This window comes from Thermobia domestica, chromosome 6 (assembly GCF_964235325.1).
Source record: "Thermobia domestica chromosome 6, izTheDome1.hap1.1, whole genome shotgun sequence".
Lineage (NCBI taxonomy): Eukaryota > Metazoa > Arthropoda > Insecta > Zygentoma > Lepismatidae > Thermobia > Thermobia domestica.
In genome coordinates, this window is record NC_137459.1 from 1,659,533 (window position 1) to 1,947,890 (window position 288,358).

The 288,358-nt window shown below is 36.7% G+C and overlaps 1 protein-coding gene across 1 annotated transcript; it reads right to left on the reverse strand.

The window, feature by feature from the left end:
- Positions 1-82,971: 82,971 nt before the first annotated feature.
- Positions 82,972-228,537, reverse strand: LOC145688560 (uncharacterized). The gene is made up of 2 exons (XM_081762953.1): positions 227,687-228,537; positions 82,972-83,056 (listed from the first exon to the last, which is right to left on the reverse strand). The coding sequence occupies exons 1-2, from the start codon at positions 228,535-228,537 to the stop codon at positions 82,972-82,974; spliced, it is 936 nt and encodes a 311-aa protein (XP_081619079.1).
- Positions 228,538-288,358: the final 59,821 nt, after the last annotated feature.

Genomic DNA, 288,358 nt, shown 5'->3' on the forward strand with positions numbered 1-288,358 from the left:
GTGGATCAAGGGTCAGAGTTGACGACGATGGGTTTTGGTGGGCCACAGCGGGTCAGAGTGGTTCCCTGCGGTGGTGGGTCAAAGTGAGTCATGGTGAGTGGTGGGTCGAAGTGGGTCAAGGTGGGTCGTGGGCGATGTTTTCATTGACCCACGTCATCTCTGCACACTTGCAACTAGACCAGTGGGGAATGCCAAATGTGATAAAGTGTTGATCACCTTCAAGGACTGTTTCATTCTTCTTTCGTCTCAAGATAACAAAGACTACACTGAGAGCTTCCCAGAATCTAACTCCACAATAAAAATATCTCATAGAATTGAATGTCTTTACTTTGAATGATGTACCGTCTATTGAAAATTCTTTGTGTTTAATTTAATATGGCGAAACACGCAATAGAAAATTGTGGTGTTCGATAATTCTTCGTGGCCGCTATCGTCTCACCATTCCTCACTGTCATTTAAGAAAATGTACTCCTCGTGAGACAGTAATTCTACCAGCGGAGGCTATGTGTCTTTTTCTTCTTTTGGGGTCATTGACGGTAACGAAAGCTATTTCCTCCTGACAAACGTTCACATTTATCTTGACAAGTATAGGCTATTATTTAAAACGCGAACGACGGCATAAAACGCGTAGTGAGATGGTTATTACTGGCTTGATAGCTGATCATTTGTCAGCTCGGACGGTGCTTTCTATTTTTAATATACTTTGTGGACACAACAAAGCAAATTATTTTCTTACTTACGAAAGCATCAAATGGTCTTTGACTTGTACGCATACCATGTAATAATTTTATGCAGCCAAATAGAAAAAAGTATTAATGTGAACCATATATATTCATATGTGAGTGATGAACTATGATTTTCAAAAGGAATAAGTCTTCCCTTCCACATGACATAACAACACTATATAATAACGAGTAGGAAGCACATATGCGCGATTTTATTGTTATGAGTGCTACTACAGTTGTATTTTATTCTTAATGGAATATACGTATTTAGAACAGTTCTGGATAATAAGTTAGGCGTATTCTATTTCATACAATGAATAGCTTTTCTTTAGCAATATTTTAAATACGGACAAACGGAACATTTTATTAAAGAACAGTGTATATTTTTTTATGAAGGATGTCATCTTTAAGAATTGACATTTTTTTCCCTTTTAGAACTTCTGATGAAAATATAAAGGTAACCAAGAAAGTTCTGTAGCTTTTTGTGGAGCTCTGTGTTCAATTGGCGCTCACACCGTGAGTTGAATACGAATGAAAATAAGGAGAAGGTCAGTTGTTCAAGTGGGTATATCCAACATACTACATGGTTGTGGCAGTTCAGTTACACCGTGAACTTGTATAAGGACAGAGTGAACAATGGACCTACACAGAGCGTCATAAGGGCGTGTATGCTGTACAAGTTCAAACTGGGGTAAAACACCGCTGCAGCAGGGCAGTAGATATACCAGGTTTTTGGTGAGGGTGTCTTGACTATGCGCACAGTACACTGGTGGTTTAACCAGTTTAAGAACGACGACGAAACAGTCGAAGATCCACCACGTGCCGGAAGACCAACACATGTACAAAATGAAGATTTTCAGACAGCAATTGAGGCGAGCAGTGACAGGACATGTAAGAAACTGGGACTACAATTCAGTGCGAGTGGAGAATCCATTCGGAAGCACCTCCATCAACTTGGGAAGCACTATAATTTGGGTCAATGGGCCCCAGATGGTTTTACCACGAGCCAGAAGACAACCTGTGTTTGTTTGCTGTCTCGTCTGAAGAAGGAGCCATTTCTAGACAAGGTGTTGATATGTGATAAGAAGTGGGTCCTGTACAAAGCTCCTGGACCCCGCCATCATTCCTTAGCATCCCATGAACCGGTTCTAAAAGAGCTGAAACCAGCACTGCTCCAGAAGAAGGTCCTCCTGTGTTTGGGGGAGTGCTCGCGGCATCGTGCATCGACAACTGCTACCAGCTGGTCAGAGCATCAATGCAACTGTGTACTGTCAGCGGTTGAGACGTATTTTAAGAATAAGTAAAAGCTCTGGAGCCAGTACTTCTGAATTACAAAGGGGTCGTCCTGTTACAGAACAACGCAAAGCCCCACGTGCCTAGGATGAACAGAGGCACCATTCTACGCCTTCGATGGGAAACAATATTACATTCGCTATATTACCCGGACATTGCACCGTCCGATTATCATTTGTTCCAATCCTTGAACAATCACCTTAGAGGACGCCAGTTCAAATCCCTATTAGAGATGCAAAATGCACCTGATAAATTTTTCGCTTCATGGTCTACCAAGTTCTACCGCAATGGAATCGATGGCCTTCCACAACGTTGGCAGAAGGTCGTCGATGCTGATGGGGATTATTTTGGATCTACCAGGTACGTATTAGGTGACATATCGATGTTCGAAGGTGGTGGCGACAATCCACAAAAACGCGCAAATAGTTTCGCCGCATTTTTTCGTCATTCCGACCATTGCTGGCCGTCATGTCTTTTATTCACGTGACCTCCCAGTTTGCCTCATGATGCTGGGTGGACGCCAAAAATTGGGAAGTACCTGCCGGCAGTAGAACCCGGAACCACGAGGACGTGAGTCAAACTTTCTAACCATTAGACACAAATTCCCACAAATCTTTATATACAGTGCAAAAAATAAATATGAATAATTTAATCGGCCAGGATAAAAACTATCAATTAGAGCGCATGGATGCCAAGGGGTCTAATTCCAAAGTTGAAATTTTCCACCAGTGAAATTTGAAATTCATCATCTCATGAACAATTCATATGTATGAAATATTGGCAACCGAAACCGTAACTATGTAGTTTATGCTTTTAATTTTTTTGTTTACAAAAATAAGAAAGAAAAAATGAAAAGAAAAAAACTATTAAGAAAAGTAGCTACCCATCTGTATCAAAAGTTCCTTATAACCCTTTGCAAAACCCACACGGATATATTGTTCTTGGATGTGAGATTAGCCCGGGGAGGACATTTTTAAGAGTATGTCGTGAGGGCGGCCGCCATCATGCTTCCCGCCATCTTGGATTTGATTTTATTTTATGAACGATAGGTGGGTAGTCTAACATATGATATGAGAAAAAAATTACATATACAAAAGTATTTTTTAAAGAAAGAAAAATAGAAAAGAAAAGAAAAATAGAGTATTACGTAATCCTCTTCTAGAAGATTAGGCTCAACAGGAGTAGGTCAAGCTGGAGTTACTGTTACGCCTACTTTTAAGATCAGATGTAGATAATAGTAAAATATTAAACGTAAAACACATGAACAAAGCAATTTGCATTTGTACTTGAATTTGTGTTAGATCCACTTGCCCATTTGTTTATCCCGTTTTACCTTGAGAATGAGAAATTCATTGTCTGTTTTGACCAAAGCAGTAATTAAGTGGAAACAAGGGATCTCCGTTTATTAAACCTGAAATAAGCTGTTCCTATTGGTATCAAGCATTTTGAATTCCAAGTTATACAGGGTTTGTCCGGGAAGTAATAGGACTGATTTTATTCCGCCATGACTGTACTTTGGAGCGTGCGCGCACCGACTGGATCCGGTAGAGGGCGTTCCTAGCTAACGAACGAGCGGCTAGTCAGTTGTCTCCGAGCACACGGAGAGTCAGGACAGGCTTTTTCGCGCGACGTGTTTCTGTGAGTGGTGCAAGCCGAAAATGCAGCGTTTGTTAGAGCAGAGGTACGCGATTAAATTCTGTGTTAAACTCGGTAAATCTGCGACAGAGACGTTTGATATGATCAAGCAGGCTTACCCAGATGATGCTTTAGCAAGAAGTGGTGTGTTTTGGTGGCACAAGGCCTTTGCGGAGGGCCGGGAAGAGGTCGCCGATGAAGACCGTGCTGGAAGACCTTTGACTTCGACAAACACCGACAATGTGACTCGTGTGCGCAAAGTTTTGAACTCAGACCGTCGACTAAGTATTCGTTTAATTGCCCAGATGTTAAATTTACCAAAAACTGTGGTTCATGAAATTGTGACGGAGCATTTGAACATGCGCAAGGTGTGCGCGAAGATTTTCTTAAAAGTGCTCACTGACGACCAGAAATTGCGGCGAGTGGAATTGTGCCAAGAAAATTTGCACATGTGTGAAAGTGACCCCCAATTTTTGAATAACGTAATCACAGGTGACGAATCATGGATCTTTGAGTATGATCCCGAGACAAAGAGGCAATCTTCCCCAGTGGCACACGCCGGCGTCTCCTCGCCTAAAAAAGGGAAGAATGAGCAAATCCAAAGTGAAAACGATGCTCATTGTCTTTTTGACATCAAATGCATCGTCCACCATGAATTTGTTCCTCCTGGACGAACCGTCAAGGCCAAGTTTTACGTGGAAGTGCTCAAGAGACTCAAACGAAGGGTCAATCGGGTCCGACCAGACATCGGAGCCGACTGGAAGCTGCACCACGACAACGCCCCGGCTCACACCGCCTTCCTTGTGACCAGCTACCTGACCAAGGCCGGCATCCCAACGCTTCCGCAGCCACCCTACAGCCCAGATGTGGCCCCCGGACTTCTTTTTGTTTCCTCGCCTGAAACGCCCGATGAAAGGCATTTTGAGACGACAGAGGGGATCCAAGCAGCTTGCACCACGGCTCTTAAGGCTATTCCGGAGAATGACTTCCGTGACGCCTTCAATGCTTCGAAATCGCGCTGGCAGCGCTGCATCGACGCAGAAGGAGCCTATTTTGAAAGTTTTTAAAGAATTGTAACGATTGGCTCAATATTTTTTTTTTTAATCGACTCAGTCCTATTACTTTCCGGGCAAACCCTGTATATACACTATTTCTTATAAGAAGGAATCAACATGTATTAGATGAGAAATTAAGATTAACGGACAAAAGTTTGTTTAATGAAGGTCAAAACGCTTCTTTATTTGTTCTATCAGAAATGAATGAAAAGTGTTTAATTTTGCTAATGCTAGATAAACAAGACTTCTCAAGATATCATTGATCTTAAATATCTTGCTTTGAAAATCATCTGCAACATGACTGACGTAAAAAAGTAATATTTTGTCTTTCTAACTGATATAGTATTGCAAAGTTCATCATCATACTTATTCTGCCATGGCAGTCACTTGCTGCAACTCCGAAGTTTTCATGCTCCACGGTCTTCCGTTAACCTCTTCGTCTTCACGTACTATTTCTCTGTTTTGATATCGTCCAATCAATTGTAGTCTCCTTCGCCCCCACCCTCTCTTTCCTGCCACCATACCCTCTAGCACGTCCCTCATGATACAGTTCCTTCTACGCCAATGTCCCAACCACTATCTCTTCCTCTTTTAAATAATATCTAAAATTGTTCTTTCTTAAGACCCTCATTCATTTCCCACTCGATGCAGCTAATTCTCTTCGTTCTTATATACACCCATATTTCGAAAGCTTGCAACTATTTGACCATTTTTACGTAATGTTCATGTTTCTGACCCACACAGTACAATCATTATTATTGTAGAGTGAAGCATTATTTTAATCATTTTACATTTATGAATCTCATGTCATGTAATTTTAAATTGAAAATGTTTAAACGAACTATATATTTTTAAAAAAAGAATAATTTTAAAGACCGAGGCTCTACCAGCGTATTTGGCGTATTCTTCTTTGAACAGTTGTGAACTCGACCAACCTCCATCATCAGCTCCCCTATACGAGGTGTGATCAAAGAGTACTGTCAATACTTTTATTAGCAACAAAGTAATAAGCTTACATGGAATTTGATTTAATCTCTTTCTTGGCTAGCAATGCACTTTTCCCAACATTGAATTCATGACTGAAAGCACTTCTTCTGCAACGGCGTTCAGCTACTCTGTTGTAGCCCTCTCCATGTCAGGAATGGTGTTAAAACGTTTTCCTTTAAGCATGGTTTTAATTTTTGGGAAGAGCCAGAAGTGGCATGCATAGTGCTATATCTGGAGAGCACAGCGAATGTGGACAGACGTATATATTTTTTTGTGAAAAAAAAAAAGAAAAAAGAAAACGCGGAGCAAAAGCAAGGTGTGGCACGGCACATTTTCGTGGTAAAGGAAGAAACCATTTGTCCATTTAATCGGCGGGTAAAATGCTTTTCACGATCCATACCAGATGTTTAGTTCTTCAAGAGACTCTTGAATAGTCATTCTTTTGTTAGGACAAATCATTTCTGCCACTTTTTGCACGTCTTCATCTATTTTTGACGTCGAAGGACGTCTCGATCGTTGCTCGTTTTCAACCGACTCGTTGCAGCTTTTGAATCGCTCATACCACTTGCAAACGGTCTTCAATACCATCGCTTCATCGTCATACACTGATTTTGACAGTTCTTTGACACTATTTCCAGCTTAGAACAATAATTAATGTTGGCGCGCGCCAGACACTCTTAACACGTTCTCACTCTTCTCTCTCTGGAAGCCAACTAACATGTTTCAACTCGTTCAAACTCGACACTGACTGTGCCAAAGGTTTATGCTACCTTGCTTATTAGTTGAAATGGATATAACAACGGTAGATGGCACTGTGCAACCACATTCACCGTATTTTTAAATCACACCTTGTACAGCGGGGGACACTTCTAAATGGTACAGCCATATGGAGATTTACGGCTAAGGTGTACCATTTAGAAGTGTCCCCCGCTGTACATGCTTTTGCTTGGAGCTATTCCTTGTTTAACATGAGACTGCAGCCGGAAGAATTTGTTTCAATCTGACGATGCATACTCTGCATAGAAGTTGCAAAACATCCCAGTTAAGATACTCGTACATAAATAATTTATCTTCTTTGTCTCTCTGACTAGTAGTTGCTCCTTGTATATTGAAACTCAATATAACGTAAGAACCCATCACTAAATGTACAAATTCATTCGCCATCAATCATCAGACTTCTTCATTACAACAGTTTTGTTCCTTTCTTTTCCACAATCTTTTTTTTTAATGATTACGGTTGTTGATGAGCTCCTTATGAACTGTGGTCTACGCGTGATGATACGTGCTGTGACTAACAACATCCGATCAAATTGAGATTGTTCTGAAGAGAAGTCTTTGATTCCAATGACGTTTCTAATCGCTTCTTGTCCTGAGGACCATTGAAACAGCAAAGCTCAATAAGAAATAACAACATTAGGTCGATACAACGCCAGCGACCTCTCATTATTCTTCTTACTAATATCTTTTGAAACGCTTAGCGGACTTCTTTCTTGAAACAGCATATGGGAACCCAGGAAGAGCACAAGTGAGATGTAATTTTACTCATGAAACATTATTATAACTGTCACGTTGCTTAATGAAGGATTATGTTTTGCACTAGCTCTTAGCTGGAGAGTTAGGGAATACAAAATCATTGGTTAATATAAAACTGTAGAGATTTTTTAGAGAAAATATTAGGAACAATAACATGGGCGAGACTAATTTGATTGGTTCGTAGATTGGATTTGAATTTAGTGTCCCTTTTTGGACTCTAGCAGCAAATTTGTGTTGTTATTCAGTTCAAAATATTTCCCCTTCGCGAATTCTGTCGAGGAATTTGAAGCTTAAAATATATATAAAACGATAATCATGCTGTTGTGCTGTATGGTTGCGAAACATGGTTGCTTACTTTAATGGAAGAACGTAGACTGGAAGCGTTTCAGAATAAAATCCTGAGACAAATGCTCGGACCCAAATGGAACGGAAATGGTTCATTGCGAAAACTTAATAACGAATAGCTACATAACTTATATCGTTTACCAAACATTGTTAAACTTACCAAATCTAGAAGGCTCAGGGTGGTAGGTTATGTAGCCAGAATGGAAGAAAGTAGGAACGCTTTCAAAGTTTTAATTGGAAATCCAATCGGAAAATGACCATTAGGCTAGGCGAAGAAGGCAGGCCCATAATAAGATGAATCTCGCAGAAATAGGAATACAAGGTAGAAACTGGATCATCCAGTTGGCTCAGGACAGAAGTCAATGGAGAGTGTTTGTGAACGCGGCATTGAACATCTGGGTTCCATAGGCCATAGAGTTAGTTAGAGGTTGTTAGTTACATTTATCCAAATAGATAGGGAGACTCCCTCTTGGCTATATGGTTAGAATACGTGTCTTTGGCATAGGAGATACACGTTCGATTCTCAGTGGGACTTTGTCCTTCCGATCCCACTCAAGATGTAAGTCCACGTCTCATTGAGCCTCGGTGGGGAAGCTAAATTCCAGTCCAACCAATCAACTAAATAGTTAGCATACGTACCCTTGGAGAGCATGATCCAGGGTTCCATTCCTGATGAGGGACGGAATTTTTGGTGAAGATCCAGTACTGTGACACCATTGGGGAGGAATTTGCATTAAGACTAAATGAACTGTGATCTAAGAAACTACAAACAAGGAAAGTTATTTATGGCAAGAACGTAGCTCTATCCTCTAGAACCAAAGAAATCAAATAGAAATACACAAACTTATGGACATGCTATATGAAAAATTGGCTTTATGAAAAATGAATCGAAAACTGAGTACCGTATGGAGAGTGGGAATCAAACACATCCAAGAAGATTACTTCAGTCGCTGAAAATTGGCAATAGATAACAGAAGAAGGTTCGTGAGTCCAAATATCTAGGGGTATTTTTTACAGAAAATGCATCATGATTTACGGAAGTTAAAGTAACGAAACAAGCTGGGTATATAGCTTGCCTACTAGTCTCAATCAACTATTGATGCTGCACAATCTATCGAAGAATATCAAACTCTTGTTCTACAATCCACTTATTCTATATGTAGGCCTATATAGATGCGAAACTTGAAGTAGTCGGAAACAGGACTTGGTTGATACTATATAATCGTGAGTTTGATAGCATATACAACCACATATAATATACAAAATGGGAACCAAACGTCTGGTATGGCCGGATCATGTCGTTCTAATGGAAGAAAATCGATGGGCTTCAAAGCTACTAAATTTTGAACCAGATGGAAGAAGGCCACTACAAGAAAAAGTAAGCGATGGAATCTGAGAGGGTCTATTACAAATTGGCATATGGAATGAATGGGTACAAAAGACAAGTGACAGAATGGAGTGAAAGAATAACCATGTAGCTGCACGCAGTCCTCTGGATCTGTTTGCGAGATGATGATTTTGAGCCGAAGTTTCGACCATTCATCCCTCAACTAAAATATCTGTAAGACAGAAAAAGAAAGAAATAATATCTGTTCAGTCATACTTCAACTGACAATAGCACCAGTGAGTTTATTTTTGTTTTAGTAAGTTCGGGAAATAAGAATACCTACTTATCCGATGAATCTGATATCAGAGTGTAGATTGGTGGTTAATCCTTTAGCTTAGCAATTATCACAGATCGCAATTGCCGCTACACCGGAGGAAACATCACGTTGACAAAGACACTGGGGACAAGCAAACAACAATGCCGATGGATGTCCAGATTAGGCTTGCCAACCATACGATAGTTTATCGTGATATACGATAATTTAAGCATTAATACTGTATACGATAATACCCTTGCAATAATAGGTGAATATACGATAATTTAAGCATTAACACTGTATACGATAATGCCCTTGCAATAATAGGTGGCTATGCTATAATTTTAGCACGCACACTTTTTTCTTGCAGTTTTTGAATGTGAAAATAAATTGTAGGTGTGCATTAAATTATTGTGAAACATACACACTAAGGTTTTTAACAGTCTTTCCCGCTAAAATAAATCAACAATGATTTGAGAATTGGCAAATGGCAACCCTGCATCCAATCTTTAAATTCAATTACGTTTACAAGGGGGTGGAAATGTTGTTGTTCAGAGTAGAGTTATAAGGATCTTTTTTAAAATGGTGAGGGCAATGATACCGATTTGAAGTTCGAAACTTAAGATTCCTAGATAAGTTTATCATATATTATTTCTATTATTAGTAATATTATAATTATTTACAATTATCAAGTGCAAAAAAATATACGATATTTTCCGTAATATACGATAATTTTAATGAGGAAAATCGATAATTTGGTCTCTGAGGTTGACAACTCAGATGCAGACACACTTGTTTCTTCCATCCTCCTACTTCAAACATTATACTTCTTTGCTCTATCTGTTTCTCTCTGTTATTTCTCCGATCGTAAAATCATGATCACACGTCATACATCGACCACTGGAAGTGTCTGTTTAACATCCGTTCCATAAATAGTTTCTTATCGTATGTGACAAGTGATAAAAACATCAAGTAGAAAATTCCCTTTCATCCCACTAACTTTGTAAATATCCCCTTCTTCATACTCGAAATTCTAAGAGCCGCTGTTACTTGGGTTGGAAAAGCAATGATCACATGAATTTATATGATCTTAAGTTTCTTGTGCTAGTATTTGTTTTCTTTTTCTGTTGTCTATGTTTCTGTATGTGTGTGTTTGCTTTGTTTGTTTTTCCTATTTAGAGAGAAAATAAAAAAAATAAAAAAAAATACGGACGAAAATTGCTCAATAAAAACAATACAATTGCAGTACAGTTCCATCTTCCTATCAGATTGATCAAATGGTCACGGGTGCGTAACAATTCGTTTGAGAGGGGGGGGAATCCTTCGTGAACTTGTGAATTATCCGGCATTTCCGTGACTTCGCTATTGTATTCTAATGAGGAGACGATTGTGTTGGCCCCTGATTGTTTTATCGCAATCCAATAAAAACCCTGCAATTAACCTCGGCTTTGCCTCTGGATCACGGCTTCCTCATTCCACACTGGTGTGTTATCTCTTAAGCTCTGCTTGAAAAAAAGAAACGAAAACTCAATCTGAAAGACTCACCAAGTAGATACGTAGCTTACCAAAACAGAACAAAAAGGTCAATGAATCTTCGATTGGTCTAACAAACCTTCTGGCCAAAGCGATTTCTGCTTCGGTTCACAGTACTCCTCCACCTACTCTGTATCTCCAGTGTCCACCTCGAGCTATAGCTGTTCAATTTTGTGATACGTATCGGCATCAATCATTGCAGTTCTCTGCCTGTTAATTCAAGTAGCTACCGTGGATGACGGATGGTAACGCGCCGCTTCAATGCTATTGTTCGCAATGAAATTACCTAACAAGAATTTTATAATTAATTTCAGTCAGAATAAAGATATTTTATTACAAGGAGAATACTCGTTCTTCGCACGGGGTAAATAAGTTTCATTTTAGACATAAAGGGTTAAATTTGGACTTAAACTACATCGGAAGTGTCACTGTTCATCACAGCGACCAGAAAACTATGGATTCGACACTAAGGTCGGTCATTTTTGATCTTTTTTTTAAATATTTCCACTCTTCCCCCTCCCCTAAGTTACACCCTCAAAGGGAAATAATAAATACAATGCTTGAACCGTTCTTCCTCCCGTAAGTTGCACCGTCAAAGTGAAACGATAAAAACCATTGCAGGCTTGAACCTCAGCAGTAGAAAATGGATCGATCTGGATGGCAAATTTGATCGAGATCGGTGGCGTGATTCAAAAGTTATGAAGTCAAAAACATAATCACTTTCATTTTCGCATATATAGATTGATCATAGGCTGAAATGTTCATTTTTCGCACGGGAGTACTATATATATGGAAAATATTTGAAAGGTTTTTGACTTCCCTTCTCCCTTACGATATATGTTTGAATCAAAGTAAAATTGGAAAATAAAAGAATTCAGCTTGACTACTGAGCTAACCATGTTCAAGAATCTTGGTTCATATATCAGTGTCTTATGAATCCCCGACATTTTCATTCCAACCCAACCTTCTTTAAAACTCCCATCACACATCTAGCAGACTTTCTAAGATCAATGATTATAAAGCACACCTCCTTTTCTTTTTGTACAGAAGATTATACACAGGGTGGTAAGAAACTATTTGAACAAATTTCGGGAGCTGATTCCTGACATCCAAACAAGCAGAAAAGTTCTGGGGAACTTTGGTCAGTGAACGTAGAGATTACTTGCCAGGTTATAGGAGATCCCTACTTTCCTTTGGGGAATCCCTCCCACACATCTTGCAGAGGTTTGAAACATACATTTTTCAATCGAGCAGGTATAACTTCGAGTGTCATGTTCTAAACCGCACTCTCTACATTGCATTGTTTTTGAATTGCAGCCCTCTGAAGTTCATTACCCCACGCTTTCGGAACTTTATATCACCGAAACTATCCCTCACCGACCAAAGTTCCAGAGGACTTTTTTGCTAGTTTCAGTGTCAGAAATCAGCTCCCGAAGTTTGTCAAATAGTTTCCTACCACCCTGTATACATTTTTCACCGATTACTTTTAACAAATCAATTGAATCTATTGTGCTCTTACCTCTCTTAACAGTTCCCATCAACTTCTTCATTTCATTTTCAATACAATCTTCAGTTTATTGAATTTCACCGTGCACTATTATTCTTAGCACCCAAAAAGCTTTTTCCTTAGGATATACAGTATTTTAATCAACGTGATTTTTTTTTTTTTTTAAAAAAGATCCAAGTGAACCTAAGTCTTAATTATGTTCAAACATTAATTTTAAACCATTCAAATGTTTTCTCGCTTTCATCATTTTATGAATACCTTCTTCTTAAACATCCTAAGAAGCGGAATTTTCGAAAACGTTGGAGTACATGACCACTATATTTTAAACTAGGTATAAATTAATTGCAAATTTGGAGCGAAACGGTCCACCTTTATTGATTATTCATAGCATTTTTTAATGCACCAATTGTTTTTGGTGAACGAACACAACATAAAAATAGTTGAATTTGACATATCAGCGAAAACTATACTAGACTTGAAAAATTGTGTTCGCAGAACAAAACTAACCAGTTGGGAATGCTCCAAGAGCATTGCCAGAGCGAACTTAAAAAGAATGGAGAGATGGAGCGGGAAGGATAACTGTCATTGCTCCTACATGTAAATCTTTTTATCCGCACCTTCTTCTCTTTCTCGGAAAAGATCGCAAAATATCATCTCTCTATGACTCACAGTTCTCGAAATATGGCTGCTGAAATATCTAGAAATTCGAACTCTTTTGGCCAATAACTGGGGAACGGTGACCAGTTGGCCAGTAGATATTTAATCAGTGGCCACCGGTTACTATTTGGTACCAAAATATTCACCATCCTGTTAGGTATTAATCAACATCAATATCTTCTCTGTACAACTTATGGTTTGCGAGGTATGGCTCGTTAAGTATCTAGAAATTAGCTATTTCTTGTCCAATATCACGGGAACGGTAAGCCACAGAGAGACAATATTGGTGTTAATCAATCCCTAATAGAATGTTAAACATTTTCTTACCAACATTAATTGATGGCCATTATCCAACCGGCCATTGGTTTGGCCAGTTGCCAGTTGGACAGTGTCCATCGGTTACTATTTGGTACCAAAACATTTATCATCCTGTTAGGTTTTAATCAACATCAATATAATCTCTCTACAGTTTACGGTTCCCGAGCTATGGCTCCTTAAATATCTAGAAATTGGCAATTTTTGGCCAATATCACGGGAACGATAAGTTATAGAGAGATGATGTTGATGTTAATCAATACCTAAGAGGATGGTAAATATATTGGCACCGATATTAGTTGGTGGCCACTGGCCACTGGCCAAACCAGTGGCCAGTTGGACAGCAGCCACCGGCTACTGTTTGGTACCAAAATATCTACCATATTTTTAGATATTGATAAACATCAATATGATCTCTTTATGATTTACGGTTCCCGAGATACGGCTTCTTAAATCTCTGGGAATCGACCATTTTTGTCCAATATCTCGGGAATGGTAAGAGTGACGTGAAAATATTAACCACTTTCTCAGATAGTTTTTGATGGTCTATCGAATGCAGGGTTCAAAATTGAAAAAATCGCAAATAACAGACAGACGGACAGACAGACATTGAGAATTCAGTAACAAACTTCTTGAAAATGGTTTGGCCTATTTCTAATGGTGAAAATTCTATTTTCCATTGTTTACAATGAGAATTCGTGTACCAAAGGCTTTTCCAATGTTAAGCTAATGGGCATCCCGTATTTCGGTGACTATTCTTCAATGGTATGCCCTATTTGGACACAAGACACTTTAGGATACTCAGCGCGCGTTGTGAAGTCACCATGTCAAATTTGAAGAACTGTTCAAGCAATTTGGAGGAGTATCTGGAAAAACGGACGCCTAAATCAAGTAGACAGGAGTTTCGCTCCAATAAGGGGCTTATATATCCAGTTTTGTCTCCGTAACATTAATAGCTTGTGAGACCTATTTTTATTCAAAGTATTTCACATCTTATCCACAGTGCTTGACAGTAACGTATTCCCGGCGGAAAATCATGTGGTTCGGATTCCACGTTAAGCTTGAGATGTACGTCTCATACAACCTCTCTGCTGAAAGAGACGTTAAACTCAAATGAAATCAAGTGAAAATTGACCAAAAATATAATTTGATTGTATATTTCGTCGTCTGTCTTGCATGCGTTATTAATGTTGTTGAAGCCTCTAACATTTGGACGTTTCTGATCCTGTAGCGTACTTCGTGCGGAACACTAAATAATAAGTGTGGCATGGTAAGTTTTCATTTAGCATGTGCATTTGAAATGCGTAATAATCTGACTTAATGCTTTCTCCAAAAAAATAAAACTTTATGTTGGGTCGGTAATGGACACCGCTGAAATGAGAATGTAGGAGGAAACGGGAGCACCCCCGAGAAAACTGTCGGACAAGACGTTGTGCACCACAAACGTAATTGGCCGGGGATCGAACCAGGGTTATTATGCTTCAGGGTTAAACGCTGTACCACTGAGCCACCGTGTCCGAAATATTTCTTAACATTTTCGTTGATCTTATATATTTTTACAATTGTCACTTAAAAAAAAATCTTTTCATTTCTGGTGTTACATATTTCAGTGTAAAATGTTCAACATGTTAGGGGAGACCGGGGCACATTGTCACAAGGGGCACATTGTCACAGTAGCAATTCTGAAAAAAGCGTAAAGGTTAGCGCACGGGTGTTGCTTTCTTGTTTACTTACTAGATGTCACTATTAACGGTACAAGTTCGGAGGTGCGCGGGAACAACGGTGCTGCGACAGTTCAGTTTTGTCTGTTTTTCAGTGCCGGAGAGTAAATTTTCCGAGTACTGGAATTGCTGTTTTGTGTGTTCATGAAAGCGGGAGAAGGAAGTATTTTTGTCTGTGTTATGTAGGTTAGAATATATTGTGACAACTTACCCCGCATATGGGGTACATTGTCACAACTTTATTGATCATAAAACATAGTACATGAGTCCAGTTCCGGACGAGTTACATTGGACAGAGAAATATATGTTATGCACAAAGATGACCACGTATGTGCATACTAAAAATTATAATCTTCGGCATTACGTGAGCGTCACAAAAAAATAAAATGTGAAAATTGTGACAATGTGCCCCGGTCTCCCCTACATCTGGAACAATATACTTATAAATAAAATTAATCAATTAAACGAATTACAAATAACTAAAATATTGTCCATATGATACTAAATTTTGCTTTTACGCCTTCAATAGATGTAATAATCTCTATTACCTGTTGTCCTCCAGGCTCTGTATAAGAAGCAGGAAAATCTACTTCTATTGAGTTTCAAATCGTTCAAGAATATTGGTGAGTATTCCTTCTTAAAGTATGTCTTCTACTGTGCGAAGCACTGACAGATTATAGACTTGGCCATAAGTGACCATTTATCGTTGATAAAAAATCTACAGTCTTCCAAATGACAATTTGAACAAGAATTTTAAGAATGGTATAAAAATAGATCAAAATATTGTGATCTTGGCCAATAATTTTAGGAATGGTCCAAAGAATGCATCAGAAGATTGCGATCTTGGTCAAAAATTAGTTTGTGTATAAGGAGCTACAAAATTTTTCAACGTTCCCTAAATCGAGTTTGCGTATTTTTTTTTATTTTTTTTTCGGAATAAGCACATCATAGTGAGTTAAGTGATAGTTTGCGTTTGGCTACACTATATGTAGTTCTCCAAATGTAAGGCCTACAAGAAAATTTTTGATTGAAATATATTAGATCTTTTCATGCATTTTTGAGACAGGTTACACAAGATTTCTGAACGGTCCCTAAATCGATTTTTTTTTTAACTTGATAAACACATCATACTGAGTTAAGTGATACTTTGGGTTTGACTACACTATATGTAGTTCTTGAGATATAAGGTCTACAAGAAAAGTTTTGCCTGAAATACGTTGGATCTTTTGATCCCCCCAAAAAATGGCCTCTCGTCTATCTTTAAATGTATATCTTGCAACCCGAGGTACGAGGCTGCAATATTTTTGCTTGAAATCTCAATTGACGAAAATTTGTTTTTACTTGCTGGATTTTATTTCACCCATTCGTAACAACACATTGACTTTTATAAACAAAGTTAGGTAGCTAGAATGTTTTGAACAAGACTGTACCAGCCCACCCAGAGATGCTTATTTTTAATGATAGACAACACTGTACGGGTACATTACGATAGAAAAAGAAAAAGAAAATGAAAGACAGTTGTTGCATAAACAATTACTACGTTAAATGTCTCATATTCCCCTAACAGAAGTGTAAGAAAAAAGTACTTCTTCCAAGGAACCCAATAGAGAAATTCAAGATGTCAGGACTCCATTACGAAACAGACACCAGATCTCTCGCACGGTATCACTATTTTCTTGTCAAGCATGCAAATGTTTCTTGTATCCATTTGTATATCTCTTTAGGTGGGCAAATATTACATTTGATGCTGGAAGGTTACGACACAATAATAAAGACCCCGAGGAAACACTAAATTAAGCTGTTATTCCATCACCCATTCGCCTTTCTTGTGAATACATATAAGGGAATCATAAATTAATGGATTATCACCAATTGAAACTAAGTTATGAGGCGTCTTGACATCGAATTTACATTAAAAAAATATTTTGTTTCTACACAGGTGTGTGTGTTGGTAAGTGGGAAGGTAAAAATTCAAATCGTTTAGTTGAAAGGTAGTTCTCCTTTCGCCAACAACCATTCTCAGTTACATGATCCACCACACATTTGGGAGGTGATGACCTTAACCGAGAAGGTAATGCATACTGAGTGGATCGGAGATGTTAGCACACACATTTTGACCCGAACAGGCTTGCAAATGAGAGATCGACTTCTTCTATTCTTTTCAAGATTTATGTGACCATCACAACAGTGTTTTGTGTTTTCTGATTAGATTTGGCTTTGTTTATTACGTTCGTTCGTATTACTTTGCGATATTTCGCCCAAAGAATCCAGAAAACAGTTTAATCGACGAACTTTCTATGTCTGTGAGTCTGTCTGTCTGTCTGTTATTTGCGATTTTTTTTAAATTTTGAGCCCTGCATTCTATAGAGCAACAAAAACTATCTAAGAATGTGATGGAATTTTTCGCATCGCTCTTACCGTTTCCGAGATATTGGCCAAAAAGTGGGAGATTTCCGGAGATTGAAGGAACCACAAGTTATAGAGAGATTATATTGGTATTGGTCAGTATCTAAATGAATGGTGAACATTTTGGTACGAAATAGAACCGGTGGCCACTGTCCAACTGGCCGCTGGTTTAGCGAGTGGCCAGTTGACCAGTGGTCACCGGCACTGGTACCAAAATGTTTACCATCCTCTTTGGTATTGATCAACACCAACCTCATCTGTCTATGACTTACCCTTCCCGACATATTGGCCAAAAAATAGTTCCGATTTCGGAAGATTAAGGAGCCATATCTCGGGAACCGTAAACCGTATGCAAAATTAGTAAATTATATTTTGCTAATTTTTGCGAGAAAGAGAAGGTTCGGATAAAAAGATTTACTTTTATATGTAGGAACAATTACAGTTATCCTTCTCACTCCATCTCTCCATTCTTTTTAAGTTCGTTCTGGCAATGCTCTTGGAGCATTCTCAACTGGTTTTTAACTGGAAATTGAGGCGTAGTAACTTTGAGATATTCGGTGATTGTTTGCAATTAACCTATCTAAATACTGCTTAGAAATTTCATTGGAGTAATATGAGAGTAATTTAAAGGCAATTTTTAGTAAAATGTTCTACTGCAGATTTTACTTGGACGTGTAATAACTTCATGATAAAGAAATTAGCATAGGTACTAGTGATAGCCTATTTGTAAGACGCTAGATTGTTTGAAGTTTAACATTTGTTTGTGATTCGCAGGTTATCTGACGATTTGGACTCGAGTTTAACATACAATAGGGCCCAAAGTTGCTTCCAACGGGGACCAAACTAGTGGCTTACGCTAAAGAAAGAACGCTAAATATATTGTCAACGTAGAGCTCTGGGTTATAATTAAAGTGGTTGAAATTAAGTAGCAAATTCATTATTGATCTCATCTGTACGTTCTAATGCAGGAGCGAGGTTATAAGAGCGTGGGCTCCGAAGTAAATCGAGATTTGAATTCTATGCAGCCGAAAGATGCATGGACCATCATAGAGGATTGACTCACTCAGAACAAACTAGGGATGGCCAGAACCAGTTCCTTGTGGAACCGGTTTACGGGTCTGAACGGATCCGGTTCTAAAAGATCCGGTTCCGGAACCGGTTTTTCGGATGCAGGTCTGAAACCGATTCTGAAAACCAGATCTCCAAGAACCGGTTCCGCTGGAACCGAAACTTTGTGACCATCCCTACGCTAAACCCGAGCTGCTGGCAGCTGTGAACAGTGTGCTAGATGAAATGGTGGAAGCGACAGGCAGGCGCTCAGGCGGCGGCCGAATGTCTCATTTGGCTAAATAAACTGGGATACTGGCAAACTCATTGGCTAAACACCCACTGGTGGACCAAATTATTTTGGGGGGGCACAAGCGGGTCTGGGCGGGGAGGACACAAGCGCATGGTCCTTTTGCAGTGTTTTGAAGGTGAACTTTGTGCCTCCTGTACGGCTCTTTGGGGGCTTCTGAACCGGTTCCTAAGATCAGGTTCTGGAACCGGGTTTTCGGATCCAGGTCTGGAACCGGTTCCTAAGATCCGGTTCTGGAACCAGGTTTTCGGATTCAGGTCTGGAACCGGTTCCTAAGATCCGGTTCTGGAACCGGGTCTTTGGATCCAGGTTCAGAACGGGTTTTGAAAAACGGATATCCGAGAACCGGTTCCTCGCGGAACCGGAACTTTGTGGCCATTCCTAGAACAAACCCCTCCCACGACACTAGTTTCTTTCAAGGGAGCTGTATTATAGGATCAAACTGAAAATATTAATTTGGTACACCATTGTATTAATGACAATATGCAGGGTGGGTGGGCACAAAGTCCTTTTTCCCAATATGTGAAAAATAAAAGAAGCTAGATGCTTTGACAATATTTTACTGTTCAAACTGTCTCCCCCTTTTTCAATGGACAAAATACATCTCATCAGCACTGATTTGCAAATATCACGACACAACCCATGATTTGCATCCAATCTTCCCAATGATTATTCGATTTGTTTTAAGTTATCCATATATATCAGTTAGCCGGAAAATGCCCTGTCTTTGACAATACCCCACATGGAGAAATCACCTGGTGTGAGGTTACATAAACATTGTGACCAATCTGTTGCGCCACGACGATCAACTTATTCATCGAAATGTTGATTCAAGAAGTTCCTCCGAACAATACCTAAGTGAGGCGGGGCTCCATCGTGTTGCTACGTGAACTGAATATTCTCATAACGAGGGTTGTTTTCAAGTTCTGGAATTGTAATCGATTGAGTGTTCATGTCACTGTTCGGGCAGCTATTTATTTGTAACCGCCTGTAGTTCTGGTCGCTGTCCTTGGCTCGTGGTATTACCAATAAGTATATTCCTGATACCTTAACTTACCTGGACAGGACGACGAAGACCTCTCCAAAGAAGATTACAAACTGTTTCCCAAAAAGCTCGTCGGTCTCAATAATGAGATGAGCATTAGGCGCCGAGAGGTTCGGGTGTCTCGTCTCGAAAACCTCACGGACGATCAGACGGTCATCCAGACCATAACACACACAAACATCACTCATACACACAACGAAAACACACTGGATTAATTGACACTATACTTATTTATTGGAACACTATTTTGAAAAAAATAACGAAGAGAAATGAATACAACACTGGACACTAATAAATTTTGCCGCTGAAATTACGTTTTGCCCTATTCGGGAGATATAGCCCTTTCTATGTAGATATGATTATAATTTAGGTATCACTATAAATACTTTGCTCACACCATGAACACACTTGGGGGATTCGCACTGGGGAAAAGTTGTCTGGATCGTCCCACGATGAACCCAGTTGTTACGCTGAACAGTCCTGCAGCGTAAAAGTAAATCTTGGGTAAATAAACGAAAAGAAGGTCTTCACAGTCGAATTCTGAGATTGGAGGGCGCGAATATAACTTTTTAAACGCACAAGGTCTGAGGACCTAGGATTTCACTGATTGGGGCTAGCCGTAAGAAATCGTCCTTCATCGGCTAAATAGCTTGTGCCCCTTAACACAACTTATGTTTGAAGTTTAACGCGAGATGCGTGGTTGCATCTTCCAGACCTGGAGTCAAACTCCTCGAGCGTCCAAGCTCAAGCTACGGGTTGCAATGGTCAACAGAAAAGTGTTGGCAGTTCATTTCAAAAATTACTCAGTTACTCACCTGTATGCACATACAAACAGAATACGGAAAACAATTTATGTTAATTTTAGTCAACTGCCCATAATGCACTAGACACGGCGATAACACTGGCGTGAGAAAGTACAGATAACGGGCTACGAAACAACACAGTTGGTGCCACTTTGGTTACTGAAACATCTGGTCAGTCCGTATTTCTCCAATCTATTATAATGTTTCCATAAGCGATTAAAGAAAGCACTTAATTCAGTTCCAAATAACTGCAGAATATATACTGTGCATATAATAAGTCAGGGAGAAACACTGAAATGGTTAGTCACTAACTGAAATGTTCTCAGCAAAAGCAACGTTTTAAATATATATATGAAAAAATGATGAAAGACTTCTTTGTCCAATTGTGTGGGAAAGAAGCAATTCCCACCAAGAAAGAACTTATGTGCGTTGCAGAATAAAGTACAAATCGAAAATAATAATCACTGTCTTCACGAAATATACAGGGCGTCCACAAAAATACTTCTATAACCTGGCAGCGGTTATATATGGCGTCTGAAACGTGGAACGACCTGTCAAGTGCACACGTAGACAGGTTGAGAACCCTTGGCCGTATGACGAAATATGGATAAAATTAAGTTTTTCACCTGAAAATTTAAAATAAGTTAGTTGGCAACACTGTCATATGGTGTGAGACTTACGTGTATGAACGTTGAATGGTTTTTCACCTGAAAAAGGGCTATTAAAATAGTTAAATAACTAGTCCACTCACTATAACATGATGAGGTTCCTGCATGAGCAATGTCCAATCCAAATGTTCCATGAAGTAATAAGATCCTCTTGAACAATTGGTGCAGTTGGGTTTCCTTATCTTCCGTTTCTTCACATGTTGAAACCATGCTGTCTTCCTGTGTGAGTATCCTCCATGATTCTCCAACGATGAGTTGATAAGGGGAGAAGGGGATTTTTTTTTTTTTTTAACACTGGTGTGAGAAACGAGGTACAGTTACAACACCTGTATGATAACTTTTTTTTTTTTTTTAAGTTCGCAGAAAGCGTTTATAGGGCTATTAAAATTCTTACCTTTTTTTTTTTTTTAATACAAATACTTTTCGTAAAATGTTTAAGTGTTCCGTTTCGATCACTTTATTTGATATAATATGAAGTAAATACGTTATAGGGCTATTTAAATGCTTTTTTTCTTTAAACATTAATAAATTCTTTTCGTAAAATGTTTAAGTGTTCCGTTTCGATCACTTTATTTTATGTAATATGAAATAAATATACACACACGATAACTATTCATGAAAACATCGACTTGAAGAATTATCAAATATCTCAATAAAAGTTAGTAAATATACTGATATCTGTATTTAAAATATCAAAATGTGAATGAATAAGCAAATAGCAAAACATGTTAAAGGTACTAAAATATTAAAATTGTTGTTAAAGTTTCGATATCACTCTAATATATTTGAAAAATATGAAAATCATTGAAAAAGTAAAATGAATGGAAATGTAAACACATGATAAACTGACAATATATAAACAAAATAAGATTTTCACCTGTATGTCCTTTTTTTTTTAACTGTGCCTCGTGTTGTTTGGCAGAAAAGAACGAAAAATCGTTTTTCAAAAATAAAAAAAATAAACTTAAGTGTCAAAATTGACGTTCATAGTAATTCCAAGAAATAAGCATGATTCTGCATATCAAAGAAAAGATCGTGATTTCGTTGACATGTACGAAGAAAATTCGGCACGCCATAAGATCAAATGCCATCTGCTCGTCGAGACTTTAGTTCGATAATGCTCAATACAACAAATGATTTTATTCTGAAACATGTTTATTATTAGCTTAGGCCTAGAATAATGGTTGTTGTACACTTCCAAAAACGTAAACATTGTAGGGTTACCAGAACATATGGGTATTATCTGCAAAAAATTTATTAATTAAAATATTGAAAACTATTCAATATTGATCCAAGTTTTTCAAAGGTCTGAATCAAGGAAGTTGACTCACTAGTCCAAACATTCCTGAAAATAAATGGTCATTACGCCATGAATTGACCAAAACCATTGGTGGGAAAAATGTGTAATACTACACGTACTTACACACACAATATGCCATCGACACCTGCGAGGCAAAAAAACTAGAAACGAGGAAGGCCTGCAACCCTAGGCACTTACAAAATTGTTTCTGCACAAAACTGAAATATAAACATTAATATTCAGTAAACTACGCGTATGTTCCCTGGAACATAACATACGTCTTCCACCTAGAAAAATGTGTAAACACACAAAATACAAATGCTCTCGTAGCATCGTAAAATATGTCTCTAAAAGACAAAATACATGAGACCTACTAAAAGAAAAACATGGGATACAAACAAAAATATAGTCAACGACATTACAACTTTCTGGTTGGTCTGAAACATCCAATTAAATTCCCTACAAAACAGTTGTAACAAGCTTCCTTAGGCATCTTCGCTACAAATATTCAAAATGGTCTTATTAACATATTAAAATTCAGTCATCGAGCATACGAAATAATTGACAAAGTAATTTTTCATAAAACATTATGGCTTCATGCTGTTGGAAAGAAAGAAAATAAGTTTATTTTTTCAAGATCTATATCAATATCTCAGAGACGGCTGAAACCTCATAAATAATGGGCCATGTCGATTTTTGAAGAAAATCATCCGTCGTTGGCAGTATGGCTGAAACCTAAAGGTTTATATTCCAAAACCTTTGGCCATGTTGATTTCTGAAGGAAATCCTCCATAACAAAAACAATTTTACTAAAAAATTCCAAATAGTTTTGGGACATACTGTGACTAAAATATAACTTTCTCAAAATTAACATGAAAAATAAACATTACAACTCATTAGCATACAAGTACACAATATAGTTACGATTCATAAACATTAAAATATTCACTGAAATGTTACTAGACATTAAAATATACTCTAAAAATCTAACCTAAGAATACGCATGCTTAGTTACGGGTACCATAAAGGAAGAAGAGAAATGAAAAACTATATTTTGCGATTGATGGCGAAAATACAGTTAGCTATGGAATATCCAATGGATTAGCCACATCCATTTTTGCAAGAGATCTGCAATTCCAGGAAATATTGCCTCCCTGAAAAAAAATATTTATATTTATCCCCATAAAATATCCTACCCGAAGAAGTTTCCCTACGGTCGTTCAGTGGTCTAGAGAAGACGAAAAAAAAATGTTAATTAGAAATTACAAGAAAATATAGAAGTTAAACATATTTCCGCATATATATTAATATGAGGGGAAAAACGACCGTTCACCATCAGAATATCTGTTCATATAGTTCCTTCTACAATAAAAAGATTACTGCTTTCGTTCGGAGAATTATACTATTCACACGACATTCCTGCACATTCTATTACCAACAAGGAAATGTCTGTTATCACTTGTTTAAGGCTTAGCCTACTTTCCGTTCTAAACTTTTCTCTTCGAACAAAATATATCATGTCACATCCTGGAAATTCAAATAAGTCAAAATCGGGTAAATGACGTAAATGAGGTTCAATAAAATTACAGTAAACAGTTCAAAATGAAAACTAAAATCTAAGATTAACACTGAAAAATAAATTTAACATTGATTATAAGTGAAAAGTTTCATATTCTACGCATGAGATTACATTGTAAGTTTCATTTACAAATACAGAAATATATACATAACTAACAACTAAAAATTTTCTCATTCTGGGCATCTCGATACATTTTTTTTTTTAAAAAAAAAAAGAAAATCAAACATTAATTCTAAATAACATGTAATAACATATTTAAGAATTTCGAAAGTGGGAAGGGATCCTAAAAAGGGATTTAAAATTTAAAACATTTAATAAAATTATGTTATAACGCCAAAACATCTTCCCACTAGCTGAGGTACGGATATCTCGCCAAGATATCAAACCGTTTTTGGATAAGTACGGTCCCTCTACGTATTGGATACGTTAATTATTTACTAAAAAATCTAAATTCAAACATCTGAAATGAAAACAAGAAAAAATTAATGACATTAAACTAATAGTAAGTCAATGATAAGGTTTGCAACACTCATACACAGCTGACTGAGGTGTGAACTGCTACACGGAGCAAAGACAGAAAAAGAAAAGAATGAATCAGCTGTATACCGTCCGTTATTCGTGGACGTTAACAGGTGATCGAAAATGCAGCGATTATCTTATCAAAATAAAGAAAGAAAAACGTGTTATCTGCTCATTGCCGAACAGTTAAAAGCTGGAAGCAAAAAGGAGTTTTAAAAGAAATGCGTAATTCTTCTTTTCGTATCCAGGTGTTCTATCAAAAACTAAAAGCAAAAGGGAAGAAAATGAATACATGTTTATCGCTTAGAATGCGTCGCTCTCCTAGGAGAAAAATTTGTATCAACATACAAAGTTTTGGTTGCTCCCTTTTTTTTTTTTTTTTTCTATGATTACTGTTTCTGCCTTGGTAACTGCAGTCTGTTCGTCTATTTCTACGATGGTTACCTCTATGTACAAATCTATGCTTAATGTCACACAAATTGCGGTTCCTGTCTAGTATGTGATAACTCAGGTTACGTGGCCGTGATTTACGACTTCTTTTGTATTTGTTATTCTTTCGTATGCGCTCTTGGTTCTGATTCCCTTTAAATTTTGTATTGTTTAACAACTGGTCTTCGTATCTTTGCCTACTGCTATAACTGTAACCTCGTTTGCGCTTTTTTACTCTGTGGTTAGTGGTAGTTATTCTTGTACGCTTACGACCTCTGTCGTCTACAATCATATGTTCGTGGATTTCACTACTTCTACTACAAGCGACGTCACTAGATTCTGAATAGATAAAATCGTTGCCAGATTTGTTAAGAGGTTGGTTTAGACTACCTGTCTCTGGTTGGAGTTCAGATTTCTGCGTTTCCTTTTCATTAAGAGTGTTAGTGTCTGGCTCAGGTTCCAATTCCAATGTTTTGTTTACACTAGGAATATCAGTCACTAACTGAGGTTCAATTTCCGGTGTTTCGTATTCAGTAGGAACATCTAACTGTAACTGGGGTTCACATTCCGGTGTTTTGTTTTCAGCATTTTCCGTTTTCTGACTATTTTCACGAAACACGTCCCGTAAACCGTCTATCTTTTGCCCTAATTCACTCTTTACCTCGTTTTTTAATCTATCAATATTCTCTTTAAACTCAGCACGGCTCTCTTTAAAATCAACTTTACTTTCCTTTATGTATCTCTCAATTTTTTCATTATTTTCATCTAGTTTTCGTTCTAACCTAGCAAAGTTCTCTTTAAAAAGTAAACTTATCTTAGTAAACAAATCTGCTTCGTTGTATGCCATCTTGAACAAGAAAAGGCTTAAACATACAATTAAAATAAAATATGCTATCACAAAACATATTATTAAAATCACCTGAAAGAGAAGTTTTTTTTTTTCAGATTACTGGTTCCTGAGCTGAAAGAGAAATGATATATTAAAATATTAATCTTAAATGTATATTCGAGCACCAACGGTCTCGATTCGGGTCGGTAGTTCGGGCGTCATTTATTTGTAATCGATTGAGTGTTCATGTCACTGTTCGGGCAGCTATTTATTTGTAACCGCCTGTAGTTCTGGTCGCTGTCCTTGGCTCGTGGTATTACCAATAAGTATATTCCTGATACCTTAACTTACCTGGACAGGACGACGAAGACCTCTCCAAAGAAGATTACAAACTGTTTCCCAAAAAGCTCGTCGGTCTCAATAATGAGATGAGCATTAGGCGCCGAGAGGTTCGGGTGTCTCGTCTCGAAAACCTCACGGACGATCAGACGGTCATCCAGACCATAACACACACAAACATCACTCATACACACAACGAAAACACACTGGATTAATTGACACTATACTTATTTATTGGAACACTATTTTGAAAAAAATAACGAAGAGAAATGAATACAACACTGGACACTAATAAATTTTGCCGCTGAAATTACGTTTTGCCCTATTCGGGAGATATAGCCCTTTCTATGTAGATATGATTATAATTTAGGTATCACTATAAATACTTTGCTCACACCATGAACACACTTGGGGGATTCGCACTGGGGAAAAGTTGTCTGGATCGTCCCACGATGAACCCAGTTGTTACGCTGAACAGTCCTGCAGCGTAAAAGTAAATCTTGGGTAAATAAACGAAAAGAAGGTCTTCACAGTCGAATTCTGAGATTGGAGGGCGCGAATATAACTTTTTAAACGCACAAGGTCTGAGGACCTAGGATTTCACTGATTGGGGCTAGCCGTAAGAAATCGTCCTTCATCGGCTAAATAGCTTGTGCCCCTTAACACAACTTATGTTTGAAGTTTAACGCGAGATGCGTGGTTGCATCTTCCAGACCTGGAGTCAAACTCCTCGAGCGTCCAAGCTCAAGCTACGGGTTGCAATGGTCAACAGAAAAGTGTTGGCAGTTCATTTCAAAAATTACTCAGTTACTCACCTGTATGCACATACAAACAGAATACGGAAAACAATTTATGTTAATTTTAGTCAACTGCCCATAATGCACTAGACACGGCGATAACACTGGCGTGAGAAAGTACAGATAACGGGCTACGAAACAACACAGTTGGTGCCACTTTGGTTACTGAAACATCTGGTCAGTCCGTATTTCTCCAATCTATTATAATGTTTCCATAAGCGATTAAAGAAAGCACTTAATTCAGTTCCAAATAACTGCAGAATATATACTGTGCATATAATAAGTCAGGGAGAAACACTGAAATGGTTAGTCACTAACTGAAATGTTCTCAGCAAAAGCAACGTTTTAAATATATATATGAAAAAATGATGAAAGACTTCTTTGTCCAATTGTGTGGGAAAGAAGCAATTCCCACCAAGAAAGAACTTATGTGCGTTGCAGAATAAAGTACAAATCGAAAATAATAATCACTGTCTTCACGAAATATACAGGGCGTCCACAAAAATACTTCTATAACCTGGCAGCGGTTATAGAATGACAACCTCCTGCAACATCTGGAGGCACTTCTCACTGGTAACAGTTTCTTCAAAAAAAGATCTTTCTATGACATCACTACTTCAAATACCATCTCCAACAGGACACCAGGGACGTTTAACTTTTCTGTCACAATTTTGTGTGAATTGGTAACATTCCAATAAAAAATGTATCTGTTTATGCCACCGTTTATCTTGAGTGAGGTATCATTTTTCCACAAAACTCGTTTTCAGAAGCCTCTGTCAGCTTCGTTTCTAGTGAAAAACCACACACAGAACCCAACGTTCCGATCCGTGTCACATTCGTGTAATGCGTACACAAGATTTTATCTTCGAATCCATAATGTGTTCCTTAAAGAAGTGCGTATTATTCCCGGGTCACGTGCGAGCCTTCTGATACACTTCTTCGAGCTAGATACACAATTCTGAGCACTAAGTTCAGTATTTCGTTCATTTCGTAGACTTCGTAGTCGTCCACTTTGCGCTAGATGATATACAGAATCTGTAACCTCGAATCGTTTAATTTAGTTGTTTTTTAGTTTAACGTCCTGTTCAGGAGCGACGCTATATGACAAGTGGACCTACTGATTAACGTGAAATCCGAACGACATGAACTCCCGCCGGAAATCAAACCCAGGTCTCCCATGCCAAAGGCGTGTTCGCTAGCCGCTTAGCCACGAATTAGCTTTACTTCGAATCTTTGGTTCAGATCTCTCATGGCTTGATGGGATGGTGGTTGCATACCTGGAAGTCTTCTCCTGACATCTGCTGTAACCACGTCTGTGGTTTTGTTGTGTTTCCACGAATTTTGTGGGGACAAGAAAACGTTGTTCCTTTGTGAATTTGCAATTCATTTCAACACTTTGACTGCTCGTTACAATTGCACTCAGTAAACAATTCATAAACAAAATATGTACGAAAATATAGTTACTAGTCCCAGCCACACTAAAAGACGCAGTAGTGCCAGTTCTAGTGTTTAAAAAACGCATGTTCATGTCTCGTTTTATTTATTTTCTTTCCCTACTTGTTTCGACGTCAAGGAACTTTGTATTTGTATAGAGGTAGGTAGTGAGTATTTCAATTTACATGCCCATAGGCAAACAATCGGTGTAAAATTGTTGTGGAACTACCGAAGGATTCTGTAACATATTTTTAGATAGGAGGGCATATTAGTACCTAAGTGAAGTCTTGATCCGACTACGGTAGATCCCATAGTTTTGGAGCTAGGAACTTTCAAAGTTCATTTTCTCATGTTTTCGGCAGCCTATAACTCCAGAAATAAGCATTTGTGCACCCAGGTTTGTGTATACGTTTTGTCTTATCTTGGTCTCAGGAACCACCTCCCAAACTTTGTCGGTGTTGTTTTGAAACACCCTGTATATAGAGGAGTGGGTGCAAATCTGGAAACCCAGTTTGTATTGAATCTGTAAAAAAAACAGTGAATCGTTAATTTAACATCTAAAATTGCCTCAAAATACCATAGAATGTTAGAAATATGGAACCATGTATGTAAAAAAATATGTATGTAAAAAATAAAAATAAAAATATTTGGCACATGTACTAATATATTTCGATTTTTTTTTAAACTTAGGGTAATGTGGAAACACCCTAAAATTACAGTAAATCAATGTGTAAACACATAAAGTTGTTGGATCATAGAATGTTTTTAATCATAGCATGTTTTCAATCTGTAGATTAAACAAAGACAACAAAAGATTTAAATCATTACAGAGTTAGAAAGCTGAAAGTTACAAATTAAACAAATTTAGATTCAAGGTTTTGTTGTCAACAGACAAAGATGTTATGTAGACAAGTCCTATTTGCAGAAATCAGAAATATAAATGTCTGTTTCCACACCGGCACACTCAGAGTGACTTCATTTCTCACATAATTGACATTGAATCCATAGTTCACCACGAATAACTTTCGAAAATGGATTCCCATAAAATATACACAGGGCGTCTTTTTCGTTGGGCTCTTCTACTCGAACTGGAAGATAGACTACATGGTTTTGTTTTTGTTTTTGTTTTTGTTTTTGTTTTTGTTTTTTTTAATTGGAGGATGAACTTTGGGCATTCTTCTAGTTTTCTTAGCGGTTGCGGGCGGCTTCTGTTTAGATCTAGTCGTATTCTTAGATAAGGATTTTTCGAGACAATGTAAAAACAGCGCAAGAGCTCGGCTTACGACCTCTATTTGAAGTCTTCCTCTTCAAAGGGGTATTTTCATGATTTTATATGGTGACACACAAACTTTTCAAGAGGTGCTCGGAACTAGGGATCCTTTGAAGAGGTACTCGGTAATCTGTGATCCTGTAATAAAAATAGTGGAGACAATTATTTGCCTTTTATCCGCCTTTTTATCAGTTTCCACTTTGCTTTACCCCTAACCCTTACCGCTTGCATTACTCCTCCGAGCTAACCCTCAGTTAGGCCAAGAATAACAAGTATCTAACATATACTTGTATGATTCAAATGTGTGTTATCTTCAATAAATTATTTACTAATCATAAAAGAATGCAATGGACTTTGGAGTGAGGCAAATGTGGAAACGTTCCCACATTTTCCTCATCGACATGTTTTCAAGTTACTTGCTTTGTAGCCAAACTGGATTGTACGGGTAAAGTTAAAAACACGTTTGCTTGTGATTGATTGAAATCCACCAACACCTTCCCAATAACTCCCTTTCACAATACTCTGATATGTATTACACTACATCTATGATACTTTAGACTTAATAATACTACACACTTACCTCCGAAAACTTCACGAAATTGTGTAAACAACAATCGACACACCACCATTAACTACACTGGCCGACTGCTTCATTGCGTTGTGCCGTGACGAATGGGGACGAGAGTGATTGTTTAGGGCAATCGCCGCTTGGGTAAAGCAGTCAACATACGTTACGTTTCCACATTACCCTCACATTTCCATATTTACACCCTCTCCTTTACTAATAAATGAGATATTGTATTTTGTGTCTGTCATAAGATCTTCTCAAAGAAAGGAGTTACTTCAAACTACAAAACTTTATACATAGATAAATTTTCACTAGAACCATTCGTACCTGTTTCTTCGATTTTCGACTCGAAGAGGGATCGGGGAACAAACTTTTTACTACACATGTTCAGTGAATCATAGTACCTGTGAGATAGGCAACACACAATACTATATTGTGTTGCAGATTGTATGGTTTTCAGAATTGACAGAATTAATCCCACTGTTAATTATTTCGCGTATTGCTTTACTTTCAGTGATTTTGCATACACGTTGTCCTTCCCGTGCAAGGAGATTTCTGCTAGTGTATGTATACATTTTCTGGGAGGTGGATAGTTTACCTACCGTACCTTTAGAAATTTTCATTTTTCTCAAAGGAGGGCACGGTGGCTTAGTGATAGAGCGCTTACCTCTTGTGCGTGAAGTCTCTGGCTCGATCCCAGGCCAAGTAAATTTGTGGTGCACAACATCGTGTCCGTGGCTTTTCTCGGGGTAGTCCTGTTTCCTTCCACTTTCTCATTTCACCAATTCTTCCATCATTATTCACTTGCTTTAATCATAGTCTTTCTTAGCCTAAAGGGCATAAGCATAGGACGTTCAACTGAAATATTTCATTTCATTTCGTTTTGATTTTTCGCAAACTTTTAAGTTAAAAATACATTTGAAACAGAAATGATTATAGTTGTTGGTATTTCATAACGACAGAAACATATACTTTTTATAAGGACAAGACTTATGTTTATTGAGTACACTTCTCTTACATTTTAAAGCAATCTTGTTAAAGATACTTAAATTTCTCAATTACATTGTTTGCAAATTCATTCCTTAAGAGGGCTCTTGTGTTCTCTCAGCGTAGAGCTCACGTATCACCTCGGGTGTGAAACCACCATTTGCATAATGCATGCGATAAATCATTATTTGATTAACATACATGTTTCTTCTTATCTTGCCTTGTCAAGTTTCGACCATGTGTCAGCATTGCTCCAGGAGATGCATCTCTTTCAACATGAAATAAAAGTTTTATATATATATATATATATATATATATCGATTGTTCATTTGGCTAAGTACATGTAATATTCATTTTGACCATAGGGGTTTCCATATATTATATTATTTTGTTTTGTGTTCCTAACTTCCTCTTACGGTTGTGACCTTGTTGCTAATGCTAGGAAAGAAATTGATAGCAAACAATTGATATCATATTACACAAGGGCGAAGTTCAGGAAAGATAGTATTTCAAGGCTAAACAAGAATATATATATATATATATATATATATATATATATATATATATATATATATATATATATATATATTAAACGTCGACTAAAATTAGGGAATTCGTGTTATTAACCAGTTCAAAATTTCTTCTCGTTGCAAATTTTGTCGAGAAATTTGAAGCTTAAAATATATATAAAATGATAATCATGCCTATTGTTCTGTATGGTTTTGAAACATGGTCGCTTACTCTAACGGAAGAATGCAGGCTGAAAGCATCTGAGAACAAGATAATGAGACAAACATTCGGACCCAAGAGGAAAGGGGACGGGAAATGGTGGAAACTTCATAACGAGGAACTACATAATTTATACCGTTTACGAAATATTGTTAGGATCATCAAGTCTAGAAGGTTTAGGTGGGCAGGTCATGTAGCTAGAATGGAAGAGAGTATGAACGCTTTTAAAGTTCTATCTGGGAATCCAATCGGAAAACGACGATTAGGGAGATCTAGGTGCAGATGGGAGGACACTATTAAGACGGATCTTGCAGAAATAGGAATACAAAATAGAAACTAGATTCGAATTGCTGAGGACAGAAATCAGTGGAGAGCTTTTGTGAACGCGGCACTGAACCTCCGGGTTTCATAGGAATTAGTTAGTTATTGCATTAGAAGGGCTGAAATCATTGTACCTAACCTTTCAATTCAAAATAAACCAGAGCTTCTTCGTGGCTAAGCGGTTAGCGTACGCGCCTTTGGCGTGGGATACCCAGGTTCGATTCCCGGCGGGAGCTCTTGTGGTTCGGATTCCACGTTAATCAGTAGGTCCACGTCTCATATAGCCTCGCTGCTGAAAGAGATGTTAAACTCAAAATCAACTCAATCAACTCAAAATAAACCAACTGAGACTCAGAACAAAGAATAATTCCAGCATTTAAGACAATAAATATGTGACATTTCTTATTTCAGGTACCGGCAATGAATTACTATCCTGAAGATTATACAACCAGTAGCCGACACAAGTGTTTAATAAGAACTAGATGAGCCTGCACTATTTACACACCTCATAGTTCTAATATGAGCGTGAGTCTCTTTCCCCACTTCTCACTATATCTGTGCAAGTCCCTTTACGGACACAAGTAAAGGACAGGAAGACTCTTCATGGGAGTGAATTGCTATAAACAAACATATAAATGTAGTATTTTAATATATAGAATGTTGGGGGGAGTTTGTGGCAAACTTAGACAAGTGATAGATGATACGAAATGCAAATATGTTTTCCTTATAATTCCATATCCGAGTAGGCCTCTAGGGCCCACAAGCCTTTGAAGTTGCCAGCTTGCGATAGGTTTTGTCATTCAGATTAGAACAATGCGCATGAAATGTCCATCAACCCTCTATGCGTAGCTCCTCTACTGGTTGCCTTTCACAAGGGTATCAGCCTTAACCCTTAGAGAAAATGAATGTTTCCAGAGAAGTCTAAGACGTTCTTTATATCAAAGGTGTATGCAAGTTTAGCCTTCGCTAAGAGTGAGGAAAACTGAGAAAATAAGAATCAGGGTACGAGATCGGGAGATTCGAATTCTAGACCACACTTCTGCTAGTTGAGAACACTAACATTTTATCTAGCATATACTTGATAAATGAGTTGCTTCATTGATGAAATCTTCGATTGATTGATTGATTGATTGATTTTAGTTTAGCGTCCCTTTCAGCAGCGAGGCTATATTAGACGTGGACCTACTGATTAACGTGGAATCCGAACCACATGAGCTCCCGCCGGGAATTGAACCCGGGTCCCCCACGCCAAAGGCGCGTACGCTAACCGCTTAGCCACGAAGGAGCTCGGATGAAATCTTCGAATAACGTAAGGTATGATTCAAATACTGTCTTTGAAACCAGTGGCGTATCTAGCCTAGCCTCCCAGTTTTTTTGAGTGACAAATATAAATTAAGCTGCTATTCATATATTTTTGAAAGTTTATAGTAAACTTATGATCTATCTATCATAGTCTGATTCTGGCTAGCCCTCCATTGTTTATCTTCTAGATTCCCCACTGTTTGAAAACATTTGCTATTTCTGCCCTGAAGTTTCTTACCTACTAAATATGTAAAAATAAGGGTACAGGGCAATATAGGACATTCAAGACAGTAAAGGTACGTTTGAGATAAGCCAATGTATACCTAAAGCGATGTGACCTATTGGCAGGACTTACATGACCTACACATAGAAAAGGTCATGTTGTCTTCACTACGTTCTAGCTGCTTTTTCCTTACAGGTAATCGGAGCCCCCGTAGAATGAATGAATTAGAGTTTATTAGTGTCTTTACATCCCACAATTATGCACCAAGATTAAAGGAGACGATGATGATGAGTTAGATTATAATAACGGAATGACGAAAGTGAGAGGAAGCAGGATAACCCCGAGAAAACCCACACAGGCGGATTCTGCCCACAACAAAGAATACTTGACAGGAGCTAAGATCGAGCTTGAGACCACAAGCGCCAGAGGTAAGAGCTCTATCCCTTAGCCACTGCTGCTTGTAACTCCTTTAGTAACTCCTCACTTGAGTCTACATCTGATCATGGGATCGAAATTATATCATATCTGGCCAGAAATTGAAGCCAGATCTCCCGCGTCAAAGACGCGTATAGTAATCATACAGAGCCTTAATTTGTTTAGTTAATTACGTCAAAAAATAAGCAGTTAAGAATGTAATATGTCCTTAAGTTATCCCCCTAAAAATTATCTTGTCCCTTGTTTCTCTTAATATTTTGGCTATGAGTATCGTTAATTCTAATGACAAATTTTGTTGAAACCTTGAAATAGCGCGTGATTATCCTGAAAATTAGCATAGGAATTGTTTAAAGAATGAGCGGCAAGTGGCAACAGTACATCAGAATATTACACAAGGGTGGAACAGAACTGTAAAAATGGCAGCAGTATGTAGCAGAGAAGGACAGTATTCTGTTTTTCATTGTCTAATAGGAGGGGATCAAATCCATCACAGAAGAATAAAATCTGCACTGTGATAACAGAAATCTATCACTACAGACATTCCGAAACTGAATGAGTTCTGTAACAGATTGTTTCTTTCTGAAACATGCTGCATGCAGTACTGTCATTTTTCCATTATTACTCAGTCATCGTGTAACATTACCGCTTGGTTCTCTCACTTCTCACATAGGACGTAAATGAGGGTCCCGCAGACCCTGCATTGTGGGGAACCTCGAGCCGTCACGAGACCCCAAAATCGTGAAGTGGGACGTAGAGAAGGCTCCATGTTGTCTGCGCACTCCCCCAAGGCTTTAGTTACGCCACAGTCTTCAAACCATGCCTATCGTTGTTGCAAACTTTCACAACAACCAGGCACTGCTTTAATGCTCTTTAAAGAATTGTTTTAAATGTTAACGCACTTTTCAGGTATTAATTTGATTCTATCTCGTACAAAGCACCATAGAACTAGCAATTCACGAAAATTTTACAGTAAAATTATCTTTATTTGCTGTTAATCCTATGATTTTCATCCTTATTTTTTTCATTTTGACGTTGAATTTATGAGTCCTACATTAAATAATCTCTCAATGTTAGTGATGTAAATATGAATAATGAGGTCATGTGTATCCATTTCACAGGCAATGAGCACGTTGGGATCACCAGTCTCCTGTCATCTACAGGAACATCTTCCATCACTCAGCCACACCCAATTTCCGTGTCTCGTGAGTTGGAGACCACGGCCTCAGCCTGTTATTAAGTTGATAATTAATCTCCTTTCCTCGTGCCCCCTGAGGGGAACTAAACATAAGTTGTGCATGCCGAGGCCAGGAGTTGCCAAACGAATGCGTTGAATTCCACGAGACTTGCCTATTGCCGTCGACATCAGGGAGAAACGGAAGAGCGCTACTAGACACGTAATTAAATGCATTTTGTAATTGCATTTTATTTCCTTTGAGCTGTGATGGCCAAATAGGGACCGCAGGACGAATCCGACCCGCGCACAAGAGTGAAACAATGTGTGATTTGTTCTAGCATTAGCCTCTATGCAGAATAGGAGGAGTGCAGATGGTCGACATAATAGACTTGAATTAAGGTGTCACTTCTAACTGTGAACATTTTTTCTTAACCTTTTGGTTATCAAGCCTATTGTGTAAGGTAAGGAAGTTAGTAGATTTTCGCAAAACTTGAACTTCAAGGAGTTACGGAATTACTTTCAAATATTTGTGCTGTCGTTGGTTCGATTCCCGGCCAAGTAAGTTTGCTGTGTACATCATCGTGTTCGTGAGTATTCTTTGGATGTTCCCGATTCCTTCCACATCCTCATTCCACCAATGCTTCCATCATCATTCACATGTCTTAATCATACGTCTCCCTTAGCCTAAAGGGCAGAATTTTTATATATTTAGAACTTTTATATAAAGATACTGCCCCTCAGAATATGAAATACAGTACTCATGACGATGCAGGGTATCCAAAAGGAAGCGGGAACCCAAATGGTGGTGCATCTGCTCGCCCAAACCAACTTGTACTGGAGCTTGCATCACTTTTGGTCGAGTTAACTGGATTATACACTGACCCAAGGAAGCGATCTTCGTTTCACTGTGGGCACCTGTAGCAATCTCTTTCTGAAATACTATTGACACCTCAGGCAGATATGGCATACCACTCAAAATTGTACCTGTCAGCGGAATCGTAGAATTCTTTTGATGTTCCCAATGAACTTTATTGCACTTTTTGTAAACTTTGCTGCAATTTTCACTAATCTCAACTGCTCCTCCATAGTATTTTTTCTGATGTTCTCATAAAAGTCTTGAAGGATTCTAGCAGATGTCTCTTTGAAAGTAACAACATCTCCTTTCCGATTTATTTCACTTATAGTGATTCTTTCCCCAAATAACTCCAATAGTTTAGCTTTCATGTGTCTGACAGAGTACGTTTGCTCTTCTTAATAACACAACTCCTGCTCCATAATCTTTACTAAATCACATATGGTAACCTGCTCATCATCGTTTACTTCCAAATACTCAACTAGTCGCAAGAAAGCATCCTGTCTTTCAGCCTACATGGGCCTGCCTTTTTCTTCCGTTCGTATTCACCTGATGACACCCGCTTCCTCATCTTTTCCAGAATCCTCTTTCCTGTTCTAAAATTTACACTGCAAGTTGTGTGGTACACCGCGCCTTTCGTAAACAAATCTCTGCAATATTCAATACGAATTTTTACTGTGATGGTTGTACGTTATTGCGTTCTTCACATAATTTCAATGTTGTATAATGTTTATTTTAAAGTATTAGTTTTTACTGGAATCAGACAGTGATCATTACCGTCATATCTATGAGGCTCACCACAAGACAAACAAAATGAAATGCAGGCGAATTTGAACACAGAATACTTGCAGATATCTCTTCATCGGACGGTATTCTTGATTGTGTATCCTTCTTGATTTGACTGGGATTCACATATTTCTTTTGGCATTCTTGATGAACCTTTTCTCCGAGTTAGGCTGTCAGTGCAACTGCACGTAATTCACTCGCTTTATGAATTTCTTAGCATCTCTTCTGAGAAAAACATGTGGGTCTTTCATCTTCTGTGAACAAATTCTTCCATATAATGCAACGAATGAGCAGTATCTTATTTAATATTTTCAACTACCTGTAAGACACAACAACAAGAGGAGGAACATTAAAAGATTGCATTGTAAAATTAAAATCATCAGTTACAGTTCAATATTCAACCATTCAGCTATTTGAAATGAATAATCACAAATAGAGTTACATTTACACTTACAAGAAGCATAAAGTGCCTACTATGTGTAGATAATGAATAAAGTATATTAGAGGTATGTTCAATGTCTCATTCGAAAGGACACATAATGGTGAACAACTTTAATAGGGGGCGAGTGGCTGAGTGGTAGAGCGTTCACCTCAGGTGCTTGGGGTTGCTGGTTCGATCCCAGCTCGTGCCGTGTGGATTTTGTGGTGGACAAACACCGTACTCGTGGGTTTTCTCGGGGTTCTCCGTTTCCTCCCACTTTCTTCATTCCACCATTTCACTCATCTCTCATCGTCACCGTCTCCTTTAGTCTTACCGTCATAACCGTGGGACGTAAAACTTAAAGATTTCATTTTAATTTTCAACTTTAATACGGGTTGTTGAGCCTGTAATTTTGTTACAAAGTCAGATAATTACACCATTTTTTATTATATCTGCCGTAAATGACTACTAATGGCGGACATGTAACGACCTTCCAGACTGAATATTCTTGAGGACTTTTTCAGGTTTTCTTAGAATGTGCTCAGCATGATTTTGACGCATGTTTCATTTCTATTGCAATTTGTTCAAGGTTAAGTGCCCTTTTTTCGTACGTTGACTGGACTAATCCTTTCAACAATAAGATCTCGAAAACCACAAGTGCTAGAAATGTGCCGCTTTCACTGGTCGATTCCAAATTTTCTGTAGAGTGTCCAGTTCTAATTGAATATGTAAAGAAAAAACATGTCTGTTATTTCTTTATTACATGTTTAGGGGTACACTGGAAGAGTTGATTTTTTTTAAAAAAAGTTTCATATCCTATGAGTAATGCATTCCACCACGATATAGTTGCATACATGGGTTGTATATCTCTCAGGCGTATGTTTCATGGCCAAATGATGATGAAAAACGAAGGGTAACCATTTCCCCAGTCTATGATGAATCTTTATTATTTTGAATTAGGATTTAGGACTTTGATTTCTGGGCTTTCGGCATCTAAGGTCATTTAGCCCATCACGATTTGAGGGATGACATCCCTCGGCTAGCACTCAATCCGGGGAAAGGGAAGGAAAAAAGGATTGCGAAAGGAAGGAAGCGGCTTGGGGCCTATAAGTTAGGTAACACCAATCCATTTGCCGGCTGTGAATGAGGAAAACCCAGGAAAACCTGACTCAGGGTGGCTGGCCTGGAAAAGCGTGTTACACTTTTTCGACCGAGTGACCCCACAGGGAATCGTACCCGGGACCGCTCGCACCGAAGGCGAGATCGTTAGCGGCTACGCTACACGTCTTTCTTGTTTGGAGTGTTTTGCCCAATGAACACCATATATCACTGACTCTATAATTAATTGTGTATGTAATGTACAGTATTTGCTTATTACATACTGCATACAAGAACAAAGAAAATACTGATCGTACATGAATTAGAAACTCCAACCGGAAGTAGGCTCAAATCTTTCAAACGGTGCGGGATATTGAAAAAATAGTGGAAAAAAATCCCCCCTTTATGGTATCCCTTGCCGATTTTTTTTTTTTTTTTTTTTTTTTTTATCAAGACGTCTTTCACTTGTGACTGTAAAGGGACATGTACAGATGTTGTGAGGAATGACAAGGAGATTCATGCTCATGTGTGAATGATGCGCTGTGTAGAGAGCGAAGGTTCAGCTACTATATATATAAAAAATGAAAGTGACAATTTAACTTCATAGCTCTTGAGACACTGAAAGATCTGATCAAATTTTCGGCATAGATGAGGTTCGGACTTGGGTTGCTTTTATCATACTACTTAGTGAAGTAGGAGGGGAAATATATAAAAATAAATTAAATTTAATAACTCTTAAACCACGACACAGTTCAAGATCAAGTTTTCTACATAGATAAGTTTCGGGGGTGTGATGGTTTTTATCACCTCACTTTGAAGATAAAAGGGGAGGGGGGATAAGATACATACAATAAATAAAATTAATAACTCTTGAACCACGCGACCGTGTCTCGATCAAATTACCCACATAGATGCGCTTCGAGCCTTGGATGTTTTTTTTTTTCTTTTTTTTTATGATTTCACTTTTAGGTGCAATTTAGGGAAGGGGAGGAGTAGATATATAAAAATAAATAAAATGACTGACTATGTTTGTGACTTAATTACTCTTGAACCAGCAGCGCGATATCGATCAAATTTTCAACATAGATGAGGTTCTAAACTGGAATGTTTTTCATGATTTCACTTTGACGGTGCAACTTAGGGGTAATTAGATTAATGAACTGTAATTTAGAATTTGATTTAATGACTTTACAACAAATAAAATTGATGATGTATAGTTATCTTTAAGTGTAATTTTATACTTACCAACATAACAAGGCGATTAAATATACCTTTGAATATGTAATCCTGGTTTATACTGTCCTTGTGAACATAGGTCAGTATAATACTGAAGAGAGAAAGTGATACGTAACACTTGTTGGAAATTCAGTTGATGGGAAAGTTTCTCTCCTTGGGTCTTCCACTAAGGAAAGGAAGACTACAAACCACTCCTTGCAGTCATGTTTTTGCACATACGACCTCGAGGTGTTCAATTGGATGGTACCTCCAGGGCAATTCCAGTTCCTTAACGGATTCCATCTCCAATGAACCAAAGCTTCACTCAAATTTTCGTTGACGCCAACCGACCTAGGAAGTTACTCTTGTCTATGTAGGCGCAAGGGTTAGCGGAAAAAGAAATATCTGTATGGATTAGTTGCCACCTTCATGTCACGAAATAAAAATTTTCAATACGATGTACTTGGTATGCAGTTTTACTTACATCAACATGATTGAAAGCATGTATTTCCCAACCTCCAACTCAAAGAAAACTATCGTGTTTTGGACTTTCATCGTAAGACAATCGCCAACAATTGTTATTGATTTTCTCTGTCTAATTTACATATTTTTAAATCTAGTTAGGAAAAGTGAAATCTATACTGTGTCGAGTGTGGGTTTGGTGGAAATTTATTGCATAAAATCATAAATCTTGACTCGGTGCTCCAGAAGAAGACGATTCGTATACCAGAGATCACTAGTTTGATCCAAAATTTCATATCTGTGGGGTCTTTCCATGGTCCTTCCGCTTCCGTTCACTTTCTTGAAATGATATAAAATTTTTCAGTTCTAGATTCCGTGGTTATTCCCTTTAGGCTAAGAGAGGCGAATGATCAATTAAAGGGAACAATTATTGAAGGAATTGATGAATTTTGGGACGAAACGAGAGAGCCCCGAGATAACTCACAGACACGATGTTCTGGACCATAAACTCACATTGTCTGGGGTCGAAGCAAGGACCTCGTAGACGAGAAGTGAGCGCAACATCGCTAAGCAACCCTGCATTCTTGTTACTCTCTGATTCCAACATTATTTTCTTTTTATTTAACAGCTTCCTTCTTTACCCAATGTTGTACAATTGAAGGTTGTTAAAATAAAATATTAATATTTTTTCCTTGCAATACCTCTTTCTTTTTTCTAAATTTCCGCTCTCCTTTTGTAAACTGATGTAGTTGACTTGCGCAAGTAGTCTTTTGTTAGTAGAATATTGCACTTACGAATAAAAAAAAACAAACGTTATACAATAATAGCTATTGAATAATTAGCACGGTGATATGGGTTTTTGCCTTTGAAAATATGACGCCATTAATTCAGGAACTATAAGCTTGTATAACTTAATATTTCATATGATTATATAACAAGTAACGTTTGTCACCATACCAACTTCGGTGTTGATCGGGTAAGCTCGGCTGAACTCGTACGATATATGTGTAATTTTTCTTGATTTTTCAGGAAAAAAGTCACAGGAGACTAAAATGTTATCAACGGAAGAAAGAAAATATGCAAAAGGAAAATAATAAAAATTAAAATAATTTATAATCAAAACTGTGCTGGAAAAGCTGCAAAGTGACCCAGCGCAGCGTAATTGTTAACGCTCTCGCCTTTGCTGCTAGTGGTCCCGAGTTCGATTCATAGTGGGGACACTCGATCAGATAGTGTAACAGCTTTTTTCAGGCCAGCCATCCTGCATGAGAATTTTCCTCATTCAGATCAGCTAAATATCCGGGATGGTACCTAACACAATATTCACAGGTTGCTTCTTTCCTTCACTATTCCTTTCTCCCCCGGGGCAACGATATCACCGAGGGATCTCATATGTGTGACGGGCTAATATGGCCATAGATGCCGAAAGCCCAGAAACCTAATCCTAATCCCAGTGACGGACTAACATGGCCATAGATGTCGAAAGCCCAGAAATCTAATTTCTAATCCTAATCCTAGTGATGGGCTAATATGGCCATAGATGCCGAAAGCCCAGAAATCTAATTTCTAATCCTAATCCTAGTGATGGGCTAATATGGCCATAGATGCCGAAATCCCAGAAGTCTAATTCCTAATCCTAATCCTAGTGACGGGCTAACATGGCCATAGATGCCGAAAGCCCAGAAATCTAATTTCTAATCCTAATCCTAATAATTACCTTTCATCCAGACGTCTTAATCAATGTTCATACCCAAATGTCATTCACAATACAAAACTATTAGTAACCAACTACAAGGTAAAGACCACCACACTAAACTTTCTCGCTCCAACTCCTTAAACCAAACGTGTAATTAATAACACTTCCGGCGGCGGCGAGTCTCATTAGCTGCTGTGAACTCATGAGGAATCCACGAGCCCCACCTTTTCACCTTACTGATTGCACGGAGCGGCCGAACGGTAGTGGTATGGTACATGCCTAACTTGTCTGCAGTGACATGAATACTTCTCTAAGCATCCGCTTCCACAGTGATCCTGAGCAGCTCATCTCAGCATAATGTTAGTTGGAGCTCTCATGTCTGCCTCCGGTTGATCTTTCCAGGGAGCGTGATGCGTTGCAGAGTTTCACTGAAAGCAACTTTTACTGTTACCACAACATCTATACGTTCTGCAAATGTGGAGCAAATCCGATATTTCCCTCTTAGTGTTGCATTTTTAATGTCTAGGAGTGTATATGAAAAGCAATTGGCGAGAGATGTTTATAATCAAATCGGTGAGTGGAAGAAGAGTACAAGTCCAAAATCACTTTATAAATATTTCAGTAAGAAAATTATGATATGGAGTAGTCAGTAGCGTATTTAGGGGGGAAGCTTCAGGACTTAAGCCCCCCGAAATCTTACTTAGTAAAGTATATGAAATATCTTGCAGAATTTTCACATTTTCAGGCAAATCCCCCCTCCCGAAAGTTAGCAAAGCAACTCCACCCGAAACAAAATCGTAAATACGCCATGGGAGTAGTGCACAGAAGGTTTATTTTTAAATTGTTTAATAAATTGAAAATTGTTATACCAATCCATAAAAATGCATTTTTCTATGCTTTCAACGATTATTTCTAATGTTAATAACAATGGCTTATTTTGGACTTATACTGTTCTTCCACTCACTAATGCAATTTATCCCTCTTCTGATATTTTCGACAATAAAGATGTACAGTAAAGCCCCTATTATCCTCGAGACCCTGATCCGAGGTGTGGATTATCCGCAAGTTCAGCCAAAAACCTTTGTTAACCCTACTACAGTAGCGCTCAATTAATTTTTCATGAGTAACTAGTCGCTGTGAGCTCACACTCCACATGCAAATAAGACCGGTACTGTATGTTCTCAAAGAGAGAAAACAATGCGTTGTTAAAATCAATATATCCAGCAACACTACACGTTTCAAAATGAAACTCTAATAAGTTGTATTTCTGATATTCTCGAAGTGTTTGCACCTGATTTTTAGTCTTTTTCTTTCTCAAGTTATCCGCGGTGACCTTGCAACCCAACTCCGCGGATAATCGGAGCTTTACTGTATATAAAAATGTGTGTGCTTTTAAAACTGGAAGTCAAAAATATTTTGCTGTTCAAAATCAAGATGGCGGCATAAAATAAAGGATTATAATTCGAAGGACAAAGTCGATTTTCTAATAGAATATGGTGATTTCTATTTTCGCTTCTAGATTCAAGGCACTTTTATCTGAAGTGATATTGCATAATATTTGAAATGAGAAGACTCATAAGAAATGTTATACTTATAAGATATACAATTAATTTTATGCATTTGCTGTTGACACAGTTCCTCGGAATACATATGCCTTCGTTGCGAGCGGTTCCGGGTTCGATTCCCTGTGGGGACACTCGGCCGAGAAGGTGTAAAAAGCTTTTTCTGGACAACCATCCTGAATGCAATTTTCCTGGTTCTCCTTATTCACACCAGGGAAATGCCGGGGTGTACCTAACATATATGTCCCAGGCCGCTTCCTTCCTTCCCCAATCCTTTCTTCCTCCCCTTTCCCCGGATAGTGTGCTCGCCGAGGGACGTCATCCCTCATGTGTGACGGGCTAACATGGCCATAGATTCCGAATGCCTAGAAATCTATCTTCTAAATCCTACATCGGGATACACATTTCTGAAACAGTATTCGTTAGAAATGAATATCGACATAACTTGCGAGTCATTTAAAGTGTGTTGTTGCTCTTCTCCTAAGGGTTTCATGTAAATCAACATTGAAAATGTCCGCTCTGTTGGAAGAAGATTAAGAACTGTTTGACACGCATTGTAAATCCTGCAACCAGACAACATACAAGAGGAGGGCATCTCACCATAAATTGTTCTGTCAAGGCTAAGGCGATTAATCACACAAAGCAAAAAGACGCTTGAAGGCTGGGGTTTCCATTCCAGTTCACAATGTTCAGGCGCCATTTTCGACGATAAGATATCTGAGCGATAACGAACGATTGAAATTTCCTGCAACATGGGTTGAATTGGGTTCATGAAATTTAGCTTAATGACTAAAAATGGATTATGTTGTTTGTCCTTCACTGAAAAAATAATAAACTAACGAAAATAAGTGCCCTCGTTCTACATCTACCATTGTATGTAAACAAAAGACTGCCAAGTATTCTGAATGATTGATGAGAAGTTACATTAAGCAAAACACAGATTATTATCATAACGGATCAACATCAGACGATGCTCATATTTGGGTTCAAAGTTTATCTTGTGGAGAAGTTCTGGAGTATATTCAGTGAAAATAAATAGCTATGGATAACTTCGTCTCAATTCAACAACGGTACATTAATTTTCACAACGAACATATCTAAGTTCGCGAAACTCGTTTATATTTTCTGTATACAGCGTGTTTCAAAACAACACCGACAACGTTTGGGAGATGACTCCTAACACCAAGATAAGACAAAAAGTATAGACCAACCTGGGTGCACAAATGCTTCCTTTCGGAGTTATAGGCTGCCGAAAACAAAAATCCGAACTTTAAAAGTCCATAGCTCCATAACTATGAGATCTACCGTAGTCAAGTCAAGACTTCATTTAGAATCCTAAGGTATTCACATACAATTTTTTATAAAAGTAGTTTGGTAACAGGCATATAATTTGAAGTACTCACCAACTACCTCTATAAAAAATTGTAGTGGAAGTACTGCAGGATTTTGAAACTTGGATATTTGGATAGGGCACATACTACTTCGTAAGTGAAGTCTTGACCCGACTACGGTAGGTTCCATAGTTTTGGAACTATGGACCTTTAAAGTTCAGTTTTTCATGTTTTCGGCAGCCTGTAACTCCGAAAGGAAGCATTTGTGCACTCAGGTTGGTCTATACCTTTTGTCTTACCTTGGTGTCAGCAATCACCTCCCAAACGTTGTCGGTGTTGTTTTGAAACACCCTGTATAGGCCTATATACTATCTTCTGAACACTGGTGAATTTGTATACGTTTTACTTTCAAGGCCTCCGTTTTTTTTTTTTTTCAGTTCTTTTCATTTACTTACAAGAGTATATCTAAGTGAAAAAAGAATTGATATTTGTAATCTGGATATTGATATTTGTAATTGTAATAATAGCAATAAGACTTACTACTTAGCTTTCGAGACACAGTCCATTCCCCCCCCCCTCCCTCTTTTCGTTGTTCTTCTTAACCTTGATTTGAGAGTTTCCAATGTCATCCTATTTTCCACTGAAAGCTATCTGTAATTCAACAAGGAAATGATTATATATGATCATTAAATTGAAACTCATCGTATTATTGTCCATGACAAACACTTTACCATTTTATATGGTAACGGTCATATCCACCATTATTGCAACAGAACAGTGCTTGAACAATTGACTAGAAATTCAAACTCTCATTAGTGATAATTTCACAGGTTTGTTTATTACAAGTGTAAACTCTGTAGTCAGTGGAGAGGAGATCGTGGATCATGGGTCATAGTTGATGACGATGGGTTTTGCTGGGTGATAGGTGAGAGTGGGTCGGGGTGGGTCGTGTGTCGGTGGTAATTTTTCAAGTTTTCACTCATCCACGCTATCTCTGATTGGTTGTTTCTAGGATGATAAATCTAGGCATTCCATAGACGGAAAATTGTCTCTGCCTGCAGAGTGCTTATTTTAGAATAAGGTTTACGAAAAATATTTTAAATCTATATACTTTTGTCTTTGGGTTTCAAATACGCAAGTTTGATTTTGCTGAAATTATCCTCACAAGTGCTCACTAAATTGCTTGAAAGTAACATTGCAGTGCGTGAAGATCGGGTCAAGGGGTTTCTTGCACCCGGAAGTAGTGGATTCATTCAAATCCATAGAAACTGAGCTTCTGTTATACTCTTTTCTTTCTGAGAATTATATAGCCGAGTGTTGAGAATAGTGTTTTGAGATTTAGTTCAGTGTCAAATACAGGCGGGTGGGTGATTTTTCACCCAGTCTAGTGTTTGCGTTACTTTTGATTAAGCAATTCGGGCTAACAGAAATTGAATTAATCACTCATTTCAATGATTGCATAACACATAGCCACAAGTCGTATGCTGTAATAATAACAAGTGATCAAGAAATAAATATTTTCTTAATATCCATTTTACATTTTTAAAGAAAACAAATGGGTGAATTTTCATTCAGAGTAGTATTGAATGTAAACACAATATCTCATAGTTTTCTCAAACGCTCCTTTTCTCATGTTGTCAAAAAAGTGTATTTGCGTATATGTCGAAAGAAATAAAATACACACAATGAAAACTTATTGAAATTTTTGTTTCAGTTTCATAAACATTTTGAGTAAAGCATAAATGTCTTATTACTAGTAATCACAAATGCTGCCCAGACAGCACAATGCACGTACAGTATCCGTATAATACATGTACAATTGCACGGATGCAACATGTGCATCATCTGTATAAATGCACGCCTGTACATGTGATGCACATATACATGCCAGGTTCTATTCAACACCTTCACGTGCACAGAACATGTGCAATGCACACGTACACGTCATGCACAAGTGATTTACACCTACCGCGCAGGTGATTTACAAGTAGCACGTATTCGACTTACATGTAGTTCACAGGTGATTTACATGTAGGACAGCGGTGATTTACACGTTGCACACTGGTGATTTATATGTAGCACACAGGTGATTTATACGTAGTAACCAGGTGATTTACATGTAGGACAGAGATGATTTACACGTTAACACACAGGTGATTTACACGCAGTACCCAGGTGATTTACATGTAGGACAGATATGATTTACACGCAACACACAGGTGATTTACACGCAGTACCCAGGTGATTTACATGTAGGACAGAGGTGATTTACACGTAGCACATAGGTGATTTACACGCAGTACCCAGATGATTTACATGTAGGACAGAGATGATTTACACGTAACACACAGGTGATTTACATGTAGGACAGAGGTGATTTACACGCAGTACCCAGATGATTTACATGTACGATAGAGGTGATTTGAAGCAGTACCCAGATGATTTATATGTAGTGCACAGGTGATTTCCTCGTAGTACAGAGGTGATGTAAAAGCAAATTCGAGATGCAACGAAAAAAGGAGTTGATATATTTGGTGTCTTACGCAGTAACACCATCTATAACTGCAAAGTTTTTTTTTTTCTTTTTTTAATGCTAGCTTGATGGCTAGCTCCCCCAAAGGATTATGCCCTTTATATGGGAAGAGAAGGAAGAGGATTGTGGGTAGAAGGTATATAGTGCTGGTCTATGAGTGCATTCTTTATTAATTAGCTTTAATAACAAACATAAAAAATAATATACAACAGGTATATTACGAAGATAAATACATGTGAATGTATGATACAACTGCAGACATTATAGCATTATGCTATAATCATAAGGATGGGGAGTAGGTACTAGTTCTAGCGATGGCATTACCTTTATTTGGTTATGAGATCATATGAAGGACATTATAGCTTTAATGCTATAATCATAAATGAGGGGAATATATGAGATGGAAATGAAGTGCATCGGACATCACAACACGTGGGATATGTTAGTGGACGAATGAGCTTATCTTCCGGTCCTGGGGTGGCTCAGGACCATGATGGAGACAGTGGGAACCCTGTTAGAACAAAAGGACTACTGTGCAACATAGGATGGAAAGATGAGAGGTGAAGAATAGTCGGTTTTATAAGCAGCAACGGCATGAAGATCGGGATGATCAGGGGGTAAAGTGTAATGGTATAATGAAAATAGAAGGGAAAGTGAAGTATAATGAAGGGGGTGAGAAGGGGTATAAGCTATATCAAATTTCATAGTATCTAAGAGGAGGGCATGTCGTTCCTAGAACCGTTTAGTAATATACTTCAGTCGGAGGGTTTCGAGGTGGTATAAAATATGGGGAAAAGTTAGGCGCTCATAAAGTTCATGTGTAGGGCTGGGTAATTTAATGCGGAATGCAATGCGTAAGGCATGTCGTTCAAGAATTTTTAGTTTCTCGTAATAAAAGGGAGAGGCGTGAATCCAAGCCACGAACCCATACGTCAGTATTGGCCGGAGAAAAACCTTGTATGTGTTTAGGACGACAGATGATTTGAGGCCCCAAGTCGTTCCAGTTAAGCGTCGTAATAGATTCAATCTATTATAAGCTTTAGCGACAACCGTCTTTAAATGAGGACGCCAGGTAAGGTGTTTGTCGATGGTGAGACCAAGATATTTAACGTAATTAGCGGGTTTCAGGCGAGTGTCGTCCACGGTTAAATTGAGATAAGATGGATTTTTCTGAATTTTACTACGTTTTCCGGGAGGAAGAAGAAATAATGTTTGTGTTTTATCTGGATTTATCTTGAGCCTCCACTGGTTGCACCAGCTGACGAAGGAGTTGATAGCAGACTGCATAGCGGTATTAATTTGCTGTACTGTGTTCCCTAAGGCTAGGAAGGCTGTGTCGTCTGCGTATTGAAAAAGTTGGATGTTGTCTGGAAGTGGCGGTAAGTCTGCAACATATAGAAGATATAATAAAGGAGAAGGTGCTGAACCCTGAGGCACGCCGGAATGTAGAAAGATGGGATGTGAAAGAGCACTGTTGATTGAGATATAGGCCAATCTGCAAGAGAGAAAATTATAAATAAAACGGACGTAGGCAAGAAGAAGTTTGAAATTCAACAATTTAGCAATGAGACCTTGGTGCCAAACTTTATCAAATGCTTTCTCAAGATCAAATAATACTAAGCAGGATGGTTTGATGGTATTGTAATGATCAGTTATGATAGTGAGCATTCGTAAAAGTTGGTCGTTGATACAGTTATTTGAACGAAAGCCTGCTTGATGATTCGGGAGAAGGTTTTTAACAGAGAGGTGTTGGTGGAGCCTGTAAACGAGAATACGTTCAAGAATTTTGCTGTAGATGGATGTTAATTGAATTGGTCTGTAAGAAGCAACGCTATTGGCAGGTTTGTCCGGCTTTTGAAACATTAAAACTTTCGAGGTTTTCCAGTGAGACGGTATGTAACCTGTTCTGAGTATAAATGTAAAAATGAGAGCTAAGAGGTGTAGGAGAATATACGGTCCTTCTTTGATATGGCGATATGTGATCTCATCTAGTCCAGGGGCAGTATTGCGTTTTCGTGCTATGGTGTCTTGAATTTCGACTGTGATGATAGGAGCTGTAAGTGGATGGTTAGCGGGAAGAGAGTGGGATGGATTTGGTTGAAGGTGAAGGGACTGAAAATTAACTTTTTCGACTGGATGAGTTTTTGACTGATTAGTAGGTGGTAGAGGAGTGAAAATGGTTTGCAGGTAATCGGCAAAAGCGTCCGCTTTATCTTTATCGGTATTAAGAGCTTTGTCATGGTGAATTAATGGATATGGCGTATGTGTCTTTTTACCTGTTAGGATGTTGAATCTTTTCCAAAATTTCGTGGGGTGAGCAGTATCTGAAAGTTTATTGCAAGTGTCTATCCAACGCCGTTGTTTATATACTCGTATGCAATTTCGGACTGTCCATTGATATTGTCTATGAAGCCTTAAGGATTCGACATTGCCGGTGCGTTGATAATCTCTATAGAGTTCTCTAGAACGACAAATAAGTGGAAGGTAATGGGGTGGGAGTTGAGGATGATGAGGAGAAATAGTTGACTTGGGAATATGGGAGTTTGCGGATGCCTGAATAGATGATGTGATAACGTCAAGCGCATGATATAAACCTTCTTCTGTAGTAGGGGCTTCTAAGTGTTCAAGACTGCGTGCAAGAGAAATGCGGTATGCTTCCCAGTCTGCTTTATCAAAACGTGGGACTTCACGTGATGGAATAGAATTGGATAGGTTGGAGACTCGGCGTGTGATAGAAAGTTTAATGGGAAGGTGATCACTGCCCATCGGATCGAGTACGTGCACAGTGCATCGGTCTATGAGATTATGCGAAACTATGACTACATCTGGTGTAGTGTTGGAAACATGTCGAGTTGGTTTGGGTAGTTGCAGAATAGTGCCGGTAGTGTGAGTGGTGATGAAATCCTGGAAATGGCGTTTCTGACGATCGGTACGGCTGTGAAAATTGATGTCAGCCATGATTACAAACATTCTGAAGTTATTGGAAATATATTGAAAAAACCCATAAGGAAGCTCATGACCAGGGCGAATGTAGATTGTGGCAATGGTTACATAAAGGTTTGAAAAATAGAGCGTAACAACCAAGTTTTCAGACAGATTTTGTATTGGAGGATGAAAGATGCGATATGGTAAGCTTCGAGGGAAACCAATAGCTACCCCACTATTTGCTCTGCGGGCTGGTATGGTGTTGTCATGGCGAAGAACCTCGGCCGGAGAGTTGGGAGCCAAGTGGAAGCATGAACTGCAAAGACATCACCTTCAAAGTATATAACAAGTAACTAATAATTTTCAGTGAGAATTTAGGTTTGGAGTTTATTATTTGCAACGAGCAAAGCTTTAGGTAGTATCTTTGACATGTTTGCCAAGTAACAAATAACGCAACATATTCTGCTTTAATCGGTCATGAAAATAATTTTGTAAACCTATGAACTGCCTGACTGTAGTTACATCAGTACAATGCTGCCACCTGTTTATCTTGTATCCTAGCTCAGTGGACGTTATGGAGTTTTTACAATCATTCAGCTGTTATTCGTCGAAAAGTCTCTATAACACCGCCTGGAGGAAAAACGACACCTACTAAAAATGGAGGTTACTTTGTGTTGATGAGAATGAGAGTAAAAGAATGGAAGTAAAAGTATACACTTGCACGGTATTATGGACGTCTCATACACACGTGCAGTAGCTGTGCAAATACCCATGTGCACATAACGGCTTAAGCACCGGTAATTTAAATGTGCTTCATCCACGCAAATGCACATTTGCACATGCACGGCTCAAGCATGGGTTATGTACATGCGCTGCATCCACGCAAAAGCACATGTATACATAACGGCTACAGCACGGGTTATATAAATGTGTGCTTCATCCATACAAATGCACATGTGCACATAACGGCTTAAGCACGGGTTACGTACGTGCGCTGCATCCATGCAAATGCGCATGCGTATATAACGGCTTAAGCACGGGTTATATAAATATGTGCTTCATCCAAGCAAATGCACATGTACACATAACGGCTTAAGCACGGGTTACGTACGTGCGCCGTATCCATGCAAATGCACATGTGTACATAACGGCTTAAGCACGGGTTATATAAATGTGTGCTTCATCCATGCAAATGCACATGTGCACATAACGGCTTAAGTACGGGTTCTGTACGTGCGCTGCATCCACGCAAATGCACATGTGTACATAACGGCTTAAGCACGGGTTACGTACGTGCGCTGCATCCACACAAATGCACATGTGTATATAACGGCTACAGCACGGGTTATATAAATGTGTACTTCATCCATGCAAATGCACATGTGCACATAGCGGCTTTAAGCACGGATTCTGTACTTGTGCTTCATCCACGAAAATGCACATGTGTATGTAACGGCTTAGGCACGGGTTATGTAAATGTGTACTTTATCCATGCAAATGCACATGTTCACATGCACGACTTAGTCACTGGTTATGTACCTGTGCATAACCCACGTAAATGCACATGTGCACATACACGGGTTATGTATGTGTGCTTCATCCACACAAATGCACATGTGCAAATGCACGGCTTATGCATGGATAGTGTACATGTGTCGTACACGTACGTGTTGTCTGGGTGACTAATATTTTTGCGGTGTGGGATTTTAGTTCATGTATGTTTCAAACAGGTTCTCTTTGATATTATTGACCAAAAAAAAAATGTCCGTGAGAAGCATAAATATATCTATCTTAAAATATAATTATTAGCTTCAAATAAAGTAAATCGTACCTGGAGAAAAAAGGCAAACACAAAAATCTGGGTGAATTTTTACCCAATCTAGTATTAGAAGACAAAAAAATAAGTCTAGTAATCTAGGGTTACTGTCATCCCTCCCATTTTTTAAAAATGTATCTATTTTGTCAAAATTATGTTGTAAAAACACTTTTTTTATACCTACAATCGATATCAGGCGGATTATTCTGAGCCAGGATATCTCGTGTTGTTATGTAATTAGGGTACGTGTTCTTGGCGCAGTAGACCAAAGTTCAATTCTCGGTGGAAGCTCATGTGGTTAGAATCCTACTTTAAGCTGTAGGTCCACGTCTCGTATAGCCTTGGTGGTCAAAAGAAGCTAAAATTTATAAATCAAAGAATCAACAAAGTGAGTCTAACGGGGCCGCATTGTCGGCTTACGAGAAGATGGTTTCTAGTCATGCAAAGTTGGTGCACGTAAGAGCCATACTTCGCAGTGATGCGTGTGTGTGTGTAACTGTATAAACGTTATCGTTCTCAAATTGTAATAATTTATATCATCCCACTCACACGTGTCTTTCTTGACGTTTCAAACTTTTACAAGCAGCAGTGTATAACAAAAAAATAGACGTTATAGATGCTAACGTTCTACACTAATGCTTGAACACAATCTTTTTCTTCTTTAGATTATTATGATGAAAAAAGTTTGTGGACATAGTATTTTCGCAGAAATAGCAAACTCAAATATTATTTTTAAGATCCCTAATTCTTCTTCAGTAGCATAATATTCCCATGGGAGCCATCTCTCCTTCGACTTAATGTATGATGATTAGACAATAAGTAAGCCGCTTATTAAGTACTCGTTTCTGCTAATACTTAGAAGAGTTTTTAAAATTCTAACAACTGGTAATTGTTATTATTAGATCTACTTTTTTGTGCTGCTTATGGACGTCGTTTAACCACACCAACAAAACAGCTTTGTATAATTTACATAATGTTTCCCTTCCAACTATGTATTTCTCCTTATTATTTGTTGTACTACATACAAACAACAAAGAGGTGTATTTTTTGGAAAAATTCGAACGTCATTTTCATCATCATAGGGTCGTCCTCTATAAGTAGGTTACTTGCCGCGTAATTAAAGACATTTTCTTCCACCACTCTTATCTACTTCTTTCTTGACGTAAAAATAGAGCTTTAAAGATTAATTTATGTTTATCTACTCCCCTTCCTAGTTTTCTTTCCACTATACTTTCAAAATCTTCCCTCAGATATTTCCTTCATAAAATAACTATCAAAATGCCCGTTTTTCGCACGGAAAAAATACGTTTCATTTTGGACATAAAGGGCACGAAAACTGTCACCAATCAACTTAAGGACCCCAAAAACTATAAGTTTTACTGTAATATCCATCATTTTCAATTACTTTTACAAATCACCATCCTCTTAGAAGTGCTATTGGAGACTGTATTTGGATTTAAAGGGCATCACAAGTCTGCTCGTCTCAGCAACCGTGAAAACTATGGATTCGACACTAATATTGGTCATTTTCGATTATTTTTCGTGTTTCCCCTTCTCCCAAAGTTGTAAGGCTGAGTTTGGATTTAAACGGCATCGGAAGTGTCACTTTTCTCCTCAGCGACCAAGAAAACAATGGATTCGGCACTAATATTGGTCATTTTCAATCATTTTTAAATATTTATTCTTCTCCTAAGTTGCACCGTCTAGGTGAAATGATAAAAACAATTCCAGGCCCAAACCTCGTCAATGTTGAAAATTTAATCGAGATCGTTCGGGTGGTTCAAGTTTTAGTAAGTCACTTTCATGTTTATATATATAACTAGCAGCGTTCACCCCGCTTCGCTGCGGTCACCCCGGAACGCAATAAACTTTGTTACTTAGATAATTTTTACTTTTTCGCTTTCAAGTGATATGATAAAAACCATTATAACGCCTGTCATTTATGTTAACCCGCCGAGTGACACGGTCATGCGGGTTGCATATAAATACGTTTATTTTTATACCTATGATGAACTAACAAAGGATTTGTACGTTATGGACACTTGAATGGTCAATTATCTCAAGACACTGGTAATTAAAAATTAAAGTGATATGATAAAAACCATCTAGGGTCCAAATCCTAATAACCCCCCAAAAATGAAAGAAATTGGTTCAGCCGTATTAGCGTGATGAGCTAACAAAGGATTTGTGCGTTCTCTTTTATATAATAGATTATTCCCAAGTACTACTTTTGTGTTTCTGGTACATTTTTATTTTGTAATGCTTGCACGTTCTTTTCTGTTCTCTATCCAGCTAATTGTCTTCATTCCTCTCCATACTAACATTCCTACCCTCTGCTCATATATAATTATTTCACTGTTATGCCATTGTATCTGGGCTGCCAAGTACAATACTGTGTACGCAGCGGTATAATCATCAAGTGTTTCCATAGAATTCCATAAGTTTTTTCAGGGAGCAGAGGGCTTGTTACATATCAAAAGTAAACTAAAAGTCTTATTTCACAATAGACCTTATTTCATAGTAGATTTTATTAATTATATTATAATTAGAATAATGAATAACAAATTAATTTATTCATAAAACCAGAAACTGTAATTGAGTGGTAGATTTTTGTTTTGTTTTGTTTCTGTTTTCTCATGTAGAAGAGAGGTTTATGGAGGACCGTCGTGCATAGAAATGAACTTTTTTTTTATCAAGAAGTCAAGAAGTAGCCTTATTGGTAATGGGAAAGTACTTGAAATAATGTTGATAAATAGTTTTAATTTCCTAACTATATATAAAACTACATGAGGTGACATAAATTATAGAGCACTTCCTGTAGGGCTGCAATGATTAAATTTGGCATGATTGTAGCTTTTCGGGACAAACCCACAGGAAAATTGCCAAAAGTGAATATTTTTAATGTTTAGGGTGTCTAAAGATGAGATGAAGAATTTCCCCATGTTATTTAAATGGGCCTTTCTTTGGACCTATAATCGCATGTTTTAGGTACATAGAATTGGAACAAAAACCTGAAATTCGGTGTGGTTGTACGTTTTTCTTAGCGTTACCTAAGTGAACCATCAGAAATAAAAATTTCCAACCATGCAGTTGTTTTACGGGGAACTGGAAAATCTTTTTCATGTTATTTATATGGGACGTCTTCTTCAGCCCAAAATGTTTAGGCACTTCCGGCAGAATTAAAGTGATGAAATTTGCATGATTGTATCCTTCCAGGACTATCCTAGAGGAAAATTGCCAAAAGTGAATATTTTAAAATTTTTTTTAGAGGTGTAAAGGGGATGAAGAAATTCCCATGCTATTTAAATGGGCGTTTTCTTCGGATAGAAAATCTTATCTTTTACATAGTTGAAATAGGAAAAGAAACGATAGAATTGTGGGTTCAAGGGGTGCAAGGCCGTAGGCCGAGCAAATACAGTGTGTGAGGGCGAAGCCCTGGATGGGCAGATTCAGGAAATATGAAGAGCAAGTTCACGAAATTCACTGTTGATGCAAAGGCCGATAGATAACAAATGCGAGGCCGTAGGGCGAGTAGACTCGGGGTCTGGGGTCTTCTGTATAGCTGTTACATTTTGCCGTTAAATTGACGGTCCTTTAATATGCGTGTTCAAAGCTTGTCTGTGAACATTGGACAATTTCCGTCCGAAAGAGTATCATAAAAATATATATGTTGTATGTTACACTAAACGAAGCATAATCTTGAAAATGGGGAAACCTCGGCTAAGATTACCACAATATATGATCGGAGGATATTCTGGAATTGTACGATCGGATAACATCAAATGTACAACGGTTACAAGACATTTAATGTTAGCTATTAAACCACAATCATTTGTAGTTATTGAAGCCGGAGTTTCAGAAAAAAAAAAAAAAAAAAAAAACTGGAGGGCAGGTTAGCATAGGTATTCAACAGCCAACTACAGTTGAAAATGTAAGAAAACGTTGGTAGGTAGGTATAACAAAATCATCAGACCTAGAGGCGCTGTGGTTGGAAGTAATTTTACACATAGACTAAAAAAATGAAAAAAAAAATATATTTTTATATGATTTACAACTATAAAAGAAGGTTAAAGGCAAAATTCAGGTTTGCAACAGTGACCAAGGGAATATCTTTTATTCAGGTGTTCATTCATAGAAATGTTGATTTACAAAAATATTCTGTAAATGGATAACCTTTCTTTATATATAAAAAAGTCACAGGTGAGATTCATTGGAAATTCTCACAAAAGTCCTATTCAAGTTTCAAGGCTGTCTTCTGTAGCTTTGTGCACCTAACAAAGAAAAACGAAATTCTTCCGAAAAGAAATGGTTGTCTTTTTGCTTCCTTTAGAAGTTTGTTTCCTTTTTTAAAAAATGAAAAAAAAAGCAATTTTACAAATTCTACAAAATAGCCGCAAGGGAATCTGCCTCGGAGGGACTTCGTTTTTTCAGTAAGCGAACGGTAACTTGAGGTGGTGATTGGATGTTCTTTGTATGAGGGGAAACCACAAACAAGTGAAAAATTAATCAGTGTAATTCCGTCTTCCGTGTGTTCTTTTTCTTTGCGACAAAAAAAATGGTAAGGGACAAAAAATTAGTTTTATTATTTTTTGAGTTGTTCGAAATAAAGAAGAAAAAAACATTTTAGAAAATTAATTGATAGTAGGGTCCATTTTCCTGTTATTAAATCTGATTAAAAGCGAAAGAAAGCGAAATAAGTGTTGTTTTAATATACACCGTGTCCTAAAAGTCCGGTATTTTTTTTCTTAATTTATTAGACAAAAACAACAAGTGATATAACTGTCGTGTATATGTCATATGAAAGAGTATCTCTCTCTCTTTTTTTTTTTTAATGTATGAGTTCACAATGCCTCGATATGGGAACATGTGTAACACGACATTGTCTAGACAGTAATCAAATTCTTGCCATACCCGTTGGAGCATATCCTGAGAGACAGTGGTAGGAATTTCTTCAATCCTGTGCTTGAGTTCTACATTTTCTGGCAACGCTGGCACATTCACACTCTCTTTTAGGTATTCTCGTAAGAAGAAGTCACAGAGAGTTACATCCAGGGATATTGGAGGCCACGTGTCGAAACACTAATCATTTTTCCCTGCTCGCTCTATTGAGGTAACTCATTGTTCAGGAACTCAGGAACGTTGTCATAATAATGTGGGGCCCGGTCCTGTTGGTAGAGGAAATTGTCAGCATCTTCTTGCATTTGTGGGCTGTAGCACTCTTGTTTTTATCGAACTCCAACACACTGAAAGCACGCTATGCACCAGAAGTCGCCATGTTTACAACACGCTGACGTCAACGCCAACTGCGGTGAATGTGGAAACTACGAGTATTGCCTAAGAAATAAAAAAAAAAAACATTTGAGATACTTTTTCATATGACATATACACAACAGCTATATCGTTTGTAGTTTTTGTGTAATAAATAAAAGAAAAATGTAAAAGTGTTACCGGACTTTTGGGACACGGTGTATATTTATATATAATATATACAGTATAGGAAAGTCAACGGCAAAAGGTAGGGCTATACTCTTCGTACCCGTAATTTTAAATGAGTGACTAAGTAAAAGGTAAATTTGATTTCATTTTTCGTTCATTTACAAGGATGGTTACTTCTTTATTAAACCTAAAGAACCTTAACTCAAACAGAGTTCCTTCGTGTCTAAGCGGTTTGCGTACGCGCCTTTGGCGTGGGAGACCCGGAATCGATTCCCGGCGGGAACTCATGTGGTTTGCATTCCTTGTTAAGCTTTGAGTCCACGCGTCAAAGTTTAACATAACCTCGCTGCAGAACGGACGTTAAACTCAAAATCACCTTACCTCACCTTTTTATTCAAATAAATCTATTCGGGAACTGTTGATAAGAGAATGTACTTTTGCTGGTAACTGTACAACGCATAATTTACATCAAAAACCAGGTATCATTTAATTCCAGTTATCCAGATTACCACATACCGGATCGACATCAGAAAATAAAGAAACAAAAATTAAAAAAAAATACATTATTAAAAAAACTTATTGAAATGGCAATTCTATGTATTGGTTCGTAAAAGAAAAAAGAAATCTTTTTGAACCCGATGTTAAAATGTACGTTTAATTGGAATTTTCGAAGTCTAACTTTGGATAATTCAAAATTATATTTCAACAATATTGTAGATCCTGCATTTCACTGTTCTCATATTCTGTAAAAGGTCAATGTGGCTTTGTGGTAGAGCGTTCACCTGTGGTGCTAAGGGTCCCGGGTTCGATCTCAGCCCCTGCCAAGTACACTTTGTGGTGGACAAACACCGTGTGTGTGTGGGTTTTCTCGGCGTTCTCCCGTTTCCTCCCACTTTCTTCATTGCACCATTTCATTCATTCCTCATTATCACCGTCTCCTTTAGCGTAACCGGCATAAGTGTGGGACGTAAAACTCAAAGATTTCATTTCATTTTCTCATATTCTGTGGAAATCCGAACAATTATATCTTGTACGTTCGAAATTGTAATTGATATTTTAAGAGAAAAGCATGCAGTGTTGAATTTTAGACCTACATTTTTACTAGGGATGGTACCGAGACCGAGACGGACTTTTATATACTGAGACGAGACCGAGACGAGACCGAGACCGAGACAGACCTCTATAAATCGAGACGAGACCGAGACGAGACTTAGGTCAGTCTCGAAAGTCTCGGTCTCGTCTCGAATATTGATATTGATAGATACTAAAATTGCCTTCACACAAAATTTGTTTCGTTGCTGTGTTCATAAAGAATTCATAAAAAAAGGAGAATACAATATTTTAGTTTAACGTCCCACGATTATGCCCTTTAGGCTAAGGGAAACGGATGAGTAAGCCAAGTGAATGATGAAGGAAACATTGGTAAAATGAGAATGTGGAAGGAAACGGGAGTACTTTGAGAAACTCACAAATATTATGTTTTCCACCACAAACTTACTTGATCGGGAATCGAAATAAGGTCCCCACAAACCAAAGATAAGCGCTTTACCACTTGTTTTTATTTCACATGAATCATGACCTACAAACTAATAGAAGTATTTCCCTACAAAGAAGAAAGAAAATTACATTAGTGTCGGATAAGATGGTAAGAAGTTTGCAGACTTCTTTCTTTGAGGATTTACATTAAATAAAAGTAATCTCTTTGTTAGTACCAAATAAAATCAAATTGCGACAACTTAGTAGGATGTTGTAACATATAGAAGATAAAATGTCCATTCACCGGCGGGAGCTCATGTGGTTCGGATTCCACGTTAATCAGTAGCTCCACGTCTCATATAGCCTCGCTGCTAAACGGGACGTTAAACCCAAAATCAACTCAAAATGTCCATTCAACAAATTAATCGCATTTAGTTTGGTCTAGCGGGTGCCAGATGAAATCTCTGGTTGGTGCCGATATATTTGGGTGTTTATATGTAAGTGTTCATGTTTGTCTGCGTTGTTGAAGGCACATATAGATTTAAAAAATATAAACCTGTCTAATGGCGGCAAGCAGAATTATGGCGATGGGAAGTACCCTCCACAGATAGAGCGTACTGTCAAGAGATGGGTCTGTTTTACTTAGGATATTGCTCTGAAGCACACATTTCTGGAAATAAAAACGTCAATCGCCAGTAGAGGAACCACTATAAGCAGGCCCGTATTTATATATTGTGCGTCCCTGTGCTCTAAATAATTTGCAGCCCTCCCCCCGCACAAACTTATGTCTCAAACAAGGAAACAAGCCGTCACCGATACCGACCAACGCCCCACAGGCAGTGGAAGGGGAGCGACCCGAGTTCACAGAGAGAGAGGCAAAGAGAGAGTAGCCTGTTAGAGAACTAAAGGGTTCGTGATTTTGAAGTTAGGATTGGCTGCCATCCATTGATGGACGTCACTGTGAGACACCAATAATTATTAGTGATAATTGATAAGAAAAAATAACTGTTTACATTGTTCATGTCAGTAATAGTTTAATAGCATCTATATTAATAATACAATAAGCTGTCTATTAGTAGCGCTTTTCAATTCGAAAACCATAATAGATAGAAACATGAAATTTAAATATATTTTAAAGCTCTCAGTGAATTGATTCAAATGACCTCTTCCAAGTCCCTAGGTCCCACCTGAGCTGAGACACGGGGTGGAAATATGTATAAGAATAACATGGAGGCATTTTAAAATTAATCGAAAACGACAGATGTTAGTGTTGAATTCATAGTTTTCGTGCTCGCTGAGTTTAACGATATCAGTTTTCATGATGTTCAACTTCATCCTCATCCCTTGGGGTGAGGGTGGGAGAGAATGACTTCTTAAAAGTAATCAGATAAGCGAGCTAATTAGTAACTACTGTAATTAGAATGAATTAAACACATTAACATACTTTCCCGCGCTTGCATCGGACTCTGCGGGTTGCTAGTTTTAAATATTACTTTGTGAATCTTTTAAAAATTCTAAAATTTTGCCGCCCCTTAAATTCTGCCGCCCTGTGCTCGAGCACTGAATAGCACTTACCTAAATACGGGCCTGACTATAAGAACAACAAACGAGATGAGTGTCCAGGGAAAGAAGGATTGAAGATGAAGGTCTCCGAATTTCTCTAGGAGCATATTCTGTTCATACCGCTGAAGTGAGTTCATCGAGATCATTGTCTGCTGGAGATTTTGAAAATTCAAAGTAAAATTGAGATCAAACATCCGTGTTAAATGATGGTATTCCATTAAAAAAAAGTGGAGCATGATGTTAAATTCAAAGTGTCTGTCAAAATTCTTTCAAAAGTTCCATATGGAAAAATTAAGTAGTTGTAAGCACTTCAAATTATATGCCTGCAGCCAAATTCCCTCCATACAAATTCTTGCATGAATATCTTAGGATTCTCAAACATGGATGTTTGGATAGCGCACATTTTGGATCCTAAGTGAAGTCTTGACCTGAGTACCGTAGGCCCATAGTTTTGGAGCTATGGGCCTTTAAAGTTCATTTTGTCGTGTTTTCTGCAACCTATAACTCCGAAAGGAATCATTTGTGCACCCAGGTTGGTCTATACTTTTTGTCTTATCTTGGTGTCAATAATAAGCTCCTAAACATTCTCGGTGTTGTTTTGAAACACCATGTATAAGTCAATTTCAAAACTAAAAACATTGGTTCCATGCCGTGAACATGCAATATAGACCGCTGATGGCTGGAAACGTGTGATATGGTCGGATGAATCATTATTCACTTCATTTCAAATCACCTAATTCGTTTTAGAGAAACATGTACACTATGATCCTGATTTGTTTCCGGGAAATGTCCCCAAATTGCGGGATGATAATGCACACGTTCACATAACTGGAATATATTGCGACGTGGTTTGAGGAACACCGGGATGAATTTGAGCTCCTCCCGTGGCCCAAGAAACCCCTGAATTAAAACATAATTAAATATATGTGGTCCGTTTTGGAGACACAGATCCGATGCAGAGTTCCGCCTCTATTCTCTCTCACGAAACTGAATGATGCAATATATGCGGAATAGTGTAATATTCTACTTGCTACCATTCACGGCCTGTATGACACCATTTCACGCTACATCAGAGCTATTTTGAGTGCGAAAGGAGGTCATACGGCATATTAACCGCTTGACTACCACTGCGTAAGGCACGTACGTAGTCGAGCCTGCATTCTTCCTTACCACTGTACACGGCGCGTATGTAATCTATCCTGCTGTCTCCCTTTTCACTACGTACGACCCGTACGTCGCTGGTAACATCGGCTGAAGAGGAAATATTCTTGCATGGTAATGACCACGAAGACGTACGAATGATTCTAGTCAGGGAGGGCCGAAGTTTACGTGTTGCTGTGACGTCATTAGAGCATGTGATCTTTGCAAGTAATGAGCAAAGCACGACCATTACGCCATCTGTCGCTAAGAGTAAGACTCCCTGCTATTTCTGAGACGTTCGTTTTTATTCTTGTGTACTTTGTATCACAAAAGCAGAAGAATATGGAGAAACAGGAGGGTTATAGTTCGTCAGATTATGTTTCAGTAACTCAAACGCTCTAACTGCTAAACTACAGGAGGCCCAAATGTTAATTGCAATAATTTTGAAACAATTATGGTATTAGCAACCAACGTGGTTGATGATTTGTTTGCGCTGTTTGTTGCCTAATGCTCTCCGCTTATTATGATCGTGCGGTTCTGCACTCTACCTAAAGAGCTGGGATTCAAGGGGTTAATCTGATTAGATGCACTTTCTTCAGGTGTTACCATTAAATTAATCACTATCTTTGTATCCCGGTTGCGTTTTCATTCCTTATCCCGGACATTGTTTTTTTCTTTTTTTTTCACGAACTTACCAATTGATGTAAAAATCACCTTTAGGTGAGAATGTTAACGCAGTGCAATATCATCATCCATTAAAACAAAACAGTTCCAAAAGTTTCTGACCGTCATAACGTGGACTTTCTCAACTGATTTTACTACTGGATAATCTTGACTAAAATCTATTTTCTTTACTACTGGATAATCTTGACTAAAATCTATTTTCCTTACTACTGGATAATCTTGACTAAAATCTATTTTCCTTACTACTGGATAATCTTGACTAAAATCTATTTTCTTTACTACTGGATAATATTGACTAAAATCTATTTTCTTTGCTACTGGATACTCTTAACTAAAATCTATTTTCCTTACTATTGGATAATCTTGACTAAAATCTATTTTCTTTACTACTGAATAATCTTGACTAAAATCTATTTTCTTTACTACTGGATAATCTCGACTAAAATCTATTTTCCTTACTATTGGATAATCTTGAATAAAATCTATTTTCTTTACTACTGGATAATATTGTCTAAAATCTATTTTCTTTACTACTGGATAATCTTGACTAAAATCTATTTTCCTTACTATTGGATAATCTTGACTAAAATATATTTTCTTTACTACTGAATAATCTTGACTAAAATCTATTTTCCTTACTACTGGATAATTTGACTAAAATCTATTTTCTTTACTACTGGATAATCTTGACTAAAATCTATTTTCTTTACTACTGGATAATCTTGACTAAAATCTATTTTCCTTACTATTGGATAATCTTGACTAAACTCTATTTTCTTTACTACTGGATACTCTTGACTAAAATCTATTTTCCTTACTATTGGATAATCTTGACTAAAATCTATTTTCCTTACTATTGGATAATCTTGGCTAAAATCTATTTTCTTTACTACTGAATAATCTTGACTAAAATCTATTTTCCTTACTACTGGATAATTTGATCAAAATCTATTTTCTTTACTACTGGATAATCTTGACTAAAATCTATTTTCTTTACTATTGGATAATCTTAACTAAAATCTATTTTCTTTACTACTGGATACTCTTGACTAAAATATATTTTCCTTACTATTGGATAATCTTGATTAAAATCTATTTTCTTTACTACTGAATAATCTTGACTAAAATCTATTTTCCTTACTACTGAATAATTGACTAAAATCTATTTTCTTTACTACTTGATAGTCTTGACTAAAATCTATTTTCTTTACTACTGGGTAATCTTGACTAAAATCTATTTTCTTTACTACTGGATAATTTGACTAAAATCTATTTTCTTTATTACTTTATAATCTTGATTAAAATCTATTTTCTTTAGTAGAGTGGAAAGTAACATTCAACGAGTCCAATTAACTGAAACATTTGCCTTCACTAAGTTTCCTTAGCCTTTCTGAACTCTGAACAACCGGTGGGTGGAAGCAATGGGTGGCCACGCGCGTGCACTGTCAGTTCGACGCATAAAATTAACATTCTTCTTTCTCGTTCACTACAAGGCAGAAAAAAAATTAAATACAATTTTCAATATAGACTCTTCACGTGACTTTGGAAAGTAATTAGTTCTATTGATTCTGATGGCAAACTAAAACGTTCCTTCGTAAATTGAAGTTTACAAGGAACGATGATACGTACTCAAAGAAGCATAAATCAACCATCGAGGTCAGGGAACAAAAAACCACGCATGCTGCACACAAACGTGATCCTATTACACAAGGACGATAGAATGTATATGGTAATTTTGTTACCGGAGACCTCACGGAGAGAAAATCCATTTACGAAGCAAGCAATTTTTATTATGGAAACTATTTTTGCAGATGGAGACAAATTTAATTTTAAAAAATACTGCCAAATTTAAAATTTCCTTTTGGAAGAATATCTCCCTTGACAATAGCCTCAAAAGCTGTTAAGAAATTGTAAAACTTAGTATAGAAAATTAAAAAAAAAAATTAAATTAAAAACAAAGCGTTCGAATATATAACTGCTTATTTTTAAAAAAAAGTTTAAAAAAGTAATGTGAAAAAGTAACGATTAAAACTGAACTTAACTTAAAAACTAATTGATTAAACTTCAATTAAAGGTGACAATTTTCACTACTATGCTTTGAGCTGTGGACGTTAGTGTAAAATTCGGTGGATAAAGTTAGACATAAATAAATTAGCCAACTATTGAAAAAAAAAATACTGTTTCAAAAATGATGACTAACTAGAATCAAGGAACGCGTGATCGGGAAGTGTTCCATCGGCTGAGATTCGATTGCATTTTGTTGACGCAAGTCCTTGGCGGCCATTTCATTACACAATTAGTGGACACAATGATACAGAAAACGAGCACACACAGACTTGAGAAAACCAGAAACAAAACTTAGGGGCAATTACGCAACAAATTCAAACAAATATGATGCATACTATATATTCAATAAAAGTTATATAAAATGCCATATTTTCATTGAAGAGCATCTATATTATGAAAGGAACCTTATTCATTGCGAATATTGGGAAATTATTTCCTATGCAATCAAAGCATTAAGTTCAGGGATCTCTTCAACAATGACCGTACTTTTGTACAGAGGTATAATTTGAGATATTTTACAGAACGACATCACATAAGCATTACATTCAGGATTGTATCTTTGCGATGGTGTACCATTGTTATTATAAATGAGCTTAGTTATTGGCATACGCTGCCCTATTCTCTTTTGTTAACAGTTCTTTAGGAAATAGCGGAAAAATTCACGATATTTTTCCTTGTAGAATGATCTTGACTTTTTCCTAAATCAGTACAGCTAATTGTGTTCATTTCTTATGTTGCGGTTCTCTAAGCATCCATAAGATCCTTTCGTAAAGGACCGTTGGTTAGAACAAGATGTCTTGAAGGTTTCGGGCTAGAGATAAACAAGTATATATGATATTTTGAGAGGTATCTGTTTGCACCAAAATTACCTACAACTTTCGGCAAAGTCTTGTCTTGGGATGAATGAATAGTCATACCGTAACATACAGTGATCAGTATCAATCGTTGAGTGGAATTTTTACCATCTTTGTTCCACTTCTAGTTATTGGAGGGATCGCTATGAAGTTATTAGGAAGTCGAGGCCCAGTGTAGTTCAGAACGTCAACCTGACCCAGCTGGAATGCCCGTTCTTCCTTAAACATTGGCTTAAATGTCATCGAGGCTGTCACCAATCACCTCAGTGACTCCAAAACTATGGATTCGACAATAATATCGGTGTTTTTTTTGACTAATTTTAAATGTCACCTCCTTCTATCCTATATGGGTGCCTAGGTTATCTTTCAATTAGAATGTACGACTTCGGTTGTGTCATTATTCGCATCAACGACCCCAGAAAATGATGGATTTGATAATTATGTCGTTTTTTATTATTATTATTATATGCCACTGATTATTAAAGCAGTACCTTATTGCATTGATTTGGATAGTTGAAATTACAATCCACTGAAGACAAGGTGACATTAAGAGTCGCATCTCTATATTAAATTTGTTAAGATTCATGCCATTATTGTTTAATGCGAATTATTTTTTTTTATTATTTATGTGTCTGTGTGTTTATAATTTGTTCTTGTTGCAGTAAATCACGATTACACATGTGCGGCAAAACTCTATTGCGAGCCGTACCTCTTTAGATTTACGGTGGTGTTTTGTTCTTGTTGCCAAATATTTTTAATATTGAGGTGCTACCAAAATATTTCATGAGATTCTGCGAAACACGAATGGGTAAAGTTGGCAACGTTGCACACTGATAAGATATTCTGCGAAACAGGATATTCTGGCTCAATAGTGCTTGGTCTAGTGGCTATTACTTGCACGTTTAGTGGATTCGATTCTCGGTGGGAGAGCCTTTGTGAATTTTAAACTGTCCTCGATGTTTCTGTGTTCGTGCCCCTGTCGTTCTAGATGATTGGAAAAGCAAGTTAACAAGTAAAGCAAGTGAAATTAGCAATATGCTTAAGTAGTACAAGTAAGTTACTGAGAAAAAAGTGATATAGCCTTCAATTCTGGTGCATGAGGTCCTTGGTTCGATCCCAGATCACGCCAAGTGAGCTTTCTGGTGGACGAACACCGTGTGTGGGAGCTTTCTCGTGGTTTTCCCGTTTCCTCCCACTTTCTCCATTCCACCATTTTATTCATTTCTCATCATCAACCTCTCCTTCAGCCTAGCCGGCATAACTATGGGACGTAAAACTTAAATATTTCATTTTTAGTTTATGGTTTAAAGTGGAAATGTAGTCTATTCCATGTTCTTCCATTATGAAGAGTGAAACCGAAATATTGTGCAGCCGAGATTTCGTGTTCGACGCGAGAGACCTGGATTAAATTCCTGTTTGGAGATCATGTGGTTCGCATCTCACATTAAGTTGTTGATTCACGTGCCAGTAGCCTCGCTGCTGAAACGGACGCTCCCCCCCCAAAAAAAAAGAAATCAATCATGAAGCAAAGGAACGTACAGAGCAGGAAAGAGGATTGACATCTTACATCTTTCAGAATAAGACGACAGGAGAAAACTGCAAATAAATAATTATTTAAGAATTGGTAAAATCAGAGTGTTTGATGGAAAGGAAAAACTGCGGAAAACACGGACACGATATTGTCCACAACAAAATCACATGATCTGGAATCGGAAGGGAGACCTTTTACACCAGAGCTGAGTATGTCAAAATTTTGAGCGCAAATGCAGTGATTCTCCATGCTGTCCTTAGTGACACCTTTTACGTACATGAAAGCATGACGAGACACCTGAAAGTAAATAGTGAGACAGTTGATCAGTTATGTTGTAAATGAAGTGTACATTTATAATAAAGAATTCCTCAAAAATACTAAATAGTATTTTTTTTAAGAATTCTTTATTATAAACTAGCGTATATTATCCGCTTCACTGTGATGAAATGAAAATTTAAATGCACAACTCCATATCTCATATATGTATTACCCATGAAATATACATTGTTTTCGTTTTAAATGGCATCGATTTAAACAGCATCGGAAAGATCATTGATCATCTCGTCGACCCCGAAAACCATGGATTCGACACTAATATTGGTCATTTTCGATCATTTATGCGAGCCATGGCGTCGGAAGTGTCACCGTTCATTTCAGCGACCCCAAAAAATGTGGATTCAGCACTTATATCGGTCACTTTAGATCATTTTTAAATATACCTTCCTTCCCTCCCCCAAGTGGCGGGGCTGATTTTGGATTTAAACCGGATCGAAAATGTCACTGTTCATCTGAATGATCCCGAAAACTATGGATTAGGCACTAATATTGGTCAGTTTCGATTATTACTATTATATATGATAGTAATAATCGGATCAGAATTATCACTGTTAATTTCAGCTACTCCTACTGGTACTTCCAGTTCTAATATTGATTTCCATCGAGTTAAAATGGTATGAAATATCCAGAAGCGATCTTTTTTGCAATTAATTCAGTGTCGCAAGAATAGTTTTATTTTCTGTGTTCACTCTCTACTCAAACCGAAAGCGGTTCAAATTAACCATTCCTGGTTTGAACATTAGTCACCATAGAGCAAAAAAAAAAAAAAAAAAAAAAAAAAGTCAGTTATAGCGAGTAATGGCGTTTTGATATGGATTCAGTGCCGAAGAACAAAGGAACTGGTTGTATCTTCGATCTTATTCCATTACGGTAAGCAGTAGTTATAGACGTACTGCTTCTAGTTTGAGTGTTGAATTCCCATAGTTTGAAAGTCTGTGGCAATTCATATTGTGAAAAAAACTTCACTTGTTAAAAAAAAAGGAATTAAAGACGAGTACCAAACAATAGCGAACATAAAATACTGAAATCAAAATATGACAAATATTTAGGCTTTGTGGCAAAAAAAAAAAAAAAAATCGCAGTTACCTATTTTACTATGATTTTTTTTATTTAACACTTTCAAGGGAAAGGAAGATTTTTTTTTTTTACCAGATTGTGAAGCCAAATGGTAGTTCTTTTTTTCCTTCCAATAATATTTCATCCACACCAAAGATACAAGAGGGCAAACAACAACGAAAAACAGCCATTATTACCTTTCAATTTCCAGTCTGTAAGCAACTGAGTATTATTTACAAGAAAGCTTGAATTCACGAATTCCCGTTGGCTCCTCACGTAAACTAAACAACAGAAAATCAATCAAACATTTGTAGTTCCTTTTCTTCCTGTAGGCTTTATTTGCTCACTTCGTAATATTTTAAACTGAGCTAGAATAATGAAGGGTCATCAAATTTTGGAGGCTCAGATGGGCAGTTCATGCCGCTAAAATGAAAGAAAGTAGGAACGCTTTCAAAGTCTTAAGTGGAAAACCAATCAGAGAACGGCCTTAGGAATACCTAGGCGCAGATGAGAAGACAACATTAAGATGAATCTCACAGAAATAGGAATACTGGATGCAGTTGGCTAAGGATAGAAGTCAATGGAGAGCTTTTGTGAACGCAACATTGAACCTTCGGATTTCATACGCCATAGAGTTAGTTAGTTAGTCAGTTAGAATAATGAAGCACAGAAAAGTGACTTCACATCAGGGGAGGCTCTAGAAACTGCACTGGGAAAAACCCGTTCTCCGGACAGCGGTATATAGTATATACAAATACAGTGAAACCTCCCTAAAGCGGACAGCCGTGGGGAATCGAAAATTGTCCGCTATAGAGAAGTGTCCGCCTTCAAGAGGTTTCAGTAATTTGTTATGTAAATTAGTAAGCAAGGTAATATACAATTAGAAAAAAAAAATATTTTTGCATGAATCACGTATTTACGAATATTACGTGCATCATCCTGTGTCATCCAATACTCTATGTTCGAGGCACAACATGGAAATAACATGTTATAGTTTTCTGAACTTTACACTTAGCAGTACTTCCTTCGTTTCAGTATGGCGCTTTAATTTGTGGAGTAATTGCAGTCCTGAAGTGTCCTTTTTGAGACAATATATATACCTCAGGGCAAAAAATACCAAACTTGTCTTCTGGTTGGTTAGAGACTCCAACGGGACAGTAGCATAACGTGTCATCCCTAACGGCGGGCAAGTGTCAATCACTTTCGTGTCTAAAACAGCTTGGGTAGGAGTGGGATGCAAGCAAAGGACATAAGAGTGTTGTTAAACAGAGGCGCTTCATCTGGGTTGCTAAGCAGACAGTTGAGGAGGCCAAATTTTGTCACAATGCTTCCTTGGTGACACATGTATCAATTACTAAAAATGTATTTTTTACTACACTTTTCAACTTATTTCTAGAGAAAGTGTCCGTAGTACGGAGGTAAATAATACCTATAAAAGACAGAAAAGACTGTTCGTGTCCGTACTAGAGAGTGTCCGCTTTAGAGAGGTTTGCTAATATGTTTTTTTTTTCCTTTTACAGTGTTTGGGGATTACAAAATATGTCCGTTAAGGGAGGTGTCCGATTTATAGAGGTGTCCGTTAGTAGAGGTTTCACTGTATAAGGAATCCTCTTATTTACTACAGAAATCAGTGCGGAGCATACGTTATCCGTATGCTACATAGGCACTTCCCTTAGATGTTACATCATGCCGTTGCAGGATCTCTAACAGTCTTCCTTATATTACATACATATACAGTATGTATGTTACCTTCGTCAGCTATATGTTATATACGTCCATTTGTATGTGAGATCCTGACCGCCTATATTGTTTCATACGGAAAGTACGTATAGATGGAATACTTATACAGAAAGTATGATAAAACATGCGTTTTCAGTTATACGTCTGCTGTACGTTATGACCAAAAACTACAGGATTTACACATGTAACATACGATTTTACTTACACCACATACATTTTTTCCTAAGTGTATCATTAAACAAATAATAGTTTCATACTTTAATCAACTCGAAAACTATTAATTTCTCTAACAACTTTTCGATTATTGTGTCATAGGAAGAGAATACAAAATCAGAAAATTTTCAGTGTAATTGTGACCTTATAGGTCAACTAACAAACTAACAAAGAGTGGAAGTATGCTTATGATATGGTATACCGGAAGTTCGCGGCATCACAAGTAACTGTCAAGTTTTGTATAATTGCAAGCATAACCACAGCAGTTTTTTAGAGCATGGAACCTAACGGTGCCTGACTGGTTTATCGTTGCATAGCAAAGCCCTTTCCATTTAGTTGCTTGTTAAACCAAAACCGCCACAATACTGGAAGAAGAAAAACCCTTTTACTTGGCTTCTTGGTCACACCACGGTTCAACTTATCGTAATTATGGGACGTTGAAATTAAATAGCGTGCTATATTTCAAAGCCACTAATTACTAGCAGCGAAGGTTATCCTTTTGCCATCTACAAGGAAGAAGGAAGCAGTCACGGTTGGTTCCAAAGTCCTACTCACTTTTTTTTTTATTTTGTATTTTTGTTACCTTATTTTTACTACTGATTTCATTCAGTTGATTGCTTTCACGAAGAAACATGATTTCTGAAAAGTAAATAATTCTAGTGTTTTGTTGTGTTGTAACACGATCATTCAAAAACATTCCTTTAAAATATTCCCTTATTGGCATAAAGTACAATTCCTGTTAGAACTGTATAGATTAGTGATTTGCTAAACATTTTTTTGAAAGAATAAAACATATATCCATTTTTGAACCAGTTTTGGTTTACGAGTCATCCTTAGTTATCGAAAACTGTCAACGCAAACCAAGATGAATCATGAACTTAGGTTTAGGAACTATGGAAACATTTGTATAGGTGTCGCGAGCGATCTAAAAATCATTAAGGTGGTGAGCGCTAGAACTTTGTCGCAGTTCCAAGTATTTTCTCCAGATGAGATGAAATGAAATCTTTCAGTTTAACATCCCATAATTATGCCCTTTAGGCTAAGAGGGACAGATAATTAAGGCAAGCGAATGATGATGAAAGAATCGACGGAATGAAAATTTGAGAGAAAACTGGAGTACCCCTGGAGTACCCACACACACGAGGTTATCGACCCAGTCCTTCTTGAAGCATGAGGGTTGAATAATGAGTCACTTCACTAATATCGTTTATTTTTTTTATTTTATTTTTTTTATTCATCACTAGCTGAACATGCGCTCTCTACACAGCACATCATTCACATATGAGCATGAAACACCTTGTCATTCCTCACAGCATCTGTACATATCCCTTTACATACACAAGTGAAACGCGTCTTGATAAAAAAAAAAAAAAAAAAAAAAAAAAAATCGGCAAGGGGTACCATAAAGGAACTATGTTTCGATTATTTTTTTCAATATCTCGCACTATTTGCAAGATTGAGCCTACTTCCGGTTGGAGTTTCTAATTTATGTATGATCAGTGTTTTCTTTCTTCTTGCATGCAGCATGTAATAAGCAAATACATTACATATATAATTAATTATAATGTCAGTGATATATGGCCTTCATTAGGCAAAACACTCCAAACAATAAAGATTCATCTTAGACTGGAAAAATGGTTATCGTTTGATTTTTTTTTATCATTTGGTCATGAAACAAATGCCTGAGAGATATACAACCCCTGTATACAACTATTTTGTGTTGAAATGTATAACTCATAGGATATCATGATTTAGTGTTTTTTTTTTTTTTTAATTTCGACACTTCCAGTGTACTCCTAAAAATGTAATAAAGAAATGTAACGGCCACGTTTTTTTTTTTTTTAATATTCAATTAAAACTGGACAATCTATACGAAATTTGGAATCAACCAGCGAAAATGGCACGTTTCTAACACTTGTGGTTTTCGAGATATCATTGTTGAAAGGATTGCAGAAAAACATATAAACTTTTCTTTGGAGACAAACATGTAAACCTAGCATTTTAATATATAGATCACCTTCTTTATTTGAAACAACAGAATTATGGGCGTAAACTGAAAGATAAATAATAATAATAATAATTAGTATAGTCTGCCCGTTCTTAGCATTAACCACTTTTGCAACTGTAAGTGTTTATAATACTCCTCCCGTACAAATACAAAGCGTATTCAACTTAGTGTTGACCACAAACTATGACGTGAGAGATAAGTACTTTCCCAGCGCAGAACGCATGGGCAATCTGTGATCTGATTGGTCGCCTATCTGTTCCCTGTACACTTGGATCAACAGGTGTTTACTTCACGCTACGTACGTCAGAGATTAACATTCCTTCGACGCAGTTCTCCCTTTAATCAAAGTATCATGCTAAAAACCCACATTGAAATAGGGACTAACTATGTCCAAAACTCATCCCAAAAGGGTTAGTCTCTTTTTTTTTTTTTTTGTACTCTCGAGCTATGATAGGAGAGAAGAAAACATTATAGTACTAAAAAAGAAAAAAAAAGGAAAGAAAAAGAATTCTAGACTTTAAGGGATTTAAAAGTTTCATAGCCTCTTTGTATATAAAAAAAATCATTTCACACTATAGTCGACTTTCAAACAATTGAGTTGAGTTGATTTTAGTTTAGCGTCCCTTTCAGCAGCGAGGCTATATGAGACGTGGACCTACTGATTAACGTGGAATCCGAACCACATGAGCTCCCGCCGAGAATCGAACCCGGGTCTCCCACGCCAAAGGCGCATACGCTAACCGCTTACCCACGAGGGAGCTCATTTCAAACAATAGAAATGCAATACTCAAACTTAAAGTAGTATATCTGTAACTACTGGTTGCAATAGAGGAATAAGATGAAAGATAGAACCTTAATTCGTACCAGAAAGCCATTATTCCATTCCTTACTGTTTTTATTCTATGACGATAAAGGTTGAAACCGGAAATCGTTAATTTAACAACTTCCGGATTCAACAGAGGGTTAAGGGATAAGATAGAACCCACTCCTTGGAAGCTAAATCAATTACAAGAAAATTTCATTTCGATATCTCTTATCGTTTTTCCTCTGTGGAAATCAGCATTGAAATCGGAAATAGTAGCAAATTTCAACTACTTCCAGTTTTGATAGACTGTTGCAGGTTGTGATGGTATGTTCTTCTGAGATTCTGACTCGTTTGCAGAAAACCGCTTGTCGCTATGTGTTACCGTTTTTGTTCTATGGTGATACTTTGAAACCGGAAATAACTAATTTAAACCACTCCTGGTTTAAACAGAGACTTAACAGAGGAGATGGAATCTATTCTTGGGATTGAAAAAGACCGCTTGTCGACATTTTTTACCGTTTTCGCTCTGATACCTGTCCACAGTCGACGGACAGACAAATCCATTTTATGACTTTCGATACTTTAGCATACCATAGTTAGGAAGTTTTTTTTTTTTTAAAAAGTGTTTTTTGAAGCATTTTTGTCAAATTATCCGTTTTTCCTGATATACACTCGCCTACAGGCCATGCCGTTCAACGTATCGGACCATATTTTAAACTTGGGATTTTTATACGATTTCTCAGTGGAGGTTTATGAACTTTCTTCCAACTCCCAAAATTAAGAGTAGTTTACTCAAGAGTAGAAACGATAAAAATGTAATTTCCTCACAAACGGCTCAAACGATTCTATTCATTTCTCACGAATCAATAACTCATTAACAATCTTATATTATTGTATAAGTCGTTTCTCTGGGAAAAATTCAGGAGTAATTTACTCTTAAGGGTAAATTCCTTCCAAGCAAGGGCAACTTTCTTAAAAACGAATCTGGCTTTTTTTCCATATTTCATAAATAAATGTTGCATTAAGCAGCCTACAATACGGTATAAATAATTTTTCATTTATGTGTATAAGGCAATCAAACCACATCATCTTGCAGCAAAGGGGCGTTCGCTATGAGTGAGCCTTCTCTACAAGTCGGTTTCAGCATATATCTATAAATTAAAATGCTAGGTTTGTATGTTTGTGGTCAAGAAACCTTTATATGTTTGGGGACGTTTATATGTTTGTGACCAATTTTTGACAATGATATCTCGAGAATCATAGCTTCTAGAAAGATCCTGTTTCCACTGATCGATTGCAAATTTTGTGTAGATTTTTCAATTTTAATTGAATATTTTAAAAACATGGACGTTGTTTCTTTATAACATTTGTAGGGGTACACTGGAAGTGTTGAAATTAAAAAAAAAAGCATCACGTCCTATGAGATAAACATTCCAACACAACATCGTTGTATACAAAGGTTGTATATCTTTCAGGCGTTTGTCTCATGCCCAAATTATAATGAAAAACGAAGAATATCCATTTCTCCAGGCTAACATGAATCTTAAGTGTTTAGAGTGTTTTGCCCAATGAACACCATATATCAATGATATAATTAATTGTGTATGTAATGTATTTGCGTATTACATACTGCATGCAAGAAGAAGGAAAACCCTGATCATACATGAATTAGAAACTCCAACCGGAAGTAGGCTCAATCTTGCAAATATTGCGAGATATTGAAAACAAGTAATCGAAGAAAATCTCCCGTTTATGATACACCTTTCCGATTTTTATTAAGACTTCCTTCAGTCGTGTCTGTAAAGGGACTTATACAGATGTGAGAAATGACAAGGAGATCCATGCTCATATGTGAATGATGCGCTGTGTAGAGAGTGCAGGTTTAGCTAGTATATGTAAGATATCGCTGGCGTCTCTGGCATGTAAAATTTGGGGGGGGGGGCATCAAAGAAAGTGATTTCAATGGTAATACCTAGCCCAACCTGTTTATTAACTTCGATTCTATTTGTTACCTTTCTGCTTACCAACACGGACCCCCTAAGGTATATCAAGAACTCGATTGCAATCGTTTCACAGCCTTATTTATATTATATTCTGTCGTTAGTAAATAAATTAAATTAGAATAAAATATTGAATATTTTGTGCTTCAAAATATGAGGGGAACGCGTCCCCTCGTCCCCCCGCCAGAGACGCCCGTGTAAGATATTATTAAATGAATTTTGCACTGTAAGAGCTACTAAAATGAAGCAGTACAATAAAATTGTTCGAAGCATATATTTAGAAGCACTATTCCAGCATTCCTTTTATGAAACCTAGAAAAACTCTGTTAAAATACCAATGAAGATGCACTTTCTAACCCAGGACCTCCTGATTACAAACCAAATATTCTAACAGTTTACTTACTCTTACTTCATGTACACGATGCAGTGCTGTTCTTACAAGATATTTACAAAAAGTACTGATTGAAATAGGAGTAAAGTTATTGTCAATTCAATTACCTCGATTATGTTTTTTTTTTTTTTTTTCATATAAGAACATTGTAACTGGACATGACTATAATGCAACCACTAGCCTTAAATATAAATCGCGTCTTATTCAAAGGCCAAGCGAATTCGTAGACCTTAACCGATGACGAATAGTGTGTAGTATCGAATATTATTAGAATAATATAAAACCTGTTTAATGAAGGAGTTTCGCTTCAGGAAGATTGATAACGTCTTCTTATTTGAATTAAATCCTTTGTTTACTATAGAGAGCGAAAGCGTACAGCGTGCCTCCGACATCTCTTTTGGAAAGGTCAAACCATTTATTCAGATTCTAGCCAGTTGGCGAAGAATTTCCGCGCTGTTGCTGCATCTGAGCTTTCAAGAAGCGTGCAACAACAAAGCTTTCTTCCTCCTTAACTTCTGGAAGCAGCTGGCTCCAAAGAGGTTCGCGAGATGAGATTGTTTCATGGTCTTATCAAACCTGTGAACATGTTGAGAACAACAGCGACCATTTTCCACTTTCTCACGAACTGAAATTTTGTGGTCGAAAACCTCAGCGTGGGTAAATTTAAACCCACTGTTGAGCGAAACATGATCTACAACTTATTCTCAGAGCTTTCGTCCAATTATTGCCCAATATCATAAAGAAAGAATAATCTGTGACTGTGAACGTTTTTCGCCATTTCTCAACGCGGAAAGTTACGGGTTTCAAAATTTACCAGAAAAATATTTCATAAGATTTAAAATACTGTCTTGGTGATTTATAACTACTGTAAAATTTTTCTTAAAAAAATTAAAAAAAAATAAAGTATACTAGCTGAACCTGAGCTCTCTACACAGGGCGTCATTTACATATGAGCATGAATCTCCTTCTCATTCCTCACAACATGTGTACATGTCCCTTTGTAGACGAAGTTGATAAAAATCGGCAAGGGATACATTTTTATTTCAATATCTCACACCGTTTGTAAGCTTTGAGCCTACTTCTGTTGGCGTTTCTAATTCATGTATGATTAGTGTTTTCTTTCTTCTTGTATGTACTATGTAATAAGCAAATACATTACACATACAATTAATTATATTTTCAGTGATATATTGTGTTCGTTGAGAAAAACACCCCAAACAATAAAGATTCATCTTAGACTGGATTAATGGTAAAACTTTGTTTTTCATTATCATTTGGCCACGAAACAAACGCCTGAGTAATATACAAACACTGAGTACAACTATGTGGTATTGGAATGTATAACTCATAGGATATGATGCGTTTGTTTTTTATTTATAAAATTTCAATAAAGTTAGTTAGTTAGTTAGTTAGCTATGTTCAGAAAGATTTGTCAAATTTCATTCCATGTAAGAATTGCGTTCTTTTTTTCTTTCTTTATTCCATTCTACTCTTCCGTTTCTTTTCCTTAGTTGTTACGTTCTTTCGTTTCTTCTATCATATTTTCGACCGCTGTTAGTTGTGATTGAAGTCGGCCGTCGTCAGTAATACCAAAACTAAGAGGAGCTGATAAGTGAAGCTGGTGTTCTACACCAATGTGCACGGATATCAACATAACGGAACTTTTTGTTATTATAAGAAAGGAATATTTACATCGTTTAGTTATAAAGAAAGGTAAATGTTTCAATTGAAGAAACACAAGAGGGGGGAATAAGCAGCCCAGGAAATTAGGAAGGCCAAGAGGATGCTTCCTTTTTCTTCTATGAATAAAATTATAGGTTAAATTCACTGCTAAATTTGTTTGTGTCACATCACATAAGATTCAACAGTCTGCAATTCTCGCCATTAAAACTTCAATTTATGCATAAATTAAACCATATATATTTAATTGTCAAACTCAGGTACTGCCCACCTGCTTTCCTGTGTTGTGCACAACCTCCCCGAAACAAAAATTCTAAATACACCACTGTGCATAGGGCTGTCCATCAGATTTGAACCTGTAAGTGTGCAATTGTGAAATGAAAATATAGTCACTAGACCACCCTCTTTCGGGTAATGGTTAGCTTTTCGGGTGACTAATATTTAAAATGATTATTTGTTAGACATTTAATGTCGGCACTACTTTGAAAGTTTCTTAACACAGTCTCATTAGGATTACACTAATGTTCACAATAAGAAAAAAATACCTTGACTGAAGGTGCAAAGAAAAGAAAACTAAATTTTGATTTATTATTTTAATGGCCGAGGAAGAAAACTATTTTTATGTTTTACTCTTCAATTTTCTTTTCACTTTCCTTCCTGGTTTTCCTCAGTTATTTTTTTACTAATGTTTTTACGACTTCTACAATTTCACGATCTCATATTTACACCGTTACAGCTGAAATACCGTAGATTGTCAAAACTACACTTTTCCCCCTTCTCTGCTATAAGAATTCGTCCACTTCTACTTTGTAGATGTTACCGTATTTTTTTTTTTATTTAGTCGTGACGTTGCAACATTGGTTTGTTCGCTCTGAAAAGTCACGATTCTTTCCCATAGTTCTCCAGAGGAGTTCCTTCCGCTGTGAAGTAGATTTATGGGTGAAGAATACTCAAAAATATGAGCGAATATGCGAAAAGAGACGTATAACTAAATATAAAAATCTAAAAGTATAAAAAAACGTACCAGAAAAGTCCACAAAATGGTTCAGAAACTCTTTAATATACTAGAAGAAAACTTAAGTAATTAAATTTGTGAGTAGCTTTCTTGTATCCACATGTTATCTTCTATTTGTTTCTCAGGTAGCTTATACATTTCCTGGACTCCACTGAAGTTGATTTCAGTGGACTTAGGTGAACAGTTAACGGTTTTGCTGTTGAAAGTTTTGAGTTTGAATCCCGAGGGAGTGTCCTTCCCACCAGGAAGTTACTTCGACGTTACTTTTCTTCCTATAACTGATTTTACTTTTGCAAGACCCATTTAATAAATAACCGGAAAAGTTGCATAAAAATAGAAAACTTCAAGAAAATTATGCTTCTTTGTTATGTGTTTGGTGGTGTCCTAGAATTATTATTAGATGGGTCTGGTATGCATGCCTCGTGAACGGGATGCTGGGGATCAGTGAACTAAAACAAGATGGCGGCACCGTCGCCTGTATCTCAGGTTTGCATCAGCGTGAAGCAGCGGTGTGTCATTAGGCTTTTGTTAGTTGAAGGGTTGAAACCAACCAAAAACAATCGGGAAATATCAGTACGTCATGAACAATATGGTGGGCGATCTGACACTAATGTTCACCTTTTGTGCAATATCACTCATCTTAATACACCTGTCTTCCCGTATCAACTCGCGCAATGTTGTTCTCCATGACTGCACAAACAGAGTGTCCTGAGTATAGCGAATCTTCAGAACTTGTTACACCCCCCTTGAACTTATCTGCCCATTCGTACAGGCAGGGGCGGATCCAGGACCGACTTCTGGGGGGGGCGGTGGGTTGTCATCCTGCTACTTTTAAGGGCTCCAAACTTTGGGATGGGTTTTATTTATATATATAAAATAAGAAAGTTACCTCTTCTGGGGGGGCGATCCCCCCATCGCCCCCCCCTGGATCCGCCCCTGCGTACAGGTGTTCGACTCAAACAACTTTCACCATATTGCACTGCCATTAGACGGTGAATTTCGATTGGTTTGAACCCTTCAGCTAACAGAAATCAAATAACACTCCACTGCTCCACGTTGGAGGGTGCCACCATCTTTTTTCACTGACTACCAGCATCCTTTTCACGAGCGTGCCAGGTCCTTCTGATAATAGTAAACAGAAACTTAGAAGTTTTGTATTTTTATTCAACTTTTCCGGTTATTTATTGAATGGAACTTTTATAAACAGCTATAAGGATGGTATATATATATATATATATATATATATATATATATATATATATATATATATATATATATATATATATATATATATACAGTGGCGGATCCAGGATATGATCAAGGGAGGGGCTAAACCATAATTTGCCGTTTTATCCAGTGTAAAGCTGAATTGAAGCCCATTTTATCAAGTGTAAATCTGAGCGTCAAGGGGGGGGGCTATAGCCCCGTAGCCCCCCCCCCTTAGATCCGCCCTTGTATATATATATATATTGTACATATTCTATGGAACACATGCAATATTCACCAAACATGCCACAAGAATAGATTTTGGTGTGCTTAGTAAGTAAGTGAAATAGTTTCCTGTGGAGAGCATTGGTTGTTAAGTAATGGATAATCACAATTAAGTTTGAACTTAGCGAATTTTTTGTAAACAAGCAATCATTAATTACTAATTACATGCTTTTCAAACAACTTAAAAACTTCGTTACTGAATTCTCCATGTCTGTGTGTCTGTCTGTCTGTTATTAGCGATTTGTTTTTCAATTTTGAAAACTGAATTCGATAGAGCATCAAAAACTATCAGACAAAGTGATCAAAATTTTTGCGTCACTCTGACCGTTCCCGAGATATTGGCCAAAAATGGCCGATTTCCAGAGATTTAAGGACCCATATCTCGGGAACCTTAAGTCATAGAGAGATCATTTGATGTTGATCAATATCTAAAAGAATGGTAAATATTTGATACCAAATAGTAAACGATGCCCGCTGTCCAACTGACCACTGGTTTGTCCAATGGCCAGTTGGCCAGTGGCCACCAATTAATACCGGTACGAAAATGTTTATCATTCTAATAGGTATTGATTAACACCAATATCATTTCTCTATGACTTACCATTTCCGTGTTATTGGCCAAAAAATGGTCAATTTCTAGATATATAGCGAACCATAGCTCGATAACCTTAAGTTGTATAGAGATGATATTGATGTTGATCAATACCTAAGAGAATGGTAAACATTTTGGTACCTAATAATAACCGGTTGCCACTGTCCAATTGGTCACTTGTTTGGCCAGTGTTCAGTTGGATTGTAGTCATCAATTAAGATCGATACGAAAATGTTTCACATTCTATTAGGGATTGATTAACACCAATATAATTTCTATATGACTTACCGTTCCCTTGATATTGGCCAAAAGATAGTTCCGATTTCGGGAGATTTAAGGAGCAATCTCAGGAACCGTAAGTCACACAGAGATCATATTGATGTTGATCAATACCTAAGAGGATGGTAAACATTTTGGTATCAAATAGTAGCCGGTGGCCACTGATTAACTGTCTACTGGCCAACTGGCCACCGTTCCCCAGATATTCACCAAAAAGTTCGAATTTCTAGAAATTTAAACAGCCATATCTCGAGAACTGTAAGTCATAGAGAGATGATATTTTGTTAATTTTTGCGAGAAAGAGAAGAAGGTGCGTATAAAAAGATTTACTTTTACATTTAGGAACAATGACAGTTATCCTTCCCGCTCCATCTCTCCATTCTTTTAAAGTTCGTTCTGGCAATGCTCTTGGAACATTCTCAACTGGATTTTAAATGAAACAAACATGTTAAACGTCAAATTAGCTCAGTGTGTACTTACAGTCAGGAACAATGAGGAATGACTTATTCCCGCAATCGGAAGGTTCGTTCCTCGTAAATTTTCTAAGACCTGCTCTTCGCTCTTTCAAATATCCTTAAGGTATTCTTATTACTATTCTATTTATTGCAAAATAACGCAACATTCTAATATAGTACTTCATGAATGTTACATTTCGGAAATTGAGTTTCAGACTCAGCATTGCAGTTCAACTAACATTTTAAGTACACTTACCTAGAAACATAGTGGACACCTTATTAACTTTCGAATGGGTGTACGTAGGTATTTTTTCTATAATTTGAAGACAAAATAAACTAATTTAAGACAAGGAATATTGTAGTTTAATTGACAAATTCTTTCAGTAATTATTAATTTAAAAGTAAGAGTAAATAAACTTGCTGATTCACTTATCAACACATTTCAGAAAATATTAGGCCCAGAACCTTCAAATTTAGTGGAGATGTTCCTCTTGCACCCTAGGATACAGGCAAGACGGAATTTTGCAAAGGGGATATCCGGGGGAAAGGGCATAAACGTGGGACTTTAAAATGAAAGATTTCATTTCATTTCATTTTTCAAATACGAGAAGGTAATAAATGAAAAAAAAAAAAGAAATCATACATTTATGAATCCTAAGAAAAGTTTGGTTAGAAATTAAAAGTGGACGCTTATCTTTCTCTGGAGCATCTAAAATAAAATAAAGCGAAATCATTCAGTTTAGCGTCCCATGGTTATGCCCTTTAGGATAAAGGAGACGTTAGGAGCATCTAAACATTTCTGTGACAGGAAATTTTACATATTTACTTATATTAAGTAAACAAATTATAAATAATTCTGGAGTCGGGCCGTTTTTAGTGTTCAAGTGGAACAAGAAATCATCCAATTGTTAATAAAAGTAGCGAGAAAATTTTCTACTTATCCATACATGTTGCATTATGCATTTTTACTTTTGATGCTTACTATCCGAAGTTTTAAGCATATTCAGCTAATAAATAAATTTACAAATGAAAAATTCATATTAGGCACATTTTGTATTTTATTTCACGTTTCTTTTTTTTCAATTTTATTGTTTATGTTGTTAGGTTCCAAGTTACCTTTCTCTACTGTTCATGGGGTGGTTCTGTACATTCTGCACACACACACACACACACACACACACATATATATATATATATATATATATATATATATATATATATATATATATATATATATATATATATATATTACATGAGATAACGTCCGAATCATCTTTGATGGAAATATAGGAGCATCTTGAACTTTTCGATAACAGTGTTTAGAAGAATATCAAGTAAGTAGCTTTTTATTTCTTAATCCACATTATACATCAAAATATAACGTTAAGTGTTCTAAGTTTCCATATTCTACAGAGTGATCGCAAAACCTCGTTATCCTTTATCGCGTGTCCACATATTCATAGATGCTTGCATTGTATTAATATATTATGGCAGCGTACAACTTTGAGCTAGTGTAAGTATTCTGTACTATTTATTCTAGAGTGTCTGTGTGTACACCATCGCTTCCATAACAGAGTATGATTCTCCTCCATGTACGATGTGGAATTTTTCTTTAACATTGCGGCATGATGGCAGTAAATGCTCGTCGAACAGCATCGTTAAGTTCGTCAACTATCTCGTAACGTGTAGCGGCAACATTTTGTTTTATGAACAATCATAATGCATTGTCGTAAGATGACAGATCATGATTTCGTGAGCCCATGTACTCATTACGATCCGTTCCTCCATGGTGTAAGTGGACTCATCAGCCATGCTTTAGATTATATCCGCACCTGCAACAATAAGAAACAATATATCTATGTAGTGCATAGGACGTAATCAGTGGCGGATCTTGAAGATAAAAACCGGGAGGCAACCAGGACCCAGACTATGATAGATATATCATGAGTTTACTATAAAGTTTCAAAAATATATTAATAATGGCTTAAATTATTGTTATCACTCAAACAACTGGGGGTCTAGGCCCCACGGCCTCAGGCTAGATCTGCCACTGGGAGTAATGTGTTTACATGTATAGCAACACCTGCAACAATAAGAAACAATTCATTAACATCTATATAACACATAGGGAGTAACATGACTTTGCGATCACTCTGTACATTTTTTTACTAGTAGTTGAAGAATGAACAAGAAAATGAGGTAAATCCTTTACCATTATTGTTTCAAATAGACTTAAAATAGAACTATGTGTAAATGAAAGGCGTAAATGAAATCCACAGAAGAAAAATGAGATAGACACAAAGACAGAAGAAACGCTCCTTTGAACAACAATTTAAGATCCTTTAAAGTCCATTTTGATTTTTGAAAAAAATGAAATGAAATCTTTAAGTTTTACGTCCTACGCTTATGCCGGTTAGGCTAAAAGAGACGGTGGTAATGAGATATGGGTCAAATGAAGAAAGTGGGAGGAAACGGGAGAACCCCGAGAAAACCCACGAGCACGGTGTTTGTCCACCACAAAGTCCACACGGCGCGAGCTGGGATCGAACCAGGGACCCCAAGCACCGGAGGTGAACGCTCTACCACTGAGCCACCGCGACCCCCATTTTGCTGTTTGATGTACTGTGAGTGAATTATTATACGTTCCGCTCCTCTTTTCACATCACTACAATTTATTGATTTATCACGGATGCCGAAATCAACACCGATGGGTTTTCAATAGTGGATGAACATTTTTGATGGTTTCAATATTAGGTTATTTCTTTCTCTCTCTCTCTCTCTCTCTCTCTCTCTCTCTCTTCGGTTGATTCTCAAGAGTTTCGTGGTTGAATAAGACTACGTGTCTTTTCTGCTCCGCTGAACCCATTGTTCAACACTGCATCATCAATTCCCCATCGGATTCATCTGCGAGATTATTATATACCTCTTCAAGGACGCTGACAAGTGAAATGATCATATCTTCAATATTAGTTAAGATTTTCGGTTCAGCCATTCTTGCAGATAGGAAGTGGTTTTAAAAGACGAAGTGCTGTTAAGTATCACATCGGCCAACCAATTACGCAAACTCCAATGGATTGTAAAGAATGGAGCTTTCTTACAGTGAACATTTTCCTATTACGGAAGATACAAAAGAAGTTACAGTATCTAGAAGTGGGCAGATAACATCTCATATAGATTATTGAGGTTATTCACGCAGAGCGGACATCTTATACAGTAAATTTGCTTATGACTGTTGCGATTTAATCACATATAAATGTTCCATTTATTCGAACTTTTAAAGATACTCGTGAGGACGAGTGATTATAGCTGCTAGCCACAGAACTATCTTAGCTACAGGGTCAACCATATTTCATTTATTTGCAACATTACAAACCATTCTTAGAGTTATGTGGTCAGGAGAAAAAAAATGGTATCGAAAGTCAGAATATCATGCAGTGGAATTAGACTGAATATAAGAAATGACTTATCCGAAACAATAAACTTAAGAAAAAAATTAAAAAAATGAAGATGGCACGCAGAGTGGCTTTCAGAAGTATCTATTGCAGTTATTTTTCATTTAGTCATGTTCAGTAGTAACTGTGGACAGAGATACTACTTGAATTGTACTTTGACAGCGCAAATAACCAAATTAATACTAGATATTTCATGTATATAACCCCTAAATACTGTACGTATCACTCAAGTTCCTTTTCTTACCAAGAATCTTAAGCTTTTTAAAGAAGACTAGCTGAACCTGCTCTCTCTACACAGCGCTTCATTCACCTATAGGGTTGCCAACTCTGGAAAATAAAACACCGGAACCCCCTCAAAATCCCCCAAGATATAGGGCTAACTGAAGTATCTCTGTTCGGATCCATCCATGGGAAGGAAATACACTATCGTGAACAAAAGGGCATTAGCACCTGTGTTCTGCATATCCTTATTACATTCACTAATAAGGTTAATAGGTACATTGTGCTATAAATGAGAAACTGAAATCGGCATTGATCATTTTATTGCATTTACCAGTAACTGTCACGTCTTTAAAATTATTCAAACAGATGAACTAAAGTATATTAATCCTTACGTGACAATTTTGGATTTGGAAAATGAAATTTATTCTTTAAATTTCAACTACAGGAAATTACTTTAAGAAGTTTTTTTTTCTTTGCTCTCAATAAATGTATTAACTTCCTTACAAGGAAATTTCAAATTTTCCCTGATACAGTCCCTGTCATCTCTTTAAAATTATCTAAAGAGATTAACAAAGGGTGACATCCAGAAGTCCTAAAGTGCAGAAGTCCTAAAATGCAGAAGTCCTAAAAATATGGGCACTAGACCTAAATTTTAGGACTTCTGCACTTTAGGACTTCTGCACTTTAGGGCTTCTGCAGTTTAGGACTTCTGCACTTTAGGACTTCTGCAGTTTAGGACTTCTGCCTCGATATAATTTTTAGGACTTCTGCCGCTTAGGACTTCTGCATTTTAGGACTTCTGCCGTTTAGGACTTCTGCCGCGATATGATTTTTAGGACTTGTGCCTTTTAGGACTTCTGCCTATTAGGACTTCTGCCATTTAGGACTTGTGCCTTTTTCATTCACTTGCTTTAGTTCTGAAATTCGCCACCACCACACGAAATTGGGACGATGCAGCAACTAGTTGGCAGTAATGTTACGAACGTATCTAATTCCAACAGTAACAGCTATATTTGTACTACTAAGATTATTATTATCACTATCTGTTCTGCACTTATACACGAATTACATAATACAACCTATTTCATTCTAAGAATTAATTACATAATTAGTTAAGAAATTCGTTTCTTTCGAATGGAGATACGAGAATCCCAAGACAAATTCCTAAAACGAAAATAAATAAATAAATAAATAAATAATAAAAAATGTTTAAAAAGCATATTTTACCAGACTTCTGAAACCAAGCAAACATTCAGAATTGCAATATATACTGTGCGGAGCGTATTTTATTAAGAGTAGGACAAAAATCCACCGAAGTTTACTTAATTAGGACAAAAGCTCACTAGACATTTCACGAGTGAACATTAAATACCAACTGTATACATAAAGAACACAGTAAATTTAAAATTGAGCAAAGAACATTTATTATGCAATACAGTGGGTGACATTCATAAGTCTTAAATGGCACAAGTCCTAAAAATATAGGCACTAGACCTAAATTTTAGGTCCTGTGCCATTTTTGCAGAAATTACTACATAGTCATTTAGGGGTGTAGCCTGCAAATTTTTCTAGGGGAGCATGATTTTTATAAATTAAAAGCAAATCAAAAGTTTATTTCCAGATTACGAAAGCTTCAATAAGAAAATAAATTTGTACATATTACACATGTACACAAATACATAATATTATTATATTTCCAGTTAGTTCCTTTTTGAAACCTGGACTTTGACAGAGCGTAAATTTAAAATCACAGCTTGTGGGAAATGTACGAATCAGCTAGTTATAAGAAATCGGAAACTGTTCATGGAAATCCATTTGTTTGACTGTATTTATCTTCTGTACTCTTATATAAAAGAGTAAAGATGAGTAATTTTTTGGGCATACTACTACAAGTAGAGTCGTTAAATTTTAATTATAAAATATAATTTTCTTATGAAAGAAAGAATTTTTGGAAATAAGTATCATAAAAAGGGTGGGGCAAGATTTTTTTAAAGGGTAGTGTATCTCGCAAGTTTCTGAAGCTAGTAAAATGAAACTTGGCATATAAACTTTCCTGTTAAAAAAAAAAAAACTGAAAATTGAACACATAAAAAGGAAAGAGCAAAGGGAGCACTTTTTTAATGTTCGAATTCCCCATTACTTACTCAGAAAATATGTAAATAAATTAAGGAAGGATTTGTTTAAGCTAGATGCGTGAAACTCGGTATTTGAACTTTTAACTAAAAGTAATAAAATACTATATGTTTCAGCATTTTGAAAATTACACTTCTAAGGGGAAGGAGGGTCAATTTCTATAATATTAAAATATCCCACTGCTTATAAGATTTGGGCAGAAAACTCTTTTCCTTTAGGCCTCGGTTCATCCAGTTAAGCAAACGAGAGTACAAAGTGGCTAATTAATTAGGTTCTTTTAATTATTTTAACATGTTGACGTAGTTTAATTCTTTTAAACCTGTATTCTTTCACATTCTATTATAAACATCCTTCATTTGCTGTAATTATTAAACACGTTTAGTAAACATAAAACAGAAATGTAGCATATATGAAATATATTACTACTACTTCTTCTACTACTACTACTACCATTACTATTACTATTACTATACTAATACTACTACTACTACTACTACTACTACTACTACTACTACTACTACTACTACTACTAATAATAATAATAATAATAATAATAATAATAATAATAATAATAATAATAATAATATGCACTTCTGAAATACGTATGTATCTATGCGTTATTAATTCTTTCATAATCTTGAAAGAAACTTTGGATTTGTTTTTAGTTTGTAAAAATCAAGGCCCTCTAGAATAACTTGATGGCTACTCCCTGAATGACTATGTATTGGTTTCTGTACACGTATTGTGTTATCACTTGCTGGTCTAGTGTTATTTGTAGAACAAGACAATGGTTCTTGTCTTGGAATATTACTAGTTTGGTGTGGTAGTACATTGATAGAGTGTGACCTATAATTTAATTTCCCTGTAGGGTATGCTATCTGCAATGCAATAAACTGTATATGCTTCTTCTTCCTAACAAGGATGGGCGATAAGAACCTGCAATTCCATTACAAATAAGGACGAAATTATTTTATAAACTACTTGGTGAACCTTTGTTAATATAACGCTATTAGTTCTTACAAACTTTTGTTAATCTTATTTAACAATTGCAAAATGGAAGAAGAGAGAAAATAAATAATGATGATGATTGCTTATTTACATAAGATATACATACAACAAAAGGGAATATGTTGGTCACTACTGCGTATCTGCTAAACCAGGGTCAAACTCTGTGTGTCACAAAAGTTAGTTTAACAGAGTTTAAAATAATATATATTTTGTTCCAAAGCAAAATAGGCTTTGGAACAGTGGGTGAGATCCAAAGCTATTGCTAAGAGGTATCAAAAAACTAAAAAAGATTGGCTCTGAGAAACAGAAACGCAACTTCTAGAGACTTAAACATTTAAATGGCTGAGTATGGTGTAGACATTTCGCCTGATAATGTTCGAAGGGTTCTTTGTGTTAAGGGAATAAAAACACTCAGGCCAAGAAAGAAAGCAAAAATTACTCCAATCATTACAAAGAAGCGCCTCGAATGGGCACGTGGCAAAGAACATTGGACTGCTGATGATTGGAGAATAGGAGTTTCAGTGATGAATCATATCTTCGTGTCTGATGAATGTTCACAATATGTGCGACTAGTGTTGCAAAGGTCTAGAAAAAACAAAAAGGAAATTTTGGGTAAAAAAAAAACAGTTTTTTACCGTTTTTCCCGAACCTGAAAAAAACGAAAAGATTGGGAAAAAATTGAAATATTCGAATGTTTCACACATTATGCTTTTAAAATGAAAACTACACTATTTTATATTTACTGCTTTACAGTTAAGATCATTGAGTAGTTATGTTTCTTGTATTAGAATAGGGAAATTTAATGGCAATAAATATGTTTACACCATTCCTTTAAAGTTAGCATCGTGATGGAATGGAGTTATGGCTACAAAAAATTCTGAAATATAATCGAAGTTAGATTAAATAATATAGACGCATTTAAATTATCTTAAGTAATCTTATAAAGTTACCGTTTCATGGCAGGGAAGTGTTAAAGTAACACGGCCGCCAGAATCATTTTAGTTAATACCAGTATGTTAAAATCAAATATCTATTTTATGGATACACGTATCTTCCTTGTGCTGTGTAAATTTTTGTAAATTTTGAACCCATTAGAAAAAATATTTTGTTCAAAAATATTGGCAAAACCCGGATAATGTAATTTAAAAACTATTTATTCGCCTGATGCTAATCTTATTTGCTGTAACGTGTCTGCAGCATCTATACATACAACGTATTTCGCTAGCAGGAAAAATAGTTAAAGCAACATCTTTTAATTTTACTTTTTAGTTTTCTGATAAAAAATACCTCTTTATTATTTGTATACTTTTCGAAGAACTCAAAAAGAGAAAGGATTTTCTTTACATATACACACATACACCGCATAAGTGCGTAAATTTGAGAAGCGACAAATATATTAAAGAATTTAACATGTGAAACTTCCGTTCGTTATTCTTAAAGACTAGCAGAATACCCGTTTTTCGCACGGGGAAAATAGTTTCATTTTCGGTATAAGGAGCATCAAAACTGTCACCAGTGAACTTAGGGACCCCAAAACTATGAGTTTGACACTAGTATCAGTCATTTTCACTTACTATTACATGTCATCCTCTCCCTTTAGGAGTAATAATGGGGGCTGAATTTGGATTTAAACGGCATCGGAAGTGTCACTGTTCATCTCACGACCCCAAAAACCATGAATTCAACACTAGTATCGATCATTTTGGATCATATATATATCCGCCTCCAAGTTGCGGGGATGCATTTGGATTTAAAGTGCATCGGAAGTGTTACTGTTCATTTCACTGACTCTAAAAACTATGGATTCTACACTAATATCGGTCATTTTCGATCATTTTTATATATCTCTCCGCCTCCAAGTTGCGGAGATGAATTTGGATGTAAACGGCATCGGAAGTGTTACTGTTCATCAAAGCAACCGCAAAAACGATGTATTCCACTATAATATCGGTCACACACACACACACACACACATATATATATATATATATATATATATATATATATATATATATATATATATATATATAGGGTGTTTCAGATAAAACGTCCAGTGCTTATAAATCCGAAACGGCTGAGAATAAAAAGATGAAACAAAAACTGAGATAGGAAAATGTCATAGGGTGCATCACATGGTGTTGTTGTGGTGACTTCCAGGGCCCTCCTTCAAGGGGGCCCAGGGGCCAACTTCAAATTTTGAAATGGGAACACGTATTGAATCATACTTCATTCAATAGTACTTGAAAAACGAAACAACTATTGTAAGAAACCATTTTCGATTTGGGCCACCGTTTTCAAAATGGCCCCAAAAAGTGGGTTCTGTATCAGATAAAACGTCCAGTGCTTATAGGCCTAAATCAGAAACGGCTGATAATAGAGAGATGAAACAAAAACTGAGATAGAAACGATGATAAATCATATCAAGTGGTGTTGTTGTGGTGACCCTCAGGAAACTCAGTGAAGGGGGCCTAGGTGCCAAGTTCAAACTGATACAGGACTTTTGCGGCCATTTTGAAAACGGTGCCCCAAATCAAAAATTGTTTCCTACAAAAGTTGTTTCGTATTTCAAGGACTATTGATTGAGGTATGATTCAATACGTGTTCCTATTTGAAAATTGGAAGTTGGCCCCTGGGCCGCCTTGAAGGAGGGCCCTGGGGGTCACCACGACAACACTATGTCATGCGCCCTATGACATTTTCCTATCTCAGTTTTTGTTTTATCTTTTTATTCTCAGCCATTTCGGATTTATAGGCACTGGACATTTTATCTGATATAGGACCCACTTTTTGCGACCATTTAAAAACGATGGCCCAAATCGAAAATTGTTTCCTACAAAAGTTGCTTCATTTTTCAAGTACTATTGAATGAGGTATGAATCAATACATGTTCCTATTTGAAAATTTGAAGTTGGCCCCTCGGCCCCCTTGAAGGAGGGCCCTGGGGGTCACCACAACAACACCATGTGATGCGTCCTATGACATTTTTCTATCTCAGTTTTTGTTTCATCTTTTTATTCTCAGCCGTTTCGGATTTATAAGCACTGGACGTTTTATCTGAAACACCCTGTATATATATATATATATATATATATATATATATATATATATATATACTATTTCATATATATACATACATATATACCCCTCTCCTCTGTCCCCAGGTCACGGCGCTTAATTTGGGTTTAAACGGCATTAGAAGCGTCACTGCTCATCTCAGCAACCCCCAAAACTATAGATTCAACACTAATATCAGTCATTTTCGATCATTTTTTTATATATCACCCCCTTCCCCCTCCCTAAAGATTCGGCATTGAATTTGGATTTAAACTGCATCGGAAATGTTACTGTTCATCTCAGTGGCCCTGAAAACTATGGATTCACACTAATATCGATTATTTTCCAACATTTTAATATACCTCCCCCTCCCTCAATTTGCGGGGACAAATTTAATTTTTTTAAACAGCATCGAAAGTGTCACTGTTCACCTCAGCTACCTCGAAAACTATGGATTCACACTAATATGGATTATTTTTCATCATTTTTATGTACCTCCCTCAATTTGCGGGAGTAAATTTGAATTTAAACGGCATCGAAAGTGTAACTGTTCATCTCAGCGACCGCAAAAACTATGGATTCGACACTTATAGCGGTCATTTTCGATCATTTTATACATCTTCCTCTCCTTCCCCCAAGTTGCAGTGCTGAATTAGAATTTAAGCTTCATCGGAGATGTCAGTGTTCATCTCAGCAACCCCGAAAACTATGGGTTCGACACTAAGATCGATAATTTTTAATATATATCCGCACTTCCTTCCTCCAAGTTGCACCTTCAAAGTGAAATGATAAAACCATCTCAGGCCCGAACCTCATCTATGTTGAAAGTTTTTGTCGAGATCAGTCTGGTGGTTCAAGTGTTGTTAAGTTACAAATATAGTTACTTTCATTTATATATATATATATATATATATATATACATATATATATATATATATATATATATATATATATATATATATATATATATATATAGTTACATTCTTTCATTTCTAGTCTAGTTAGTTACATTCTAGTATACTTTCATTTATATATATATATATATATATATATATATATATATATATATATATATATATAAAAACTCAGCTATTGCTTCTGCACTATTTCAATGGTTCGTACTTTAATACATCCCTTCCTCAACCATGGTTGCGGAATTGATTAAACTTAATGTTCTTGTATTAAATAAATGTATTTTAAATATATATTTCTCATTAATTTCAATTAAGTTGCTTTTCAAAGATCCTCTAAAATTTCAGTGACGCACTATGGGCTATAAGCCATTAACTTCTATGGCCACCCTGCTACAAACTACAGACTTAAATATTCGATAAAGCATTTCAGTACTAAGTAGTTGCCACAATACCAATATGAACGTATTTAATTCCAACGGTAACAACTATGTTAGTAACACTAAAATTATTATTAATAATGATAACGAGTAAGAGTTTAGGATGTTTCCGTGTAGGACGTTTCGATGTAGGATGTTTCGGTGTAGGACGTTTCGGTGTACGGATGTTTCGGTGTACGGACGCTACGGTGTAAGGACGGTTCGGTGTAAGGACGCTTGCTGTAAAGGACGTTTCGGTGTATAGCCTAATATTTGATTGCATTAATCATATGCTTGTAATGAACAGGCATGAAGTGTCATAGTGTAGCCACTCTGGAATAGTGTAAACTGATTAACATTGTTATTGAGTCTCATTGTTATTGAGACAGGATGATAATACAACACCAATCCATTCGCAACAATAATTTCTATTCAGAGATGTCCATAGGCGAGTTTTATAGACTAATAATCAAATTTACTGCAAAATATTCAGCATTATTTCTAAATTGAAATAAAGATATTGTAAAAAGTTCCTGAGACACAATAATAATACATACGAACTGAATAATACCTCAAAGGAATTTTTGGCGTGGGAGACCGATTTCCGGTGAGAACTCATGTGGTTCGGATTCCACGTTAATCAGTATGTGGACGTCTCATATAGCCTCGCTGCTGAACAGGATGTTAAACTCAGAATCAACTCATCTCAACTCAAAGGAATTTTGTTGAAAAAATATAATTACATAGAATCACTCAACTAAGAATCTAAAATTGTACACAATTCCTTTCAAGACTGTAATAACATCGTCAGATTTGTAATTTTCACAAACGTTGTTCAGTCTCTTCGTAACATCGGCGTAATTTTTCTTTGTTCTGACTTCATATCCGCCAATTAACTTATTTTTTCCATTTGAACAGCACTAACAAGGAGACTTACGGAAGTGTAATTTACTGATTTGAATGAAACTTTGCATACTTGTAGAATATCAAAAAAAAAATAATCGTCACTTTTTTAAAATTTTATTTTTGGCAATGGTGCGGGTTTAAGGGTAGAAACCACTCTTTGAACGTTAGAGGTGGCCTCCAAGCATAAACAGAAAGCAATCATTAAAATAGAAGATTGAATGATACGACCAGCTTACTGTCCAGGAGGTTTTAGGACAGGTGATTCAGAACCTGACGTTGAAATTACAAAATTCAAATTGGCGGATCCAATATGATGATTACAATTACAAATAGTCTTCTGGTTTGAAATGTTCTGCAGTTAGCCAAGAACAATTATAATTGGCAGGGGCTACTGAGAGAAGACTGATTTGAAACCCCTTTTTGTACTTATTTTAACAGGACGTTTGATTAAATCTATAGCCAAAAAGTTAGAAGCCAATGCCAATGCATTTGTAGCGAATGTGAAGCAACACATATTGGAAAATTAAATATTTATAACTCTGATCAATAGGTTTAATTTTTAAATGCAGACGGGACGTACTCTAGTGTTTACAGGGACACAAACAGTAGAAAGTGTGGTACAGTCAGTAAATTCTATGACTCGTAGCTACATCATACAGCCTTTAATTTCTGCAAATAGTGTTTTGTTATCACCACTTTTAATTGTTTTGTAGGAAAACAATGGAACATTTGGTCTTATAGTCCAGCACAACCTCTTTAAATTTGAAGATATCCTTGTAAAAGCATCAAATCCGGAAAAATTAACATCAAGTCTTGTGAGATCATGGTTCCAAGAGATTTTTCTTCAAACGTCTAATGCAAAGTCCATTTTGTTATTAGTTTCGTGGAGTGGTCACAATTCAACTTTGACCTATTTTAAGAACAAAAGAGTAACTCATAATAGAAACAATTTCTGCAGGAACAACTGGTATGATTCTGTCTCTTGTTGTGTTCTTTAGGCCGTTAAAACTTTTCTTGAGACATTTTTCTGACACTGTCCCTCTCTACAACTATAACATGAATTTACATCTCCGTAATAATATAATTAGGATCTCATCACTGATTCATAATCAGTTTTCTTTTCCTAGATTTGCTAATCTTATTGGGTACGCATGATATAAAAGCGGTTATTGGAAGAAAAACCACCTGTGTTTGAAAATTTTCTTTCAAAGATTGTGCAGCATTTTGCGATTTGTGCACAGTTATTGCCGTAATAAGGTGTGTGTGGTGTACACAATGTTTATGCATCACACACTTTTTTACTATATATCATTACCGTAAAACGTTTTCCCAATCAATTAATAATTATAACATTTGAGGATATAAGAAGTTCTGACATAGAGTGAAGCGAGGGGACTCACTATAAATAAGTAACCCTTGCCAATTACAGAAACATTTAGTCTTTATGTTATTTATTAATTTATATACTCTACTTCGTGAATTTATTTCTCCCTAACGAATAATTTTCATTTTTAAGAGTGGACGTTTCGGTGTAAACATTAGAACTTTTACACCGAACCAGCCTCACACCTAAACGTCCTTACACCGAGCAATCCGTACACCGAAACGCCCTGCACCAAAACGTCCTACACCGAAACAGCCGTATCCCAGGAGTAGTTAATTACGAGTATGACAATTATTTGCTACAGAAAGACTTCTGTACAAGAAATATATGTGTAAAAATATTTTTTTTCAAAACAACACAAGGAAAGCAAAATTTAGGACGTATATAACTAAAACACAATATTATGTTACTAATATGAAGTCAATGATGTGGAAATAGAGAAAAACATACATTATGAAAGATCTGGGAATCACATTTGGTAGAAAGTTAAAATTTTGTCAACATAGAAATATATCATGGAAATTGTAAGAAAGGACAATAGGCTTCATTTATTTATTTATTTATTTATTTATTTATTCAGAAGGATACAATATGTATTTATACAAATAACTTTTAAAAGAACTAAGGCTCTGTAATATGAAACAGTATATCTAAAACTTTGACTAACAGATTGACAGTATTCTTCTTACGGACGCGATGGTAGCGTCACAAGAGATTTTTAGGACTTCTGCACTTTAGGACTTCTGCAGTTTAGGACTTCTGCCTTTTAGGACTTCTGCACTTTAGGACTTCTGCAGTTTAGGACTTCTGCCTTTTAGGACTTCTGCCTCGGTATGATTTTTAGGACTTCTGCCATTTAGGACTTCTGCCTTTTAGGACTTCTGCCGTTTAGGACTTCTGCCATTTAGGACTTCTGCACTTTAGGACTTCTGCAGTTTAGGACTTCTGCCTTTTAGGACTTCTGCCTCGGTATGATTTTTAGGACTTGTGCCTTTTAGGACTTGTGCCTTTTAGGACTTCTGCCTTTTAGGACTTCTGCCATTTAGGACTTGTGCCGCGAAATAATTTTTAGGACTTGTGCATTTTAGGTCTAATGCCGTTTAGGACTTCTGCCTTTTAGGACTTCTGCCATTTAGGACTTCTGCCGCGTCCCCTATATTATTCGTTGATCGATGGTGAAAGGTGACAGTTTTGGATTTACAGAATAAAAGTTACTTTTTAAACCTATACTTCGAACTAAATGAAATTGCTTCGAACTAGATAGAGATACAAATTTGAAAGAAAAGGATCATAAAGGAGCTGGTAAGAAGTTTGTACCGGTCACTGGCTTTAATCAAAATAACAGCAATATTTCCGGCCAGGCCTTTGAAAAAACGGCCAGTTGGCAACCCTATTCAAATATCCGAAATCTCTTTGTCATTCCTCACAACATCTGTACATGTCCCTTTACAGGCACAAATGAAAGACGTCTTCATAAAAATCGACAAGAGGTATATCGAAGATTTTTTTTTCGATTATTTCTTTTAATATCTCGCACCGTTTGCAAGATTTGAGCCTACTTCCGGTTGGAGTTTCTAATTCATGTATGATTAGTGTTATCTTTCATCTTGCATGCAATATGTAATAAGCAAATACGTTACACATACAATTAATTATATTGTCAGTGATATATGGTGTTCATTCGGCAAAACACTCTAAACAATAGAGATACATCTTAGATTGGAGAAATGGTAATCCTTTGTTTTCCATTATCATTTGACACAAACATGAAACAAATGCAGGAGAGATATACAACCCATGTATACAAATATGTGGTTTTGGAATGTATAAGTCCTAGGATATGATGCTTTATTTTATAAAATTTGAATGCTTACAGTGTACCCATAAAAAATGTAATAAACAAGTAACGGAATTTTAAAAGATATATCAAATTAAAACTCAACAATCTACACAAAATTCCAAAATGAGGGATCACTGTGATGTAACCAGTTTCGGATTCACTTTTGAACACCTACCTGTTGCCGTACTAATGAACCTGTAAGATTCTCTAAACAAAAGAAAATGAATGAATGAAAAATCGTGCTGAAAAATATCATTGAAAGTGTGATAGAATGAAAAATTGGAAGGAAATAAAAAGATCGCAGTTGAAGAAAGGTATTAACACAAAGGACTGCTATGCGTCGAAATGAAGTAAGGTTAGCTACGAACAGTAGTGTACGTAAAATCAATTCGTGTCATGCCACCTGCAAACTCCTTATGAACAATGGTGATAAAGAAGGCGAAGAACAAGATGTATAGTTTGACCAATTTTTAATAACTTTTGAATGTCTAAAAGCTAATTATTTTCACGGTAGATTTCCTGCTCTATTTCGTATAACGCGCTGGCTCAGTGGTAGAGCGCTTATCTCTGCTGCATGCGGTCCCTGGTTTTATTCCCAGCCAAGTAAGTTTGTGGTGGACAATACCATGTTCGTGGGTTTTCTCAGGCTACAACGGTTTCCTTTCACTTTGTCATTCCACCAATTCTTCCATCATCATTCAGTTGCCTTAATCATTCGTCTCCCTTAGCCTAATGGACATAATAGTGGAACATTAAAGATTTAACTTTGGATTTATTAACTTTGTAAGTCATTAGTCTCCATACAAGTAATTTCTTTCGAAGAAGCTCCAACTGGATTTCCGCAAGTATCTTCTTTCAAAATGACTTTTTTTTAGCATTTCCCGTAATGCTGATTTTTTTTAAAGTGTGCATCTCATGTTATATATGAAGCTTTCTCGTATAGCCTAAATTTATTTATTTCAGTGTGTATTTATCGACATAACAGGCATTACTGCCCATTTACAGTATCTACATATGATACCTGAATACACAATTTAAAAACTACTACTTAAATACAAAACATTAAATTATAATCATATTGATACTCAAATATAGAATAGAATAGAACCTATCTATTAAAATGCTACAATAGCAATTAAAAGCGCCTGAGCTCCAATCTATAACTTTGGCTTTCAAATCTTTCATTTACGGTTATGTGTGATTTCACGTTTAACAGAGACAAACATTTGTACTTTAAATAGTACAAGTATTTGTACTTTAAATAGTCTAATATAGTTAACTATATCTTTTTCATAAAGTTTATGGTATAAAACTATTGTTCAAATCCTTTGTATTTTAATAAGCTTTCTCTAAAATCAATGCATGTAAATTTTGCTTCCATCTTCCGAGTTCTTTTAAACTATGTTTATATGTTTATGGCCAATCCTTTTGATAATGAGTTCTCGAAAACTATAGGCTCTAGAAAGATGACGTTTTCACTGATCGATTGGAAATTTTGCGTAAATTGTCCAGTTCTAATTGAATATTAAAAAAAAAAAAAACATGGCTATTATTTCTTTATTACACTTTTTTAGGGTACACTGGAAGCGTTGAAATTAAAAAAAAAAAAATCAATCTAAAGCATTATATCCTATGCGTTATACATTCCAACACCACATTGTTGTATATTGGGGTTGTATATGTCTCAGGCGTTTGTTTCATGGCCAAATAATAATGAAAAAGAAGGATAACCATTTCTTCAGTCTAAGATAAATCTTTATTTTTTGAGTGTTTTGCCCAATGAACACCATATATAACTGACATTATAATTAATTGTATATGTATTGTATTTGCTTATTACATACTGCATGCAAGAAGGAAGAAAACCCTGGTCATACATGAATTAGAAACTCCAACCGGAAGTAGGAATACACTGAAATCACACATAACCATAAATGAAATATTTGAAAGCCAAAGTTATAGGTTAGAGCTCAGACACTTTCAATTGCTATTGTAGCATTTTAATAGATAGATTAACTGAACCTGCCCTCTCTACACAAAGCATCATTTGCATATGAGCATGAATCTCCTTGTCATTCTTCACAACATCTGTACATGTCCCTTTACAGACACAAGTGAAGGACGTCTTGATAAAAATCATCAAGGGGTATCATAAGGGGAAATTTTTCCATTATTTCTTCAATATCTCTCACCGTTTCCAAGATTTGAGTCTACATTCGGTTGAAGTGTATAGTATGTATATGATCAGTGTTTTCTTTCTTCTTGCATACAGTATGTAAAAATAATAATCAAATCCATTACACACACAATTAATTATAATGTAAGTGATATATGATGTTCATTGGGCAAACCATTCTAAACAATAAGGATTCATCTTACGCTGGAGAAATGGATGTCCCTCGTTTTTCATTACCATTTGGCTTGACACAAACGCCTGAGAGATATACAACACCTGTATACAACTATGTTGTGTTGGAATGTGTAACTCGTAGGATATGATGCTTTACTTTTCAAAATTCCAATGTACCCTTAAAAATGTAATAAAGAAATAACGGTCGCGTATTTTTTAAATATTTAATTAAACTCGACATCTACACAAAATTTGGAATCGACCACCAAAATCGGCACGTTTCCACCACCTGTTGCTTTGAAATCTCATTGCCGAAAGGATTGGAGACATGTATATAGACTTTTCTTCAGAGACAAACATATAAACCTAGCAATTTAATATATAGACAAGCTGAACCTGTGCTCTCTACACAGCGTATCATTCACATTTGAGCATGGATCTCAATATCATTCCTTGCAACATCTGCATAGTTATCCTTCGTTTTGATTATTATTTGGCCATGAAACAAACGCCTGAGACATATACAAACCCTGAATACAACTATTTGGTTGGAATGTGTAACTCGCAGGATATAATGTTTTACTTTTTATTAAATTTCAACGCTTTCAGTGTATTCCTAAAAGTTTTAATATAGAAATAACGGTCAAAGGGCACCGTTATTCTTTTTTAAATTTCAATTCGAAGTGAACCCTCTACACAAAATTTGGAATCGAGCAGCGTAAATGGCACGTTCCCAGCACTTGTGGTTTTCGAGATCTCATTGTGGAAAGGATTAGAGATAAACGTATAAGCTTTTCTTTTGAGACAAACATACACACCTAGAATTTCAATATATAGACTAGCTGAACCTGAGATCTCTACACAGCGCATCATTCACATATGAAGATCAATCTACTTGTCATTCCTCACAACATCTGTACATGTTCCTTTACAGAAAAAAGTGAAAGACGTATCGATAAAAATCGGCAAGCGGTATCATAAATGGTGAGATTTTTTCGATTATTTTTCAATATCTCGCACCATTTGCAAAATTTGAGCCTACTTCCGGTAGGACTGTAATTCATGTATGATCAGCGTTTTCTTTCTTCTTGCATGCAGTATGTAACAAGCAAATACATTACGTATGAACGTCAGAAATATATAGTGTTCATTGGGTAAGAAAAACTCCAAACAATAAAGATTTATCTTAGCTTGGAGAATTGATTGTCCTTTGTCATTATCATTTAGCCATGAAACAAACGCCTGATAGATATACAACCCCTGTATGCCATCCCGTTTGTTGGAATGTATAACTCATAGGGTATGATGCGTTACTTTTTTAAAAATTTTCAACACTTCCAGTGTACCCCTAAAAACTGTAATAAAAAATAACTGCCACTTTTATTTTTTTTAAAAAAAAAATATTCAACTAGAACTGGACACTGCACAAAATTTGGAATCGACCAGTGAAAACGGCACGTTTCTAGCACTTGTGGTTCTCGAGATTTCATTGTGGAAAGGATTGGAGACAAACATATAACTTTTCTTTGGAGACAAATATATAAAACTAGCATTTTAATATACAGATAGCAGTTATTTCTTTATTACTTTTTTAAGGGGTACATTGGAAGTCTTGAAATTTTAAAAAGTAAAGCATCATATCCTACGAGTTATACATACCAACACAACATCATTGCATGCACGGATTGTTTATCACTGAGGGGTTTGTTTCATGGCCAAGCGATAATGAAAACGAAAGAAAACCATTTTCTCCAGCCTAAAATGAATTTTTATTATTTGGAGTGTTTTCTGTAATGAACAGCATACATCACTGACGTTATAATTAATTGTAAATGTAATGTATTTGCTTATTACGTACTGCAGGCTAGAAGAAAGAAAACCTTGATCATACATGAATTAGAAACTCCAACAGAAGTAGGCTCAAATCTTGAAAACGGTGCGAGATATTCAAAAATTAATCAATGAAGTCTCTTTTGGCGGTACTCCTTGCCTATATTTATCAAGATATCCTTCACCTGTCTGTAAAGGGATATGTACAGATGTTGTGATTAATGACAAGGAGATTCAGACTCATATGTGAATGATGCGCTATGTAGACAGCTCAGGTTCTGCTAGTATTAAATAAAAATAATATATTTTCCATGAAAACTTTTTGTTTTACAAAATACTCAATATTAATTTTTTGAACTATTTTTCTGAACAATCAAATATGTCTACATCTTTTATAATACTTACTGATTTTATAATAGGCCTATATAGCACAAATTCTCCGTGTAGGTGGCATATGCGCTCTCATTTGTACATGACCTCTTTTAATAGAGCAAGGTGTTATGACAGGTGTTAATTCAAAATATGTTCACTAAATGTTTAAAAAAAAGTCTTAGTTCCAATCTAAGCCAATCAGGAAATTAAATTAAGTAACAACTAAATAACGGGAATACATAACATGTGATTTTTTTTTCTTTCCAAGGCCACCAATTACAGAAAAAGAAGACAATTATCATTTCACTCTCTGTCAGGGTTTGTATTTGTATTTTTGGTCACAGTCACACGCACAAGTCGCAAAACATTGAAGAAAAAGCAGGAAGTGAGTTTTTAAGTCATTCTTCTCTGAAGAGATTATATAAATGTTGCGTGTGTAGAGAGGAAAGGGAGATCGAGTACTAAGGTATATGTCTGCTTATGCGTGCGTCATCAAGGGAAGGAGGGGAAGTATTGTGTCATAAGCTATAACGGTATGTTGTCGTCAAAACAACCTGTGCATGTAATTAAAGGGAGGACGAGTCGTTTCGATAGGAGGTGGACGTTTCTCTGCAAAAAAAAAAAAAAAAAAAAAATACGTTTTCTGAATTTCGATGGTAAGATTCTTGGTAGTTGTATGTGTGTGTGTTCATGTCCTTGTGCGTGAATATATGTATTCATATGTTGTGTGGGTTACTTCCTGAACTGGATAACCAACGATAAACCTGAAAAAAAAAAGTTTGGAATCTGAAAGCACGCAACTTTGTTGAGACTTGTAGGTTATGATCTTTCGCATTGTCTAGCTGACATGGCAGGAATTGAGAACAGTTGTTCAACCATAGAACGTAACAATTTAAAATATGGTCCTCTTCCTGCGGTCACACATGTACGTTATTGCAGCGTTTGCTCCAAAGGAACGGTACCACTCGCAATAGGCTTCATTTTGAACACGACATAAAAGCCGTTTATGATCCTTATTTAAATGCAGAAAAGGGAAGGTGTAAAATTCGATTGCCATAACACGACACACTGTAATAAAAATATTACAATCTTATGATGACGGTTGACAATATTGTGCATGACTTGCCAATAAAAATGAAACAATCAGTAGCAAGACAGAACACTATAAGTAACATAAGTAATATTAATTTGAAGAGGTCTTGCCGTATAAGATACGGGTACGAAAGCCGTACACTTAGTAACAATAATATATATCCCGAAGTACATCGTCCCAGGAATAAGGAAGTCACAAATCGATTGTAACTTTATTATACTTTTTTTTTTCATTATTTTCATTATTCCTCTCTTATCGGCCTTCATTTGATTTTAGCCTGGAAAATCAAGGACATTAGACAGGGTGTTTCAAAACAACACAACAATGTTTGGGAGATGATTCCTGACACAAAGATAAGACAAAAAAGTATACACCAACCTTGGTGCATAAATGCTTCTTTTCGGAGTTATAGGCTGCCGAAAATATGAAAAAGTGAACTTTAAAGGTCCATAGTTAAAAAACTATGGGACCTACCGTAGTTGGGTCAAGACTTCACTTAGAAGTTAGTATGTGCCCTATCGAAATATCCATGTTTCCGAATCCTGCAGTACTTCCGCAACATTTTTTATAAAGGAAGTTTGTGGGTACTTCAAATTATATGCCCGGAGCAAAACTCCCTGTATAAAAATTGTTGCATGAGTACCTTAGAATTCTGAAACATGTATTTTTGGATATGGCACATATTAGTTCCTAACTGGAGTCTTGGCCCGACTACGGTAGGTCCGATAGTTTTTGAGCTATGGACCTTTAAAGTTCATTTTTTCATGTTTTCGGCAGCCTATAACTCCGAAAGAAAGCATTTTTGTACCCAAGTTGGTCTATACTTTTCGTCTTATCTTGGTTTCAGGAATTACCTCCTAAACATTGTCTGTGTTGTTTTGTAACACCCTATATATGTTGCACAATTTCAACCGAGCTCTCCCCATCGGGATCAATCTTGGCGTGAAGGTAGATCTTGAATTGCCATAGAAGCTTGAAGTTATACTGTATTGTACCGTGGATATAGAGCACGATTTTATTTCCTAAGTTATGCACAATCAAAGTTCTAATGTGTAAGTGTCCCTAACATTATTTTACATAGGAGGTCTATACAGGGGCGGATCCAGGACCGACTTTGGGGGGGGTACGTTGTCATACTGTTACTTTTAAGGACTCCAAACTTTGGAATGGGTTTTATTTATATATATAAAATAAGAAAGTTTTACTCTTCTTGTGGGGGGGGGCGAACGCCCCGATCGCCCCCCTCGATCCGCCCCTAGGTCTGTATGTTAATCCACAGCTATCTCTCACTGTGCCTACGTTGAAGTAAAATTGTGACAATGGCAACTCAAAACGACTTACCTTTAAAGGACTGACTGTAAGGAACAGATTGTTGTTTGTTTTGATTTTATGACTTTTCTCGTGTTGTCTAGAATTGTAAAGAAGAAACTGTTACTTCAACAGGTGGCATATGGCTCCTGACAATTTTGTTGACAGAAGGTAAGTGGTAAGTGTAAAAAGAAGAGGTAAGGAGTCTTCACTTTTAACCACTTGACCTAATAAAGGTGTAAGTGGCTTCTCTTGAAACATACTTATGTATGACGAAACAAAGAGCCTCCTCAAGATGTTTAAATAAACACATACTTGAGTATTTTCAGTGATGACACACAAATCTGAGAAAATACAGGTGCAAATTATCTTCTTATTCACAACAAGAGTTGAGATCTGCCGTATGCATCAAAACAGGGGAAGAGCAGGGCCAGCGCTTCTATATATGTAACATGTGCATTTGCACGGGGCAGTAGGTTCCGATGGACGGCAAAATCTGTCATAACTTTATTATTTAAAATAAATATTTCTTGTTCCAAGCAGACTTCATGATAATGTTACTTACATTTACTAACCTGACCTTCTATTTGAATATTGTATTCATAAATCATGTTTAATCGCATTAGGTTACATGGAGGGTACTAAAGTAAATGGCCAAACAAATCACAGCATGAATTGTTTGATTGTTGTCAAATACAAAAACTCAATTCTCGAACTGTAACAAACACCGGTTAAATTTCGTTAGTTATCACAGTTTTGATATAAAAACTAGTTTTGTCTTAGTCACAAGCAAGTCCCTTATCATTGGAATTGAAAACAAGTTTTCTTTTAAAATTTTTAACAGATGTAGAAGGAAAATAAATAAATAGATACAAAAGAGCTAATAGAATTGAAATCGCAAACTGACATTGAGATTGAAGCTCGATATTGAATTCTATATTTTAAAAAAATCATCTTTCCTCTATAGATATATTTGTCATTTAGTCATTTTCTACTTCTTTTACGTGTCCCTGTACACACACCCCTGAGACCCTCCTGAATCGATATTTTTTTTTTTAAAAAAATGCTTAGTCTTGGTCTTGGGCCTGGACCAAGGTACTGCAATTTGGTAACTCTCGGTCTACTCGTCTGGTCCCCAGGCCGCACAAAGACAGAAAAACAAACTTTTCATTTTATTTATATTAGACTAAGGAATAGAACATTTGACAATCGGACGGTGTAATGTCCGGAGAGTACAGCGAATGCAATAGTATTTCCCATCCAAGGCATAGAATGGTGTGCAGGTTCATCCTAGCCATGTTATCCTGTAATAGGAGAACCCCTTTGCGATTCAGAAGTGCTGGCTCCAGAGTTTTGATTTTTTTTTTTAAATAAGTCTCAGCTGCTGACAGTACACAGTTGCATTGATGCTCTTACCAGTTGGAAGCAGTTCTCGATGCACGATGCCGCGAGCAATCCACCAAACACACAGGAGGACCTTCTTCTGGTGCAGTGCTGCTTTTGGCTGTTTTGGAACCGATTCATGGGATGCTAACAAATGATGACGGCGCCATGGAGCTTCGTACATGACCCACTTCTCATCACGTGTCAACACCCTATCCAGAAATAGCTTCTTCCTTAGACGAAACAGCAAAGAATCACAGGTGTCTGCTCTCGTTGCCTTTCGGCCCGGAGTCAAATCATGTGTGATCCATCAATCCAACTTATAGTGCTTCCCAAGTTGAGGGATGTGCTGCTGAATGGTTTCTCCACTCACACTGAATTGTATTCCCAGTTCCTCACATATCTGGCTACTGTTAGCCTCAATTGCTGCCTGAAGATCTTCATTTTGTACATGTGTTGGTCTTCCGGCACGTAGTGCGTCCTCGAGTGTTTCGTCACCGTCCTTAAACTTGTTAAACCACTTTTGCACGGTTTGCGTAGTCACGACGCCCTCACCAAAGGCCTGGTATATCTTCCGCCCCACTGCAGCGGCGTTTGATCCCAGTTCCAACTCGTATAACATACACGCCCTTTTGGCGCTCTGTGGAGATTCCATGTTCACTCTGTCCTTACACAAGTTCACAGTGTAACTGAGCTTCCATAACCAGGTAGTTTGTTGGATATACCCACACCAACAACTGGCCTTCATCTTACCTTCATCGCATTTAACTCGCAGTGTGGAGGCCAATTGAACACAGACCTCCACAAAAAGCAACAGAATGAAAAAGCAACGAAGCTATATATATATATATATATATATATATATATATATATATATATATATATATATATATATATATATATATTAGCTTCTAGTGGTTTCCAATTAAGTTGAAATTGTTACTCGGTTTCAAATTCTGAAAACCCATACGTGTCTCCGCATTCTAACTTCGCCAACACTCTTCCAACCTTAAAATCTAATATAAATAAAATAAAGAGTTTGTTTGTGTGTTTGTCTGTGTGCGGCCTGGGAGCAAGACGAGTGGACCGAGAATTACCAAAATTTGGTCACGGGTACCTTGGTCCAAGCCGCAGATTAAGACGAAGCGCTTTTTTAAATTTCGAACCAGGGAGGGTCTCAGTTGGAGCGTTTACCGAAACCGGCTTAGGGACCAGAGAAGTTGACCAAGAGTTACTAAATTTTGGTCACGGATACCTTGTTTAAGCCCCAGATCAAGGGGAAGAGTTTTTTTTTTTTCAAATTCGAATCAGGGGGTCTGAAGGAGTCGTTTACCGGGACATGTAAAAGTAGTAGAAATGACCGATATTAGTGTCAAATCCATAGCTTTCCCGGTCACAGAGATCAATGGTGACACTACCATTAGCGATGACTTGCAAATTCAACTACCATTGTATGCGGGCAGAGGGTCAGTGGGGAGGGGGATATCGAGACATGTAAAAATAGCCCAAAATTACCGATATTAGTGTCAAATCCATAGTTTTCGCGGTCGCTGAAATGAATGGTAATACTCACACAGGCGTTGACTTCCAAATACAGTCCCCATGCGAAGAATGGGTATATTCAGCTAGTATGCAATAGTATATTCCACATATATTTCCAGTCCCATTTTGGTACAGTCCTTCTAAATCTTCTTCTATTTATGAATTAATACATTGATCTCACATGTGAGACGCTGTGTCAATTCAGATTTTATTGACTCGACCAGAATAACATCTTCTGGAACGGAGAAAGGAGAATGTGTGAACATTGATAATACGTGTCACTTTCTTTCGCATTACCTTAATTAAAAACATAATAATCGAGCAAGAATGTCGTAAGATACAATAGAATAAAGAAATAAATCCAACAATCGTAATAATGAACTTGTTGGAAAGTCTGGTGTCATTAATTAGCTGGAAACAGTATTCTCCATTTATATTTCAATTTCCATTCCGCGTTTGCATGAACAGGTAATTCCTGTTATTATTTGCTTCCTCTGAGCGATTCTACGTTTGTTTTGTTTTCAATTCTAATTGTTTAGACGGATTGGTTGAAATGTTCTTCTGGAGTTTAGCTACTGGCTCTTTTTATTTCGTTTCTTTTGCTTTATTTTTAATTTTCTTAAAGAAGAAGAAAATGACACACCAAAAAATAAGAAAACAAAAAAATACGAGCTGTAATAAAGAAGGCAATTGCAGAGCCTATGCATATTTATAAGTCCCCAATGAAACTTGTTGCGACTTAGTGAACTAGAAAAGAACTGCACGCAAGTTAAAAAAGTGTATTGCAAGACTCCAGTCTTTAACTAACCTCTCCTCGTTCCTTTTTCTTACTTTTCTTCACTCCCTTTTGCTCTCTTTCTTCTGCAGATACAGACACGGACCATGTGTGTTCATTGGGGTGTGTTTGTGTGTATGCACAGAGAATAGTAAAAGGAAGATCTCCATGCAACAACTTGTGTGATTGTGGTCAAGGTAAACCGCCACAGTATTACAATTCTGCCTCCTCCCTTTGTTGCTTTTTTTAGAGATTGAAAAAAAAATATTTACTGCAAAATAAAACTTGAAATACTGCTTCTGGTAATACGACGCCGCGAAATTTTATCCTTGTGCATGTGTGTGATGTTACGCAAGATTAAGTGAGATGTACTTCACAATATGTAGAAAATATTTTGATTATTTTGACCCACGGACATCACGTATTCTGTTATAGAGATTGTGGTATCTTAAAGACGTGTTTTAGTTCACATCCTTTTCCTAAGTCACCATTGTTTAGCATTCAAAACCAGAATTAGCATTTTTCTTTTCTCATCAGGACAATTTTCAACTAAACTTTGTGAAATATAAAACGAGTTTCTTATAGAACTTTCCTTGCTACCTGATGAAAGAAAATTTAAAAATAAAATTCATTAACCTTTTAATTAATTCGTTTCGTTGCTAGTTATTTACTGCTGTATGACAACGGATCGGATGAACGTACATAAAAAAATAATTACGTCAAATTTCTCAAATTACATAACACAGGTCATATAAAATTTCAGACGCACGGAAAAATTTTTCTTACTGAATTTTTCATTCTTATATATTAACAAACTTTCCAAATGAAACCAGTTGAGAACGCTCCGAGACCATTTCCAGAACGAACTTAAAAAGAATTAATTTTTCTTATTAACTTCTACAGGCTTTATACCAATTGTTCTATATACTTTATTATTATACTCATTAAACAATTCTTGTGATATATCTATCCATTTATGATTTCCTTAAGTACTAATTTTTTCCTACACATCTTGTTTAAGACTTCTGTTAAAACGTTCTACGATATGTTCTTTTACGAAAACACTTGCTCAAAATGGAGGGCTAAAAATGGAAAAATTCTCAAAATATCATCTCTCTATGATTTACGTTTCCAGAAATATGGCTCCTTAAAGCTCCCGAAATCGGAACATTTTCTATGACTTACGGTTCATAAGATATGGTTCCTTATATCTCATGAAATCGGGACTTTTTTGGCAAATATCTCGGGAATGATAAAAGTGAAGCGAGAAATTCCATCACTTCTTTCAGAAAGTTTCTGATGCTCTATGGAATGGAAGACTCAAAATTAAAAAAAAAATCGCAAAATAACAGACGGACACACAAACAGAGAGAGAGAGAGGGGGGGGGGGAAACATAGAGAATTCATTAACGAAATTTTTAAGTTCGTTGAATACAAGTTGTCAAATCAGTATAGCGGGTGTATAAACCTACTATTAATTTGGTAAGCGCAGCAACTTAACTAACTGTCGTAGACTCTGGTGTACCTCAGGGATCAAAATTGGGACCTCTATTATTTATATCATTTGTTAATGATTTACCACCGATAATAACATCCTCCCATAACTATTGTTTGCTGGCCATCTAAAAATCTATCGCAGTATCTCCACTGAATTAGACGCTATTTCTTTGCAAAGCGACATAAATGCTATTTTTTAATGTTGTGAATCAAACAAGTTGCTGTTAAATATTTAAAAAAAAATGTAAAGTAGTATCATACACCAGGAAAATGAATTATGTAGACAATGTGTACACTATTAATCAAACGCCAATTGAGAGAGTGGATTACATAACTGATCTTGGAGTCACTCTGCAGTCAAACCTATCATTCGATATTCATGTCAACAGAATAGTTGGTGAGATCTTTAGGAACCTTGGCTTTATGATGAGGTTAGGAAGTGATTTTCCAACATCAAGGTCCTCAAAACACTATACACTGCTTATGTAAGGTCAAAGGTGGAGTATGCAGCGATAATATGAGATTCTAATAGTAAGAAATATATAAACAACGTCGAAAACATTCAAAATAAATTTGGGCGCTTTTTAACATATAAAGAAACAGGGATATATCCAAAATTTGAAAAGTACGAAGATCTTTGAAGTAAATATTCATTACTACCACTTGAAAGCAAGAGAACTCATCTTACTTTATTTTATTATTTTTTTACATAAAATAATTCACAGTGCATTCTTCTTCTTCTTCACCTCAACCAGAGATTGGTGGGCAACATGGAAATTTTAAAACTTTTCTCTCGCTTGGGACAGTTGTTTTATGCTTTGATAAGGTATCTCCTTCGTAACTGCATCTAGATGTTCAATCCTTGGTCTTCCTCTTCCTGGTTTCCCTTCTGCCTTTCCCTCTATCAACACAGTGATCCAATCAGAGTGCCTGATAACATGGCCAAGCATGCTGCTTCTTCTTCTTCCTATTATCTTCATGATCTGTCATCCTTCATTAGCTTCCTTTAGTACGTCTTCATTCCTTTTTCTTTCGGTCCATGATATGCGCAGCATTATGCGCGAACACCACATTTCAAATGCTTCCTGCTTGGACATTTCAGCTTTCTCAATGTCCACGTCTCTTCCATAAAGCGCCACGCTCTATACCAGGGTCTTAATAAATCGTTTCCGAACGTCCAACGACTCATTTATTGATGTTAGCAGTCCTCTTTTCCTATTGAATGCTTGTTTTTCCTTCGCTATGCTGGAACTTACGTCTTTTTCACTTCTTCCGTCCGAGGATATTAGACTTCCTAAATAAGGAAACGTCTTAACGTCTTCGATTTTCTCTCCTTCTAGCCATACGTTTGCTCCTTCCTGTCCTGCAAGCTCCTTGTCCACATAAAGCAACGAGATCCCATTATGGCATACTCCATCTCTCAGCACAAAGGACTAATGCATTGAATACATCGCCTGTCAGAAAAATGTGTTTATTGTATAATGTCACAATAGCACCCAGATATAAGCATTTTTAGTTATAGACGGAATTTGATTTTAAACCAGCTCATTTATTAGATTCTTCTTACGTTAATTTTTACTAATACTTGATGGCAGTTTGCTACACTCACTAAAACCTTGTAGATATTGTTAGCAACAAAAAAGTTGCTGCAATTTTTCCTTCAAAGAAGTACAGAAGGACACATATCCAGATACTCTCCAGTGAGACATAAGATTGATTAACATAGATGACTGTCGTTTCGTCTTTCAGAATTTTAATTGATCCTTTTCTATTGGATGGATATTATTTTTAGAATTGTTATGGTAGGCCATGGAGATTGCACGTACTTTCAGGAGCAAACCTAGGATTTTATTTCGGGGCAGGATGACATATTCTTAGTACATGCTGTTTTCTTTGAGTATTATTTTTTCATGTATTATAATACATTTTTAATGTTCTTTTCGTGTTTAGGGGGATGTATACCCCACCCCATTCGTTCGCCTCTGTACACTTGTATGCGTATGAATGGCAGTTTCTTTGTATTATATAAGTTACGATCTATATATTAAAATGCTAGGTTTCTATGTTTGTTCCCAATCCTTTCGACAATGAGGTCTATAAAACTACAAGTGCTAGAAACGTGCCGTTTTTGCTGGTATTCCAAATTTTGTATAGATTATCCAGTTTTAATTCAATATTTTTTTAAAAAAAAAGTTGCCGTTATTTCTTTATTACATTTTTTAGGGTTACACTGGAAGTGTTGAAATTTTTAGTAAAGATCATATCTTATGAGTTATACATTCCAAAATCAACATAGTTGTATACAGGGGTTGTATTTCTCTCAGGCGTTTATTTCATGCCCAAATTATAATGAAAAACGAAGGATAACCATTTCTCCAGTCTAAAATGCATCTTTATTTTTTGGAGTGTTTTACCCAATGAACACCATATATCACTGACATTATAATTAATTGTGTATGTAATATATTTGCTTATTAGATATTGCGTGCAAGAAGAAAGAAAACACTGATCATACATGAATTAGAAACTCCAACCGAATGTACGCTCAATCTTGCAAAAGGTACGACATATCGAAAAAAAAAAAATCGACAAATCTTCCCTTTATGGTACCCCTCTGATTTTTATAAAGACGTCTTTCACTTGTGTGTGTAAAGGGGCATATACAGATGTTGTGAGGAATGACAAGGAGATTCATGCTCATGTGTGAATGGTGGGTTTTGTAGAGAGCGCAGGTTCAGCTAGTAAAACATTAAAATTTCTTCTATCAAATTAAATCAAACAAAACTATAGTTTGCAAATAACAATAATAATTTTAAAAAGCTTTCACAGGTTTCAATGTAGTATATCCCCCCATATTTAAAAGCTAACGATGTCAGCGCTATCAAGAAGGACTGTTACCTAAAAAAATAAAAGCTTTCAGATTATGCTTTAGAACATTATTTTTATTAACGTAAGTACTTGGTTCTGAATGACACAGTTTCAAACAACGAATGTGAAAATTATACCAAATACCTGTATTCACGGCGCATAATTTCCAGAGAGTAGAAATAAATGTCCGTTTATGCCCCTCGAAAAATAAAATTTCATAAGCAAACTTAATACAAGAACTCTTGTTGTATGGTGAACAGAGGCTTCGGTTTCATAATTATGATTCTCGAAGCATAGAGATAAATTACCTAAATTTGCTTCTCAGACCTTTTCAGCCCTGAAATATTACCTATCAGGAGCTGATCCCCCTCCCCCAATGTTTCAGTTCGGTTTCCGTATTCTTATTTCTTCAGAATACTTTTTCCAAACTTAGTTTTAAAAAGTGACAACTCAGGCGCATTTTCATTTTCAATTATACCTAGGTATTATTTACTAAAATTAGTGTCGCCAAACAATTACTTTTATGTTTCAGAATTCTTATCGAAAAGAGGAAAGATACTATATTCTTCTTACTATTCCCCTTCCTACTCCCACCTTCAATTCTTTACTGGTGACTGGTGAGCACTGTCGTCCAGATGCATCGAAACAGACACACACACACTCACACATAAAGAGATAGAGAGAGAGAGATAATTTCCGTCGTTTTACTAATGTACTAGCTGAAATACCCATTCTTCTCATGGGTCAGATAAAATATATATGTAAACAAACAGAACAGCAAAAGGAAAAAAAATATTGATCATTTTCTACTACTTTGTATATCCCGGTAAACGCAACCTCAGACCCTCTTGGTTCGAATTATAGGGAAAATACGCCTCTGCCCCCAGCAGATGGAGGCTGCATTTGGAAGTCAATGCCCGTGGGAGTATGACCATTCATTTCAGCGGCCGTGGAAACTATGCATTTGACGCTAATATCAATCATTTTGGACTATTTTTACATGTCTCGGTAACTCCCCGCCGCAGGTGACCCCCGAGCCGCATACAATGGTAGCTGAATTTGAAAGTCATTGCTAATGGAAGTGTCACCATTGATCTCTGCGACTGCGAAAACTATGGATTTGACACTATTTTCGGCCATCTTGGATCATTTTTATATGCCTCGATACCTCCCCCCCGGTAACAACGACCCGCAGCCGAATGGGATGAATTTGGAAGTTAATGCGATCGGAATTTTACCATTGATCTCAGCGATCGCGAAAGCTATGAATTCGACACTAATATCGGTCATTTTCTATTACTTTTACATGTCCCGGTTAAAGGGTCCCTGAGACCCCTGGTTCGATCTTTTTTTAAAGCACTTCATCTTGGTCGGTACCCATGACTAAAATTTGGTAACTCTCGGTCCACTCGTCTAGTCCCCAGACCACACACAGACAGACAAACAAACTCTTTATTTTATTTATATTAGATTATCTTACAATGATGGAAAACTGTAATTAGGCATTTGCCTATTGTTTTCTGAAATAAATAAATAACTTGCCAGAGTCCAATCAAAATAATCATTTGTGCGGTCTTATTCAAGACAGACCAACAACACTTTGTGGCTACTTTATTCCCTTGAAAATGTTATATACTTCATAGAAACGCAGAGCTTCTTTGGCTGTATGACATAGATAACGTTATTTCTAGTTATACTACTATATCTGTGAAGTTGTTTCACCCACATAGGGTAGTTTTCTTGTTTGTAGCTAAAGCGTAATTTACGTTAGTTTTGCTAACACTATAGTTAGATTTACAAAAATAAACTTTTTATTCGAGAAATAAAGTTGCTTGCAAACTGCGAAGTCACCCCACCCACAAACATTTTTTTTATAATTTTCCACCTCATGATGTTGGTTTATTGTTACTTTACGTTTGTTTCGCTAAAGCTATCGTTAGTTTCTCAAAAATACAGTTGTTAGTGGAGAAAAAAATAAATGGGTAGTGCAAATTTTCGTTTTAAAAATAACATATACATTATTGTGGGGCCGTTATTAAAATATTTATTTATGTATATTAAGCCTTTGGTGGCCTATATCATTGAAGGTGGAAACAAGTTGTTTTATTAGTTTTTAACAAATGTAAAAGAAAAAATCAAGAAATAAAGATAGAAGAGCAAGCTGCACTGGAATTGCAAACTGATGTATTGAAAGTGAAGCTCGATATTGAATTTTATAAAAAAAAAAAAAAAAAAAGGATTGCCATCTTTTCTCTGGAGATGTGCTTGCTTTATCTTTCACTAACATAATAGATTATTACTTAGAGAAAATGCAGACACAACGAGATTGTACTCGTAGTGTTTAGACCTCTCTGAGTGCGAGAGAAATTTTCCTCAATTTCATTGTTCATCATGGGATAGAAAACTTAGTAGTTATGGCTTCCAAAATTTCTTCTTTCAGGAAAAAGGAGACGGTAAATTATGCCATTGCACGGGGCAACAAATTGCCTAGGGCCTGCTCTGATTATGTGACATTTGTGGCCAAATCTGTTTTGCACCAATGTGTATTAAATTGTACTTGCAGTACTACGTAAACAAAGACTTAGAAGAAAAAAGTGCACTTGCTCTCAGCAATCCAACACTTTCGTTAATTCGGCATCCCTCAGCGCAAGAATTGTCGGACTATCAACAGTACAATGTAAAAAAATGAAATGAAATCTTTGAGTTTTACGTCCCACGATTATGCCAGTTAGGAATGGAATGGAATGATTGGGGGTTAATGGGGACGTCAGCAACGAGGCTATATGTCCCCGTCACGAATTATGCCGGTTAGGCTAAAGGAGACGGTGATGATGAGTAATGAATGAAATGGTGGAATGAAGAAAGTGGGAGGAAACGGAAGAACCTCGAGAAAACCCACGCACACGGTGTTTGTCCACCACAAAGTTCACTTACACTACAATGTATTCGTAGATTCGCATGATATAATTTGTGGAGATACCCTGAAACATCACCAGCCAAAATGGCAGGCCACAGGATTTAATTTTGAGAATGTCCAAATACAAGGCGAGGAAGTTAGTCGCTCGTACACGCCTGGTTGGTTACATTTTCAAAGAAAATCTTGCGTGGGAAACGAATTCTGGGAAAAAAAAGGAAAACAAAAAAATTAATATGAACTTGTGACCAGAAAATGTTGCTTGTGTTGTTAATATTTACATCTGCAATGCTTTTGAAAATGTTTAAACAAGTTTATTGGTTGTTTTGACTATAAATATACGTATGATGATCAAGTGGGTGTGTATCATGAAGCAGCTACTACAAAGCTATAAAAGTTACTGCATAGTTTGTGATTTTCCTTGTATTAAAAATGTACTGAAAGACATTGTGTGTTGAGTAATCAGCGTAAGGCTTAAAAATAGTTGGATCATGCAATGAGATGATTTTTATAGTTTTATAATTAATTTTTATAGCTTTCATTAAAACAAACAGTACTTTCAGAGGTTTTTATGTTATTGCAATTCGTTAACGATGTGTTTTTTATTGTTTTGTATTACACTCTCATGAAAGTGTTTATAAATATAAACACGTTTAATATTAGCTAAACATATCTCAGGTGGAACGAAGAGTCTAAAAATGTGTCTCAAGTATCTGTAGTATTTGCCTTTTTCACACAGGAAATATTTATAAGTGGATGAGCACACACTGTTTAAACTTGTGTTAAGAACTTGATTAAAAAAAAAAAAACACGATTGTTGTTTATTTTTATTGATTTGAAAGTATTTCGTTGAATTGTGGCATTGTGTGTAAACATTAAAGTAGCTCCTTTTTATTTCAAGTGTGCCCTCGGAAAATATGTGAAAGATACTTCGGCCTCACCCCCGCCGCCCTCTTACGGAAGAAACTCTCACTTTGCTTTTGGAAAAAAAGTGAATAACCTCGGCTTTTTTGCCAATTTGTCATTCAGTCGTTTGATCTTGACGAGCAAAGATCGTAGGCTACTTAGCACTGCTAACAATACAGTGCACAGCGTAGTCCGTGAAATAATTCAGTGTCGCAAGGCTTCCGCATTCAATTATTGAAAGATCTCGGCCACTCCTCTTTCGAGAGAGGTACGGGAAAACACACATCGACGACAGCGCCAGCAGGGGCAGGAGATGTTCTCCGTAAAGCACTAGAAAATTACACTAGAGCCTTTATATTTCAAGTGTGCCCTCGGAAAATATGTGAAATATACTTCGACCCCACCCCCGCCGCCCTTTTACGGAGGAAATCTTTCCTTTGCTTTGGGGAAAGAAGTGAATGACCTCGGCTGTGTTGCCAATTTGTCATTCAGTCGTTTGATCTTGACGAGCAAAGATCGTACGCTACTTAGCACTGCTAACAATACAGTGCACAGCGTAGTCCGTGAAATAATTCAGTGTCGCAAGGCTTCCGCATTCAATTATTGAAAGATCTCGGCCACTCCTCTTTCGAGAGAGGTATGGGAAAACACACATCGACGACAGCGCCAGCAGGGGCAGGAGATGTTCTCCGTAAAGCGCTAGAAAATTACACTAGAGCCTTTTTATTTCAAGTGTGCCCTCGGAAAATATGTGAAAGATACTTCGACCCCACCCCCGCCGCCCTTTTACGGAAGAAATCTTTCCTTTGCTTTGGGGAAAGAAGTGAATGACCTCGGCTGTGTTGCCAATTTGTCATTCAGTCGTTTGATCTTGACGAGCAAAGATCGTAGGCTACTTAGCACTGCTAACAATACAGTGCACAGCGTAGTCCGTGAAATAATTCAGTGTCGCAAGGCTTCCGCATTCAATTATTGAAAGATCTCGGCCACTCCTCTTTCGAGAGAGGTATGGGAAAACACACATCGACGACAGCGCCAGCAGGGGCAGGAGATGTTTTCCGTAAAGCACTAGAAAATTACACTAGAGCCTGTTTATTTCAAGTGTGCACTCGGAAAATATGTGAAATATACTTCGACCCCACCCCCGCCGCCCTTTTACGGAGGAAATCTTTCCTTTGCTTTGGGGAAAGAAGTGAATGACATCGGCTGTGTTGCCAATTTGTCATTCAGTCGTTTGATCTTGACGAGCAAAGATCGTAGGCTACTTAGCACTGCTAACAATACAGTGCACAGCGTAGTCCGTGAAATAATTCAGTGTCGCAAGGCTTCCGCATTCAATTATTGAAAGATCTCGGCCACTCCTCTTTCGAGAGAGGTATGGGAAAACACACATCGACGACAGCGCCAGCAGGGGCAGGAGATGTTCTCCGTAAAGCGCTAGAAAATTACACTAGAGCCTTTTTATTTCAAGTGTGCCCTCGGAAAATATGTGAAATATACTTCGACCCCACCCCCGCCGCCCTTTTACGGAGGAAATCTTTCCTTTGCTTTGGGGAAAGAAGTGAATGACCTCGGCTGTGTTGCCAATTTGTCATTCAGTCGTTTGATCTTGACGAGCAAAGATCGTAGGCTACTTAGCACTGCTAACAATACAGTGCACAGCGTAGTCCGTGAAATAATTCAGTGTCGCAAGGCTTCCGCATTCAATTATTGAAAGATCTCGGCCACTCCTCTTTCGAGAGAGGTATGGGAAAACACACATCGACGACAGCGCCAGCAGGGGCAGGAGATGTTCTCCGTAAAGCGCTAGAAAATTACACTAGAGCCTTTCTATTTCAAGTGTGCCCTCGGAAAATATGTGAAATATACTTCGGCCTCACCCCCGCCCGCCCTCTTACGGAAGAAACTCTCACTTTGCTTTTGGAAAAAAAGTGAATAACCTCGGCTTTTTTGCCAATTTGTCATTCAGTCGTTTGATCTTGACGAGCAAAGATCGTAGGCTACTTAGCACTGCTAACAATACAGTGCACAGCGTAGTCCGTGAAATAATTCAGTGTCGCAAGGCTTCCGCATTCAATTATTGAAAGATCTCGGCCACTCCTCTTTCGAGAGAGGTATGGGAAAACACACATCGACGACAGCGCCAGCAGGGGCAGGAGATGTTCTCCGTAAAGCACTAGAAAATTACACTAGAGCCTTTTTATTTCAAGTGTGCACTCGGAAAATATGTGAAATATACTTCGACCCCACCCCCGCCGCCCTTTTACGGAGGAAATCTTTCCTTTGCTTTGGGGAAAGAAGTGAATGACCTCGGCTGTGTTGCCAATTTGTCATTCAGTCGTTTGATCTTGACGAGCAAAGATCGTAGGCTACTTAGCACTGCTAACAATACAGTGCACAGCGTAGTCCGTGAAATAATTCAGTGTCGCAAGGCTTCCGCATTCAATTATTGAAAGATCTCGGCCACTCCTCTTTCGAGAGAGGTATGGGAAAACACACATCGACGACAGCGCCAGCAGGGGCAGGAGATGTTCTCCGTAAAGCGCTAGAAAATTACACTAGAGCCTTTTTATTTCAAGTGTGCCCTCGGAAAATATGTGAAATATACTTTGACCCCACCCCCGCCGCCCTTTTACGGAGGAAATCTTTCCTTTGCTTTGGGGAAAGAAGTGAATGACCTCGGCTGTGTTGCCAATTTGTCATTCAGTCGTTTGATCTTGACGAGCAAAGATCGTAGGCTACTTAGCACTGCTAACAATACAGTGCACAGCGTAGTCCGTGAAATAATTCAGTGTCGCAAGGCTTCCGCATTCAATTATTGAAAGATCTCGGCCACTCCTCTTTCGAGAGAGGTATGGGAAAACACACATCGACGACAGCGCCAGCAGGGGCAGGAGATGTTCTCCGTAAAGCGCTAGAAAATTACACTAAAGCCTTTTTATTTCAAGTGTGCCCTCGGAAAATATGTGAAATATACTTCGACCCCACCCCCGCCGCCCTTTTACGGAGGAAATCTTTCCTTTGCTTTGGGGAAAGAAGTGAATGACCTCGGCTGTGTTGCCAATTTGTCATTCAGTCGTTTGATCTTGACGAGCAAAGATCGTAGGCTACTTAGCACTGCTAACAATACAGTGCACAGCGTAGTCCGTGAAATAATTCAGTGTCGCAAGGCTTCCGCATTCAATTATTGAAAGATCTCGGCCACTCCTCTTTCGAGAGAGGTATGGGAAAACACACATCGACGACAGCGCCAGCAGGGGCAGGAGATGTTCTCCGTAAAGCGCTAGAAAATTACACTAGAGCCTTTCTATTTCAAGTGTGCCCTCGGAAAATATGTGAAATATACTTCGGCCTCACCCCCGCCCGCCCTCTTACGGAAGAAACTCTCACTTTGCTTTTGGAAAAAAAGTGAATGACCTCGGCTGTGTTGCCAATTTGTCATTCAGTCGTTTGATCTTGACGAGCAAAGATCGTAGGCTACTTAGCACTGCTAACAATACAGTGCACAGCGTAGTCCGTGAAATAATTCAGTGTCGCAAGGCTTCCGCATTCAATTATTGAAAGATCTCGGCCACTCCTCTTTCGAGAGAGGTATGGGAAAACACACATCGACGACAGCGCCAGCAGGGGCAGGAGATGTTCTCCGTAAAGCACTAGAAAATTAAACTAGAGCCTTTTTATTTCAAGTGTGCACTCGGAAAATATGTGAAATATACTTCGACCCCACCCCCGCCGCCCTTTTACGGAGGAAATCTTTTTTTTGCTTTGGGGAAAGAAGTGAATGACCTCGGCTGTGTTGCCAATTTGTCATTCAGTCGTTTGATCTTGACGAGCAAAGATCGTAGGCTACTTAGCACTGCTAACAATACAGTGCACAGCGTAGTCCGTGAAATAATTCAGTGTCGCAAGGCTTCCGCATTCAATTATTGAAAGATCTCGGCCACTCCTCTTTCGAGAGAGGTATGGGAAAACACACATCGACGACAGCGCCAGCAGGGGCAGGAGATGTTCTCCGTAAAGCGCTAGAAAATTACACTAGAGCCTTTTTATTTCAAGTGTGCCCTCGGAAAATATGTGAAATATACTTCGACCCCACCCCCGCCGCCCTTTTACGGAGGAAATCTTTCCTTTGCTTTGGGGAAAGAAGTGAATGACCTCGGCTGTGTTGCCAATTTGTCATTCAGTCGTTTGATCTTGACGAGCAAAGATCGTAGGCTACTTAGCACTGCTAACAATACAGTGCACAGCGTAGTCCGTGAAATAATTCAGTGTCGCAAGGCTTCCGCATTCAATTATTGAAAGATCTCGGCCACTCCTCTTTCGAGAGAGGTATGGGAAAACACACATCGACGACAGCGCCAGCAGGGGCAGGAGATGTTCTCCGTAAAGCGCTAGAAAATTACACTAGAGCCTTTTTATTTCAAGTGTGCCCTCGGAAAATATGTGAAATATACTTCGGCCTCACCCCCGCCGCCCTCTTACGGAAGAAACTCTCACTTTGCTTTGGAAAAAAAGTGAATAACCTCGGCTTTTTTGCCAATTTGTCATTCAGTCGTTTGATCTTGACGAGCAAAGATCGTAGGCTACTTAGCACTGCTAACAATACAGTGCACAGCGTAGTCCGTGAAATAATTCAGTGTCGCAAGGCTTCCGCATTCAATTATTGAAAGATCTCGGCCACTCCTCTTTCGAGAGAGGTATGGGAAAACACACATCGACGGTAGCGGCAGCAGGGCAGGAAATGTTCTCCGTAAAGCGCTAGAAAATTACACTAGAGCCTTTTTATTTCAAGTGTGCCCTCGGAAAATATGTGAAAGATACTTCGACCCCACCCCCGCCGCCCTTTTACGGAGGAAATCTTTCCTTTGCTTTGGGGAAAGAAGTGAATGACCTCGGCTGTGTTGCCAATTTGTCATTCAGTCGTTTGATCTTGACGAGCAAAGATCGTAGGCTACTTAGCACTGCTAACAATACAGTGCACAGCGTAGTCCGTGAAATAATTCAGTGTCGCAAGGCTTCCGCATTCAATTATTGAAAGATCTCGGCCACTCCTCTTTCGAGAGAGGTATGGGAAAACACACATCGACGGTAGCGGCAGCAGGGCAGGAAATGTTCTCCGTAAAGCGCTAGAAAATTACACTAGAGCCTTTTTATTTCAAGTGTGCCCTCGGAAAATATGTGAAAGATACTTCGACCCCACCCTCGCCGCCCTTTTACGGAGGAAATCTTTCCTTTGCTTTGGGGAAAGAAGTGAATGACCTCGGCTGTGTTGCCAATTTGTCATTCAGTCGTTTGATCTTGACGAGCAAAGATCGTAGGCTACTTAGCACTGCTAACAATACAGTGCACAGCGTAGTCCGTGAAATAATTCAGTGTCGCAAGGCTTCCGCATTCAATTATTGAAAGATCTCGGCCACTCCTCTTTCGAGAGAGGTATGGGAAAACACACATCGACGGTAGCGGCAGCAGGGCAGGAAATGTTCTCCGTAAAGCGCTAGAAAATTACACTAGAGCCTTTTTATTTCAAGTGTGCCCTCGGAAAATATGTGAAAGATACTTCGATCCCACCCCCGCCGCCCTTTTACGGAGGAAATCTTTCCTTTGCTTTGGGGAAAGAAGTGAATGACCTCGGCTGTGTTGCCAATTTGTCATTCAGTCGTTTGATCTTGACGAGCAAAGATCGTAGGCTACTTAGCACTGCTAACAATACAGTGCACAGCGTAGTCCGCGAAATAATTCAGTGTCGCAAGGCTTCCGCATTCAATTATTGAAAGATCTCGGCCACTCCTCTTTCGAGAGAGGTACGGGAAAACACACATCGACGACAGCGCCAGCAGGGGCAGGAGATGTTCTCCGTAAAGCGCTAGAAAATTACACTAGAGCCTTTTTATTTCAAGTGTGCCCTCGGAAAATATGTGAAATATACTTCGACCCCACCCCCGCCGCCCTTTTACGGAGGAAATCTTTCCTTTGCTTTGGGGAAAGAAGTGAATGACCTAGGCTGTGTTGCCAATTTGTCATTCAGTCGTTTGATCTTGACGAGCAAAGATCGTAGGCTACTTAGCACTGCTAACAATACAGTGCACAGCGTAATCCGTGAAATAATTCAGTGTCGCAAGGCTTCCGCATTCAATTATTGAAAGATCTCGGCCACTCCTCTTTCGAGAGAGGTATAAGAAAACACACATCGACGACAGCGCCAGCAGGGGCAGGAGATGTTCTCCGTAAAGCGCTAGAAAATTACACTAGAGCCTTTCTATTTCAAGTGTGCCCTCGGAAAATATGTGAAATATACTTCGGCCCCACCCCCGCCGCCCTTTTACGGAGGAAATCTTTCCTTTGCTTTGGGGAAAGAAGTGAATGACCTCGGCTGTGTTGCCAATTTGTCATTCAGTCGTTTGATCTTGACGAGCAAAGATCGTAGGCTACTTAGCACTGCTAACAATACAGTGCACAGCGTAGTCCGTGAAATAATTCAGTGTCGCAAGGCTTCCGCATTCAATTATTGAAAGATCTCGGCCACTCCTCTTTCGAGAGAGGTATGGGAAAACACACATCGACGACAGCGCCAGCAGGGGCAGGAGATGTTCTCCGTAAAGCGCTAGAAAATTACACTAGAGCCTTTTTATTTCAAGTGTGCCCTCGGAAAATATGTGAAATATACTTCGACCCCACCCCCGCCGCCCTTTTACGGAGGAAATCTTTCCTTTGCTTTGGGGAAAGAAGTGAATGACCTCGGCTGTGTTGCCAATTTGTCATTCAGTCGTTTGATCTTGACGAGCAAAGATCGTAGGCTACTTAGCACTGCTAACAATACAGTGCACAGCGTAGTCCGTGAAATAATTCAGTGTCGCAAGGCTTCCGCATTCAATTATTGAAAGATCTCGGCCACTCCTCTTTCGAGAGAGGTACGGGAAAACACACATCGACGACAGCGCCAGCAGGGACAGGAGATGTTCTCCGTAAAGCGCTAGAAAATTACACTAGAGCCTTTTTATTTCAAGTGTGCCCTCGGAAAATATGTGAAATATACTTCGACCCCACCCCCGCCGCCCTTTTACGGAGGAAATCTTTCCTTTGCTTTGGGGAAAGAAGTGAATGACCTCGGCTGTGTTGCCAATTTGTCATTCAGTCGTTTGATCTTGACGAGCAAAGATCGTAGGCTACTTAGCACTGCTAACAATACAGTGCACAGCGTAGTCCGTGAAATAATTCAGTGTCGCAAGGCTTCCGCATTCAATTATTGAAAGATCTCGGCCACTCCTCTTTCGAGAGAGGTATGGGAAAACACACATCGACGACAGCGCCAGCAGGGGCAGGAGATGTTCTCCGTAAAGCGCTAGAAAATTACACTAGAGCCTTTTTATTTCAAGTGTGCCCTCGGAAAATATGTGAAATATACTTCGACCCCACCCCCGCCGCCCTTTTACGGAGGAAATCTTTCCTTTGCTTTGGGGAAAGAAGTGAATGACCTCGGCTGTGTTGCCAATTTGTCATTCAGTCGTTTGATCTTGACGAGCAAAGATCGTAGGCTACTTAGCACTGCTAACAATACAGTGCACAGCGTAGTCCGTGAAATAATTCAGTGTGAAAAGGGTTCCGCATTCAATTATTGAAAGATCTCGGCCACTCCTCTTTCGAGAGAGGTATGGGAAAACACACATCGACGACAGCGCCAGCAGGGGCAGGAGATGTTCTCCGTAAAGCACTAGAAAATTACACTAGAGCCTTTTTATTTCAAGTGTGCACTCGGAAAATATGTGAAATATACTTCGACCCCACCCCCGCCGCCCTTTTACGGAGGAAATCTTTCCTTTGCTTTGGGGAAAGAAGTGAATGACCTCGGCTGTGTTGCCAATTTGTCATTCAGTCGTTTGATCTTGACGAGCAAAGATCGTAGGCTACTTAGCACTGCTAACAATACAGTGCACAGCGTAGTCCGTGAAATAATTCAGTGTCGCAAGGCTTCCGCATTCAATTATTGAAAGATCTCGGCCACTCCTCTTTCGAGAGAGGTATGGGAAAACACACATCGACGACAGCGCCAGCAGGGGCAGGAGATGTTCTCCGTAAAGCACTAGAAAATTACACTAGAACCTTTTTATTTCAAGTGTGCACTCGGAAAATATGTGAAATATACTTCGACCCCACCCCCGCCGCCCTTTTACGGAGGAAATCTTTCCTTTGCTTTGGGGAAAGAAGTGAATGACCTCGGCTGTGTTGCCAATTTGTCATTCAGTCGTTTGATCTTGACGAGCAAAGATCGTAGGCTACTTAGCACTGCTAACAATACAGTGCACAGCGTAGTCCGTGAAATAATTCAGTGTCGCAAGGCTTCCGCATTCAATTATTGAAAAATCTCGGCCACTCCTCTTTCGAGAGAGGTATGGGAAAACACACATCGACGGTAGCGGGAGCAGGGCAGGAGATGTTCTCCGTAAAGCGCTAGAAAATTACACTAGAGCCTTTTTAGTTCAAGTGTGCCCTCGGAAAATATGTGAAAGATACTTCGGCCCCACCCCCGCCGCCCTCTTAAGGAGGAAACCTTATGTTTGCTTTGGGGAAAGAAGTGAACGACCTCTGCTGTGTTGTCAATTTGTCATTCAGTCGTTTGGTTTTGAGGAGTGAAGATCCCAGGCTACTTAGAATGGTTAAGAGACAGTGCACAGCGAAGCCCGTTGATGTGACAACCCTGTCCACATCTAACTATTGAAAGATCTCAGCCAAGGCAACTTGTCCCTCCTCTTTCGAGGGAAATGCGGGAAAGCACACGTCGACAGCAGCGCCGGCAGGGACACACTTGAAATAGAAAGACTCTAGTCGCTTTACGAGTACTACAATGAATCATTATAAGTAATTTTGTAATTATATTTTTCCACATGAATACCGCACAATTATCTCAAAACAATGTATAGTGTAGTATTAGTTTGGTTTGTGTTTAAAATAAGCATTTCCAAAATTATTTGAAGATAATTTCATGTTTGGTAACGCTGTTCACTCAGCCCTTTTATTATTATAATTAAGAACAAAATTCCCTTCCCAGTTGCCATATTTTAAATCAGCTTTTCTCGTGTGTTTTGCATCATGCTCGAGAGGTGAATGATCTGTCGTCTCTGAGGCATTCTGAGTTTATAAGAACTTTCAGTACATATAAATTTCCACGGAATTGAAAACACTGCATTACTTGTGATATTTGTAATAACTGTTGTTGTATGTAGCCTTTGCATACGTATACTTGATATTATTTAAGGGGCCGCGGTGGCTCAGTGGTAGAGCGTTCACCTCTGGTGCTTGGGGTCCCGGGTTCGATCCCAATCCCCGCCAAGTGAACTTTGTGGTGGACAAACACCGTGCGCGTGGGTTTTCTCGGGGTTCTCCCGTTTCCTACCACTTTCTTCATTAAACCATTTCATTCATTTCTCATAATCACCGTCTCCTTTAGCCTAACCGGCATAACCGTGGGACGTAAAATTCAAAGATTTCATTTAATGTTTTTGATGTTATTTAAATGTATCTATATATATATATATTAACATAAACTTGATTCATGATTCTACGTTTACTTGCGCCATGACTTTACCTCATATACAACGGCTGTTACAAAAGTTCCCAGCCTACCTATGAACGGAGTAGCAGAGAGTTTATGGATGGTGTTACTTTTTAACATAGTCTGCTGACAAGTCAACACATTTTGCACATCGATATTCAAATGCGTTAATGCTGCTGGTAAAAAAAAAAGAGAAAGAAAGAAAGAAAAATAAGAAAAAAGAAAAGAAAAACGATTTGTCGAAGACGTGTACAATTTTAACTACGGCATGCATGATGTCATCATCAGTGTGAGAATGAGTACCTTCCGACCTCTATTTAAGCTTTTAAAAGAGATAAAAGTCAAAAGGTATCAAAGAAGGCGAATAAGATGGGTGGGGAACCAATCCGTAACCACAATCGTAAATTGCTGCTATTCCGATGACTGACTTGTGGCTAGGGGCATTGTCTTGTTGAAGAAACACACTTGCTGTCAGTTTCCCACTACGCTTCTGCCGAATATCATTACGCAGCTGGGGCAATCCAAATAAAATCGACCAATGATGGTTGCTGACAAAATTTTGTTTTTTATTAATTTTTTTTACCTAAGTTTGTACCACATTTAAGGATTTGAAAACTGGTATTTGTTTATTTTTTAGCCGCACAGGTTTAGTCGTAGCGGCCATTTTGTATAGGCGCCTGAATGTATTTTTGAAGTTTTCAGAGGATTTCGTTAAATCGGAAAGTCACTGTTCGCCCCTTTGGAAGATAATCAATCATCACTATCCCTTCACAATACCAGAAAACAGTAGCTATCACTTTTGCAGCTGATGGCACTGACTTGGCCTTCTTCGGAGTTGTGAGGGTGTTTCCACTGCTTGAAACTTTGTTTAGACTCTGGTAGACCCAGGTCTCATCTACTATTATGAATCAAGTGTAAAAGGCATCTGGATTTGTCCGGAAGAGATAAAGTTTGTCCCTTGAAATACTTTTTTGAGTTTTTGATCAGGTGTCAAAAGTTTCGGCACCCATTTCCGAATACCGTGCTCATACCCAGATCCTGGTTGATAATTTGATCAGCGCTTGCAGTAGATAAGTCTACTGTCTCAGCAGTTTACCTGGTGGCCATTCGACGATCATCCATGCACTTTGTCAATGTTATCCTTAGTTATTTATTACTTCCACGGACCTTCCTGATTGTTAGCAAATAAAAGCAATAGTAAAGGCGAAATAAGTGTTTTTTTAAGAGAAAGAAAAGTGTTTTGTAACTAAGTCGAGTTATAAAAGATGGTTAAGCCTATTTCATTTAAAGAAGTCATTTCGTACTGGCTAATATATCACGTAGAAACATGCTTTTACGATCAGAGCCAGGACAGAGGTAACAGGTTGAGCAAAGCAGAGGAGCGAACGAAGTACGATTATAGTATAAATGTTGGCGGTGTACGTATGTCTTCTCCCATTTCGTCTCTCAAAAGTGAAAAATATGCGAAACATACCTTAATATTACCTATACACTTTATTTTTGACCTTTAATTGAGTATGTTTTAAGTACCAAACAAATATATATTAGGTTGTCCCTTATTTTGGGTAATTTCGTGTTGCGATACGCACCCCCCCCCCCACACACAAATGTATTCTATGTGACCTTAAACACGCATTAGTGAAATATCAGGTCTCTACGAGAACGTTAACCCATGCCGACTTGACAACAAAGTTATGAAATGGCATTTCCATGTTATATTATAATTTAGAATTTCCAACCGTGATAACGGAGAAACTAGAAAAGACAGAGAAACGAAACTTTGTAGGAGGCAACTAGACAAAAGACGACATCTGCCCGTGTATTGGTGAACATCACCGGATGAACAGTGTTGCCAACCCAAGAGAAAGTTATGTTTTTATAAAGGGAATGACCTAAATTGGGTATCATCATTGGAAGCAACAACGAAAATAAAGACAAAAGAGATGGTAAGCGCAGATCAGTATTGCAAACTTTTCGAGAAATAAGATGAAACATGTGTTAAATGCAAACGCCTTTGGTGCACACAGGGAGCGAGGTACACGCTTTGTACACTCCGCATCAAAAAAAAAAAAAAAAAATGCGACAGCTAACGCCGTGCAGTTTTGCCACCCAATATACACCTTCATATCCCATAATCGTATCTGGTAAAGAGACCCCCTCTCTCTCCTCCTTTCTTCTCTCCTATACTAAAATTAACTAACAACATGAGCGCAATTCTTATTTCAAACTACCCATGTATTAGTTTCGACAAAAGGAAATAACAAAACCGAGACGAAACAAGATTCATAGTTTGAAGTAGGGAGAAACTGAAACACACACAATAAAAAATTGAAAGCAATGGATGTCTATTACACAGAGATTCTGAAGTGAGACAGAGAGAGAAAAGAGGAGAGAAGAAGAAAAAAAGGGAGAACAGATAAAACTGTGGAATTGAAACGTAGTAAGAAAAAAATAACATTATAAAGTTCCGTTTCCAGAAATCCAACAGTAATATGGAAATAACGTTTGTTTTTACATATGTTTTCAGAACTATTCCAAAATGTAGAGGATGCTTTAAACATTCATTATGTCCGTTTCATAATGGATAGCATACTCAATTTCAAGTAGAACTGTAGATCTCCGAGACACATCTAGGATAATGTCAAAAGTTTAACACACATGCTTTGTTTCCGTGTGGTTGGATTGCAAATTCGGTAGTGTTCATTGGACGTACTGTTCCAAAATACATTCTAATAAACCCAGTAGATAGAGTTGGTCATATCCTGCATTTCAGACTACTAATGCAAACTGAACAGCTGACGGCCTACACAACACACGGGAAAACCACATCGGGGAAGCGGAACATTGGGCGGAAGAAAATCATGAGTGACAGGTCACGCCGGGTATTAAAGCGCATTGTCACGCAGAACCGTCGTGCCACTGCGGAGCGAGTGACGGAGGAACTCAATCAGCACCTCCCCTACCCTGTTTCGACAATCACAGTCCGCTGCGAATTACATGACATGAACTTAGGGGGTAGTGTTGCACGAGCCAAACCGCTCATCAGGGACCATAACGTTTTCGCACGCCGCAAATGGTGCCGCGACCATGCAACTTGGACCGTTGAGGACTGGAAACGTGTGATATGGTCGGATGAGTCATCCTTCACCCTATTCCCAACCACGGGCCGTGTTTATGTGTGGAGAACGCCCAAAGATGCTTATGATCTGCAGTGTCTCAGATGCTCTGCACGAGGAATGGTGTAAAATTCCACTTGCTACCATTCACGACCTCTATGCCTCCATCACACGTCGCATCAAGGCTGTTTTGAAGGCGAAAGGTGGCCCGACACCATATTAATCTGGTAAGTTGCAATTCCGTTCAGGTGTTTCCATTTTTCTGATCACCATCTGTGTATATATATAGTACGCAATCAATTATACTCCCCCAGTCCTGACCAAACTTAGCACACTTATAAAAATTAGAAAGCTTAGTACGCATATGAAATACGATGTATATCAGTAGCGTATTTGGGGGGGGGGGGCTTCCGGGCTTAAGCCCCCCGAAATCTTACTTACTATAGTAAAGTATATGAAATATATTGCAGAATTTTCACATTTTCAGGCAAAGCCCCCCTTCCCCCGAAAGTTAGCAAAGCCACTCCCGAAAGAAAGTCGTAAATACGCCACTGATGTATATACAATGTACAGTGTACAGGTCTTTAGTTTCTGACATGGATAACACTGCCATACACAATAAATAAATAAATAAATAAATAAATAAATAAATAAATAAATAAAGGAATTCTATATAGCAGACCTCAGGGCATGAGTTCGATGTATTTTGGTACACAGAATCCAAATTCGAAAACCCAGGACGGTTGACCGTGTCAATTTTTTATGGGCGAAAAATTTAGCGATTTTGTATAAGGAGGATTCACGTGTGTTTCGCCCATAAAACAAAATTGACACAATAAGTCATGCTGGGTTTTCGAAATTTGGATCCTGTGTACCAAAATACATCGAATCCATACCGTGGGGTTCATTTCACAGAAACTCTTTATTTATTTATTTATTTATTTATTTATTTATTTATTTATTTATTTATTGTGCGACTGTGTAATCAAAGTTGATGTTTCTTGTAAGGATTTTTTTTTTTACCAGAAATTTCTCTAACTGCTGTTTGCTCAAATTTCATTGAATAGAACTATTATTAAATGTTACTTTGAGGCAAAGAAAGTAAATTATGAGACGGTTGGTAAACTGTGTTGTACAAATGTAGTGTCTAAGATGACTGCAATATGGAAATTTACTGGCTCTCTCCACATATTGTTTAATATTTACTTTTGGATCAAGAGCCTTAAGAGCATAAGACTTGCAATAACACTTTTTCATCATAAGAAGAACATACTTTGTGATTGAACCATTGGCCTCTCGCTAGTAGTATTCAACTATTGATTTAGTTGTGTACTGTATATAGTTGTCAACTACTGACTATGTATACTTATGGTAGGAAAAGTAAGTTATTGAGATTAAAAAGTAAATGTGTGAAAAATAGAGCTTCTAGATTACAATCTAAGCCTAGTAAAAGAGCTACTTTTCCATTCGGGAATTAAGCTCTCCAATGCCAAACCAATTTTTCAAGTTGTTTGTGAAAGTGGAAGTTGCTTTTATTTACTCTACATAAATGCTAATATACGATACTATACTACTTTTGCTTTCTGTATACAACTATATATGGGTACAACTATAACATTTTACTCCAATATGAAGGGTTTTAGCTCATATTTTGCGCATAAAAGTAGATTTTTTATTCGGAATAGTTGTCCACATTGAAATATGTTCGCTATAAATTTGTAGCATAATATATGAATGGAAACCAGGGTTGGCTCTAGGCAATTTGTCGCCACCCTTTCTCCAGAAAGAACAAGTCTTAAAAGCAAGTCATAAGTATGTTACCCCATCATAAACAACCAAAAGGAGGAGAAGCACGCTCACTCAGAAAGGCCTAAACACTACAAATACAATTTCGTTGTGTCTGTTTTTGCTTTAAATAACAATCTATTATGTTAGGAAAACATAAAGCAAACACACTTGCAGAGGAAAGATGGTAATCCTTTTTATAGAATTCAATTCGAGCTTCAATTTCAATATGTCATTTTGCAATTCCAAAGCAACCAGCTACATCTGTTATTTTTTAAATTTTGTTTCCACATTCATTGATTAGGAGCTTGTTTGTGACAAAGAAAAAACTAGATTTCATATCAAAACAGTGATTGCTTACTAAATCGAACAGGTGTTCGCTACTGCTCTTGTAATGGACTTGAGTTCTTGTAATGGACAACAATCAAGCAATTAATGCTGGGATTTGTTGCTTTAGTACTGTCCACGTGATCTTAAACTAATAAGACCTAAACATGATTTATGAATGTAGTACTGAAAAAGGTCAGCTTAGGAGACTTAACTACCATAATCATGAAGGCTGTTTCCAATAAGTATTATTTATTTTAAATAATATAATTATGACAGGTTTTGCCGCCCCACGAATCTTGCCGCCCTTGCTAATGCACGTGTTGCACATATGGTAGTGCCGGCCTGATGTGTGTGAGAACACTTTGTACCAAATATTTATTTTATGCTCAACCGAAACTGGTTCCAACATTTCATGTTAGTAGCAGTCCATATGATGACAACATTTACCTGTCATAATGCAATGTGTTACATTGTACGAGTTCCAATAGATGTCCATAAAAATAATTATTGATGCATATACAAAATATAAACAAATAATCAATCGCAAACATGGAGTGAAATGCATCTGACAATCCTGAAGACCTCAATGGTTTGCAGTTTTACAAAACGTTCTCCAGATAATATTTTCCATGTAATGTATGTTATATACAATATTTCCACATGCTTCAGCTCTTCCAATCACATACTCTTCAACAACAAAAAGAAAAAGAGTAATTAACTGTGTAACGTTACTTTGGTCCCAAAACATCCAGTTGCGTGTTTTAGGCTCGTCATGCAAGACCTACTTGCATAACAACAAGCAGGGTCTCTATAATAGAAAGTTTGGTTGTCACGCAGCCACCATATAGGCTGTCTAACAAATTAAAATAAAAATAATAAAGTGCTTTGTGCGAATACTTTCAAGATCCTAGTAAGTTCTCGGTAGTTAATTACTCTGAAAGGGACGGAAGTGAGAAGCCTTTAGTTTAGGTCAAACAATTGAGTTCTGTACATCATTGTTTCCTTCCCTGAAGTTCAACATTTGATATTTCTCTGTTTTCGTCTGTCCCTTCTTCGAAAACTGGTTAATTATTTCCTGCAAAACTGGATTATTGATCCAACGAAATATCAAATGGATGATATTTTGTAATTACAATAAGATAGAAAATATATATTTATCGACACGAACAACGTTCATGTTATGGGAAGAACATAATTACTTTCTGTAACATTTAAACGCCCATTTCCTGAATTTCAGTGATTGTATTGATCAGTACGTGAGGTTTGCAATGGTTTGTGGTACTTGCGGAAGTCACTTGATATTATGCTTATACATTTATTAATGCAAGTGAACATTTATTGTTTAATTATTTACCAGAGATATACCAGTAACAGGGTAGTCTTTGGGTATGGTATTTTTCACTGCAATATAGTTATATATTAATACGCACTCCCCAAAGCTGCTCCAGTAGCTAGTGCGTTTGACTTCAATGCTCTTGGTTCTGGTTTTGATTCCCGGTGGAAGAACACAAAACAATAATTTCACAATCATTCAGTTTCACAAATCATCTGTTTCTTTAATCCTTCTCTTTAAGAGTCGGCACACGGTGGCTCACTGGTAGAGCCCTTACCTCTAGTGCGTCGGTTCCCAGGTTTAAAGCCCGGCCAAGTAAATTTGTGGTGGACAACATTTTGTCCGTGGGTTTTCTTAGTTACGTCGCACATTCTCATTCCACCGATTAGGAGTTAGATTGCTGGACTTTCGGCAGTTATGGGCACGTGAGCCCGTCACGTGTGATTGATTACGTCCCTCGGCGATCACACTATCCGGGGAAAGGCAAGGAAGAAAGGATTGGGGAACGAAAGAAGCGGCCTGGGACATATATGTTAGGCACCACCCCGGCATTTGCTTTATGTGAATGAGTAAAACGAAGGAAAACCTCACTTAAGATGTCTGGTCTAGAAAGGCTTGTACACCTTTTCCATGAAGTGTTCCCCAATGTGAATCGAACCTAGGATTGCTCGAATCAAACGCGATCCCGTTAGCGACTATGATACCAGGGGCAATATTAGAATTAATTGTTTTGGTGATGTCACGAGGGAATAAAACACTATTTGGATTTTGCGTTTTTAAATAAGAAGTTTTATAATTAATCTTTCTTAACTAATAAAAGCATTTTTATTATTATTATTATTATTATTATTATTATTATTATTATTATTATTATTATTATTATTATTATTATTCAAAACTTTGTGCAAGAACATCAAACTATAAATGACTTCTTCGTTGCTGTCAAATTCAGTGAAATGCTATTATTTTGTCTTTCTTGTTTCAGAGAAAGAACTCAGTTGTATAGAATTTCTATTTGTCACTTCAAAGTTTTAGAACTAATGGTTTCCTTAAGGTCGAGCGGTTCGAGAATTTGGGGGCAATTTTGGATAGTTTTGAATGTATTAGAAATCTTAAGGAAAAAGAAAAAAATCTTTATACGGTACTTTCAACTCTGCGAGAGAATTTGATATAATCTAGATTCCATGTTTCGGAAGCATACACACAAAAAGTAAAGTGACTGTGCAAAACTTCGTTGAGTTTTGACAGTAAACTGTGTCTAGCCTTTTGACAATTTGAAACAGGCCTCTCCATTCCAAAAGATGACGATTTGTCCGTGTAGACAAGATTTATACAGTCAGTCAGTAATAAAAATAAATACACAGAATACACATATTGTCTCAATAATTTCAGAACGAATCATTTGATTTCGTTTCAGTTTTCTATGGCATAGAAAGAGCGTAATTGCTAAACACTATGCTTCACTTTGACATTTTGGCATTGTATTTTGGAGATTATTGACTAAAGAAAGAAAAATAAATGTAACTAAAGAAAAATATTTTTCAAAAAACTAAAAATTACGATACTACCCCTTCATTTGCATTGTGAAATTAAGTCTACGGCTATTCGATGCGTTTGCAACGCGTTTTTATGGCTCATGCGTATGCTTGGAATACGTTGACCATGCAGGTTGACCTTGGTTTGATTCCAGCTCGAGCCAAGTGAGCTTTGTCGTGGGTTTTCTCGGGGTTTTCCCGTTTCCTCCCACATTACTCATTCCACCATTTTATTAATTTCTCATCATCACCGTCTCCTTTAGCCTAGCTGCAAACTGCGGGAGGTAGAACTTAAAGATTTCAAATTGTTTATTCAAGGTCCAATAAAATAGTCTTTTTTTTCCCCTAGAGGCTTCTTTCACCATTCCTATCCTGGTTTTTATTTCACGTCACACTTTATATTATCTCACTAATACGAGATAATATAAAGTGATAATATAAAGTAATACGAGATTATCTCGTGATACTACCCAGGTATCGAAAACTAGTCACCTTTTCTATTTTCTCCCCTCCTACTTCTATATTTGACCCCAACCCCTTCGTTCCAATCTTCATGGCTTTTGTCTTTCTAACATTTATTTTCATCCCATATTCATCACAGTCCTTCCTCGCGTTTTTTTTAACTTCTTATTGATTTTCTATTGAGATTCTCCAACAAGAGCCATAAGATAGCATAGAACATAAACCACAGCTTGACGTCCGATTCCAGTGGTAGAGCGTTCACCTCCGGTGTATGGGGTCTTTCATTCGAACCCAGCTCGCTAAGTGAGCTTTGTGATGGACAAACACTGTGTGTGTGCGTTTTCTCACGGTTATGTCGTTTCCTCCTACTTTCTTCATTCCACTATTTCATTCATTTCTCACAATCACTGTCTCCTTTAGCCTAGTCGGCATAACCGTGGGAATTGAAACTTAAACATTCCGTTTTTAACGTCCGATCCCAATTACCTGAGCTTCCAACGAGAAACATATCTAGGTACCCCATGCCAAAAGAGCGTATGTAAACCTTTATCGACGAGAAAGCTGGCCATAATTGTACTTTACTCATATATTTGGATATTTTGATCTGCACTATGGACTTGAAAATATCCAGGAAGCAAATAGCTTTAATTTTAACAGGCTTTCATTCGATTTGATTCTCATATAGTGTTGCATCGTTTGTTCACCTTCCTTACTGTTGCAGCATTAATACACACACACACAGCAGCTCCCACTCAAAACTCTTGAAGGAGAACTGACGATGAGTAAGGTGTGACTACAAATCTTGAAATCAACTCCACCCTCGAGTACACCCACAGCTGACCTCTTCTTGCCCACTGCACTTGTTACAACACAATACGCCTGATGAAGTAGGGAGTTGGTAACAGTTTTCTCTGTATGACGCTTGATTGAAAGATAACAATTTGGCCTTCTTCACCATATGTTTCGATGCTAATGCTATTTGTAGATTAAACACTTCCTGCATTGCGTTTATACATTCTTAACTTGTAACAATAAAGATCCTTTTTGGGAACGTAAAAGTTTTCGCTGCTCGAATTTCTACAAGTTTGTGTTGAACTGTGGGTGTCAGAAAAATAGGTGCATTGAATATAAAGACTCGATAGAAAACAGGGGGAAAAACTCTAATGCAAGACATGAAAAGAAAAAGAAAGGAAAAAAAAATAGCTTTGGATACGATTGAGTGTAACGTCCAGTTCAGCAGCTACTATATAAGACGTGGGCATACAGCTTAACGTGGGATCCTAACCGCGAATCAAACCCAGATCTCTACCATCAAAGGCGAATGCACTCACCATAGCGACGAGAGAGCTCTTAATGAGTGTTACGATTTCAGCAATGTATCATTGTATCCAGAGCCGGCTCTACCATATGTGCAACACGTGCATTTGCACGGAGCGGGAAAAAAAAATCTGTCATAAAATAAATGTTTCATGTTGGAAACAGAATTCATGAAAATGTTAGTTAAATTTACTAAGTTGACCTTCTATTTGAATACTATATTCACAAATGATATTCACGTCGCATTATTTTAAGTCCACATGGACAGTGCTAAAACAAATGTTCAAACAAATCAGAGCATGAATAGCATGATTGTTGTCAAATACAAAAACTCTATCCTCGAACAGTGGCGAATATATGTTCCATTTTGTTAGTTTTCATAGTTTTGATGTGGAAACTAGTCTTGCATTCATCAAGGAAAAGTTCCTTATCATTGAAGATGGAAACATTAAAAAAAAATCTTTAACAGGTGTTGAAGGAAAATAAAGAAATAAAGTTAAAAGAGCTAGTTGGACTGGAATCGCAAACTGATATATTGAGATTAAAGCTCGATATTGAATTCTACAAAAGGGATTAAAATATTACCTCTGCAGTTGTGTTTGCCTTATCTTTCACTAACATAACAATGTATTATTTGAAGAAAAAAACACACAACGAAGTTGTATTTATAGTGTTTAGGCCTTTCTGAGTGCGAATGCACTTTCACTTTCTTCCGTTGTTCATGATGTGATAGCATACTTAAAATCATGGCTTTTAAGATTTGTTATTTTTGGAGAAAGAGGTCAGCAAATGATGTCATTGCACGGGGCGTCAAGTTGCCTAAGTCCGGCTCTGATTGTATTCAAATGGCACTGTGAATTTTATGTGTGTACCTAATTAAAATTCATAACTGTAAAAATACAGAAAAGAATGTTATTGGTAGTAAAAAATGCCCTCCTCATTTTTGTGAAGTTTGTAAGTATGGTACTTGATTGCACTTTCACAATTTCTCGGATGAAGGCAATGATTCATTACCGAAACTTTAACACAGATTAGTAATAATAAATATTTCGTTTGGTCAGGTTTTTATTTAAGTTACACATAATTCAAAAGTAAGAAAAAGCATCATTCACATAAAAGGTACGTGTCATGCTTAGACCCGTATTAATGAAACAAATTTCTCAGCCAAGTTGTGCGTAACCTGGGAGTTGCCCGTGCTACCTATAATTTTGTGTTACCTTGTTATTTACATCATTCTGATCATAATAGAATCTGTAGCTAGGAACCAGCGAGTGCGGGAAATAGGAAGTGTTTAGAACAGTTGAACAGTTGAAGAGTTTAAAGCGAGAAGAGTTTGAACTTTGAACTGTGAAAACTACACTTAGTGAAGAATACAGTTATATATAAAACCTGGGTGCGAACGAGTAATTTCAGACTTCCAAAGCTACGTGAAGTCGTAGGGCTGTTATCAGCAACACTTTTAACTTCACCTCCAGTAAAACATGTTAAAAATGACAGGATTCCACTGTGGGAAAGATAATGAAAAAATTAGACACGTTTTCCTTTGAGGAAGCAACAATGAAAGAAAACGTTTCGAAAGAGAAAAAGAAGTAATCTGCAACTTTTATAGCTCTTAATAACTTGGTTAAAGGTTAAGGAAAACGAACGAAATGTAACGGCATCTAATGAATAACTTAGAAAAGAAACTACATTCTAAAATGCCCAAGTTTACAACTACCTGTACCAGATTTTCTTTGGAACAGCCCAAACTCATTCATTATGCTAATTACTTGATCAGTGCTTTTCTTTTCAAATAATTATTTCTTTCAGTCAGGTCTATTAGTGAAATGTTCGATCCAATTTGCCGAATGGCTTGGTCAATGTGACGAGTTTGTGCTCAAAGGAAAATATGCTTAACAAACGTAAATCATGAGCTTCTTCCTGGCTAAGCGGTTAGCGTGTTCGCCTTTAACGTGAGAGACTCGGCTTAGATTCCCGATGGGACGTAATGTCGTTCGGATCCCATGTTAAGCTGTTGGTCCATCTCTCATATAGCCTTTCTGTTAAAAGGGACGCTAAACCCAAAATCAAATCAAATGTAAAGTATAATGGTGTATATTATTTTAAAAAATAACCAACTGATAAAGTTTAAAAATATAGGATTTTTTTTTGTTTGAAAACGTGTTTTACTGTATGATTTCACCAGTAACATACATGTTCTTTAAACACTTTACGATAATATTAGTGTCTAATGAAAACGATGTCCAAAAATGGTATGTATAGCCACTCAATCAATACAACTCGTTGAGGCGTGAGTCAGAGCCCTGCAAACCCAGGCCCGAAGACGGCCCGGCCCGGTCCAGATGGATCTGTGCCCGGCTCGACCCGGCCCGGCCCGAATCTCGAGCCGGGCAAAGAACGGGCCGGGCACAAACGACGGGACATGGGGATCAAGGATTGATCCGACGACCTCTAGCACAGACGTGAGTGCTTTACCTACTGACCCACCGTTGTCCCTCGTAGATCAAGCATTGATTCACATTCTACGCAGACCGGCCATAATAGCACTTCTTCGTTTTTTTCTGTACTTAGAAGGTAAATTCGGTACCACCAGATATGTCAACTCTGACGGGAACTCGTAGCAGTTGTAGTAGTATTAGCAATGGTCGTAATAGTAACAGTAGAAGTAGTAATAGTAATAGTATTACAGTACTTTGCTGTCTTGAATAAAGAGCCAGTTTCCCAAACACATTACGATTAACATAGGCTGACAATATTAGTTTCCGATCCGTCTTTCAGTGCATTTGTGTCCGACCCGGAATGTGCCCGGCCTGATTAGGGCACGGTCCAGTTTGATATTCTATTACTTGAAACGGGCAGGGCCGGGTCGGGCACATTCCGGACCGAACCGGGCGCGCCCAGCTCGTGCAGGGCTCTGGCATGAGTACGGTGGCTCAGTAGTTGCCCTCTCTGGGTCAAGTGGGTAGCACGTGCACTTTTGGTGTACGTGGTCCCGGTTCGACTGCCGGTGGATGAGTCCTTGGAAGATTAACTGTCCTCGAAGTTTGTGTGTTCGTGTCCCTCTCGTTACTTGTTTCTGGATGAAAGAGTTAAATGAAGTCAAACATAGGAATTAAGTATTTAAGCTACTGAGGCATGTTCGGTAAATCAGTTAACGATTTTTTTTTAAAAAATAGCAGAGCGCTTACCTCTCGTGCGTGGGATTTCCGGTTCGATCTCCGGCCAAGTACGTTTGTGGTGGACAACATCGTGTTAGTGGGTTTTCTCGGGTAGTCCCTTTTCCTCCCACATTCTCGTTCCACTAATTCTTGTATCAACATTCACTTGCCTTCATTATCCGTCTCCTTTAGCCTAATGGGCATAATTGTGGGACGTTAAACTGAAATGTTTCATTTCATATTTCATTTCAACTGATTTTGCTGAACTTAATGATATTTTTGAGTATAAATCGTCATGTGTAGTTTTCGAGGAAGTCGAAAAAAGTAATGAAATTGTTTCTGTAAGCCTAGAAATTGGTGATACACGATACGACTGTACCTCGTTATCATCATCATCATCATAAATATTATGCCATTATTGGCAAGTTAGTTGATGCAACTGAGAAGCTTCCATGCTCCACTGTTTTCAGCTAATCTCTTCGTCTTCACATACGAGCTTTCTGTTTTAATATCGTCCATTTCGCCCTCTCCCTCTCTCTCCTGCCCTCATAGCACTTACATCAATGTATGAGTTTCTTCTCAGCCAATGTTCCAACCAGTGTCTCTTCCTCTTCTTATAGTACAGAAGGTATAACATCGTTGGCTTCCCGCGAAAAGTTGTAGTGACGTTTATGGGGAGTGGCCAACTTGGTTACTCGTGACTCGCTGAGCGCAGTAAACGGTTGGTGGTGATTGGCTACCTTCTTACCATACCCCTAGTGACCAGCAGGTCCAAGCGCGGGAAGCCAACGACGTTATACCTTCTGGACTATAATAATACCTAAAACTGTTCTTTTCTCCACCACCATCCCTAACACCCTCTCATTCGTTTTCCGCTCGACCCAGCTAATTCTTTTCATTCTTCTCCACAGCTACATTTCGAAAGCTTTCACTCGTTTTTTGTCAATTTTGCGTAATGTGCATGTCTCCGATCGATAAAATACAATACTCTTACACGAAGCATCTTATGAGTCTTTTTCTTAACTATTTATTCAAGGTCCCACACAATAGTCCTTTTCTTCCTCCTGAAGGTTTCTTTCTGCATTCCTATCCTTGCTTTTATTTCATGTTCGCGCTGACGGGCGTCTCTGGCAGAGGGAACGAGGGAGACGTATCCCCCCAATATTTTGAACTACAAAATATTCAATATTTTATTGTAATTTAATTTATTTACTAACGACAGAATAACACATAAATAATAATTATAAATATTTATTTGGAATATAATATTCAGGCTGGGAAACAATTATAACAGAGTTCTTGATATACCTTAGGCTGTCTGTGAGGGTAAGCATAAAGGTAATAAATGAAATCGAAGGTAATAAACAGATTGGGCTAGATAGTACCATTTAAATCACTTTCTTTGATGTCCCCCCCCCCCAAAAAAAATACGTACCAAAGACGCCAGTGTTCGCACTTAATATGAAAATAATATTAAAGTACAAGATTTTTGAGATCCTGAGCAAGATTTTTGTTATAATAGTGGAAAGAAAACAGTCTACAATATGGTTGACGAGAAATGGTGGAATCTTATGATTACACTTTACCGATAATATTATCCGAAGGAAAGACATATGAACGGCTTGCATTCCAAGTGGTTGAACTCAAAAATTAACTTTTAGAGGAGAGAGCTTTGAATTTCAGTATCTCGTGATTAAAAAAAAAAAAAAAAAAAAAAAAAATAGCGTAATTATGAAGTTTAGTTTCTAATGTTGATAGTCAATAACCTTCTCTTGATGCAATTTTCGTAAGATATTGAAGCACAAACTTCTCTCATGGAAAATTACGATTTTCAAGTTCAAATGGTCCATATTTCAGTCGATAAAACGAATCAAGTTGAAAGATAATTATATGCTTAAGGATATATTTCCTCCAGCTCCAGCTGCAGTGCAGGTCTGCAGCTTGTCATGAAGACTGTCGTAGACAAGCCGGCTGACATCCTGAGGAATTGCTTTTCTACGCTTTTTTCCAAGTACCAGAAAAATGATCGAGGTTTGTCTCCGAAGTTGCAGTCCGATCCATGTGTCGTCAGTCGCTTCTGAGATGTGCTGAACGAACTTAAAACAGGTCTGGTGATCGTATAGGCCAGGAGGAGCTGAAAAGTGTGTTGGGTAGCACGAAAGGTATGTGGAAGAGCATTATTCTTTTTGCAAAATCATATTTCCCTAATGGTTCTGGAATGCAACAACACGTGTTGAGTAATATCCTGGATATATATTGCATTGGACAACATTCCCTTTCAATACCAAAAGAGAACGATTATTGCAGGCTGTCATTTATCAGACCATGTTGACTGACGTTGGTCCTAGTATCGTTGCTATACGGACTGTGCAAGGTTCCGCTTACCCCATTAACTCTACACTTTCAAACGACCATCACTAACTTCAGGGCAGAACTAGGCCCCAACATTAGAAACAACACTATACAATTCATTTCTCCAATTGGTTCCCTTGTGATAGATTCTGCTTTTCTTGTAATTGCCGTGCTATCTACAACATCGATTGTTTCGAACGGTGCTCGAGGTGTGCATCCATGTGCCTCTGTTACCCGAAATTAGGCCCATGTGCGTGTGGATCTTCCACGGAGCAATGGTCATAACACTGATGCAGAAAGAACACTCCGAGTACAATGTGGCACAATTCTGGGAAACAAACGCTCATCCTCCCCTTGCTCAAACTCCATTTACTGAAGAAACTGAACTCTCTTGACCCATCCTGGCATGTCTCCAACATTTACTCTCAATTTGATACACAGTACGGTGCTGAAAACACTCGGCCACACTTTTACAAATTATCGACTGGTGTTATAAGCTGTCAGTTTGTATGTACAGTCATGTCCAAAATAATTGTCGCACATCTATAACTGTCTTCTTGTAAGAATATAATTTTATAATGATTTTGCAGGGTACTTTTAATACTGATACTATGTGTATAGTTGGGAAATATATATTTGTGGTAAATTTCATTGGAAAAAAAAATAAATACGAAAATTAGAATGAGTAAAAGAAAGTGTTGCTAAATGGACAAGAAAGTTTTATTTTCGTTTTATTGTTCTTATTTACTGCTCTTTTGATATGAAATTTGCCCCATACATGTCTGCCAATTATACACATACTAACAGTATAAGAAATACCGGGAGAATTCGTTATCAAATTATATTCCTACAACAACATATTTATAGACATGCGACAACAATTTTGGACATGAGTGTACACTACTTGCTTTCTACTGAGACAGCAGCGCGGTAATGTTGGACATAGAATGTTCAACTGTCTACCTGTAACCCACACAAAGCACGGTGTTCAACATCACTCGATATTCATTTATGTTTTGTAATATGTGATTTCATGAAGCATTATGCGTACTTTGTGAGATTTTTTTTTTCAAAATTTTGCAGTAACTTACAATAGCTCAAATAATCTAATAATGCAGACTCTTTTTGGTCGTATAAGTTTAAAGTAGTATTGAATTCATTGTTCAAGTTATGAGCAGTTTTCTAAAATCATGAAATTGGTGTTCAAAAATTATGGAAATTTAAAAACACTTTTTTAGCCTTAGGCGTTATTTGTTTATAGTCATTTTAACAACTTAAATCTGAGTTCTTTTTTAAACCTATATCTGATATGTTTTAATGATTCCTTCGATCAACTAATCATCACTTGTTTCAAGAGTTTGACTCACTTTACTCAACAGTCTTCAACCTAGTAAGTTGTACAGTCAGTGACAAAGGTTCTTTTCGTTTGGTAAAATTTATCTTTGGAATAAGGATGGTATGGCCGGAACGTACAGAAAATGACATTCTTTTTAATTTACTGAAAATTGAACTCAAATTGTCCTTCCATTCTGAAGTTATTAATTTCATCATTCGGAATTTGTCGCTGACTGTACTAGGAATACGACAGTCAATGAAGGGTAATAATTGGTAATAACTAACTAACTCTATGACCTATGGAACCCGGAGGTTCAATGTCGTGTTCACAAAAGCTCTCTACTGACTTCTATCCTTAGCCAATTGGATCCAGTTTCTACTTTGTATTCCTATAATACTCAATTAATAATTGGAAATACTGTTGGAAAATCATTTGAGAAATGGAAAACTAACAAAACTGTTACTAACTTGTAAGAAACAACACAACTAGCATTATTATTCACATACAAACGGGATACATTGTAGATAATAATAATATTCACGTAATAACGTTTAACTATCAATAAATTACAGGAAACGAATACTTTTAAAGATTACTAATTTTTTACCTTATTTAACAAGTTTGTAATCACATTCATGTGCCAAGCAAAAATAAATAAAAAGTGTCCATAAGAACTTTTTGTGTTTCGTTCTCGAGGTATTATCGTTAGATAACTAGATCAACTTCATGGAGATGAAGAAGATATGAAGAGCAGGAGCAATAAATGAGTTCCGAAACCTTCTATTTCGAGCTGTGAATTCACTCATTAGAAAGATGCAGCAGATATGATCTTGAACTTGTATGATGAGTCTGAATGAAATACGCCCAGTTACACAACGTTGATTCTTCGAGTGCTGTTCGAAAGAAAAAAAACACGGGAAATGGCAATATATTTTATGCAATGAAGAAATACTAGTCTCCATTATGTAAAGTACAAATTGTTCTGACGGATATTGTAGTTCATATTTTTCATTGTTATTTATTAAATGTCACAAGTATTGAATTATTGTGCAATGTAAATTTTGTATCAACGCTTCCCATAGTATGATATGAACTATAACAAGTTTTGTTGCTGATGACCTACAACCCTCTCCTTAAGATAATTATTTTTTTTTTAAGTAACTAGCATTCTTCATCAGAGTTGGTGTGTCCAGAATTGTTGATTTACGATAAATTTATCAAAGTTTTCTATCCGAACGAAGTGAATGAAGAAATTGTATACCAGTTTTCATTGAACTATCTTTGTTACAGTACATTTATAGTTTACTCACGCACTGCCATTAGCAACCACATGATAGTAACGCGAACTAAATTATGTAAATAAAAAAGGTTTCTAAACAGGAACACATCCATTTCTTCTCTTCTTGCAGTGACCGGATATGTACAGCAGCCTGCTTGAAAGGAGCTAAAGAACTTCGTTTGGTTAATTAGTTATCGAAATTTATGAAGGTTATTTGTGCAAACATAAAATTTACAAAAAAAAGAAGGACAAAAGAAAATATAAATTATTAGTTTTATTTTATTTGCAAATTCTCAACAGGGAACTGGACATGTATTGGAGTACTCTAGATGACAATTCGCAGCAAGTATGGTTGACAAATCAAATCATTTTTTGTCATAGAAAACAACAACAACAAAAAATGTTATCTACGAACTTGATTCAAAAACTGTAATGTCTTTTTGACAGAAAGCATAAGTTCAAAAGAATTTAAAATTACCAATAATACTAATAATTAATTGTAAAACTTTGAAAAAAAAATATGCATCGTTGAATCAATTTAGAAACTAGCTTTTAGCATACTTTTTTATTTGGAAAAAGAAAATTGTATACGATATAACAGTCGCTGCATCTTTTGACAAAAGAAAAAATATCTCAGTAGGAATCCGCAACTTGAATCTCAAATGAATCTCATAATTACTTAGAACTTGGAACAGGTTTAAACACAAACAATTCATTTCTTTGTATACCTCTGTAGCTATGGATAATTTCTGTTGCTCTTCTGTTGTTGTAGTCTATAACGCACTTTTATTTGCTTGTCATTGTCTTCTGGATTTCCACTTTGGTGGGTCGTGTGTGTTAGAAACAATTATGCACACACCCATGACATTTACAACAGTGATAGGTTTCAGAGATGAAAAATTATTCCCATTGATTTATGCTGGTTCACAATATGGTCTTTGAATATTGTTCAATGATGCTCAAGATTTGTCAGAACCCACAAACTACACCCATCAAAAATAATAGTCATTATGTATATTGACTTAGGGAGTAAACTATTATCTAGTCTTTGTTTCGCTTAGTAATAATTGAATTTCATGTTGGCAACATGACAAACGAATTTTACCTTTATTTTTTAGCGAGTTCATTCTTTTGAATGAAAAATTTTTGCAATGTTACATGAATTTAATAGTAGTGTTAATTACATTTTGGAGATGATTAATTCCCATTTTAATATTCATTTGAAACTGTTTGACTTTTTTGTATCAAATTTTCTAAACGAATAAAATACACAAGTTCTTATGTAAAGCATTTCACAGCTATATATTCAGTACCATCTAAGATTTCTAGAAATTTTGTTTTCTGCATCAATTTTATTTCTAAAGTTTAAGTGTCATAAATGTAATACTGTTAGTCACTGTATTTTTGCTTGTTATTATTGCAACTATCAAAAACTAATGTTGCTAATACGATAAATTTCATTTTTTGTTTATATTTATTTACAAGCTTCCTATATAATATATATTCGTGATGCCTTTATCTCCCTAGTAGTTCCTCTACTCAATGTTGTTGAGTTGCTCATCAATATATTGGTAGTCTTTTCATTGTTAAATAGATTTCTGTAGCTACTAACAACAGTATTTTGCTTTAAATAAAAATAAAATCTTATCAAAACTAAGACTTATCATTATTACTCTGTGTTATACTTTCACCATTATCTTCATAAGACACATCACACAATTGTGTTACTTCATTAGACACATCAGACAAGATAATTTGTGTCATTGTTTTCATTATTTTTATCACACAATTATTATCATTACACTCATCAGACAATTATCTTCATTAGACAGATGATATATGATGATTTGTCACATTACCTTCAATCTTTTTATCACACGCATCAACAATTATCTTACGTTATTAGATACATTCAGACAAGATAATTTGTCACATTGTTTTCGTTATTTTAATCAGACCCCATGTAACTTTGGTAAAATGAAGAGTTAATTCCCTAGTGATTGGTGATCAAATTTCAGACATTGTACTTTAGAAACTTGTTAAGAGAAATAAGTGCAGTGTATGTGTTTATAAGAAAGATTTTGTCAAAATCAATATGGTCGGTTTTTATTTTTCATTATTGGAAAATTTCCTGAGTTATACTTAGTTTCAACGTTAGAAAGAGCAGCATTTAAACTTTTGCTGTTGTGTAATACATACCGGTTAACCTTTACCGGCGGGAGCTCATGTTGCGCGAATTCCACATTAAGCTGTAACTCTACGTCTAACAAAACACTAAACTCTAATCCATCTATCCATCCACCAGTTAACTTCATTAAATTAAATATTTCAGTTTGACTTCCCACGATTAGGGTCTGCTCTACCATATGTGCAACATGTGTATTTTCACGGGGTGGCAAGCTTCAAGGAGCGGCAAAATTTGTCATTACTATAATTAAAATAAGTATTTCTTGTTGGAAACAAGACTTCATGATGATGGTAGTTAAAATTACTAATTTGATCTATTTGAATACTACCATTACAAATTATGTTTAGGTCGCATTAGTTTAAGGTCATGTTAAGTCAGCGGCTATCGATGCGTCCGTAACGCGTTTTTATGGCTCATGCGCACGCTTGGAATATGCTCACTATGTATTTAAATGTGGATTGCTAATGCGCTGCAAACGCGAAAACAATAAAAACACACAGAATGCGTCGGCTCGAACGTATTTGGTGGGTTTCCGAACAATAGACCGCATGCTGTTTCAGAATCACTAAAAGATATCTAAAGAAATGAAAACAGGAAAGACGTGTTGCCAGGCAAGGGAATTTCAGCAAGAAACATCAGCTTGGAAGATGCTTTGAGCAGAGTATTGGAACTCACCTATCATAAAGTATGTACATATATAACAAAAGAAAATTCAAAAAATTACAAGGAAATTCCGAAAAATTAGCTAATCACAAAAAAAAAATCTATGTAACACAATAGGGTTACACAGGAAAAAGATCTGGAAACCCTGGCTCACAGTATGATTTATAACTCTGGCGAAAGTAAAATTACCGAGTAGCCACCTAGGTCGCGTTCGTTGCGAGGGTTAACGCATCGGAAACGCATTCTCGTCTATCCATACACTAACAGTACTAAAGCAAATGGTCAAACAAATCCCAGCACGAATTGCTTGATTGTTCTCCAATACAAGAACTCAATAACTCGAACAGTAGCGAACACCTGTTCCATTTAGTTAGTTGTCGGAGTTTTGATATGAAAACTAGTGTTGTCTTTTCACAAACAACTTCCTTATCATTGAAGGTAGAAACAAGTTTAAAAAAAACAGATGTAGAAGGAAAATCAAGAAATAAATATAAAACAGCTAGTTGCACTGTAATTGCAAACTGATATGTTGAGATTGAAGATCGATATTGAATTGTATAAAAAGGATTACCATCTTTCCTCTGTGTTTGCTTTATTTTTTTACTAACATAATAGATTATTATTTAAAGGAAAAAAAACAGATAGAACGAGATAGTTTTGTAGTGTTTAGGCCTCTCAATGCAGCTCCCCTCTCTTGCTTTGTTCATGATGGGTAGCCTCCTTAAAATTTTGGCTTTTAAGATTTGTTTGTTCTGGAGAAAAAGGGAGCCGGTAAATGATGCCATTGCACGGGTGACATATTGCCTAGGGCTCTCGATTATGCCCCTTTAGGCTGAAGGAGACGAGGTAACTTCATTAGTATTTGTCTCCAGACACTAAAGGATCACGGAGACATTGTAGAACGTGTTTTAGGAGTGTGGTGAACATGTCATGTACGTATGTCGTTATTCAGACTCATACTTTTTGGTCACTCTGTATGATCCACAGTTGTAATTCCGTTTACACAACGTCGCGTGAAATTACACAAAGGCAGCAGCACTTTGTTTAGATGGAAACATCGCCCTTTTATGTAAAGGTTAGTTTTTCTGTCCCATTCCATTCCTTTGTGTTGACTAGTGCAGTCCTTAAAAAACTTGCGAGTCGTGAATTGTTCAGCAGCCCCCAAGGAAGCCATGCGTAAAATGAAATTCGTTGATGTTCAAAACATGTTCGTGAGAAAAAAGAATGAGAAATGTCGTTGTCAAACAAGACGTCCTTCATCATGTTAAATGCTTCACAGACAGACTGATGCTTCATAATTGCAGTAATGGGGTATAATGAAGCCATAACCATTGTTGCAACAAGGAATAATTGTCATGAATAGGACATTTACGTTGTTTCATGCACGGGGAGATTACAATGTGAATTTAGCGGATTTCTTGTAATTCCTTAAGGCCAATGGCAACAACTAGGTGTGAACTGTTTTAGCCTACTCAATTTCAATATTAAATACTTAAAAAAGAAAAACATGCGTCCCACTCTTTCTCAAGATTTATTGAGAATAAGTTTTTTTTTTTTTAATAGTCGTGGAGAAAAAATGTTGGTACTCTTTTCACGTTTGTAAGTATTGTGTTGCCATAATTCATTGAAATATGATTAAAACAGAAAGACAGTTACTTTCATTTTCTAAAGAAAATGTTAATATTATTTTGCTACCGATATTTAACACGATTTATGTTCTTACAAAATCACCAAAATATTTTAGATTTATATAAATGGCATCCATACAGTGAGTAAGAATTCTACGTAATAACAAGTAACTTTCGTTTTACAGTGCGGAACTACGGTAGACTTGCAAACTATGAAAATTAAATGTTAAAACTGGGAGTAGTACATCTGTATCTAGTAGATTGCAATAGAATAATAAGATCGAAGGTAGAATCTGCTCCTCGGACGCTGGATTTGTATAATAAAGTCATTACACGCTATCTTTTACTGTTTTTCTCTCTATGGAAAAGATGAAATTAACTGAAATATTTTACTTTAACTCCCCACAAATTACGATCTTTAGACTAAAGGAGACGACGATTAAGGCAACTGAATGATGATGGAAAAATTGGTGGAATGAGAAAGTGGAAGAAAATGGAAGTACCACGAGAAAAAACACGACCACGATGTTGTCCACCACAAACTTACTTCACCGGGAATAGGACCTGGGACCCCACGCACCAGAGGTAAGCACTTTACCACTGAGCTACCCTACCCCCTTTTTCAGTGGTAGACCGTTCACCTCTAGTACATGGGGTTCCTTGGTTCTATTCCATCTCGCGCCAGGTGAACTTCGTGGTGGACAACACCTTGTTCGTCGGTTTCCTCGGGGTTCTCCCGTTTCCTCCCACTTTATTGAATCCACAATTTGATTCATTTCTCATCATCACCGTCTCTTTTAGCCTAGCCGACATAACCGTTGGGACGTAAAACTTGAAGGTTTCATTTCATTTCGTACCCGCTTTTGGTCTGTGGAGATCAATGTTGATGCTACTATAAAGGTGACAGTAAACATCTATCATTTTCGATTTCAGTAGAGAGCTCCTCCGTGGCTAAGCGGTTAGCGTACGCGCCTTTGGCGTGGGAGACCCGGGTTCGATTCCCGGCGGGAGCTCATGTGGTTCGGATTCCACGTTAATCAGTAGGTCCATATAGCCTCGCTGCTGAACGGGACGTTAAACTCAAAATCAACTCAACTCAACTCGATTTCAGTAGAAAGATGAAAGTGAAGATGATATATATTTTCTTCAGACGCTGAACCGATTCCAAAGAAAATTCCTTGTCGTTATCTATTACAGTATCTGTACAATGCAGATAAACTTAGACAACGGAAATTGTTAATTTCTACCACTTCCGGTTTGAGTAGAGGGTTCATGGCGTAGATGGTAGGCCTACCTATTGGGACGCTGAATCGATTCCGACAAATCGCTGAATCGACTTGGCAACCTCTTAATTTTTTTTTCTTTTTCGAGCTCAATATTGAAACCGGAAGTAGTAGTAAATTTATACTACTTGCTGTCTTAGCAGATTATACGCTGGTGAAGTCGTCTGCTGTGAATTTTACTGGGCGCAGCCATATTGGTTACAAATAATCTGTTGCTAAGGTGGTTGCTAAGGCAGTTTCAATGGCGTTGTATGTGGCAGCTGTGAGTCTTTTGAAAGACGAACTTAAAATTATGAAAAAAAAAAAAGAAAAAGCCATATGTTCACGAATAGCAGTAAATATATTTACTTTATACGTATAGGAAGGCTATATTTATCATAATATGAAATAAAATTACTCCACATTTTAATTCCTTCAATCGTCAATAACTTGCTAGACAACAAGTGAGTGAGAATCCCAACCATGTACATGAGCGCCCCTTAATAATAATTTTTAGATTGAGTTTAATTAAAATTATTGAAAATTGTTATGCTATATACTTCTGTCATATTGTTTGTTTAGCTTCAGTGAAAATATTTAACATGGAAGAAACTTGTTTATAAAATTAGTGATCAGATATTCGGAACAAAGAAGTACAGCGTTAGAATAACCAATGCCACAGATCACAGACCAATGCATTTTAAAGCATACAATTAAAAATACATAATCTCAGAAACTTAGCATCTTCGTGGAAATAATTTGCTAATTTATTCTTCATCCTTTTGTTATCGGGTGTCCATTCTTTGCTTGGCACTGGTAAAGTTGAAATGCGTCACCAGAAATAATTAAATAATTTAAAAGTATAACTCTCTAACTATACTATATAATGTAATAATGTTATCTGAATTATTTTCTTTGCGTCTACCACAAACGACGTACAGATTTGTAACATGCCAGCATATACATGTATTAAAATTCATAAGAAGAACACGTACCAATTTACGCTGGGTGGTTACTTCACGTAACACTACATCTATGATGATTACATGCGCTCGAGCTTCAAGCTGTCCTTAAGGATGCATTTGTAGGGAGCAGGCGGATCAGTGAAGTTGGGTATCCGTGAAAGAAAGACAAGTACGTAAAGCGTACACTAACCAGGATTAGTAGTCACTACAAATGGATTTGCATTTCAATTTCTTAATAACCATGACACATTTTTTAACGCTGTTTCTATGTTCTCCCTCTACATAAATAATTTTCTTGCACAGAAGTATTTTCGTAGATTAGACAAATTTTACACATAAAGTTTCAAATAATGATCCCGTATTTTTCATGTGTACTTAGCGTACCGGTTAGGTTAGATTATGATTACTTAAATGCGGTTGTCTTACATATGTATGTGTACCGGTATAATGCCGATTTACCAATTTTAAAATCATCCATTGCCTGCAAATCTCAATTGTATCAAGTGTTTCAAATTTTTACACATATATGTAATCACAAAGGTAAAATTGTTATCGAACTTACGCTGGTGAGGATCGGAAAGAGCGGACGCAGGCGAGTATCATACTCCATGCTGGGACATTCACTGTTCGAAGATTATAGTATGCCTTTAAAAGTGTGATTCAGTTATCAGTTTACTAAGAAATGATTTTTCAGTGTTCTGAGTATTAATATATATTAAACAGCGAAATTAGCCTAAAAGTGTCACACAAAAAAAGACAGAGCAAGGGAGCTTTTGCTAAAAATATGTGTGTTTTAACTTCTTTCTGGCAGAGTATGCAAGGGGAGAAAGTGTTCTTCAGAAAGATTGAGATCTATCTGTTCGCCCAATAAGTAATTAATCATTATATCGCTTGTTGTACAGTGTGGCTTTGTTTTTGTTTCTCTTTAATAAGTTATATAGTACAATATTTCTAATTTCATTCTTGGGAAAACAAACAAACAAACAAACAAACAAAAAGGCATTGCATGTACCTCTTAAACTGTTATGGTTATATCCGAAAACGAAACAAATCATTTTCATAGGCGAGTACCATGTAAACTTCTTTATATAACCCGCTCGAAGCTGGTTTGTTTGTAACCAGCTAGCTGGACAGGAAGCGGAAATGACGTTTACTTCACCAGCGTATTGCGTGTAGAGATGGATAGTCTATTGTTTCTTTATCAAACACTGAATTAATTGCAATAAAGCGCATAAGAGACCGAGAAACTAATAGAGCCTTATGCATAGCTTAGTTTGGAAGTCTAGAAAGGGTTAATCAAACTTGTAGTACACTTTAATAAGTAAAATAAAGAATAAACTAGGATATCATTTTTTCCATTTTCCGCACTAGGGAAGTGAAGATAGTGGAATAGACATAGTATCCTAGTTTCAACTTTACATACAATGATAAAAAGGGGTATTTTTTTTTAAATATGACTTGTACACTGTGAAAAATCAGGGACCTGAGAGATTTCCAAAAGACGATAATTACCCCGTAGTTGTCCTGGACGCTTTTATTTGCAAGAAAAAACTAAGAACTCTTGTGGAATAGTTGAGAAAATGTGAATTTGATGTGCTGCTATAGGTTTCAGACATATATATATACAGGGTGGTAGGCAACTCCACGACAAACTTTGGGAGGTGATTCCTTATATGAAATGAAAGAAAAAAGTTCTAATAAATACGGGACGAAAAACGTCTCCTTTCAGAGTTATGAACCGCCGAAAATTCGAAAATTCACGTTTCGAAACGCTCTGCCTTAGAAACCACAGGACCGATCCCAAGCGGTTTAAGAAATTACAAAGGAACTAGTATGCGAACTATCTAAATATTTATGTTTTTACCATCCTCCGTTATCGGCGAAACGTGCGCGTTATTAGTACTTAAAGGAGTATCCCTATTCCTCAATTTCCTTTTTACAGTTCGTTTCGGAGGATGGTAAAACATGGATATTTAGATAGTTCGCATACTAGTTCCTTTGTAATTTCTGTAATTACTAGTTCCTGTGTAATTCCTTAAACCGCTTGTTATAGGTCCCATAGTTTCTAAGGCAGGGCGTTTCGAAACATGATTTTTCGAATTTTCGGCGGTTCATAACTCTGAAATGAGACGTTTTTCGACCTATGTTTATAAGAACTTTTTTCTTTCATTTCATATAAGGAATCAACTCCCAAGGTTTGTCGATGGAGTTACCTACAACCCTGTATATATATATATATATATATATATATATATATATATATATATATATATATATATATATATAGTGTTGATTACAATACCTAGGTATGAATCTTTTAAGGTTCAAAACCAGCTTCAGAAGGGTACCTTGAAGTTTTGAAGTTAAAAAAATACCGAAAAGTGACCAAACGTTGTCTTGATACTCTTGAACAATGAACGCACTAATTTAAAGTTCTAGTATAGTTTTTTTTTTTTTTTTTTTTTTTTTTTAAGGAAAGGTGACGCATGATTTATCAAACTCAATATTTAGAAAAAGTAATTGGTGAGATTAAAATGTAAGGGAAATTGTGAGAAGCCTAAGAAATCTCACAGACACAAGGTTTTTACAGCAAACTAAATGCTGCAGAAATTATATTTGGATTTTGGATTCTGAGTTTAGCGTTCCTTTCAACAGCGAGGCTATATAAGACGTGGATCCACAGCTTAATAAGGAATCAGAACCACATTAGCTTCTATACAAGGGCGCCGATCCCAGGGGGCCGGGAGGTCCGGGCTCCCCCTAAGCTCATGTGGGCCCCCGCATTGTATTTATGAATATACAATATTTGACATAATTTGAATGCAATTTACCTTATAAATCATCATATATGTCTTCTGCATCTGAATGGGCCCCTCAAATTTACAGAGAAATCGGCGCCCTTGCTTCTATCTGGATACAAAAAGTTAGAATCTGAGTTGCTTTGTGTTTTTTTAAGTCCTTATAGAACACCCAGGTTATGAAATCAAGACTTACTACTATTGTGAGTTCGGAATTAGGTTGAAGATTTTGTGCAGTGACATTGGCTGGTTGAAGTCTATTATGAAAGAACAATCCTCGTAATATTGCCGTTCCCTACCATATTACCTCGCCTTTAAGAGAGCTAACTTAGAGGATCATGCCACCGGCCCTGGGTATGTAGAAAGTAGAAAGAACAAGAGATCGTGAAAAATCACTCCCACCCAGAAATATCATAGAAGTTTATGTGGTTAAAGTTGGCAACACTATCGCTGTCATTATCGGAGCAAAAATTGAGCTTAAGTTTAGAGGTGCTCCTCCAGTTTCAAACCTACGAAAAAGCAATTAAAACATTAAAAATTGTTAGGTTAGACTAGGTTAGGTTAGGTTAGGTTAGGTTAGCTATGGTTTGGTTAGTTTAGGTTCGGTTACGTTAGTTTAGGTTACCCTTTAAGACTTCACTTAGACTAGAACAGTGGCTAGACCCGATTTTTTATAGAAGCTTCAATTGTCACTAAAATTCAGTAACCTGTGGTTCTCATAAAATTTTAATAGATTATCTTCATTATTCTTATATAAGTGTGTAAAATTCAATTTGGAAATATCACATTCAACGCACAGATTAGCCATGCTATACGACTACCATGCTACTGAATCGTCGAAACCCTCCATGTTTTGCAAACAATACCCACTTCTACATATCTTTTTCTCCTGTTAAATATAACTTTACTGCCAAACTTACACAGTTAAACATCACATGAGAATTCCAAATTATCATTTCTTACCTCATTTCACATTAAATTTTCCAAATCTATATATTGAAATGCTAGGTTTATGTGTTTGTCTCCAAAGAAAAGTTTATATATTTCTATCCAATCCTTTCGACAATAAGGTCCCGAAAACCACAAGTGCTAGAAACGTGTCATTTTGTGTCCAAATTTTGTGTAGATTGTCCAGTTCTAATTGAATATATAAAAAAAAACATGTCTGCTATTTCTTTATGACATTTTTAGGGGTACCCTGGAAGTGTTGAAATTTTAAATAGCAAAGCGTCATATCCTATGAGTTATACATACTAATAAAATGTAGTTGTATACAGGCGTTGTATATCTCTCAGGCGTTTGTGTCATGCCAAATGATAATGAAAAAGGAAGGATAACAGTTTCTCTAGTCTAAGAAGAGTCTTTATTGTTTGGAGTGTTTTGCCCAATGAACAGCATATATCACTGACATTATAATTAATTGTGTATTTAATGTATCTGCGTATTATATATTGCATGCAAGAAGAGAGAAAACACTGATCATACATGAATTAGAAACTCCAACCGTAAGTAGACTCGCAAGATATTGAAGAAAGTAATCGAGAAAATCTCCCCTTTATGGTATCCCGTGCCGACTTTTATCAAAACATCTTTTACTTGTGTCTGTAAAGCCCGCTATACACTATAGGATAGATCTTAGGAAATATCTTACGATTTGTCCTAGAGTCAAAATCTCAACGTGTATGGCATCAGATCGCATGTCATTTCCTGTGTTCTGAACGATTCTATGAGATTTCTCTTGTTTAGAGCACGCTCTATTTCGGAAATAAAATTTGTGATTTCGATTTAAGCGACATCAGGTGAGATAAAGTGAAAACAAAACAAGTGAAAACACAACTGACGAGGTATCATCTGATCGTGCAGGTTTACTTTAGGTGTACCACTCGAAATAATTGTTGAAAAATAACAATTTGTCACTGTTTCCTAAATGATTTGCGTTGACCGACATGAAAATATCTCACATAGCGTAGATAAAATCCCTCAAGGGGACCATCAAAATCAATTCTTGATAAACTACAATACGATTTGCGTACAAATACGGGGGCCGGATATATAGTATAAAAACTATAGTGGAAAAAACGCAAACCAAGTTGTGCTAGGTGGCCTCTGGAAAGTACGAATGCTATCTAACCGAGTCAGAGCAGGACGAAGTGGGCGACCGAGCGTCAACCAGGGGGTGCGAGCGAAGGAAGCAGGCGCGTCAGTGAATGTAGTGAAAACGAGTGGGTTTTGGCAATGATACGAGTTTGAATAACACTTGTCATGGTATTGTTGTAGTAGCGCTCCACTTATAAACATAAATTATAGCTTCTGTAAACTATGCAGAAACACACCGGTGGTGGAAAATACTATCACCGATCATCTTTCATATGCACTCACTTAGGTAAATGTTTCGCAGAAGGTGTCCAGAAGTAGGCAAAACATACAACATTTATAGGAGAAATGGAAGATGCAAGTACCTAGACCTAACACAACCTAATCAAATCTAAGCTAATGAAATTAACTAACTTAAACTAACCTAATATTAATAGAAGTAGGCGAAATTCTATCACTTTCTGAAAATTGTGCTGGGCCCATATACTAATATAATCTAACATAACATAACCGTAACTAACCTGAACCAACGTAAACTAAACTAATGTGAATAGAAACTACCGAAATTGTAACATTTTTTAGAAAAATTAGCTGGACTCTTTCTGCTAAACATTGTCTCTCAACTATTTTATCCGTCGTTAAAACATTTGTAATGATTTTACACTAGTAACCCTACAGTTGTAAATGTAAAATACAGGTGTATTACTTTGTATTTAATTATGTTGCTTGTAGATATTTGTTCCTTATAAATATGTCTTTTCATGCAAAGTATTAAATTTTACTTGTAAATCTTCTAAAATGTGGTGCGCCAAAAGTACTCTTCTGACTTTTATGCTCTTTTTCTCTTTTATTTATTTATTTTTTTTAGAGGTATCCAATTTAACAATATAGCGCCTGGTATTAATATCAGTGGGATGTGCAGTGTGGTTAGCATACTAATTCTTCAACTTTGTACTTTTATTAAATAGAATTATTTCACAGAGTTCGTAAACGTCATTCGGTCAGACAGGAAAACTCTTTACGTGTATGTACTGTACAAAAAAGGCAGGATTTCCTACAAGATATATCATAACATTTTTCAGAAGATAAATCCTAAGATATTTCCTAGGATTGATCTCGTAGTGTATAGCACGCCTAAAGGGGCATGTACAGATGTTGTGAGGAATTACAAGGGGATTCATGCTCATATATGAATGACGTGCTGTGTAGAGAGCGCAGGTTGAGCTAGTTTTTATATATATATAAAAAAAAACGAAAGGGCATCTCTAAACTTAACCCCAAAACATAAATTGTTTCCTCCATTACTTTTTCCTCGTAAATATGTTAAAGATCATGCGAAAGTATATGTACGTGTGTTATTGTTGTTCTTGTTCAGGATGTACTGTTCTCGTTGAATTACCTGATAAAAAAAAAATTCTACGTAATATTTAAGATCTAAAAAAAAAAAGTATAGAAAATATATATTACGTAGACTTTTTCTCCACTTTTACATAATAATTACTTTATTCCCCTGTTTAGTAGAAGTAACGAAATGATATATTCCTATGTTAGTTCTGGGGAATAAATATTTTAGAATCTTCCAGTGTACGAAAAGAAATCCATGTATATTGAAAAAAGAAAATAAAAATTTCCACGGATAATAAATAGCTGGTTCTGCTGGTTAGTAACATCCATTTCCATTTGGTAGAAAAGTTATTCTAAATTAAGACGTCTCATTAGCCGTACGTTTGTTCAGGATTAATTACAGCAGCAAAAATTCATTGAGTATCAGTTGTCTAAAAGAAAGATTGTTGTTATTGAGAATAGAAGTGTTCCCTCTGAAAATAGAGTTAAAAGACCAGACGTGAAGCTCAAACAAAATTCAACGGATAATGAAGCCTGAAGGTGCTTTAAAACAAGATGACTAGAGGCTTGAGATTTGTTTTATACCATGATAGTTAAAGCTTTAAAGTTCTCTCCTGTTTACATATGCTTCTTGCGCATTAACTATTAGTTACAGAAATATTATTCTTGTGCATTGACAGATATGTTTTCTCTGCTAATAGCAAGCTAATGTGTATTTTTTTTTTATTTTAAAAAGAAAAAGCCTTTGCAAGATTTACAACATATCAGAAATAATAATAATAATAATAATAATAATAATAATAATAATAATAATAATAATAATAATAATAATAATAATAATAATAATAGGGGCCGCGGTGGCTCAGTGGTAGAGCGTTCACCTCTGGTGCTTGGGGTCCCGGGTTCAATCCCAGCCCCCGCCAAGTAAACTTTGTGGTGGACAAACACCGTGTGCGTGGGTTTTCTCGGGGTTCTCCCGTTTCCTCCCACATTCTTCATTCCACGCTTTCATTCATTACTCATCATCACCGTCTCCTTTAGCCTAACCGGCATAACCGCGGGACGTAAAACTCAAAAAGATAAAGATAATAATAATAATATCCAGCTGTGGATGACAAATAAGGTAGACTTCCATATTTTCAACGAACTTAAATTCATTACTGAATTCCCTTTTCTCTCTGTGAGTGTGTTTGTGTGTGTCTGTTATTTGCAATTTTTTTCAATTTTGAGCCCTCCACCCTAACAGCACAATATGTACTAGGCATGTGACATTTAGTTGTCCCAGCTACTTTTCAGGTACCCGACACTTGGCACATATGATATGCGTGTGTTAAGTATGTACTTCAGCTACCTACAGTTTTAGGTACTTGTTACACGTAATTGATATTTGCAACTATGTACAGTACCACACATATAGCATTTATATACCTGGGTCAGTTTTGCACTCTAACAGTGATTGGTTTTTATGTCGTCACTTAGGACATATACCTGTCATGTTCTAAGTACGTCCTTTAGGTACATACTGTTTTAGATACCTTAACAGCACAAGATGTGCTAGGCATGCGCCATTTCGGTGTTCTAAATTCATCTCTCACATTTGATGCGTTTGTTGCTTCTCTTTCTAAACGATTGTGTACTAGAAGAAACAAACGCATCAACTCTATTAGATGGTAACTGTCGCCGAGCATTTGAAAGTGAATATGGAAGAACCATGAAATAAAGTAAATAGACACTCATCATTTTGTTATAAAATTACATGGCGAGCAGATTTTCTCTGATTAGAAGCGTTATCGTCGAATATAAGCGGTTAAAGGAGCACTTTTGATTAGCCAAATTCAAAAGACCTCAACAATTTATCCCTCTACAAATGACGTTCTCTTCATCCCCTTCGTGGTCAAGTCGGAAGAGCACGCGGCTAATAATTCAAAACTAGCTGGTTCGCGCCCAAACTTAGGTACATTTTTTACATGTTTAAAGTGTTTTTAGACTCATCTTAATGTAAACACATTACGCATATAGGCAATTTAACATATTTCGGGGGAGTAATTTTGTGGTTCATTGAAGATTACGACATGGGAACATACCTAGAACATACTAGGCACATGTTAGGTATGTGCCTAGGGGCGGACATAGACAGTTACTATCACTTGCCATCCATGTGATTTCTCTCTCAGAGGTACATAAGGCACATGCTGGACACATTCCCATGTACCTGAGGAAACATTGATAGGCACATGCCTACTATGTAATTGTGCTGTTAGGGCATTCGATAGAGCACCACAAACTGTCTCAAAGAAGTGTTGGACTTTTTCACGTTACTCTTACCGTTCCCGAGATATTGGCCAAGACAATTCCGATTTCAGGAGATTTAAGGAGCCACATTTCGGAACCGTAAGTCATAGAGAGGTGATATTGGCTTTGATCAATACCTAAGAGGATGGTGAACATTTTAGTAGCAAATAGTAACCAGTGGATACTGGCCGACTGGCCACCGATCCCCAGATATTGGCAAAAAAAAAAAAAAAAAAAATCGGATTTCGGAAGATTTAATGAGTCATTTCTCGGGAACCTAAGTCATAGAGAGATGATATTTTGCGAATTTTTCGATTTTTAGTCCATTTTGTGCATGTGCCTTCGTAAAACAACATATCGTAGAACGTTTTAACAGAACTCTTAAACAAAACATGTAAAAACAAAATCAGTACTCAAGGAAATTATAAATGGATAGATATATTACAATAATTGTTTAATGAGTATAATAATAAAGTACATAGAACAATTAGTATAAAGCCTGTAGAAGTTAATAAGAAAAAATAATTGTTTTTCAGTTCGCTCTGGTTATTTTCTGGTTTCTTTTCGTTTTTATTTTTTTTAAATTTTAATTTATTTGTTTGTTCGTAAAGATAAACACTTCTTAGGACCAGAAGCTACAATTATTTAAATAGTAAGCTTTTCAGACCTGAGCCTTTGCATATAATTCATCTTCTAAACGAAGCCTATTTAAAGGGAAAAAACTGACACAAGAAGTAGTGTTTTGAACATTATATCTCATGTATGACAGGAGGATTGCATAAATATTATACGTTAAATACATACACGCTGAAACATACGTACCTTCTCTCTCTCTCTCTCTACAGTTCTTCTAGAATATCTACATTATTTATTAGAAAAACTATGTGAGTGTTTTTTGAAGAATGAAAAATGGTACAACATATCTTGTTGTTTGTTTAGTGATTATAAATCATCCCTAGTTTGACAACACATCCGGTAGATATACTTAAAACACGATTTGTAACAATTCTCTTACGTGTAAAGAATTGTCAACATAGAATTACCAAATGACAGAAGCTTAAATTTCATAAAAAATTATATTTCTCATAAATCTCTTAATGGCATAGCAAAAAAAAATATATATATATATATAATTTATACAACTAAAGTTTTACAATACTTATTACGGAACTATTAAATTCTTCCTTAGCTTTCACAGTTTGGTGTATTATTCTCTGAAAATTAAGATTTGCATCAATGTAACAATTGAATCAGCAGTTTAGGAAACGTCCTGAGCCAGAAAATGCAAGTCCAACTTGCTTTAGTCCTACTCTTTGGAACACCAATTGCTCACAACAAATTGTCCATTTCGTACAATGAAAAAAAAAAACTGTACTTTTTCAAATTGAGGTCAATCTCGTTATATCTATCAGGATCTTTAGAAATTATAAATAGCTTTTCTTATGATGATGTAAATTTAATAGGGGATGATAGGAGAACAGTAGAAATAAATGCAGAGATCTTATTAAACGCTTGCAGGGACATGGGTTTAGAAGTAAATGCAGAGAAAACTAAATACATGGAAGTGCGTCGGGACCGTAATACGGCAAATTGTGGAGGCGTTAAAATATTAAATAATGCTTTTGATAAAGTAAATACTTTCAAATATTTAGGATCAATATTAACAGACGAAAATCATATTCACGAAGAAATTAAATGTCGACTAAAAGCAGGGAATTCGTGTTACTATTCGGTTCAAAATCTCTTGTCGTCGCGAATTCTGTCGAGGAATTTGAAGCTTAAAATATATAAAACGATAATCATGCCTGTTGTTCTGTATGGTTGTGAAACATGGTCGCTTACTCTGAGGGAAGAACATAGACTGAAAGTATTTGAGAACAGGATCCTGAGAAGAATATTCGGACCCAAGAGGAACGAGAATGGAGAATGGCGGAAGCTTCATAACGAGGAACTACATAGTTTATACGGTTTACCCAACATTGTTAGGGTCGTCAAGTCTAGGAGGCTTAGGTGGGCAGGTCATGTAGATAGAATGGAAGAAAGTAGAAACGCTTTCAAAGTCTTGACTGGTAGACCCATAGGAAAACGACCATTAGGAAGACCTACGCACAGATGGGAGGACAATATTAAGATGGATCTCGCAGAGATAGGAATACAAAGTAGAAACTGGATGCAATTAGCTAAGGATAGAAGTCAGTGGAGAGCTTTTGTGAACGCGGCACTGAACCTCCGGGTTCCATAGGCCATAGAGAGAGAGAGAGAATAGCTTTTCTTATTGTTTCATAATTTTACTTTCCTGATTCGTGACCTTTTCAAAACTACTAATTCAATTGTAATATAAACAGCTGTTTATAAATATATTGGGGTTGTCCTTATTCTTCGAATACCGAGTCTTTTTGAGTCTCGTCCCTTGAAATTATTCTGTATCAAACCAGAGTAATCTATGAGAAAAATAAATTCACAAGGAACCATTCCGATTTGGTGAATTGACTTACTGAAAATTATTGCTGGCACTAGATTCAGCACCAAAAGAAACAGACAAAAAGAGGGTGTTTAGTGGCAGACCGTATATAGGGTGGGAGATAAGTGAGGGTGAAGTGCGAAGATAGAACGTAGAAAATGTCTAGAAATGCCATGATACACTGTTAGAAATACTTTCTTAAATCTGAGAAACCGTTTCTTATCTGTGCACCGAGAAAATCTTTTCTTAGAATCAAGACTTTGAAACTCTCATTAATGAGAAATGAAGAAAAGTAGAGGAGGTTGTATAAAGCGAAACGAGAAAATATACTGTTATTTTCCTTATGAATGAGAATTGACAAATCTCATTTCTAAGAAAATATTATCTTGGTGCACATATAAGACATGGTTTCTCATATTTAAGAAAGTATTTTTAACAGTGTAATTTTGAAATTAGTAGAAGGATTGAGGTCAAATGTTGGACATGAAGAATACATGTAGAGATCTACTGAATAAACATAATGTGAGACATCTGAAAAACCTCCATGTTGGAATTAGCGCAAGAAGAAAATACGGGAAAGGAGTCATATGACATATGGCTCTTGACGCACACTGTCTATTAAAATCAATAGTGGTCAATACAGTTTGAGACCTCTGTTTAATTGCAACTGTTATGGACCTTAAGAATGATTGTGTGATTGATACAAAAATGGAGACAACCGTGGGCACATTTGAAAACCGATAAAGATGGAAAATCGGGCTTGTCACAGCCTTCCCCAGTATTGAAATTGAAGCAGTATACAACAGGTGTCATGAATGCACTAGATGCTGTTTGCAAATGTCCACTTTTGTAGAAAGCATATCTAATCATAGCTTGGAACCTTGGTGGTGTAAACTGGAAGTAGGTGAGTGATTGCAAGTTAATGAAGTTGACACGTTGTCATATTTTGAAATCAGGTGACGGAAAAATGGTGTATACTATATACTTTACTAAATAAATTCTTATACGAACTTAAGAAGAACATATCCAACGGTTGTATAAGTGACGTACAACCATCAGGGATAAGGAACCGGATAAGTTTAACATTGTTCGGTTTCTGTACCAACTCTTCATTGGTTCTTCATGAATCAACGAGGAGCAGTAGTTTTATCTGTTCTATTGAAGGCCAGAAAAAGTCAGTCATGAACTCGTTCAGGTTGTCCTTGGTCACATTTCCACTTTTACCAGCATATGAACGAATATTGGGTGGGTCGGGACGTGTGCTGGCTGGAAAGTGGCCTCAGTCACATTTGTGGTTGTTCCTCATCCACGTCACCTTTACGACGAAAGTACTGCTACAGTGCCATAGCATGGAACGCCTCCTGTTATAAAGATCTCAAACTGTATTGGCCACTATTGATTTCAATAGACGGTGTGCGTCAAGATCCTTGTGTCACATGACCCCTTTCCCTTATTCTTCTTGCACTAATTCCAACATGCGGCTATTCAGATGCCTTCATGATTCACATTAAGTTTATTCAGTGGAGCTCTACAGGCACTCCTCATAGCCAACATTTGACCTTAATCCCTCTACTCGTTTCAAAATTAACATAACATTTCTAGACATTTTCTAAGTTCTATTTTCGCACTTCGCCCTCACTTATCTCCCACCCTGTATATGGTCTACCACTAAACACTCTCTTTTTGTCTGCTGAATCTAGTGCTAGCAATTATTTTCAGTAATTCAATTCACCAAATCGAAATGTTCCCTTGCCAGTTGAATAATATTAAATAGAGACCTCAAGTATTCAATGTATTTACAGCATATAATATGAGACAAAGGTGCTTTGTAAATTTAGAATGACAATTGTAAGTTAATAAACATATATTATGAAGGTAATAAATATTCAATGATTGGAGATAAGTTGGATATAACGTCAGATGTATGTTTGGGGTGGAAAAAAAACTGCCCCGAAGTTATGTCACGTGCCCAGTTCTGTTTAAAAGCTTGGACCTGAATCCAAGATGGAAGACTTTAAGATGACCGATATGATGGTATTATACAGTAATAGATGACGTTCTACCTTCGTTACCATTTCTAAGATATGGTATCATTTTCTCTAGCAGTTTTAAACTATACGGTAATACATTAAATAAATTATTTTCTGATTTTAGCGTCTTTTTTAAGTCGGTTAATATTCTTCCCACATCCTAATTGCACCGATTTTTCCCAAATCAACGAATAACATTATCCACTCAGTGGCGTAACTAAAGGCTTGGGGGCCTCCCCGCAGACAGCGTGGAGTGGGGCCCTTCACTACGTCCCACTTCACGATTTGGGGGCCCCTTGATGGCTTGGGCCTCCCTGTAATGCGGAGTCTGCGGAGCCCTTATTTACGCCCCTGTATCCACGTGCCTTCTTTAGCTCACAGGGCATGGTAGTAACTTAATATATTATTTAATTTCATTTGATCCATTACACTCATTTCCTGCTGCAGTACTCAACTACTCACGTTAAATACAGAACTGTATTGGTTCATACTTAATAATATCTGTAGATTTCGAACTATTCTGAATAGCTAATTCTATCCAATGGGCATAAAAATGGATGAACAGTCGTTTTCTCTCTTTTTTTTTAAATTTCCATTGTTTCATAGTAGTTATCTTGAATAAAAATTATATTTTAGTTTCGTTGTTAGGTATCAACAGAAACTGAAACAATATACGTTTTATAGTGGTAAAAAGTGGTAGTTTAAAGTGGACTAGGAAATCTATTTAATACGATCGTTTCCAAAAATCATGAAATTATCACACTTCTGATATGATAAGGAATAACTTCAAATTTAATATAACATAAGCTGAATCGCTGTGTACAAATGAACTAAGAATGGTTTTGCTACAGAAAAGACAGTAGATTTGTATAGGTAACAATCTGTATCTAATCTAATACAAATAAAATAAAGTTTCTTTGTGTCTGTCTGTCTGTCTGGGTGCGGCCCGGGGACAAGATGAGTGGACCAAGAGATACCAAATTTTGGTGGTCATGGGTACTTTGGTCCAGGCTCCAGACCAAGACGAAGCTTTTTTTTTTAATCGAACCAGAGGGATCTCAGGGAGGTTACCGGGACATGTAAAAGTAGTAGAAAATGACTGATATTAGTGTCAGATTCATAGTTTTCGCGGTCAATGAGATCAATAGCGAAACTCCGATAGCATTAACTTCCAAATACACTCCATTCGGCTGCGGGTCTGGGGTCACCGTGAGGGATACCGAGATATGTAAAAATAATCCAAAATGACCGATATTAGTGACAAATCCATAGTTTCCGCGGTCGCTGAAATGAATGGTGATACTCCTACAAGCATTGACTTCCAAATACAGCCCCAATCGGTTGGGGGCCAGAGGCTTTTTTTAATTCGAACCAGTTGGTCTCAGGGGCGTTTACCGGGATATGTAAAAATAGTAGAATATGACCGATATTTTTTTCTTTCGTTGTTCAGTTTATTTACACAGATATTTTATCTGATCCATGCAAAGAATGCTTTTTCAGGTAGTTGAGAAATAAAACTGGGCTCTAAATTACCCGACCTTCCTCTATGAGTTATTGACAATCCGTATATGTGATTAAAATAAAATGCACATACAAATTATTTGTTTCTTTGATCGGATCATACGTCCTTATTAGAGGTTGTGGGAGTTATACGTACTTCGACAGCACAGATTGAGAACTTTTAGGGGGAAAAAGATACATTTAGTACTAAATAAATATTCAAGACGTGAGAGCATTGCTTTTGTTTCAAATATGCCTACTCACGCTTTCTGCCGATATTTCAAATAAGGTATGGTTGGGGAAACTTCAGTTTAAACTTGAAAGCCTCTGGAAAAGAAAACTTGTATCTGCCTTTCTATCACTGTGTTTCGCCCCGCCTTCAACATGACAATAGTACATGTTTTAAGACAACGAAACATCAAATGCTGTTTTCATAATGCTCGAGTGAAGCAACAAAATGAATAGGAGACATTTTTGGTGGAAAGAGTTGTTATTACACGAAACAAGTGTTGTAATAGACTAGAGTGACGTAAAAAAGAAGAAAAAACTTCATTCAAAAATGCTTTTATGTTTAAACATTTCATTTCAAACCAACGAAGGAAAAAGAAAACATACCCAAAGATTTAAAGGCTTGCAAAGACATTATTGCTTCTTTATAAACATAAACGTGAATACAAAGATATTTCGGAGAATGACGAAACAAGAAGAAAAATTAGGTGTAGCGTCACAATAGCCAACGTCATGAGCGGAACTTGCAATTCATTTGTTTTCTTTCTCTCAAGATGGTGGACTTTTTTTTTTGTTCGAAAGTCTTTTCCGCGTTTCTTTGATTTATTTCAGATTTTTTTTGTTTTTTTTTTGGGGGGGGGAATTTTAACATTTTGATTTTTAAGATCACTGGAGAAGTTGTTGTTGAACTAAATATACAATTTATTCATCAAACAATAAATACTGTTTCTAAAACAACAGCCTGCCTAACCAAAAAAAGTGCAAAATTTACCACTTTAATTTTGCTTGTTTTTCATAAGTGAAACGAGATAATGAAATGCACCTTACCACATTTATAGATAATGTTATTCTACAACAGAAAACATGAACATAAAGAATTTTCAGTGTTTCCATTCTTAGAAATTACAGTGTTGCCAGAATAACAATTTCCCCCAAAATCTAAGTTAAGACAACGACTAGAGGGACGAACTCAATTGCATTTGATTAGATGTCATGTTATTTTGGTGTTCTGTGAATTACTTTTCAAGTAATAATTGTATTTAGTTTGTAATAAACAAAATAGTTTTAACATACAGTTATTAAAATTAAATAATAATGTTATTTAAAAAGCAGTTCACATGATACCAAAACAACATAATACGTAATCAAATGCAGTTGAGTTCGTTCCTCTAGTTTCTGCCTTAGCTTAGATTTTTGGGGAATTGTTGTTCTGGCAACACTGTAATTTATGTGGATGGCAACACTGAAAATTCTACAAGTTCGTATTTTCTGTTGTAGAATAGCATTATTTATGATTGTGGTAAGTTGCATTTCATTATCTACTTTTACTTATGAAAAACAAGCAAAAGAAACATGGTATTTTTTTATTAGTTTTAGTAAAGCAGTCTCTTAATAACGAAAATATTGATTAAAATTAAGCCTTTAGCATCCCATAACGGGCGCCTTTAGCATCCCTCGATCCGCAACCTGAGGACGCGCCATGCCGTGGTGACAGGAACCCACATTGCACAAAGTGATAACTGCTTTAGCACAAAATTGTGCTAGTTCTTTAGACTGATTTATCCCTGAATGATCATATACATTTGTGAGGCAGTAACCATTGCTAATGCAGCGGACACAACAACCATCTTGTAGTAAACAAACAAAAAACAAGTTTGAACAGAAATATCTTATTGATACATAATCGCCATCCCGCAACCGTTACAACCAAGGTTAAACTTTGGCATGATAGTGTGAAAGAAATGAGAAATCGCTTATCATACCTTCTTGATTTTTTTAATTAAAGCCATAATTGTGGTAACAAACAAATTGCTCTAAAAGATGTTGATTCTGTGCAGTTTGTGTCTGAGTTAAGTTTAACGTCATAGATCATCTGATTGAAAAACAAAGAACCATTATAGTAAGTTCCAAGTCTGGATAGAAAACTTTGTGTATTACCACCCTTAAAATGGGTATTTCCAAAATCAGCTGTTATTCCTTAGCTTCATGACAAAGGAAGTATTACTCAAATTTTACAGGGTTTGTCCGGAAAGTAATAGGACTGAGTCGATTTACCGAGTTTAACACAGAATTTAATCGCGTACCTCTGCTCTAACGAACGCTGCATTTTCGGCTTGCACCACTCACAGAAACACGTCGCGCGAAAAAGCCTGTCCTGACTCTCCGTGTGCTCGGAGACAACTGACCAGCCGCTCGTTCGTTAGCTAGGAACGCCCTCTACCGGATCCAGTCGGTGCGCGCACGCTCTGAAGTACAGTCATGGCGGAATAAAATCAGTCCTATTACTTTCCGGACAAACCCTGTACGTTAATATCTAAAGTAGTATAGCTGTGGCAATGAAGAGTCACCCACTTTTTTTTCTTATATACAACGTAAATATATCCATAATACTTTGCTAAAGGGTTTAAATCCCGAATCCCCTTTAATGCGCTACTACTCACATCATAATTTAGATAATTGCTTCAAAGTAAAAAAGAAAATCACCGGATGCCCCAAATCCAGGGGTAAATTTTGCGAGGAGAGGGACGCAAAGTCTGGTCTCACCACCACTGTTGATGTGGCACCCCTTTTGTAGAACTCTGGAACCGCCACTGCTTTTAACTATCAGTATATTTACTAAAATAAAGAACAGGTAATTGGTGGGTTGATAGAAGGGAGTAAACATTATTTAGGAAAGGTGATTTATGAGAGAGAATCCACTTTTGAACATTAAGTTCAAAATTTTATCTGGTATTCTACCTAGGTAACATATACTGGGTGTGTCAAATTATCCAAGACCATACGCGAACTCCGTTATGAGTAAAGGTACGAAAAGATAGGAAGATGGGAAAAGTTTCCAATCTAAAATAGTGGATATTTTTCCAATCCTACCAGCTGATTGTTCTCCACACTAATAAGATACTCTATGTTAAATGGAAAAGCAATGTTTCCGGTTCAGCAGACTGTTCCAACGGAACGTAAGAGCATTCAAAACTGACACGGGGAACTAACGCATTGTTATGTGAGGGAAACTTACAGCACCTACTATAATCCGTTTCTCAACAATGCTATATTTTTGGTATGGCAAGAACCCCTGGAATAACATGTTGAATAAGCTTTTTTTTTTTTTTTTTTTTTTTTTGTCATTTAACATAAGTCGCGTTACCAGTGTTGGTCCTAAATGGCTGATGGGATTGGGAAAAAAATCCACCATTTTAGATTCAAAATAAACTATTTTCAACAACTTTCCTCTCTTTCTATATTTCCGTATCTTTACGCATGATTGAGTTCGTCCATGTCTCCAGACTTTTGACACAACCAAAGGTAATGAAGATAGTGGAATTATTCTTTCGTTATCAATATAAATACAGATCTCTCAAAATGTTAGTAATAGTACCTGTCCACACTGAGAACCGATGTCTGGGAGCATATGCTAAGAAAACAGAAATATTAACCAAGCATGTAATTAAAACTATAGATAAAGGAAAGGGGATACCACGATTTAGAACTGGTAATCTGCTCCACGAGCAGTGTGAAGGCAAGGCCCTGGGCTTGTCTAGTGGCTAACCCGCTACCCTTTAGTGCTCGTCATCTATGGCTTGATTTCCGGTGGAAGGGCATTGAACATATTACGGGAGTTGAGCCAATCTTAAGCTGTGCACCCACACATTTCATAAAAGGATCCTAACTCCAATAAATTAAAGAGCAAAAAAACAAACAAACTTGCATGACACCGGCTCTACTCTCTTCGCCTTAACCAACATCTTTCACCAGGTACCCATTTGACCAAAGCTTGGTTAACCGCTGAGCAGCGTTAACCGAGAAGCTCGGTCAGTGGAGGATAAGAAAAGAATAAATCTGGTCTCACCAGGGATTGAAACTGAATAGTCAAGTTGGTAGGAAGACGAATTACGACCACGCCATTCTGAGCATCCTCGCAAATCCCGTCTGTGGTACCGGAGAGCCAGCTTCAATTCTCGGTGAGATTTCATGTAGTCCGGATCCCACGCTACCGAAGCCTACGTCTCACATAACTTTGGTGCTGAAGAGAGTGTTAAATTCAAATCTAAGTAGCTACACTATCACTTGGTTTGTAATTTAGCATCCTGTTCAGCACCGAGGGTATGTTAGACGTAGACCTACAGCTTAACGTGAGATCCAAACTAAATGAGGTTCCACTGGGAATTCATCACGGGTCTCCCGTGTCAAATGGGAATGTACTAAATATACAGCCACGAGAGATTCCACTACGGCATTGCCGTTCCACTTACAGTATAATAAAGGTCATGAAATAAATGTAACTGAAGCATACTATTGGTTCATCTTCTTGGCACTCCGCATCCAAAACTGAAAAACTACACAAATAGCAATAAATAATAGGAAAATTAGAAGAGTTTATAGTCATGCTTAGGAACGCTAGAACTGATAGCAATTATGTTAGTCATGATACGAAGAAAGAAATCCCACGCTTGGATGGTAGAATTTTGCATCTTCGTAACTTGGCTCTTCGACTTGAATACAGGAGTGTTTATCTTTTCACGTTTTGAAGCGTTGAGGAAGATCGCTTGCGTGAATGAAACATTATTTTCTATTTAAAACGAAGCACGTTATAGCACAAAGAAAAGAGAGCATTCGATAGAATCACGAAAGACACTATCTTTTTTAAAAAAAAAACTGCTATTCTCTTACACCAAAACAAGAAAAAAAACGCAAACGGCGTGTTATTTCATGCCTCTTTACCAGAGAAGGTTCAAAGCGTAGTGAAGAAAAATTAAAGCTATAAATTAAACTTTAAAATGGTTCTAAATTTGCCTTAAACACGTTTCTTTGAGATTTTTTAAATAGTTAACAATGAGAATGAAGACGTGTAAAGATTTACGTATAAAAAAGCTTTCTTTCATAATACATAAATTTTGAGGATGCTTATTTCTTTATTACTTTTCTTGAAGTTGCTATTCATGAAACCTGTAATTGTATAGGAAAGCCTATCGATATTCAAAAAAAAAATCTATTCTTTCCCTCACTATCCTCTTAAAAGAGCTGAAATCTTCTGCAAAATAGCGTAATGTATTCAATGCATCTGACGTAATTGATCTGCTTGGAAGAATCGCATAGGGAACTGGACTCCAAAATGTTGTCTTGATCAGCAGACAAGGGCTTTCATTCCAGGTGACTGACTCCACATCCTGCGAAAGATGATCAATTTCTTTCTCTCTCTCTCTCTCTCTCTTCTTTTTAATAGTTTGGTAATATACAAGCCACCTGAAAGAAAAATGAACAAAGACCCTTTAGTATGGCTTTGGGATTATAACCAACGCTTATATTCAGAAACGTCAAATATTGCAAACTCTTAGTGCAATTTTCAAACAATGTTTTCATTTAATTATTTAAGTTCTAGATATAATCACTTGGAAAAATAATAAGTAAATAGTTTGAAACCATCTTGATAAGTTAGTAAGTATTTAGTAAGTAACGCAATTTAGCACAGTGAATTCAGTTTTCCCTTACATCCTTTTATTAGAAAAGTTTTGTTATATAAAAATATGACACAAAAGTAACTCTAGCTGTGGTCTGAAGACCAGTACTATATTCTGTATGTAGTTTTTCTGGATAAAATAGCCAAGGGAAGGATACCAGAGAGCTCCAAGCAAGCTAAGTGGTTATGGCTAGGAATTCTCACTGTTCCAGGCAAGCTAGGTGTTTACGATTAGGATCTCTCAATGTTCCAGACAAACAATTCCAGCAAGCTAAGTAGATAGGAGATCTCAGTGCTCCAGGCAAGCTAAGAGGCTTGAGATAGGTTAGATCTCTCAGGGCTCCATGCAAACTTGAGAGGGAAACTGATGCTAATAAAGATCTTACAGCCTGTTTTATACTTCCTTCTGGACAGCGCTGGTGTTGATGTTCATCTTCTGTCATATTACGTGATGATGCTGACGATGCCTGTCGTCTGCTTGTTCGTAGTTGTTGTAGCAAAAGATCATGTTGTTTTGTTTTCAAATAAGGAGCACGTGTTATAGTTTACAATTATAAACCACGTTGTAATATGTCATTAAATAGCTAAGGTTTTGAATTTTTGAAAATAATTATAAATCATAATTAGCCTCGATTTTTCTGTTATTAAATTGAAAATAATAAGTTTTCCACCAAATTGTAATAGTAATACCCTAATTGAGATTTAAATCATTTCAAGAAAATTTATGGCTCTCTATGACCTCTGGTGGTACTTTTTGGAATGAAAAATTTGTTCAAGTGCAGCGCTACCTGGGATCGTCAGATCACAGGCTGCTATCAAATAGGAAGGAAAACAATTATCTTTAGTGTCAAAATTGAATCTTTTTCAACCTAATTGGCTTACAAATTAAATTAAGTGTTGGTAGTGTATGTGATGAATGTGAATATACGAGTTTATTACTGTGAATGCTATGGTTTATAAGTGGAATACTTACTGTAAGTAATTTATTTTCTAGAATTTCTCATTGCAAGCTAGTACGCCATTTAACGTTGTGGTTGTTTCTGCTCAGTTATTGCTGGCCGATATTGAATGATAATGACTTTTATAGTTGAGTTCTAAGTGCAATTTTTGGTCTAGATTAAATTCATTTTGTGTTATTGTTTGTATCATCATAATAATTTTGAAATTAATTATATTGTTCAAGTTCAGATATATAAAGTTGATAATATCCGATTTAACTCTATTATTTGACTAATGTAGACCATAGATTACCTGGCGTGCTATAGAGGACATTTTACTGGTATATATTGGATTTATTAAGTTCCCACTTTTGTTCAGTTAATTGAACTATGCCAACATAACCATATTTTTTTTAGTGGGGGAATTAAATTCTCCTTCCTTCCAGCGTACACGTTTAAGTTGTCTTTGCGGAGGCAGGTGTGCGTGTAACGTGTTAATATTCTTCCAAAATAATTGTAATATTAATATATATATTTATAGAAACAAGATATACGTTACAACGTGTAGGATATTACAATAGTAAGTCGGCCAGGGTAATTATTTAAAGGCTTGACCTCAGCATTTACTAGTCATACTGACTTGAAAACTTCAGTGATGATTTCAGCCGTGGGATACAAAGAACATAAGCTTCCGCCGAAAATCGATCCCGGGTCTCTAACACCAAACGCGCGTGTGTTAAGTGCTTAGCCACGAAGGGAACTCTCCAGACCACAAGAATTCCCACTGGGAATCGAATCGAATCTGGGTTTCTCACTCCAAAGGTGTATACGTTAACCACAGAGCCACAAGAGATCTCTCTTTCATTTTTGTCATTTGTTGAAATTCAGTGACCCATGTCTCAGCATCCATACTATATTGGATGTAAACCTATGGTTTGAGGTGGTTCCCAAACCACTGTAACATAATCATATTTCAACGCTTTCCCATCGGAAATCGACCCCGGAATTCCGTACACCAAAGACCCATGTCCTAGCTACTAAACCAGAGAGAAGAACTGACATATTCTTTATCTTTAAAAAAGTAAGGAATTATATGATATTTGCTTTACAAAAGAAATAAGCTTATGAAAAATATTTTGTTCCTTCAGAGAAGAAAGGTAACGCTGAAGTTGTCTCCTATGCATCATTAGCGGAAAAAAAGGCCGAAGTTAGAATGAACTAATTCAAGTAGTTTATCTTGGTATGTAGTTTTGTAAAAATTATTTGAAGAAAATAAAGATTTTCCCTGTTTATTTGATGGAATTTATTTAAGAATAAGGATAAATCTATTTTAAAAAATTAAGTATTCAACTGTTTGCAAAATATAACTGTACTTTTGTTTATGTTTTACAACATAAACTAATAATTACACTAAAATGATTTTATTGTCTTCTATCAATGTATCTATCAACAACTTTATTATTTGTGTTAGATCTCTTTGCATCTAATTCAAACCAAAGAACACCGTAATTTTCTTTGTCTCATATCCCAGACGCTGTACAGAAACTTTCTCAACGATGAAAAGGTTGGGAAAAGCACAAATGACCAGAGGGCATTAACAAATGCGTGGCAATTGATATCAATAACTTAAGCCGTTACAAATTTGCTTATTTGAAAGCAACGTAAAATATATGAATATGAACCTTTTCATTTCTTGCATTGATCAACGTGTTGAGACACTGTGATCATATGTTGGGAGTGGAAAAATTGGCAGGAAAATTGCTACCTGGCTGCGGAGAAAAACAAATTGTTTCACTGAGCATCTCCCTGCGTTCTGGGAAAGGCGAAGGAGAGTCCGTGTGGCCGAATGCAAAGTGACAACCATTTGCTGGCGTCAAAATCACTTCTAATTTCCATTTTCGCAGCCAACATCTCTCTATAGATTTCGTAATGTCTGTAATCAACTGGCGATCTAGACTGACTCCTACCGTTCCATTTTGAACGGTAATGGACCACCTTAGAGGCAATTTTCCACTTCATAATGGTGGTTGGGTTAGCGGTACGTTTGTGGTGCTGAACTTAAATTCTCATCAAGCATCCATAACAGAACTCAAGCGGAACAAAGAATAAATGTAGAGCTTATATGTATGCAAATCGCGATGAGAAAAGGTTTCAGCTGACATCATGTACCTTTAAGGGGAGCTGGCTTTATTCTCTGCCCGTTCAAACTAAGTCATTGTCACGTTGAAATGAACAAAACATTACGCGGCTAATCTGCAACAAATTTTAATATTCATTTCACTTCTTTTGTTTTATATCTTTCTATATAATCACTGTCTCATAACAAACAGAATATCAGATGAAAAGGTGTGTCGGTTAAGTCAAAGTGTTGTATTATTTCGTATCCTTTATATACTTAGTCATCACAATAAGGATAATCTTAGAAGAATTCTTAAGTGTTACTTACCGACGTGTAATTAACGTTTTCCTTTTTCTAAAGAGAATATTTGCAAAGCTGAGTAACAAGTATTTTTTGTTGAACAACCAAACGAGGTGACCGAAAGCGATACGAAGCACGACAAAAATGGCTTTTTTTTTTTTTTTTGAAAGTGTCATGCCCTAAATCGAGTGATGAGTTAGATCGTAAAAGTTACAAGTAAAAATTGATTGAAACTGAAAATGTTCGTCATTATGAATTACACTTGAAAGAATGATAGATCGCTGGCTATAATTTGTATAAACACATGCTATATCAGATACATGCAGGTGTGCACCCAGAATTTTTTGTTGCCAAGGATCCAAGGTTTGGGCTTGGATCCAATACTGCAAGCCACTACGTCCATGTAGTATCGAACGGGTACTATTTTGCACCCGAAAAGACGGTAATTGTAAAACACTTCTATCAGGGCCGTAACTTGTGGGAGGGCATTAGGGGCAACTTCCCCCCAGAAAAGCTCCCCGCCGTTCGAGGGGGCCCAACTTTTAAGACAAAATTTTCTTACTGCATATACGATACGAACATGAAATTACAAAAGAAGTATTAAACAGGTTCACTACATTACATAAACAAAAGAGCGCACAAAAGGTAAATAAAACAAAAATGAGTTGTGGGCCCATTTCAATAAAAAAATATATATATCTACTATTAGGAGCCCCAGAAATAATATTTATTCGTATGGCTATTTGGTCAATATTGTCCCCTTAATTAATATGTCATGTAGGGAATGGGCCCAGGGGCGAAGGGAGAGCCCACAGCCTCCGGGGAGCCACAAAGAACAAGAGAAAGATGGAAAGAAGGTGCCTATTTTTGAATTTTGCGGCAGGGCTTAAAACAACTTTACCTAGGGGGCCCAAATATTATTGGTTGCCAGTGGCGTACATAGAATTTCATCAAGATGGGTTAGCTACTCAATCCCACATCATTTCAGGACAAACGTGATATTTACGAGGATGAGTCAAAAAGTAATGCCTCGTGACATTAAATAATGCATTAATGAACATACAAAAGCGAAAGGTATTACATATCATAGCCTGAACTGTGCTCTATAGAAAACTAGCATTCAAGATAGTGTCCATGATTTTGAACACATTTGCGCCATCTTCGAATCCAGGCATGAAAACTATACTGGTAAAGTTCAGGGGTTTGATTCTTGGCTCATGATTTCAAAGCTGTTTTAACTTTATCCAAGACGTTCAATCAGTGACTTCGTGATATCTTAAGTCAGCAATTATTTCTTGGTCAGACCCATACGAGACGTTCAATGCATCAGCAACATTCCGAAGTGTAATGTGCCTGTCTCCTCGAAGCAATTCATCATTTTATCTTCAATTTCTGTTTCTCCATTTCTACATTTCTTCACTCAAACTCGAACATTACAGTGTCTCCATGAACAGTTTTGAAGCGGTTATGGATTTTCTTAGGTGAGCAATATTTTTTCTTCCTTTTTTCTTTTTTTGGACAGAAATTTAATGACGGCTCTTTCTTTTAGCTCCAGATTCATGGTGCTGTTCAACCAATCTAAAAAAAGAAAATAATGCGTTTGTAGAGTAAGATTACCTCTATAATATCATGCTTAGATAGTTCAAATAGATGCTATAGAAACAAAATTATAGTGGAGGAGGTATTATTTTTGATCCATATATATATATATATATATATATATATATATATATATGAGGGACGTTCAATTTATAACTGTAATTTCTTTTCTTACAGGTGTTGCTGTGCTCAGCTTGGCGTCCGTGTCCCATCCTGTGATTATGTAGTCCTGATAGTTTTCCTGCAACAACGGGCAGTTGAGGAGATTGTCTCAGAGAGTGGCGATGGACGATAACAACAACCATGGCAGTGTGGAACTGGCGTCCCCAGCGCATCAGCGCTGCATCATCATGTTACTTCTGAAGAAAGGTATGAAACCTGCTGAAATCTTCACAACATTAAGTGCGCAATATTGCGAAGAAATTATCTCAGTCGCAAGTGTACGAGTGTTGTTCAAAATTCAAGGCAGGATGAAAATCCGTTCTCAATCCATGCTGAGCTACTGCAGTCAATGAAACCAGCATTCGTCGGGTGGAACAGCTCATTCTGCGTAACCGACGCATCAGTATGAAAAATTTGAGTGCAAAAACAAACATCAACGTGGGAAGTGGAAACGATCATCCACGAACACTTGCGCTTCCGGGAAATTACAGTCAGATGGGTCCCAAAAATGCTAACATTCCACCAGAAGCAGTGTAGAGAAAACGTCTCGTTTCAGCATCTGCTGCGACTTCGGGGAGAAGGCGAGCCCTTCTTTACAAAGATAATTACCTGCGATGAGAGCTGGACACAAGCATCCGCTGGCAAAGTGATGCTGGCGGTATTCTGGGACAAAGACGGAGTGATATGCACTGATTTCCTGGCACTCGGCACCACAATCAATGCGGCGTATTACAGCAACCTCCTCCGGACCAAAGTCAAAGAGGCTTTGAGAAGAAAACGTCCACAGACGGAGAAGGATGGCGTCATCATTCTCCCTGACAACGCGCGTTCACACACGGCCACTACAGCTATCACCGAACTTTGTTGGGTGATATAAGACCATCATATATAGCCCTCCCCTTTGCGACTTTAATCTTTTTTGTCCCTTCATTGAGCACTTGGGAGGACACAAATTCCATATCGAGGACGAAGTCAAAATGTTTCTGCTGAAATAATTGAAAGATCGCACCAAAGAATTCTACGCCGCAGGAATACGGGCACCCCCTAACTGGTGGGCCATGTGTGTGCGTGTACGTGAGGGCACCTAGAAAAGAACATGGCTTTCCATACTTTTTAAGTCGGGGCTATTTTCGACTGCATTGTCTGAGTGAAGACTTCAAAAATCGGTTGAATATAATCCAAACGGCCCTTTGTACTTTTAACTACGGTAATCTCCATGAAACATATGTAAATCATTTTATATACACTGAGAATCTACATACTCCAGCAATAACTAACATTACGACTGTCTTATATATGTAGCGATACAATTACGTTCGTTGGATTAATTGCTTTGTAGCATTACATATGGTTTTTGTAATAGCACTAATGGTGTACGCAAAAGTTATCTAACTAATAAGTGGGAGTCCAAGCTCCCCAATTAATATAATTTCCGGTGTTTGTATACATATCTCACTTTTTCATATCTTACTCACAAGGGTTAGTACTCCGAAATCTCCTTGCATTCGCCGCTGGGTAGTTCGTAGTAAACATTTTATTCTAATTAAAATAACGTCATACGTAAGCAACCTATGTATCAAATACAAACTACAACGGGTGGTTCGTCTACGTTTCTCATCTTCAAACAATTTAAGCGAACGTAATCAGTTATTTTATAACATGTAAAAATATCATTAAGAGAAATGGACTTAATGAGTTTATCATAACTTCTGATTTCATCTAGAGGAGATTTCTAAACTGGGAAACCATCTTCAAACAATATATTATGCAAAGAGCTAATGTGTCAACTATCGTTATTATATCGTCTGGAAGCCAACTTATTTGGGGGAGGATATTGAGGGGCAGAGAAATTTTAGAGAGACAGCTTTTTTGTATACTGGAAGAGATAGTTATATTTTTTTGTCTTATATTACAATACAAATTGTTCGGAGTGCGCTTGAGAGCAGAGGTAGCCATCGTGAGATGCCTGCCCTCCTTGCCCCTCCCCCCCGTAGCGTCGTCACTGATGGGAGGCAGCGTGGTTCAGTGGTTGATCGCTTACCTCTCGTACGTGGAGTCCCTAGTTTGATACCTGGTGAAGTAAGTTTGTGGTGGACAACGCCGTGTCCGTGGATTTTCTCCGACTACTCTGTTTCCTCTCACGTTTCCATTTCACCGATTCTTTCATCATCATCATTCTCTTCATTCATCATCCATCTCCGTTAGCCTACAGGGCATAATTGTAGGACGTGGAAAACATTTCATTTCATTTTTATCACTGATGAGGGACTACTAGATTTATTGTGCCCAGATGAAGACCATAACAGCAGCTCGTATGGGATAAGTGGACTCACATTGAAGTTGCAACCAAAGCCTCGATTGAAGGGAAAAAAATATATATATGTGGATATGTGCGGGTCCATGTCATCTACAGTACCGTCTATACATAGTAACACATCCATATACGCATATAGGATATTAAGTAGGCATATGAGTGACGTACAAAACGACCGCCCATCTCGGTGTAGTTCGTATGGCCATTTTGTTGATCAGGCAGCGTGACCGAATGGAAGCGAAGCGGAAAAGTGCAACAGCCTTTTTGAAGATTTCTGATGTGAGTGAGGGGGCGGCAATTGAAAGCAGGAAAAGAAACACTAAGTGTTGGAGAGAGAGAGAAAATGAGAGAGAATCGGAGCGCAAACGTCAAACCGTCTCTGGACGTCATTGTGCATGCAGCGCCCTTATCTTCCTTGTATCGACGTCTGAGGTTCAAGGTTCATTGGCTTTCAGAGTTTTCAGACGGATTTCAGAAAGCAACGGCTTTGCCCAAACTAACGAAAACGACAATCGAAAGTCGTGCATGAAGACACTGCAAAGCTTCGAGGTTCTCTAACGGGAAATAATTGACATTAATCACTAGCTTTATCTTATGATAACGAACAGGAAGAGGAAACAATACCGCTCACCTAATTCACGTGAGCTTCTTTTTTCGAAAAAAAAAAAAAAAAAATGTTGCACGATTGCATTGGGCGATGTTGTTTACTGGACATTGATCTTTTTACATTGTGCGGTATTTACTCTTTACTGGAAGATTTGCCGGCCATTTTCCTCAAAAATGGTTGTTCAAACATTACAGAATGCGTGACCAGTTCGATAGGTTTAACATAGCATTAGTCCCGAGATTCCTTTTGAGGACTATTCGATGCCTTTATTGATGCATACAAAACTGTTTCTTTCATATAGTATCCGGGTCTTAGGTTCGATTCCAAGTGGGAATATATATTCTTTTTTATTTTCATTTATTTATCTTATATTTTTCAAATTATTGCCAATATCAAACGTGCAATATTTACCCGATGAACTCTTTTCTGTTAATCTAGTGGATAGCTCGTTCGCCTTTGGTGCACTGGTTCGATTCCCGATAGGAGGAATGCAATTTGGATACCACCTCAAACTGTAGGTCCAAGTTCTATATAGCCTCAGTCCAAGTTCTATATAGCCTCAGTCCAAGTTCTATATAGCCTCAGCCTCAGAGGACGCTAGTTGAAATCAACCAACCACCCACAACCAAAGATAAAACCCCAACATATACTATGAACTAAACACTATTCACTGGTCCAATAGAGACAGTAGAAGCCGGTGTGGCATACGGGTAAATCCACACCAAATCAAAACTAAATTATTTATTTTTTTTTTAATTTTTGTGCATAATGTACTATATTTAGAGAGTTGAAACCAAATATATTCTCATTCAAAGAGAACATTGATCGATACAGCGACATTAATAATTACAGTTATAACTACAAACAATAATTAGTGAATGAAGTGATGTGAAGGACACACAGGTGAATTATATATATATTGGTTCCTAACGTAAGCATTCAAGAGCTTATAGTTTCACTCAAGATATATGTTTTGTCCAATGCAGCCCACATAAGTACTTCAATGTATCCTAGTAGGTGCTTCCACCCCCGTCAAAAAATCGCGGTCAGCAATAGAGATTGCCGCCGGTAGGCAGCCGGCAACCATCCGCGGCGGCACGACGATCTACTTGTTCATAGTTGCCGACCTTTTGCCGAGGCGGCAAGCGGTCGAAAATTGTTTTTAAAAAAGCCCTTTGCCTACTCTTTGCCGACTATTGCCGACCGTCAGAGTCGGAAAAACAGTTCAAAAGGCCTCTTTCCGACCCTCTGCCGACCCCTTATGCCAGCCTCTTTTCGACGGCGGCACCGGCGCATTTACTGCGCCTTTACGGCTGTTTGCTGACTGTTCGGCAAGACAACTTTCCAACGATGGCGCCGGCGAATTTAATGCTCATTTCTGGCGGTTTGCCGACTGTTCAGCAAAGCAACTATTCGACGGCGGCGCCTGTGCACTATATGCACCTTTTCTGCTGTTTGCCGACTGCTCGAAAGGACCTCCTTTCGATGTCGGCTTCCCGATTCTCCCACAGGCGGCATCCGACCTCTTGCCGCCGTCGAAAAGTGGCCCTTTGCCGACTGGAAATCAACCCTTCAGGAAGGCAAAATTTTCATCACCTTTTAAATTAGTCTTGCCTAAGTCTTCCCCCATGCTATGATTTCTCGGCAAGGAGCACTCTTGCAAGTTCTTGAAGTCTAATACTTGCACTTTTTTGTGTGTCCCAGTATAAAATTTCTTCCTTTTTGCTTTTTTTTTCAGCACTCTCAGGCAAAATAAGAAGAAATTGAATGAGACTTGCAAGTATTATATACTTTCAGAACTAGCAATTGTGCCCTTGCCGAGAAATCATAACACGGAGGGAGATTTAGCAAAGCTAATGTAAAAGGTGGTGAAAATTTTGCCTTCCTGAAGGGTTGATTTCCAGTCGGCAAAGGGCCACTTTTCGACGGCGGCAAGAGGTCAGATTATTTATATAAAATCAACATCGATTCTACATTTTTAAAAATCTTCTTATCAACAAATTGTGCACTTTTATATAAATAAAAGTAACTACAAGAAAATGGAAGTAATTTATAGGTTAGATATACAACCTCGTTGTAACTGGTCAGGTGATTGGGTGTCACTTGTGTTAAAAGTCTGTACGCGAGATTTCCACACTCGTAAACATCCCTATGTCCATTGTGTCTGATGTGATTATTGAGTGGAAACGTGAAGGGACACGTACAGCACAAAAGCGTACAGGCCGACCTCGTCTGTGGACTGACAGAGACCGCCGACAGTTGAAGAGGGTCGTAAAGTGTAATAGACAGACATCTATCCAGACCATCACACAGGAATTCCAAACTGCATCAAAATCCACTCCAAGTACTATGACAGTTAGGCGTGAGGTGAGAAAACTTCGATTTCATGGTCGAGCAGCTGCTCATAAGCTACACAGCACGCAGGTAAATGCCAAACGATGCCTCGCTTGGTGTAATGAGCGTAAACATTGGATGATTGAACAGTGGAAAACCGTTGTGTGGAGTGACGAATCACGGTACACAATGTGGCGATCCGATGGTAGGGTGTGAGTATGGCGAATGCCCGATGAACGTCATATGTCAGCGTGTGTATTGTCAACAGTAAAATTCGGAGATGGTAGTGTTATGGTGTGGTCGTGTTTTTTCTTGGAGGTGGCTTGCACTCCTTGTTGTTTTGCGTGGCACTCTCACAGCGCAGGCCCACATTGATGTTTTAAGCACTTTCTTGCTTCCCACTGTTGAAGGGCAATTCGCGGATGGCGATTGCATCTTTCAACACGACCGAGTACCTGTTCATACTGCACGGCCTGTGGCGGAGTTGTTACATGAGCATAATATCCCTGTAATGGGCTGGCCTGCACAGAGTCCTGACTTGTATCATATAGAACACATTTGGGATGTTTTGGAACACCAACCGTGCCAGGTCTCACCGACCTACATCGATACCTCTCCTCAGTTCAGCACTCCGTGGAGAATGGGCTGCCATTCCCCAAGAAACCCTTCAGCACCTGATTGAAAGTATGCTTGCGAGAGTGGAAGCTGTCATCAAGGCTAAAGGTGGGCCAACACTATATTGAGTTCCAACAGTACCGATGGATGGCGCCACGAACTTGTAAGTCACTTTCAGCCAGGCGTCCGGATACTTTTGATCACATAGTGTATATAGGGTGTCCGACCAGGAAAGGACCATGTTTTGAGAAATGACAGTATGGGTCATGACAAGCAATTGAAGGGTTTGGTGCAAGAAGGAGGCAGCTCCACTTTTTCCAGTATGTAGCAAATTAAAAAAAAATTAAAAAATTCAGTTTTCACGCAAACTCGGAGTACAGGCTGCTCCATCTGCCGCATTTCTATGGAACAAGCGGGTGGAGCTGCCTCATTCTTGTACCAAACGAAACGCCTTTTTCTTTTGTATGTGATATGGTGTGCAACTCAATAGCGGCACAAAGTGGAGCTGCCTCCTTCTTGCACCAAAGCCTTCAATTGTCCGAGATTTCGACGAAAAGACCAATATTTCGTACACATTGCTTCGAAGACACATATCTCGAAGATATGAAGATCGAGGAACTGATGAGGACATCGCAATCATACGAAAACAAATAGATAGCACACGTAATAGCCACTATATATGTACCACATTCATTACACTCACAGATCCCAGTATTGCGGACGAAATTCCGGAATTCGTATTCAAATTTCTGACTATTGAGTTGAAATAATTCAAAATTACTTGATTTCACAACAATGCAAGCAAGGGGGGAAATAAGGAGGTGTTCTCATAAAATTTTTTGGCGTCTTTCTTTCACTCTTGGTTAGGTCTTGCGTGTGTGTGTGTGTGTGTTTATGTCTGGGTATAACAAACGGTTCTGCGATCTCGAAATATTTAACAACAGTTTCTCGCAAACCGGTGCGAACCGGCTGAATAGCACCACTGCCTCTAAGTCGCGATGTAGCGTATATCTCCGGCATGCGCTCACCCATTTTAATCCATGTGTCTGTGCCATCATAGAGACAGCGACCGCGACTTAAACCTCGACCTCGACCGCGAGGTATTTTTGACACGTTTTTTACCCTTACCCGTAGGACTGTAGTTCTGAGTAGATACTTAGACTAAAGGAAGAACTTAATAAAAGTTACTTTATTATATTGTTTCAGTTCTTATTAATGTCGATATCTTACAAGTTCTAAGAAATGTAAGAAAAAGAGAAAGAAAGAAAGGAAGAAAGAAAATGAGAATGAAATTTTGATCCTGTGTCAAAATGCTATGTGAGTTTGCAATCTTTCACTGTAAGCCCCCTTTTCTCATCAGTATTTTTATTTTCAAGAAATTACATATGGCGTGAATCTAATTAGTACACATAAAAGCACTAATAATAATAATAATAATAATAATAATAATAATAATAATAATAATAATAATAATAATAATAATAATAATAATAATCCAAAAAAATAATCGTGAAGAGTACAAAATTCCCACATCGCGACGTTCATAAATACACTTGGACATCACCAGACGTTAAAACACATAATCAAATTGATCACGTTTTAGTAGATAGAAGAAGACAATCTAGCATAATTGACGTCCGGTCGTTTAGAGGGGCTGATTGTGACACTGATCACTACCTGGTAGCAGCGATAATACGGGAGAGATTATCGTTGAATAAAGGTAATACTCAATGTCCGAAAACGGAGAGATTTAATTTAAAGAAATTAGAAGAGAGCCAGGTAAGAGAGGAACACCAGATTGAAGTTTCGAATAGATTCTCGGTTTTAGAAGACTCGGAGTGCACTAGTGTTGAGGATACTTGAGTTGAAATTAGAGATAGTATTAAAAGTTCAGCAATAGAAAAATTGGGACACGCGGAAATACGTAGGAACAAACCATGGTTCGGCCAAGAATGCATTAAACTAGCAGAGAAGAGAAAACAGGCAAAACTACGGTGGCTACAAAATCCGAATGAAATAACTACACAAAATTTCGCAGATATCAGGCGGGAAACTTCCAAAACTTTTAGAACAAAGAAACGGGATTTTTTGAAAGCTAAAATTAAGGAACTTGAAGATAATAGTAAAAATAAAAATATTCGGGACATGTATAAGGGGATCAGCGAACTTAAGAAAGGCTATCAACCTCGTGCTTATATATTAAAGAAATCTGACGGAACAGTTCTCACTGATACGGATAGCCTCTTAAATAGATGGAAAGATTTCTTTGACGATTTGCTGAACACGCAGCCAAAAACTAATGTGCGTGGAGAAAAGGAGATACACACCGCAGAACCGTATATTCCAGAACCCAATCGAATAGAAGTGGAAGCCGCTATAAAGAAATTAAAGAAACACAAATCTCCGGGTGTAGATGAAATTCCGGCTGAGTTAATTTTAGCTGGAGGCGAAAAATTGTGGAACAAGATACACAAACTCATTCTCCTTATCTGGAACAAGGATGAATTGCCACAAGAGTGGGAAGAGTCAATCATTGTTCCAATTCACAAGAAAGGCGACAAAACTGACTGTAATAATTATCGAGGCATTTCTCTTCTGTCAACATCCTATAAAATCCTTTCAAATATTCTGTTAGCAAGATTGACCCCACACGCAGATGAAATTATTGGAGATTATCAGTGCGGATTTAGACGAAATCGATCAACTATCGACCAAATATTTACCATTCGCCAAATACTCGAAAAGAAGTGGGAATACAATACCCCGGTACATCAACTATTTATTGATTTTAGAAAGGCTTACGACTTGGTTAGGAGAGAAACATTATACAACGTTCTTACAGAGCTTGGAATACCGAGAAAGCTAATTAGATTAATTAAGATATGTTTAAGTGAATCCCAAAGTAAAGTCCGGGTAGGAAAATTTTTGTCCACGAGCTTCCACGTCGAAAATGGCTTGAAACAAGGAGATGCGTTGTCGCCATTATTATTTAACTTTGTGCTGGAATACGCCATAAGGAAAATCAAAGATAGCAACCAGGGCCTAGAGTTGAACGGCATTCACCAGGTTATGGCATATGCTGATGATGTAAATTTAATAGGGGATGATAGGAGAACAGTAGAAATAAATGCAGAGATCTTATTAAACGCTTGCAGGGACATGAGTTTAGAAGTAAATGCAGAGAAAACTAAATACATGGAAGTGCGTCGGGACCGTAATACGGTAAATTGTGGAGGCGTTAAAATATTAAATAATACTTTTGATAAAGTGGATACTTTCAAATATTTAGGATCAATATTAACAGACCAAAATCATATTCACGAAGAAATTAAATGTCGACTAAAAGCAGGGAATTCGTGTTACTATTCGGTTCAAAATCTCTTGTCGTCGCGAATTCTGTCGAGGAATTTGAAGCTTAAAATATATAAAACGATAATCATGCCTGTTGTTCTGTATGGTTGCGAAACATGGTCGCTTACTCTGAGGGAAGAACAAAGACTGAAAGTATTTGAGAACAGGATCCTGAGAAGAATATTCGGACCCAAGAGGAACGAGAATGGGGAATGGCGGAAGCTTCATAACTAGGAACTACATAATTTATACGGTTTACCCAACATTGTTAGGGTCGTCAAGTCTAGGAGGCTTAGGTGGGCAGGTCATGTAGCTCGAATGGAAGAAAGTAGAAACACTTTCAAAGTCTTGACTGGTAGACCCATAGGAAAACGACCATTAGGAAGACCTAGGCGCAGATGGGCGGATAATATTAAGATGGATCTCGCAGAAATAGGAATACAAAGTAGAAACTGGATCCAATTAGCTAAGGATAGAAGTCAGTGGAGAGCTTTTGTGAACGTGGCACTGAACCTCCGGGTTCCATAGGCCATAGAGTTAGTTAGTTAGTTAATAATAATAATAATAATAATAATAATAATAATAATAATAATAATAATAATAATAATAATAATAATACAAGAGTCAGGACTACAACACAACTGAAAATCAATCACATGAGATGACCAAAAAACGCATTAGTAAACAACTGTCCAATAAATTGAAATTGCATTTTAATTGTTAAAAATGTTATTAGTATGAATCAGTATTCAACTAACCCTATGGTTTAAGGCAACCCTCCGCGTTCCGCGGAAGACGATCTCAGGGGGTCCGAAAGGCTATCTGAGAAAGGCACACACACAATGGTGAGAAATACACCATTTTGAGTTAAATGATCGAATTAATAATGTCAAGGTCAATTTGCATAAAAAGTTATGTTCTTCCTACAAGAAGTTGCCTATACTCCGACGGCATTTTTATAGGGCTACTTATTATCATGTTAAGTTGTTGGAGTTAATACATTTTACTTTTATCCAGAAAAATAGTTCTTCTATACTTGATGGGTAAGCTACTGTGGTTTAGTTTTGTTTACGTACTGGATTTATATATATATATATATATATATATATATATATATATATATATATATATATATATATATATATATATATATATATATATATACAGGGTGTTTAATAAGTAATGGTCATAAATTAAACTGTAGATAGTACATGCCGAAACTAGCAAACAAGTCTTAGTAAACATGTGTCCGCAAACGCTTCGTAACGGAGATAGGGGCTGTCAAAAGTTTGGGAAAATGAAGTTTAGAGACGAATATCTCAAAAAGTATGAATCGGACAGAGGGCGGTCCAATGAATGACTATCGAAGTCAGACATGCGCTATGCAGAAATGCATGGTTGATAACTCTGCAATGCGCGCGCAAGGGATTCGCCAAAGAAACGGAAGGAATCCCGGAAAGTTGTCTAAGGAAAGGGGGCTCGAGATGACCATCGAGGGCGAGTCTATCCACCAGTAATTCATATGTCGTGGTAGCAGGTCGAAAGCTCGAAAAGATACAAAATGACGGTGTCACGTCAGAAGGGCCCGGACAAAAGGGCGAGGACAAAAAGGCCCGAGTCAAAACGGCCCCGCGTCAAAAGGGCCCCGGTCATAAGGGCCCGAGTCAAAAGGGCCCGAGTCAAAAGGGCCCTGCGTTTAAAGATGCCGGGTCAAAAGGGTCCCCGGCAAAAGGGCGCGAGTCAAAAAGGCCCTGAGCCAATAGGGGCTCCGAGTCAAAAGGACCCCGCGATCAAAGGGCCTCACATCAAAAAAGCCTGAGATATAGCGTGAAAGACATGAGAAATATAAAATTGCTTATTAGATTAAAAGTATTCAGTGGACACCACCTGCTTTGTGTTGAAAGAACGTACTACCATGAGCAAAATAAATGACGCGTCTCTTTATTTTGAAGTTTTTTGAAAATATCTCCGTTTTCTTTATATGTTCGAAATTTCGGAAGGTTTCCCCAGCAGGACAGGTTAATAACAAACCCGTTTTTAATATTTGTGTTAGAAATTAGCTTAAAATAAAGAAATTAGAAGCAAAAAACATTAAATCGACAGAAATCTCGAGAATTACCAACTCTGCTAAAGTGGGAAATTTTCAAGAACACGAGGGAATTCTGCTTTTCAACACCAAGCAGCGACATCTATGTCATTGAGAGAAATGTGGATTAAATCTACAAACTAAACTTTTAATGAATATTTCTAGTATATCTTATTATATGCATTATCTGCAAACTCCAAATATATGAATATATGCTAAGTATTAACATAAAGATAGAGCAAATAGTGGAAATTATCTATGGAAAAGGACGAATTGGTAGGACGATCGTAATGAAATATCATCTTTACCGGAACAGGCTCAGTTCACGTAAAAAAAACAAATAGCTCAGTTAGTTAAAGTAACGAGTCTGTATGCTGAAGGTTGCGGGATCGATTCCTTGGAAGTGCCATTACCATTTTTATCACTACACTACGGTTATTTTATTAATTTGTTTTATGTGGGAAAAAATCAAATTGTAACGTATGTGTAAAACTCATGACGATACCAAAAAAAAAATTCCGTTGTCGTACTTGCATTAGCGTCCCTAATTTTGTTTGCAAACAGTTTCGTAATTATTTCCCCTGTGCTCACTGCTCACCATATGCTCGCTGGCGCATAACGAATGTTTCCCAGTAAATGTTAATTCTAATTTGGAGAATTTTATAAAGTTTCACAATATTTCTCACTAGATAGTCTTCTATCTACGTGTTTGGATATTTTGATAACAGATTTCCCTATTAAATGTTTAATTTTCTCTAGATGTTTAATTACGGAAAAGTTTTACAATGTATTTGTATTGAATTGAAATTGTTTTGAATTTACTACATAAGGTAACTAGACCGAAGGAGGAGAACTCAAATAATTGATATTCTACATAAAAGCAACCTATTGTAGAATGATGATGCTTCTTACCTTCAGCACATAATCTTTACGTTAGAGAGTCAGACAGAGAAAAATCCTGGTTTTTCCTCCTCTATGACCACCCATCTTAAACCTCTACATATCATTGTTCGTCTCACAAAATTTCGGTGCTCCAAAAACATTCAACTAATAATAATAATAATAATAATAATAATAATAATAATAATAATAATAATAATAATAATAATAATAATAATAATAATAATATTAATAATAATAATAATAATCCTGAATATGCCATCCTTACATAATGTAAGGATATCTTAGTTTCCTAGTTTAAATCTTAAATATCTTAGTTTAAAATGCTTTCTTTAGTACTTATTTGAGCAACCATGTAGGAGGGGGTACGACTTTTTATTTTGCCCCTCTCACTTCAGTACCCTTCCAACAGAAAGTAATCTTTGATAAGCAGGACAGACAAAATGAATAAGAAATATATTTACAGCATCCCCTCCCCTTTCATGATTGGAATATCACGTAATATTTTTTATTCTACGAAAGATGGCCCTGTGCGGTTAGGGGTAGGTAACTAAAAAAAATACCTAATATATAGTACCCCTTGATTGTAATATTACCGCTTCTTTATTTGTACGAGGGAGCCCCTACACAATCAAGGGTGACAAAAAGAATAGGAAGAGTGTCTATTGATTCCAGTGGTGGATCCATAGACAAAAAAAACGGGGGAGGGGAGGGGAGGGGAAGTGAAACATTCTTTTGATGATGTGAAGCTGTCACAAATTACCACTTAACTAAACTAAACAATAGTGGGGGGAACCGGAACCCAGTCAGTTTAAATTGATGTAAAAGTTTAATTTTTGGCTTCATATTAAAGTTTTGGTTTCAAATGAGAATTTCAGTCCAAGTGGTCAATGATCAAATCTCGTGGGGCTCTTCAGAGTAGGCTAATACGGCCCCCTTATGAGAAAAGGCAAAATTATTAACATGTTTATAACTTTCGAATTTTTCGTCTATTTTAAAGAAATATTTTGCTTCGTATTAAAGTGTTGGTTTCAAATGACAAATTCAGTCCGAGTGGACAATGATCAAATCTCCGGGGGGAAGTCTTCAGTATAGGGAGCTACGGCTCCCTTATGGGAAAAGGCAAAAATATGAAAATGCTTATAATTTCCGAATTTTCCGTCTATTTTAAAGAAATTATTGGTTTCATATTAAAGTCTTGGCTTCAAATGACAATTTCAGTCCGTGTGGACAATGATCAAATCTCGGAGGGCTCTTCGGTGTAGGGGTTTCGGCTTCTTTATGGGACAAGATTCACGTAGTTGATATTGCAAAATTGTTTTGTATATATAAGTGGAAACTTGCACCATTTGGTTAATTTTACCTCTTATGTTTTGCAGATTCATATTCCAAGCAATAGTTATTTCGCAGAGCTAAAAGAAGGCACTTACTAGTTTCATTAAAATGAAATGTCTTTTATGACAGGAGCAGACGAACGAACAGGCACCCAAACGTTGGTTGAGTCGTACGGTTGAAACTCGTTAAGCTCGCTTCAATTATTATTATTATTATTATTATTATTATTATTATTATTATTATTATTATTATTATTATTATTATTAATAATAATAATAATAATAATAATAATAATAATAATAAAGCATTGCAGGGACCTTTGGTGCAGGGGGTCCGTGGCTCGATTCCACTTCGTGCCAAGTGAAATTTGAGGTGGACAAATACCGTGTGCATGGGTATGTGTTTTCTTGAGATTTTCCATTTTCCTCCCACTTTCTTCATTTCACCATTTCATTCATCATCATTCTCCCTTAGCGTAGGTGCATAATCGTCCAACGTTAAACTAGATATTGCAATTTCAATAATAATAATAATAATAATTAATTCAACTGAAAGGACTGTAATTTATGTGGACAGCAATTATCATAAATATGCAACCATTATAAAAACAATGCTTTGAGTAGAAAGATAATCCTTCCCAAGTGTTAACGAATGCGCACGAGATAAGACATGTCTCGAGAAAGAGACAAGACGCGCTTTGTGACATCCAAGATAATACGAGGCAAATGTTTTGGACACGAGATAGCTTGTAAAATGTCTCGTCTTGTCTGGAATGTCTCGAAAACAAAAGTCTAAGTTTTAAAATTATTTTTCAAGATCTATTCTCTCAGAAGTAGTTCTCTGCCTTAAAATTAATAACGACATTTGTGATTTAAAAAAAATATAAACAATGCCTAAAGTTAATAGTTAACTTTTCGAAAAGAAGCTTCATTAAGGGTGAACCTGAAAGATGTCCACAAACTTCGGGAGGTGATTCGTGACATCAAAAGGAGACAAATGGTCCTCTTGCAGTTTTCGAATTCAGCTTCGTTGTCGAGATACAGGGTTGCCAACTGGTCGTGTTTGAGAAACTCACTGGGAATAAATTTAAGTCCAAGAATAAACTACTACTCATATATTTTTCAGGTCAATTGACTTATACCATGTTGTAAGGTCAAATATTTATTTATGAAGTGTGTACAAAATTCGCCAGGGTCTTTTCTGAGAAAATCGTCGAGAAAAAGTCACCTCCAAGAATAAACTACCCCTCGTAAATTTTTCTAAGAGAAATATCTGATACTGCAATATAGAGTTGTTAATTAAATATTGATTAATGAAAAATAAACAAAATTGTTAAAACCATTTTTGAGAAAATAGCGTTTTTCGATTTTCGGCTGTTTGTAAACCACACTTATTTTAGGTGGTAGGAAAAAATGCTAAAGCTCCTGTAAGAATACTAAGTAAACCCTAAGTTTAAAATTTGGTGTAGATAAGTTGAACGGTATGGCCTCTAGGCGAGTGCATATAAAAGTGTGCCGAACGGACGGACCGGAAGGACGGGTGTCGAAAAGTCACATTTTCGGTATGTAGACGCCATGAAACATGTAAATCCGTTGAAATCTGAATTTGATATTATTTTCACGATCACTGTATTTTCTTCTCTCTTTTGTCGCTGAGAAAAGCCTGAGTTTACCACAAAAAGCTAGGGAGTTTCTCAAAAAATATTCAATTACAGGGCCACCGCACTAAACTTTTTCAATTCAATTTCTTAACTGTGTTAGACCGCAGTTGTTACTGAAGTGTGTATTTGGATAATACGAATAAAATTATCGTATTATTCAAATACATCGAATGTCAGATTATCGAATAAGAAACTTCGATTGAAGAAAATCCATACTACAAAACTAACTCACACTTTGAGCACATTTTCATTAGACATATAATAGACCAATTAATGCAATCATTGTTTATGAAATATGAAAAAAATCAAATGAGTCACTTTGGGAAAGTCATTCAAAAAGAACACGTCAGGAGTAACCTACCTCTTGTGAATTGTTTCGAACAATGAGTTAAGGTATACTTTTGGTTATTAATGAAATATTTATTTGCGAAATTTGAACAAAATCGCCTGTCGTTCGAAAAAATTGTCGGGGAAATAACCTTGACCCCAAAAATAAACTATCCGTTGTAATTGTTTTTCATAGAAATGACTTATACTAAAATATAGGGTTATTAATGAAATACTTATTTATGAATTATCAATAAAATTGTCCGAGTAATTTTTGAGAAAATCGTGAGGGAAAAATAACTCCCCGAATAAACTATCTCTTGAGGATTCTTTCAGGGTAAGCGAGTTATTCCATATTACTAGGTTTTTAATGAAATATTTATTTCTGAGTACGAACAAAATTGCTTGACTCATTTTTGAGAAAACCGTGGAGGAAAAACACCCCCAAGAGTAAACTACCCCTCGCATATTTTTTCAGGACAAACGAGTTTTGCCATATTGTTCGGTTATTAACGAAATATTTGTTTTTGAAATATGAATAAACTCTTTTGAGTCGTTTTTGAGAAAATCGCCCAGACAACACTCCACCAAGAATATACTACCCCTCGCATTTTTTTAGGACAAACGAGTTATGCCATATTGATAAGTTATTAATGAAATCTTTATTTATGAAATATGAACGAAAACATTTGAGTCCATTTTGAGAAAATCACTGAGAAAAAACTCTACCCCTTGTAGATTTTTCTCAGATAAATGCCTTATACCACAAAATAGGGTTGCTAATTAAATATTGATTTATAAAAAAAGAAAGAAAACAAGATCGTTAGAGCCAGTTATGAGAAAATATCTTTTTTCTATTTTCATCGTACAGGAAACTACCCTTGTTTTGGGAGTAGGAGGGAAATAAAAAAAACTATAGGAAACACTATGAAAATCTTAAACTAAAATTTGGTGCAGATAAGTTGAACGGTATGGCTTCTAGGCGAGTGCACAGAAAAGTGTAGCGAACGGACGGACGAACAGATAGACATCTATCGAAAAATAACTTTTTCGGTGTTAGGGGCTATAATACGTGTAAATTCGTTGAAATCTCAAATTTGATTTTTTTTTCCGAACACCATACTTTCTTCTCTCATTTGTCACTTCAAAGTAAAAGGAACTCAGAACTACAGATAAAAGACACCTACTTTTACACATAGACATTTATTGATTTAAAACTGTTTTAGTTTGTGTCATTTCACTTCCAATTGAAAGGTTTTACAATGATTAACGGTATACCAATGACGAGACGGAAGTTTTGAGGAAGTAAATGCATTCAGAAGTCTAGGCTGCATTACAGCTATCAGCCTGTTTTTATTTCTGCAATTGTTAACAGCTGTAATTTCGTCCAAACGCTACATGAAATAATTTTTGGTTGACGTCATTGTGTTACTATTTTAGTATTGTTCTCTTCAGACTTGGTTGAAGTTTTGTCTTAACGGTTATACATTTTTTCTTTCTTATTTCATCGTTACACATAAGAACAAAATGTTATGGTGAGTGGATAGATTCGAACCTACGAACATTGAGTTTATATTCTTCCAACACTTTACCAATGGACCAAGCTTTTCTTCACGTTAACGCCCGGTTACAGGGTTTATTACGATTTAAATAAAATGGCTGGCTGTTAGAATTCCCTGCTCACATATTTCGATAAATAATTTTCATTGCTTCGTAGATACGTAGAGCAATTTTTAGATACACATTTTAGGAGAGTGAATTTTGGTGTATATAATAATTTCATGCCAGGTAAAAGCTAGATATGTTTTGATAAAATGTTTCATATGTAGTTCTCAATAATAGGCTTGCTGTTCGGAGTGAAGTTCCAAGGTTCAGCATTGCCTAGCAGTTTTTGCTATTAATATCCCTTCTAACAATATTGGCAGTGGACAAAAGTTAGCCCGTGTTGAAGCTTTTTGCTCCTAATTTAGTTATTTTACTTTATTATTTAACGAATATATTGAAAATTGTCATCAGGCACGTATGCAGTAATATATTTCGGGAGAAGTCCGACTTTAATATTAGGATAAATTATAATAAAATTTAAAAGATAATCCTTAAATTTAGGCTAAATTTACAGAAAAGTTGGGATTTCAGAGGGGAGTCCGGACCACCTGGACCCACCCCTAAATGCGTCCTTGTTTGTCAGTAACGTTTTCTCATTTTGAAACCCTCAAAAACTTCGGATATATAAAGGAAAACGAGTTATTTTCGATAAAATATCACTTCAAGGAGACGCGACAGTTTTATTGCACATGGTGGTATCCCACGTTCACAATGGCAAGAATTCATTAATTTTGGTTCTCTGTCATTGTGCTCTATCGAAAGGTTAGGTTTGTAACATATTACTCCTACGAACAAGCATGAGTGGCAGATAGGAATACTGAACACAACTCCAGAGAAATGCATGCTGACCTTACGTTTATAGCTACGCTTTGGTGATTTGCCCTCAAGGTCAATCGAGTGGTAATTCAGTTCCGTCTCTGTTCTTAAGCCATGTTCGTATTACTTCGAACAGTTTTGATAATGAAAAGCATGCTTCTTAATATAACAGACTTCTTTCGCGTAAGAAATCGAAACTCAGTTGGACAGAGCAACTAGTCTGTAAGAATTAGGTTGTTAGTTAGTTAGGAGCCCAGTACGAGTAAGGGTTTTTATTACTATTGTTTTTATCTTTTTTATGTGAGGAAAAATCAAATTGTGACATCGCGATATCAAATGTATTTGATTAGGTAGCTTTGTCTTAGCTAAACTTTAAACATCAGTAACCGTCGAAATTATTTCACTAACCGATCACTTACTGAACATTTCAAACACGTCAAACCAGTGGCATAACATGAACGTTAACCTCTCCTCCGCAGTCCTTAGTTATGCGTCCGTACTTTCAAGGGCGGACTAAGGGCCGGGCGACTGCCCGGGGCGCCAGAGAAAGAGGGGCACCAAAACGAGCCTCAAAAAGTAAATTTTATAATGTGCTTTCTACTGACGTTTTTGGTTTATATTCTTGTAAAGTAGTGGCAATTGTATGATCTTTTTCCATTTCACTATGGAAGAAGAGAGTTTTATAGTACTAAGAGGGCTGTATCGAAAAATTGAGAGATGGCATGTAGAATAAAGAGTGCCGGGAATTAACTATTGTTTGTTTATTTGCTTGAGTTTAGCGTTCCACGGTTATGCCTTAATGGGCAAGGGAGATGTGGATAATAATTATAGTGGAATCCGAACCACTTTTATCGTTCAACAGTAATCCACCGGGAATTGGACCCGGTACCACAGAAAGCAGGCGTGCTAGCCACTAGACCAGGGGGGTGGAGTTGGTATTGTTTATAGCGGGCCATATTCTTTGTGAAGTTTTCCTAGGTAATGGATTTCTTTTTGAAAATCGGTTTAAAACAGGGGCGTCATTTAGGGAAGGCAGGGAGGGGCATTTGCCCCCCGTGAGTTTGAGATGTATATAGATTTTATCATTAGAATAGTAGTATATCAGTGAAAAAAGCGAAATTTTACTTATATCACGAGGTCTTGCCCCCCCCCCCCAAAGCAAAATCTGAAATGACGCTCCTGGTTTAAACTATTAAAAACACTATGATAAAATGTAAAATATAGGCTACTACTAGGGGAAGGGCGCCAAAAAGTCACTTTGCCCGTGTGAAAATTTGGCCTGCTCCGCCCCTGCGTACTTTCTGTATATTATTTGGCCTTGCAGCTTGTGCGGTCCCCACGCCACATTGTTGCGGGGGCGCTATTTACGCCTACCCTTCGAATGTAATTCAATAACTGTTTAAGAAATTCTACCATCAGCGTGAAAACGGGAATATATTTTTCTAATAGTCCCATAGAACTTTCACTCAGAATGCCAGATGCAATTTTTCAGAGTGGGCTCTGGCTAAGTAGAAGGAAGATCTGTTTCCTAAGTAAGTTCCTTTCAGAAAGTTTGCTATTTCTTTAACAGTGATATAAATAAACATATTCATCGTTATTAGCTCGACACCAAACCATCCTGGACAAATCCCTTAGAACAATGATCGGCAAAAGTTATTCTGCCTAATTTTATAAGCGACTCAAGGGTGAAACACTTGTTAACGAAAGCAATGTTGTGTATATACTGCCTTGTTTCTGACAAAATATGAAGTCTTTTGTAATCTTTAGACACTTTTCCTATTCTTTTTGTCACCCTTGGTTGTGTAGGGAAGCCTCGAACAAATAAAGAAGAGGTAATATTACAGTTAAGGGGCGCTATAAATATATTAGGTATTTCTTGTGTTACCTAACCATAACGGCCTAGGGTCGTCTTCAGTAGAATAAAAAATGCTACGTGATATTACATTCACGAAGGAGGAAAGGATGCTCTAAATATATTTCTTATTCATTTTGTCTGCCCTGCTTCTCAGAAATTATATACCTTCTGTTGGAGAGTGCTGAAAAGAGAGGAGGGGAAATAAAACGTCGTGCCCAATCATACATTTTAAATTTTGTAACGTGGTTGCTCAAATTATTACTAAAGAAAGCACTTTAAACTAAGATGTCTTACAACATTATGTAAGGGTGGCATATTCAGGAATAATAATAATAATAATAATAATAATAATAATAATAATAAATATGAATGTCTTTGGAGAGCCGAAATTATGTGACACGAATCATTATAGGTAGAGCTTTAAGATGAGTGGTGATAGGGGAGGAAAAACAGGATTTTTCTCTCTGTGAATGTTTTTGGAGCACCGAAATTTTGTGAGACGAACAATGATATGTAGAGGTTTAAGATGGGTGGTCATAGAGGAGGAAAAACCAGGATTTTTCTCTGTCTGACTCTCTAACGTAAAGATTATGTGCTGAAGGTAAGAAGCATCATCATTCTACAATAGGTTGCTTTTACGTAGAATATCTATTACTTGAGCTCTCCTCCTTCGGGCAACTTTGCTTATGTAGTAAATTCAAAACAATTTCAATTTAAGACAAATATTTATAGAGAAAATTAAACATTTAATAGGGAAATCTGTTATCAAAATATCCAAACACGTAGATAGAAGACTATGTACTGAGAAACATTGTGAAACTATAAAATTCTCCAAATTAGAATTAACATTTACTGGAAAACATTCGTTATACATCAGTGAGCACAGGGGAAATAATTACGAATCTGTTTGCAAACAAAAATTAGAGACACTAATGCAAATGCGACGATATTTTCTCTCTTTTCCTTTCTTTTCTTTTCTTTTTTTTTGGTATCGTCATGAGTTTTACACATATGTTACAATTTGATTCTTTCCCAAATAAAAAATAAATAAAATAACCTTAGTGATAAAAATGACAACAGTACTCCCACGGGATTCGAACCGTCTACCTTCGGTTTACAAACTCGTTGCTTTATCTAACTGAGCTATTTGCTCTCTTGCGTAAACTGAACCTGTTCTACAGTAAAGACGATTTTTCATTACGATTGGGCTAACAATTCGTCTTTTTCCATAGGTAATTTCCACTATTTGCACTATCTATACGTTAATACTTAGCATAGATTCATATATTTGAAGTTCGCTGATAATGCATATAATAAGACATATTAGAAATATTTCGTTAAAATTTTCGTTTGTAGATCTAATCCACGCTTCTCTCGATGACATAGATGTCGCTGCTTCGTGTTGAACTGCAGAATTCCCTCGCGTTCTTGAAAATTGACCACTTTAGCAGAGTTGGTAATTCTCGAGATTTCTGTCGATTTAATGTTTTTTGCTTCTAATTTCTTTATTTTAAGCTAATATCTAACACAAATATTAAAAACGGGTTTGTTATTAACCTGTCCTGCTGGGGAAACCTTCCGAAATTTCGAACATATAAAGAAAACGGAGATATTTTTAAAAAACTTCAAAATAAAGAGACGCGTCATTTATTTTGCTCATGGTAGTACATGTGGATCTGTATACAGTGTTAGTCAAAGTTATTACGACAGCCCAGTTACGATTCATGTGAACAGAGAAAAGTGTTGCAGGTAGGTATTGATCAGTGCCGTGTCATGGTGCGGGTGAGCGGGGCAACGACCCTGGCTGCCGAAGTAAGGTGCCGAAAAATTCGGGAGTAAGAAATAAAAGGAAAGAAGGAAAGAAAGAGAAAGTGGAAAAATTACTTGGAATATTTTAGATCAATAGCAGATAGTGTTACTCGTGTTAGGAAAATCTATGTACACCCAACAACAAAAGTCTCTCCACCCTAAGTGCTCTAATTCCATAACTTGGGTTCCAGGTAATTTGCAGTTGTGAGAACGCCTGGACAGATGCAACTCAATTTACACGTAACTTTTCTCGGCACTGACAACAGTTGGTAGCACTGAATCCAGTCTTTATGCAAGTAAAATTGTGAGTAGATGACGCACGAAACATTTCTCCATTCTGAGATGAACCTCTCTGTTTTAGAGCGTGTTGTCCAATGAACATCATATGTTAATCTCAATATTGTTGTGTATGTAATGTATTATTTCACTATATACTGTATATTCAAAGAAATAAAAACACTGATCACACATAAATCAGAAAATGCTTGAAAGTAGACGAAAATATCAAATCTAGAACAACTGCTGGAAATAAGTTAATAAATGATTGCCTTCATTGAGAGACCTTCTCCAATTCTCCTCATTTCAATATTTTTTTTTCTTTCTGGAGGAGAGAAAATCTTTGTTGTCACACTATGTATTGAAATTGAAATTGAAACATTTGAAAAAGTTAGAAAATGACCGGGATTTTAACGCGGGTCCGCCGAATATAAGTTCAATGCGCTAAAAACTTACCCACCTCGTCACTTCATCTTCCGCCTAAACTATTAGCTAGTTAAAAGCATTGCATGTAAGACTATACACAAAATACCCGTACTAATACCCGTATAAGGAGATGTTCCTTATGAGTGTCACAATGACTTACTCGAGGTTTCCTTCTTTAACTCAAAAACAAGTGATATAGACCTTCGTCAATGAGGAAAATATCGCGAAGCGTTCTTCAAGATGAGGCTACCTCATTGTTTTTAACTGGTCCCGATTTATATTACTGCAATTCTTCCTCACCGTGACTTCTAATTTCTAAAGAAGAAAAGCCGGCAGACATTATTTTCGCATTCTTTGAATTGCATCAACACGTGTAGAAATAGTGTGTGCTATGTTTATGTAACATAGCTACTAGTTTATTTTCTTATCTTTGTATCAAGTGTGAAAGCAGAGAACTGCCATTTCAGTGACTCGGGTTCGAATCCCAGCGTGACAGTTATTTTTCTTTATTCGAAGGTATTGTTTATGTAATTGATATTGTAATTCTGTTATTCTTCTTCTTCATCATCATCATCTTCTTCTTCTTCTTCTTCTTCTTATTATTATTATTATTATTATTATTATTATTATTATTATTATTATTATTATTATTATTATTATTATTATTATTGCGTATAACTGTATGAATTTCAATGGCAACTGTCGCCGAATATTAAAAAGTGAATATGGTAGAACTATGAAATAAAGTAAAGAGATGCGCGTAATTTTATCATAAAATTATATGGCGCAACGAATTTTATCTTATCGTAAACGGTTATCGTCGAATATACACGGTTAAAGGAGCACTCTGTTGATCAAATTAAGTATTGACCACCGGCAGAAAAAAATACAGAGTAACTGCAAGTCGAGTACGTACTATTGTACAGGAGTATACTCAAAGACCTTTAGAGAACTATCTTCGTGGCTTGGTTCACAATTTTAATTTGCAATCCACGCAAGCAGTTTGAGACAAATGTCAATCGTATTTGGCATTTGGAAAGTTAAGCAACAATGATAATAAACTTATGTCCAATATAAGTTGGAAGAATTTCAAAACAGATTAAAGTAACCAGAATTTTTCAATGTAAGTTCACATACTTTATATATCTGCGACTTGGGACTAAAAGGGCTAATGTCAACGAAGTAGTTTGGAGTATATATACTATTCATATTAACATTTGCTTTTCTTGCAAAAGAAAATATCCATTTATAGGCGTTAAAATTTGACGAACATCTCATTTTTTTTTGCCAAAAAGTGACACTGGCCCTTTTAGTCCCAATTTAATCGACAAGATATGAAGATTTTTCTTTCTAAGGATTCATGTTAAGTAAGTAATTTTCAAATATAATAAATGTAATGTTTATCTCAAAAATACTTTTTGTTAGTAATGTCTTTTTTCACTCTTTTTATCTTACTGTAAGGCTTTATGCAAGATTGGCACTTCTAAAATATAATGATCATAGTGTAATGTTAATCAAAGTCAAGTTGTTCAAAAAATATACTGTAATGTAAAACAATTATATACGTATAAAATCTGATCAGATACGACAGAAAATACAAACAAATGCTATTTGTTTGTAATGTTTGTCATTTGTCTTTCAGCTGTTTTTAAATCCTTATTATAAGGCTTCGTGTTAGGTTAGCACCGTTAATATATAATAAGAATAATGTAATGTTCACCGAAGTCAAGTTGTTAATATTATATATATATATATATATATATATATATATATATATATATATATATATATATATATATAATTTGATGAGATTTAGTGGAGAAAATATATATAATAGTTTTAGTAAGGATTTTTTGTTTATAATATACTTCTTGTTTCATTATTTTTTATTTGATTCCATGTCAGTAAGGCCTAGACAAAGAACGACGTGTAGAGAAGGGGTCGTCCTCAATGCAATATCGTATGTCAGTGGCTCCCAATCATGTTTACCTGGCACCCTCAATGCAAGCCCTTAATACTTCACACATTTCTTACCGCTTGTTGGCTACACGTACTTTTTCTGATCTTTTACCTGATTTTAGATACACCATTGAATTTTCAATTCGATAATAATAATAATAATAATAATAATAATCTCAATATATTTATATTTCCTCTAGCAAGACTTCTGAATACCTTTGTAGTCCAATATTATTATTTACCAGCTGTATTCCTAATTAAACCACAGTTCGTATTCAAAAAATATTTTGCATTCCTACTTTTAATTTAACATATCTCTTATATCATTCGTAATGTTTTTAATTAAGAATGTAGTTTATTTCTGTCAGTAGCTTCTGCACTTCTGTTCTTCGAAATAACATCCCATCAATGTGGGTTTTCATCGCTCCAATAGTGATAATTTTTTCGGTTCATCAGACCATATAAGGTAAATATCACTTCATCAAAGAATACCGGAGGGAGGGGCACGGTGGTTCAGTGGTAGAACGCTTAGCTCTGGTGTGTAGGACTACTGGTTCGATTCCCGGCCAAGTAAGGTTGTGGTGAACAATATTGTATAGGTGAGTTTTCCCGGGGTACCGTCGTTTCATTTTGATTTCACCCGTTCTTTCATCATCATTCACTTGCTTTAATCATCGTCATCCTAAAGGGCATAATGTGGGACGTTAAACTGACAGTCTGAAAGTTATCAGAGAATGCCATGTCATTTACGACAATATTGCTGTCATCGATATTTCATATCATTACTTCGCAAAACTCAATGCGGTGATTAAAGTCGTCTTCCGTTATTTCATGCACTAAACGCATTCTCCTAGGGTTTCAACTTATACCGCCTTATGCAGAGTCGTTTTGACGTATGATTAGCGTCATACTAAAGGTTTGACTACTGCAATTAACATATGTTAATCGAACTCTTTAGTATGGTACTAATCATACTTCAGAATGACTTTACATAAAGAGCATAGTGTACAAAAATTCATTGCGCTGAACTCTGGGAAACACCTAGCTTGTTAGCAACTCTGGTTATCAATGAATGCGGAATTTCCACAAAAGATTGTAAATTAAAAGAAACTGCCAAATTGCTACATTGTTTCGGCCTTCCTGATCGCATGCGGTACCTTTCTGCAAAACATTCAATGGTCTCTTAGGCAGTTGACTTCGAAATTGGGTTATGGTCGGAAAATGTAGCATTAAATAACTGTTGTACCTCTGTATATGATCTCTTCCCATCCTATAACCGGTGTCACGTCAGAAGGGCCCGAACAAAATTGCGAGGACAGAAAGGCCTTAGTCAAAAGGGCTCCAGTCATAAGGGCCTGAGTCAAAAGGACTCTGGTCAGAAGGGCCCCGGTCAAAAGGGCCCCGTAACAAAAAGGCCCCATGTCAAGAAATCTGAGATATAGCCTGCAAAACTTCAGAAGTATAAAAATACTTATTAGATGAAAAATATTACATGGACATACCTGTTTATTTGTGTTGAAAGAACATACATGTGGAAAAAATATAGGGTTAGTAAAAATGTTACGACAGACCAGTAATAACGACACGCGTGGACGGAGGTAAAGTAAATATTGCAGATGGTGGATTCTGCGATATTTGATATCACACACTATCTTTTGAATGGAAAGAGGTGGGTTTGACACATCAATTTAGGCTAGAATGTTCCCACAGATGAGAAGAAGAACTCATTTTTTAAAACCTATCTTCATTCGTTTGCGAGATAGGGTGCTACGTTTGACAATTGTATCTAGTAGACCAAAGTATCTGGACAGGCAAAGAGACACGTAAACGTAGAAAAGTAAAAGGTTGCAGGTTGATGCGAAAACTACACTGAGTGAGGGCGTGGACATAATGACAGCCATCCTAGATTCGCCATATTGGATATCACATAATATTTTTAAATGGAAAGGAGTATGTTTAGCACATCAATTTAGGATTGAATTTTCCTACAAACGAGAATATGATTCATTCTTTACCAATCCTCATTCTTTTACGAGGAAAGGTGCTATGTTTGACATTAGTGTGTAGTAGACAAAAGTATCAGGACAATAAAATAATAATGTGGCGGAGGAAAAGCAAATGTTGCAAGTGTGTGTTGTTGCAAAAACTACATTGAATGGGGATGTGGACACTGTTGATCACATAAATATTCAGATATTATTAAAAAAACTACTGTAAAATGTCCTCTAAAATTATTTTATTCCCCCAAGTTAATACAGTTAGTATTTAATAGCAAACACACAATGATTTATAACTTTCTTTAAGCATTTCGGCATCGTTGTTACAATTTTCCTGGTGTAGTGTGGGGAAATATTGTTCCAATCTGTATGTAATGCTTTTCTCAAACCTTCTTTCACCGTAACTCGTATATATTGACCTTACGTTGCAATTCGCTCCAAAGATTCTCTATGGGATTAAAGCCGGTACTGTGTGGTGGGCAGTTTTGCAGTCTTTAGCGAACTTTTGAGCAGTTTTAAAGCAATCTTTTCTTTACAACATATACTTTGTTTGGGATCAATATCTTGATAAAATTAGAAGTCATTCTAAGAACGTTAAGATATATTTCTTCTGTATTTTAAAGCAGGCTGGAAGTTCTTGACATTTATTTCTGTATTTACTTGTCGAAACACTATTATTCTACCATCATATTCATGCAGGTTTAACTTAAATTCGTCGATAAAAACATTCCCACCAGTTTTTGAGTTTATTTTCAAAAGCCCTAGAAAATTTAAGTATCTTATATTTCTTAATTTGGGTAATACATGGTTTCTTTCTAGCAATTCTACCATTATATCCTTCCCGTATTAACTCTACATGGTACAATACAATGACCAGAAGAAACATCGTTATCACCCACTACTATTTGAACGACGTTGTTGAGCTCTACCAAATATTCGAAACTGCACATTAAAAGCATTCTATTGCTTTATAGTCGTAAAGTAACAATTAATCACAAATATACTTACTATTAAAATATGTTATACATACGTGGTAACTTCTTAATATTTTACAAACGTAAGCAAACGAACAGAAACGTTAAGAACACAATGAAGTACTATTTATTAGTTACCTGTTCTAATACTTTCTTCTACTAGAAACAAATGTCAAACTTAGCACACACTATCGCGTAAATGAATAGAGATCGGTCAAAAGTCGACTCAGTAAGGGATGCGCACGAGACGAGTCGAGACAGAATTTTCCTGAGAATATCCGAGTCGAGACAGCTCTTCCAATAGAAAAATGCACATTTTTCGAGTCGAGACATCACATTTACAGTACATTTTTGAGACGAGACAGCCTTAAATCTTGTCTCGTGCGCATCCCTAATTCAGATGATCGTTTGTAGCAAGATTCTAGCCTAAGTTTATGTGACACAAGTACCTTTGTCTATTTGAAAATATTTTATGGTATATAATATGCGGAATTCAAGTTGGGTGCCATGATTATTTTACGCAGTTTTAACACAAATACCAACCTGTAACATTTACTTTTCCTTTGTCCATTTGTCTCTTTGTTACTGCCCTGTCATGATACTTTTTTTCTATTAGATACATATGTCAAACACCCTGTCTCATAAACAAATGGTAATGTGTCAAAAATGAGTTCACCTTCACATTTGTGGAAATATAAAGCCTAAACTGAAGTGTAAGATCATAGCCATTTCCATTAAAAAATGTACGATCCGCAATATAGTGTAATTCAAAATGGCTTCCACGGTGACCACACTCCAAGCCAATGCAGTTTTTGCAATAACACCAATTGCAACATTTGATTTTCCCCCGTCCACGCGTGTCGTTATTATTGTTCTGTCCCAATACTTTTGACTAACCCTGTATGGAGATCCACATGTATGTTCTTACACCAAAATTAAAGAAACGTTTTCAAGATAATATTATTCATATAATACGTATTTTTCTACTTTGATTCAGAGGCAGAAATTGAATTTTAGAACTAAGGGAACAGTCATTAATAGATAGTCTGATTGGGCTAGGTCTCGAGAATACAAACTTAGAGATATGATATGATATGATTTTCACTTTAGCATCCCTTTCAGCAGCGAGGCTCTATGAGATGTGGACCTGCTGATTAACGTGGAATTCGAACCACATGAGATCCCGCCGGGAATCGAACCCGGGTCTTCCACGTCTACAAACTCAGAGAGACGCGGTTGAAAGCAAACTTTCATCGAGAAACGACTTAAGCGATAGGGATTGTTGCAGAACAAACAGCAACCAAACAAAATTAAGATCACCATTCAAGTTTCCTTTTTGTCTCTAATAACCACTGATATTCTTCCTTCTATTAGACAATCACTTCTGCTTACTAAGGTGGCACTATCCACTCGTGCATCTTTAATTTCCACTTCTGTTTTGATTTCAGGCTTTCTGGCCGTGGGACTATTTCTACCCGGGCTCTTTCCACTCAAGCCCTTTTTCGCGGGACCCTTTTGACATGAGGCTTTTTTGATTCGGCCCTTTTCTCGCGGGGCCGTTTTGAAGGAGAGGCCCTTTAGACTCAGGCCCTTTTGTTGCGGTGCCCTTTTGATCCGGGCCCTTTTGACCGGGGCCCTTTTGACGCGGGGCCCTTTTGACACGGGCCCTTTTGACGCGGGGCCCTTTTGACCCGGGCCCTTTTGACGCGGGGCCCTTTTGACCGGGGCCCTTTTGACTGGGGCCCTTTTGACGCGGGGCCCTTTTGACCGGGGCCCTTTTGACGCGGGGCCTTTTTGACCCGGGCCCTTTTGACGCGGGGCCCTTTTGACCGGGGCCCTTTTGACCCGGGCCCTTTTGACGCGGGGCCGTTTTGACTCGGGCCTTTCTTTCCTCGCCCTTTTGTCCGGGCCCTTCTGACATGGAATCAAAATGACGGACAATGTTTACGTGCCGTGTGTGGTTGCATAACCAGCAGGAAATGACAGAGGTAATCGAAGTGTGGTGATGTACGTTCAAAATTGCTCCAGGAAGAATTCCGACAACTAATGCATACGTACAAGTGTGGCAGCACTTAGGTAAATCAAACGGTATGCAAGGCACTGATGAAGCATTATGTGCTAAGCAGTTAACGTAACGAATATCCGCAAACTGGATTGCAATGGGAAAAGCATGACAACATTCGAGTATGTGGGAGGCGAATCTGAAACATTCCGCATGTTGAACGCGTAAATGTATTACAACAAGCAAAAAATAATGGACATGTAGTGTTTCTCCATATCAACAAACAGAAATCGTCATGTTGGTAATGTGTACAGCATTAATCATAAGGTAAACAGTAAATACTTAGATGTGTAACCACAAAAGAGATGCATGAGAAATTAACGTACCTCTATCATTAAAGTAAATGTTGGAAGTGTCGTCCATTCATGCGAATGCATGCTCGTACTCGTTTTCGCAAAGATCCACGTACTCGTGATAACATGTCGGCATGCTGTTGAATATGTCCGCACCATTGTTCCACCCTTTCTCGAAAATCTGAGATCAGAACCACTGCATTCAGTGGGCACCTCAGCGGATTTGAACCCGTAACATCATGCACCCAAGGTGAGCTCAACGTCTGTTGCAACCCCGATTCAGTATTTCCAGCTGGCTTGCATGTTCTACCAGTGTTCCTTTCGGCCATTCCATTCATTTTCGCGCATCGTTTGTTTTACCTTGGTATTGGTACAGTAAAGGACTGCTCTGTACATGTGCATTCGTCTTAGGAATGTGCTCTGAAGTAGTTTAGAACATGCACCACCACCTTTCTTCGATTGCCTCTCTCATTTCCTGTTGGTTATGCAACCACACACGGCACGTAAACATTGTCCGCCATTTTGTATCTTTTTGAGCTTTCGAACTGGTACCACGACGTATGAATTACTGGTGGATAGACTCGCCCTCGATGTTCATCTCGAGCCCCCTTTCCTTAGACAATTTTCCGGGATTCCTTCCGTTTCTTTGGCGAATCCCTTGCGCGCGCATTGCAGAGTTATCAACCATGCATTTCTGCATAGCGCATGTCTGACCTCGATAGTCATTCATTGGACCGCCCTCTGTTCGATTCATACTTTTTGAGATATTCGTCTCTAAACTTCATTTTCCCACACTTTCGACAGCCCCTATCTCCGTTACGAAGCGTTTGCGGACACATGTTTACTAAGACTTTTTTGTTAGTTTTGGCATGTACTATCTACGGTTTAATTTATGACCATTACTTATTAAACACCCCATATATATATATATATATATATATATATATATATATATATATATATATGCAATATCTTAGCCAAGGTGTCTGTCGCCAGGATTCAAACCCGATTACGGACTGTAGGCATCATACCACTCTAAGATGATTATATAAAACTGAAAAGAAAAACAAAAGCACTCATACCCACACCCATATACGGTATATATACATCACTAATATGGAGTAGAAATATAAATGCTAACCGTATATATTGCAAGGGGTCCTTACATGTATTGTAGACTCTAAAGGGGGCCGCAATGTGGAAAAGGTTGGGAAAGGCTGGTTTAAGGGTTGCGGAGATTGATAGCCACTGAACCAAAAAGTGACACTGAAACTAATACGTATTTTGCCGATGCATTCCATTCGTAACTGGTCCATTCTACTTTTTCAAAGACTTGTTTAACATTTTCTTATCTTCTTCTGGTCTTCTGGTCTTGAGATCTGTTACTCAAAGGCTTCCAACCAGAACCCTATTAGCCACACATGGCTTTCTTATACAAGCATGGCGCCCGGGCCCTTCTGGTTCACGAAAATATATACGTAATATAGCCGAATGACGTAAATACCAGACGTAATACAACAACCACGGAGATGCCTCCCAGAAAATTTTCTTCTGGCGCCACTGCGTACGAGTGATGTGTTCCGCCCATCTTACTGTTAGTAGTTTATTACTAGGACATAAGTGCGTTCAAAATTTATTGAGATTTTTGAAGCTCAAGAACTTTTTCATTCTAATGGTAAATTTAGAAGATTAAAACAATCAAATAATTACTTATGTTCTCTGTTTGACATAATAAACCATTTCTTTTTTTATTTTATTTTACAGACATTTCTGCAAAATCGACAGATTTAGATTGTTTATTAATTCCCAGTATTATCACTGAAATTATCGACACTAGCATATCATTGAGAAACCGTATTATTTTTCCAGCCATTATACGCAAGTTTCCTGGAGCCTCGAGGCTAGACACAGCTCAAGAATCGACGTGCCTTGAAAATAATTCCAGTTCTGTGATCTTCAGGTAAAGAAGTCGTGCTTGAATGAATCACATAATTTAAATTCTCTCTCGTTGTCCAGCAAGTGAGAGACCATACACCAATGTAGCACTCCAGCTTTTTACCGTAAGGCGATAACCAGAAGGCGGCAAAGTTTAGAAAAAGCAATTAACTGTCCTTGGTAGTCGATTCCTATAATTTTGAAACCGGCTTGCAAAAATAAAATGAAGGAAAAAAATGATGGAAACGAAAAGTATAGACGACAGAATCACCCAGTGTGACGTTGGCAAACTGGCACAAGTTGTGTGACGGAATCTCACCACCATTCACAAAACGGTAAAAGTAATTTCGATGCAAGAAGAAAACGACAGTTTGGGTGCAGTTATTATTAACAAGGTCAAAAAATAGTGACAACTTGAACATTTATTTGCGAATGTAATACAAATGCCATCAAGGATTTACGCAAGAAGTATTGTTTGCACTACCATTTCCAAATACAGATAAAAGAAAGAAAAGAACTATATATAGCAAGCTATGTTACTTTAAATGTATCTTTATTATTTTTTCCCCTGAAAATGAATAGAGGTAAATTTTCCGCTTTTACGCTCTTCAGAAAAGCAAATAAAGTTCATTTAGCGGTTACCATTGATAAAAAAGCAACTGAAATAAAAAAAAACAAAGTAAAAGAACAATATATACACTACATTTATCATTCAAACAGGTATTAATAGAAATAATATTACAAATTTGGCTTCACAGAAACCTAGTATTAGAAAATACGTTAAAAATCCCAGGAAATAAATAAAAGGAAGTATTTTTGATATTTTGCTGGCGTCAGATACAATTTTATATCTTTCGACATTATTGTTTGTTTTTCTGATTATTCTCTTATTGTCCTTAATAACATTATTGTTGAGAACAAGATCCTGAAACGAATATTCGGACCCAAGAGGAACGAGAATGGGGAATAGCAGAAACTTATAACGAGGAACTACATAATTTATACCGTTTGCCAAACATTGTTAGGGTCATTACGTCTAGCAGGCTCAGGTGAGCAGGTCATGTAGCCAGAATGGAAGAAAATAGGAACGCTTTCAAAGTTTTAACTTGAATTCCAGTCGGAAAACGACCATTAGGAAGACCTAGGCGCAGATAGGAGAACAATATTAAAATGAATCTCGCAGAAATAGGAATACAAAGTAGAAACTGGATCCAGTTTGCTAAGGATACAAGTCAGTGGAGAGCTTTTGTGAACGCAGCATTGAACCTTCGGGTTCCATAGGCCATAGTTACCTTGTTTTAATAATATCGTTATTGTTGTCATCCTGTATTGATATAAGTACATAAGTTAATATAAAATCACTTATTCAAAATCAGCTTTGTTAAATTTGAATTATAGATAGAAAATAATCTAAGAATAATAAATAAGAAAAACTTTATTTTTTTTTTCAGTCTTGACGCCATCTTCAACGGAGAATACAATATTGATCATTAAACATCGTGTACTATCAGTGAGTAAACATATTGTCAAGGGTATATTATGTAAACTTGGACAATAGAAAAATAAAATTTGCTACAGTCTTATACCAAAAATTTTGTTACTTGGGAGAGCATTGTAGCAACGAAGCTGTCGCGAGATCAAACAAATGAAGAATTTACGATTTAAAAAAAAATACTTGATTTCGTTTTTCGTTCAGCGCATGAATTGTGCCATCCAGACATAGATTGCTACAACTATGTGTGAGAATCATTCAATGATAGCATTAGATGTCTTTGCCCTTAATGCTAATAATCGTTAAGTTTTTACGTCCCACGATTATGGCAGCTAGGCTAAAGGAGACGGCGGTCATGATCAGAAGTGAAGAAAATTGCGGAATGAAGAAAGTGGTAGGAAACGGGAGAACCTCGAGAAAAGCCACACGCAAGATGTTTGTCCACCATAAAATTCATGTGGCGCGATATGGGATCAAACCAAGGATCCCATGCACCAGAGGTGAACGCTCTACCACTGAGCCACCGCGGCCCCCGCCCTCAATGTTGTACGATCGCAAAAATGAGACTGTATAAATATAATACCTTATATATAGTTTCACGTGGTGTAGTGATGAAAGATGTCCAGTACTGGGGCGTTTAATACGTAGAGAAAGTAGCAGATGGGTGTCGTATAAATTTGTGTTTACTGATAGGACATAATGGAAATGTTGGAAATACTGGTATTAAAACACAATAACACACTGAGCAAGGATATGTGATAATATGGAAAAACTTTTAATTAGACTCCACTCCTAGGGATTACATGTTGATCTCCGGAGATTATATAAGAGATGACCAAATTCCAAACAGCCAGAAGGAGTTGAAGTTTGAAGAAGACACAGTTATTGTGTTGAAACTGTTACGTGATTATGTTGTTTTTTTTTTTTTATATTATCACATAGCCTTGCTCAGTGTGTTATTGTATTTTAGTGCAATATGGAACCGATCCCTGGTCATAATTTCAGGGAATGACTACTGCGTGATGAAAAATCAGACTAAAACGTGACAGAGTATCAAGTGATAAATGAGTGTTTTTCAAGCTACAAAGTTTGAAGATTTTTAAAGAAAGTTTACTTCTCAAAGTATTACACATTACATCAATGTCCATTTAGTGGTAAAACTATGACACAACAACCGCAAATTCCTATTGGTGTAGAAATTATAACCGATTTGGTATGGCAAGAAAGAACTGATTAATGGCAGTTTTTTAAACTATACTAGAAAATGAGGATTCTATTTCCTCCAAGAAAAATCAGTTTAATCAAACACTACACAACAATAATTCCTGAGCCTGGATTCTGTGGTTATGACTTCTGAAGTTTCTGCTGAATCAACATAAATACATCCCGTAGTTCCGGAGATATGTATTTAAAAGACGAAACAGAGCACTTAAAAAATTGTTTGCAAGTTCCAAAGGACCTAAGGTGAATCAAATTTGTTTTCTTATTTTTGCATTATAATTACTTCACACAATTTGCAGCGGAGCGATCGACCTGTATTCATCATTCATAGAATTTTTAGTGCATCAATTGTTATCGTGAATGCACATGACATGCAACCAGTTGAATTCGCCCTATTTCTAATGCTGAATATTTTGTTTTACATTGTTTACAATTGATAATTGATAATCAATTGATATAGATATCCAGTTTTTTCGGTGATTATTCCTCAATGGCACGTCCGATGTGACAAGCTACTCCTCACAACATTCAACACGCGCTCTTGAATCAACATATCAATTTGGTTAAGAACGCTTGAGACGTCTTGCAGTAGCATCCGGATAAACGAAAGTTGAGTAAAGAAGAGCTTTGCTCCAATAATGAAGTCTTACAAATCTGTAGAAGAGGAAGTGTTAGAAATATTCCGAGACGCCAAAACTCATGAGATTATGGAATTTCTAAAGCGAATAGCAAATGCGAGCCCAAAGAGGTTACCTAGCCCGAGAGTCATTAGAGATAACGAACCCGAGCTCAGGAACGTGAGAGCCTGAACCCTGATTGTAAAATAACCATCTCTGGCTGGAAATATCTATAAAATTCACATACACACACATGGAAAATAATCAGAATATCATTAAAAATTTTAAGACATACTAGCTGAACCTGTGCTATTTACACAGCGCACTGTTTTAATATGAGTATGAGTCTCCTTTCTACTTCTCACTCTATCTGTGCAAGTCCCATTACGGACACAAGTAAAAGACAGGAAGACTCTCAAAGGGAGTAAATTATTATAGACAAACATATAAATGTCGTATTTTAATATATAGAATGTTGGGGAGAGTTTATGGCTAAGTTGGATAACTAATAGATTATACCAAATTCAAATATATTTTTTTTTTCTTATAATTCCATATTCGAGTACTCTTTATTGTGGATCCACAAGCCTTCGAAGTTGTCAGCTTGCAATAGGTTTTCTCATTCAGATTTAAGCAAACCGCCTGAAATTCCGTCAACCCGCTATACGTAGTTTCTGTACGGGTTGCCTTTCACAAGGATATCAACCTTAACGTCCTAGTGGCAATATTAAAGTAATAGGGATAAAACGAGGCTTAAAATGTGGAATAGAAAAATAAAGGCAAGTTTTTTTCTTTACTTTTTTTTTTTGAAAATTTGAATGACAACTGGCAAATCTACACAAAATTTGGAATCGAGATCAGCAAAACCGGTAAGTTTCTAGCACTGTGGTTTTCGAGATCTCATTGTCGAAAGAATTGGCCACAAACATATGAGGCGTCTAGTATCAAGAGTCGTCTAATCCACTTTTTTTTTTTTTTTTTACCTAAATTGAGTTACATATCACCTGTTATGTGTTTGATCTATAGAAATTCCATGGAAACACAATTTTGGTTAAAAGCTTAATATTTTATACTAAAAAAAAAAAAAAAACTAGTTCAAATATGGGACTTTGTACGCGTGTATATGGAGCTTCACTACACGTTTTGCGGGATTACTCGAAACTAAGCGAAATTGATATGGCGGATTTTGATACTAGGCGCCTCATAAAATTTTCTTGAGCACAGACATATAAACGTAACATTTTAATATATTGCACGTGAAGAATAGAATTACAGATGGAAATCTTACACTGAAAAAAAATAATGAAGGAGCATAGTACATGGAAAGTTTCAGCAACTGACCTACCAGTGATAAAAGAATGACGATGAAGTTGATTACAACAATATACCTAGTTTTCTTTTTCACTTTCAGAACCTAACAACGATAAAATTATAAACTTCTTTCGTAAAGCATTTAATTTTTCTTGGAGGGGGAGAAGAAAGGTCCAAATTACAATTGGTCGAACTACTAGGATTATCCTATGCAACTTGATGTACTTTGAAACAAGCCAACTGTGTTGCTAAAACAATGAAGAGAAATGTTCACTTATCACTTATGAATAATTCATCCGCAGCACTTTAAAGATCGGCAACTGATTATATGAAGTTATTGGGAAGATGATTTATAACCAGTGTCTATTATAATTAACTCCAGAAAAAAATAGGTTGCGGCAAATATGAAATACTAGGAAGTAAAGTTGTATGTGCCAAGATTTTTATTATTATTATTATTTATTATTATTATTATTGTTGTTATTATTATTATTATTATTATTATTATTATTATTATTATTATTATTATTATTATTATTATTATTATTATTATTATTATTATTATTATGGTACTTTTAGCACTGGCCTAGAAGTAAATCTGTTTGACTATTCTAGCTATCCATTCAAACAGAAAGGCATGATTTCTGTAAATGTTTTCCAAATAAACGTAATTTTTAAAAGTATTTTATTACGTGAAGGGTGCCTTAGTTACGATCAAATAGTATTGCTGCTGATCTTCTTTTCACGTTTTTCAGTCATTCAATATTTTACACGAGATACTAATTAAAAGAAATGAAAGATCTCATCTGTACATTTATTGTCTCGATAAATTAAGAACAATCTTCCAAGCATGTCAAGGCACAAAGCAATGGTTTGCTCTGTTTCATTATAAATCTTTGCAACTACTTCACTTCTCAAATGCCGTGAGTACTGCTACTCGGGCTTGTGCTTGTATAATAATAATAATAAAAAAAAAACATTTGCATATTCCTTGAGGTTATTTACAACCAATACAATCTACAACGATGAAAACTATTTAATATCTTGAACAAATAAATGATGAAATATTGAAGTGAAGAAAATATGTAGTTGAAGCAAGAGGAAAATATTGCTAGCACACCGTTAATTGTGAAGAAGAAAGTGTACTACTTACAGATTTTTTTTTTCATGCAACATTAAAACCAACATATCTTGATGAAAACTTCAGGTAGACAATTTCATGGATTATCGGTCGAAGGCCAGGGAATTGTTCAAAATTTCGCAGTTGAGGTAGACGGGAACTTCACGATTAAAATGCGGAAGTACACCATCTTGCTGGAAAATGAAATCTGTACACATGTTTTTTTTGACGTAACTGTGGAATTCTCGAGGATGTCCAAGTATGATATACGTACATCAATTATATCCTTGTTAGGGCTGCAAATTTTGTTCACGTTTACGGCATAGAACACATTTACTTTTGGTGAGTCCTATACATATTGAATCACCTGATGTGCAGTGCATTATTCTTTTTCTCACTCCATATTATAACATTATGTCTATGTACTTCTCGCTGATGTACAATGTAACCCCATCATTAAATACCATTATTTCCAATATATATGATTAATCTTAAACGTGTTCATCATTTCTTCTCAAAACGTAACTCTATCATCTATCACTCAAACCTTGTAAAAATCGCAATTTGTATCGTTTAAGTTTTATCTGCTTATGCAATATCTTCCACACTATAGGTTTAGGAATGTTCAACTCTAAGCTAGCAAATCTAGTTGATTTCTGTGGACTTGTCGTACTTGTTCGACCGCCTCTTCAGAAACTACAAGCCTACCTTGATCAGATATTCTGTGTGCTACACAACCGATATCAGTAATAATATGATTCTACTAAAGTTTCTCTGAATGGGAGTCATGAAATCACAAACAACACTGCGCACGCTCTGCATCCGTTTACAACTCTATTAATGACTGATGCAATATTCACGTAGATACATAGACGCGAGCGTTATCTACTGCATGTACGTAGCGTCTTAAACTTACACCTTTTTCGTGACATATAACTTGCTTCATTGGTTGCATTTATATTTAGCTTGCAAAAATATATTGCACAGTAAAAAAATGCAACCTCTGGTTGGATTTGAACACGGACCACCTGGTAATCAGTCGTACATGTTACTCCTACTCCACTTCAAACAGTTAGACACTTATCTCGTAATGTTCCAAGTGGTGTTGCTACATCGTTATATATTTACTGTGCTCTACAGCTGAAAGTTTCGAAGGTTAAAGGTCATATTATGTTTTCGTCTTCTTTTCACATCTAGCGTTACCGCTATGAGCATGGACGTGAGTTTTGGACCACCCAATATAGTATATGTATATATGCAATTATGTATCAAATTATTTTTTTTAAATAGTCTCATTACTGAAAACTTTTATTTTCTAATTGGCAATAACATATTATGTAAACTAAGTTCGTTTCCTCTACACCACAAGTTGTAAATCATAGCAGTACGTAGTTTTTGTTTCCAAAATACCGCTATTATCTTCTACACTTTACCTATTTAGAAATAGGATTCTAATGAAGGCATCTACTGTACGAAACACATTACTAAATGTTGGTGGCAATACTCTTATTTGGCTTCTTGTGCCTTAATAACAACATAGTTAGATAGTATCGTATTGGAAAGCTACCCTTTTGGGAAAACCTCATATACGTGGTCTGATTCGAAGTTAATTTGCACCATAGGATAAGGGACTGTAGACGGCACACTTATTTCGTGGGTAATAATAATGAAAAGGATTATAACTCGAGAACAAAATCCCGAGTAAAGGTCGGATGAGAAAGTATATTAACTATTTTGAGATTTAAATTCAATTAGTGTGACAGTGGATGGGGAAAAGATGAAAGGAAATCTTTCAGTTTAACGTCCCGCGATTATCCGTTTTAGGCTAAGGAAGACAATGATCAATGCAAGTGAATGATCGTGAAAAAAATTGGTGAATGAGAAAGTAGGAGGAGACAAGAGGACCTCAAGAAAAGCCAGGGACACGATGTTGTCCACCACAAACTTACTTGTTCGAACCAGGTGCCCCACACACCAGAGGAAAGCACTACTATTGTGCAATCTTGTCCCCACAGTGGATGTGAAATGTGTGCCAATTTTCAGTTTCTGAGTTACCAACTTCATTTCTGCAAAATCTCATGAATCCCTTTCTAAAGTTCAAGGTTAACCCTACTTTTGCCCTTATTATACATCTTCATTCAACCTACATTTCTTTTTTAACTTATCACACTTTATTTTATCTTTCTGACCAGTTGTTTTCTTTTTTTTTGGGGGGGGAGGTATAGCTACGAAATGACGCATTTGTGCACCCATACATATTTTTGATTTTGTGTGTAGATTCTTTTCCAAAGCTTAGTTGGTGTGTTTCCGAACATTCTACAGAAAAAGATTTTAAAAAACACACTTGAGAATGCTCCAAGAACATTACCAGAACGAACTTTAAAATAATTATTTTTTTTATTAACTTCTACACGCTCTATACCAATTGTTCTATGTACTTTACTACTATACTCATTCAACTTTTAAAACGTTCTACAATGTGTGTTTTATGAAGACACATACTCAAAATGGAAGACTCGAAATTGAAAAATTCGTAAAATGTTATCTCTCTATGACTTACTTACAGTTCCTGAGATTTGAATCTCCCAAAATCCGAACATTTTTTGCCAATATCTGAGTAACGGTGGCCAGTTGTTCACTGACCACCGGTTAATACTTGGTACCAAAATGTTCACCATCCTCTTATACATTGATCAACACAAACATAATCTCTTTATGACTTACAGTTCCCGAGATATGGCTTCTTAAATCTCCCGAAATCGAAACATTTGGGGCCAATATCTCGGGAAGGGTAAGAGTGACGTGAAAAATTCCATCACTTCTTTGAGATAATTTTTATGCTCTATCGAATGGAGGGCTCAAAATTGAAAAATTCGCAAATAACACACACACACACACACACACACACACACACACACACACACATACACACAAATAGAGACTTCAGTAACGAACTTTTTAAGTTCGTTGGAAACAGGAAGAACTGAAATTGGGTGACAACTGGACTAAAACGAATGTCTTGCTGCCTACGAACTGAGAATTCCAATCATTGGTTCATATTACTACAGTTCAAAATAAATACATATCAACTGTTTCTCCTTCGTTGTTGGAAAACTCATATTGGAAGTTTATTATTATTATTATTATTATTATTATTATTATTATTATTATTATTATTATTATTATTAGAAACTCTAACATTTGCTTCTCTGATGGTGTATTACGAGGTGCATTCATCGTATAGTGCAGTAAACTTACAACACAGTAACTACCGTATCATATAATTACGCAATATAAGTAATTGAGGTAGTACTTCAATGTTTTCATTTGATAGTAATTAGGCAAAAAATATATATTAAAAAAAAAGTCTTCTAAGATCGGCTATTCATACCTAAAATAAAAGTAAACAGAAATAAACGTAATGACCTGCAATTAAAGAAATCACAAGTCTAAAACAAATTTTATTATTTCCAAGTAAACACGCCTTGCTTGCAGCTGGAATTTACATCTGCTAATATTATATTTCGTACTACTACTACACACAATAAACCTATAGGAAGGTCATGGGCAGAACGATATTTGTTTTGAGAAATAATATGGTAGCACAATGTCAAAGACTAGTTATAAAAGAACAAACATATTTTAGTATAAGCACAATCAGTAATTTCAAATACATTTGAAGGAAAAGATGTTCCTGAAAACATCAGAGGTGCAGTATAAACGACATATAAAACAGTTGGAATGAGTAGCAATTACAGTCAGACGAAAAATAGATATATAAATATGAACCTGGTATTTACTGTCCCAGTAAAGAGCACACAATCATACGAATATCGTGCTAGGTTTTTGATTAATTCTTCGAACAAAGGGGTATGTTCTGCTTAAATGGGATCTTATCATCATATCTGATATCTATTGTGGTTTAGAAAAAGTTTCAAAAGTTTAATCGAGACATTCATTCAGCTTCCGTGTCAGATGAGAACACAAGTTCCACTATTAACACTGTTCCTTCAAAGTTATATTTTTTGTCATCATGAGCACATACCTTGATCTTTTACACTGCAGTTCTTGCTAATTGCACACGGTGTCCTGGATCGAGAACCACTGTACTTTTTCAACTGCTGATTGCAACAATGGTCGTAAGCCTCTTATGGTACTTAAAAAGTGGATTCCCTTTTTTTGTGGCTAGAAATTTCAGATTTTAAAACCAAGAAAATAAAATAAAGTTGTTAAAAAACACGTTCTCCTTAAAAAGAAAACAAATCGTAAATAAATAATGCATATCATAAGAAATAGTAAAAAAAATAATAATTCTGTTGTCAAGAAAATTTCCTTTAAAAATCTATCTATGCCTGACTAAAAAGAAAAACATGGAAATTGCTATCATATACAATCACTTCAGAAAATTTTTAATAATCATACGATACTATATGTAAGTATACCTGTAGACCCCTATTTATATCAATAATAAAAAAGAATGTTATATTACAATAATATTATGTAGTGAAGTAACCCAAGGAGTAGAGCATTGGCTTCGCATTCGGGAGGTCATAGGTTCGATTTCCGCTGCCGATCGTCCTGACTGGGTTTGCCAGGATTTTCCTCAGCTCTACCAGGCAAATGCCGGGATGGTACCTACTAAACAGACCCTGGCCGGTACCTTCCCAAAATCCTTTCCATTGTTATTGTTGTTAGTAGATATCCAGTACAAAATGGCCTCAGAGCTGCATCTGGTGATTGTTAATAAACATGTATCTGTAATCTATTACGTATATAAAAATATGTATACCTATGTATTTCCGCGTGCCCCAATTTTTCTTTTGCTGAAATTCTAATGCTATACCTAATGTTTACTGTTCTGAGATATTTGTTTTTGTAATTATGCTTCAATTGGAAGAAATAAATTGATTAGTGAACTTGTATTAGTATCAACTTTGAGCGCTAGAATTACTAAAGCGGGATACGGACAAAATCTCGCGGCCGAAACATCGCCGCCCAAAATCTCGCGGAACAAAATCTTGCCGGGCCAAAACCTCGCCGCCCAAAACCTCGCGGGACAAAATCTCGCCGGGCCAAAACCTCTTGGGCCAAAATCTCGCCTGCAGCTTAATACAAATTCAGTGTAGTATAACAATATCTGCTGCTTTTCTTATAAGCAAAAAGAAAAAAAGAAAGGAAGAGCTTGGTGTGGTGAGAGTAGGGGCGCCGAAATCTCTAGCTACGGCTTTGTATATATATATATATATATATATATATATATATATATATATATATATATATATATATATATATATATATATATCCCACTCTCCCTCCCTTTTGCTGTGCCCACAAAGTGAAATTATAAAAGACATCCTAGGTTCGAACCTCATCTATGTTGAAAATTTGATTGAGATCGGTAGGATGGCTCAAGAGGTATAATGTAACAAACATAGTCATTTAATTTATATATATATAGATTTCCAAAGCATGCATTAGAATTTTTCTTGTCATTATTTTAATGTAATTATGTGTTATTACTAAATATATACATATAGTAATATATAGAACATTCTACATTGAAGAAATCGTCGTGAAGAGGTTTTATCCTGACGACATTTCTTCCCAGGCGACGCTACGTCTCACTTAATTTAGAACAGGCGAGATTCTGTGTCGCGAGATCATTACAACGAGGTTTCGGTCAGGCGAGATTTTGGGTATGGCAATATTTTGGGGCGCGAGGTTTTGGAAGACGAGGTTTTGGCAAGGCGAGGTTTTGGCCCGGCGAGATTTTGGCCCGCGCGGTCTTGGGTGGCGAGGTTTTCGCCAGGCGAGGTTTTGGCCCCGCGAGATTTTGGGCGGAGAGGTTTTGGGCGGCGAGGTTTTGGCCAGGCGAGATTTTGGCCCGCGAGGTTTTGGGCGGAGAGGTTTTGGCCAGGCGAGGTTTCGGCCCGGCGAGATTTTGGGCCGCGAGGTTTTGGGAGGCGAGGTTTTGGCCAGACGAGGTTTTGGTCCGCGAGGTTGTCGCCGCGAGGTTTTGTACCCAAACCACTAAAGCTTTTAGTGCCAATTGTGGCGAGATTAAGAATTATTTCTGCCGTAATTCGAATGTTCGATTACAGGCGTCATTTGAAAACTAGTATCAAACGGTCGGAAACAGTTTAAAATAAGGATAAGGTGTTGAAGTTAATATCAGATATAATAAGTATTATTTAAGTTGTTGGATGCCAAGAGATTGCTCTTGTTATAAAATATCGAGTGAGTTGAAAAAGTACTGTATTTGTTATGTCCATGAGATTAATGTTCATGACTTACGTTACGTGCGGATTGAAATTGAGATGTAAGGCAAATCTGCTTTTTCGTCAAATGGTTAAATGAATTGATTAAATGTATTTCATTATAAATTAGTCCTTTATAGTACTATTATATATATATATATATATATATATATATATATATATATATATATATATATATATATATATATATATATATATATATATACATTCAATTTTATTCAGAGATGGATTTCAACTAAATTTAGTTATTGTTAAAAGTTGTTGTTATCAAGTTTTGCTATTTTATAAAGGATAGTTTTGGATATCAGATTTTCTTTTATTCCAGATTGCCTTATGAGTTCCAGATATTTACATAATTATTAAATATATCATGTCATTAGATTGCTTCAGCTATCCGTAAAACATTTAATTGAAGTTAAATGTGGGGAATGTTTCAAATTAAATTTGCATTCCTGACCGATAACAGTGAGGCTATTCTTAAAAGATGCAGCTTCATGTTACACCACCCAAGTATCATCAACACTAGTGCACTCCGAACCTTCTAAAACATTGAATCTGTTCGACACTTCAATCTGGCATTCTCCTCTTCTTGGCTCTTCTTTTATTTCTTCAAATGAAATCTCTCCGTTTTCAGACATTGAAAGTTTCATTCATTCAACGATAATCTCTCTCTTATTATCGCTGCTACCAGGTAGTGACCACTGCCATAGTCGTCCCCCTCTTAACGACCGAACATCAATTATGCTAGACTGTCTTCTTCTATCAATTAAAACGTGATTATGTGTTTTTCCGTCTAATGTCCAAGTATATTTATGAACGTCGCGATGTGGCAGTTTTATACTCTACACGATAAGGTTTTGAATGTTGCAAAGTTCACGAGTCTAACGTCATTGTCTCATTACTCTCCTTACGTAGACTTTCATTCCTTATAATCGATTTGAAAATATCTTCTCATCCTACCTTCGCATTGAAATGTCTTTACAGAATGTTCACATGGACTTGGACAAATATTCATTCTACTTCTCCGTAAAAGCTGTCTTTCGTATCGTCATCCATATCTTCTGTTGGGGCATTTAAAACAATAACATGACACTACCTACCCCTTAAAGTAATGAAACGAAGTCTATAATTAACAAAGTCAATACATTTAATTGTTGATATTCGTTTGTAAACGAAAACCCTCTTTCTAGAAGATTTTAATTTCCTTCCCCGTGAAAGAACGTAAAATTTCTGGACGTTAGTGTTTCCTTTCCTTCCCATCTAACTTTCTGAACTCCTACTCGGTCCATCCTGTATTTCCGTAACTCGTTTGTTACGGTTTCTAACGCGCATGCGCTGTAAAGACTTCTCATATTAAATTTTCCAAACCTCGTGTCCATTTTACTTTGCTGAAGTCGTGTCAAGTTATCAATCCTGATCCGTGACTTGTGTTAATTTTTCTGAACAAGTGTTTTTTTTTTCTTCTTTTTGCAGGATGAGGTACTTCTCTTCACTCCAAACCCCCAAGCCGGAGGACCACCCATTGTCGTCTGTCCGCAGCTGCTTATTTAGTATATTCGCAGCTAACGTCTATATCTAGAGGCCTTGTTCTCAATCCGCAACCTGAATATACACCATGTCGTGGTGATAGCAAGCCTCGTTTGTACCAGATTATTAAAGAAATAAAATTCCTCATCATGGTTCCATCAAGTTGTGTCTATGCAAGTAAGTAACATTATACATAGTCCAGATGAACATAAATTCTTTCTACAGTAAGGTATAGATTTCAAATACTTTATAGATGTGTCCTACAGATGGCATTAGAGTAATATTGAAGCAATAACATTTAGAAATTAGGGCAACGTATGGGATATATTATTTATTTTATAAAACTTAGTTGTTCTTAGATATTTTACAAGATCTAAAATTGTAACAGTTTTCCGGAATAATACTATTTGAGATGTGTAATTAGTTCCACACTAGTGCTATCTATGTGACAATTCTATCAAATACTAGCAATTACACATTAGTATGCAAATAACGTTGTACATCTGGATAACATGCTTGTATTTATTGTACGAAAAAGTCCTTATGTTCTAATACCGTGTCTTTATTTCTAACAGTTCGAATGTGAAATATGTAATAATACCAACAGCTTCCATGCACAGTTTTTGTCACCGTGTTGGACACTTTTTTTAGTTTAACGTCCCATGATTATGCTCCGTGGCTAAGATAGGAGATGATGATGATAATGAACGAAATTGTATGATGAATAAAGAGGTAAGGAACGAAAGAACCCCCAATAAAAACCCACGCATCCAGTGTTTATGCGCCACAAACCGCACTTGGCGCAAGCTGCAATCAAACGAGGGAGCCCAAACAGCAGAGGTGAGAGCTCTATTACTGGGCCACCGTGGCTCAATTTGTTAGGATGAAAACGTATTAATAGGCAAAACGATAATCTGAGATAAACCCATTGTAAGGATTCACAGAAGACATTAATGAAATATTTATGGAAATCAGTTTGTACTCTCTTAATTGAAGACCTGAATTGCAGAACATCCCAAGTCCACGGGAGTACTTTTGTGATTTTAGAAGAATGACAAGAAGATTATACTTGGCACGTTATACTGTTTAGCTGATTTTTTTTTTTAAGAAAAAAGGTTTTGATTTGGATTTAGGTATTATGCAAGTGAATAGCCCTTAAAACATAGATGCTAACATAAAAAAAACGGAAAATACGAAGAAACAGAGTGTACTTGGGATGTTGTAGAATTCAGGTCTTCAATTAAAGTCAAATATACATATATACGCCACACGCAACAATACTATATTAACCTAGCTCTCCTTCACAGCGAATTTTGGTTCACATCTTATACAGACGTCGAAAACTGTTTAGAAATTTCACGAGCTTCTCAAAATAGAAAGGCTTTTAAGCTCTAAACACAGAATTGATAATAAAATTCTGATGCCTTTAAATAAATTGTGAAGAACTAGTCTTCAGTGTTATTGAATACAAGCATTTCCTTCATTTTGTTTTCGTTTGAGCATGCGGTCAAAGGAAGGCAATACATCTTAACGGTGGTTTGCTCTTTGTAGCGAGAAACTCAGAGATAAAATGACTACGTGAGAAATATACCGCTGCTCGTTTCTAACATACACAACAAAGCGATCGGTTCCATCTCAAAACAATCTGTAGTCTGCTTTAATTGTATTTTGCCATTGAAAACCTTTCCCTTTGTTCCTTTAGAAAGAGTTGGTCCATCTAAACATCAAGTAGAGCTACATTTAATTATATTTATCAATGTTAAGACATTCACACACGCATACATAAACACATTCACGACGGCAGTCAAGATCAAAGAAGAATTGAATTTAATTTTGTTCGATATTTGCAAGTTGGAGTTTATAGAAGAGTAATAGCAATCAAAGCACTTTTCCTTAGCTCCCACTAAAAGTAGCTAATACATGTACTGGATACGATATTGTACACTATTGAATTCATACATTTTCTTACTTCTACACAACTTATGATGTTCCTGGTCTGTAATTGTAGTGTCTTCTAAATATTTCTATCTCTGATGTTAGTAACGGTTTGGAAGAAAATCTACCCAGTATTAAGTTCTCTTCCCTTGTTTCCTGCTCCTTAAGCCGAGAGTTGTCAACCCAACAACAGGAAGAAACAAAGAACTTTCTCTTTTTTAAAAAAGAAGTTATACAAAAATGCTTAGTTATTTATTCTCTTATTTGTAACTACAGAAGTGACAATAAGTCACTAACGGGTATACTTGCTGTTACGAGACAGGAAAGTTACGAACTTTAAATTTGATATACAAACACCTAACAGTAGAAGGTCGAGATGACAAGCCCCGGGAGACGACAGACCTTACGAAAGTACTACCACGTGGAGTCACCATGCACACGTTACAATATCAACAAGTACTACTATTCGATAGACAGAGGAAAAGGACACGTATGTCCTCGTGCACCAAAACTACGCAATGTTAAAATGTTGTCAGAGTTCATCTTCTGCAACTGCGGGGGAGATGAAGTCTCTGGGATGTAGATCGTTATGCGATCATGAAATAAGCGTGTTCAATTAGCAAGAAGTAAGTGAAAGTAGTAAAAAAACGTACGTACAATCTGGACGACTTCAAACTCTACGTGTGGATTGAATACTAGTCGTTGTGCAAACTTTAGTCATTTACTGTTCGACCAGCAATAACTCTGTCGTTTTGGTCTATGATGTAAAGAAGCAGTTGGGATCCTTGGATACGGCTTCACTTCATGTAACACTGACATCAATTTTCCGGAATAATCCGTAGTCTCGCTACGTCGGAATTCATCATTAATCAAAGACGGAATCTGCCTATAAGACTGCCGCATTCTCTGGCCAATCATAATCAGTGTCTTATCACATCAACGTCGAGCAGTATGTATAAAGTACACACTTCCACTATGCAACAATATACACTATGCGATCAAAAGTATCCGGACACCCCCAAAAACATACGTTTTTCATATTAGGTGCATTGTGCTGCCACCTACTGCCAGGTACTTATTATCAGCGACCTCAGTAGGCATTAGACATGGTGAGAAAGCAGAATGGGGCGCTCCGCGGAACTCACGGACTTCGAACATGGTCAGGTGATTGGGTGTCACTTGTGTCAGAAGTCTGTACGCGAGATTTTCACACTCCTAAACATCCCTAGGTTTACTGTATCTGATGTGATAGTGAAATGGAAGCGTGAAGAGACACGTACAGCACAAAAGCGTACAGGCCGACCTCGTCTGTGGACTGACAGAGACCGCTGACAGTTGAAGAGGGTCGTAAAGAGTAATAGACAGACATCTATCCAGACCATTACACAAGAATTTCAAACTACATCAGGATCCACTCCAAGTACTATGACAGGCGTGAGGTGAGAAAACTTGGATTTCATGATCGAGCGGCTGCTCATAAGCTACACATCACGCAGGTAAATGGCAAACGACGCCTACCTTGGTGTAAGGAGCGTAAACATTGGACGATTGAAAAGTGGAAAAACGTTGTGTGGAGTGACGAATCACGGTACACAATGTGGCTACCCAATGGTAGGGTGTGGGTATGGCGAATGCCCGGTGAACGTCATCTGTCATCGTATGTAGTGCCAACAGTAAAATTCGGAGGTGGTGGTGTTATCGTATGATTGTGTTTTTCTTGGAGGGGGCTTTTTTGCGTGGGACTCTCACAGCGGACAGCGCAGGCTACATTGATGTTTTAATTACCTTCTTGCTTCCCACTGTTGAAGAGCAATTCGGGAATGGCGATTGTATCTTTCTACATGATCGAGCACCTGTTCATATTGCACGGCCTGTGGTGGAGTGATTACACGACCACAACATCCCTGTAATGCCTGCACAGAGTCCTGACTTGAATCCTATAGAACACCTTTGGGATGTTTTGGAACGCCGACTTCGTGCCAGGCCTCACCGACCAACATCGATACCTCTCTATAGTTCAGCACTTTCTGAAGAATGGACTACCATTCCCCAAGAAACCTTCCAGCACCTGATTGAAAGTATGCCTGCGAGAGTGGAAGCTGTCATCAAGGCTAAAGGTGGGCCAACTCCATATTGAATTTCAGCAGTACCGATGGAGGGCGCCACGAACTTGTCATTTTCAGTGTCCTGATACTTTTGATCACATAATGTACGTCCTTTTCTCGGTTATTGTTATTAGAGAGCGTGGCCAGCATACGTCATAAGCAAAGAATATGCGTTGCTAATCACGTTACTGTTCTCTCGTACTGTACACATCCCGTAAATATTGTCGTCATTCGATGTATTGCAGTTTTCATAACTATTTGTGTACACAGAATGTACAAATATAATCACTGAACAGAGACATTAAGAACCAAATGCTACATCGCTTTTACAAACGAAAAAAAAAGTGTTTATATACAAGGTGTGTATCGTATTTAAGGACACGCTATTGTGCGCCTGCACACAGCAAAAAATACAGAAATTACTTTTAGACACAGTAGGACAGTATACACATTATCGGCACTCTTCGAACACTTCCAGATGACACATGTTCACCCCTTGCAGATACTGTGTTGTCCAAGTATGTCTCAGATGTATGTACAAAATGTGCAAGATGTATGTCATCAATTTGTTTTCGAACTGTTTGCCAAGAAGAGATGTTTTAAATAGGCCTATGTCATGCTAGATACTGTTTTCGGAGAATGAACGCTTTCGGACATGCGAAGTACACTTTATAAACATACACTTGGTATATTTCCACCTCAACATCTGTACTAAAACTGTGTAAATGCTGTTTTATTTTTATTTTTTACAGTGCAGTTATATGCGTATTAATTTTTGCTTTATCATTGCAGAGCATCAATGGCAGGGTCTTGGTTAAAACAAGAAATTAATAGACACTGTGGCTGCTGGAATACGCGCATAGCTGATTCGTGTACAAAGTCCGGAAGGAGTTGAACGCCTTCGATAGGGGTGTCACCTGTAGCCAAACGTCATAAAGAACATAAGGACAGTACAAGGACACCACAGTTCATGCAGCAGGCACAGAACATTATTGATGCAAGTATTATCAGACATCTGAAGGTGTCTGATGGGAGAATTCGCACTTTGGTACCGAAGGATACTCATGCAATTCGTGTTCAATGAGAGAAGAACTGTTCATGTCATCGTGTACTCAGGAACAACCGTTTTCTTAAGCAAGGAGATAATTAAACATCTAACCTTCCGCAGAACCTTACAAGTTGTGGTTTTATTCTAATAAAAATAAATCAAGATCAAAATATGACAAGGAGAAATGACAGATATTTATAAGCAGATTCTTCTTATGTCTGTTATGTTATGCACACTAAGTTTCCCGCAATTGTCATGGTCTCAGCGGTTGTGAGTAGAGAAAGACATATCATATCACCAAACTTCTTTCCATGGAGATTAGTAATGAATGCTGCTAGCTAGACTGAAATTATAAAAGTCTTCGTCAAGCCCTGAATAGACAGCGTATGCAATGCAAAGACAGAAGTATTAGAGTACGGCTCTGCACCTAAGCAAAAATCTGACAACCCAAAATTAGATTATACTTTACCTGAACTATCACATCATACCAACCGTGTATCCATCCAAATAACCATACCTAAATCCTCTATTCTGATGCATGCATGGTATTATTGAGTGGAATACTAATAAACACCTTACAAAACAAATGATTTTTAAAGAGCCGTTATTTCCCAATCAATATTCAACATCAACAAGTACAATCAGATTCGTGTATGAAACAAGTTCCTATCTCGCATTGAAGCCGTTATTGCGGCTGATGGTGATTACGTTGAATAAAGCTGTACTTGAACCATTGATGCACCCTTAGGGCAAAGTGGGGAAATCGTGCGCGGCGGGTTATCATGCGCACCGCAATTTCTCATATTTGGAATATCAGTAGCGAATTCAGTGAGGCATTGGTTCCTAGGTGCTTCCAGGCGAAACACTGCAGACACGACCCAGTGCGTTCAGTGTTGATTAGGAGTGAGCTAGACGAGACGGAAGAAAATTCCTACGTTTGTTGTTATTTATTAGCTATGGAAAATAAGGAGGTACATTTTACAAGCTACATTTTACAATTTATGACATTAAAGTAGGTATAGTGCGAAAGGTAGTTCCTTCCTGTAAAACATTCTATGATGAGGTTGCCCTGCCGCTCAATGTCCATTGTTGCGAATAAAGTTTATTTCGACAGCACGTATGGGGTAATGGTGCGCACAAATGCGCATTATTCCCGCACCCATTCAAATATTGCGCATCAAGTTCTAAGTTCATTCTTTATCAGTTTTCATTACAGATGCCGCGCAGGTACATTAGGAAAACAACAAAAGATTCCTATTCGCAAGAAACTTTGCAAAATGCTCTCGATGGAATACGGAACGATGGCATCAAAGAGATGAGAGAAGTAGGAAGATGTTACAACATATCAGAATCAACATTGAGAAAGTATTTGATACTAAACCGGTCATCAGTAGGCATTCAGTCCTTTCCAAAGATGTAGAATTAGAACTGAGAGACTATGTGTTTATTCTGAGTAAAGTATCTTGTGGCTTGACACCGAAAGAGCTTAGGCGTGTGGCATTTCCATATGCTGAAGAGATGAAAATAAAGAATAATTTTAAAGAAGACGTAGGGTGAACAGGAAAGGATTGGCTATATGGGTTCCTACAGTGACACCTTGATGTTAGAGAGAGGCAGCCTGAGGGAACAACTTTGAACAGGATTATCGGAAGTTAGTGAAATAGTTTTGGAACTTCTTTTATAAAATAACAGACAAATTCTGACCAAAGCATATATTAACTAATAAATAATAGCGTTACAGTTTCGGCAAATTAACTTTGCCTTCATCAGACACATTATGAAATACAATTTCTAAGATTACAGCTTATATACTTCTTAAAGTGAGAGGAGGTATTCCATGAACCAATCATATTCGTCCTTTCCTTTAACAATTTTTAATTAATACAAATGCAACTTTTAATGATCAACTTTCACTTAAGAGCTAAACTTTTAATTGGCACACCTGTGTATGAATAACTTTCACTTTTGAAAAACATAAACTTTTAATTGTCTATCCGTTGTTCAACACACCTGTTTTAATCTCTTCTTTCTTCTCTGTTTTATCCAATATCTTTCTCCATACCTCATGTATATTTAGTCCGCTATTCCAATTCATAAGTTTCTCGCTTCCTTCCTTTCTTATCCATTCTGCCTCTTTCTATTTTCTTATAATGCTTCTTTTCTCCTTTTCCAGCCCCTCTACGCCTTCCCAGTCTATTTCATGTCCTGTCTCCCTTACATGTTTATATATAGCGTTACTATCTCTTTTCAATCGAACGTCGTCCTTGTGCTGTTTAATCCTTTCTTGTAACCTCTTTCCTGTTTCTCCTACATAACTCATATCACATTCTTTGCATTTAATTCTATATACAACCCCTTCATCACTTATTTGAATCTCTGTCACCTTCCTTTTCCTCGTTCGCAATGCATCTAACATTCTTCTGCTACCTTTTCTGTACGTTCTTACTCCTCCTTTTCTCAATAAGTTTTTTAAGACTTCCGTTTTTTCTCCTATGCTCTCTATCCCGAACCATCTTTTCTTTTCTTCTTCTCTATCTTCTCTCACTTCCTTCTGCCTTCTGCCCTCTTCTTTCTTGCTATTCTTCTTCAATATATCCTCACTATATCCATTCTGCATTAATAAACTGTGAAACTGTTCTATGTCTTCTTTTCTCTTCTCGTCATCACTGTCTATCATTCTTATCCTTCTCTCCATGTTTCTAATAAAGTTCCTTTTAGTTTCTTCATCTACATCACTTCTTCTATGGCAATAAACACTTGCTGAACATTGTTTTCTATACCATGTTGTTTCAAATTTCCCTCCTACTTTCCTTATTGTCATATCTAAAAAGTTTATTTTCCCCTCTTCCTCTAATTCTACCTCCAGGCTTATTCCTTTTTCTTTATCTTCTATCCTTCTCACAAATTGCTCGAATTGTCTCTTCGTTCCTTTCCAAATACCTAAACAATCATCCACATACCTGCAAAACATAATCAGTCTTTCGCCTCCTTCTTCTTTAACTTTCTCTTCCCATTTATTCATCACAATTTCTGATAACACTGGGCTTAATTTCGATCCTATACTTAGTCCTCCCTTTATTTTCACTAATTTTTCTCCTATCGTACACACACTGTTCTCCCATATCAGTTTTAATGCTTTTATCACTTTATCTTTCTTCCATTTCCTTACTGTTCTATTCTCCATTTCTTCTTCCAATACCTTCAAAATATAATCCCTTCTTAAGCTGGGAAACATTGCTTTGACATCTACGCTAAACATCAGTGTTTTCTCATTTCTTCTTCCTACTTTCTCTATCATCCTCTTTACTTCTTCTGTATTCTTAACTCTATTACTTACTTGTTCTTCCCTTATTTCTTCTGCAATTATCTTTATTTCCTCTTCTAATGGTTGAAAAATATTCTTTCTGCAATCCATTACTGGTCTCAACTTTACCTCTTTTTTGTGTATCTTCGGGAATCCTTCCATATCCGGAATTCTTCCTTTTTCATCTAATAACTTTCTAAAGCCTGCCTTCTTCGCATTCTTTATTATCTCCTCTTTAACTTCTTCTTTCGTCTTTCTCTCACCTATCACCTCGTGTGTCTCGTCGCATAATTCATCTAATTTCTCTTTGTACCATTTTTCTTCCATTACTACTACTGCTCCAAAGCACACTTTCAAGTATCTTCGGGAATCCTTTCATATCCGGAATTCTTCCTTTTTCATCTAATAACTTTCTAAAGCCTGCCTTCTTCGCATTCTTTATTATCTCCTCTTTAACTTCTTCTTTCATCTTTCTCTCACCTATCACCTCGTATGTCTCGTCGCATAATTCATCTAATTTCTCTTTGTACCATTTTTCTTCCATTACTACTACTGCTCCAAAGCACACTTTCAAGTAATGGAAGAAAAATGGTACAAAGAGAAATTAGATGAATTATGCGACGAGACATACGAGGTGATAGGTGAGAGAAAGATGAAAGAAGAAGTTAAAGAGGAGATAATAAAGAATGCGAAGAAGGCAGGCTTTAGAAAGTTATTAGATGAAAAAGGAAGAATTCCGGATATGAAAGGATTCCCGAAGATACACAAAAAAGAGGTAAAGTTGAGACCAGTAATGGATTGCAGAAAGAATATTTTTCAACCATTAGAAGAGGAAATAAAGATAATTGCAGAGAAAATAAGGGGAGAACAAGTAAGTAATAGAGTTAAGAATACAGAAGAAGTAAAGAGGATGATAGAGAAAGTAGGAAGAAGAAATGAGAAAACACTGATGTTTAGCGTAGATGTCAAAGCAATGTTTCCCAGCTTAAGAAGGGATTATATTTTGAAGGTATTGGAAGAAGAAATGGAGAATAGAACAGTAAGGAAATGGAAGAAAGATAAAGTGATAAAAGCATTAAAACTGATATGGGAGAACAGTGTGTGTACGATAGGAGAAAATTAGTGAAAATAAAGGAAGGACTAAGTATAGGATCGAAATTAAGCCCAGTGTTATCAGAAATTGTGATGAATAAATGGGAAGAGAAAGTTAAAGAAGAAGGAGGCGAAAGACTGATTATGTTTTGCAGGTATGTGGATGATTGTTTAGGTATTTGGAAAGGAACGAAGAGACAATTCGAGCAATTTGTGAGAAGGATAGAAGATAAAGAAAAAGGAATAAGCCTGGAGGTAGAATTAGAGGAAGAGGGGAAAATAAACTTTTTAGATATGACAATAAGGAAAGTAGGAGGGAAATTTGAAACAACATGGTATAGAAAACAATGTTCAGCAAGTGTTTATTGCCATAGAAGAAGTGATGTAGTTGAAGGAACTAAAAGGAACTTTATTAGAAACATGGAGAGAAGAATAAGAATGATAGACAGTGATGACGAGAAGAGAAAAGAAGACATAGAACAGTTTCACAGTTTATTAATGCAGAATGGATATAGTGAGGATATATTGAAGAAGAATAGCAAGAAAGAAGAGGGCAGAAGGCAGAAGGAAGTGAGAGAAGATAGAGAAGAAGAAAAGAAAAGATGGTTCGGGATAGAGAGCATAGGAGAAAAAACGGAAGTCTTAAAAAACTTATTGAGAAAAGGAGGAGTAAGAACGTACAGAAAAGGTAGCAGAAGAATGTTAGATGCATTGCGAACGAGGAAAAGGAAGGTGACAGAGATTCAAATAAGTGATGAAGGGGTTGTATATAGAATTAAATGCAAAGAATGTGATATGAGTTATGTAGGAGAAACAGGAAAGAGGTTACAAGAAAGGATTAAACAGCACAAGGACGACGTTCGATTGAAAAGAGATAGTAACGCTATATATAAACATGTAAGGGAGACAGGACATGAAATAGACTGGGAAGGCGTAGAGGGGCTGGAAAAGGAGAAAAGAAGCATTATAAGAAAATAGAAAGAGGCAGAATGGATAAGAAAGGAAGGAAGCGAGAAACTTATGAATTGGAATAGCGGACTAAATATACATGAGGTATGGAGAAAGATATTGGATAAAACAGAGAAGAAAGAAGAGATTAAAACAGGTGTGTTGAACAACGGATAGACAATTAAAAGTTTATGTTTTTCAAAAGTGAAAGTTATTCATACACAGGTGTGCCAATTAAAAGTTTAGCTCTTAAGTGAAAGTTGATCATTAAAAGTTGCATTTGTATTAATTAAAAATTGTTAAAGGAAAGGACGAATATGATTGGTTCATGGAATACCTCCTCTCACTTTAAGAAGTATATAAGCTGTAATCTTAGAAATTGTATTTCATAATGTGTCTGATGAAGGCAAAGTTAATTTGCCGAAACTGTAACGCTATTATTTATTAGTTAATATATGCTTTGGTCAGAATTTGTCTGTTATTTTATGAAATAGTTTGTTTAAAAAAATATATTATCAACATATTTCTTAGTTTACTCGACTACTATTTCAGACTAATGTTAATAAAGTGTGAGTTACAACTGCATTCGTGTTTTCATTAACCTTCGGATCTCCAGATTTGCTGCGCACCATTACCCAGCCTTCTGCACCCAATTACTTCATGTGTGGAACATTGCGAGCACGCACATGTCTTACTTTATTACAGTATAATTTACCTATGTTTAATTATGGACCTAAACTAATATTACTGTATGACGGTACAGTGAAGAAAGAACCTATTCAGGTAATTACTATTTCTTTGTCCTCATTGTCAACACCACACGAACGTATTTGGCTTAGGTGCGCACAATTCCCCCACTTTCCCTTACATAGAATTTTACAATCCACTTACTAGTTCCTTAAATATGGTTTTCTTTTTCACTACTACTATTAATTATGTCCTCAAATACCTTAAGCATCATGTGTACACTCACTTCTCAGTCATGACCTTATCGAAAAGACGGCATATGGCCTCGCTGCTGACGCCCACATTAAATCATAACAATTTATGTATTCATTCACCACTTTTAAGAATATTTATCTGTGATATTCGTAGCTTAAGGTCAATGCTTTGTTATCCAAGTGTATTTTGGGGCTAGGGAAGGCGGATAGATAAAGCAATTCTGTGACCAATGCTAACAAGAATTTTAGGAATGAACCAAAAATGGATCAAAAGATTGCGATCTTGGCCAAGAAATTTAGGAATGATCCAAAAATGCATGAAAAGATTGCGATCTTGGCCAAGAAATTTAGGAATGATCCAAAAAATGCATGAAAAGATTGCGATTTTGGCCAAGAAAGTTAGGAATGATTCAAAAAATGCATGAAAAGATTGCGATTTTGGCCAATAAATTGGATCAGGGTCCACAAACTGTTTGAATTGTTCCTAAATAAGTTTTCGTACCTTTTTACGGAGTAAGTACATCATACTGAGTTAAGTGATAGTTTGGGTTTGCCTACACTATATGAAGTTCTCCAGATATAAGACCTACAAGAAAATTTCTGCCTGAAATATATTGGATCTTTTGATCCAAAAAAGGGGACACACTGTAAAGCATAGCTTGTATAGATCTGCATCTATTAAAAACAAACTCAACGCTTAAACCAATCGAATAAACAAACTAAAAAGCTCTAGACAAATCTTGTCTTTACAAGAACGCGCAAGAACATAAAGATAATCTTGTACTGACTCTAATTATCTGTGGTACAAACAATAAAAAAAGACGAGAAATAAAGAATTATATGCTTGTCACGTAGGAGGCAATTATTTATAACTTCGACATTACTGAGAGCACAAGCTATTAATTAATTATCGAAAATCCAGAATCTGACTTTCAACAGTAAGTATTACCTATTTTTTTTTTTTTCTGAATCGTTAGAAAAAGTCTATGTGAATGCTGTGATTTTTACTTTTGATAATACCACTTGCTAGACTTGTTCCACTTGAGAATCAGTATATACTAAACTAGATTTAAAGTGACTATAATTACATTTTTTTTTAATAAAAAAAATACACTATACATTCAATTGTTCATTTCGCAAGTTAGTTCCGACATGCGTTCTGTGATTTTGTTTCGCTTTCTTTTATTAAAATTTAAGGGGAAAAGAACAAAAAAGTATATTTGTTGCTGTGGTTTTGATCCTGGAATGTGTTCGATTACAAAGAACTTGATGAACGGATCAGGTAAACGGCGTCAGAAGTCCAGGTGATGTTTTGTTGGAAGTAAAGGGTTTGAAGTTTCACAAGAGCTTGTAGAACAACATTCGATTCGTTTTGTTTTCTGAAGTACATTGAACTTCGACTCGACTGTGAAATAAAGCACGCAAAAGAAGATCCCTTTTCACGCATCAACTCATCCATAGAATTGACTTTTGTTCCCTCTCAACACGGCCATCCCAATTATTTCCCTGTGTTAAAAGTTTTGCTATGGTTTTAATGAATGCAATTAAGAAACGGTGTCCGCCATTTTCTAAGACCCGCTGTTGTCGACTTGGTAATAAAGAAGAAAATGAAGCTAAGAGTATAATGACCAGTGCTGGGCAAAGAACTCTACGAAAAGTTTATAAATGAAGTGTGAAATACAGGGGGACATCCACAGGGGTTCCACTGGATTCGAACCCCCGAAAAACTTCCTCACTCAACATACATTTGTACATTTTGGGGCTACGGTAGCTCAGTGGTATAGCGTTCACCTGTGGTGCGCGGGGTCCCTGGTTTGATCCCAGCTCGCACCAAGCGAGCTTTATGGTGGACAAGCACCGTATGCGTACCTTTTCTCGGGATTCTCCCATTTCCTTCCAGTTTTTTATTCCACCATTTACTTCATTTCTCATCATCACTGTCTCCCTTAGCCCACCTGGCATAACCATGGGACGTAAAACTTAAAGGTTTCATTTTACGAATTGACTATCACAGAACATGTTTTTTCCTGTTAATAGCTACACGAGCTAAGATTACAAGGCATTGTTCAGATTATTGCATGCATGAAAAGAAACAGGAAATTATTATCATAATAGTACGCTTGAATGACCCAATTGTCCTGGTTCATTTCATTTAGTTACCCATTCCTGATGGGAGCTCTTGTGTGAATTGTATTCATACTGACAAAATATTATGTTTCAACCTAAAGTCCACTCTCACATCTTCTACTTCAATGACGCACAGAATAATAACTAATCATTTTTGTTGCTATATTACTTCTTGTTGTTTGTATTATATATGTACACGGTGCATCGAAAAGAAGTTTACAATTTAGAAACTCATATTGATTGTTTCATTTATCTTACAGACATGGTTTTGGTATCATTTTGTAGCAAAGTATATCAAGTTTTGACTCACGTAGTACACTAGTTCAGAAACAAGCCACCGGAAGCGCTAGAGGCAGTTTCAGCAAAGATGGCTGCCTTTGCTGGTTCCGAGGGTGCTAGCTGTATGTTTTGGTTTGAAGAATCCAAATCTGCGATAACTGTGCTACGTAATTTTCGTACAAAGTATAGCAAAGATTCTCCCAGTAGGCTTACTATTTATCAGTGGCATGAGTGTTTTATTGAAACTGGATGTTCGGTAAAACACAACAAATCTTCAGGTCGTTCCTGTACGTCCGAAGACGTTGTAGAGCAAGTGAGACTTCATATTGGATGCGTGCCGCCAGGGACGTACGCAGGAAAAAAAATGAAATGAAATCTTTGAGTTTTACGTCCCACTGTTATGCCGGTTAGGCTAAAGGAGACGGTGATGATGAGTGATGAATGAAATGGTGGAATGAAGAAAGTGGGAGGAAACGGGAGAACCCCGAGAAAACCCACGCACCGGTGTTTGTCAACCACAAAGTTCACTTGGCGGGGGCTGGGATTGAACCCGGGACCCCAAGCACCAGAGGTGAACGCTCAACGTACGCAGGAATTTATTTCGGGAGGGGTCTAAAGCGTTTCGGAGGTCCAAATACAAATTTGAGGCTAAATTATATGAAGATTTCTAAAATTGCCCCTAAAAGTAGACTACATTTACAAAAAATAGTCGGGATTTCGGGGGATCCGGACCCCCAGGCCCACCCCTGCGTACCGTATCACCAATGCAAGTCACATTAAACCTCTTTTGGTTTATGGTAAAACAAACTTGATGAATTTTGCTACAAAATGACACCAAAAACCATATCTGTAAGCTAAATAAATAAATCAAAATGAATTTTCAAATGTTTAAAGTCCATTTTGATACACCTTGTGTATTGTGAAGATTAAGGTTCAGTTTGTGAGGAAAAGTTTATCACAAACTGTGGTTTAAATTGGTCAAAGATGCGTGATTAGAAGATTTTTTTTTTCGAGGCAGTTCTTTACAGTAAACTGAACCAATATAATTTCAAGATAGTTCAGTTAACAAACAACAAGAAAACCATCAATACACTTATCACGTGCGGTTCGTTTAACTAATTATTAGATTGAACTATATTTATTGGGAAATTGGTGTAAGAGAAATGATCGCTTATTGGCTACTTCCGCAACCAGTTACGTGCCTACGATCATAAAAGCGTTTTCTCAAGGTCATCTTGGACTAAATTGTAGTTATGGCACCATTCTTCATTAATTTCCGTCGTAACATTTCAAAACGAATTGTTAGGGTCGGGAAGAAGTTTTAATTAAAATGCAACAATATTTATGTGAATAAAAAAAACACACACACACATGCATTAACAAAAATCCAGTCAGCTTGGGTGAAATTAATCTCACCTTACGATGTCGTAGATCACAATTTTTGAATGGAGAACGTGAATTGAACAAGAATGTGAAACTACCATCAGAAAAAAGTGGCGAAGACCATCCCTAATGAAGATGGGAAAAAAAGATGATATAGGTTCTGCTTCTAGGACATAAAAAAGAGGCTACACGAGTTATACAAGAATACGTTATACGTTATTACCACCCAGTCACTTGTTTTTCGATTTTTCATTTCTCGTTTGTCCTTTTAAGTTCGAAATATAATCCGTGAAGCTGGAAAGATGAAACATTTAATCAACTTGATCTCTCTCTCTCCCTCCCTCCCTCTCTCTGTGTGTGTGTTTCCAAGAGCAGAAACAATCAGTGCTAATATATCATCCGCAATGAAATCTGTCAGTTTTACGTCCCACGGTTATGCCGGCTAGGCTAAAGTAGACGGTGATGAGAGAAATGAATGAAATGATGGAATGAGGAAAGTTGGATGAAACGGAAGAACCCCGAGAAAACCCATGCACACGATGTTTGTCCACTACAAATTTCACTTGGCGCAAGCTGGGATCGAACCAAGGACCCCCATGCACCAGGGGTGAACGCTCTACCACTGAGCCATCCCGACCCCTTCATCTACAATGATCCTATGGCAATGTTGTCATCCGTTTTTAGTTTGGTTCGGTCTATACAACACCAAAGTTCAGTGTTTCGACATTTTCTGAAATGTTTGCAGTGCATTTCTCTGACAATCTGCCGTTTGCATCTTTCTTTATTTCTGCTTCTTCTCTAGTATCGATTCAAAGTACTTGAATGACAAAGAAATTTAAGTACTCGGAACCAATACCACGGGAAAATACAAGGATATATTAAAACGTAAATGGCAGAATTAGCAGCTACTGGAGAAAGTAATGAAAAGCGAGAAGACATTGTTTGATTGTATGGTATTAATATGCCTTACAGTAAAAGTTTCCAAAACTGTAGTGAGACCAGCTACATCAAAGGAAGTGGAATTTTGGACGACAAAAAGAGAGACGCACCAAGTGAACTTTGTGGTGGACAAACACCGTGTACGTGGGTTTTCTCGGGGTTCTCCCGTTTCCTCCCATTTTCTCCATTCCACCATTTCATTCATTTCACATCATCACCGTCTCCTTTAGCCTAGTTGGCATATACGTGGGACGTAAAATTTTGATTTCATTTCATTTTAAACAAGACAGAGGAACATAATTTGCATGTTGCGGAGATTGCGGTGAATGTGTGGCGTGGGTAGAAGCACAGAATTATGAATGAAGTGATCCGAGGAACAGTAAAGATGAGACCAGTAGTAGGGAAACTGCGAGAAAGTAGAGTGAGATGGTTTAGGCATGTAACAAGAAGACTTTCGGAATAAGTAGCTCACCAAGTGGATTGTATAAAACTGAATTGCGAAAAAAAGCGTGAAGCCAGCCAAACAAAGTGCGAAGATTGTATGAAGGAAGATATGGTGCAGTTCGATGTTGCAGTGGACAAGATTGAATTAGGTACGGGACAGCAATCCCAAACGTCGATCCCAGATAACTAAACAAAATTTTTGACGAAGAAGAAGAAGAAGAAGAGGAAACCTACGTTTCTCTGGTTGCTGTGAAAATTCATCGTTAGCGGCACATTTTGTATTAAATTTAAGGTGTATTGTACATAATCAATAAAAGTAGTTATTATTAAGAAATCAATAAGCTTTAATTTTACATTTTTTTTTTTTTTTTTTTTTTTTTTTTTTGCTTATTTGCTTCTCCCTAAACCAGTTTGATTTTATTAATATGTTTATATTTTTCGTGTAAACTTAAAATGAATCAGCTATAAATATTTACAGAAGCTGAAGGGGTAAACGGAAGAACCAACAGATTGATTTTACCCAATCGCCATCTAGCTCCACCCTCCTACGTTGCCAAATTTAATAAGGGATACACGGCAAAGAATCATGCTTGGACTGTTTTTTTTTTTTTTTTTTTCTTACGGTGCAGCCCATTCGATGTGTGACAATGTTAGGGAGTTCAGTAATTGTTGCGTATATTCATTTTAATTCTGTGTATGTTATAAAATCTCACTTACAAATGCATTATAAGGGAGCATCATATAAAAACCCAGATTTCTACAAAAGACATTCCGAAAATTTCGTAATCTTTTTGGAAGATTTATCCTAGATCATCCTGTATTGATGCTAAATAATTTAAACTTTGCACCCTTTACTGACCATAATCAATTATGGGAGAGGTGGATAAAATGAGGCACTTAAGACAAATTGGCCTCCAGATCTTAGCTCTAAGGATCTATATTGTGGTAATTGTGTTAGTAGGATAAGGTGTTATCTCAGGTTTCTAACGTGCAATTTTGAACATTGTCAGTAAACATCTTCGATATTATTTTGACACAAATTTGAACCTATTGTGAAAGGACCATTTTGCCTTAAATGAAAATAATAGAAAAGTCTTATGAACTTACAAAGATAACTATACTGTATTTAAAAAAAAAATAGAGTATAGGGTGTAGTAATACTGTGTAAAAGCATGTTAGTAATAATAGTATTTATAGTTTGTTAAAGCAGGCTGATCTATTGTTCAATACAGAAAACGTTTTCTGAACACTTAGTTCCGTTACGATTTTTCTGGGATCAGGTTTCGTGTAGCCTAAATGGGAGAACACATGTCACACTCAAAGAAATCTTTATCTTCATCAACAGTAGCACACTGATCGTGGGCCCATTCTTAGAACTGCTGACAAATTATCCAAATCTCATCTCCAGCAGACTTTGAATATAGGTCATGATACTAGATAACTCGGTTCTCTCATGGATTCGTCGTCAAAAGCAGATGATACTTAACATTTCTTTTTTGCGTCTTGCAACTTCTTCGTTTTAGAAATCACTGCTTTATTTTTATGTTCGTTTAATTTTGGAACAGTAGCTTCCAGAACAGCAGGCCTAGAATGGGTGGATGGATTTTGCTGGACATTACTTAAAGCCGGTCTATCTCCAAATATTTCATTATCGTGCTCATCTGGATTACCTTGAGTCAAATAAACAAAAACGGCAAAATGATCCCCACGAAAATGGAATAATCCTATGGTAAAGTGATCCCGGGATAGTTTTGCCTTTTCATATGGCTTCCATTAAATATGTTCTTGTGTGACAAAACACGGAGAAGACTTCCACCTGCATTGTTAAATGTATAAAGTTAAGCACTGACTTTGAACAAATAGTGTGTCATTTATATTCTAATTCATGCGTTAGTACAAATACAGCAAAAAGTAGCGCTTATAAACAATGTTATAAAAATGTTATTTTTTGTCTGGAGGACGAACAAAACGTTTCTCGACCAAAGAGAACTGTTGAACAAGGACAGTTTATTTTTTGTGACGTAGCAACCACATAATACGACAAGCAGCTCCACCAGTTCCGCTGTAGGGATAGAGGGATCATTTTACGTGCAGGGATCATTTTACCCACCTCTTCCCTATATAAAAATGAAAAGGATCACATCACGGAATAACGACAGAACTGTTTGAAATGAATTTTTCATAGTTATAAACTGCCTTGAACTGTTTTTATTATGTTACTTTTATTAAAACGCGTTTCTCAAGAGTGGTTCAAATATTTTCCACAAATTTATTCTCCCTGTGTGAAGAACGGACATTTTGGCTAATAATGTTATAAAAAACAGGAAGGATACTTGAAATGTGGCTATGGTATTGTATCTGCCCCTCTTAAATGGAGGAGATAATTGAATTCTGTTGCATGATTATAAAGCATTTATTAGGCATCTCCTATGGACATCACATATTTATTGCTTGTATACGTTATTTTTAACAAGAGGAATGACTGTGATGTTGATTTAATAACATGGTGTATAATGAGGACATTTTTACTTGACATTGTCGGCAATTACCTGATACGTAATAATAATGAAGCATCTAAGTGATTAACTTTGAAATACGCCTTCATTTTTTATGCTATTATAATGTTAAAGCTAATAATTATTGTACCTATTACGATTAGAGAATAGAGCCAGCTTGTGCTCAAAACAGAAGGTCCAGCAGCCAGCAAGAAATATTAAATTAACACGATCCCTGCAGGTAAATGAGTTATCGTGACTAAACCTTCATTTATTTTATTATTTAACCAGCGTTTATTAGTAAAGACAAATTTTGTTCCTTAATCGGAATAATATTAAGAAGGCGTAAGTCTGAAAACATGCGTAATCAGGAAGTATGAAAAGCGTTGAGCATTCTTACTGTAAAGCAGGGGTTTCCAGCCTTTTTTCACTAACGTACCACATTTCATGTAAAGTATTCATGTACAGTACCACTAATCAATATTCTGGAAAAGAATAATTTCTTTGTGCCCGGAACACACCTAATAATTTATTATGTAACTAAGTAACTACAGTATCTTTTTCATGGAGATTGAAAAATCAGATATTTTTTGAATCTACTTACTTGATTATTTAATTAAATTTTCCAATGTTTATAATAAAATGCAATAACTGGGGTTACTTGGAAAATCTGACACGGGAGGGTCCCACAAGTTGTAGCTAAAATCTGATTGTCATATAGCACATCTGATAGAACATCATGAGAAATGAAAATGAGAAAAATTTAAGGTGCTACACGCAAAAAAAAAAAAAAGAAAGGTTACTAGTAAACAAGAAAAAAGTGGACAGTAACCAAGTTAGTTTGTCAATATATAGACAACAGAGTCGTGTGTCCCAGCAGCCAAGCCAAAAAGGTTAACGAGAGAAGGTGATCGTAACCTTGCGTTACAGGTTAACATTGCTAGGTTACAGTCTAATAACTCACAGGGGTACGCTAACCGATCACGTAGTTACCACTATCACTCATAGCCTGTAACCGGTAACCTTGTTAGTGTGTTGGAATAACCGATTGCTCGGTTAACGAAACAGGGTGCGACAACTTTCTAACCGTGTATTTCGATTAGTATAACTTATTTAATAAATAACAGTAACAGATATTCACTCAGCCACGAGCACATCAAAAAATACAATACTAAAATAGATAATAACTACCTAAATTTATTTTCATTTCTAGTATATACTTTTTTTTTGGTCATCCCGTTTACAGGGTAACGCCCTACATACATACATACATACAAAAGCAATTTCATTCCCATCCGTAGATGGGTGGGCCACAGAAGGTTACGCCTTCTCTCTGGCCTGTAACGCTCTACCCTTATAAGCCACCAATATCACAAGTATTTAACAACTAACAGTGAGAATTTGTTTGGGTGATACTCTTCCCTATAAGCAAAGACGTAAAAGGATTTTGATATTTGTACCGTAAAGCAACGTAAAACGCATTATGTTTCCTGAACACATTACAAAATTATTGTTACGAGTGTGTGAATTATTTGACGACAATTACATAACTAGTAGTGCTACCATCTAGTGTGGATATTTGTACTAGAAACATGTCACATAACATTTTATTCATTTAACTCTCAGAATATGTATAAACCTCCGTAAATAAACTTTCCTTCACATTTCTCTATTAATTTATGTAGAATCCATATTTTAATAACTGTTTTCCTATTCCTTCGGATGTATTCATAATTCTTAAAACTTTTCGTTCTTAAAATTGCAAATGGCGACCTTGCTGTTTGTACTTCTAGTAATGCAGTGTTACCAGTAAACAAGTTTCGGAGGGTTAAATTTGCCTTGTGTGAAAATCGGTTGATAACAACACAGTGTTTTAAATTAAATTAACCTTCTTGAATTGGTTACCTTCTTCTAACCTATTTTATAGGTTAATAGCAACCAAACACTGGATTGTTTCTACACATTTTCTAGTAACCTTTCTTGATTGATTACCGGCGACCTCGTAAAATTAACCTTTTTTTGTCTCAGAAGGGTTGTTACAAATTATTAACTGGTTCTAGCAGCTAAATTGTCCATTAACCCCCACTAGGTTACCACTTATTTTTCTCAGTGTATGGACCAGAAGGATAGGCGCTACGAGGCTTCAAAATTTGAATAACCAAAAAATATATCATGGAATTATGTACGTTTAAAGTAAATATCTTAAAAACCGTTAAAGCAATTAAAACAAAAGTTTCACAATGTAATGAGAACAAATTGCCCTATCGAAAACCACAAACAGTGTTGCCATAGGTGAAGCAGTGTTGCCAACTCAGCATAAAAATATTTTGTTTCAAATAGCACTATGTATATACAAGTGTTCACAGATTTAAAACTCACTATTATCACTAAACATAACAAGGAAGTGTAGTGGTACAGTGTTACACACTGTTAGAGCTACGTGTGCTGAAAATGTACAATGTAGAAGTCTGATATGTGACAACAGATTATAATAATGGAATCTGGGTCTCATACTATGAATTTAGTTTAAATGCATAACACCGATAGTATAACATGGCAAAATGTCAACAGTGTCACAAAAAATTGATGCATTTGAAAAACGAAATTGATTGATGCCATTTTAACGTCCTGTGTCAGCTCCGAAGCTATATAGGACGGGACCTATAGTGTAAAATAGGATCCGAATCGCTATGACAAAGGAAGATAACAATGAAATGTAAGGTGAAAAGTACAACAAAAACATGTCCGAGGCAAAAATGGAACCCGCATCCCTAATAGGTTGGTTGTCTAGCCTTCTAGACCACACGGCCGACTAAAAACGAAATGAGATAGTAATAAAATAATTATATTTCCAATGTGAATATGGTAATATTACAGTGTACGAACTTAATCATATGGTATGTAGGAAAGAAAGTAAAAGAATATGTCACTTAACACGAAAGACATACGCCAAGAAACTACTCTTCCAAATATTGATAAGATAATCTGGAGAATCATTTTACAAAATTAGAAAACGCGTGTTTCTTTCCAAGCGTGTATCATTTTGTTTTCGCGAGCTCTCTGCTTATTCACCGAGGCTACGGAAGTGTAATGCAGATCCGTCACTGTTTTCCAATGCATTCCTTTATTACCCTGTGTTTCCACATATCAGACTTCCCCATTGCACATTTTCAGCATACGTAGCTCCAACAGTGTGCAACACTGTATCACCACACTTCACCCTTATATTTAGTGATAATAGTGCGTTTTAAATCTATGCACACTTGTATATGGTACTATTTGAAGCAAAATATTTTTATGCTGAGTTGGAAACACTGCTTCACCTATGGCAACACTGTTTGTGATTTTCGATAGGGCAATTTGTTCTAATTAAATTGTACAACTTTTATTTCCATTGCTTTAACGGTTTTCAAGATATTTACTTTAAACGTACATAATTCCATTATACTATTTTTTGGCTATTCAAATTTTGAAGTACCCCAGCTCCTATTCTTCTGGTCCATAGCACCTTAAATTTTGCTCGTTTTCATTTCTCACGGTGGTCTATCAGATATGCTATATGGCAATCAGATTTTAGCGACAACTTGTGGGACCCTCCCGTGTGAGGTTATTTGGAAAACTGATATTTTTTGTTACATGGTACAATAATGAGAAAACTATGACAGGTATGTTGTTTCCTTCCAAACCAATGAAAAATAGGTACCTAAAAGACGCAATATGGTAATAAGTGTTCTCTCTTATTTATAGACTGGTATAGAAAATTCTCACGCCAATTGATACATTTTAGTTTTTTTTTCTATTTTCTTTTCTCTAAATTGGGCCAGTGTTTCCATAATGAAAAGTGATTTTTACCTGGTTGTGGCAAATATCATTGATTTCAGAAGTTTTGTAATTAGACAAATTAGTTTTACATTTCTACTTCCTTTCTGGGACAATTTGTGACCATTTTTTATTTCCTTCCTTTTTTTCTACTAAAATTGATTATATTGATCAGGAAATAGCTAACGATGACATTATTGAAGTTTTACCTTAACCTACCTACAACCACAGAGAACAATTTGTTTTCTCATATGAGTTTGCAGCAAAGAATTTCAATATGTGAATTTCTGTAGGCCTTTAGGAAGGCAAGCTTACTAGTGTAGTTAGTTTAAGTTGGTTCAATACACGAATGTTATGTAAAAAAAAATCTCTTCTTTATTTAAAACAGCCTAGGAACACATTACTATGAAAGATGCATAGGCATGTTGTATATCAATACTCTCAGGTAAGTGTGATCTTGCAAGTGGTTCCTTCCAAATAGCCCCATCGTTCACATATCTCTTTACTACTATGAAAAGACATATTTTTCAAGCAGCCCCAAAAATGGGGCTACTTGGAAACAGTACATTCTGACTGCTGGGAGGCTTCAGTCTCAGTAAAATTTTGTTATGACTGCAGGAACAGATAACATGGACTAAGTTCTAGAAACATCACAATAAGAAGAAAAAATTATTGCAATAAATAACAAGGGGTAGTATGAAAAAAAAAAAAGCTTTCCAAGTAACCCGAGTTTACGGTAACGTCAAGCGAACACATGTTTCTGAGTATGGTATTTCAGCTTTGAAATAAACTTACATTCAGGATAAGTAATAAGTGTAATTGTTGTGCTTGTATAACTAGACATAGTTTATCAATGTTTCATTTCAACTTACTTAACTTTATCTCAAATTAGGTTCCAGCGTTCAACTTATTCCTGTGTTTGTTATTGACATACGCGACAGAAGAAAATCCACATTCAAAGTGATAAGTGGTAGCAATAAAAATTTTACAGCTTTATGAGATGAAACACGATGTGTCTCTGAAATTTCCTAGGTTGGGTTTTCAAATTGGTGACACTTCATTTTTTTTTCGTCTCAAGAAAGAGAATATAACCGCACAAATTTGCAGGAGTACTGTGTACCATCCAACGAAGGCTCGCGTACCACAGGTTGAGAAACTGTTCTATAACATTTTGGGATTAAGCTCGTTCTTAGGAAAAAAAATACATTTCGATGTACTATGACAAACATAGTATTTTTTTTAATATTACCCAGACCAAGTCTGTGACAGCTTTTTGTTAATAAAAAGTTAAGATGCGCCTCTTGAATGTATCTTGCTTTCCAAAAGTTTGTGTGTGGGGGGGGGGAGTGAAATCTAACAGGGTGGCTTACCTTTGGGGATGAGTTTTCTTTCACTAAAGTTTTCCAAAAATTTCTTAGAACTTTCTTCAGATTTCACAAGAAAATGTTTCATTAATAACTGCAGCACGACATGACTTGGTTTAAGAAACTGGAGCAAGAAAGTTTAGTGTGATGGCCCATACCTTTTATTACTGTGACATCCGACCTGTTTTGCAGTCAATACTGTACTTCTTTGTTGTTCAGTATTGATCTTTTTCAGTAAAGTTTTTGTTTATTTATTTCTAAAATGTTTTTCGATTGGTATTTATAATACAGTGCTTCAGATAATTATAATTTTCTGTTTTCGTCTTCTTTCTTGGTATATAGTTTTTTGCTTATTGTATCATCTATTCGTGCTAGACATTTTTCTAGGAAGAACAGTGATTTACTGCTGTGTGTCCAACAAAAGAAAATACGATAAACAAATGAGAGATTTATGTCTGTATACGCTATTAGGGATTTTACTCACCTAAATTTTCAAATCACAAAATAAATCATTTTACACATTTTGCATTTACCATATTTTTTTCTACATATACAAACCGACTTACGATAAATATCTTACATAAATAAAAACAACTAAAATAGCTGTAACTTAACCTCCATGAAGTTGGCCTCATTGAAGCACTAATGGTCTCTTATAGTGCAATCGTTAGTGCTTCGTTAATGCTTCTTAGAACACCAACTTCCAACGTCAGTGTTTCAATAGTTTGGACAACTAGAAGCAGAAACCATCGGTGGGGGGACAACTTTACGTTATTCCCCCAGATAACACTAACAATGAAACCTAATGCAATCGATATTGCATCGTTATTGCTTGTAGAAAACATTAATCGTTTCTTTAGTGTGTCATTATTAGTGTAGATATGCACTATTATATGTCACCAAACCTCCATAATACATAGGAAAATTTTCACTGGATCAAATTCTAGCCACATTCAAAAGTATTAATGATTACTTTTAGTGCAATCGTTAGTGCTTTGCTAGTGCTTGATAGTGCACCAACTTCAAACATTAGTGCTTCTCATCATGACTACTTTTGTGGGGAGAGGTTAGTGTGTAGTTACCATCTTCTAAGTTTTATCTTCTAGCGTCCATACTATTGAAGCACTAATATTGGGAGTTGGTGCTCTAAGAAGCACTAACGATTGCACTAAAGGAGACCATTAGTGCTTCTATGGGGGGAGCAACTTCTTGGATGTTGTAACTTACTAAGAGCTCGTAAGAGAGACATGTAAGTTACGGTTGATGCATCATTGTGTCTGAAAGCGAGCTGTCCTGAGGCCTTTAGCTTGTTCCAATTTTTCTGTTTCATTCTTAAATCTTGAATACTTCAATTAGCCTTGTCTTCTAATATATTCATCCTTTTCGTGTTGAAATTTAAATTACATTTGACGTTTTTATATACACAAAATTATCCATACTTGTTTCACATACGTGTGGCAAAGAAAAATAAATCTAATAAACATAACAGAGTTATGTCCTTGAAATCCACCCCGAGGATTTCTTTGTTTGAAATTCTTTTCACAACAGAAAACGAGCAAACTAAGTCATACTTTTAGACAGAAAGGGGAGTAGTACCTAAAAAAAGCATTTAAGCAAGTCATCAAGGCGGGTTTTGTCATTTGCATTCATTTTCATTCAGAACACGACGAACAAACACAGTGCCCAATTCAACTCCCTACCAGCATGCGACAACTACTTGTCTGCTGGGAAACATTTCCTGTGGAGGTTGTTCTTCCACTTTTCAACGAACCGGCTAAACACCAGTTCTTTTTTCTTATGCTACACGTGCCACACACATTACATACTGTACAACTAGATTTCTCTCGATGATCAGGCATCATAACATTCATTTGCTAAGATTCTTAGTGGAATCGAACCATTTTTGTCTTGTCGTAGGGAAGTTACAAAATGTTGTCCGAGAAAATATAATTGGTCTAGTTTTTCTGTTATTTCTTTCAATACATTTTTTAAGACAGTTTAAGCTTGTTTTGTTTGTTTGTTTGTTGAAGTTTAGTTTTAACACCCAGGATAAATCTCTAAACATGAATCTATAGTTTAAAGGGGAAATCAAACCACCATAATGAGTTCAGCGCTCTCCCACCGAATCGAACCCAGGACCACTATGGACCATCAAGGACGGCACTTCTTTCGTTAATAATTTTGTTATTGAGCACAATTGTATCTCGTATTGGACCACTGTAGCTCAGTGGTAGGTCGTTCATCTCTCGTGTTTGGGGTCCTTGGTTCGATTTGAGCTCGCGCGAAGTAAACTTTGTGGTATACAAACACCGTGTGTGTGGGTTTCCTCTGGGTTCTCCCATTCCCTCCCACTTTCTTCATTCCATCATTTCATTCATTTCTCATCATCACCGTCTCCTTTAGCCTTCACGGCATAAACGTGGGACGTAAAATTTAAGATTTCATTTCATATTTTTATCTTGTATTACAGTCCAATCAGTATTTTGGAGATTTGCTCCTAAAAAGTATTAATTTTCAAGTGTAAACTTAAATAATGATACCTATTAAATGCTATACTAAAGGGAACGGTAATGATGAGAAAGAATGAAATGATGGAATGAACAAAGTGAGAGGAAACGGGAGAACCACAAGGAAACCCACTCGTACGGTGTTTGCCCACCACAAAGTCTACTTGGCGCGATGTGAGGTCGAACCGGAGATCCCAGGTGAGTAGAGTGGGGACACTTGGGGCTGTTTTTTTTCCTACTGCGCATGCGCAAACCCTTGACGCTGATTGGCTGACGCAGGTCACGTGACCCCGCCCCCTTGGCCACGCCCCTGACGCTGATTGGCTGGCCACGCCCCCGGCCACGCCCCTTCACGCTGATTGGTCGGTGCAGGCCACGCCCCTTGACGCTGATTGGCCAGTCACGCCCCCTTAACGGCGATTGGTCACGCTCTTTTACGACCGCCTATCTACTGCGCTGACTGGCTGGCAGCGGACCCCCACCGATTGGCTGGCAGCGGACCCCCGCCCCGTTCACGCCGATTGGCTGGCGTCGGACCTCGCCCCCTTGACGCCGATTGGCCAGCCACGCGCACGGTCTGCGCAGATCGGTCGACGCCGGATCACCGCACCTGCCACATGCCACATAAGACTCGTTCCCTTTTATGAGCACTTTTAACATGGCAGAAATTACACAGAGACTACGAACACATAACATAGCACATATTACATAGCAGGGGTGCACTCGTTCCCTTTAATGAGCACTCCTTTTAAACATAGCAGAGAATAATGGGGGAGTATTCGCCCTCCATTTTGAGACCAATTTTTTGACCTACTGCGCATATGCGCAAAACTGTTCCGATTCCGCCAGAGCAGAACTGCCGCTCTCTATATCAATGGTACCAGAACACACATGCACACACACACATCAGACCACAGACTGTTCCGGTTCAGGGGCAGATTACGGCTATGCGCAGAAACATAAAATAAGACATAACACCCCCGTTCTCTTTTACGACCACTTTATAGCAACATAATAGAGCAGAGAATATAAAAATAACAACACACACACACACACACACACACACACACACACACACACACACACTTGATTGCTAATGCGCAGTAAAATTAAATTTCCAATTAATTACACATTGCACGCATGCGCAGAAAAATTACACTAGACTACAGCCTGTTCCGGTTCAATAGAGCAGACTACGTGCAACAAGCAGGTCATAAAAGACTATGACCTATTTTTCATCCCCTAAATAACACAGTATGCACCCACACTTGGTTGCGTATGCCAAATCCGATTTAGTACAAATAACACGCATGCGCAGAAACATTTTACATTTCCGGTTCGACCATGCTGGTAAAGAATACCACACTTATTTCTACCAGGGTCTTATAGTTTTTTGTGGGATACGCCCTTTCTATGATAATTTTAACCGATTTGGATGAAACTCGGCATATGGGGGTTTTCGACCATGCTGAGTACGAATATCATACTTATTTTTAACTGGGTCTTATGGTTCATGTGGGATACGCCCTTTCTATGACGCTTAAAACCTAATAACTCAAAAACGGATCCACATATTGAGGTCGTGTTTCCACATTTAGTAACGGGTCACCAGCAACCACAAGTTCCAAAATAATGACCATTGAGGTCAAGGTCAACATACTTAAACCTAATCACTCGAAAACAGCGCCACATATTGAGATGGTGTTTCCAAGTCTGGTAATTGGTCATCAGGTACTACAAGTTCCAAAATAATGACCATCGAGGTCAAAGGTCAACATACTTAAAACCTAATAACACGAAAACGGAGCCACATATTGAGATGCTGTTTCCAAATCTGGTAATTGGTCATCAGGTACCACAAGTTCCAAAATAGTGACCATCGAGGTCAAAGGTCAACATACTTAAAACCTAATCACTCGAAAACGGGGCCACATATTGAGATGGTGTTTCCAAATCTGGTAATTGGTCATCAGGTACTACAAGTTCCAAAATAGTGGCCATCGAGGTCAAAGGTCAACATACTTAAAACCTAATTACTCGAAAATGGATCCACATATTGAGGTGGTGTTTCCAAATCTGGTAATTGGTCATCAGGTACTACATGTTCCAAAATAATGACCATCGATGTCAAAGGTCAACATACTTAAAACCTAATCACTCGAAAACGGGGCCACATATTGAGATGGTGTTTCCAAATCTGGTAATTGGTCATCAGGTACTACATGTTCCAAAATAATGACCATCGATGTCAAAGGTCAACATACTTAAAACCTAATCACTCGAAAACGGGGTCACATATTGAGATGCTGTTTCCACATTTAGTAATTGGTCATCAGGTACTACAAATTCCAAAGATAGATTATTTTATGAAGAATACGTTGTGTTGAATACGATCGTGAAAACCCTGTGTCACAGCGGCAAAAAATAAGCCGAATATAGATTTTTTTTAAAAAATAAGCATTTTTTTTAACTTTGTCAAAATTTTCGGTGGTGGTTTTGCAAAGTAAAATTCCGTTTTTTTCTATTTACAGGTTTAGAAAGAATACGTTATTGGGAAAAGCACTAATTGGTGTTCTATAGTTGGAACAGTCCCAACCTTTTTTTTGCAAACACCTGATTTTTCCGAGAAGAATTTTGCAAAAAAAATATAGCGCTACAGTGAATAATTGTTGAACGTTAAGAACAATAGGCTATTAGAAAAAACACTAATTGGTGTTCTATAGTTGGAACAGCCCCAATTACTTTTTTCTTGCAAACACCTGATTTTTCCGAGAAGAATTTTGCAAAAAAATATAGCTTTACAGTGAATAATTGTTGAAGGTTAAGAATAATAGGTTATTAGAAAAAACACTAATTGGTGTTCTATAGCTGGAAGACAGCAATTAAGATTTTACAATATTCTAAAAGTTAGATAAACAGCAAAAAAATGGAGCGATTTAATATAATATCTGAATCTCAGCAATATTATAGACAGTTTAAAGATAATGGGAATTTACTGACAATTGAATTAACTCCTCCCCCAGAGGGAGAAAACCCCCTTGAATGGGTAGAAAATGGTATTAATGATTTGGTACGGTATGTAATGAGAGGTGTGCTCCCTCATCATCTTGTAGGGTTGACTTTTATAAACCAAAATCACCCAGATAAACCATTCTATTTGTCTTTTCGAACTGCTAATAATATGACTGCTGAAAATGTGTGGGGTGCTTTAGAAAAAGTAATTCAATCCAATACTTCATTCTTATATCAAGATCGCTTTATTCTCTATTTTCACCACGTCGAATTACCTATTGGTATGGGACGGGTGAAACAGAATTTTTCTGACATAAACGAGTACATAAAACATAACAGAGGTATTATAGTCATTAAAAACCCTGAATACTATTGTTTGGGTCAAGCTCTGGTGGTAGCTATAGGGCTTATTGAACATAAAAATGATACACAAGAAAGAGATAGATATCGCCATCAATACGCAAAACATATGTTTCAAAAGGTATCCGAACTAAGTGAAAAGGCTGGTGTTAGCCTAGAGAATGGCGGGGGGATATCGGAATTAAAAAAAATTCAGGCATATTTAGCAGGTTATAAAATCACCGTGTATGATGGATTATCGGGGAAAAAAATATTTTTTGAGGGTCACGGTCATGGCAAACAGATTAACTTGTTATATATTAACAACCATTATAACGTGATCACTAGCCTGACAGCAGCCTTTTCATGCGGATACTTCTGCGAAGAATGCCACAAAAAATTTCAGACTAAAGACAGGCACGTGGGGAAGTGTAAAGCTTTATGCAATAAATGCCAGAACAGACCACCATGCACAATTACGAAAAGTGTAGTATACTGCCGGGAATGCAATAGATGTTTTTACGGGCCTCAGTGTCTCAAAAACCATAAGGCTTCATTGTGCGATATTCTGAAAGTGTGTCCTCAATGTCGTAAAGCCTACGCCGTAAAAAAAAGGGCGGAACCCACACGTCTGTGGGGAGGTATTCTGCACAGGGTGTAATAATATGATGCCGTCAGGGCATTTATGTTATATACAACCATGCCGAACGCGTACCCCACAGAAATGGCTATTAGTGTTTTACGATATTGAGTGCCGCCAAGATAAAGAAGTAGCCGGTGGAATTTTTGAGCATGAGCCCAACCTGTTAGTTAGCCAACAGGTGTGCTACTGTTGTAAAAACAGTGAGACTGAACGGTGTGGTGTATGCGGCGATAGAACACATGTATTTTACGGGGACAAATGCATCGGCGAATTTTTAGACTATTTAGCACAAAGACGTTCTGAAATAAATAAAATAGTCGTTGTAGCTCATAACGCAAAGGGCTACGACGCCCATTTTATTTTACGTGCAATGATGCTTCATAAAGAGTGGACGCCGCGAATAATTATGCGGGGGTGCAAAATTTTATCGATGGAGTATTTATATTTAAAATTTATCGATAGTCTAAATTTCTTGCCGATGCCTTTGGCCAAATTAGGCGACGCGTTCGATTTGCCCGTCTCGAAGGGTCATTTCCCTCATTTATTCAATGCAAAAGCTAATCAGGAGTATAGGGGTGCTTTACCGGGTATCGAGTATTACGATGTGGGGGGTTTGAAAAAGAAACAGAAAGAGAAGTTTTTGCGTTGGTACAATGAGGAAAAGGAAACACTTGGAGAGACGGGTTTCATTTTAAAAGAACAACTTATAAAATATTGTATGAACGATGTGGACGTGCTGCGCAATGCTTGCGTAAAATTTCTGAACGAGTTTGAGGCTATATCCGGCGTCAACCCGTTCCTCGAGAGTATAAGCATTGCCAGCGCGTGCAACTTAATGTATCGAAAAAAGTTCCTGCGACCAGACACCATTGGTATTATCCCACATAGTGGGTACAGGTGGCGTGATAACCAATCTGTCGGCGCAGTTCAGTGGCTCGTGTACGAGGCCGACAGATTGGAAACACGAATCCAGCATTCTGGTAACGGGCGAGAGGTTGTGGTGAGAGGAGGGTATAAAGTGGATGGATATGCACACTATAACGGAGAAGAACACGTTTGGGAGTACCAAGGGTGTCTATTTCACGGGTGCCGGGAGTGTTACCCCACAGGCCGTGACAACCCCATATATAATGACGCGTACACTACTTTCAATATGCGTTATGAAAGTAGTGTAAACAAAATTATTCGTTTAAAAGAGCTGGGGTATATAGTCCATGAAATGTGGGAATGCCGGTGGCGTGAGTTTTTAAAAGAACACCCACCGGTGAGTATATTTGTAAAAAACCACATCATGACTAAAAAAGACCCAATTCACCCGCGGGGTGCCCTGTATGGTGGTAGAGTCGACAACGTGAAACTCTACAGAAAGACGAAAGAGGGAGAACGTATCATGTATACAGATATAATCTCCCTCTATCCTTACTGTTGTAAGGTGAAAAAATATCCTGTGGGTCATCCGAAAGTTTATGTGGGTGATGACGAGTGTCCCGATATTTCAGCGTTTGAGGGAATAATAAAGTGTTCGGTTTTACCCCCGGTCAATCTCTACCACCCGGTGCTGCCCTATCGGAGTGGTGGAAAATTATTATTCCCCTTATGCCGAACGTGCGCGGACACTCTGAATGAAGAAGAAGAATGCACGCATTCAGAAGGGGAAAGAGCTTTGACTGGAGTGTGGGTTGTAGACGAAGTGCGGGTAGCTGTCGAGAAAGGATATAGAGTGCTAGAAAAACATGAGGTATGGAGCTATGAGGTTGTAATGTATGACACTGAAAACAAAGAGGGCGGTCTTTTCACGGAATACATTAACCTGTTTATGAAGATCAAGACTGAGTGTAACGGTTGGCCTGCAGGATGCGTCACCGAACAACAAAAAGACCAGTTCATACAGGAGTATTATGAGAAAGAGGGTATTCGATTAGACCGGGAAAAGATTATGCGCAACAAACCTAAGAAACGAATTTCAAAGCTAGGAGTAAACAGCCTGTGGGGTAAGTTCGCACAGAGAGAAAACATGGAGCAAATCGCTATCATTAAAACTCCCGAGGAGTATTTCGATAAATTAACAAATCCAAACATTGAGGTTAATTCGTGTATTCCAATCGGCGACAAATTCCGTGTGCTCAACTGGAGTGTTAATGAGAGCGTTATTGCTCCTGCTAAAAACATTAACGTGATAATCGCAGCATACACCACGACACACGCTCGCCTCGAGTTATTTCGTTATTTGGATTTACTTGGCGAGCGTGTGCTATATTATGATACCGATAGTATTATTTACACTCAATCGCCTGGTGAGCCACAGTTAAAAATAGGAGTGCATTTAGGGGAATGGAAGAATGAGTTGGCAGAATATGGTCCAGATGCATATATCGAAGAATTTTGTGCTGGTGGTCCCAAATGTTAAGGCTATTCTGTTGTTAACACTCTTAATGGTAAAACAAAGACAATATGTAAAATCAAGGGAATCACACTGAATAATAAAACATTAAAATATGTTAACTTTGAACAAATGAAAGATATGATTTTAAATAATTCACCTTCTATTAGCGTTCCTCTCGGTCGACAAATTGTACGTACTAAAGATTATAAATTGATTACTAAGCCGGAGGCGCATAAAATCTATCAGGTTACTGCTAGTAAAAGGAAACGAATAGAAAATTTTGATACACTTCCCTACGGGTATAAAAGAAAACGAATAGGGTAAATACAGTATTAGTAGAAACGATAGTTTTTAATTAAGTAGAGATAAGGAGAGAGTAAAAAAATGGATAATCAAATTTTAAATCATTATTATTATTATTTCAATGAAATCGAGGTATGTGTTGGTCTAGCATACGATGATGAGGGAGAATTTTCTGTTATTATCACTTTACATAATTACTATGATAGTATTCGTCTTTCACCTGATGAGTGGTATACTTTTCTATCATATTATTCATATATTGAAAACTACTTTAATGCTGTTACAAATTCTTCATTGCCTACACAATTTTTCATTAGTGAAAATTATAAAATATCATTGTCAGATACTCTTAAAGGTATTCGTCAGTGTTTTATTCACTCGTCAGATGACGATAGTAATGGTCAGGTAAATTTCTGTGTTTGTACATGGCGAAAACTCCAGCTTCATTTGCCGTGCATTCAGCGGACCATAATTACTTGTTCTCAATTATGTAAAGCTGTAAACATGCCTGAAAAGTAATAATAATAATATGTTATTATATTCATAATTATTTTGTGGTGTGACAAAATATGGAGTTTCAACACCCATTTACTTGTATTATAGCTGGCCCCACTGGGTGTGGTAAATCATATTTTGTAAAAGAGTTTTTAAAACATTATGCCGAAAAATGGAAAAATATAGTATGGTGTTATGGTGAGTGGCAACCTCTGTATGAAACTCTATCCTCAGGTTGTACATTTAAAGAAGGGCTCCCCAAAATAGATGATTTTCCAGCACAAGCTGGCCCCCATCTGGTAATTATTGACGATTTAATGCGAGAATGTGACACGAATTGTTGACTTTTTTTACTAAAGGTAGCCACCACCGAGATTTAAGTGTTATTTTTATAACACAAAATATGTTTCATCAAGCTAAAGATATGCGAGACATATCATTAAATTGCCATTATATAATATGTTTTAAAAACCCCAGAGACCAGGCTCAAATTAATTATCTAGCACGCCAATTATATCCTGGTAACACAAAATTTGTACAGGAAGCCTATCAGGACGCAACACAAGATCCTCATAGTTATTTGGTTTTTGATTTAAAACAGGGCACTCCCGACGAACATCGTGTTCGAACAAAAATTTTCCCCTCAGATTCTTACAATTATGTTTATGTACCGGTAAAAAAATAATCTCAACAACTGATATATTTTAATACTCAATTTTAATATAATAGCTACAAAAAGAAAAATGATTAGCAAAGAGAGTGCACATTTACTAAAACTTTTAGCAAAGGCAAAACCCAAAGTACGCCAAGCAATTTTACAAAATGCTGATCCCGAATTAATTCGTTCTATTTGTGAATGTTCCTATAACGTATTACAAGGAAATGTTCCGTTAAATAAAAAAGAGAAAAATAGATTAAAAAGATATAGAAAGGAATTGAGGTATTTAGCGAAAAAAGGTCCATCATTAAAACAAAAGAAAAAACGAATAATTGTACAAAAAGGTGGGTTTCTTACTGCTTTGCTTGCACCTATTATTGGAGGTATACTATCTACTTTAATTAAATAATTATGCAGCATGCACAAAAGCTTGTTTTAATTGCACCAGAAAAATTGCACCAATATCAAACTATATCTAATTTAGATGATGAGATGAAAAATATTTAAATAATAAAAATATGAGTGTTGAAGAAAAATGGATACGCTATAAAGAGGTGTTACAAAAATATTTACACATTGTGCAAAAACCTACTGCAACAACATCAACTAGTGTTGGTACTAAGAAGGAGGAGGATGAGGACGGGGAGGAAGAGGATGAAATACTATCTACTCTTCCCGAAAATTGTCTGCGTAAAGCAAGACCTTTATTACGTAGATTAAAACAAAATTCCAACATTCATTGGGATGACAATGGTAATGTTAATATTTATAATAAATTAATTCCTGGAGCTAATATAGTAGATCTAATAGCAGATTTTGTCAGGTATCGCAAGAAAAATATTCCCCCTACAGGTTGGGAACCCTTTGCTGTACTGTTAGCAAAATCCAATATACCTTTAGAGTATATAGGCAACCCACAGCGTATAGAATATATTCGTAAGCTGACATCATCTGCCGCTGCCGCTGATCCAAAACAGGAAGAAGAAGAGGAGGAGGAGGAGCCACCACGTAAACGTAAAGTTGTCAACAGATGGTGTGATTATAAAATATGAAGAAGCTGGCCGATATTTATTATAACCCTTCACACCCTGCCTCGTTTTCAACCGCAACGTCATTATGGAGAGCTGTGAAGAAATCTATTCCTTTACACAAAGTGCAACAGTGGGTAAAAGAACAGTCGGCTTATACTCTGCATAAGCCAGTACGTAAAAAGTTTCCACGTAATCCCTATTTAGTGTTCAATATTGACGATCAGTGGCAAGCTGATTTAAACGATATGCACAGTCTGCAAAAGTATAATGATGGTAATAGGTATATTTTAACAGTGATTGATTTGTTTAGTCGTTATGCCTGGGCTGTGCCTGTACGTACAAAAACTGGTGAAAACATTATAAAAGCATTTAAGCAAATATTTGCATCTACCCGTCGTAGACCCTTACGTCTACAAACAGATAAAGGTACAGAGTTTGTTAATAGAGCATTTCAGTTATACTTAGAAAAGCAAAATATTAAATTCTTCACAACACAAAACTCCGAAATTAAGGCAAGTGTGGTGGAACGTTTTAATCGAACTCTTAAAGAACGAATGTGGAAATATTTTACAGCAAAGAAGACTTACCGATACATAGATGTGCTATCGAAACTTGTTCAGGCATATAATTCTAGACCACATAGAGCTCATCAATTACCACCCGCCAGTGTGAACCAGGACACTTTTCAACAAGTTTGGAATAAATTAATAAAACCGATGCCACATACTAACACTGCAAAATATAAAGAAGGTGATACTGTGCGCATTACTAAAGCAAAACGGCATTTTGAAAAAGGGTACAAGGAAAAGTGGACTGTAGAAATATTTAAAATAAAACAGGTGATACATAAGGAAAAGAAAGTGGTTTATGTGTTGGAGGACTTAAATGGTGAAGTAATTGATGGTACATTTTACGAGGAGGAATTACAAGGAGTGCCTCTGCCTAAAGTTTATGCAATAGATGAAATTTTAGAAGTTAAAGGTAAACGTGTACTCGTTCGTTGGCGGGGATATCCCCTTCCTTTAATTCATGGATTCCTGTGTCCCATTTAAAAAACATTTAGCCACAATACAATATTATAAACATCTGTTATATCTGTGTATATAGGAAAAAATAATAATAATGAATGATCCATACTTTAAATATTATACGCACCAAGCAGGAGGTGGTTATAACGTGTATAGAGGTGCACCATATCAAGAAGGTTATGGTATTGGAAGTTTTTTAGGTGGTTTATTTCGAAGTGTATTTCCGTTAATTAAACAAGGAGCAAAAACTGTTGGTAAAGAATTGTTACGTACAGGAATTAATGTAGCTGGAGATGTATTAGGTGATAATAGACCTATTGACGAAGCTTTAACATCACGTTGGCAAGAAGCTAAAAATAATTTAAAAACTAAAGCTCAAAATAAAATAAATCAAGTGTTGGAAGGATCTGGAAAAAGAAGAAAACGGGGAAAAGTTCATTTTGCAAAGACGACTGGTGGTAAAAGAAAAGGAAGAGTGATATTTTTGATTAATATGGAACAGACTAGCTTTTATCTTACACTACCGAGTAATAGTTCTATGGAGTATTTTCCACAAAATACTTTGTCATGTTATACTACCAAATTATATCATCCATTGGTGCTAGAGAAAGGTGAGTGGGAGACGGCAGTTGTTGAAGTACATTATACAAATTCATTTCAGAATGTTTCCAAATATACTAATAATTTTTATTACCGTCTCATGAATACAGAAAGCTGGAACATAACTAAAATCTTACCAGGACACTATTATAATGTTGATGATATTCTATCTCAAATAATTCATAAAAGTGATATATTAAATTTACAATTAAAAGTTAAAGCATCAGTAAAACGAATTGAAGTCAGTAGAGTAATAAAAGATCAAGAGAGGCGTATAGAAGTACGTCTATCTCCTGAACTAGCCAGAATACTAGGTTTTGATCACATACAACAAGAAGATATTGCAGTTGTGCATCATGCTCGTTATCCACCTGATTTACAAAAATCGCTACCTACACTTATGTATATTTACAGTGATATTGTAGAACCACAAATGGTGGGTGACACAGTAGCTCCATTGTTACGTATTATAAATACAAATATTACAGAGTATGGTATTAATAATGTACATATTTTTGACAATCCTCACTATGTCTCCGTGCAACGTAAACAATTTGATCAGATTATTATTGATTTAAGAGATAGTACAGGTAATCCACTTCCTTTCCAACATGGCAGTGTATGTGTAAAATTACATTTTCGCAAACGTAATACGGTATTATAAATTTTACCATGTGTGAATATTAATAGAGAGAAAAATGCAGTGTGAGTGTATGAAATCAGAATTAGATTTATTTGCTGGTTTACCCACTCAAACCAGTATTATAGGTAATAAAATAGTTCCATATAAGCCTGTGGCTTCGATAGCTGATAATGCACCAATAGAATTTGTTGTCCCCGGTCATGGGGATGACTATATTGACTTATCGCACACAATGTTTTATATTAAAGGTAAAATTACTAAATCAGATGGTGCTAATTTAACTTCTGCCGGAAAGAAAATCGGCCCTGTAAATGATTTTCTCAATGCAATGTTCAGTGAATTGCAATTATATTTAAATAATCAACTTATTTCCTACTCTTCACACACATATCCATATCGATCGTATATTGAAAAACTACTAAATTATAATGCTGAAGCTAAATCAACGCATCTTCAAACATCAATGTGGTTTAAAGATACTGCAGGACATATGGACAGTGTGACCGATGCTAATGTAGGATTTAAACAACGTTTTCTTCTCACTACTTTAAGTCAGTCATTTGAATTATTGGGTTATATTCATGCTGATATATTTAATCAGGAGAAATTTTTACTGAATGGTGTACAACTGCGCATTAAACTAATTCCAGCTAAACCTACATTCTGTCTAATGGGTGACGCAGATGCTGATGGAAAAGTTGTAATTACAGATGCAACATTGCTTGTGAAAAAGGTTGATGCATCACCAGCAGTTAAAATAGCGCAAAATAAAGTATTACAAAATCCTAAATTTAGAGTAAAATATCCTATAACAAAAGTGCAAGTGAAGACTGAAACGCTGCCACAAGGAATTATGGATAGTACACTTCCACATCTATTTTCAGGCCTAGTGCCTAAACGTATTATTATTGGTTTTGTTAGTAATACTGCTTTTAATGGTACTTATCAGACAAATCCGCTCAATTTTCAGCATTTTAATATGTCATTTTTTACACTGTATGTTGATGGAACGCCTGTGCCTTCCAAACCATTACAACCTGATTTTGATAATAAGCTATATATACAAGCATATTCCACGTTATTTACAGGTTCAGGTATTTATTATTCTAATCAAGGTAATAATATTTCACTAGCCGAATATCCTAATGGTTATACTCTACTGGTGTTTGATTTAACTCCCGATTCTAGTGCTAGTGCTGGATTTCATACTAGCCCACAACGGCAAGGAAGTGTACGCCTAGAGGTTCATTTTAAAGAAGCACTGCCATCTCCTGTAACAACAATTATTTATGGTGAATTCTCTTCAGAATTAGAAATTGATTTCCAGAGAAAAGTATATATTAATTAAAGGGAAAAAATGTTAAATACAATTGAGCTTTATGAAGCATTACAACAAAATTTGCCTAAAGATCATTTTATTGGTGTGTATGCCGCCGATGAGTTACCTTTGTTTATTCATACATTTCCAGCCGCCATAATTATAAATACTGATTCTAGTGATAAGCCTGGTGAACATTGGGTTGCTGTTTATATATCTAATATGTGTGTGGGAGAGTATTTCGATAGCTATGGTATACCTCCCTATATACAACATCATATAAGGTTTTTAAAACGAAACTGTCTGTATTATACATGGAATAATAGACGTATTCAAGGTGATTTATCTCGATTTTGTGGACATTACTGTTTTCTATATCTAGCATGTCGTGCATCTGGTTATTCACTGCACGATTTCTTAAACAAATTCTCACTCACCACTATTGATGCTAATGATATTATGCTTTATTCATTTATGAGAGTATGATGGTATTATTTTTTTAAACTCCGCCATTGCCGGTCCCAAGCCCTGGATGAGAAAGGAGGAGGGTTGGGGGTGTTGCTACCCCCGTAAAAGAAAATAAGCCATACTCTGCTATGTGCTAGGATGAAGAATGTGATATCTGCTCTGCTATGTGTTCGTAAAGTGTTCATAAAAGGGAACGAGTCTTTGCTGTTTAAAAGAGTGCTCATAAACGGGGGAACGAGTCTCTGTGTAATATGTGCTATGTTAAATAGGTGGATGAAGAATGTGATATCTGCTTGCTATGTGTTCGTAAAGTGCTCATAAAAGGGAACGAATCTTATATGGCATGTGCGTGGAGGGTGATCCGGTGCCGGTCGTTCTGCGCGGACTGTGCGCGTGGCCGGCCAATCAGCGTCAAGGGGGCGAGGTCCGACGCCAGCCAATCGGCGGGAGTCCCGCGCCAGCCAGTCAGCGCGGTAGATAGGAGGTCGTAAAAGAGCGTGACCAATCGCCGTTAAGGGGGTGTGGCCAGCCAATCAGCGTCAAGGGGCGTGGCCTGCGCCGGCCAATCAGCGTCAAGGGGCGTGGCCGGGGGCGTGGTCTGCACTGACCAATCAGCGTCAAGGGGGCGTGGCCAGCCAATCAGCGTCAAGGGGCGTGGCGGGGTCACGTGACCTGCGTCAGCCAATCAGCGTCAAGGGTTTGCGCATTCGCAGTAGGAAAAAAAACTGCCCCAAGTGAACCCACTCTACTCAGGTGCCATAGGTGAACGTTCTACTGCTGAGCAATCGCACTCCTATAGTTATTAAAAATGTGAAGTAAAAGTTGCTGACTATTACTGATCACTTACCAAACACTTACCAGGAAAATTAGCACAATATATTCACGATTCCACAAGCAGCAAGTGTTTGTAAATCCCGTTAGTGATACTCACATTTAAGATAGGAACTGTTACGATAAGATTAATATATTAATAAACTACATAATACATGGCTAAATAGGCATACTTTACTAGTAGTTAATAGAAACAATACCACCGAGGCTATAATTTGAAATTAATGCATTCTGAAGAAACACGTTTAGAATGCGTTGGTAATTTCTCTCGGTGTTCAATATTTGGTGTTTTGTGCAATGTCTCCTGGCGACTTGTTCTTTCGATTTCGTATTTTCTTGTCCCTGTGTACTCAGCTCCCTTGCATATTTGTACTACATGATTTATACAGTTACGGCGAGTAATTTTCTTATTTTTCCTTTTTGCTCCATTTTTTCTTTCTTTCTTTTTTCTTTTTCTTTTTTTTTCTTTTTCTTTTTTTGCCTAAAAGGGACTGTATTTTTAACAGAAAATTGGACTCATACGGAATGGTAAAATATGCTACAAACTTGCAACATGTTTGTAATGCAAACCATACTATTTTGCAGTGAAAGTATGTAAGTTTGCATCAAGCTTACTGCAATCTTACTAGACATTCCCAACTGAATCTACAGGGAACTTGCTTGTAAGTTTGCGTATCAAATCAGCTGAAAGTCTTCTGCAAACTTATACTAGAGTAGAGAGTAATGAATTTGCAATTTTATAGCACATTGAGCAGAAAACTCTATTGACCCAATGTTTGCTGTCCTACTATACAAATTACGTAAGCCTTTGAAAGATTAAAATTGCAATTTATATTAATTGCCAGCGATTGGTCGAGCCAATCAGTTGAGAAGAATTATTTGGCAGGATTACCAGAGTTACTTCAAAAATCCTATGTGTCAGAAAATTTCATGTAGTATTATTGTAATTTACTAGTAAAATATTTTAAACAAATGCAAAAGCATGACATTGTAAATAAAACTGAATTTTTTAAAGTGCAATTTAAATCAACCTAAATTTTTTGGTGTTGTTAAATCTCAGGGCTTGAAATGAAAACATGAGGCCCCATTTAAAATACAATTTATTATGCTGAATTGCATAAAAAGGAGAATAAATTTTTTGAAAATTGACTTGTATAGTGGGTTGCGTGTCACCAGGAGATTTGTACCCACAATGATAAATGACTTTTTCACTTATATATGTCTCGTAAAAGGTACTTACAAAGCAAGCGTTTTAAACTCCATGGCAGTTACTGAAGATTTGACTTAATATGTATAATTTGACGGAGAGGTTAATTGTGATTTTTTATGCGTTTTGCCCGTGTTTTTTATATTATTTAATTTTTTGATGTAACATGCAGAAAAATCCAAAAAAAATGTTTTTTAATACGTATTTTTGTTGCTGCTATTTTTTTTTGAAAGTTTATGCATTTGTTTTTTATATCACATCAATAGATGTGTTTATATTTTGTAAAAGCAACGGGCCGAGAAGCTTACGTAGAGGTTAACTGGTTGTCGTTGCTTTTGATGGGAAAGTTTGTTTTCCTATTCACACAACTAACTTTGACCATATATTATTGCTTTTTATTTACTATTTTTCACCTTCCGTGTCGAAAATGTACACTGAAAATGTGATTTTTAATTTTAATTTTATGTTAAAAAAATATGCATTATTATGTGCCAATTTATTATATAACACTAGAGAATTCAGTCTTGTAGAGACGTAATAAATATCGAAATAACTGACATTGAGAATAGTATGTTTTATTTTTAAAAAAATAACAATACTTATGATGGCATACTTAATATTTATAGTAAGTAATCAAACAAGGTTAGTTTTCTATAGCTCTTCACGTAAAGATATTTGTAAGCTAGAATATTTTCTAACATTCAATAGCTGAGACTTATATTGAGTCAAGGTACACGCAACTACTTTTGTGCTTGTTACTACCTCCTATTTTGTAACCTTCAAGTGAAAGCAACATCTTTTTAATAAATGAGCACTTCATACTTATATTTTAGGCAAAAACTATACAATACTCAATTTTTTCTAGTATGTGGAAAGTTAAAAATTATACTCTTCCATTCGATGTTGGACTATTTTATGGTGTGTTACAACCATAGAAACTACATTGAAACCAGGTCCAGATAACAAGACGAAACTAAGGTCATGTTAACTGGTGTTTCCAAACCAAGCTAAAAAGTTAATTGCAAATTAATTGCAAGTGCGTAGCGCGAAGATTTCCACCGAACTGGGTCTTTGTAATTCTGGAAACCTGCAGAATACTTTCAGAACACTGCAAGTATCGCTACTTTTCAGTAAGAAAACTTCACACTTCTTACAAACTTATGTCCTACATGTGTGCATAATTATTTGCTTATTGTTCTTATACTTCTGAATATATATATATATATATATATATATATATATATATATATATATATATATATATATATATCTGAATATCTTACACTTCTGAATAATGTGTATCGTAATTACAAAACGTTTCCGATGATCTGAGTAAATTTTAAAGGAGACGGTGATGATGAGAGATGAATGAAATGGTGGAATGAAGAAAGTGGGAGGAAACGGGAGAACCCCGAGAAAACCCACGCACACGGTGTTTGTCCACCACAAAGTTCACTTGGCGGGGGCTGGGATCGAACCCAGGACCTCAAGCACCAGAGGTGAACGCTCTACCACTGAGCCACCGCGGCCCCGTGAAATATATAAGTAGTGGTTTTATTTAGTACAGAGCTCACAATCCTCGAACACCTAAGACATCAGGCTATTTGTTTAATAACTCTAATTGCTTATCAACCAAATTGACCAGATTCTTCGAGATGTTGCTAATTACTGATTCAAGTTTAATTTTGAGCATACAGACAGTGTTCTAAATGCATCCACGATAAGTAATTTGTTTCAAAGCTTATTTCAACAAATATTAGTACGGTTTGTTGTCTACATTTTGATACTGCTAAGTTTTTCAGATTGATTTCTTTTAATAAATACTGTAATGTTATTTTAAGTGGTCGTTTATTTTCTGAAACATTTTATATCGTTGAGCCAGGGCCGCTCCTAGGTAATTTGCCGCCCCGTCCAATGGCATCATTTGCCCCCTCCATTCTCCAGAAAGAACAAATCTTAAAATTTATGATTATAAGTATGCTACCCCATCGTGGACACCAAAGGAAAGAGCACTCGCACTCAGAAAAGTCTAAAAATTACAAATACAATCTCGTTGTGCTTTTTCCTTAAATAATAAACTATTATGTTAGTGGAAGATAAAGCAAACACACATGCAGAGGAAAGATTGTATTTTTTAAATATAGAATCCAATAAAGAGCTTCAATCTCATGGCATTTTATTTTATTTTATTTTATCTATAAGTCACCCATGAAGCTCCAAGGAATGCATCAATAAATAAGATACAAACAAATAGTTATTACATACTAAAAAAAAAAACAATAACACTATGGTTTTATATGAGACAAATTTACTCAATTTATCACTTTGCAATTTCAGTACTACTAGCTCTTTTATCTTTCTTTCTTGGTTTCCCTTCTACATCTGCTTTTAAAAATTTTGTTTCCACCTTCAATGATAAGGAACTTGTTTGTGATAAAGACAAAACTAGTTTTTTGTATCAAACCTTTGATAACTAGCTAAATGGAACAGATTTTCGCTACTGTTCGAGAATTGAGTTATTGTATTTTACAACAATCAAGCAATTCATGTTGGGATTTGTTTGACCATTTGCTTTAGCACTGTCCAAGTGACCTTAAACTAATTCGACTTAACCATGACTTATAATTGTAGTATTCAAATAGAGGGTCACCTTAGTAAATTTAACTACCATCATCATGAAGTCTGCTTCCAACAAGAAATATTTATTTTAAATAATATAGTCATGACACATTTTACCGCCCCTCGAAACTTGCCGCCCCGTGTTGCACATATGGTAGAGCCGGTCCTGTGTTGAGCTTAGCGAATGGTCGAATTATAAGCAATTGCACTAATTACCGGCCAGCTTGTTCCAGTAGATAAAGTTGATGTAACTTTTGTTCAAGGGTTACAAAATTCGATTTTAAGTTGGAATACGCTTGCTTATTCATTACATTTCAAGCGGAGCATGAACAAATAAGTTATAAAACAAATTAAAGCTCAATTTAAGAGTTACACATTAAAACATAATGTCGTATGAATGTTTTTATTTGAATTACAAAAGAACACTTGTAACATTTTAGTATTCACAATCTACTGATTGATCAAAATATTCATGAACTTATCCAGTACGTTACATGAGAATTATTATTTTTCTAAGACTAATCTTTGATTAATATCAAATCAATTAATAGGTTTGTTTAATGAGTGTCTGCACGGGTCTGCACCTTTGAAGCAAGGTATAATTTTTCCATTATGACACTGCAATTAACAAGGTAGGCGTGTAAAGAATGAAATATGAGTTATAGTAAAAGGTAAAATCTTGAAACTCATTCAAAAGAATTAACACAAAAACTTAGCAGCTTAATCAGTTACAAGGACTGAAACCTGTTTGTGGACTTGTCACAATTCTCGGTATCGCGGTCAGAATGTTTCCTGCATCTATTAGCTGAAATAGTTAAAAAGGAAACTAAATGTGACCCCGAGTGACTTAACCACACCTGATTGGACAAATCCTGTAAAAAAGGTATTATTATAGCAAGTAAATAACAACTAGGTACCATTCACACCAGCACACAATCTTAATCCCTAAACTGAGTGAAGGTGGGTGATTAGAATTACAGATTTTATTTAATGAAATTCCAGAAGTGTTAATTTAAAATATTTAATGCAATTCAGATTCCTTCAGAGCAGTTATAACAATTAAACAAATTCTTAATAGGTTCTTAATTTCGAAGGAGGTGTTCAAAATTTTACTTGAAAAACCTTTACTCTAACAACTACAGTTAATTTTTGCAAGGCAGAGATCATTTACAGTAATTAGATTTTAAATGAAGATAACACAATCAAAACTCTCAATTCATTAAATATTAAACGCTAAATTGAATTCTATAATTCATAAACAGCAAGGTAACAACCACGTCAATCAATTTAATCCAGCTGTAACAAAAAGATATCGTGACTTTCGAAGTAGCCTCATATATTTATTAAAAATTAACCTTTGAACTATTTCTCTCTTTAATTCTCTCAGTAATTCTTAGTTAAGGAATGTACGCAGTGCTTTTACTACTATAAAACTATTTAACTAACTACAATACTTTTAACTAGCATTACTACTTCACACTTACCGTAATACAGCAGGAAATAATAGTGACAGTATAGCAGAGGTAGTTACCATTTCTCAACTCCAGATCCTCTTGGGTTTAGAGACTGTTCCTTACAATACAATTCCATACAGTACAGTGCACGCGAATATTTCAAGCATTTAAAAATTAAGCAAAAAATTTATTCGGTCGGAAAGCATGTTCTAGATTTAATCAAAATTATTCGTTTTACTTCAATTTTACGTTTGAAACCTAGCCGAGATATCCAAGAGAGCTAAAATAGAAGTATATGCATTTAACAGCAATTAATTACTGAACTAGGTAACTAGTGACGTTTTCATTAACAGCACTGTAAATTAGTTAACCTATTTCCAAAGCAGGAAATACCAATTTATATTTTACTTTAGTTCTTCAAAACTTTAAACACGTTATTAGAGACTGTTTTAGACTTTAAAATTTAATAGAACGAAACCAAAAGTAATTAGTATTTTTAATTACCATTAATTACCGACAAAGTTTAGTAATGAATGAAAAGAAGTTATGGAAATCCTTCTTATATTAGTTACTACGCGAGTATGCAATTTAAAAAGTGGAATTTTAATACTTGATTTAACGTTTTATTTTTCTTCCCCCATTTAAAGTTACCCAGTTAAATTTCTTACTCGACCTTCTGTGGTACAACGAAAGCAAGAAACGCACTAGACTCGATGACGTAATACACGTGTTCCGTCTCTCACAAAGCAGCGTTAGGAATTTAACGTAGTTTTTAGCTTTTAAAAGGTTTTGACTACGGAAGTATTATTAAGAGGAAATTTAGACCTTATTAATTTCATTCACTTGCAAGATACGTCTTCCTTTAACACAACTTCACACACTAGAAACACAAGTAACTTTTTCACTTTTAACTTATTTAGCTTTACAGAACTTATTTAGACACAATTTAATTTTATATTTCTAAAACTCTTAGTAATTTAACACTGAGTTTTAGAATCACAGTTGTAATTAAGACACACTTCACAAGTTTAAACGAGGCACAGCTATAACGAACTCTCGACCACGTTTTCTAAAAAGAACAATTTTCGGCGCGAAGTAATGATGTCTATTTCTTGAGTCCAACCCGTGTTGGCTCAATAAACTACAATACAGTTATGAGGCGCAGCGGATCAGAATGCCATATATAGGAGCAAGACTCTCGCTACTGCGCAGCGCCCAACTCATTACATACGTCACTCCAGACCCCTGCGCTAACTGAAGTGGTTGTGTAATTTAAAAAAAAAAAAAGAATTGATTCTCTGCCGTATTACAAGAATAACCAAGCTAACATATAAACATATATATATCATTTTAAAGCTTTTTTCATGCTCTTTACAATGAAAGTACTCTCATTTCAATCCAACAACGCATAACAAAATAATTCTTCAAAAACAAAAACAGTAAACTTCTTACTTTTTTAAAAAAAGAAAAAAAAAGTAATTTCCATAATGAAACTATTAACAAAAAATGTAACGATTTTGCAATCGTTACAAACACCACCTCCTTGTTAAATATAAAATTTTAAGGAAAAAAAATTTTATATACAATATACAATTTTCATTTTAATATTTCATTTTATCATTCCATTTAACGAAATTCTCTCAAAATGTCCTTTCTGAAATTTTTGTCATTTCTGTAGAATTTCCATTTCAGATTGATGAAACATTCCACTCAAATGTAGACCAATTTTCCATGTCTGGGTTTAAGAACATCCAGCCAGATAAGAGATTTCCAAACTTCCAAATTTACAGCTTAGGTTCCCTTTGAGACCATAAACCATTCTACAGGATACGTTGACCATCTTGACATGTCTCCATAAAAATACATCAATGCAAGGAAAACAAAAGGCAATCTACAAATATAAATAGAAACGTTAAATTCAGGCAATTACAAGATGTTAGTCCTGTAAGGTAACAAAGGATTTAATTTCAAAATGAGAAAAAGATCTTCGACATTTTCCCTTTCACATGTAGATTATTATATATCAGATGTTATACATTTCAACTATTAACTACACTATAAATGATATAAATCTACCCTAATGCATGATTTACAAATGAAAGTTTTAATGAACATGAAAAAATGAACATGAAACGACTATGATCATATCTTAAATCTACATGACATATTAGTTCCTACTTTAACCTACTTCTAAACTTAACTTAAATCTAAATTTTCTTATTCTAACCTTACATCACTAATGAAAGTTTAATTTCTTCTAGTTTAACTCTACATGTGTAGGATTCTCATTTTCATTTGTTCAGTTGGTGTTTGCTCCATTCCTTCTCACAAAGTATTTTTTAATATCACTTACATGAGCTCTCTTAGTATTATTAGAATTGTTTACATCTTCTAATAACACGGAGTTATAAGTTAAGAATTTCACAATTTTGAATGGACCAATCCAATGATACGTTAAACTCTTAGTTACGTTATCTTTCAGAGATGATTTTTCGTGGTTTTTAACTAACACAAGATCATCTACTACTAAATTTACATCCTTTCGTTTACCTTCAAATAGTTTACGACGTTTCTCCCAAGATTTTACCATGTTGTCCATTGCATTTTTCCAAAGATCTTGACTATTCAGACCTTTAAGATCAGCATCCATAACTTTCCATTTGATCTCTAATGGACTATTTAACTCTCTACCAAAAAATAATTCTGAAGGTACAGCTTTTAATCCTTCATGCTCACACAAATTAAGATTAAACTGTAACTCACGAATAACCTTACTCCATTTGTTTTGTCTTTCAGCAAAATAAGATTTCAAGGAGTATTTCAGAGTTTTTATAAACCTTTCAGCAATATTTGCCTCCGGATGGTAAGGACTCAGTTTTATATGCTTAATACCCAAACTATACACAAATCCCTGAAAATACTCAGATGTAAATACTGAGGCGTTATCACTAGATATTGATTCTACAAAACCGTAACGGGAGAACAAATCATACAATTTGTCACAAATTATTTTAGAAGATAATCTCCTTAGTTTTTCAAGCATACAATATCTAGAACAATTATCTACTGCTATTAGAAGATAAGTGTACCCTTCAGAAGAAGGTAGAGGCCCTACAGTATCAATCATCCAGTTTGAGTTTATCCTGCGAGTTACATGAGACCCTAGTCTACCATATTTCTTAGTGTTTAAAGGCTTAGCCTTTTGACATTCTGGACAAGACCTAACAAATTCCTTTACGTACTCTACTAAACCATCAAATGTAAATCTCTTCATAATTTTACGTAAGGTTTTATATATTCCAGAATGACCACCTGTAAGATATTCTAAATGGTAGTATTCGACCAGACTTCTTCTAAGATCTTTTGGAACAACGATTTTCCACTCATTGTTCTTTGCCCTAGTCTTTTTTAACAAAAACCCATGTTTGATTTGATACTCATTACTATTCTCACCACCTTCTACCTTAACGATTAACTCATTTATTTCAGGATCTTTACGTTGTAATTCAATCAATGGTTCACTTAGAAAAGGTAATTTCCAAAGATTTGTCAAAACTAAATATGATTTATCATTACCTTCTTTGACTTTAACACTATGGTCAAAATTAAACATGTCATACTGCCTAGAAAGGAAATCTGCTACTTTATTCTCATTCGTTTTCAAATGGTGGATTTTAAATGAGAACTGAGAAAGTTGTTCTATAAGTGAACCGTACTTTAGAAGTCTTTTAGAGTTATTAATTATCCAACTTAGGGCCTTGTTATCAGTATACAAATCAAACTCATTAAACAAAAAATGTTTGAATCTTACTATGGTTTTAACTAGGCTTAAAAATTCAATCTCGTAGATTGATCTATGCCGGTCTGCCTCACTTAGTTTCTTCGAAAAGAAACCCACAGGAATTAAGTCACCTTTATCATTTTTCTGTGAAATCACGCCTCCTAAGCCTCGCGAGGACCCATCGACGTGAACTACGAATCTCTTTGAAAGATCAGGTGTTTTTAGAATAAGCTCTTCTGAGAAAATTCTTTTTATTTCTAAAAAGGCGTTATTTTGGACTTCCCCCCACTCAAACTTCTTCTTAATAGATCTTAACTCAGATATAGGACCTATAATTTCTTGAAATCCAGGTATAAACCTTGAATAAAAATTAACCACACCACAGAATCGCTGCACGGCCTTTCTGGTCTTAGGAGGTGGAAGATTAAGAATAGACTCAACTCGTTTAGGATCCATGGTGATATTATCCCCATCGACTATAAAACCTAAATATTTAATCCGTTTTTTAAAGAAAAAACTCTTATCAGGAGATATAGTCAAACCATATTCTCTAAACCTATTTAACACCATTCTAATCGCCTTTTTATGTGACTCCTTATCCTTATTTGCGATTAAAATGTCATCAAAGTATACATGAACACCATACGGTTCAAGGTCACCAAGTACATCTTTCATACATTTAGATAAAACACTACTTCCAACCTTAATTCCAGCTGGGAGCTTCTTATATTGGAAGGTACCAATCGGAGTGACTATCGTAGTTAAATCTCGACTCGCTTCATCAAGCTCCAGCTGAAAATAAGCCTTCTTTAGGTCACACAATGATATATAGGGGCACCCAGATAAGTTACTTAAACATTCTTCCATGTGAGGTGTCGGAAAAACATAATCTGACAACATACTATTCAATTTTACAAAGTTGGCAACTAATCGATATGAACCATCTCGGTTTTTCACAATGAAACATGTGCTACCAAAATTTGAATGATCTGTTTCAACTAACACATCTTGTTCAACTAATTCTTTAATAACATTCTCAAAAATCTGTCTTTTTTCCCTAGGTATGGGAAAAGGTTTTTCTCGAAAATATTTTTGTTCCCGAAGGTACAATTTACATTTAAAATCTTTGAGGCAGCCCACCTTCTCACTCACAACATCAGGAAAATCCTGTTTGAGAGATCGCACAAATGACTCTATATCTGGATCAATCCAATAATCACTATCATCTTCCGAAGAACTACCAATAGGAGATTCATCCTCAGGTTCATGAAGTTCTTTATTATCCAAGTTAATTTCAGTTTCTTCAAGTGGTGGTTTCTCACAAACTATTATGTCACTCGAAGATTCCAGTCCAAGTTGTTGTTTTAACTTCTTAAATCTTTCACTAAATTCTTCTTCAAAGGATTCACTCCACTCGTTAGCATTTTTGGTTTCACCTGAATCTACCAGTTCTAACACTCCATCCTTATCGGTGTACACTTCACCAGTTGCTAAGACGATTTTAGATATTTGCTTCTTTCTAGTTTGATCACGAAGTCCATTGACACGTCCAAGTTGATCCACAAGACCAGAAACTGATGTTGGAAAAGTGTTAACTATTGTATCTTCAGGTTCCGGATAGTCCAAATTAGGAACTGGTTCACACTGGATTCCAATCTCCCTAGCACCAGACACCACTGAAGGAACGGAAGGGATGAAGTTGTTTCGACGACGAAAGCCATGTAGATAAATACAAACAGGCTTCAGACCCTCATCCTTCAAGCCGCTCGAACCATTGATGCCATCTACTTCAAAGAAATTCTTTAAAGTCTCCATTGATCTCAGAGGAATGTATCTTCTTTGGTTTCGAAAATAAAGTTTATTTCCAAGTACGTCAAGCATGGCACCAGTTGAACGCAAAAACGGAGTACCCAAGATCGCATCACAGGGTAATGAAGCTATCACTACGAAGTCCACTTCAAATCTGAATCCACCTAAGTTTAAGTCCACAGTGACTTCTCTAGGTTCTGTCACATTAGAACACATCATAGAGTTCATTTTCATCGACGGAATCATTCGTTGCCTCTTAATCAGATGACTAATTTGATTAATTAGAGACGACGATGCTAGATTTACAGAACTTCCGCTGTCAATACAAAGAGGAAGTCTCTTATCACTAATGGACCCAATCACAAAGGTTGCAGAACAATTATCTCCACTAGAAGGCACTCTGTACGTAGGAGAAGCATTTACACACTTTTTGTCATTTATGGATTTCCCAGGACTTCCTGTGTTGGGACTGAGTTGGTTTGACTTACCTGAGTACAACCTCACATTATTACCACTTACACATGTTATACCCTGTTCAGATTCAAAGTTTTTCTTATTGACATTATTTGAAAAATTATTTTCAGAAACTTTTTTAGAATTATTATTAGATCTATAATTCATGGTATCCTTAAACCTATTCCCTCCATTAGGATAATTAAGCTTAAATCTATTGCCTTTATAAGCATTCTCAGCTGATGGACCACTACTGGCCACCCTTACCTCCTGATCTTCATTTGCAACAAAACAAGTTTTTAAGTTTCTGTTTTTATATGAATTAATTTCTAAGTATTCCCTTTTTGATCTTTTGTACAAATCAAATTGCTCGATTATATGTTTCATTTCAGTAAGGTTTCGTGGAATCCTATCTGAAAAACATTTGTACCTATACACAGGATTCAAACCATGAATGATAATTTCCAAGATTTCAAACTCGCTTGACCCTACATTTAAGACCTTGGCTGAATTATACACGTCATCTATAAATTGCATCACATGTTCACTAGGTTTCATTGGCCTATATACTTTAACTCCTATTAAATATCCCCTAACATTTAAAGAAATAAATTTATTCAACAAAGTCATCCTTAATTCGGGCCAAGTTTTATTTAATGTAAGACTATTCATTATTTCTGTATACAACAACCCTGAAGTTTTAACAGAAACTGCATACAAAATCATTCTTAAAGGGAAGTTGTAATTTAACACAAGATCGTTTAAAATAAACATCAATTCAAATACTTGAAAACTGTCATTACCATCAATCTTTTTCAAAGAACCCAGTTTAGTGTCAATAAGTATACTAATCTTATTGAAAACATACTTATCAATTAAAGGATCAAAAGATTTCCAATTATCCCCACAATTTGTTACTACCGGAAATCTCTCAGGAATACTGTATGTGTTTAAAGGCATAAAGGCTCTAGGATGTTCACAATATCGAGACCTTACTGATTCGTGACTATGTCTATACGTATTAGGAATACCATCAAACACTTGAGCTCCCACTCTATCTACATACTGAGGCGGTTGTTCAAGGTTCCCTGAATTTTGTTGGTTAAGTACCCTTTGTTTTACTTCGGTTTCTATTTCAAAGTCGTTTTTACAAATATTGTGACCACTAGACTTCATTTGAGACCTAACGTCTCTTACCTTAGGGATAGCACCCTTATAATACAAGGGAGGAGGCGGAACAAAAAATTTTCTATCATTTCCCTGACTTTCTTGATTTAAATTATCAAATTTTATTTCCTTCTTATTTAAATGTTGATTCTGATCTGGCATGTGACAATAATCATTTACTCCTAAACCACTAAACGCCACTGGTATATTAGGATTATCTAAATTATGACCTTCATCAAATGGTTCTTGATGATTAACTTCAAACGACCTACCAGGCTCAAACCTTACCGCCTGTTCGCTTCTATGACTAAGATATTTATCAATAAAGTTAGGTTGTACTGTAAAATTTCTATTCGCATAGCGATGAGAATCGACAACTCGACTAAAAGGTTCAGAATTTTGCGGTAATTTACTAGAAGCACCTAATCCTGCAAAGCACCTGTTTGCGCCTTTACTATTACCCCCATTTTCTATTTTCAGTTTATCCAATTCATCGCTTAGTTGGTAAACAATATCATTTTCGAACCTAGGTGGCGCTACAATATTCTCCTGTAAAAACTGAGTCGACATGTCAGCAACCTCAACTACTTCTATCATAGGATCTTCAATGTTAACTGAATTAGCATTTGAAACATCAGACCGATTGTCAAATTCCATGTTTAAACCACAATAAATAAACAAAATGTAAATTAAACACACAATACAAATTAAATAAGGAAGTAGTAACACAAAAATAAATTCAATTATGACAATATATAAATACTCCAATTTAGCTACACTACAACTACTTCTACAATGAAACTCATTCATACAATCTCTAGCACGCAAGCCAATACAAATAAAGGTTGACAAAATTTTTATTAAATTTCACTTTATTGAACAACAATTGTAAATAGAAAGCATCCACAGCTGACAGCTTGTGTAGTTGCAAGTCACTCGTGTTTTTATTATTAATGGAGCTATGAAACTTCAAACTGTTTCTCAAAGGATCTAACTCTAATAATTTTTAATAAATTCCAAGTAATTTCTCTGAAATTTTCAAACTCTATATAAGCAAACCAAATTTTTAGCAAAAATATAAATGCAATCATCAACTGAACTGTGTTTAACCAACAATGACTTCAAAAAAGCAAACGCGGAGATTAATATTAATTTAGGACCTAAAAATCCTATCCCCCAATCAAAATTACGGAAATGACTCCCACAATGAAAGATCCTACACACCTTAACTTTTAAATCCTTAACTTCGTAAATCCGGAATTTAACTTCAATCATGAAAATAATCACAGTTACTGTAATTCTATTTACAATGGTCGGTGACCTTACAATAGACTTAATCTACAGGCTAAGTTTTGAATCACCGAAACCAAAATTCATAACTGTATTGTAGTTTATCTTTTTTGTCACAATTCTCGGTATCGCGGTCAGAATGTTTCCTGCATCTATTAGCTGAAATAGTTAAAAAGGAAACTAAATGTGACCCCGAGTGACTTAACCACACCTGATTGGACAAATCCTGTAAAAAAGGTATTATTATAGCAAGTAAATAACAACTAGGTACCATTCACACCAGCACACAATCTTAATCCCTAAACTGAGTGAAGGTGGGTGATTAGAATTACAGATTTTATTTAATGAAATTCCAGAAGTGTTAATTTAAAATATTTAATGCAATTCAGATTCCTTCAGAGCAGTTATAACAATTAAACAAATTCTTAATAGGTTCTTAATTTCGAAGGAGGTGTTCAAAATTTTACTTGAAAAACCTTTACTCTAACAACTACAGTTAATTTTTGCAAGGCAGAGATCATTTACAGTAATTAGATTTTAAATGAAGATAACACAATCAAAACTCTCAATTCATTAAATATTAAACGCTAAATTGAATTCTATAATTCATAAACAGCAAGGTAACAACCACGTCAATCAATTTAATCCAGCTGTAACAAAAAGATATCGTGACTTTCGAAGTAGCCTCATATATTTATTAAAAATTAACCTTTGAACTATTTCTCTCTTTAATTCTCTCAGTAATTCTTAGTTAAGGAATGTACGCAGTGCTTTTACTACTATAAAACTATTTAACTAACTACAATACTTTTAACTAGCATTACTACTTCACACTTACCGTAATACAGCAGGAAATAATAGTGACAGTATAGCAGAGGTAGTTACCATTTCTCAACTCCAGATCCTCTTGGGTTTAGAGACTGTTCCTTACAATACAATTCCATACAGTACAGTGCACGCGAATATTTCAAGCATTTAAAAATTAAGCAAAAAATTTATTCGGTCGGAAAGCATGTTCTAGATTTAATCAAAATTATTCGTTTTACTTCAATTTTACGTTTGAAACCTAGCCGAGATATCCAAGAGAGCTAAAATAGAAGTATATGCATTTAACAGCAATTAATTACTGAACTAGGTAACTAGTGACGTTTTCATTAACAGCACTGTAAATTAGTTAACCTATTTCCAAAGCAGGAAATACCAATTTATATTTTACTTTAGTTCTTCAAAACTTTAAACACGTTATTAGAGACTGTTTTAGACTTTAAAATTTAATAGAACGAAACCAAAAGTAATTAGTATTTTTAATTACCATTAATTACCGACAAAGTTTAGTAATGAATGAAAAGAAGTTATGGAAATCCTTCTTATATTAGTTACTACGCGAGTATGCAATTTAAAAAGTGGAATTTTAATACTTGATTTAACGTTTTATTTTTCTTCCCCCATTTAAAGTTACCCAGTTAAATTTCTTACTCGACCTTCTGTGGTACAACGAAAGCAAGAAACGCACTAGACTCGATGACGTAATACACGTGTTCCGTCTCTCACAAAGCAGCGTTAGGAATTTAACGTAGTTTTTAGCTTTTAAAAGGTTTTGACTACGGAAGTATTATTAAGAGGAAATTTAGACCTTATTAATTTCATTCACTTGCAAGATACGTCTTCCTTTAACACAACTTCACACACTAGAAACACAAGTAACTTTTTCACTTTTAACTTATTTAGCTTTACAGAACTTATTTAGACACAATTTAATTTTATATTTCTAAAACTCTTAGTAATTTAACACTGAGTTTTAGAATCACAGTTGTAATTAAGACACACTTCACAAGTTTAAACGAGGCACAGCTATAACGAACTCTCGACCACGTTTTCTAAAAAGAACAATTTTCGGCGCGAAGTAATGATGTCTATTTCTTGAGTCCAACCCGTGTTGGCTCAATAAACTACAATACAGTTATGAGGCGCAGCGGATCAGAATGCCATATATAGGAGCAAGACTCTCGCTACTGCGCAGCGCCCAACTCATTACATACGTCACTCCAGACCCCTGCGCTAACTGAAGTGGTTGTGTAATTTAAAAAAAAAAAAAGAATTGATTCTCTGCCGTATTACAAGAATAACCAAGCTAACATATAAACATATATATATCATTTTAAAGCTTTTTTCATGCTCTTTACAATGAAAGTACTCTCATTTCAATCCAACAACGCATAACAAAATAATTCTTCAAAAACAAAAACAGTAAACTTCTTACTTTTTTAAAAAAAGAAAAAAAAAGTAATTTCCATAATGAAACTATTAACAAAAAATGTAACGATTTTGCAATCGTTACAGACTTCATGAAGAATGGCTGACGAAGTTTTTGTTCATTTCCAAAGTTCATTCACGAAGTATCAAATCAAATCTTATCTATAATTGGTAGACAATCATCAGAATATTCGTTCAACTAATCTGTAAGCTCAATTGAAGTATTACGAGAATAAATTACTGCAAACAATTACACTCTGGTTCGAAGGGTCAGCAAGTAACAATTCAGTATTAAACCTAGCTTAGTACTGAGTACACATTTATTAAACATTTGTCACTATCCATAAATTATTATTTAGAGGCGATCGGAACATATAAACCTTAGAGCAGGTATATAATGAAGTATCATACAACTGCAACCTCTCAAGGTCAACCTCCAGGTTAAATTTCCGTGACATTGAGCTAATAGGGTTAATTAAATCCCATGTGCTAAGTCGTGCTGGCAAGTGATCCTTCGTGCACTTTTTAAAACAAAATGGCTTATCTTAGTATGACAGTCACGATTTTTCTAACATGCTCGCAATTAATGAAACAGACAAGCTCTGTATACAAAACTCCTTCAATACAAGCTATACAAAAACTAAATAGAAACAGAGATGTGGCATTTACTTGTTTTTCTTTTTTTAATATACATTATCAAATAGTTTATACTATACTAGCTGAAATATCCATTCTTCGCGTGGGTCAGATAAAATATCTATGTAAACAAACTGACCAACGAAAGGAAAAAATATCGGTCATTTTCTACTACTTTTACATATCCCGGTAAACGACCCCTGAGACCCCCTGGTACAAATTTAAAAGAAACGCCTCTGGCCCTCAGCTGATGGCGACTGTATTTGGAAGTCAACGCCCTTGGGAGTATCACCATTCATCTCAGCGACCGCGAAAACTATGGATTTGACACTAATATCGGTCATTTTGAATTTTTTTACATGTCTCAGTAATCCCCCGCAGGTGACCAATGGCCAGCATACAATGATAGCTGAAGTTGAAAGTCATCGCTTATAGAAGAGTCACCATTGATATCAGTCACCGCGAAAACTATGGATTTGACACTAATATCGGTCATTTTGGATTATGTTTACATGTCTCGGTACAGCCCCCGGTAACCCCCGGCCCGCAGCTGAATGACATGAATTTGTAAGTTAATGCGATCGGAGTTTCACCATTGATCTCAGCGATCGCGAAAACTATGAATTCAACAGTAATATCGGTCATTTTCTACTACTTTTACATGTCCCGGTAAACACCCCTGTGACCCCTGGTTCCGATTTCGAAAAGATAAACACTTCGTCTTCGTCTAGAGCCTGAACCAAGGTACCTGTGACCAAAATTTGGCAACTCTCGGTCCACTCGTCTGGTCCCTGGCTGCACATAGACACAGACAGACAGTCAGACACACATACATTTTATTTATACTAGATTCAAATAAAATGTGTTTCTAATTTAGATTCTGACTGTTTGAGGAACATTGTTAATAGAAAACAATTTAATTGACAATTAACACTCACGCTTTAGGCTTGACTTCCAAAGTGTTACAAGTCTATAGTGACCAAGAAAGCAAATTAAGCGATTTGATTCAACAATTCAAGGTTGGATGTTCTCTCTTCAGTGCAATACCGTTATGTGAGGCAAATTCATTCTTCATCTGCATTACAAATAAAGGAAATATCTGGGTTCATTATCTAGAACTGTAAATGCTCCAGTCTCTGGAATATTGGACTGTGATGGATGATTGATGTTATTTTTTCTCAAACCATTACTTTAAAGAAAGGGAAAAAAACCGTCTAACTGACCTCGTCATTCGGCTTATGCAGCACTTTATTGGATTTCTGGTCTCTGATTGTACCATTTCGCTAAAGGTAAACATTATGGTCATGCAATGGACTCGTCAAGTCCCGTTTTGTAGTATTGTCCTGTTTTAAAGCTTATTTTCCGGGTGAAAGCAAATACATAATTATTATTTAACAATCCTAATGACCACAGAATTCTCATTTCTTCCTAATGTTCATTGAAAAGAAAGAAAATCTATACTAACTTGATCCAAACAACCCACAAGTTTATCTCATTCGGAGGTTGTGATGGGAGTAGGTAGTTGAGGAAGAAGAAGAGTTGAATCTTGTGTCTGAGATAGCAATCTTTATGAGAAGTCTACAACCTAAAGGCGCTACGACTAATTATCCTTCTTGCTAACAACAACAACTCTCCGGATACAAAATACATATAAACCTGTTGGCGATACTCAATCGAACATAGTTCTGTGCGCACACTCGAAAGCAATTATATCCAGGATGCTATTAAGGGTTTTAAATTCAGACAAGGCACCTTTGAAACCACAGAGAGGAAGTGTGGGTGTTAAGGAAACAAATTGCATTGCCAACAATCCCTGTCAATATTTAGACAAGTGATTCGATGACGTTAGAGTTCAGCAGATACAGAAACTTGATCGACATTCGTTTCGTGTTTATTGTTTGGTTGTTTCGAGAAAGGTTTGTTCATATTTTGTTTCTTATTGGATATGAAGTGCTGACATGATTGTTGCAATGCTTAACAATTTGTTGACTTGTCTTGTTAGTTGATTACGTCATGCCTCCCAAAACAACTGAAACAAACAGGCATATTGGAATCTATCGATTGTTCTTGGTTGAACTCAGAGTTCAAGGTTACAGAATGGGCATTCATTTCAACGATTGAGGGAGCCTAAATCCTGTTTTTTACATTGCAACATTAATGCTAATACTTTCGGTAACACCGAGTAAATATTAGAGAGACATGCTGTGAATCAGACAATAGCGGAAATTGTGAAATATTTTTGTTATACAATTACTCTGTTTTACACTTTGAAATTTTAAAGTTTGTAGTTATTTAACTGTTAATTTAGTAATAGGAAATAATAAATACGAATAGTTGGAAATTCTTAAACTAGTTTCAATGAATTATTTATAAAATCGGTCCCACTCATTGTACGACACTAATATATTTACGAGGGCTGTCCAGAATATAATAGTCCTTTTGAAGTAAAAAAAAGTAACGGAATGAACAAACCAAATTGTATTATATACAGGAAGTCCATAAAGCCCTGCAGGAAAGTAAAACTCTATAACTTGGAATCTACGTAATGTATTAACAATTACTTTTTGGTGTACTTACAGAAAGGTTCAAAGTTCTGTTTCAGCTAGTTAAGGTTCATCGCCAAATATCCAATTGTGCACCATTCACGTCCAAACACTCTTGCAGTCTTTTTAGGAAATTATAACCGCCACCAGGTTATAGAAGTATTTTTTGTGGACGCTCTGTATATTTCGTAAATACAGTTTTTTTTTTCGATTTATACTATATTCTGCGACGCAAATAATTTCTTTCTTTGGTGGGAATTGCTTCCTTCCAACGCAACTGAACAAAGAAGTCTCTCATTGTTTTTTTCATATATATATATTTAAAACATTGCTTTTTGATGAGAACATTTCAGTGAGCGACGAACCTTTTCAGTGTTTCTCCTGACTTATTAATATACACAGAATATATTCTGCAGTTATTTGGAACTGACTTGAGTGCTTTCTTTAATCATTTATGGAAATACTAGCTGACCTGATGTTCGAGTGACCAAACTGACGCCAGTCACATTGTTTTTGCAGTTCCTTATCTTATCGCAATGTCTCGTGCATCGTTGCCAGAGACTAAAATTAACATAAATCCTTTTCCCTATTCTGTTTGTATGTGCATACAGGTGAGTTAACTGAGTGGGTTTTGGAATAAACTGCCAACACTCTTCAGTCAACCACTGCAGCTCGTATCTAGAACTTTTGCGCTCGAGGAGTTCGACTCCGGAATTGTGTGCAGCCACCACGCAAGTTGCGTCGGAAATTAAGTCTGACTTTGTGTTAAGGGGCACAAGCTATTAGCCGGCGAAGGACGTTTCCTTACGGCTAGCCCCCAAAGTGAAGTCCCAAGTTCACATTCCTGTGCGTACCTGTCAGTTATAAACACGCCCTCAAACATTAGCATTCTACTTTGGAGACTTTTTTTTTATTTGCTAAAAACTCATCTTAACGCTTCAGAATTGTCTGGCACAGCAACTGGATTCTACGTGGGATTATCCCGGCAACTTTCCCCCCAGTGCTAACCCCCCAAGTGTGTCAATGGTGTGAGAAAAGCATTTATAGTGAAATCTCAATTATAATCTCCTATATAAATCAAAGTGATAAAAAGGGCTACAGTGCATTAAAAAGGCAAAGTGGGATTTTAGTAATGAAGATTATTATACATTTTCTGTGATAAGTATTGTGTTCATTTCTGTTCGTTATTTTTTTTCATAATAGTATTCTATTAAATAAGTATAGTGTTATTTAATCCAGTGTGTTTTCGTTGTGTGTGTGAACGATATCTGTGTGCATTGTGGTCAGGATGACCGTCTGATCGTCCGTGAGGTTTTCGGGACGAGACATCCGAACCTCTCGGCGTCTAATGTTCATCTAATCATTGAGACCAAAGAGCGATTTTGAAATAATTGGTAATCCTTTCTTGGAGAGGTCCTTCAACGTCCTACCCAGGTAAGTCCAGGTCTCCAGCAGAATACTTATTGGTAGGACAACGACCAGCGACACTGATCAATTACAAATAAATGGCAGTCCGAACAGCGACCCGATACCCGGGTGGCTACAAAATTAAGAATTGCGTGTTAGCGGTGCTCGTCTGGAATGTTCAAAATCACATCAGTTACTTTGTTCTTGAGATCGTGCAGACTAGCTGGCTTCTGCAAATACACCTTGGTCTTCACGTGTCCTCACAGCCAGTAATCACAAGGCAACAAGTCTAGTGATCTTGCAGGCCAAGGTGTGGGTCCTCTTCGGCCAATCCATCTCTCCTTAAATTCTTCGTTAAGAAACTGTCGAACTTGAGGGGCATAGTGTGGCGGTGCCCCATCCTGTTGTATGTGGACCCCATTAAGGATGCGTAACCTAGTAAGTTCTGGCAAAAGGAATGTCTGTAGCATGTTCAGATAATTGTTACAATTTACCGTTTCTTCCTCGAAGAGAAAAGGGCCGATAATGTGGTCCATTGAAATAGCACACCACACATTGACTTTGGGACTACCCCGCTTGTGCTCTTCGAAATCACGTGGATTTTCCAGCCTCCAAATTCGGCAGTTGTGCCTGCTCACTTTTCCCGAAACACGAAATGTGGCTTCATGTGAAAACATAAATCGAGACAGAAGGTCACCATCTTCTTGTAAGTGGGTAAGCATTGACTCACAGAATTCCATTCTCATGTCACAGTCTTCCTCTATCAGCTCGTGCACAAATTTTAACTTATGGGGACGGACCTTCAAATTCTTGCGTACGATCTTGTGTAACGTTGACTTCGGTATTCCCAGTTTAAGCGACTTCATTGGACTCCTGGCTACGCTGTCCTGCAACGTGTGAATCGCATCGTCACTCGTTCCTAGAGTTTCACTGCGTGGTAAATCTGAAACACTTCCCGTTTCTTTGAACTTCTCGTACCACCTCTTAATATTTGTTTCTGCTGGGGGTGTTTTTTCATACGCTGTTTGGAACTTTCTCCGCACTGAAACGCAAGATATTAATTCCGCAAACCACAAAACACATTTTGCCTTTTCTTTAATAGACGCCATCTTAAGTCACGTGATTACTAGCGCAAATGTCATCGAGCATTGTGGCCAGGACAAAACTTTAAACTTCCCTTCTTCGAACCCCAAAAATACACTTAAACGTAACGGTTTCCAAGCTATAGAGTTTTACTTTCCTGCAGGACTTTATGGACTCCCTGTACATTTGAAAATTACACTCTTAATTTTTTCCACAGAATTGCCATGCAAATTAAGGCACTTATCATACCGTGGCACACATTTTTTAATACCGCCGCGGTAGAAATATGCCGCCTACGATTTCAACCACAGGTTTACACGCAGTTCGGCGTCAGTATCATATGAATAATCTATAAAGGTCGATTGCTTTGCTCAAAATTTGCAATTAATGCATACCTAGTTATTTATAATAGAGAATATCCAGAGACTTTGCACAAGAAATTTACGTGTTATGTCGTTCGTTTAGTTAATGGCTAGCTGTAGCTCTACAGTGCTAACTAGTACAACTTACGAGATTAAGTTTAAAGATACAAACCAGTTTAATTAATTCTAAAATTATATCAAAATTAGTGAACTATTCGTATGCAACTACACATGCGAATGGTTATCAAACCAGACACCAATTCGTCCTGTCAATAGGATGCAAAAAAAATCTTTAAGTTTTACGTCCCATAGTTACGCCGGTAGGCTAAATGAGACGGTGATGGTGGGAAATCAATAAAATGGTGGAATGAAGAAAAAGGGAGGAAACGGGAGAACACGAGAAAACCCACGCATACGGTGTTTATCCACCGCAAAGTTCACCTGGCATGAGATGGGATCGAGCCACGGACCCCATGCACTGGAGGTGAACGCTCTATCACTGACCCACCGCGGCCCCAATAGGATGAAAAGCTTTGAGTTTTATGTTCCACAGTTATGCCGGTTAGGCTAAAGGAGACGGTGATTATGAGAAATGAATGAAATGGTGGAATGAAGAAAGTGGGAGGAAATGGAAGAACCCCGAGAAAACCCACGAGCACGGTGTTTTTCCACCACAAAGTCCAAACGGCGCGAGATGAAATCGAACCGGGACCCCAAGCACCGGAGTTGAACGGTCTACCACTGAGCCACTGCGCCCCCTCCCAATAGGATGAAAATACTAGTTTCTTCGAATTGATGTAAATTCAGTGAACAATGAGATTCATATTAGCTGTTCTGAAATGACTTTCGCTTGAGTTTTAGCAACATAAGGTTTTATCAGAGTAACAGTCCAAACATGTAAGAGAGTTTACTTTGAGGTTTGACTCATTTCTCAAAAGTTATTTCTGTAATCTTTTATGTTGAATACGGCTGTTAATGAATTTCAGCTATTTCATAGATAAATTCATAATTTTAAACCAATTGTCCCAGTTTAAATAAATCTCACAGTTAAAAGCACTTACTTAAGGTTTGAAAGTTATTTGTAGTCTCGGAAAGTTGTTTTGTAAATTTAATTAAGCTAATTAAATTGTATTAATTAATTTATAAAATTAAATTATATAATGAATTTAATTAAGTTATAATTAATTTAATTTAATCATTCGAGTTGGCTGAGCGGCACCTCTAAAGTTTTACTTTTGAATGCACGGTGATTGTTATAATACTCTGTTTGTCTTCTGAAAGTTACACACACACACACAAAAAAAAATGAATGCTCTTCTTTTGACGGCGGCAATGAACCTTAGAGCAGTGGTTCTCAAACTTGTTGTTACCGCGATCCACATTAAATATTAAAAAGTACTTTGTGGCCCACCTACTTTTATTCAAATACACATTGTCATTTTACGTAATGGTGGTATTTCAATTTTGTAAATCATAATTCTAATTTTTCCATATAAAGGTAACACAGAGCTCACACTATTTTCAACGCAATGCCCTACCCCGTGACAGATTTTGACTCATCCATTCTCTTTCCATCCTAACCCAGCATCTCTATTGACTGTACAACAGGGCAGGGCTCTGAATAACCACTTACTTTTCACCTCATTAGGAAACGGTTTTATTTTTCACTTCCTGAATGGTACTTACTTTACAACATATACTATTTCTACATCAAAATAAAATTTTCACAGATAAAAGGAAAAACTCTCGCGATGTACCAAAGAAACGGCCCGCGACCCACCAATGGGTCACGGCCCACACTTTGAGAAACACTGCCTTAGCGCATTGGTTATGACAAGTGATGACTCAGCTTGGGATCGAACTGGTATTCTTGTTCTCATTCAATGATCTAGAAGTTCTGCGTAGATCTAAGGCATCAAGATGAACAACTTTAATATTCGTATTAAGTTATTATTTAGAAATTTCAGAAATAATCATCCAGTTCGCAATTAGAAAATCCGAGACCAAAACGCACGAGCGACGTGTTTCGTCGATATTGGTGTAAGAAATTATCCAAGAACAGCCTTTTTGTTTAAGCCTTTTTATAAGCTCGGCTGCTTGAGATTATACTTCTTTTCTTGGCCTCTGGAATCGACGATGATTGTGAATTGTCTATCTAATTATTAAAATGGATCCTATTCTGTCTATCAATACAACATTTGGTACAGATGTTTCTTATCCCGTATAGTATTATTCGAGATACCGTACATTTGGATTGTGTGCTTTTATCCAGGACCACTCCAGAGGGGTCCAAAGTTGATGTGAGAGATTTCTGGAGGGAATTTCCCCCAAATTCTCCCAATTTTCCTTGTTCAAGTACGTTATGGATACATAGCACCTCTAGAAAGCTTGTTTCATGCTGAAGAGAATTAAGTATAAACCATGACTTTCCAATGAACAGTGTTGATGCAATAGCTATTTCACTGAGAGTATACGGTTTTCTTTATACTAACAGGGTTAATGGGCGCCAGGGACTTACTCCGTTGTCCATGGCATCTAATTTTTTGTGCATGAACATATATTTATGATTATTGAAAGGACTAGGTTTGATTCGGATGTCCGGATGACACGTTTATGTCTGTTCCTTGTCAATAGTACTATAAAAGAGTCACTATTTTAGAGAAACACACATTCTTACACTGTTACAATGTATATTATTATTAATAATAAATCAAACAACAGAGTCATGATGTCATAAATCGTTCCGTAAAGTATATCGTCAGTCGAAGAAGGTTGGGAACCACTGTATTAATCTATACCAATTCTATGGTATCCGATTCAATAGCTTTTTACTGAAATACAAAAGAACTTTGCTCACGTATAGATATCTTAAAGTATTTATTAGCGAAACAGCTCGTATGGGCAGCTAAAACTTGCGTTCCTGATATCTACTGAGTAGTTTGTGCCTATTTACAAAGAACGAAATATACCTACCTGTTAGGCACTTCGTGAATGTTCTTTGTTAGTAATTCAGCAATTACTCAGTTACAAGCGGCATTAATCAATAGGTTTTAGGATACGAATATATTACATGTAACCGTAAACAAAATAGATTTACTGTACATTATATTCAACTGTTCAAAATGAGAAAACTTCGTCGTTAGTTTTACTTGTTTGCCGACAGCGGCGCACGAACGTTCTTAGAATACGCCCCAGACATTTACAGAATTGTTGTTAGATGTAGCTTTTCCCGTCCCGTTGAATTCAAACACAATAATGAAAAAAACTAACATAAATTTAATGTACTATCTTTGAAGCAAATAGAATAATAATTATTCTGTTGTTATAAGCTATGAATTAACTAATATTAAATTATGGTAGATCATGCTAGGATCTAGAAAGACAGTTCCCAATAAAAAAATATGTTATAACCAACTAAGAAATGAAGTTGAACTTCAAAGAGATGTAACAGAAGAAGAATCCGCTTTTCCTTTGTTTTCTTTACCTTCTTTTTATTTTTGGAGAGACATATGGGTATTTTAAGCCCGCGTCTTTAATAATTCTTAGTAATCTTCAATGCTAGAAGCTGATTTATAAGTTTGTTTAAATTCAGTGACCCTTTTCAGCTACCATTCTATATAAGTTAGTACCGGAATGCGTTCATTCCTCTGCCACCAGGAATCAAACCCAGGACCACGCGTACCAAATACTAGACCAGCAGGTAGAGCAGAAACTCTTAAGAATCAGTTGTATGTATATCCTAATTATATATAAAACTTCATGAACTAACTCACTGACATAAAATAACGTATATTTCCGGTTGATGTGGAAAGTTGAAATTTGGCATGATTGAAGCTTCCCGGAACTAACCCACAGGAAAATTGCTAAAATTGAATATTTTTAATTTTTAAGGGGTCTAAAGTGGGGATGAAGAAATTCCCCCATGGTATATAAATGGACGTTATTTTAGACATATAATCTCATGTTTTAGGTATTTGGAATTAGAATAGAAACTTGAAATTCGGTATGCTTGTACATTGATGTTAGTGTTACCTCCATAAATCAAGAAACAAAAATTTCCAACTTTACTGGAATTTTATGGGCAATTCAAAAACTTTCCAATGTTATTTATATAAGATATCTTCTACATCCCAAAATGTTAAGGCATTTCCTGTAGGGCTACAATGATTAAATTTGAACGATTGTAGCCTTCCGGGACTAACCCACAGAAAAATTGCGAGGGGAAATGAAAAATCTCCATCTTATTTAAATAGACGTTTTCTTGGGATATAAAATCTTATCTTTAGGTAGATGAAATAGGAAAGGAAACTTGAAATTTGGTAGAATTGTCTAAGGGTTGCGAGGCCGTAGGCCTAGCAAAAGCGGACGCCGCCGAGACCTCCACGTGGTCAAAGGCTTATATATATATATATATATATATATATATATATATATAAGTAGAAAGAGTGGCTTATTATCAGCAAAGGCAAACTACTATGTATAAACGTAAAATTTGAACAAAATACTACTTTTGTCAAGAGAGGAAGAAATAAATAAGGTAGTAGTTTTAGAAATATAAATCATAAGGGGGTAAATGGGGGTTCATGATTTTTCCCCACGAATAGTACATCTTACGAATTCTTAAAGAAAGGAAGGTGAAACTCGGCCTAAAAACTCAGCATTTAAAATATAAAAATTGTGCCTTTCTTCTTACACGGGATGTACTTGAACCTGAACCCACAAACTGGTGGTGATGTATATATTTCCTGAAAGCTTGGGTCAAGGTAAGATCAAAACCGGTTACTAAAATTGGGGAGGTCTCAAACATTTTGCTTGAAGGCAGCACGTTACTTATTAATATTTCTATTAACACCTGTAAGCGTGTCTTAAAGTCCGTTGCAATCCCGAAAAATCTGAAACGGTGAGACAGATATAAAAAGAGAAAAACATGTCTTTCATCATTTCAGAAGTATAACGTATCAAAGTAAAATAAATTGTCCCAGGGACCCCCGCAGGGTCCCAGACGGGGTCCAACTCAAAATTTTTAAATGGAAAGTGGGATTAACTTGCACATCGTATGAAAGTTGGTTTTAGTGCACTCTCTACGATAAGCCTGTGCAAAATAGCGGTGGGTCAAAATACCAACACAATCTTTATTTCAAAGTCTATGGCCACTCGTATGTATGTGAAACGGTGCAATAGGTGTAGAAACAAAAACACAGATTTGTCATTATTTCAAAAGTATAATGATTCAAAGTAAAAAAAAAAATGTTCCAAGGTTCCTCGCAGGTTCCCAGAAGGGTCAAACTCAAAATGTTGAAATAGGAAGGGGTTCAAATTGAGTATCGTATGAAAGGTGATGTTAAGTGAAAGAAGATGAAACAAGTCTCGACTCTTAATGAAAAAGTCTATTGCCACTTCTGTTAATCTGAAACGGTGAGACAGGTGAAAAAAAAAAAAACTAAAATGAATCAAAGGAAAAAAGAAATATCCCAGTTTCAGCTGCAGGATCCCAGACGGGATCCAAGTCAAAAGTTTCAAGAGCCAAGGGGGGTAAATAAGCGCTTCATATGGAAGCTCGTGTTAAATGATACAGAATTGGACATTGGACAAGTCTCAACTGTCGATAAGCATTGCAAAATGGCACGAGTCATTTTCTTTGAAACATTCTAGGTTTTGTTTTGTTTTGTTTTGTTTTGTTTTGCACCTGTCTCATCGCTTCAGATTAATAGGAGTGGCAATAGACTTTTTCATCAAGACTCGAAACTTGTTTTCTCTTCTTTTCACTTAACATTAGCTTTCATACGATACTCAACTTGAACCCCTTTCCATTTCAACATTTTGAGTTGGACCCCGTCTGGGACCCTGCGAGGAACCCTGGAACATTTTTTTACTTTGAATCATTACACTTTTCAAATAATGACATATCCGTGTTTTTGTTTCTACACCTATTCCATAGTTTCAGATTCATACGAGCGGCCATAGACTTTGCAATGAAGATTGTGTTGATATTTT

Coding starts and splice junctions, on each gene's coding strand:
- LOC145688560 (XM_081762953.1), bottom strand. CDS start 228,537: ATGGAAGAAAAATGGTACAAAGAGAAATTAGATGAATTATGCGACGAG. Junction 83,057..227,686: donor GGGAAATTTGAAACAACATG/GTATAGAAAACA, acceptor TTATTGTTGCAG/GTGTTGCTATACATGTAAAC.